The 288,358-nt window shown below is 36.1% G+C and overlaps 1 protein-coding gene and 3 long non-coding RNA genes across 6 annotated transcripts; 2 read left to right on the top strand and 2 right to left on the bottom strand.

Moving 5' to 3' along the window:
* Positions 1–100,095: 100,095 nt before the first annotated feature.
* Positions 100,096–267,041, bottom strand: MMP16 (matrix metallopeptidase 16). The gene is made up of 10 exons (XM_086883419.1): positions 266,557–267,041; positions 183,716–183,864; positions 176,092–176,214; positions 167,164–167,468; positions 146,965–147,126; positions 143,821–144,038; positions 121,367–121,505; positions 112,665–112,815; positions 108,666–108,781; positions 100,096–104,186 (listed from the first exon to the last, which is right to left on the bottom strand). The coding sequence occupies exons 1-10, from the start codon at positions 266,686–266,688 to the stop codon at positions 103,852–103,854; spliced, it is 1,830 nt and encodes a 609-aa protein (XP_086739545.1). The 5' UTR covers positions 266,689–267,041; the 3' UTR covers positions 100,096–103,851.
* On the top strand, positions 136,909–149,497 carry LOC111924576 (uncharacterized). Of its 3 annotated transcripts, none has more exons than XR_015285161.1 (7): positions 136,909–137,058; positions 137,203–137,326; positions 138,736–138,904; positions 139,649–139,754; positions 141,902–142,048; positions 146,757–146,916; positions 147,869–149,497. It is a non-coding gene; the product is annotated as an uncharacterized LOC111924576 (long non-coding RNA). The 3 variants fall into 3 exon arrangements; XR_015285162.1 differs by having other exon boundaries at positions 136,923–137,058; positions 138,712–138,904; positions 141,902–141,958; XR_015285163.1 differs by having other exon boundaries at positions 136,935–137,058; positions 138,712–138,904.
* LOC111924574 (uncharacterized) lies at positions 164,962–172,385 on the top strand. The gene is made up of 2 exons (XR_015285165.1): positions 164,962–165,048; positions 172,265–172,385. It is a non-coding gene; the product is annotated as an uncharacterized LOC111924574 (long non-coding RNA).
* On the bottom strand, positions 248,000–249,656 carry LOC111924577 (uncharacterized). The gene is made up of 2 exons (XR_002861720.2): positions 249,482–249,656; positions 248,000–248,098 (listed from the first exon to the last, which is right to left on the bottom strand). It is a non-coding gene; the product is annotated as an uncharacterized LOC111924577 (long non-coding RNA).
* Positions 267,042–288,358: the final 21,317 nt, after the last annotated feature.

Here is a 288,358-nt window from a genome sequence, read left to right as displayed (position 1 = left end):
AGTAAGGTAACCAAAAATTACTTTTTAAACAGAGGGTATAAAAAATTCCTCTCTGTTACTTATGAAAAGGAAAGCAAACTACAATTTGAAAACAAAAAAATAAAATTATGCAGCAGACAACATCCAGTTTAACAAGACAAGGGAAACAGGAAAATATCTACTAAGGCATTCCTCTATAGATACAAGCTCTTTAAGCCAAGTTTACTGTGCTGTTGAGATTATGATGGTAATATCTGACCATTTAGAGGGTCCTACTGTCTGCTTGCAATTTATTATGATGTCCTTTTCCTTTAAAAAAGTAGTGTCTGATTCATGTGTATCCGTGTGCATGGATGAGTAGTTTGGGGACAAGGAGCTGACTGAGCAGAGATGCTCAGATGACTGTAGAATGGAGATGAGAGTTCATTGCAGGGAAAGAAGTAGGAGCAGCAGAAGCTGAAGGACCACTCAAGGAACTCAGGAAGCAAATACAGCCACACTGTGGGGGTGTGGGTCTCTGCCAAGTGATGAGGATTCTGTTTTCACAGGAGTGTGGATGAATGTATGTGTGACTAGAATGAAAGGACCAAATAACAAGAATAGCATTAAGCAGGAAGATAAGCAGTTGCTATTAAAACTCCTTTTTTAATTTGTATTTCCATTCCATTTTACTCTATGCGACTAATGTTAAAATTTGCATTTTCTTATTTAAATATTATTTAGATGTTTCCTTTGAATTTAAAATCTTATAAATTGTCTTGTCTAGCTAGGGGTTCCAGGTTTTTCCTCAAAGACATGACTGATTTGGAATGTCTCTTTTCTTATGTCTCTTTCTGCTTACCAATTTAAAAGTGATCATCTGGCACTTCCATTTAATCTTTATAATGTTCTTTTTATATTCACTGCCTACATTTGCTGTTCTTTACAGTCTCTTTAATATTAGTGTAAATATCATATCTCAGTAAATAACAGATAAATAATGGTTTGATAATTTTTTATCTCTAAAAGTATTCACTTGTGGACCCCATTGCCAATGCCACAATGTCACAGTGGAGAAATGAACAGTTGTATAGATGCTGACAAAAATGTTTAAAAATCTTGTGAAAAAAATTAATTTCACAGAAAGAATCGTAACAGAATCAGAATCTCTTTTACATGTACTCTTATTTTCTTAGCCACACAATTATTCCATTCAGGATAGTAAAATAATTAAAAGGCAGGCTATTAAAGATGTTTGAGCAGGTAGAGATATAGATATAGATATAGATATAGATGATATAGATATAGATGATATAGATATAGATATAGATATATAGATATAGATATAGATATATAGATATAGATATGGATATAGATTATATAGATATAGATATAGATATAGATAGATAGATTAGATATAGATGATATAGATATATATGAAACCTCTTACAGAATTTGAAAGTAATGCCTGGAAACTCAGATCAGTTATTGCTGAAGACCCATGATGTATGGTCAAAATATACTTTCACTTACTTCCATCACTTTCAAAAGACTGAGCTTTTCTGACTTAATTAATTTCCTTTTTTGTTGGCGATCACAGTAGAAATATCAGTCAGGTAAATGAAGCTGAATTAGCTTCATTTCTTTGAATAGCCAGCCCCCATGACATTGGGATTAGTTCCAGTGTGGTCCTTCTTTTCAAAAATATTTTTAAACACAACAAGTGGACTAATTCATTCAAAGATGACTACCTGAAAACTGGTACTTCATCTGTAGTTATGATCTATTAAAATATACTCAAATGTTTTACGATTCTTGATGCAGTTTACTGTAACAATACCTCATAGTCTATAAGTAAATTGTTTGGTTTTGCTTTTTTTATTTCCTCTATACTCTTTGACTCTGAGTTATTTTCCCTCTTTATACCTTTATATCTATAACTTGTGTGCTGGTAAATGGTTTAAACTTTGTACAGCACTGTGGACAATGGATATACTTTTTAGCCACCCCAAGAGTTATACAGACTCTTTAAAACTGCAGTTCAGATAACATATAAAAAGATCATATGGAACTCATAAGAAGGGATCTAGAGAAAGAAACTTGCAGTTTCTTGTGTTTGCTAGTTTTCTCACTAAGAGATATAACATTCAGAAACAAAATTTACAAGGTGCTTAATTTAAAAGGTAGCTAATTACCAGTCTGGAAACAAAGCCAAAAGAAGAAAAGAAACTTGAAAATTTCCCAGCACTAAAAAAATCCTTTACTTTCTTAATACCAAACCTGAGGCTGATAAAAATCTACCAGATCAACAATCCTGGAAGGGAATGTCCTCCTGTAAGAGAAAAGTCAGATACATTGAACTGAAAGTGATGCAATCAAGTAAGGACAGCTATCCTGCCTCCCATATGTCATGTGATGCTCACTTGCATCTAACTTGAGGAGTGCTACCCCTGGGTCCTGCATAGTAGGCTTATGGCCTTGCATAGTAGGTGTATTTTCATTGTCATTGAGCTTTGAGTTGGCTACGGCCACAAAAGGCATCTACAAAAAGGGTGCTTTGCCTCTTCCCAAAAATAGAACCTGAGTCTGAAAGATGAAAGCTTGTGTCATTCTCAAAGGTCTTCCTAGAATGCCTCCTCCATGAGCTTTCTCTTCTATAATTTTAGGTTTAAATTAACTATGATTAGAGAACTTGAGGCACAGTTCTCTCAAAAAAAAATGAGAGATGTGTGCTATGAGTGGTGAAAGACCATCTGGAGTTTAGATTGATATTAAAAGACTGATTAATGGTATAGTGTTTAAAACTGAAGAAGAAAATCTCAAGCCAAGCCATTTGGCAAATGCAATCCATTACATGAATAGACATGCCAGTGCTTCAGGGAGATCTTTTTCTTTCTCATTTCTCTCCATCTAGCTCTTTTAATTTGTGTTTTGTAGCTATCTATCTTCAGCTTAAAATTATGTTGTTGTCTATTCCAAATCTTATGCCTTCAGCTCCTTTCTCTCATTACATAAACTTTAGTAACTGTCCCTCCTAGCTACTTTTGAACTTATCTCTCTTTTGAGGTACATGGTCTGGTTTTAACTACTTATAGAGGAACATGAAGAAAAATATCAGCTACTGTGAAAAAAAAAAGAAAACAAAAAAGGAGAGATACAAATAAACACACCCCTAACTAAACAGCTCAACAAGCCAAAACAGTGAAATCACCTTCTATAATCCTACTGTCTTTATTGCTCCTCTAGGTACCATTAATCTCTGAGAATTTTCTGTTCTTCTCAGGTAGCAGTCAATAAAATGGAAGAAATTTTCTTGTGGTTATAGGCTCTTAATTAACTATGCTACAGAAATTTTTGCAGAACTGAGAGCATCATCAAGAAATTAATAATTGATGTGGCTGTTCTGCTCTACTGTACTTGTTAATATTCATTAATGGCCATTTTCAAAACTGTAAAACAGGAAAAGTGAGAAAGAATAAAAACAAAGAAGTGATAAAGATATGCCAGAAAATATGCAGTAGAGAGAATGTAGTAGAGAAAGAATAGATGCAGAATAAAAGCACAAGTAAATAGATGGAAAAAAGTAGATAAACAAAGTAGAAAGATTTGTATAATTATTAAATAGAGGGGAAGAGAGAAAGGTATTTCTATCTTTAATCAGAAGAAGAAAAAATCATTGATGAAGTTAGTAATTTCTTTGGAATATTAGAACACTGGGTGAAATCCTTCTGTAAGTGAAGGCAGTTGTGTGATTCTGCATAAATATTTGCCCTTTTTATTGACTGTGCAACACAGTATTGAACAATGTATTTATAGTTTCAGTATAACAATATTCCAGTTTAAATAGAAAACTTAGGGGATTTTTTTGTCAGTAGTCTAATTCAATATTGTGTGTTGCACCAGATACATTAAGCAGCAATAGTTAAGTCTCCCAGATAGAAAACACTCCTGTTTGTGTTAGAGCCTATGCCATTCTCTTCAAGCTGCATGTTCAGTAATATCTAGTCAGATCTTACTGTGCTTATTATTTTTTAACCTAGGTTCAAATTATTAAAACTTAGTTATCTAAACCTTCATGCATGTGGTAGAAATAATTAATCTCAGCATCTTTGTCCTGCCACATATGACTTGGTAAGTATATCCAGGTCTACTCTGTTGTCATATTTGCACAGATTAAAGTCTGGAGAAATTAAGAGAAGTGCAGTTGTCATGTATATAAATAAATCTACATCTAGACTAAACTAAGTAAATCAAAATATGTTTTTTAGTAAGCAGAAGGAATGCATTTTGTTTCAATACAAAGCAAAACTCAATAAACTGAAAACTTGGTTAAAATAATACCTATATCTTTTGCAAAATCAGTTCACACTGGTGAATTTCAGCCAAGAAACATTTCTCTTGAGGAGTTTTAGTGAATCCCCATTTGCAAGGAAGCAACACTGAGAAGCAAATCCTTCTTTTCTTACTAACAATTATAGTTTCGTTAGCAATGTCAGCTGCAGTGGGATCAGATGAGAGACCATATTTGTGGTGGGTTTTTTTTTTTCCAGGTTTGTAATGAGTCCATTCTGCTTCAAAGTGTGAACGTAGGAGTTCAACTGTGTAGCTGCAATTATCTGTGAGGAACAAACTGGAAATTAAATCTCCTTTGGGATTTCTAATAGGTAAATTTAAAAACTCAAACACGTAAAAGCGGTATGAATTCAGTAGAGGAACATGTACTACCTTTCAGAATTTGCAACATATGCCATGCTCAGGAAAACAGGTTAATCTGCTTTCCCTCTCTGTCTTTTGATATACCACCATGACAGACATATTTATTAAATCTATGTATTTTATGCCAGTGAGTATAGATTTCGTTTATTTGTTTATTTCTTATTTATAAGTCTTAGCTGTTATGTGTTGATAAAACTGCCTCTCTTGATCTGTATTTAACCCTGACAGTGTCTGCAGATACTTTATCCTGTGTAGTCTCTTCACTTGGGCTGTTTTTCAAAGGCATCTAAAACATGGAGAAATGTGTCTCATTTGACAGCTGAGTTAGTAAATTCAGAATGTACTTTATAAAATGAATGCCATGTACATGTAATTAAGAAGAAAAATGCAAATGCCAGCTTTGAAGTTTGATTAAAGTTATATTTTGCCACGTGTATGCACATGAATCAGTCCATATTTCTCTCATACATTTGTCACTCTTTTTTTGGGTTGTTTTTTATATAGTAGTTAGATCTGTGATAAATAGCCTCCTCAAAAAGAAATATTCCAACAAGGTAATAATTATGCTACAGAGTGCAATATGGACTGCACAATTTGCAGTATGCATTCACTTAAGCCTATTGATTTTTAGAAGTAATTAATATATTTTCCTAACATTCTGGCTGAGAAGCTCTTCAAATAAATTCTCTAAAATATAGTATTGAATGTTTTAACATAAAAACCTGATTGTTTCCTTTTCAAACAAAAATGTGGAAATATTTGAAGATTTGGTGGAAATTGAAGCATGGAAGTACTGGACAAGGAACTGATCATTGAAGCTTGGGTTTCTCTTCTTTCAGGTGATAATAGGAGAGGACAATGTTTTCTGAATGCGTATTTCTCTTCAGTTAGCAACAGTCAAGACAGAAGGTCTATATTGATTTTTCTTTCTACTGCCTGTCTTTATTTATTTGTTCTAAATTCATAGAATCACAGAATGATAGAATATCCTGAGCTAGAATGGGGGGAACAGACATTATCCAAGTCCAACTCTTGGTCCTGCACTGAACAGAACCAATAGTTACACCACATGCCTCACAGTCCAAACACTTCTTGAGCTCTTTCAGTCTTGATGCTGTGACCACTTCCCTGGGGAGCCTGTTCCAGTTCCCAGCAATGTTCTGGGTTTAAAACCTTTTCCTAATATCCAACCTAAACCTTCCCTGACATAGCTTGATGCCATTCCCTTGGGAATGTCACTGGTCCCCACAGAGAAGAGATCAGTACCGGCCCCTCCTCTTGCCCTCATGAGGAAGTTGAAGAACTCAGTGAGGTCTCCTCTCAGTCTCCTCCAAGCTTCACAGATCAAGTGACCACAGCCTCTCCTCATTCAGCTTCCCCTCAAATGCCTTCATTATCTTCATTGTTCTCCTATGGTGCCCATTAATAGCTTTACATTTATTAAATTGTGGCACCCAAAACTGCCCCTGGCACTGGAGGTGAGGCTGCCCCAGTGCAGAGCAGAGCAGGACAATCCCCTCCCCTGCCCAGCTGGTGATGTTGTGCCTGATGCCCCCAGGACAGCGCTGTCCCTCCTGGCTGCCTGGGCACTGCTGGCCCACCTTCAACTCCCAGGGCCCTTTCCCCAGCACTGCTTTCCAGTATCTGATTCCCCAGGATGCCTGTACATCCAGGGTTGCCCCATCCCAGATGCAGAATCTCTTTCCCTTGTCAAACGTCATAATTGGTTGGTGATTGCCCAGCCCTCTGATTTATAGAGGTCTCTCTGCAGGGCCTCCCTGCCTTAAAGAGTCAACAACTCCTCCCAATTTAGTATCATCAGCAGAAGTATCCCTTCAAGTCCTGTATCCAATTATTCATAAAGATGTTGAAGAGCACAGGGACCAAGATGTAGCCTTGTGGAACCCCACTGGTGACAAGTCCCCAGTCTGACGTCACCCCACTCACTGTAACCCTTTTTACCCAACCTGTGAGCCAGCTGCTGGCCAGTGAGCCATCATGCACCCATTGCATGATGTGCTTATCCAGCTGTGCACTCGACATTTTGTCCAGAGGGATTTTGTGAGAGACAGTATCAAAAGCTTTGCTGAAAATCAAGAAGATTATATCAACTGACTTCCCTTGATCAACTGGGTGGGTTACCCTGCCCTAAAAGGAAATCAGGTTTGACAAGCAGGACGTTCTGCTAGTAAAGCTGTGGTGACTGTGACCAATGACTGCATCTCCACTGCAGTGAAAGTTTGAGACTCCTGAGTCTGTAGCCTTTTATGAGAGCAACATGCCAATCTCTCACTCATTCTCCAGAATACTGCACAGATTGTCCTCTTCTCCACACAGTTCCTTCACCAGCAGATGCAGCCCATTGACAACAATCTATCTTCTGCAAAAGGAATGACTGTCAGCCCTGGTCTCATGGAGAGGCATCAGGGACTCCTGAGACCTGAAGAGCTACATCTGCCATCAGAAGGTGTGTCTGGATGGAGGGCTCTGACATGGCTACTGCAGTGACTCCACACAGCTGCATTTCTATACAGTGGAGAGTTACTTACTGAAGATGTAATAACTGTGTTCTAATCTTCTACACTGTTCACATCATAACGATCACAGATACTTATTAGACCTCATTTGTCATTAACTGTATACATTTACTTTCCATCTTTCCATACCAAACTTTCTGATGAATAACATATTGTATTTTTGCAATAGATTATTAAAATTATTTGGGAAAATTTACAGAAAATAAGCACTATTGTTTCATTAGCAAGATCACAGCAAATTACTGGATTTTTACTTTAGTTTAAGTACTCGAAATAAAATGTTAAATGCGCTTATATGCCAATAAATTTCTCCATTTAACTTAAAAAATTGTAAAAGAAAATGTCCTTGAATGATCAAATGTCATTAACATTGCCATTACTTAGTGTTATAAAATTAATTTGGTAGTCTAATTCAGCAGTGGTGTGGGATAAGAGCTGATGAGTTAAGTAGTTCAATGGAACTTTCCTCTTGCAGGAGGTCAGAATTTATCAAATATTCCCTGTTTCCTAGCTCATGTCTTCTAAAGTCTTTCCTTCTCTCTGACAGGAAAGGAAGAAGTGTGACAGAAGAGTTAATCCATCCATGAATCATATGTGACAGACAAGAATAAATTATAATAATTACATAAACTCTGCATCCTTAAAAGCCAAGACAATTAACATGCAAAATTTGGTAACCTCCTGCCAAGACAATTAACATGCAAAATCATGGTCATTAAGGCCAGCACCAAGGGCAGATATTATTGGAGGGATTTTTGCTTGCAATGCTAAAATATGAAGGTGAAACAAGAAAATGGACAATTAATTTTTTATATTTTAGCATAGACTAGCAGGGTAAGTGCAAGCAATGGGAGAGGCATAATGGGTAATACTTAGGCCTCCTAAGAGGTTGTTGGTGTTTAAAAATGAGCTCCCTAACCCAAAGGTTTTACAAGATTTGAGTCAAAGGAGAGATAAATAGTATTCCAGGTATTTGAAATCAAGAAGATTATTTCTCTGACTGACTGGCTGGACAAAAGTGTCAGAGATGAAAAGGAGTCTAAAATCACATGATGATGTAACATGTCTGATTTTCTCTGGTTTAAATTTCTCTAAGTACTGTACATGCTGTATTATGCAAATTTTTTCTGATTTGAATCTGATTAAATCTATTAATAAATACTGGTTTTAGTTATACCTCTTGAATCATTGGATTTCTCAAGGAATATTACACAGACTGTTCCAAAGAGATGAAAAAATGTTTAAGGTTTAGGATGATATCATGAAGGGAAAGCATCTGTAACTGTGTGGTGTTCTCAGAGGGATTCAGGAGTTATCTCCTGGAAGGCAAGAAGTTTAGGACAAATGATAAATGCTGTAGCCTCCTGTCCAGCTTTTCTAATCTTACCAGGTTAAAAGGACAAGTCACAGGCTGTCAGATATTAGGGGGTTCCCCCACACCCCTTTATTAAATTTTTTTTTTTTTTCCCCTTGCCTGCTTTGATAAGTGTGAAAGTGTGAAAGGAAGGTGGAAAATTAACAAATACATACAGCACAACCAAAAGTGGAAAATGACAAAAGGCAAAGGAACAGACAAAAACAAACAACAAAAAAGGCCAACAGTCATGAAAAATGGAACCTGGAGGGCAAGAGAGGATGCAAAGCTGAGGATGAGGTAACTGAAATATGGCATGATGTTGTAACAATTTGTATGATCATGCAATCCATTATTATAATAAATTAAGCACAGTTGCTATGCTACATGGTTCTCTAAAGTAAATTTTTCTTGTTGTGGCAATAGATGTTTGCCACAAACATATTTAGCAAAAAAATTGTTCTGTATCCTGAAGAAAGTCTCTCTGGACTGCACACTGTCCAGGATCACTGACCTGTCAAGTATGTACATTATAGCTCTGCCCTGATAAGAGATGGTGTTCTTTTTCAGTGTTCATCTAACCATTCCCCTGCCTGCAGAGTTTCTTAAGTGTAGATAACATTCAGTTTCTTTTATAATCATCCATGTAGAGTAGACTAGCACTTTTTCCATTCATTCTCTCCCAAAATAATGCAGATCTTATCAGGAAATCTTACCTCATCCATGACACAGGTCTCCGAGTAGCCAGAAACCTTTGCTTCAATGGGACTTTATCAGACAGCAATCTACTTTTTGCTGATTCTATTACTGTTACTGATTGTCATATTGCCCCTTGAAGAAGTATACCAAAGTGAGTATGGATTGCATGAGCTTCAAAACACCTGTGTCTGCTTTGAAGTTAAGGTTAACAAAGAAAAACCCACTCTGCATAGAGGAGTATGATCTCTGTCTCACCCATGGGTGCACAAGAAACTCTCTCCAGCATGCCTGATTTGTCATAACCACACGTATTTCAAGTGTGGAGGAACCTGTTTACATCTTGGCCTGGCATTCTTCATTATCTTCATTGTCACTCAAATTAACATGGGTGCTTCTTCAAGCTGTTGGAGTAGTTGACTAGAGTAAAACACAATCTTCTTCTCCAAAATTCTAGAATATTGAATAAAATTCAGTGCCCCAAATAATCCATGGACTATTTTAGTACAATTTTGAGTGAGTAGTATTGACATCTTTTCAAGTGCTTCACAACCTCTCTTTTATAATCTTCACAAACTCTCTTAAGTTGTCTGCTACAAGGAAATAGATTTCCTTGCTGTTTTCTGAATATTATTCTGCTCCCTTCCTCTGTCCTTTTTGTACTTCTGATTTTTATTCCAGTGCTTGAATGTTATCAACAAGATGTTTTTTTCCCTTTTTTTCAAATCATTAACAAAGAAACTAAGAAATACTTAATCCAAGGTGAGACATTTCTTCCTAATTTGATATTTTAATCTTTAACATTGCACTTTGTTTACTATCTTCCATGCAGCTTTTAATCAAAATAACGTTTCTGTGCATCCAAAGTGATTTGAATTAATTTTTCAGTTAAGACTTAATTTTTCACTTCATCAAGAGATGTACTAAAGTGTTTCACATGTAGTCCTTTATTTCATCAAGTGATTTTGTAATTTTATTTTTTTTAAAAAATGAAGTTATAGGAGCAAAATAATATCTACTTCTTTTATAGATGTAAAATGCTTTTTAACTTAGCAAAACTGCTGCATAGAAAATTCATAGAAAAATTATGCATCAGGAAGTGAGGCTGTCTCATTGACAGAGGAAAAAATATAGTAAAAAAGGGAAAAAATAAAAAGCAGAAAGGAAAAAAGAAACATGCCAAAGTGAATAAGAGTTTTGAGCTATGGTAAAAGAGTATCTATACAATAGATTATATAGTAGATACTTAAATATCTATATTACTATAGATAGATATCTTAAATAGTAGATACTTCTGACAGTAGTCAAAAAGAGGAAAAAGTTCAATAAGATTTACCAGATACATCCCCTTTCCTCTACCATCTCCTTCCCTGGCTTCATGCTTGAAGCAATTTATGGTTCAGTGAGTTCCCATATCAGAGATTGACAGACATTACTTATATGAATTTAACAGACCTCTTCAGCATTAAATGTCACAGTAAACTGGTTTGGTATTGTGCAAGTACCAGTACAGGACAGTGTTTTTGACCGTACTCCTTCCAGAACTTGATCCCTTCATTTATGCTTCTGCATTTCATATTGTAAGAAGCACTGAACAGAACTTTCACCTGTGACTTTTTCTATGTAATTCATGGTTTGTGAACCATAACTCCCCTTAGTTATAATTTTTGGGTTTTTTCCAGGTTGTAAACTCACCTATTTTTTCTTGCAAGTTATTCCACACCTCTGGTCATCTCCACTACATGCAATTCTTTTTCAGATTAAATTGGCAGCTATGCAATTGAAGGGACAAGGACAGCATGGGTTTAAACAGTCCTTAGAAGAAAGCTTCCTATTTAATTCTTTGTGTGCTTCCTAATATTCATATTGGCTCTCTGATGGCTGTGACTGTTCACCTCATGCTTTTACAGTCTGCAGACTGATATTTTTTTCTGCAAAGAAATCCAAGATATCTTGAGTGATAAGAGTTCATCAGAAAAGCCATAATTTCGTCACTTTGTGGAGGTTATTTTTCTGCTTTTACATTTATAAAAACTGAATCTATCCTTCATTTGGTTTTGACACAATCCCTTACTGTCTTTACCATAAAACAAAGATAGTCTTTCAGCTTGTCTGCAGTGGATACTGGTTCAAAGAATTAATTTAACTTTTCTTCTACAACATTCATTTCTTTGGTAAGCATGGAAGGTAAAACAAAGATGAACGTGACCAACACCGAAAGCAAGAAAAAAGTAAAATGAGAAAGGAATTAAAAATGGAGGAAAAGGAACCTGTAAAATCTGAATTTGCCTGGACTACTTGAATGACAGTCATAATAATTTCTATAGTAATATAGAAATCCCACTGTTTCCAGTTAGCTCAAATCTCTAGCCCTAGAGAGAACCATTGGAAACCTAACACAACTATTTGGATTTCTGGTTTTCAATTAATAAGGTATTTGGCTGGTGGATATCAGTTGCAAATAATGATCCATTTCCCTAGTGCTTTCCATACCCTTCTTGCTTTCTGGATAAAAATCTGCTTTCTGAGTTGTGACTTTTTTTTTTTCCCTATCTGTAGTGTGAGAGAATGCCTGGAGGTGGAGAGTTTCTCATGCAGATGGAGATGAGTGTGTTGAGTCATGGTCCTTTGGTGTGTGACAGACTTCCTGCAAAAAGTTAGAGAAGGCTTCAATCTCTCTTCTGTACCCCAAGTGCAGAATTAAAATATCTCTCCATCTTATTAAAGTGCTTCTGATGTCATTTCTAACTTTGAAATAAGTCTTTTAAAAGAGCTGAATTTGATCCATTTAAATACATTCTACATGGAATTAGTTATGGTGTTATGCCTTTTTCATTGTTTCATTAGTGGCTAAACTACAGACATGAAGTTCAATCTAAATATAACATCATTTTGTTCTGAATATGCCTTTTTAGAATGTTTACTTGGCATTTGCTAGGTAAGCTCTCTAAATAATCTATCTCCAGGAAAATCTCCATCAAAAGGTCATTTTCTAATGCTGAAAAAGTCACCATAATTTTTTTTCTGAAATTACCTTCTTTTGCCTCCTCAGAGTTTTTTTATAGTGCCCCAAATCTACTTTATACCCCTTGAGTCCTTTTCTGCTAGAGGTACCTGATTGCTAGATATGACATTTATCAGTAAACGCAAATTGGGGGGTGGCAGCAGGGGGGTGTCCCCAGTTATAACTAGCAGCTCTGAGCAACAGAAGCAACTCCAGTGTGGCAGAGAGTAACTTGCTCCTGAGGCACCAGTGATGCACAGGGATGTGCACACATTCAGGGGACAGAAAAATGTGCAGTCAGGGACTCACAGCCGTCCATTTATTTCCTATATGCTCAACTCTGACTTCTCTCATTTGCATAGAGACAGCAGGACTATTCCCTGACAGACATACAGCTAATCCTCTACACCATTATCAGACAGATTACTCAACTACTACTCTAATATGCCTTCTCTTTCCCTATCCCTAACCTCTCAGTAATTATTCCATAAATTTTTCCCTTTATTGAAGGTCCTACTTTTAGAGTTAATATTTTGCTAAGTCAACATGGTCACAAATCTTATGCTTTCACTTCAGCTATCACATTTTCCCTTTTCTGTTTCTTCCAGTTTCCTTCTTCCTTTTTGGCACCTTGCTTCATGTAACTATTTCCTTACTGACAATTATTTAACTATCCTTGGAAAATTTCCATGGATGCTCTGTCTTCTTAAGTGATGCTGGGGTCAAAATTATAAGGAAGACTGTGCAACTGAAGTACTTTCATGGTGAGGACTCAGTCATATTTATTGTAGTAGAAGCATTTGGTTTTGTGTTTTTTCTTTATAAAAATATGATTTTTATATATGGCTTTGAAGATATAATTTAACTGGCATAAATTCTAGTGATAGTTTTGATGCATAGTATACAAAATACTCAGATAAATGTGGTATACAGGGTGTTAGAATCACGCAACAGGACAGATCCCACTTTCATAGTGCCTTTTAAATAAATAATCAACTGTCAGGCAAAGGGAAACATTAAAAAGAAATGGACATTATATTGGAAGAAGATAAAATTTTTTCCTCTGTATTAAATAATTTATCCTAAACCCAAGTCGACCTGCCTGGATCTTGCACCATCCTTGTATATTCTGATTCTCTTCACTATTTCCCCTTTTTCCCACCAGACAACAAAGAGATACTTCTGTTGTATTCCTTTGAAATATATAGAGATGAAACTGTTATAAAATTAGTGCAATTTTATATTTAAAACCCCAAACAAAATAAAGCCCACAGTCTAAGAAAGTATGATTTTTTAATTGGTCAGTCTCATGCTATACAGAGATTCTGTTATGGTAAATTGAAATAAATTTTTGTTAGCTTACATGCTGCACTTTTAAGTATTCATTGATTTTCACAAGTTGACTGCAAACTGTATACAATATCACCTGAATAGGGCTTGATAATTTAGGGCTTACGATAACTTTTACTTGAATTAATGATTTCTGGCTTTCTTAATAAATGCACATTTTTCAGTTATCTATTGAAAAAAATGGGCTCTTAAGTCTTCAAGAAGCATTCCAAAACAAAACCTCTAGTGGCCTTAGGAACTGATGCTCATTTTCGTGAAGTATTATAGATGAAGTCTCTTTAGTTTCTTATTTATCCTTACAGAGTGCAAACACTGTGTACATCTCATCTGTGTCAGATCATATCCTCTTCATTCAGAATGCATAATCTGTTTTACTCTGCTCTTGTTTCTGAAGTGAAAAGAAGAAGCATAGCATAACCGCATTTGAATTAACATCAGCAGTTCCAAATTCTTCATTATTTTTCACATAGCTATGAAGACTTGCAATAGCAGTGATCTCAACACAAAAATCACAGGGTTTTGGTTGATTTTTTTTTTTGTGTTAAAGTATGTGTACATACTTTATAATAATACACACGGCAGATAGATGTGCAATGGACTAAGATGAAAATACACAATGTCATCACAGTAACTGTGAACATCTCCAAAATCAGCTCTTCTGGGCTGACACCTCCAAAATTAATGCTGCATGAAAATGCACATCCTGTACATTACATTCCATTTGGCTTGTGTTAATGTAAATATATTACATGACTCCAAAGTTCTTAATTCATCACAGGACACTTATTATTTTAATTTCTTTGTTTTTGCCAATTTACTAAGGGAGAAATGTTGTGCTTTCCAAAAATACTAGGATACGAAGGATGTGATGTGTTTTAGTGTTTGAATTAATTCCATTTGCATGGAAATAGATTCTGATTGCACTGCTTGAGATATATGTCAAAGTTCAATGGGATATTTAGAAATTTTTTAATTTTTTTTTTAATTATTAGCAGTGAAACCTTAGTCTTGATGAACTTTGTTTCCAGCATGGATGAGTATTTCATTAACATCTTGTCCTCAGAGCAAAATTTAAGGCTGACTAGATTAACAGGAGGTACCCACATGCACCCAAGGAATCAAACTATATTAATTTGTCACTGACAAATTGTTTGAACCAATTAAATATTCTTCTCTGACAGGTACCAGATGTCAGGAAGGGAAGAGCCTGCTTAGGGAAATTGCAAGTGTTAATGGTGTGGTTAAATCATGCTAAACAAACAATTTTATTTTGGGGTTATGGGAAGGGTGTGTATGTGTGCCTGGAAGTCTTTCCAAGATTTCCTCCCTCTGCAAGACCTTTATTATATTTTTGTTAAAATATCATTTCTTCAGCTTTCAAGCAATAGCAATGAACATCAACCAAATAAAGTGTTATTTTTCCTGATAGAATTTGGAAGAGGAAAGTTTTTGTTTGCTTGTTTCTCTGTTTAGTGCATTTCCCCCTCATTTATCTTCTTGCTTTCACCTCTTTCCTCCCCTTCCTATTTATCTCTTTATTTTTATTTTATAAACCTAATTTCTTTTATGGGGACAAAAAACCTTGGCATTGATCACTTTCTCCTGAGTCTCACCCAGGAAGTGTGTTCATTCTTCAACATGAAGAATTTTTGGAGGAATTCTAGATCTTTGGCATTACTGTGGAGCATAAAACACACATGCTGTAATATAAGGCATTTTCTAGAATCTGCAGGTCTTGCACAGCAAAAGGTATTTTTTAATTTATTTTGCCAACTACAATGTTGAATGGACTAGGGGAAAAACCCAGATAAGTAAAAATAATCAAAAATTTTTAATGCTCCTGAAATGCATGACTAATGATATAATTAACCTTGAGTTTTAGAAATATGTAAATCTAAATTATGTCAATAACTTGAAAGTCATAAATTACAATATAAGCAGAAATGGATTTTATTTGTCTTCAATGTTTTCATTACGCATAAGTTATGTAAGATGCATAAGTTCCAGACCTGAGAATCTATTTTCTTGAAACATTTTAATAATTATAATTTTTAAAATGTAGATTATAGCAATCATTTTGTGCCACAGAAATGTGCTATTCAGGCACAAAACTGGGGTTTTTTTGTTCTCAGGCACAATGACTAATTTAAAATGTGTGTAGGGTGTTTCACTTCCCTGACACATTCACCTAAATGAAAATATTTAGGTTATCTTTATAGCCTGGTAATTTTCTCTGCAATATGTGATTCATTCTTAATGTCGAGATTCAATGGATCAGGTTATGATAAATATATATTATCTGAAACTTTTTGGATGAAAGCATAGCTTGCTGTTTTCTCTTTATTGTCAACCTAAGAGGAGTTTAGAAAGGATTTGACTGTAATTTGTCACAGTTGTCTGAGAGAGAGTGTGAAGGAGACTCTGAGAAAAGATGACCTCCAGCTTATAACCACTGAAAAGTTCGAGAACAGAAAGCAGGTTACTGTTCACATGAAGATGAGTAAGAGCAATGATCTCTGCATGGTATTGTTGAGGTAAATGTTAGGGCAATTATTACTATCTTTTTCAGTTAAGAATTATCATTGTGCTCAAAAGTTAGAACAGTTTGAAGCTGATTTTCAAGCCCAAAGTTCGCCAGTGTCTGTGTAAAGTAGCGCTGTCCCGTGAGAGAGACGGCGTGACAGTCAGAGCTCACAGCTCATCACAGGAACATATCGCACTGATGAGCACTGATGTCATCTGCTGGGCAGCAGGAGCCTATCCCAGCACCAGGACTTCCTTGGGGACAGGAAAGGAGCCAACTGCAACACTTCTTGCTGACAGCCATCCAAGCATTATTTTACTCTTCCATCTGTTTCTCTCTCTAGTCTACTATATCTGTTCCATACAGAGAAGGGTCTTCTTCATTGTCTGTGTATCATTAACAGCTCTGCATAGCAAGGCTATCAAAATGCGTTTCTGGATTTATCTTTAAGTACATGATGAGGAGGTGCCAGAGTGAAAGGAAGCAATAAATTTTCTTTATATTTTTTTCCTTGGAATACACAAAGAAATGCACTCTTCTCAGTAAGTACAGAAGAAACTGTTCTGTTTCATATAAAACAAGTGCAGAACAATAACAAAGGCGTGTCCAATGATAAAACCTTCCAGTCTGGAGTCTGAATTCCTGGTGGAAGAAAAAGAAAGATCATTTATTCTCATTTCTTTTTTGGCTTGTCTTTTCCAGCTCATTGGCCCACTAAATGTGAGCCCCTTAAGCCAAACTTGGTGCAAGTTTACATACAATTCCCATTGAATTTGCGTAATATATCTCTAAAATAATTTATGGTGCTTGAGCATAGAGTACCACTGCCTTATATTATATAATTATATGATAGATGATAGATGATAGATGACATTAAAATATATATAATAATATGAACTGCCCTGGAGGAGTGAAGGAATTCTGTAGCCATTCTATTTTCTGATAAATTGAACACTTTATGTAATTTTTTCTAATTACTAACCAAAATGTGCACCTGGCAGTCATTGACAACTATTATTCATTTCAAACATACTTTGATGTAAACTGGGAGTAATACGGGGAGAAAAAAGAGGATAAGTGAGAAGAAAACCAACCAGATTTCTTTTTTGTTTTAATGTAAAATTCCTAAGGAAAGAAAAAGTCACAGTGTTTTCCCCCAAATATATATTAAATAGGACACATTACTGAACTGTAGGCAATATGTTCCTGAAAAATTGAGTGTCTAAATCCATAAAAGAGCTAGAAACTAATCTTCTGTATTTCTCCCAATGGAGGTTTAATAACCTGCTTCTGCAAGAACATTATACAAAAGAAACATCTCAAATGTATTTGGAAGCAAACACAATGGAGGAAATGTCTCTCTCATTGTTATGAGAAACCATGAAAATCGTATGAAAAGCTATGTAATATTGTACTCAAATCACAAGAGGAAAAAAAACATCAAAACAAAGACGTTAGAAAATAAACTAAAACTAGGAGCCCAGAGAACTCTTCTAGAAAAGAGTAAACAGAAAATGCTCTAATTCACAATTACTGGCCAACACCCACAGAAATAAATCCTTACAATTTTATATCTAAAACAAAATGCTACTTTCAAATCAATGGTGAAGAATAAGCTTGGAGAAATACTTGACTCATCAAACATTTTTGGCCTGATTATTGTTGTATGTCTTAAAATACCAGCACTGCAACCATAATTACTAAATTTCAGGAAATAATGAAAGAATGCTGCAATTTCTGGGAGAAACTTAATGCAATTAAGTATAATTCAGAGAAGTTCATGATGGCTGGGCCAAGTGTTTAAAGTTGTTTATCCTTCCAAAACTCCACTGTGATCATATTAGCTTGAGCCATCCATTAAAAACATCAATGGAGGAAGTGTTTGGCATCTGGATGGACTGAAGAAGGCATAGTTAAAAGCTTCATTTAATCCACTTTCACAGCAAATTTAAAGGTGACTAATTAGATATTCCAGCTGTTGTGTTTTCTATGCAACAGCAAAGAGCAACTTTGCAAGAGCAAAGATTTTTTTCTCTTTGTGTCTTTTGCTTTAAATGAAACAAATATATGATGAGCAAATACAAATTTCTGTTTGATAGAGTTTAAAAAAGAGAAACATGAAAATTACAGAATTACTAGCATTCTAATTGCTTTCCTTGACAGATTCTCAAACTACTCTTACAGCAGGCAGCAGCAGTAGCAGAACAGGCTCATTTATGTGAGTTCAGCATATTTAGCCCCACTGAAGGGAAAGGGTGGATAACAGAATCATCCAAACACAACAAATGGGAGATGTGCTAAATCACCCATTTCCTGCACTATTTCTCATCCATCCTTAAATGATCAAATGCCTCTTATCTAATACCACATCATGCCAAGACATGCATCTCCGACACAATTTGCAGATCTTTCCCCGGTATTTTTTACTATTAAATGAATGGCCCTAGTGCTCTCTAGTTCCACACTCTTCTCTCCTACAACAGTATCACCTAGAACTTTGGACTTTGCTATCCCACATGTAGGCATCATCACCCTTCTCCTGTGAGTGGCAAATGCACTTCACCTGACAGCGACTTTCTTCTTCAGAAGTGGATATGGCTAAGTGAAGCATTAAAGGCTTTATTATCCATGTAATATAGCCTGTATTATATTTTATGAAAACTTGTAACATTACAAACTAGCTGGTCTTGTTTTCATTGTAGCCATTCCTGTTGGCTTAGGTCATTATACAGGTTTTCCTATTACACAATGATTGGAAGTCTGTTATCCTAAGAGCCCTCCAGTATAGTCTTAAGCAGATAAAAACAACTTCTAACAAAGTAAGGCATTATACTTCCAGCTGTTGAAAGTACTGCTAAATAGCAAAAAAGTGTTACAATGCTAGTATCAGTGATAGCCTTCAGATGTGCTTTCAGTGTGTATGTGAGGTAGGTGCTGCAAAAGCTGAATGACACACTAGCCACTGCCGATCAGTGTTAAACGGGTGTTAAATGGAAAGGAATATTTTGTGAGATAGATACAGATGTTGTGGAGAAATAGCTGTGAGAGACACAAAAGGGTTTTCACTGTGGCAGCCTGATATGATCTCAGTGCTGCCTGCCAGAGTTTCACTCTCCTTCCATCAGGCCTTGCTGGGCCAGCTCCAGCTGAGCTGACACGGAGTGCTGAATCATCAGAAAACACTTGCCTTTACTGTCCAGTCTGTTTAGTGCTGACTTACTGTGCTGAACACAGGGGCTGGCAGGCACTGCAGCCAGCACAGGGAAGAGACTGGAATGCACAGGCAGGGGTGGCAAGATGAAATGGCACTAGAGAAACCAGCAATTAGACCGGGTTTCAAGTCATTAAAATTGCAGCCTATACTGCATCTAAAGACAGTCAGCAATTGTGTATCCTGCGTGCCCAGGATATCACTGCTCCAACTGGTGTAAGGTGAGAATTTGCCAGAAACAAAATACTGACTTGCCAAAACAAAACATGAAAGATCACAAAATAAGGAAAATAATTGTACCTCAGAAAAACCATTCTGGAAATCTAATCTGACTGGGAAAGTATGTAAGCATATTTTAAAATGAATTTGTTGTTTTCCTGATTTTTCTAGTGATGCCAAGAAGATTTTTTGCTTTTTCTTTTATATACATTTTATATAAACTTCTATGTATTCTCAGTATTCTTAGCGTGCATACTTGTAATTCCTTTAGTCTGACAACTTAGCATAGTCCTAGTATTTTATCAGACCAGGAGACCAAACATCCTAAAGGCCTTGTAGTAGGAGGCCAGAAAGTCCCAGGCTATCTTGAGAAACCAATGTCCTCTCTAGAACATATCCTGTAAACTAGAGATTTGGCCCATGCAGAGGGGAATTCCACGGATGGGGGAATATCACATCATTCAACCAGGCCTCCCATTGGAGTATCCTTGTTAGAGATGATAATTTGTAAGGTCTATAAATTGTATATGCGATGTATCATGTGTGCATATTGCGGCGCACCTCACTTGGGCCAAGGGGTGCACCATAAAGATCCTTATTAAATAAATAAATTAAATTAAATTATTAAATTAAATAAATTTTTACCGAGGTAAAAAACCTTTTCTTAACCCTTTGCCATGTCTGGCTCTCAATTTTTTTAAGACCAGGAAAAGGCATCACTAGGTTAACAGAACTGTTGTATGTTCTTTGTCAACACAAACTGGGCAAAAGCTATAGTTCTTATCTGGCAATAGAGATTTTCAATGCAATCTTCTGATGGAAATTATTTTGGATTATGCTAAATGTCAGCTACATGACAAAGCTGAGATTAATAAACCATAATACTATTTGAAACAGTCTTGACCAAAATATTTACCCGGTATTACTGTTTCACTGTATTGTCTTCCAAGGCACTGAAAAGAATCCTTGTGTTGAGGGTGAGCATGGTTTCCCTGCAGCACATACCTGCAGCTGTGCAGGAGCAATGCTCCTTTTCCTGCATGCTGGAGAACTCTGTCCCTTACCTCTCACACCTGCACTGCTTGGTAAACACTTTCTCACCTCTGACCTCATGAATTTGAATTGCTCACCCATCTCCTATAACCCCTGGGATGATAATGCTGTGTTGGAATATTCTGGTTTATACTATATATGTGCAGGGTTTTTTTTTTCAGTCTGTCTTGTTTTTTCAGTGGTTGTGAACTGGTGATTATAATAAGACTTATTTAAACCATCGTTCTCCAGTGGAATGCACAGAAAACATCTTCCCTTGAAAGAACAAGTTGGTTTACTATGACCAACCAGATTCCAGTGTAAGGATCACTTCTTTACAGGGACTCACAGAAACCAACAAATCAGCAGATTCACTGTCACTTAAATATAAGATACAAAAATATCCTGTATTTATGTAATAATATAATTATTACATAAATAAAGGATAATATATTTATCTGTTTAATACCCTTGCATTAATTTGAAAAGCGCTTGTAATGCTGTTTACTTTTCCAGGCTGTACTATAATATTGTATACAATGGAAAACAAACCAAAACAAACCCCAAAATCCTGGGAAGCCAATTGTACCTTTAAACCCTACAGCTTTAATTACCAAACAACCTTGTCTGCCTCAGGAGCAAATTCAATACACTTCAACAAAATATCAATATTTTTATTAGCAACCTCTTTAAACAAAACAAAATGCTATGCACTTATGATCTAAGAATGGCTAAAAAGGGCAAAGAAAACAAAAACATCAGAACAACAAAAATGCATTGCTTTCTTGGGATTAAAGTAAAGAGAACCTTTTCAAAATGTGCTTCAGATAATATACTTTGTTGAGTCAATCTTGCCCTTTCAGACTTTATCATTAATTATTCAACAGGGCAGTAAAGAAAGCTCCAAGCTTCAAGCAATGTGATGATTTGTTTTTTTATGCAAAATTCAGAGTTTGACTGCAATCCTTTTTACAAGCAGTACCAGCCAGGTTGCCAGGATTCATTTCTAGACTCACACAGCATTTAGCAGGAGCTCAATAACTGCTAAAGCAGTGAAGCAGAACTGATCAGGCATGGATCTTTTTTTTCACAGGCAAGTTTTCCTGATAAATTTGTCAATCCTTTCTTTTTACAAAATCAGCAGTCATATTCTTTCCCATCTGTAGATGTTTCTTGAGATAAAGGCTTTGTGCACATGTTATTGACTTAGACAAATGGTCTTTAGTAGCCCAATTTTCATGTCAGTCTGGACACTGCTGAGCTCTGTGGCATGTCACAAGTCTTCCTAGAGATACAGCTCCCTGAAAAGACAGATCTTCATCTGGAAAAATACCCCGGCATTTTGAAGTAAATGACAACAGATCTGGAAATGGGATTCACTGTGCATGAAGGCCTCCAAGTTCTGTCCATGGAGATTGGAAGAATTTTCCACCAGGACAAAAAATTTTCAGTCCTGAAACCACATAATCTTAAAAGCTCTTCACACACAGGCTTGTTTAATCTCACCCACTACTTACTAGTTTTGCTAGCTATAGATAATTTGATTATGCAAGTTCTAACAGTTGCCCAAATACCCTGAAAGGTGACTGAGAGAAGATAATTATGTCCCACACAATCAAGAGCATACGATAGAGTACTGTTTTTTAGGATTAATTTCAGCAACCCAAAAATTATTTTTCAGATATAGATTCCTTCAAATGTTAAAATCTGTTGAAGAACTAACATTTCTAAATTTTAAAAGAGTTGCTTTTGCAAACTATTCAACTAACACTGGAAAAAGTAATCTGTAATTTATAGGTGCTGATGTTTATATGGTTGAAAAACACCACATAATGATTTTTCAATGATAAAAAGGAAACACTAAGTTTTAATGTTAGAAAACACATTAGAAACTATATAACATCAAGAATGTTGTGCTAATGACCAAACCTATCTTCCTTATTTATTATCTTTCAATGATTTCCTCTTACAGCATCATGTAAAGCAACTATGGTATTCCCTTTGCCTGCAGACAATTATGCAACAATAAAATTTATCTAAGTAGCTATTTTTATAATCATGTCAAAAAGGTTTATTTTAACTTCCCTCAAATTTATGACAAAGACTCCAAGATAAAACAATTTCTAAATTTCTCCTTATATCACAACAGAAAATAACTCCTGAAATTCTCCTGCACTGGAAACAATTGTATCCATCAGGAAAAACAAGTGATTCAGGAAACAGCAAAATCCTACAAAAGCTTTTAAGACAGGAAAGATCTAGTTTGATTTTTATTTGTGCTAACAGAATTCTTAGTCCAGTGTTTTACATCAGCAGGCAAACAGTATTTCCATTTATTAATAAAAACTCTCCATGTTTTAATGAAGTAGTTCTTCAGAAAGAAAACAGATGAAATACTCTTTGCCAGCTAAGGTTAATAAAAAGCCAGAACGAAATGGGTTACCTTTTGCCATGGCAACAAAGTCTTGGACGTATCAAACACATCAAAGCTTATATTTGATTAACTGGATTGAAACCAGGCCCTGTTTTCCCAAAGAAAAGAAAGGGAGAGAGTAAGATGGGAAAGAATGAGAGTTAAACAGGTGTAACATCATAGGCATTTGTGTCTGGTACGTGCTGTTTGATGTGTGATTTTATTGCAGCAGCTCTCTTTCTATAAAATTTCAACATCAAAATCGCAGGCCTGATGAAGATTAAATGTAAAAATAAGATTGTCCTTAAAACTGTTAATTATTCTTATATATTACTTTCCTTGTCCAACTGTGTGCTAGATAGATATTACTCACCCTGGTAAAGGTCACACACTGACAGCTTGGGCCATCTGAAGATTCCTGGGCTCTGAGATGTCCCAGTGCTGCTACCTTGCCTGAGCCCAATATCATACGAGAAGCGCTGCAGGGGTCAGTCCTAGTTCTTCTAACATTCAAGGTAGATCTGATATGAGTCATTTCCTGCATCAAAGAAATCCTGACTGAAAAAGACAATTATAGATTTCAGGACAACAGGAATAAGAGCCTTTTGTCACTAAGTGGGTTAAAACAGGCTGTTTACATAGAACTTGTCAGGATAGTAAAATTATGAGCATAGAAGAAAAGAGAAAGCAGAGGCACTGGGGTGCATAGGTCTGTCTCTTTAGCTTGCACAATGCCAAAGCAGAATATATCAAACTCTCACTTTTTGGTATTTTTTCACCTCTTTGTCTGCCCTTCTACCCCCAGAAAACTTTTCCTGATATCAATGGCAGTATAGTTCTAAGTATCTTAAATTAGCATAGTTGCAAGATTTAGTTTTTCTTTTCATTCTTTATTTCCACATGTTTTTATATAAAAGCTGAGCAAGTCACATTGGAAATAATAGTGTCGAATATAAAATTGGATCATTTTTTCCTAAATTGAATCTTGTCCTAAGTCCATTAGTGAAAAAATAATCAGCTCCTTTTTTCTTCCAAATTCATAGTTTTCTTTTTGTTTAGTTCAGTTCTTCTAACTTCAAGAAGTTCCCTTTTTCTGAGGGCATGTTTGCTGTTATTTTTGCTGTATAATCATTGCCATTGCTCCCTTGGTGTGTTTTTATCTATAAAAATTTCCTAAGTATTTTTAATATTTCAGTCCAGACCTATCTCAGAACACCTAAGAGTTTACTTGCCATTGCCATCACTTGATTCAAACTATTCCACATTTTCCCTAGTTTTAAGAAATCTTGTTTAGGCAATCCTGGGACTATCATGTAAGTAGCCTGAACTTTATTGTTTTAGAACCAAATTTTGCATCATGAAATACGTATGGCAAAATAATAGGACATAATCTCTTTTTAGTTTTTGAGCTTTCTCAGCTCTGAGTGAGAAATTAGATGCCTGAAAGATGGTCAAAAACCTTCTCTCAATATACAAGAAGGGTTTATGATAAAGAATTAATGATGTCATCTGTCTCCACTTTCCCTGAAAAATAAATAATGCGTCTGGGTGTCCTTTCCATTAGTTTGTCCTGCAGGTATGTTTCAAGATATTTCCTTTTGTAATCCCCATACATTCTTAGGGGATCTCTATTCACATTGAACACACTGGGCCCTGAACAGAGATCTGCAGTGTCTCTGTTGTGGGCAGGCAGGTGCAAGCCTGTACTACATGCACTCAGAGGTAATACAGGCTTTCCTTGCCTGCACTTTGAGTTGGTACAAACTCATTCTGCCCATATTTTAAGCCATAGTGGGAAACTAATTCAGAGGTAATGAGCTCTGATGAAAATATACTTGGTGCCTACTTACTGTAGGGATATGGCTTTCAGTAACAAATTTGTGTTTACCCGTAATTCTCCACATGCAGGACTGTGAGATTTGGAGGGATATATACACTCTGTACTGTGACTTTGCTGAAGCAACAGCAACAGAATCTTCTGATTCCGAGACCCTGAGGTTCTATGCTTAGTCTCCATCTGTACAAGGGAATCTTATTCTATTCAAACCTTAAAGGTATTTTTAAGTGACAGTGAAAAACAGTGCTGAGTCATTTTCACAAAGAAACATATTGGTTGAACTAAAACCTTTCCTGCAGGGTTCTTTTAATCCTTCTCCGTGATTTGATACTTTGTCACAAGTCTGTGCAAATCACATATGGATCCATCTTATCATCATCTCTTGAGACTTTCTTATGAGGGTGTTTAAAATAGATTAAATGTTCCCTTGAAATAAATGCTGTCAAAATATATTCTTTTGTACTAGAGGTTAAGTAGCCATATCATACAGACTTTAAAACTTCATGTGTATAAATAAATCATAATGCAATAATTTAACTGAATTAATTAATCTAATACACAAACCATACTTCCATCCTTCCACAAACATGTTTGTGTAAATTATTCTGCAGGTCCTAGTCTGCCATAGCCTTGCAGAATTAGACAAACCTTGATGAACATTGCAGGAAGAAAAGGAAGAATTTGGGGCAAAATGTCATCAACTCTTATCACGTGATAACTCACTCAGAATCACAGAACATTCTAAAATGGATGGGGCCCATAAGGCTCATCAAGTCCAGCTCTTAAGTAAATGGCCTCTTCAAGGATTAAATCTGTGCCCTTGGCTTTATCAGCACCATGCTCTACCCATCTGAACTAATTACCTTGCTATTAGAAATGGTTAAAACTAAAGCACCAAAATACCAAAACCTGCTTTTTTATTCCTTTGAAGGTGACAGTTTTCAGAAGTCCTTAGACAGCTCTTTGTAGTTCAGATAAATATCTCACACTAGCAGATGCATATAGGACAAGAATCCTGTTTATAATCTATTTATCTAGAAGTCCATCTGGGGAAAAAGGCAGGCAAAGTAAAGAACAGAAGAGAAACAGAAACCTTGTAACAGAAGACCAAAGAAAAGAACAAGGAGAAAAGAAAGACATGTGTTAAAATACTTGTATAAGAAAAGGCAAGGCAAACAGAAAAATCCATTGTCAAATGGATTAAAACAAGATTAAAGCAATTAAACCAAGAAGATTAAAGGAGAGCTGAAAGCAGCAAAAGCTATTGAAAAGATAAGAGCAGGAAGCACAAAATGGGGAGAAGCAAAAGCAGCAGTTGTCTGCAAGAACTAGCAATTTTTAAACTGTTGCAGCAAGGGTCTAACAAGTAGTAAAGCCATATAAAAACTTTAAGTGCATGTGGTTTGTAGGAGCATAAACATACAGGTTTCAAGAGTCTGGTTTGGCAGTTTGCTTGTGTCACCCTGTCAGAAAGGCTGCTCACTACTGACTAAGGGAGAATGCCCTGGGTCTCTGTGAATCTCAGCCGCATCCAAATCTGCACTCTGCTTTTGAAGACAGAGATGTCTGGTATTGATATTTGGCATTCTACAATTCAGAAGAGATTCCATAAGCATTTACAGAGGTTTTGCTCAGAAAATTCCCTAGTGACAAACACATGTGGCATTCCAACTTTCTGTAGATAATGAAAGTTGTTCACATAGCAATATTATCTCTCAGGAGAATACATTCAAATCCTTACTGGTCTTAGCACATTAAAAGTCCCCATATGACAATTAGCCTCTGCTAGAATGATACCTGATGCCACAAGCTAAAGATATTTTCCTTCTTTACTCCCAAAACAGTTAGTGAAAGAAGAGAAATCAGTGCCCATATGTGTGTCTAGTTTTCTCAAGCTGAATAATCTAAGCATGATTTCTGCCTTCATTTAATGCAGGTGTGAACCCACTTCCAACTGCAAATTTATCCCCATTCTCTTATGATGTCAAAGTGTAGTTAGATGGAACTTAAGCTGATAAATATATCAGTGAAAATCCAAACCTCTATGGTTTACAAGATATACACATGAATCTGCTCGACTTCTGTTTGCCAGCTGATATCCTCACTCGTCTAAACAAAATAAAAACTATGGCCAGAAAGATGGAATATGTGGATATGCCAGTTAGGGCATATTTTAACTTGTTCTCTCAAGCATGTTTCTTATTTTACAGGCTGTGGCTACTCTGTTTATAAAAAAGGGGTAAGCATTGACATGCAACTTTTAGACTATTAGGATAGTCCCTGGCATAGTTTTGAGTCATGTGAATGAGTGCTTGCACAGGCAGTATCCATGTACAGTTTGGAGCTTAGTAAGGGCTAAAACCCACTCCTGACAGGCCATTTGAATAAATGGTTTGGGAAGTTGCAGAGTTTAGCTGTGGGGACGTGAACTGTTCTGAGTCAGAGACGAGTCCCTGCCTCGTATTTACTGTTCCACAGGGGTAACCATAGCAGTCATAGTGGTTACGGGGTTATGCAAACTTTTCAAATTAAAGAAAAGCTCTAGTTAAAACATTTCATTTGTGGCTAGATAATCTATTTTCAATTATTTGCCCATGGAGAGGCTTTTGTAAGCAGCATTTATTTTTCCAGCTAAACCTGGGATAAACACAAAAATCACAAAAAATAAAGACAGGGAGGTGTCTCAGCTGCCATTAAAAAATCTGGAAGACCTGGACCTGCCACCTCCATCATGCTTCAGATATTCTGTTTCAGGACATTGTGAGTACTAACAGGATATTTAAGGTCATCTCTCCTAGCTCTGTTTACTATGGCTGCTTTTCTTTTCCTGATTGCTGCAAATGACTGCTTTTGCTAAAAAATAATCTCCTTCCCACTGACAGTCTTATGGCAGAGAATTTTTTAGTGGTAAGAGGCAAATCTCAGTAGTGAGTCATGCAATCAGTCAATCAAGAAAATAGTGAAGATTGGCCATAAAGCAATCTCGTACATACATATTCCCCCTTGCTTTGCCCATCAGTGTCAAATTCAAAATGCAGGTGCATAAATGCTCTTCAGCGACTGCATAGTCATTATCACATAATTTAACTGGTTGATAGGTATGCTTAGTAACATGACTCATTATTCAGATTTCCTCTGCACCAGGGGGAGTATTTTCATTTCAGATTTTTTTTTCTAATTTACACCCAATGATTTTGGAAGAAATAAAGAAAGATGTACGTACAGCAAGGGGATTCTAGTTTACTGGAACGGTAGGCTTCTTCATTTTTAGTCATCTGCCATTCATGTCTTCTGCATGGAAGAGGTCTTATGTATAACCCACTTTTAATCACTGATAGTTGACATTTAGTGATCATTCAAATGCTCACTGCCTCCAATTCTTGGCTCTTGACCTGCATAGTTACATCAGGAGTCCTAATTTCCTAGACCTCATGAAGAGCTGGGGTTTGCCAAAAGACAGTTCAAAGTTATATATCTGTCCATTGTTCTGGATAACGATGTGAAAGGGTGTGTTTTTCTGTGTTTATATCTTAGTCTGAAGAAACTGATTTCATAATTTATCCATTAAATTTAGGTGTCTAGAGTTTCACATGGAAGTGTAACTTTTACAGTGTTCCCAAACTGCTAAAGGCAATCCAAGGTGTGGTTGTGATACAAATTTGCTCCCAGAATTCAGTCACTTGTACTTTCTCTTCTGGTCTGCCCTGACACTCAAGCATACCTGGCAAACTGGCAAACCATTTCAGGGTGCTATCATCATGTAAAATTAGTTTAATGAAAAACCTATCTGCTGTTTAAGCTGCATCAGCTGTCTCACTTCAGTTGTCAATGCACAAAAAATGAAATGAGAAGCATGGAGCACCAGTCTAAATAAGAAGTGGTTTAGAATAGTTTATAAATTGTTTTGAAAAAACACCATGAAGTCAAAATCCAGAAGAATGTAATACATTCAAACTCAAAGATGTGACCTAAATCCACAACATACATGGTCTCCTAAATGGCTTTGAAAGGCTGACTCAGGCAGCTGTGACTCCTGGCTAGACATGTCTGTCCCCTACATAAGAGCCATCATTGGGACCCACCCCTGAGTGAAGGGCCCTTGGTAGCTGAAGGATATTGCACTGTAACTTGCCCCTATAGTAGCCTGAAAAGAAGCATCCACCATCTCTGCTTTGGAGTTGGGCCACCGAGTGTCCTGCAGCAGAAAATTCTTGTGCTCAAAAAAAAAAAGAAGGGCACAACAAGGAGCTCAGTTTCTGAACCTATCTCCACACACACAAGAAGCAGACTTGAGTTTCTCTGTGTCAGCTCTGAGGTTGGCTACAAGAAGCTATTCTGACCCATAAGGCACACAGAGGATTTTCTGTGGCACTATGCCTGACCTGGTAAGCCCACAGCTTGTTAGCTTTGGCAGAGCACCAGACCAGCATGGCTAAGCAGTTTCTAGTTCTGACCAGCTCAGAGTCTGAGCAGAACAATACAAGGTCTGTCTGAACCTGTCTGTGTACGTTAGGTGTCACAGCATTTGATTAAGTGGTGAAAGCCCTCCAGTACTGCTCTTTAGACTGTATTTAAGTCTGAACATCAGGCGGTTACCAGCAGTTAGGTCAAGTAGGACCAAAATCTAGTGAGTCCTAGTTGAAAACTTGACATGCCCTTCTACTTCTCCTCAACAATCTTAACCTAACTTGGTAGCCTAACCTAGGAACCAGCTGAAAGAAGGAAATGGGGAACTGCTTCAGTCCTGCAAATGGAGCCCTACACAGCATGAATGTAGGAGTTACTGAGATTGAGCACCAGTCAGGGGAAACTTCAGCATACCACATAGGTATGCTCCATAGAGGAGACAAAGAAATGGGTTTCTTCCTTTCCAATTCACTTTCCCATGCTTTTCTGTCCCCATCACATTCTTGAACTTCCATCTCAACAGAAAATCATCTGCTGGTGGCATATATAATTTCCTGGACTATAAACATGTAAATTCAAATCTCCTGCAGCTAAGGCATATGGTCCTTAGCACTAGGTCTTCCACTTCCTGGCTAGTCATGGGGACTGCCTTTATGTCAATATTATGCCTTTCATATTGATTGTAGACCTCAATAAGCCTAAAAGTTTCATGTCTTTAGAATTTAGATGGTTGTAAGCCTAAATCTGGAGTGCAGAAGAGCTATAAATAGATATTAATACCTGTTTCTCCAGAAAAGGCACTTTTTAATCTGGTTATGTATTTAAAATTAGGTTAATACAAAAGGTTAAACAATAAGTCAGCTATTGACTTTAGGGACCTGAAGGCTTAGTCAAAGTTTGATATTCAGTGAACTGCTGTTGGGGATTTCAAGAGCTTTGAAACATTTCTATATCTAAGACAGACAATGCAAGCTGTTACCTTATCATTAACTAAGGAGAGAAACTTCATTCACCAGTTCCTCTTCAAGAATTCTGCAGCCTATGGCATGCAGAGGTCTCTCTCCTTCAGAAGCAGGAAAGGGTGACACTCGTTTTCCAGCACTTGGAAAAGCTCTCAGCCTGGTACTTAGAGGTATTCTCTTTGAATGTAAAAGTTATTACACAAAGCACTTTCTCCTTTCTTACAGAAGGAAGTTTTCCAATTTCTAGGTCAGTACCCACCAAATTGGGCTGGTTTTACAAGAGCTGTCTGCTTAGAGTTGGATAGAGTGTAAGGTTAGATACAGATTCTCAGGAGGGTGTTTAGTGAAGGGAGGCACAGAACTGCCAAGCTTCTGTAACACAAGCAGCCGCAGGTGGAAGACAGAGATGGGGTGCCAATCCTGGGTGTGTAGAGAAAATACAGTACAGAAATACAACTGTAGGTTTTTAAAATAATTCTTGCCAGGAAACATAAGCAGCTAGAGCTTTTAAGCAAGTTAGAAGTGGGATGAGGGGGCGTTTTTGGATAGCCTTTCTGATCTGCGGTTTATATATTCCATTTAAGGTGTTTATGAAGTATTTTCATAGTCACCTCAAGGCCTTGTGAAAAATTTACTTTAACTTTTGGCTCCTTTTCTGAAAGTAAAAATGCCTTTTTTGTCATCTTGGCATGCCCCTATATTTTGCTTTTCTATGACATACATACTTTGTGCTGATAATGTTTTGGCTCATTCTCTATTGTGTCTCCTATAAAATACAATTATTAAATGTATTCTCTTTATTTTAGAGCTTACATAAGTGTAAACTCATCATATATTGTTTCTATTTAAGTCTTTCCAGCTTTGATGCCTTTATTTTGTACTGTTGGCTGGTCCAAATACTTTAGTGTTACCTGGAGACAGGGAAATGAGACCAACAGTTTTATCTTCCTCTAAATCATTTAGGTGCATACTGAATGCATCAGGCTCAAACCTTTCCTTTTTTTTTTAATGTATTCCACTAATGGTTGAAAGGCATTTAAAAACAAAACTAAACAAAACAAAAAACTAACTTAATGTTGCCATCACATCGTGGCAAATTTTTACACTGTCTTACTAATATTTCAGTCTATATTTCGGTTTGCGCTTTTAAATTTTAGGTAATTCAGCTACAACAACTTTCATCCAATTATTTAAGTATTTCTAGGCTTTTCAAGGAGCTACTTACACTTATGTTAGTGTCTTAACTGGGATACAGTCTAAGAAATAATCACTACATGGCATGCTGAATGTTGATCTTTTTTTGACAGATGAAAATAATGAAAAATTGTCCTTGTTAAAAAGAAATAGGCTTTGCATGCTTAAAAAAGTGTACATGGACATGGGACAGTTGTATGTTCATTTTTAGGATACTTAGACTCTAAAGTGATTCACTCTTAGCCTTTAGGTTATATATGATCAGTCTGAATTGGGAGAAAAGCACCATTTGAAGGAAAGGGTAACAAGGATACTTCAGCTGAGCATTTACTTTGCCAAGGTTTTAGAATCCTTATGTCTGCAAAAAAAAAGTCACATTTCCTAAATGTTTCTCAGTTCCACTACAGACAGACTTTCTAGTTGCTAGACAGAAATATAAGTAGTGTTCACAACAAACTTGGGTGGAAATGTATTAAACAGTTTGTTTGAAATGAGCAGTTGTAACGATACTATGGACAGTACCTTGGAGTCACGTTCTACCAAATCCTATCGCTTCTGGCCCTGTTCCAGCACATGAGGAGCCCCATTACCTTCCAGCCCTGTACTTCAGTTATTACTATTAAAGTCAAGCAGTGTTCAAAATGAATAAAAAAATCATAAACCAGCCTACCGAGTTTCTATTCCATTTCTTATAATCCTCAGGATTTAATTAAAGAAAATTCTATTCTTCCATCCAAAACTGTTACAAATGTAGTAGGAAACATCTAATCAGAACACAGTTGTAAAACATTTTGCAGTCATGAGTCAAACTTTTCAAAGAAATTTTAAAAGAAACTTCAAGCTGCGATAAGTTAAATTTGGCCCAGTATCAGGACTTGAACAGGAAAGAAAATATAACAGGTGTCCTTAAAAAAAAGAAATTAAAAAAAATTATTTTCTTTGGGATTTCATAAGGTTTCTTGGAAAGGGCTAGGGACTTTGCAAAGATGAAACAATTGGAGAGTAAATGCTCTTTGTTTTGGTTATTCAGACATAATAAGGTATTTTTTTCATTTCTGAAGAACTAGTGAGATAAAGATATTCGAAAGATAAGAGGTATGATATTTGTGGCTGAGAGATAAATTTTAACCACTTCCTGTGATTAACCTCTCTCTGATTGTTAATTTTCATACAGGTTTACATTGATGCATTAATATTTTATAAAAATAATGTCCTTCTATTAAATCTACTGAAGAAGTTCAACAAATAGCAAAAAATTAAGAAAGCCCACATATTGTAGCCTACATATTTCTACTTTTTAAGTTAAATACCCCATTTGACCTTTTTCAGCCTATGTGGAAGGGACAAAGGTACAGTTTTCTGGGTACCAACATTCTTATACCCATAAACAACTTCATAAGTGTCTGGAGTCAAGAAATATTCACTCAGGCACACAAAAGCACTAAGCCCCAAAGGAATAAAAAATGCCCAACTGAGGAAAACTAAAACAAGCAAAACTCAAAGCAGTAAAAACAAATTAAAAAAATCAGGACAAATAAAAGTTAATAAATTAACTGCATGCTTTTTTTTTTTTTGTAGAAGCCTGTTATATTTATTTATTTAGATGTGCTTTGTATTTTATTGAAGCAACAAAAGCTATACTATAAGTTGGTGACTTTGAATTATCTCATAAATTCACATGGCAAAACGTTGCTGCTTTTTCCAGGGTCTAATATTTAAACTCTGAAAACAATCAGCTTTTGTAAAAGCTATTCCTTCTGCATGTCCATAGGAAGAAAGTGATAAAATTGTCAAGAGACCCTTCCCTTAGAGGACTAGAATTGTATTTGTGGAGAAGGCTACAAGCCTTTTTAAAAAAGTTTTGGATTACTTACTAAAAAGCCTGTATAAATCAAATTTATGTAGCATGTCTTTATGCATGCCAAGGCCCCTGAACCTATTGAAGCTGAAATGCTTCAGAAGTTTTCTAGAACTTGCTATTTCACTCAGACAGTAAATGTTGTTTTGCTTGGTGCTTAATCTAGTTAAAAAATGAGGGATTTCATGCACTTAGCTACCATGTCCAAAACCAACTTTCTCATACAGCTGAAGTACAAACATTGGTTTTCCTAGCTGTCCTGAGCTTGGTATGTGTTATATGGAATGCAATCACACTCTGTGACAGTTGAATTGAGAAATTTATCTTTTCCCATGTAAATCTTGCTAGTGATCTGATTATATTGTATATCCAGGATATTAAACTGGAAGACAGACCCTACCAGAAACTCTAGATTCTAGCTTGCTGGAGCAGTATTAATGCTTTCTCTCTGGAAAGCTCTCTTGTTAACACCTGCTGCATTTATTAAAAAAATATATATATCAAAAAACCCATATGATTTGTTCCCACTTAAAACAGTAGTATTGTAGGTTTGACCGTCAAATAGTAAAGTGGAGGAAGCTAGTTGAGAAGTTTTATATCTTTGACCAAAATATCTGATGTAACTGAAAAGTCAATACATTATAAGGTCTACAAGCCTTTCTGCAAATGACAATAACATGGAAATAAATAATTGTTCAGGACCTAGATTCTAAATTATGAATAAATTAAGAAAAAAATCTTTATGAAAATTTCACATTTAGGTAAATCTTAGTTCTATTTTAGAATACAGTTATAATGTGAACTATCAGTTACATTCCTAAATTTACAAGGCAAATTGTGCAAGATGACACACACAAAGACAGTAATGCCTACCACCCTCCTCTTCCACATGATCTTCCCACCAGTCCTACCATTTCCCACTGTTCCAGTCCCAAGAGATTGCTGAGCTCACAGGATGATACAGGGTGCCCTTTGAAGATGTGTCTGAGCAGTGACAGACTGCAAGTTCTCTCTCCTTGTCCTAAGGCTGCAGAGTGGTACAAGTCTGGGGGACAGGGGATTCCTTAGTCTTTTGGTTTAAATGTGCAAAGTCCTCAAGCCTTTTGGAATTTGTGTTCTAAATCTGTGGTGCTACCAGGGAAAGCTTTGATAGGTAGATATGTTTTCTGATGATGGGAGGAAATTCAGCATAATCTGCAGTGACTTTGAACCTCCTTATCAACTATGGACTGAAACAAGCAATTTTGGGAGAAATGTAGACTGGCAATGCATGAATAGTGCTGGTGTAATTTGATTATTCCAGACTGAAATAATGAAAGAGACAGTTGTAAAATAGCAGGTAATAGAAATGTCTGTTTTCATATGTAAATTAAATCAAACAACAGAGTAATTAGAATTAGGCTTTTGGAGGCAGCTGAGATGGCCAATATCAGTTCTTTCCTTTCAGGAAAAGCCTGACAAAGAAATTAAGCTCCTAAATAAGTCTTCATTTTTACCTAGTGCAACTATGAGTTTTATACAAATCCTAAGTATTGTCATCATTTTTTCATGCCCCGTAGTGCTGAAAGGTACTTACCATTTTTGCTGGGGTCAGTGGCCAGGAAACATCACATGTTTCAGTAGGAAGCTTCAGTTCTTTCCAACAGGGTTAATGACTATATTAAAAATTACTGTTCACATTGGCTATTTGTTACTGCCTTCATCATCATCATCTGTAAGAAGGTCCCCTGTAACACATCTGTGCACTTATTTTTTCTCTTCCCCTTTTCTAGTACTGATATCCCCCAGCAATCTTTACCAACCTCCTCTGGAACCCCTACCCAAACCCTCATCCCCAGGAATCTGTCTAAGGCCATTGTCCTCAATACCTGTCTGAGCTGAGCTGTAGGATTATTTATCTGCAGCTCTATCCCCCAGAGGGACATCAGACACATCTCCAGGATGAACCCCTCCTGTATTTTGTACCTTGTCCTTTAGCCCTGTCACCTTGTCACCCTGATGGGACCTCCAGATCCCTCCTGGCCCTTGTTCAGCCCCTTGCCCTGTTACCAGCCTTGCTTTCCCCCTGCTCAGCCCCAGGATTACATTGCCCAAGCAATACCCTCAGCTCCTGCCCTCCTGTCCCTCAGCTGTAGATGATCTTCACTTCACTTCACTTCACTTCACTTCACTTCACTTCACTTCACTTCACTTCACTTCACTTCACTTCACTTGACATGGGTTCCTTTCCCATTTGTTGTTCCCATTTGTTGTAGCTCTTTAATGGTCTCTTTAGAATTACAATGAAGAGAAGGCTGTCCTGTGAGGAATTGAGATGTGCTCAAATCTTGGAGTTGTGTCATTGAAAACTCAATAGTATTTGAGTTAAGTTACAGAAGATAAGACAGAGTCAGTCTCAAGACAAAAGGGTGGAAATTGATTTATGGGAGCAAAGATGATCTGCATTCCTTGACAGGATGATTTCTCAATTTACATAAGATTTGAAGTGCTGGTAAATAACTTATGCATTTAAGTGAACAAACTTAAACATAAAAAAACAACTACTTTAAATGTAGTATTTATGACAAGACACTTAGACACACATACTGCTATTTGTATAACATAAATGTCTGATCTAAAGATGGAATATAAAATATTTCTAGATGACTTTACTAGTTTATGAAACCTCTCTAGGTACTACAAGTTAAGCTAAATCAAATAATATGAAACACAAAACCTTTCTTGGCAGTTACTGCAATAACAACATTCACACACTGTGAGCTTGATGGTGCAGTGCTGGATGACTTCTGTAGGTGCTCTTGTAAATAGTATATACCTTTGAACATAGAACACATATTTGCACATAGGGAAAATCACAGAAATAGAGTAAAGGCAATAAAGAATACTAGGGGACAAAATTAAATTTTCTTGGTGATAAAAGCTCATAACCAGCCACAGATGGTAAGATGTCAACAACAGTGGAAAAAAAAGGAATTAATGTTCAAGAAATGTTAATTTTCTCTAATTAGGAAGAAGCAGAGTGCTATATGTGTATCAGATTAGGAAAATTAAATGCTTTTTCAGGCCATTACAACTCCCAGGGAATAGGAAAAAATCTTCTACTATAGATACACACGCTTAATCTGATTGTCTGAATAATATGAACCAAAAAGTCCTGGAGGAGCTGGCTGAATCTGACCTGCTGGTGCTTTGAATTTTTAAAAACCAGGAGATTCCAGGGGAATTTTGCAAATCTAGAAGAACTGGTTTTCCAACAATATAAAGGTCAGGGAAGGCAAGTGTGGCAGCTCTAGTCCATTTGGATTAGCAGTATAAACATTCCCAGGCAGTGGGTGTGGGGGGGGTGGGGAAGTGGTGCAGGAAAACAGATAGAGCAGTGATTTAATTAAGAATCAAAATAACAGTAAGTTCTAACCAGTTGTCCTAGTCAAAAAACTGTCAGAAACTGTCAAGACCCAAACCCAAAAAACTAAAATCAAAAACCACAGAAAACTAAACCAAACCTATTTTGCTATTTTCATGCTTTCCTAAGAAAATGTTTGATTCCTAAATTTAAGTATCTAGATATAATACACCTTAATTTTTTATAGGCCTTTGTTTTACTCTTAATCCTCAGTCTATAAAGATAAGTAGATGGAGGATTATCTTAAATAATTTTCAGTAGAAAGTTACAGAGTAATAAGATTCTGAGTAAATTCTGAAAAATTCTTCAGGCCTTGATACGTGGTCCAGCCTAATTTAGTGTTCCTCATGTAAATCAAAAGTACATATGCTGGAAAAGAGTTCAGCATATACATCTTTGAATAAAAGGTAATACTAGGTCACATTAGGCAAAACCCATGATCAGTCTGCTGGAGAACATAACCAATATGTAGAGTAAATTGATAGAGTAGATTTTTCTTGATTGATCCATTCTGTGAAATGAAGATTGCATTTACCTTTTATTTATTTTAATTTTTTTCATTTTTTTTTGTATGCTTTTACATGTTGTTGACAAGTGCACTCTAGAATCAGGCCCTATAGGCTTTGTCTCAGGCCACATTGTGAATCTGAAGAAAAACCTTGGCCATTTTCTATAAATTTATTTTTCTTCTTTTTAGACAAACATTTATTTTGGAATTTTTACAGGGGAATTATAACCATAAGAGTCCTTTCCCTTAACACTTTTGATATATGGTTATTTTATCTTATTCAGTCTTCTCTTTATTTTTTTAGAAGGCTCTATAAGCTGCCGTATACATATTTATTCAACATCTGTTTCCAAGTAGTGTAGTAGACTAAATATAATGTTAAGATGCCAGCATTTCATTTACTTTGTTTTTGTCTAGAAGGATGGCTATTGTCACCACGCTGCTGCATCTTCCTACAGCCTCACTAATATCAAAAGAGTCCCTCCCACTCCCTTCTTTCCCTTCCCAGCTATCCCTCCTTCCATCTGCGTTCCCACAGGCTCCCTTCCAGCTGAGTGATGCATGTCTTTTCTTTGGGCTGCATCCAGACACTGTCTGACGTGCCTGGATCAATTCACCTTGGTAACTCAGCAAAACCAAAGCTAAACCAAATCATGACAATTGACTCAAGTGCATTGGCTCATTATGCAGTCAGATGAAGACCAGATCATGTAACCAAAATCATAAAAGAGAGCATGAATGGGAGTGGTGACAGTCAGCTTCTCCACCTTAGCAACAAGGAAACATTAGGTCAGCTCTTCCTTAGAATCTGATCACATGATTAGGATTGTACCCATTTGCTGTTCTTGGATGTTTGCCCTCTGAATTCTCATCTAAGCTTATCTCCACCAACTTTTTCCTTATATTAATATATTTTTTCTCATTTGTTCATCTACTAAAAGCACAGTGTGATTGCTGCAGTGTGAGAGAAACACCTTTATGAACAAGCAAAAGAGATAAAGAAGGCCAAGCCTGCGGATCAGACTATGACTTTGAATTATCAGGCCAAGGCTTTTAGAAATTACGGGTTGTTTACATATGAATTTTTCCTTGGAAATTAATATCGCACTTTTTTCTTCCAGCATCATAAGGTATAGAACAACCAAGCCTCAAAATTTTTAATATGTTCATATTTTCCCTTAAACATGTTTGGCTTCCTAGCCTCTTTTGGAAATGATAGCCACAAAGCATTCCATTTAGGAATGGTAGTCCCCAGTTTAGTGTTTCTGCTGAAAGACTCCAAACCACCATGTGCTGCTTACTTGCTTTTCCATCCCCCTCCCCTTCCCCTTACAGGCTGGAGAGGAGAACTGGAGGCACAGAAGGTTGAGATAAGAAAATGTTACTGGAAACAGCAATTAGATAAGCAAATGAACAGTAGCAGCAATCATATTAATAAGAGAGTATAGAAGACAGGAAGTGATTGACCATGGTTTCCCACCTCGGGGTGCAGGACCTCACCCCTGCTGATGGCTTCACCCTACCTGCCAGAAGGAATCCCTTCCTCCTCCATCCAATCTGCATGATGTGAGGTGGTACAGAGGAGCCACCAGGTCCTAGCCATGCTCCCTCTGGAAAAGGAGCTACTGCAAAAATTAACTCCTTCCTGGCTGGAACCAGGAAGATTTTTAATTTTATTTTTTTTGCAATTAGGGGGTCTTTAAAAGATGACCACTGAAAATGAAAATTTGCTTTTGCTTTTCATCCTGGGTCCTTTCACGAATTTGTCGTCACTGAGCTTTTCACTCTCAGCTCTGATAAAGAGATAGCTACATGCTGAGATTTAAATTGCATTTTATACCTTTGAAAAGTTTTACCACAGCAGAAGAATACATAAATAAGCAATCCCCCCTCTAGTAGTGATCAATTCTACTTGCTTTTAGGAAGTGTCTAAGTTTACATAATTGACATTTAGTCTACATTAAATTAATTTACTGGGAATGGGCATTTTCTGAAATCTTACAGATTGCAAATCATCCCAGAAACCGAAACCTAAACAAAAACATTCCATTGGATAAAATGTTATTGTTTTGTATAGGAAAGATGTGAGAAATAACTGCATAACTTTACAGCTATGAAGGTTCATTTTATTCATTTTATCTGATATCAAACAGGGGAGACTTTAACATTGTCTTCCTCATTTGACATATTCATGAAAACTGAAATTTTTATACGGTAGATGGAGACTCATGAAGTAACATGAGTAGCTAGGTGCACCTATAGCTAGCAGTTAGAATTGTATAGACCCTTAAGTTGTTTGAGTCAGTCTTAGGCATATGAGCACAGATTTCCTTTTTTATAAGGGATGATTCTCTCTTTGTAATATGCTTATGATGTGATTTTCTCCTACCTTGTAAGGTTGTTCTCAGAGCTGGAAATATAATATACTCTTTTCTTCTTTTTTCAGTTATTTAGGATTCATCATTGAATCAATGTCTTTTTGACCGTGAAGGTAGGGGAATAGGAGTTTGAGCAATGTGTTATGCCACATAAATGTGATATAAGAAGCTAGAATGATGCAACCAAAAATTTACATGCAAAACATAGCAGATAAACAAGTACAGGCAAGGGATAACACAGGAAAAAGTCCATCAGTGACTTTCCTAACGTTGTCCCTGAGGCCAGAAGTGTTTGTGTTCCATTCTAATAAAATGAAAACTTAACCGATGTGACAGAAAGTCATGCTTGTGTTATCTGCCTGCAAGTGAAGGAGTTTGCAAGAAGAGATTTGTGCCATGGGATTTCTATGAGACACATTCCAAACTGCAAAAGCAGGCATGAAGAAAAATGGTCTTGCTGGCGAGCCAATGCTATAAAGAATGTATATCTTGCACTTTATGAAGGCAGCTGTAAAAAATAAAAAATACATAATAGAAGATAATTTAATGAATGTCTGTCAGTCATCAATTTCATCATTCATTAATATTATTTTTTGTTAGAAAAACATTCAAGAATCTCTGGCATAGAGTAAGTTTCCAATCTACCGTGAGACACAATCTTAGATCCACAGAATCTTCTCTCTAAAGCATACAGAGAAGAGAATGAAAAAGAGGTAGTTTGGCTTGTCTGCAAATATGTCAGCTGCAGAGGAGAGGGCATGACTGGAATTTCAGATGAAGTCCAGTGAAATATGAGTTTTCTCATGACGTTTTGGAATTGTAACCCTTCTTTAATCCCCATTCTTTTGTCTGTTCTTTATCAGCTGAAGTTGTCTTAGGTGGGGGCTATTTCTTTCATGGGTGCAGAGATAAAGTGTCAGTCCAGTTCTGTGGCTCTGCAATACATGAAATCCTCATTCTTATTTGTAGAATGTTGTGACCAATGACACAAACGTAGTATGAGAAAGGGAATGGCAATCATTGCAGGGAGAGCAACAAATCTCTTTCAAGGATGCAATATCCAGAGTCTTTCGTCCAATTTGGGAAACAAAAGTAATTTTCCCCCATATTTTTGTCAAAACATGTTGTGAGCTAAGAAAAAATAACTTTAGTTACTTTAGTAGTAAAGTAAAAAAAGTAGCTTTAGTAAAAGCTAACAAAATCTTTCAATCTCTTTTGAAATATCTGTAGCCCCAGTGCTGAGTCAGCCTTGTCTTAAGTGGCACCATCTGTTAGGTATTGAGTAAAAGTATTTCTTCCAAATCTGCTGACTCTGCATGAGATGAGTGGTCCAGCAACTGACAAAGAGCTAGTTAAAAGTTTCAATTACATAAAACCTATGTATTTGTGCAAAGGTCTTCTCAAACTCAACCTGTGCAGCCTGGAGCTAGAGCTTTTATTATTCATATTTGATTTATGCTTGAATACACAAGCCTGACTGGCCATGTAGGACTTTGTGAAGTACTGTAATTTTAGTTTTTTTTCTTAAACACTATGATCAAGAGACAAAAGAAAGCTTTGTCTTAATTGGATTAATATCTAAAAATAAGTGTGGTTCTTAAAATATTATATATATATATATGTAATATATGCTCACTTGATCAAAATCTCTGTTTTTCAAGCATGTTATGTTATAATATAATAAATTACTGCAGACATCTAAAGGGATTAAAGATCCTGTGGTGGAGCCTGGAGTATGCAGGATTAACACACAAGTAAGCATATTAAGTGTCATGTGAGTTAAAGCAGGGCTATGTACTGGAACATCAGAACACAATAAAGAATTCTGACCATTTATTCTATAACAGGCCACAAGTTATGATTTAGAAAGATTATTTTTAAATTACTATTTCATTAACAAAGAGAATATAGAACAGAACATCATTACTAGACATACATTCATAAGTATTGGGAAGACTTCAGCAAACAAGGTATATGCATGATACATGATCTAGTTATACAGTGAATGAGTATGTTTTCCTAAGAGACAATTTGTACACTGTAAAACAGATTTATTCTTTGAATGTGGGGGAATTCCCTTTACATACCAGAGGCCATTCCTGTGCCAAGAAAGAGTGAGCATGTGGCACTTGACTGGTGAAAACTAGACATCTTTTGACTGTCTTCGTATCAAATTTTTAAGTTAGAAAATGAAAGTTAGAAAATAAAATAAGATTGAGACCTTCAAACTCTACACATTTATATTATACAAACTCCAAAGCTCTAAAGTTCTAAAGACTAAAATACTCTGTACTTGGTTTTGTTTATCTTCTTACATTGATATAAATTGCAAGAAAATTCAGTGAAAGCCATTACTACAGTCTTATACCTCAGAGTATTTAACTAATACTTTATCCTAATTTAATTTTTGTCTCCATTGAATATATATAAACTACAAGTAATTATTTCAGTCTTATACTGTGTAGTTATTCTGATTAAGGTCTTTTAACTCTTATCTTTGGTCTGCTTATTTGTCTCAATAAATATTTCATTTAAAAAAAAAAACTGATTTGCCATCATTAGAAATTAGAAATTTTAAATTAAATTAAACCTCTGTAACTCTCCCCACAGCAGCAACATGACAGCAATACATTCATATATAGTGTTAGTATAGCACAGGATCTTTAAATGTTTTCATTGTAAATTTGGACAATTTTTTTTTCCCTTATAAAGCATCAAGGAACCTGTGTTAAAGAGAAAGTTGCCAAACAAAGTGTTCTAGGGAAGCAATAAATAAATTAATTTTTTCTTTAAGAAAATACTCTAGAACATAAAAACAAATGTTGAAAGAAAAAGCTATAAATCATGTTATTTATAACTAAATTATTTGGAAGAGTCTTGTTTTGCATTATGTTATAGTGCAGTCCAAAAATGACTGATATTTAGTGTTTAAAAATATAAATACCAGCCTTAAAGATAAAACTGTTCTCCTGTCTGAAGTCCCAAAGTGTCTAGGTAAGATGAACAAGAAAATTATTGGTATCCATTTCCCATGGAAGATATTTTCCAAAGGATCTTTTCTTCCAAAGCCCCTAACCCTACTGTTATATATAACAATATCTATTGTCATTTATTTAAGATGGGAGAGGGTTTGCATACACTAACCCCTATATCTTGTAAGAAATTTGAATATTTCAATTTACTTAATATAGAGCCTCTATGAGAATGAAGAAGTGTCAGGAGCTTGGAAATATTGAGACTACAGACATATGCCTGAAATTCACCAATTTCATTTTTAGCATTGAGGCAAGCCTGAAATATTTGGCCATTTATTAATGTTTTTAAAATCCTACTAGATCTGCATCTGAACTAGCAGTCAAATCCATTTTTAATTTTCCCAGAGAAAAGGGAAATTCCTCCATCATATAAATAAATTTTCAAAGGAACCACAAGCAACAGTATCTAAAAGGACTGCACAATCCGCACAATTCACATGAAATTATGTGGCAGGATTTACTTTAGTTAATTTGTTGAATTTTTTTTTTATACCTTTTTTTTTTTTTTTTTGCTATGGACATTATCTGGTGTGGTTTCCAGTTTCTTTGTTTCTCACATCTGGTGTGTAATCACTTGCCAGCTACACAGAATAACATTCAATTGCATGACTAGTTTAAGACAAATAGTACAATTACGCTGCTCACATTGGAAACCCTTATTGGAAAATTGTGTGACACTGGAGGTATATCTGCCTGCAAAAAGAATAAAGATATTTGTTTAGTGATCAGAACTTCTATTGTTATATAAGTGTCAAATTGTCAGTTACTATAAAGTCTTCGTTAAAAGAGCTCACACTTATGAGGACAGTGATTTAAAAATGTTTACTTCTCAGGACTTCAAAGAATAAATTTTTCAAAGTTTTATTTCCCTTCAGTAAGTTTATTTTGTTCATGAAGTTTCTATTTCCTATGCAAAATTTCCTGATGCAACATTTCCAACATTATGAGAGATTTTCCAGAGCAAAAAGAACTGCAGGGTCATGCAGATTTCTCTAATGAAAGGTTAGGTCTCTAAATGTTATTAAATCTTACTTTTTGAACCTCAATCTTGCTGTAGCTGCAGCCTCAGTATCACATTTATATTTGTGGTACAGCAGAGAATCAAAATCAGGTCTTGAAAATTGCACACTAATCCTTAGACTGCTTTTCCCCTTTTGAGAAAATTTGTTGTGATAGCATCAATAGCAGTTACTGGTTACAGGATGAGGAGAGATGTGAAAGGTTTTTAGGCTTTATGCTAGGTTTAGACTCTTATCTACAAAACACCAATGGAAAATGTTTATAAAGCATTTGAATTAGGTTCCTAGCCCTTTGGTGGAGAGAGGAAGAAGCCACAGTAAAAAGTGAAAGATGTATGTAATATCTACAAAAATACTGGGAACCCTACAGGCAAAATATTCCTATCTTTTCCTAAAATTATGGAAAGAGATGATGTCATCAAAAAGGCTGGACATTTGTGTGCATTATAAATCACGTGGTTTTAACTGGTTTTCCTTTGTAGATTAAAATAATCAGTCCTGTCCTTTGTTCTATGATTTTTCCAAAATTTTGTTTCATAGCATATAGTAATCTCTTATTTATTTTTCCTTTTTTAGTTTGCCTCATCTGGAGAAATTGGAATTCTGAGAATGAGACAAGAATGGGAAAAAAGGATGCTGTAACTTTAATCATGGTGGACTATGCTTTGCATGAGCCCTCTCAGCTTTTTGTCAAGAAAGGAAAGGCTGTAATGTGGTTTGTGGACTCCTTGACTGAAGTGAATGCCATCATTGCTAATGAACACACAAGTCAAAGTTCTTTCTCTCAAAATGATTACTGCACAATGAAGTACCATAAATATGATGCTGTGAGGAGCAGAAACAAACAAGCTCACTTTCCTATTGATTTGTATATTGAGTGTGAGCCCCTGGGTCAGATTCTCGCTAAGAAATGTAAGAGTTACACACTATAACCTCCCACTAATACACCTCTCCTGCTTTATCCAAGATTCTGTTTTTATGATTCACAGAAACAAAGTCTTGCCCTCTTCCATTTTTTTATGATTGAGATGGGACATAGTCTCTAAAAGCTGATAAGAAACTTCTTGCATATACACACACATAAGCCTCTTTTCCTTAGGAAATGATGTTACTTATGAACTCTTAAAAATTCAGATTATCCCAAATATCTTCATAAATTAATAACAGGAATGTTTTAATAGAACTTTACAAAACTTTGTCTTAAACATTACCCTTTTAGATAAGTCTGTTAAAGAGCAGATTGAATATGGACTGAAGGTTAAATCACAGCAGTGGGGGAAGGAACTTAAGGCTACAGTCCAATCAGAATTATCTCTGCATTTTTCCTTTTAGATCTGGTCTTCTTTCAATATGGTTAAGTAAGGAGGTTGAAATCCAACTTAAATTTTTTTTCAATTTTGCTTCAGAAGAGGAGGAAAATACTTTCCTTTTATAAGTGACAGAGGTGAAGTTTGTTAGTTAATCAAAACCAACGCATGTGCATGACAGTTGCTGTTAAATCATAACTGATAGACATAAAAACCTAATCTCACATACAAACTGTAGTTCCATCAAGCATCTTAAATTGTTATGGATGGAGAATATCAGAAAAGAATGTGTTTTAGAGACAACAGGAGTATAACTGATGGAATGTAAAAATATTACACAAGAAGTGCAAGTTTTGAGGGACGTCGTAATTTCCTCATGTTCAATATTGAATGGTGGGGCTGACAAGAATATGTAACAGCAAAAGCTGTTTTTCAATATTTGAAGGTAACAAGCAGAACAGAGAACTCTCACTTGCAAGAGAACTAAATATGCAACACATACTGTGTACAATTTCCATAGGTAGTTGCAGACATCCAATTATGCCTTTTAAGATACAGCAGCATGTCAACTGCACAACTCGGTGTTCAGACTTCGAGAGCCGCAGGTGACTATTAATTTCTGCCCCAAATTCATACCACTACAAAATGTCATGTATTGATGTTATTTTTGTTCATCAGATTCTCTCCAGTTTAATTCATTATTCAACAACATTGACCATGCACAGAGAGTCTGACAAAAACTCGCTGTACCATTTTTTGGCAGTAGCAGTGACTCTACTCTCACAGAACACTTTGGGAAAAATTTCTGCTCTGCAGATAAATTTCACACACTGATCTTTTTGAGCAGCAGAAGCCCAGTGAGAAAGAAAAAGTCCTGTGCAGAAATTAGACCAGGATAGGTCATTCATGTGAAATGGAGTTGTAAGCTATTGAGGAAATCACTTCCTCTTAATTGGCTTTCATCTTCCCCAATTTGTGCCTCCCTTCCTTTCCATGTAACTTCTTTAGGGAGCACTAGTCCATCAGTTTTAGTTCTTGAGTCTCCATTCCAATCCTACTTTCATTGATGGTTCTGGATGTTTGTGTTAAAGATGAGAAGAAGGTGGTAAAGAAGTGAAAAATGTATTATGTAAGTTTAGTTTAAAAGCATTAAAACAAATGGTATTTTTCTCAGTCCAACCATTCCCTGAACAATTGGAATCTGTTTAATTCTAATGTCTTGCCTCACTCTTGGGTCTCTTTCTGTCTTTACCTTTTTGTGGAGAGAAATAACTAAATTTTCAAATTAAACACACTGTATTATAGCAACATCAAGGTGGCCCAATTTTTACTTATTTCAAATGTTCTATTATTAACGAGAAATCCAGCCTAATTATATTTCCTTATGACTTCAAATTAAAAATGACAGACCACTGCAGAACATGGAAATATTTTCCAGGTCAGGTAGTAACATTAACATGCACATTATTTATTTTTTCTGGCAACTGGCCTTTTCTCTTTAAGCTCCAAACTAATGTTAATTTAATAATAAAGGATAAAATTCAATGCTGCAAAAGCCTTCCTGTCCCATCAGGGCTTATGCACATTTCTGAACCTGCTCATTCATCTATCTTAAAACCCAGAAATCCCTTTGGTTACAAAAGGAAATGCCTTCTGGACCCTGTGATAGTGGAACATAGGGATTAAACACTTGCCTCACTTGTATTTGAAAGTGTTATAATTGGCATTCAGCTAATTCTGAGTTCAGGGTGGTTTTTTTATGTGGGGTGATCTATAACAGGTTTTTGGAGGTCCTGATTTATTTTTTTTCCTTTTTTTTTATTTTAAGAAACTCAAAATATTATTTATTTCTAATATTCTCCTACTTTTTTTATACTATTGACTCAGATGTCCATGACTTATTTTCTGGAACAACAACATTCAATGGGCAGTAAACAAATTAAATCTAAATTAATTTGAATAGCAGTGGACAAGTAAAATTTTGATTCAAACTGAATTAATTCAATTATTTAGGGTACTAAATTTGCTTTCCTGGTAAATACCTTTTAATGTTTTATTCATTCAAATGCTCCAGAAGAGGTTTAGTGAAAAAAAAAAGTCTTTATTTCAGATCTAACTTCTTCCTCCAGTGAAAAGAATTTCCAAAGTAATTTCAAAGCAAGAAATCTGAATGCTCCATCAACTAAACTAATTAAATAATTCTTCCTGGAATCTTGCTGGAATTCAGCTTGTCACAGCTTTGACCAGCTTGAGGTGTATCTACTTTTTCAGAACACAGAATTACCTCACGGTTACTATGTCAGAGGCTGCAGATGTTCTACTTGTTGTCATGGGCAGCTCAGAGACCCGAAAGAAAATTCTAAGCAAGAAGAGAGAAGGTCAGCAGTTACTGTGCCAGAAGCAGTTGTGATAGCTAATACTCTATTTTCTACTTATATACTGTACAATTATTCTGTCTTACTCTGTCCTATTGAGTAGTATACTCTAAAATTTCTTCTAACACAATTTAGAAGTGAAGCAATGTAATTTTAAAATATTGAACTTTCAGGTTCATTAAGTTTGGATATTTTTAAGAAAAATTAATCAGTCATTATCAAAAATTCAAATATTCTTTCATTTCACACATTTCTGGATGGAACAACATACAGCTTCATTATATAATCCAGTACTATTTAATTATATAACACAGTAAAAAAAATACCTTGTATTTATTTAGTGTTTTTCAGTAGGAAGAGTGTTTCAAACATTTTATACATTTCAATCAGCCATCTCTGTTTGCTAATAGGAAATACGAGCTAAATTTAAAAATCATTAACCTCCTGGAATGGATTTGTTTGATTTCTGTTCCAAGTATTTCCCTCGTGTGATTTAAGGAAGTTAAATATATTGTTTACATATGTAGCATCTCCAATAGAAACAACCAGATGCTAAGCCCTTTCATGTTCTCTCAAAACATATTATATGCACCTTCCATTTACTTTTTGATTGAAACCTCAAAGTTTCAATTTAAAGAAAATAACTGATCTTTGTAGCCTCCCTGCCAGCTCTGTGAGTGTTATCCTCATTTAGGAGGTCCTAAGTGTCCTGTACAAGATTGTGTATTTCAGTAGGTTCTCAAAAGTGGATTCATGTAGTCAATATATTTGTAATCCTTAAAAAAAAAGTTGGAGAAATGGATTTTTTGACATGGATTACGTGAAATTCAAAAGTTTGAATATATATATTGTGCATGAAAGTTTTGGTTTAATTTGAATCCAGGACAGAACCTGGCTCATGGGATAGAAATCCATATTTTCTTGAAAACTAACCTGTTCCCTCAAGTCTGAGCAGACCTGATTCCACCTCTCTGCCCTCACTGGACACTACTGTGTTTTCCTCTCTGTTTGCCTTTATGAAAACAAGAACTAAAATAAATTTTTAAAACCATGTACAATCATTTCTTCACTTGTCTTGCAGCTATTACTTGCTCCCAGGAATATAATAATTCCTTGACAAGAGCATTTTAAATTTTTTTTTTAATTTTTTTGTTATACTAAATTGAAAGTCAAATTTTAAGCCACATAGAAGAAAGGATAGTTACAGCTTTATAATGACACTAAAACACTGAGTATATGCCTGAGAGGTAAGACAAGAAGGCTACAACATCTCATAGTGGGAATGGTAAGTGCAAAATAATATGGAAAATTCTTTTGTATGAAGCACAACAGAAGACAGAGACAATTTCAAGAAGCAGATTGCACGCATTTTCCCTGCTCTGAAGTGATGACACAATTACTCTGCAGGGAGAGGACTCTGTATTCATCAGCTCATGGATGAGGGCTCAGCCAGCTGAGTCAAACATCATGTCCTCAAAGATTTGTGTCTCCAGAAAATCTTATTCTGAAGACAAAACCTTTTCCTCTTCACTTTTTTGTTCATGCAAGCTTTTGATTTCCATCTCTAAAGTCTCTAAAGCTTGGACACTAAGCTGTAGTCTTGATTGCTTTGAAACACCAATACATGGCACCAATACATGGCAGTATTTAATGGAAAACATCACATGAATACTGCCATACCAAAGAATTCAGTAACTTCAAGCAAAACCTGCCCACCCATGCCACATACTTTCCCTAATAGACTTCACATTTCAGTTTTCTAGGAAAACAGGGTATAGATTAACATAGTAGTAAAGGCTAATGTCTTTTGTGAACAGATATCTGTATCTAAATCTTTAGTTCGAAATCTTAAGCTAATTTTGAATAAATTGGGTCACCAGGTATTTCATAAATGTCTTTTGTTTATGTAGATTTTAGTGGGAAAGTTTATTATATCTGGCTAAATGCAATCACCTTCAATTTATAAAGAAGGTCCTAACATTTAAAACTTCTCCACAGCAAAACTGTACTACAGTACTTTGTGTCTGATTTTAAAAGTTCTTATTTCTAATCCTTTCTGTCAGGCTTTAAACTGCTCAGGGGGGCCTTTAGAGTTTTCTTAACCATCTTCTTGAAGTTCCAAGAATTACCTGATAATCACTGCACAAGAAATAAACATAGCTCTGAACAAGCATCTTGGAATGGGAAAAAAAAAATTCTAAGGTGAATTTTGGAAAAAATAAGATATCAACTGAAAGGTCAAGAATACTTTAGTAATGTGATTCAAAATTCCATGTCTGATTTAAACATTAGTCCAAATCTGAAACTTAATTCTGAGTATGTTCTAACCACATGCTTGAAAATTCAGGCCATGGATTAAGTGACTGACATCATGATGTCCAGTAAAGCTGAGAAAATTAAAATACACCTGGCAGATGGAAGTGTCTATCTAGCAGGAAATAAAGTCCTGTTTAAGAGAATTTGCTCTTCAGGGCAGGAAGCATCTTAGAGGACAGGTGGAGTTTATGTTCCCTGGAGTTAAGCCAGTTAACCACACAAGAAGAAGCACAGATCAGTAACAACACGCCGACATCTGTGTTCACAGCAGTTTAAAGCATTTTAAGCTTATCATAAGCCCACTTGAGCAGGAAAAGATATAACAGTGCTGGACTCAGATAGATCACCTGCTTTAAGCAGTGGCAAAGAGGAAAAGGACAAGGAGGAGAAGGATGTGTTGCACTGACTGTCAGAAGGACTGACATGATGGAGTAAGCAGTGCAACACACTGATGTGTTTGAGCCTTTGTGTGGTTTGATTAACCTTCAATCCAGATATCTCCACATTCAATTCAGGACATTTTTGGCAACCATGATCACTGCCATGGTATTCTGAAATGTGAACAAAAGGAGACAGAACTTTAGCCGCTGTTTCAGCTATTGTGAATCAGTGACTTAAAGGCAGTAATTCTAACAAAAGTAACTTATTATTCAGATTGATATGTGTTACAGGAACAGTGGACAAAATTGTAATTCAGTCATCATTATGAACAATAGAAGTACCCATGGGTGGATGTTGAAATACTACTGTAATTCTTGGAATAAACAGTGTAGTAAATTATTTATGAGGTCTTTCACCAATCACCATGCAAATCTATAGCAAACCACATATAAACCAGGGTATCTACCTGATGGCAATATGACTATACAGATGTAGCAAAAAAAAATTTATCCTGCAAAATCTGTCCTGCAGAATCTCTGTGAGAATAAACAAAATAAAGAGAAAATGTGACACAGCTTTTCAGCCAGGATCTGAGTTTGCCTTGGGGGCAGTTAGGAAATATTGCATAACTGTTATTATTGCAGTTGAGAGGCTTTTAAATTCAGCAAATCTGCAGCAGAAGTTGGAAGGGAAAATCAGCATTCATTGTGCCCCACTAGTCAGCATTCAGCATGGACCTGCTTAAATTTTCTGATGTATTCTGAATATAATATATATTTCTTTATTTTATGCCATAACTATTGTTTATCATCTAAATTCCTTAAATCAGATAGTTTTAATACACACCTTCATGCTTTCCTAAAAGAAAAGCCAATGCGAGTTCTCTCTCTATGATTATATATTTTAGCATATCAGTGGGCCTTGCAGAAGAAGTTAGTGTCATCTTGGTGGTGAGCACAGACACTGAAAGATTTCTGCCAGTAGCTCAAAATCAGCCAGCTGGGCAGTCTGGAATATCAGTGAATATTTCCTTCTCCAGAAGTACCAGACTTTCTAAGGTATAGGTGGTGCTTTTTTCACACCATTTCCTTTAGAGAGTAAAGGAAGAATGACTTAAGGGTACTCTTCTGTACTGACAAAGTAGAAAGGGATGCCAGGCTTATAGATCTGGATGCCTTAGATGTATTTGCAGAAGACCTTCCAGCTTTGGAGGAGGGTGGCAGAAGGAGCAGCAGGCAGTGTGGGAAGGACGGGAGGTGCAGGGTGGGGAACAGGAGCAAGCTGCACTCTCTGCTGGGCATGGGGAGGGGGAGGAAGGAGCTGCTGTCCTTAGGCACACACTGGAGCCTCACTGCATAATCGACATGTTTACACAATGTGTGTTTCCATCCCTGGAAACGAGAGGCTGCTGTAAACAGCAATGTGCCTTGAAGCCAAGGAGCACCTGGGGACTCTCGTTCACAGTGCTGCAACAACTTCATTTCATTCACTGCCTATGAGAGGGTCCTCTTGTATTTCAGAGAAATGATTCAGAGCAAGTCTGGACAGAGGTTCCTAGAAACTCTGCTTCTCTGGGTGTTACTTTTGGGAAGGGCTAGGAAAATACCTTAATATCCACTGTAGGTGTTGACAGTGTCAACAGGGTCAGAAGCAAAATATTTATTCTTCCTGTATAGGCCTTTGAACACAGTTTCTAAACCCTTTTGAATGATCTCTATTTATTTCCATGATAGGTTAGAGATTTAATTCAGCATAGAAAAAGCAGTGGATAGGAGAATATAAGTGTTCTCTCCTCCAAAGTTCTGTTAAATAACATACACAGTTCTCTCAGAAGAGTCTTAAGTCTAGATCTGAACTAATCTCAAAACACTACCTTCGAGAAATAATCTATTTTCTTATCATATAATTTATATGTTATATTGTTTCCCTCTTTTTTTTTTTTTTAGAAAAATATGAGAGGCTATAATCAAGATACCTTCCAGAAGAAAATACAAGAAAATACAAGCTGGAGCTTTCCTTGGTATTTATATTTAGTGTATTTAAAAGAAGGAAAATGTTCCTCATGAATTGAAAACTTCTGACTGTAGAGTCCTGGTTTGTTATGGCAGTAAGCTCTGCTAATTTTCTTGGAGTGTTTTTCCTTCAGACTCAAAGAAATGATGAAGTAGTTACTGGTAATTTAAATGAATTTTCCAACATGTTTAAATCTGAAATTCTACTGTATTTTTACATAACTCTGCCCATAGCCTGTATTAAGTAGCAATTTTCCATCTGGCTAGGGTGACATGTCATCCAGATGGTACTGGTGTTTACTCTAAGGCTCTCTACACATCTGACTTACAGAGAAATTAAAGTATTCTTTCTGCTCTGAACAGAAATTACTTCTGAATTTTCTACACTATCAAAACATTATTTTCAGATTAGCAGCAGTCACGCCCTCTATTACATCTTTAGGAAAGGTTATGACATATATATTTTGGGAAAATAAAGCCTAATTGCAAGGATAAAATCTTAAAGTCTAAACTTGTCTGTGTTGGATTGGTCTGGAAAGAGAATGTGCACAGAAATTGTTGTTTCAGATACTGTGCTTGCTCCAGTGTCACCCATTAACTGTCAAATCCTTCTCTTTTGGTTCTGATCTTCTGTGACACTCAAGACATTGTACTGAGGAAGTGAAGGTGCCTGCAGCAGTGGACACCAAGGACTACTCCCCTATTTTGCAAGTGAGTCTGTGATGGTTTTGTGTCCATCTTGAAAATGCTCCAGACTTGAAATTTCTTCTGCAGATAATAGCTCCTGACTATGAAAAAGCTGGAAAGAAAGGGGTTTTGGCTGTGTTGGAAGTTTCACTACGGCAATGAGCCATGCATGAAGTACAGATGAGACTGGATTCAACAGGAGATTCTGGGATGAGCACATCAAGCTTAATTTTATGTCAATGAGAACAACTGGAAGGTGGAGTATTCAAAAAACATTAAATTTCATTGTAAGCATTGAGAAAGATAGAAAACAGAGTTTGGTCCCACTGTGCAAAGGGCTGTGGGCCTGCAAATAAAACCACTTTCACTCTAAAATGCTTTGCCATGAAAACCTATAACACATATATGGATCCCCTTTGCTACTTCAGATGATGAGCATGGATAAGGCTCATTTTTCTCGTCTAATAGTGTCTTTATCCTGTTAGTTGGATAGTTAGTTTTACCTTTTGCAAAGGAGTGTTTCAGGGTTCTTTAGAGTTAAAATGGGTCTAAGCTCAACACAATGAGAACCAGACCACATCTCTGAAACAATACTCTTGTTATGCCCACTGAATCAGAAGCAGAGGCCTATTTCAGAGAAATTACCAGTGAAACTGATAAACTGAGATGTCTTGAATAAAACTCCAAATATCTACTGCTAGCTTAGTTACCTCCATGCTGTGTGAGTCTGCTGGAAGATATCTCCTCCTGCTCCTCCTTGTTCCCACTGTGAGATATCCAGGCACTGTTTCCTACTGGATGCTTGTGCTGCAGCTGACATAGAAGGGTCCACTAAGCACGACTGCAACACAACTATTAATCAATAATACTTTCAATACCCCACACTTTGCCCTTACAGGACTGTTTGCTGTAAGGTGCATTTTATAGTGTTAGTGTTATTCCTTTAATCATTATTTAGACAAGTTGCTCATACATAAGTCTTTCTTTTATTTCCCTAATAAATTAATCTCTCTAGCCCCTTCATCCCTTTCATTGCTTTAAGGAAAAAGTTGGAGAGGGCCTAATAGTAAAGTAATCATCCATTTTCCATAACTCTTAACAGCAGCAAAAGTTTGATGTTATTCATAACCAATATGTGATACTAGTGGTCAAACTGGTATTGCTTGGTGCATTTCTAACTGTGCCTTGGTTTTCCTTATATCTCCTTCTTACACATTGCTATCACTCTTCAAGAACTGGAATTAAAATTTCTGGTCTTAGAAAACTTTTGTTTGTGTCTCACCTGTCTCTACTGCTGTGTAAACCGTGGCCAGCACTACCTTTGGATGCAGTGACCCTTGAGTGCATATGGATATATACATATATATGGTTCTTCATGTCTGAACCTGAAAATAGTTTGAGAGAAATAAGCTTTATATGAGCTCCATGTTCATACAAACATATGAAGGGTGATTGCCAACATTTGGCCAGGTAGAAAGAAGTAGATATGAAAATACATGGAACACCACAAGTTTGAATATGCAGAGGCAGACCTTGCTTATTAAAAATGTGAGCATTCTATCTTTTTCCTTAAGGAAGAAATGAGAATTCCAGACACAATTTTATACACTACTTTAGAAGATTAACTGGATGAATTTGGTTCTTGACATGTACATTATTCATCTCACATAGCACTCATCTTCCATTAACAATACAATAGTTACCGGTATTAAATATTATATAAATATATAAACCATTAATTATACTTTAGAAACTATTATTAGTATAAAGATAATGCTGATAAAGAGGTGAACTGCAAAATCTTGAACAGCAAGAAAAGCTCTGTCTATATATTCTCGATCTTGCATGTTTCTTTTGCACAGAACTTGCCATATAACTGCTAGTCTCTTGAGACTCAAGGCATTAGCCTTGAATATAGAACAGCTAAATTACACCTGAGAATTTTTCAGTAAGTAAAATGTTTCTTTTGCAGTGGCAACAGTTACATTGCTTTTACAGGCAAATTTTAAAGAAGGTATCCATATCCTGAGAATGGTAGTTCCTCACACGAGTAAGCTATTATCCCTATCTGAGCTAACATCTAGTGATGGAAAGCTCTGTAAACAGTCTGTGAAGAAGAAATTATTTTCAAGTTAACTGCTGGAAAGGCAGGGAAAAATATCATTTTGCTGTGAAAAGGATCATGCTAAAGCTGTCAAGGGAGCAAACAGACTGGTATTGCATAAAGTACAGCAAGCAAAGGCAGAGATATTGAGATCACTAAACAGCACAGAAGAGATAAAAGTACTCCAGACAGTTTGTATAAAGTGTTAATTGCCTGAGTCCCTTTGAGACCACAGGAGTACACTCTGCTGCAGAGCCAAGTTCTTATGTAAAGTAATTAAAGACAAGTTTTGGATAAACTCTTTGATGTACATACTACAGATCTTGAGGACGTTTGTCTAAACACTCAAGATTTCTGATTTGATTTTATTATTGTGGTAGATCAAACCGTGAAGGCATGAATGCAGTCCTCAAGGGTTTCATATTGTTTTCTTATTGCACATAAGTCCTCTTTGGGATCAGAGCCAAAGTATTTAGTATTTTGTGGTACATAGACCTCATAAAATAGTGATAGTGTGTATTAGAAAGTGGGTAAATGGCTTTCAGATATAGACATAATGCCTGTAAATATAAAAGCCTGTAAATAAAAAAGAGGAAACTATAATTTTCCAAAAATTACAGTTATATTTGACCTGTAAGTCCAAATTTAATTGCAACTTTTTATTATTTCCTTTAACACAGAAAACATGTCTCCACACAATATGAATTACTGGGCTCTTACAGGAATTTATTGCAAAAAGACTCAATAGATGAACTTTTCTACAGTATGACAAGCGCGCTAAAATAGTACATTACAAATGGGCTACAGAATTGAAGTGTTAGGTATAATCTTCCTTATGTAATCACCAAGCAGGATGATCATGAAGTATTCATGCATTAGTCAATAAAATAAGTGTAGATAAGGTCAAACACCTTAGGTGTTATCTCTTCAGCTATAATTGCTGCTACAACATGAATTTATGAACAGCATGATACATCCTGCATTTTAGCAGTGAAAAGACTATCTCAAGTAAGAGGCTGTTTGAAGATAACAGTAAAATAAAGCAAAAGTGTAAGTAGAACCTAACTCTGACCAATGTGGTCATAGGGCTGTATCAGGAGTCTCTTCCTGGGGCAGAGTCTCCCATTCTGCTACTTTTACCTAAGTTACATGTCACAGAAAGACCAGAAATTGATAAACCCTTGGCAGCTTAGCAACTTAGGATCCTCCATCATTTATCAGCTCCTCAGTAGGTCATTTTACTGCTTTCCTGAGGCCACCACTCAGCAGTGGCTATTTAAAGAGAACCTGGCTAGGTCACCTTGGGCAGCACCAGGAACTAAACTGCCTTGCTGTGATGCCATTTATCATGATTGTCATCTGGTTTCTCATCCTCTCCTGGATTAGCCTGATCCTAGGCTAGGGCCTAACCTTAACACAATTTACAAGATTCTAAGTGCAAAGTCAGTGCACATGAGAGCACAACACTACCTTGCAGTTCCCTTGCAGTCAGTTGCAAGCGCTTCAAGATGCCAGCCACGACAAGTTAGACTGGTTATGAGATGCATGGCATTGAATAAATTGACTGCAAAAATTGATAGATATTAGTGCTCAAAGAATATATTTAGACTTACATAAACAAAGAGGGGGTTTTAATATTGAGGGTGGTTAAACTTTTATCAATTAGGATCCTTTCAAGGGAAAAAAGAAGTCATAAAGGGACTAGAAACTGGCAGTGAATAATGAGAGCTGCTGATTCAATATGTTCTATATTATTTTTCTGCCTATTGACATTCCTTAACAAATGTAGAATATGCTAAAAGCCTTCTACTGATTTCTCATTCTTATATCACTTTAAATGTATTAGGATTTGATGAACTGTAATCAGTAAGCAAGCCACTGAAATGTAATTTTCAGTACAATGTTATTTGGAACTTTGTATTCAAAGTTATGCACAATATTATGTACCAATCATTTAAGGGGATTCATCTTGGAAAATCCTTATATTGATATGAAGTTTCATTGGCTTCAAGAAAAGGCTTGATAAAGGTTTAATCTTGAAAGGAGCAACGCTGAGATCCACCCAGGTACAGTGATCTGTGAACACTGAATTTATTAAACTTCCTAAGAAACCAGGAGCAGGATCTTGTCTTCTTCATACACCATCTACTAGGTATTAAAGTTAGTAGTGTTGTACTGTAAAGAAACATCATTATCAGCTGCAGTGTCTTGGCAATCTTAAATTCTAACTGGCTGTTAGAAAAACAAAAAAACCCAAAACAAACCAGGGGAAAAGAAGTTTTCCACAGCATTAAAAATGTTCTGAAAATAGTTAACTAATATTATTTCATTTATAAGTTGTAATTTTGGAATGAGCTGCAGTCTGAAAACAAAAGTAAAGTTTTAGTTTTTAATCTATACAAACTAATTAGTCAGGAAGTTTCCACTAAGCTCATCAATTGGAAAGCCTCATTGCCTATTTTAGAGGAATGAATGTGTCTTGATTGCATTGTGTTTCTTAAATATTTCATTAATGCTGAGTTGGGAACATTTGTGTTCAGCAGAAATTAGGATCTAAATTCTTATCTTCTGCAGGAGAAGAACAAATGGAGAAGACAAGCTTACCTAGGCAATCAGGATGATTAGTACAGAGAATGATCTCCTTTGCAGGAGACAAAGATCACTCTGGCCCTTTCACATGGATCAACCATGGATGGATCAACCTCCTTCAGTGCCAGTCCTAACAAAAACTCTGTGACATCTCTGAGGATCATGATGAGAATGGATGTAACCATGTTTGAATGGCTAATCAATTTTCTCCCATGCCATTCTGTGTATTATAATGGGCAATTATTTTCTCCTTAAGGCTCAGTTCTATTTTGTCATCTCTTTAAAAGGCACAACTGACTTCTAATAGAGAGAGCAAAGCTTCTCCTAAGATAAATAAATGTCCTCCTGTAATTTGAGACTGTCTTCAAGATTAAAAGGTTTTTAGAACAGCAACTGACATGTTGAAGATTGTTTAATTCTAGTCTAAAGCAGCCCTGCAGAACCCTTAGAAACACACAGGTTTCATGTTTCATAAATAATTCAATATTGCCAGGCAAGACTTTTGGGCATGGAACTTTAATCCAGCTGTGAAACTGTTTGTATCTTTTAAAATTTCTAGTATGGCCTCAGTGTGAGTTTGGCCCAAGTCAAAACACTGTCTCAAACAGTATTTAAATTGGAATCATGAATTTATATAGCCCAAAATCCATTCCTCACAAGTAATTTCATGAAGTTTGTTTTGAATGCTAAAGGAGTTCAGTACTATGTAATAATTAACTACAGACTCTGTTCTGCCAGCTGGCTGCAGTGCCAGAGATCTGTCACAAGCCTTTCACTAACCTTGTTCCACAAAGAGATCCCATTTGTTTATATCTACTTGCCCTCTTCCTCTATTCCTGTGACTCTTATTTTTCCCCAAAATTTGTTTAAATAAATCTATTTTTCTGTTTATCATTTAGATATTTTAGGAATTCCAAGACAATCTCCTTAGAATTAAAAAGAAAATTCTTAGGAAAATAAAGGAGTTCATCAAGAATCTTAAACCAGAAATCCAACCTTGGCTCATATAGGGCATGTCCAGAAAGGAGCAATGAAGCTGGTGAAGGACCTTGAGAGGGAGTTGTATGAGGAGCAGCTGAGGGAGCTGGGGTTGTTTAGCCTGGACAAAAGGAGGCTCAGGAGAGACTTTTTTGCTCTCTACAGCTGCCTGAAAGGAGGCTGTAGCCAGGTGGGGATGGGTCTCCTTCCTCTGGCAACTAGCAATGGGACAAGAGGACATGGCTTCAACCCACACCAAGGGGAGGTTCAGGTTGGACATCAGGAAGAATTTCCTCACTGGAAGGGTAGTCAAGCATTGGAATGGACTTCTCAGAGAGGTTATGGAGTCAGTGTCCCTGAAGGTCTGTAAGAAATGATTGTATGTGGCACTTAATGTTATGGTTTAGTCTTTATGGTGGTGATTGGGCAAAGGTTGTACTAAATGATCATGGATGGTTTTTTTCAGCCTTAATAATTCTATTCTATGAATAGAATTCTATTCCATGCTATAGTTCTATTATATGATTCCTTGTGCCGCTGATTGCTGAGAGTTGGAAGATTTACAAAAATAATATTGCTTTATCATTATCTTCTTTTACTTTTTCTGAATCATATGCAATGGTTGTAAGAACCCAACTGTGCCTGTACTGCTGCTCTACTGTCCTTATAAAAAACAAAAAAAATACGTGCGGGAGCGATATTATTATTTTTTATCATTGAGAGGCACAGGAATTTTTATTACATGCAAGCATCATAAAGGGTAGCAAATCTTGTAGTCTACTGTATGAAAATCCATCTTGCTGATTAGCATGATAATTGTGTGATTTTTCCTGCAGTAATTATCCATCGTTAATGAAACAGGAAAGCAGGAAACATTCATATCCTGTTGTACAATAGACTAATTCGCAAAATCTGCTAACAAGGAGTTACAGTCGTATAAAACATCACTCCTAAATATGATGAGGTTAAATATTGATGTTTTCATTTTTTTACAACACTTTTTAAAGACAATTTCAAAAGATGTATAATATACACATACCTATTAAAATAGTCATGCACTGACAGATTTTTAGAATGTAATAAAAATTACAACTAAATATGTTTCCTCGTGTCACATAAGAATGGTCAGAGAAAATGCAGACAAAGTAGCAAACCCACATCTATTCCAGATTATATGGCTGTGAACTAGTATAAATTATATATGTATAAAACCAGTATGTAAGTATTTATATTAGAAAAGTATCTGGGATTGATCTTGTTTATTGAGATTGTAAGATGTTATATTTGGATATTATTGTAATGGACTAAAATTTTACTCCTGTGGTTTATTTTTAATTTTCTTTGTTGTTGTTCTGTTTTGTTTTAGAGTTTTTGGGGTTTTTTTGTTTGGTTTGGCTTTTTTGGTTTTTTATTGTTGTTTTGGGTTTTTTGTTTGTTTTGGTTTTGTTTTGGGTTTTTTGCCACCCGGCTATTAAATTCCAGATATTATTCCCATGCCACTGATGAAATCAAGAAAATGCTTTTTCATAACCTTCAATGATAGTCTTCACTGTTTACTTTGTCCAGCAAAAGTGTTTCCAAGGCATTCATTGTTACATAGTAATTTTATGTTTTAAACTATAAGTTCAACACAAATAATTTGTTCTTTCAAAATAACCTAAATATAATTTAAATTTGATTTCTGGTGCATTTTAATCAACATGTGCACACACTAGCAGATCAACATTGAAGTAGCATTTTTTTACAGTGGTCCAGTGAGTTTTGTTTGTCTTTTATTTTTTTTTACAGGAGCACAGGGTCACACAGGATATACTTCACATTAAAAAAAAAAAGTTCATGTTCTACATTTGTAAAAGGCTGCACTCTCTTTGAACTATCACAACATGCTGAATTGTATATGAAATCCAAATTTCCTTTTTAATCTAAACAAAGGAAATTGTGCATCTGATTTAAAGTTTTAGTTGACAATGGTATCATTCATTACCTAACATTTTTGATTCTGCCTATACAGACAACAGTTGACAGATTTCATTTGGAAGATAGCATATATGGTGAGACTTTAAAGATATTTTCTGCCATTTTAATATCTTTCTCATTACATTTTTTCATATTTGTGGTGAGACTGTTTAAAAATAAACTTTCTCAGCATATAGCTAGGACATAGAAGTATTTATACAAATAAAATCCCTATTATCATAGACTGGTTAGGCACAGATAAAGAACTAGACATGTCTCAGAACTAGATGAGTTTTTTGCATTTTTCTGATTAAAAAACTTACATTACAGAATATATGCAAATATTTCCACAGTATGTAGATTCATCTTGATCATAAATCATAGGAAGCTAGATCAGAGTCATTAACTACTACCAAGTAAAGATAGTTCATATTAGGAATCTAGCCATCTGTATTACTGTCAATCTTCAGCTCAAACCTGGATTTAATAAAAAAGCTTCTCCCATTTTGCTCACTAGTTTTGAATGCCTTTTTAACATCAGGACCCTCAGTTCTTGTTGTAGACACATTTAAATCCATGAGGAAGTTCTTCCAAGAAATGGAATCACCTCAATTAACATTTCTCATCTTGTAGATCAATTTCTCTCTTAGACTGTCTTTCTCTTTTCTAATGGTAATACAGAAAACTACTTCCAGAAGAGAAAGCATCTGTTTGAGCAAAGAATTATTAAAAACTCAGCCTGGAAATTTATATTACTGTCACATCATTTCATCTTGTTAAGGGAACCCCAGAGCTGCAGTCTTCAAACTGGGGTGCCTGCACCCCAGAGGTGCACAGTCCACTGGGGATAGGGAATAAAATGGTTTTAGTATAATTAATAAATAAAAAACTTAAAACATTTCATCTTTACCTCATCTTTTTTTTTTTTTTTTGATTTCCAAGAGGTTTGAATGTTTTATAAAGGTCATATAAAATATCAGAGTAGTCAATGTATGTACTTTATAAATAAATACATACTTAATATATTAACAGTGTGTGCTCAAAACTTTTTTACTGATAGGGGTGCACAATCAAAAAAGTTTGGAGACCATTGCCCTAGAGGGCCCCTGTGTGATCACAGAACCACTCAAAATCTACAATCCAGACACCCAGCAAGCCATAGCTTCTTCTACAAGTCTCTCTTCCAGCAGCAAGAGGAACAGGATCAGGTTGCTGGTAAACCACTTTGGCTTGTTCCAGCCCCTTCCTAAGGAGATTGTCCCAAAAGTCCTCAGGATATATACCTTATTGAAATTCTCAGCATTTTCATCTTGAATGTATAACAAATAGTTTGGCATTGTTTATCTAGTTTTATGGATGTTCTGTAGCAAGTCTTGTGTGTTTCTTTACCTATTTTTTTTCTCCTTCCTTTTCAGCTTGTTCGTCTTGACTGTTTCTGTACCCACACAGTTATTTTACACTCTACCTTCCTCTTGTCCTGTGCCCCTCCCTATCTCTTTATTATAACCTCTCATTTCCACATACTTTATGTGACTTCTTCACCACAGAGCAACTTTCAGTTCACATCAATTAAGTAATTACAGACTGGTCGCTAAGAAAGAAACAAGAGTAAACAAGAAAAGGAGAATATAGAATGCAACTTTCAAATTATTGTACCTCCTGTGTTTGCAATCACTTATGTTGTCAGCTCTAAGTTTAAACTCCTCAAGGCAGAAATAATTTTTCACTTTCACAGACTGTTATGCCATCTTATTGCACTGTATAAATATTGGTGCACATTTTTAAACACAATTAATAATTTTGCATGTCACAATGTTCATCTGTCTAACAAAAGAGTGCTTAAAGGTTTATGAATTTTATGTGGCAGATAGTGTTCACTTCCTAAAATGGTATTTCTTTAGAATGCCATGTATTGGGTAACTGAGGTAATTAATCTTGTAAGAAAATTTGAGTTAATAGCAACATCAATCATGCACATTTTGCACATGAAAATCTCACTGGTATCACTGCCAGGAAGAACAAAGGAGAAAACATAGAATCATAGAATCATGGAGTGGTTTGGATTGGAAGAGACCTTAAAGACCATGTAGGTCCAATCCCCCCCATATTGGGGCCTGGAAAGCTTTCATTAGACCAGATTACACAGAGGCCCATCCAGCCTGGTCTCAGACACCTCCAGGAATGGGGAGTCCACAGTGTCTCTGGCAGCCTGTTCCAGTACCTCACCACCCTTAAAGATCTGCTTCCTAATATCCAATCTAAACCTGTTCTTCAGGTTAAGATCATTCCCCTTCTCTTACATGTCCTCATGAAAAGTGCCTCTCCAGACTTCTTGTAAACTCCCTTTATGTACTGGAAGGCTGTTATAACTTCTCATCAGAGCCTTCTCTTCTCCATGCTGAACAGCCCCAACTCTCTGAGTTGTTTTTTGTAGGAGAGATGTTCCAGCCCTTTTATCGATTTCATGGCCCTCCTCTGGCCTTGCTTCAACAGGTTCACATCTTTCTTGTGTTGGGGACACCAGAGCTGGACACAGAACTTCAGGTGAGGTTTCACAGGAGTACAGCAGAGGGTACTGTACTGTACAGGAGAATTACCTCCTTTGACTTCCTGGTCATGCCTCCTTTGATGCAGCCTAGGATGTGATTGGCTTTCTGGGATGCAAACATGCATTGCCAACTCCTATTGAGCTTTTTATCCACAAACACTCCCAAGTCTTTCTGCCCAGGGCTAGTTTCAATCCATTCTCTTGCCAGACTGTACTTGTGCTTGGGACTGTCCCAAGCCAGGTGCAGGATCTTGCACTTGGCCTTGTTGAATATCATGAGGTTCTCACAGGTCCACTTTTCAAGCCTGTCAAGGTCTGGATGCATCCCTTCCCTCCAGCACATTAACAGCACCACACAGCTCGGTCTCATTGATAAAACTGTTGAGGGTGCACTCAATCCCATTGTCCATTTCATGGACAAAATGTTAAAAAAGTACCAACCCAAATACCAGCCCCTGGGGAATGCCACCAGGTCAGCTCAGCACCTGCCTTTGTCCTCCTGATCTCCCCAGTAGTGGCAGATTCAATGGTCAAGAGCCCAGAGTCCAATTTCTATATGTGTTCATCTTACCCAACAGTTCATCTTAAAGTTCAGGAAAAACTGCACACTGACCAGTGTAACCACACACTGTGCATAAACTTCAGCCTCTGAAAAGGATTAAATGAGGCACTATGAGGAACTAACACAAATCAAAAAAATGGTTGCAAGAATATCATATGCTGGTGGTCCCCCAGATTAAGACAATCTCAGTATATTTACTTGCAACTGCTTAGAACCACCAGACTGAAAGGCAGAGCATGGTGGTTAATTCTCACTGCTCACACATTCAAGGAGCTGGAAAAGCTGTCAGCTCACAGAGAACAAAAAACCTATTGAAAATCAGCACAAGACAAAACAAAGAAATGCGAGGAGGACAGGACCCTTTACCTTCCATGTTGTCACAAGGCATTCTGCTCACATCTCCTCAATACAAAAGCCTTGGATACTAAATGGTCTACTTGGACACATAGACTTTAATGGGTTTTAACATGTGGGAGATATAATGTCAGTGTGAATGGATGAAACAGGTTTTGTTTTAAAAGTAAGTCACCTTTCCCTGTAGTGCCTCAGGATAAGCATCACTACACTTGTGTTGCCACAGCATTGCAGTATTTCCTACAGGCTGCAATGTCATCTGGCTTAGCCTCTCAGCTGCTGTGAATTCTCGTTACTAGGCACACTAGGAATAACCTCAAGGACTTAAATGCTGAGCTTCAATTAATGAATTTCATTAGCTGCTTGACACATAAATGTTTTGTGTGGTAATGTCATGCTATACCAATGAATCTGCTTGTGGATCTGGCTGTGTTTCTGTCACAATTCATTCATTAAGGGAGATCTGGAAACCTTGCCTGATGTTCAAAATAGAATTTGCTGGCACATTTAATAGGCAGTAATTACTTCTGTATTTGACTGCTAAAGGCTTCACAGAACCCCTAAATAATCTCACAATTAATTCCAAATTTACATATATGTGTATATATATATAAAGAAATTTTAAAATTCCTCACCAGTTTTCTGTATTCACAGAGGCTGTGTTACTTTCATTGTACCATTCCATGACAAACAAACAAGCACAGGTTCTGAGTCTTATGAAAGCTGAATTACTATAAAACAAAGAAAATTTGGTTTGAGAAAGAACAACGGGATTTAGTCGAGTTGTTGGAGCTGAATTTAATGAAGTGCAATTACTTACTGAGCAGCCAGAGTGTGTGGGTGAATGAGGCTGTGTGTGGGAAGGTCTGAATATGTGTATGTATTGCTGTTTGTAGCCACCCTTCATGCAGCAGGTGGTACATTCTGCTTCCCTAACAAGAAACAGTTCACTCCACTATAAATAAGTGCAATTTTCCTTTTCCTTTTCTCATTTATTTTGATATGCAGTGTTGTGTTATAATGTGCAGCTGTAATAACAACAGCTAAAAGTATTTTAGAGAACTAGGCAAGAAGTGCAGTGTACAGGTGACTCCTAAACTTAGAGGGATGAAGCACTGAAAGAGCCCAAAGGCTGTATCTCCCTTAGTACCAGAAACATTAAGACAGAAACAGCAGAGAATGCTAAAGGTAGGAATTTATGTACACAAAATGCTTTGTAATGCAATGTAAAAGTTTATGGTGCCTTTTTCTCTCTTGCAGGAATGTTTTCCTCATAATTACAATAATATTGTATTATTCAGACTGCCTTGCTTGCTCCATGCACGGCTTTCTAGTGAATGGCACACTTTCTGCAGAGAAAGTGTGAAGTGTGTGTGAAGATCAAGTGCTTGGGGTTCTTCTTGGAAGTGAAAAGCCTAGGTTACACACAGCTGTGCTGATAAAAGCTTGAGCCTTAGGTCCTTAGGTCACCTACTTTCACACTTAGGGATTTGCTGAGCTAACACTCATAGGTACTCAGCTCTGGGGAAGATGAGAGAGAGCTAAAGCCTCTTTTTGTTACACTTTTCCTACTGCACGTATTTGTAATCCCTCTGCTCAACATGCTTGGTGCTGCACATCCTACTTGCTACAGTTTATACAGCTATGAAAACCCTGTTCTGATTTTTCCCAAAACAAGTTTGCCTATCCCTCCAATAAGTGCTCATTCCCACAGTCTTCACTTTAAAGAAGACAGTGTCTTATGGGAGAAATAGGCAATTCCTATCTGCACATTTTCACAACTACAGATCACGTAACAGAAGCAGCTCCTCCTATTACATGCAGATCTAGCTTTCTTATAAAAAGCATTATGTTTTTTCCGTGTTTATATTTTAAAGAGACTCGAAGAAATGTTTATATGTGCCTGCTTCCTTTGAGCCAAAGCCAAATAATATTCATATTTCCAACTATGAGTCACAACAGCTCTCTTCAGTTTCAGGTTAATTGATTTTTATTGTGCATTTCATTTCCTCTGTAAAAGGAAGGTCCAAATTCTTTTCAGTGTATGCTCTTATATACTCATATTCAGCACATATATATATATATACTTCTGCTTTTACAGTATGACTTGTCAAGTTCTCACTCCACTCAAACCAATGACAACAATCTACTGAATTCAAGTCCAGAACTTCATCCACAGTTACAGAAAATAAAGCTCTTTCCAGCTTGCAGTTCCAGAAAGGAGAGACCTCTTTTAGCAACAAACACAGCTAGAGTTCTGTACTTTACATGTGAGACAGAATTAAAGGCATTTTCTTGCCATCTGGAGGAAACATTCTGTTACCATGGGTTTGTTTTGGAAATTCAAGTTTGCATCCTGGATGCATAAGCAGAACAAATTTGGTTTTCAGACACAATAGCTTCATTCGAGTATTTGACAGAGCCAAGTCTAACATGATGCTCTATTCACTGCTTAAATTTCTTGGTAGGTAGGTTGTATACCAATATTGGGACCAATCCAAGTTGTTTTCTTTTTCAAAGTCCTCATTTTCTCATCGCAAAGCTGCTGAAGGAGGGATGTGGTTATTTGCTGTTTAGAATCTTTTGCACTGATTCTCTTCGTAATTACAGGTCTCTTTTCCAGATTTTACCAGCTGTTGCTTTAAAAGAAGATAAACCAACTTGAGACCATATTCAGGAAGATGGAATAACCATGCATGAGTTCTGGAAAAAAATAAAAATCTCCTTGTTAGAATATAGGTTTAGACTGTGGTTTAGAAAACTACATATTTTATACTATATATTTTTCTTATGTACTGAAGCTCTCCTACAACCCTTACAATAAAATCAGTAAGTGTACAAAAGATAACTTAACAAAGCCCTGGGTTTAAAACTGAATAAAATAACAGTTTATAAACTGAATAAAATAACAGCAACAAGTTAATATAGAGAAAGTGATTATCCAGTTTTAGTAAGTCAGCAAGGAACTCCAATTTAAAGCAGAAAAGTGAAAGAATTAGCATCAGGTTCTTATGATAGGCTAAGCAAACTGCTGCATGCAGAGTGCCCAGTCTTCTTCTTACACCAGAAGCCTCATCTTGTGTGAGCACGAAGCAGTCCTCAGCTTCTGTTCTCTATCTTTTCTCACGTGGATGATTTCACTCAAAGTCCCAGTACAAGGTGCAGTACAATGTAACACCACAGGTCTTACTGGTATCCAAAGTGTTATTCTGTGTTTCCCTGTCTGAGAATTACACAAAGGGCTTTTGGTGGACTGAAAAGCAAGAAGCTTTTAATCGTGTTAAAGAGGATTTATCACTTCTTCTTCATAGCTATAGCAGCCTTAGCTGGATAACAATAACAGGTCAAACTCAATTCAACTGGAATAATTTGTTGCAGATACATTCTCAGAATTTGTTACATTTTTTTGACCATATGACTTCACATTTCAGCCAGTAGTCAGATGCCTGAATATCTTTGATAATTGTATTCAATAAAATTAAAGCATTTTTTAAACCATTGACTGTAACTTCCCACCCTCCTACCCCAACTCCTTACTGTTTGGACAGATACTCTGTGTTAGACTGCAGTTTGGGGGAGTTTGTGCTTATACATTTCATACACACAAGAGAAATGAGATTCATGTTCCCTGTGACATCAGTAGAGATAGTTTGGATCTACTCTCTATCTTGTACATCTGACTTGGAAGGGAAAGCTATTCTGGTTCACTTCTTGTGAAAACACCTATACTGAAAATCAATAAATAAAACACATTATGCTAATCTAATACTCTGAAACATGCCTTCTGACCTTTTAGGGCACAACTATCTGAATTTTATATCTACTTTTCATACTATGTCCCAAGTGCTACTCTTGCAGTCCACTGTATGTTTTAGGCAAAAAATAAAGAGGTAAGTATGTGTGCAGGAAGTGTCCTCTGACTATGGAACCTGGCATGGCACTAAGATTAGAACCAAGGTCTTGCTACTGGGAAAGGGCTTTTCTTACCTGACCTCCAGAAAGTCTTTGCTTGAATAATTAATAATCTGGGAAAATAACTAGAGGGCTACTGAAATAAAGCTGGTGGGAAAAGGCTCTGAAGAGCCTAGATGTAAGACAAAAAAAAGATTTAAAGGAAATTTCTGTAATTCAAAGGACGTTATGTTAAAAGTAAAGTTGCCTGAGGAAGAGAGTGTAAGAAACACTGACCTATGACCAGCATCATTCTTGCATATTGTATGCTTTAATATCCTTTTAACTTTTGTTTTTAATTGTTTTCTTTCTTCTCTGGAACATAGCCCACTTATCAATTTTCTTTCTATAAAAGGCATGCACCAGAGCTAGGCACACATCCCATCTCAGCAGCAGCAGTGATTCTCACTGATAGTGCTGTTAGATACTTCCCACCACTACTCAGCATTCTGCTGTCTGTATGTAATTCCTATAATCCAGAGTGCTACTCTGGACACAAATCCAGCTGACTCTCCATTATGATATCTCTCAGACTCACTTTTTTTCCTTGGTTTCATATTAGATGCCCAGCATACATTCTTTGTTCCCAGATGTATTTACCTTATACAGAGAGAGACAGAATCATGGACTGGGCCCAGTTTACAAGGTGATCCAGCTTTCTCCATTAGTGATCTCTATTCTTCATTATAATAACCACTCCATCAATCTCTGTCAACAGTAAATTTTATCAGTAATGATTTTATGTCTTCCATGCAACTGAAAAAATTTAAATACTGCACAACCAAGAACAGATCACCATGAGCTCCAGTAAAATCAGAAGAGTTGGTAGTTCTTCATTCAGAATGACATTCTGAGAAACGTAGTTTTAAATCTATTTAAAATATTTTTTATGGGATTTCTGATTTAAAATCCAGTAAAGTCAAAACATGAGAAAAAAACTTCCACCTTTATCAGTAAAACTTGTGACTTTTTTAATTTCATCATATTAATCTGATAAAATATTTTATCATAAGCATCTGGTGATGTTATTTTTTAAATGACTCTCATTCAGTGCCTTGATTACTACTTGGTGCTAAATGATGAAAACTTGATTAACTGAGAACTAATGCCAGTTATTAAGGCTGCCTATTCAGGTCCCTCTCTAGGGATTTAGATGCTTTTCCTGGACATTTGGATTTTGCTGAAAGCTAACTCTAGAGGCACCTAAATTCCTTAGAATTCTAAGCTTTTGCTAGTAAAGATATTCCAATTGCTGAACATGTACTGCTGACCTGCTGACCTCATGCAAAGCCATAAATGTCAGGAATATTCACAAGTGTTGTATTTTGATGTTTATATCGTCTCTCATGATTATTTTAGTAGATTTTCCAAAAATGTGGTTAATGGTTCTGACCTCCCATGTTGGCAGATGTCTCTTTAAGCTGACAGCCCAGTGCTTAGAGCAAGCAGGCCCTGAAACAGGACACTGGTTCTGAGAGTCCCTTGGAAAACAGTCCTTAATAACAAAAGGGTCCAGGAAGGCTGGACATACTTTAAGAAGGAAATTTTAAAGGTGAAGGAACAGGCTGTCCTTATTTATCAAAAGACAAACCAGCAGGGAAGAAGGTCTGGCTGAACAGGGACCTTTTGCAGGAACTCAGGGGGAGAAAAAAGAGTTTAAGAACTTTGGAAGAAAGGGCAGGCAACTCAGGCAGAGTACAAGAGTGTCCTTAGGTTATGGAGACAGAAAATTAGAAAGGAGAAAGCTCATCTGTTACCGCTGAAGATGAATAGAGCATGCAGACACAGGTCGAGGTGTGGTAAAAGAAAGAGCAGAGTTTATTTTTCCTCCCAGGATTTATAGACCTTTTACCACAGCCAGGGATTGGATGGTCAGGATAACACTTTCTCACTGCACTGGCCATGAGAGATGCCCATCACAAGACATGTAACAGAAAGAATGTACACATCTCTATGTTTACAGTTACTGTCCTGGGAAAGTCCTTAGAAAACGATGTTAGCAAGCTCAGAAGCTGAGTTTTCAGGGCAACACTCATCTAAAACTAAATATGGCCACAGCTATAAAATATAATAAAAAGTGTTTTTATAAATACATTAACAACAAAAGGAGGGCTGAGGAAAATGTCCATCCTTTATTGGACATGGAGGGGAACATGATGGATGAGAAAAAGGCTGAGGTACTTTATGCCTTCTTTGCCTCAGTTTTTAATAGAAAGACCAGGGCAACTAGCGCCCTGAGCTGGAAGACAGGGACAGGGAGCAGAATAGAGCCCCTTGCAATCCAGGAGGAAGTAGTTAGAGGCCTGCTGAGCCACTTAGACACCCACAAGAAAATGGGGCCAGATGGGATTCATCCAAAGGTACTGAGGGACCCGGCAAAAGAGGTCACCAAGTCACTGTTCATCACTGATCATCAATCCTGGTTAACTGGGAAGGCCCCAGACGCTGGAGGTTAGTCAGTGTGATGTCCATTTATATGAAGATTTGGAAGGAGGATCTGGGGAACTACAGGCCTGTTGATAATTTATCAGTCTCTACAATTACCTGAAAGGAGATTGTAGCAAGGTGGGGGTTGGCCTCTTCTCCCAGGCAACCAGCACAGGGTCAGAGTCTCAGCTACACCAGGGGAGGTTCAGGAAGAGTTTCTTCACTGAAATGCTTGTCAAGAATTTGACAGAATAATGTCAAATGGGATTTGGGAATGAGCTTCCCAGGGGATTGTTGGAGTCAACCTCCCTGGAAGTATTTAGGAAATGTCTGAACATGACACTTAGTGCTATGGCTTAGTTGATATGGTGGTGGTTGGTCAAAGGTTGGGCTCCATGATCTTGGAGAACTTTTCCAGCCTTAATGATTCTATGACCCATTTATGCACTGAAATTTAGGAGGGAGTCCAAAACTCCCCATCACAACCCTCGTCCTATTCAGGTCACCCAATATGAAAGAAAGCCCTACCTTGTCCCTTAGTTAGATTCAAGGCTCCAGAGATATCTGTAACCAGATGAGTCCCAGATGCTGACAGCTCTTTTGGAGATAGCTGCTTGTGTGCCTGATTTCTACAAAAAATGTTGGGATATCTTTCCTAAAATGTTTGTAATAGAGGTTGTTTTGAACCTCTTTGTTTTTTCTCTCACCCCTTTGAAGAAGAGCTTAGCCACTGTGTTGAATGCAGAGGCATGTTCCACTCAACCCATTTTTGATGTTCAAATTTTCATTTTTCTTAATTACAAAGGTATAATAAACATGTGCAAGGACTTTAAAAAACAGTTATGCTTACATGAAAAAGAAAACACGTCTGCAGATGCCACCTGAAAAATCCAACTTGGAACAGATGAGGACACAGTCTCAGCATCAGAAAGTTCTTCACAGTAACACACTCTGAGGGTTTTGGGGTGTGCAAGTATGCCATGTCCCTTAATAGGGGACTCAGAAATGATTTACAAATGAAGCTACTTAAGCAAGACAAAAGTAAGTAACTTCCTTAACTATCAATAACATCACAAAGATCTATAAATTACTTTAGACCTTTAGATTACTTTGCTGTACAGGTAGGTATCAGCTGTACACACAGAGATATGATCTGGTAGAAGTGGTTTGGTTTTTTATTTCATTTTTTAAGATGGGATATATATATATATTTATATGATTCTTGCCCAGATGTTTCAATTTATTTGACATTTCACAGTCTTGGCCTTGCCATGATTTTCCTTCCTTTCTGGATATGTCTCTCTGTTTAGCTGTTGAAGGAATGTAGCTGACATCCGAGTGTCCTTGTTGTATCTTAAATATTCTGATTTATCACTTTATGTTTCACCTGATGTGCATTCACCTTTTGATGTGCATTGTAACACTTCTCTGTTATCCCCTATCCACTGGAAGTTTAACTGCCAGCTAAGGCAGCACTTCCTGATGGCATCTCTTGGGTAATAAACAGCTGCAGTATGTTTGAACTGTTTTCTTTCACATCTGTGTTTCTGATCACTACATTACTTTTTCTGATTTAAAAAAAATTGTCATTACAAGGAGCAGTGAGCAAAGCATCCTGTCTTTCTTTACCTTTCTGATTTTTTGTTTGAGACAGACCTTGACTCCTATTCCAAGAATAGTTTGTATGTCATATAATGTGACTTTCCCATTTAAATAATATTAGGCAGTAATTTTTAAATTCATATTATTCCATAATAATATGCTCTTACTACATTACAGAGATGACAACACTACCTGAAAAGTAGGGGGAAAAATACAAGCTAAAGGAGCATTTTATATATGTCCAAATGCTAGAGGGAGAAAAAAAAAAAAAATCATTAAGGGTTGATTTGGGGCACCTTCCTTTTTTTCAGTCTACTGAAAAAGATTTCAGCACACTGCTGAATCTTTGATAAGTTTCTTTTCTTGTCATACAAGGACAGCAGTTCCTCTAATCTTAAGCAGAGTCACTAATAACAGTCAAACACAGAATCACTTACATGGCCAGACAAATAGACATGACAAATAAACAAAATAAATTAAAGCAGATTTGTTTAATCTTAAATTAAATATAATAAATATTTTTTTTCTTATAAATTTTTCTTTCCTCTCCTCAAAATATCTAGTTTCTAAAGCAATATATGAGCAATCATCCTATAATTTGGTTAAGAACTTGAAGAACAAGGCAGATGCAATATGCACACCTTCCCCCTTATTTTTACTTGGCAAAAATGGACTACAGGGACGCTCTCTTGTAAGCTGACACTAACATCCACCTAGAATAAGCAGGTTAGGAAGGCTCTGTAGAAGAGCAGGCTTCCTGTCAGGTCAATGGAAAGAAATGGGAACATTCATTCTATTAATAATTCTATATTCTATAATAAGCATCTAAAATAAATAGCATTTTTCTTTTATATAGGATGTCTATCCATATAAAGGATGCCTTTATCTTCCTTCTCCATATGTCTACTTCAAAACAGTAACTCCAGAAAGAACCTATATTGCTACTTTAAAATTTACACCAAAATACCTTAAATAAAATTAATGTATTTATTCGAAAAGAACATATTTGTATTATATGCATATATATATATATATATAGATAATCCAAACAAACAAGTATCAAAGTTGTTACCAATCACCTCAATAAAAACAAATCCTTACATATAAACATTACCAACTAAGCTAAGGATTCACAATGAAAAATTACAACTGGGTTTGGGTTTGCCCTGCCTTCTCTTAACATCTCTATGAGCATCATGTCCAGTCCCAGCCAGAAGCTCTATAAATAATTCCTGAACCCAAAGCCTGAAGGTTATGGGATGGAGAAAGCCTCTACTTCTCCCTGTCTAGTCATTCAAGCAGCTATGCTCTAGGGGTACCTGCTAAAGCAGGCTCTGCAGGCAAGGCAAGACTTAATTGACAGAAGCATTATTATGGGCTGATTAAGGATTTATAATTAACACCTGTGTGATTATTTAAACTACTTCTGTGGCATCGAAGTGTTGGACCTAATGAGGTGGAACAATTCACTGCACCCAAGGCATCTAGGTTGGGAAGATATTTTACAGCTGGGAAGAGAGATGTACTTTCAGAGGGTATTCAGGTTCTCTGGCTAATACCTCTGGTGGTGGTCTCTATCCATTTCAGCTTGGGATTTTCCAGTTTGTTTCCCACTATAAAGAGAGGAGAGTGGGAGGAATTCAGAGTTTATAATGCATATCAGCCTCTCAGTCCTTTGAACATTTTCCCTTTCATGTACAATCCCTTGTTTATTTTGTGCATTTAAAATGTTGTTTTTCTGTTGTACACATTGGTGAAAAGATATATACCCTTTAAAAAGATAATTTTTTATATGACTTCCATTATCTGAATGATATCTGATTTAGAGGAAAGCCTGGGAAAGTTGGAATTGTTCAGCTTGGAGAAGAGAAGGCTCCAGGGAGACCTTAGCATGACCTTACAATACTTAAAGGGGACTGCTAGGAAAGATGGGCAGAAACTTTTGGTATGGCCAGTTTCAAAAGTACAAGTAGTAATGGTTTTAAACTACAAAATAATAGATTCAGATTTCTACTAGTATCAAATTCTTTACTATATAATTTTATATAAATAAATACAAATATATAAATATAAATTTTATATAAATAAATATAAATTTACTATATAATTCTTTACTATAAGGGTGGTGAAACATTGGAACAAGTTGTCCCAGGAGGAAGTAGATGCCCCATCTCTGGTAACATTCAAGATCTGGTTGGGGCCCTGAGCAACCTGATTTAGTGGAAGATGTCCCTGGTCATTACATGAGATGTTGTGGTTGGTGGCTTTTATTGTTCCCTTTCAATCCAAATTATTCTATGACAGATATCAAGCTAAATATTCTTCTTGGTGCTGCTCAGTTGCAGCTTGTTCCCTTTGTCCCCTAGGGGCACTGTCTTCTGCAAGGTATCCTTATCACTAGATCTCCTAAGAAATTCACATTCTTCAGTTGCTTACAAAAAATGTAATTCATTAATTTGATTGATGTGAATGCTCAGAATATTGATTGGATCCTCAGTATTTCTAAAGTATTTGAAGAGAATTTATATTTCCTTCTAACTTAAGTCTTTATGCTGTCACTTGTCATTTATCTATGCATGCTAATATACTTATTCTCACAGGAGCTTCTACCATATGTTCAACCACTGCTAAAAGTAAACTTAAAAAAGGAAGGAGTTTTGAAGTGATTGATGTTTCAGAAACAGAAAATAAACAGGAACTGAACAGGTGCCCCAGATACATTGCCTATAATTCTGCTAAATCAAACTTTTTGTGTTGTGTAGGAGTCTGGTGATGCCCACCACAGTGATTCACCTCCCTTTATGTTATACTCTGTTTTTCCTGTCTTTCTCCAGTGAGAGCAAAGCAAACATCACTGATGTATATTACATATCTTCTTCTTCCAGAATGAGACAAGTTTTAGTTTTAGCAGACAGCTAAGAACCCAGAAAAATGAGTTGTCCTGTTTTTTTCAGACTCACAGCAAATTGACATGGTTGTTGTATTTCCTGTAGTGTGTCTAACAAACAAACAAACCAAAGAAAACATTAATCTACAGGAAGATGATAGAAAACAGTTTAAAGCTGATGGCAGTTGTTCTTAGGCCACCATCACAGCAAAATTTTGAGTTTTGACAGAAAAGTAACTTTTGAGATGCCGATGACAGTTTTCTATTTAGCTAAAAATAAAATAGGAGTTTTGGAATTATATTCTGGCCCTACACTTTTCTAACTAAAGTGGGCTAGCACAACATGGATTTGATAATGGCTTGTTTATTATAGGTCCTGCCTAATTTGGGGGTCTGGTTTAGCCAGTTGCCATAGCAGATCAGTATGATGAAGATAGATGAATAGAATGGCATTCAGATTACAATTATTAGAACAGCAAAACAATATCTACCATTTCCAATAGCTAGGCTCATTTTTTCACTGAACATTCTGAGGTATAGTTATTTAAAGAACTAATCATTGTTCCAGTAACTTGTATTGATCTATATTTTTTTGGCTTATGTGATATCACCATAATAAAGTAGTTTACTTAAACCAGTTATATATATATATATATACTAAGCTTAAATTTCAAACAACCACTCACGTGTTCATGTGTCTGTCAAAAAGTCTTTGTTAATTCTGCAGAAGAAGCTTTAAAATGAAAATGCAGGTACTAAGAAAGACAAAAATGGGAGAGAAAGATGATTCATGGGTTGTCTTAGCTCATCATAAATTGCTAATAACTCCCTATTCCCCAGTCCTCAGACTTTATTATGTCATTAGCATTTAAACCATCTGGACTTCTTTATATAAATCAGAAAAACAGAGCTTGTTCAGACTTAAACCTCAGAGGCAGTGTCGACATCCCAAATATTTTGAATGATAATTGTGGAAAAATCTCTGTAACTTCAGGAGACTTGTCCCGATTGCAGAGAGGGGGTGGAATTTAGAGCCACGTGGGCCTCGCTAGGTTGCTATTCTATACCACTGATACCTTTGCTGGGGGCCGTGGTTCCAGGGGGAGAAAAAAGGAAAGCGGACGTGGAACCGCATTATTTTGTCTCCCCGTGTCCACCAGGGAGGTTTGTAGGGATCAGCCCTGCAGATCTCGTCCTCGGCCACCCCATTCCCCTGCCTCCACGACGAGGCACCGAGGTGTGGTGCTGGAAAAGCATCCCCAGGGCGGGATGCACCGGGGCTGAAGGACCGAGCTGAGGGAAGGAGCCAGGCCAAGGGGAGCCGGGCACAGCGGACGGCAGCGGCCACGCCAGCGCTGGAAGATGAAACGTGGAATCAAGTCCAGCACCCGATGTGGCCCACACTTTTGTTGTTAATATTGCTGCTGTTACTGTTTGGCTTTTGTTTCGTTGCTGTTTGCTTTCTCTAAATCGTTATCTCAACCCATTAAGATAACCCATCTCTGCCTTTGTCCCCCTCCTGCTAAAGGGACGGGGATGGGGAGTGGCTTATCTGGAGTTTAATTTCCAGGTGGTTTTAAATTAGCACAAACCTGAACTCCCTTTCAATGTCATTTATCATTGCCTCTGAAGTGAAACAATAGTCACTCACAGGCTTTTATAGACATATTTAGTTCATGAGTACAGACCACTTAAAAGAAATAGAAGACTTTTTCATTGAGCAACTTCTCATCTGGCAGTATCTGAAGTATCACCTCTGTAGGAAAAAGAAATTGCTGCATATTTTTTACTTGCTGGAAGTAGGGTTCAGCATTTGTATGACAGTTTTCCTAAACTAAAGTAGCCTGCAATCCAGGTTTTTTTCATGCCTATTCATTCAGTTTAACCTTCCGGCACTGAACTAACGTAGCAGGAAAAAGATTTTATATTACTGTAACTAATTATTTGAAAAGAAGTGAATGAACTGAGACTGTAGAAATACCAGCATTAAAAAAATCAAACTAGGATATACAATCCTAAAACTTTTACTGTAATATCTTTCCAAACCAGTTGCAAGGTGTCTACATCTGCCTGAAACACCTCCAGTTATTTTAACAGATTCAGAATTGCACAAATCCATCTTTAGGATTTTAATAAAGTCATATGCCCTTGAGCAAAATTCTCCCTCTGGAATATAGGAAAAGACTTCCAGAATAGTCATAAGGATGTGTAAGAATTTCAGTTTAGAGACATTTATGTTGGAATTAGACTCAACCTTTACGTTACAGAATCTTTTCTGTATAAGGTTGTCTTAAAATGACAAATAGCATAAAAATAGAATTTTAATTCTTTTAACTTTACTTCTTTCATGGAAGCTTCAGTTTATAAATTCAGCTCTGAAACATGGACTGAGAAATATCCCTTTTTAAAGACAAAATTATTCTTTTCAGGGGAAGAACACTGGTGCATTCATATGCATAACTGACATCTCATCAAGTAATGATCCACAGCCTGAAAAAAAAAAACCTGAAAATAAAGACTGTGTTTACTGATAATAGATTCATTAGGATCTCTATCCTGCTGCCAACAGGCACAGGAAAAAGTTTTTTGGCTACATATTCTGGCTACTCCTAGTGTTGATGGAAGAACTGAAACATCTTTCAAGACCATCCAAGTGAAAGGAGATCTTTGTTCTGTGTTCCAGTGGGACTGAAAACACACATTTTGAAACTCAAAGGTGTATGCTCTAGGAAGACTTAGATGATGTTTGTTAACAGAGGAGGTTCCAACAGGGGAAGTTAGACTAAATGCGTTGCTGTCAAATTTATGATGAGTTCTAGAGACCCAGACACTTAGAGGTTCCAAAAAATCCCAAAGTAATGCAGAATATGAAGGAAAATTATTTTAGATGTACTTTACAAAAGCAGATTCATTGACTGCATAATTTTGTTTGAATAAAATATTCAAATTGAAGTTTAAACTTAGCTTACTAAAAATGCAAAATATTTCCATGGCGTACCTTGCAAGACATCAAAAAAAAATGTATATATATGGAAAACATTCAGTTATTCTATTAGAGCTTAAGCATAGATATTAGCTGCATATTACTGATTTAAATATCAATATAAATAAAGTACTTCTTCCAAATGTATTTTTTCTTTTATGTTCTGTTTTAAAAATCTTAATGCTATGACTGGTTGAGAAAAGAAGTAGGTTCAAATTTGGTTTCATATCAGTTGTAAGAGATATCAGCTCTTGTGGTGGTCACAGGGATGCTCACATTGCCAAAAGGTCAGGTGACAAGACATGGACTTTGGTGTACCAGTATGTGTGAAGGGGACTCCCAATACTGCCTGAGAGTGCATTTCATCCCAAAAAGATCCTGGTAGCAAGGATGATGATGACAAACAGGCAGGTTAAACAATAACCAGGGAATTATCAAGGAACTTTTGAATAAGAAGAGGCAGCTCTGAAAGAAGTTTAAGAAATGTGAGAATTTTGTTGGTGAGAGGGGGTAGTTTGGAAAGATCAAATAATTCTGGCATGACCCTGTGCCACTGGGGGTCTATGTGGACTTAGCAGCATGGCCCTTCATGGATGCCCCCAGCAGTGGAAAAAAAAGTGCAACATTATGGAAACTGGAGTACAGGACTACCTTCAACTCTTCTGTTTCTCACAAATAGCCTCATCCTGTGGCTTTTCATAGCTTTTATTCCCAGGGTTAGGTTCACAGCCGTGTATAGAAAACAAAATTGAGCTTCTTACATCAATCCTTTCAACAACAGTAGTAGTAAGAAAAAAGTAAATGAAGACAGCTGTCCACTCTGCTTCTAGTTAACTTTTTTTCCATCTAATGTAGTTTCTAGCACACCCCTGAGATGCAGATGAGAGAGAAGCTGACAAATAGGAGAGTCCTTCTGCTGATAATCATTCTATTTTGCATATCTCTCAAGCCAGAGAGACTACTGTGCTATTACTGTTGCTTTCTTTTAGTCATGTTTACAATACATTTAGCAATTTTAAATTTGTAGTTTTCAAATATAGTGAAGAAAAAATAAAACACTTTTTAAGAATTTGGAAAGTTAACATAATTAACTTGGAAAAACATGCTAGCTTTATCTTGGTAAAAAATAATCTCAGATGACATATTTCCCATACCTCAGTTTTATGAATCATATTTTAATTTATAAAAAATGTTCTGCTAAAAGATGCTATGTGACTGTGAGATGGTCATTGCTTTTAATACATCACAAATCATGTATTTCCATTGTTGGTCTGTCCCTTTCTACTAATATCAAATACTTTAGGCAAGTGAGCCCAAACTCAGGACCCCATCTCCCTCTAGGAAAGTATTTAAATATACAGACATGTAAGCTTAATTTCCTTACTGAACATGTTTTAATTCTCCTGCTTAAATATCTCATATGGTTGGGGCTATAATGGCTCACTATATGGTTGAAATTTCTTTCTCCATGAGCACATGTGAACAGTTCATCTGCTTCTTTATTGCATCACTCTTAAAGCACATGGAGCCATACCCTTCCAGTCAAATATTTTAACTGATTCAGACATTTACAACATTTGGATATAATCAGTGTCCCTGGAACCTTTGCTGGAATCATTACAGGTACTTTGGTTCACCAACAAAGCTTTGAAATGCAGGAAGTTTTGCAAAGAATGTTCTTACAGTTTCCTTGCTAAGTTCTCCTGAAGATGTGTATGCTTAGGAAAGGCTCTCCAGTTAAACTGAATAGTTAAATAACTTACATGTGCAGTTTGTAAATGCAGTGGAATATGTGGAAATAAGGATGTGCAGTTTGTGAGGTTGTCTTGTTAGTGGGTACACAACACAAAAGGCTAGGAAAATACACAGGAGAAGTATTAATAAATTAAACACTCAGATGCACATACCCAAATGACCCATAGATAACAGCAATAGTATCAAAGACCAGAGATTTCAGGTGCCTGATTGAGACAGGCCATGGATAGAACTACTCAAAGCCTTGAGAGGATTCATCCAGATGTAACTGATAAGAAGTGGGAAATGAGATTATCCTGACATTTATATAAGAAGAGATTTATTATGGAATATTCAAAAGGGCTTGTGAGATTGTGGATTTTGTAATAGGATGCTTAGGAGAAGGGGCTAAGAAGGTACAGTATAAATGAGTTGCTGTTCTGGCACAGTTGGTTGTATGAGACCTGGCCATAATCATTACAGTTTGCTGAGCCTTCTTATTAAACCCCTCTCCTTTTTCCTACTTGTCCATTTAATCATTTTTCTATGTGAGTGTGCTCTGTGTGTCTGTACATGTGTGTGAGACCTGGCAGTGGTCATGAAGCTGGACTAACTGGTCAGCAGGAAGGGTGGTCGAAGTGGCTGCTATGGGAAATAGAGACTGTGTGCAGATTAAATATGGAAAATAAAGACTGTGTTCAGATTAAATATGGAAAATACAGACTGTGTGCAGATTAAAGAGCTTTATAGGAAGGGGGGCTGACAGCTGGAGAGGCTGGTACCTGGGGCTGGCTACTGGATAGGCTGATGGTCTAAGGCCAGAGGGTGGGATCCACTTACGTGTGCCTGATGGTACCAGATTGCAAGCTGCACTAGCCAGTGAGTTGTACCACATGGCCTTGGAGCCAGTTATTGAACAGGCCATGGGGCTGGGGCTGGGTACCAGACATACTGTGAGCAGCTGCTGGAGGCATTCTAGGACAGGGCCATCCACCAGAACGTCCCATTTGCACGAGTGTAGGCCCTGCTAGTAAGCCTTGAAGCTAATGAATGTCACCCTGAAAATTAAGCCTTCTGATAATGTTTTCATAATTTTAGTTACTTTCCCATGAAAGTCCTATAAACATAAGTTGTTTATCACATTCCTTCTAAGAAACATCTTTTGATGGACTTTTCTCATGACCAGTGTGCTTGGGAAGGTGGTAACTTAATTATCCAATCCCTGGTCATTGTTGAGAATCTATAAATACTGGAGTCAGAGAATAAAAGCAGTGTTTTTTCTGTTCTGATACTGAGAGGTGTTCATATGAATAATTTTGTGTCCTCTAGCAACAAATGAACCTGCAGTAAAGAATGGGGTAGTAGAATCACAGATTCATAGAGTGGTTTGGGTTGCAGAAGTTATCTAGTACAACAAGTTATCTAGTTCTCTGCAATGAACAGGGACATTTTCAACAGGATTGGGTTTCTCTGAGTCCCATGCAACCTGACCTGGGAAGGTTCCAGGGATGGGGCATCTAACTCTTCTCTGGGCAACCTGTTTCAGCATCTTGCTACCCACACAGTGAAGACTTTCTTGGTCCTGAAGCTCCCTGGCTTTGCCATCCCTTTAGTTTACAGTCCATGGGGACCTTTCAGAATCACACCTCACATACAGCGGGAGGGAGCTGCAGGCACTGGGCTCCTGAGCCTTAGTGACCCCTTGAAAGAGCCCCAGCCCATCAAGTTCCTACATGCCTCCAGCACAAAAGTGTGTGGAGAACAAAAGCAATCAACATGACAGAGAGAGAAGATGGCCACCAAAGTGAAGAATTAAGGTCCTAACACCCCATTTCCTACAGTGATGGGAAGTGAAAACTTCCAAAGGAGCCTACAACCCTATCATGTGCTATGACACAGAAAGCCAAACACCTTCTGGTTCCTGTGAATTTGATCTGGAAGCAGGCAAAATTCTTTTCCAATTCTGCCAGCTGATCAGAAAGCTGATTGGATCTGAGCCACATTAAACAGACCAAACATATCCAATTTACATTACTAAAAGCAAAAATTTATTTTTTACTATATTCTGTACCTAGTACAGGACAAACCTAGCATGACTGTCCTCTGTATCACTTAAAGAAAGTGAAATGCAGTTCTGATGCAGAATTGTCCAAGGGAAAAGATTCTTTCTTGTCCACAAAAATGCTCAGAGGAAAATCTAAATTATGGAATCAATTTAGTCCTGTACAGATACAGTGCAATATGTTTCCTGTTATGCATCAAAAATTTATGGCCAAGTGTTATTGATAAAGAACCCATTTCTTTTTATCTTTCCAGTGTATTGAAGGGGGAAGAAATGGTGACAGAGGGGAAATAATGTTAGTACTATTTCTTTTGTCAGCTAGTTTTTCCCATTCTGTTCAGATTTTTGCTGGTTTTCTATTTTGTATCTATATAAGTAATATGTAGGTTGCTGACAAAATCACTTTTCCTTGGCCTCTTTCAAAACTGACAAATATATGAAACACCAGAACAAACTTTGTAGTTTTCAGAAAGGGAAAGACTTTCAATTTCATTGACAAATTTAATTATTTTAGGACTAAAAATGTCACTCACCTCCTGGCTCTATCTTGTCATTTCCTTGCCTGTTTGTTTTATCCAAAATATTTAAAGAATAGCTGTTAAGTATGGAGGCAAGTACTGCAGAAACCTTAGTGCAAAATTACAAGGCAAAATGTACCTGTGTTACCTTTGCTCACAGGGCCAGTAAGAGGTGGGCCACTGCATGGTGGCCAAAACATATCAGCATTATTAAATCCATTAAGGTGTATTTAAATCAATAAAATTTTGCTCTTAGATTTATTTTTATAGTGTGGTCTTTGAGTCATCTGAAAAAGTCTTACTTAATCAGTCACATACTATATCACTTATTTTAAATAATTTTCTTATATCTTTGGAAAAGTATGTTTCCTTGTCTTGAGAAGCTATGACAAATAACTAATTCATTGCAAACTGGACCTCAGGTACATTGGCTTTTCTTAACCTTCCTGCTTTTATATATTTGTGTGTGTGTGTGTGTGTATGTGTGCGTGTGTGTATGTGTGTGTGTGTGTGTATGTGTGTGTATATTTCATCTCAGAATCATAGAATCATAGAATGACTTGGAAGGGGACTTGAAGATCATCTAGTTCCAACTCCCTGAGGTGGGCAGGGACACCTTCCATCAGACTAGATTGTCTGGTCTATCCAAACTGCCCTTGAACACCTCCAGAGATGGGGCATCCACAGCTTCTCTGGACATCTACTTCCAGTGCTTCACCACCTTTAAAGAATTTCTTTGTAATATCTAATCTAAACCTACATTTTTCAGTTTGAAGCCATTCTCCCTTGCTCTGTCATGACAGTTTAGTAGTCTTTCTTTATTTTTCCTTAGGCTCCCTTCAGTACTGGATGGCTGCAATTAGGTCACCCCAAAGCCTTCTCTTTCCAGGCTGAACAATCTTAATTCTCTCAGACTTTCCTCTTAGGAGAGGAGTTCCATCCCTCTCATCATCTTGGTGACCCTCCTGTGGACTTGCTCCAATAGGTCAATGTCCTTTCTGTGATGGGACACAGAGCTGATGCAGTGCTGCAGGTGGGGTCTGAGCAGAGCAGAACAGAGAGGCAGGACCCCCTCGTGCTGCCCACGCTGCTTTGGGTGGAGCCATGGTCACATTTGGCTTTCTGGGATACAAGAGCACATTGCTGGGTCATGTCCAGCCTCTCAGCCACCAGCACCCCCAAATTCTTCCTGGCATGGCTGCTCTTGAGCTGCTCATTTCCAGCCTGTGTTGATACCACAATGCCAACCCAGCTGCAGCACCTTGCATTTGGTCCTCTTGAACCCCATGAGTTTCCCATTGTCCCACTTCTTGAGCTTGTCCAGGTCCCTCTGGATGGCATCCCATCCTTCAGGTGTGTCAACTGCATCACTCAGCTTGGTGTCATCAGCAAATTTACTGAGGGTGCTTGTCTATGCCATTAATGAAGATATTAAATAACACTGGTCCCAGTATAGACCCCTGAAGGACACCACTTTTCACTGACACTCAACATGACTCTGAACTGTGCATATACTGCATTTTTTACAGAGGAGATGAGCACACAGAATTATACTGATTAACTTAATGTGTTAGGGAGACAAAGGATAAATTTAAATTATTCCAAAAATTAATATTTAGTTTTTAATAAAAGTGGTACTCAGCTGGCCTCAGTGTTCCAAGCCAGTCTTTTCATGAGTCACACTAAGTAGCAACATGCAGAGAGCATATACAATACAAATCTTGACAATATAAAGATCTGTAAAAGGGAGACTGTCATAACATGACACACAGAAATACTTATCTCAGTTTAGGCCTTCATCTGTTTAAAATTCAGTTACTAATGGTGAGCATTACTGCTATAATAACTTTCAAAAACGTATTTTCATAATCATTATCCTGAAACTCATCATCCCCCAAGTGGCTGATAATCATTGTGTCTGGTTTCAGTGAAGAGGCAGAAAAGTATTACATGCACTTATCCCATTTAAATATTGACATTAAGTGCATCTACTTATGTATGGGTTGATGTGAAATACAGAATTCAGTAAATGGAGATCCTTTCCATATCCATTTGAATTTTCAGTTACTTGAAACAGTGGGAAGCTTGGTAGCTTACTCCTCACTCAGTCAAGTCAATTAGAGCAAATGCTGTTTGTTTACCAACTCAATATATAAACACATAAATGACAATATGGGATCTAGTCTAGTATCTTGAGCCACTTCCTCAGAGATATTACTTTATATTTGCACTATTCTAGTGCTTTTCAGCAGTCCTACATTTTGACATGTGCTGTCTGAAGGACTCCTTGTGCCTATGGTGGTGGTTTCTATTGCATTGCTACAAAGAGGTTTGGTTTCTTTGCATTTATCAATTCATTTGTTGAGCACATGTTAACTTTTAGTGTCTATGATAATTTATAATAAGCAGATGAGCACCTTACCTGTGTGCTGAGTAAAGAATCTACTTTGGTTAGCTTAAAGCCTACCATCTTCTAGTTTAATTTAAATCACTTACAGGGTAAGTCAGTGAAAAAATGCTTGACTTATTCATGTAACTCAGTTTTTCTGACCATTTCTGTGTTTCCCCTCAGATATTCTGTTGGGAAAGTCCTCCTATACATGGTAATTTCTTATAGAAGAGAAACAACTTTGATAACTTTGCTCATCTTGTAGCCTTATACAAACACAGATATATTATAGAATACTATTACTTTGCTACTACAAAAATTATGACATTCAAGTGGAGGAATAGAGGCAGAATTTCAAACAGAATTTGAGATGAAAGTATGTAACAGATTTATACAGCAGCATATGGTTTTTTCAGTATTTTGGGTCTTTTTCTTCTCTATTCCATCGCTAACAACTTCTAACATTCACTTTTTTTTACTGCCATAGTGTTCTGAAGCATCACTCACAGTTTTTTCTCTCACAGTCCTAAGAGCTTTTTACAAACACTAATACTTGGTTCAGAAAATATCATTATAGATAAAAGTTTTATTTTTTCATGTGTGTTTCCCTTGTACATAATTTAATTTATTGAAATTTATTGTGTTTATTTCATGAATAAGTGAAATAAATTAATAAATAAAATTTATTTCATTTATTGTACTATTTAATTTCCAAGTCCTTTACTATTATGCAGATTTTATTTTTATAATTATTAACACTCATTCTTTGTCTTTATTAGTTAGTATCATCAGCAAACTTTCTCACACAATTTTTTCAGATAATTTATAAGAACTGTGAATAAAAATCTCTGTCAGAGACTTTTATTTATGATGTCTTTTTATTGTTGAAACTAGGTAATAATGTTTTCTTTTGCTTCTTTTATCTTAATAATTTGCTCATCCATCTGAAAACTTTAACTTGGTGTCACAACTAAATATCTTTAAGAGTGTTTGGAGAAGGATCTTACTAAATGCCTTTTGGATATCCAGAGAAGTGTATCAAGTGGATTAGCATTATTTACATGTTTCAAGAACTCTAATAGATACTAAAGTAATTCTGATTCAACTCTCATGTATTATATTTATCCATGTGTTAACAAGTCCTTCTCCTAAGGTCATTTTGCTCACCAGAGCAATTTACTTGGCTGCTATTTTTCAGATTTTGTACAAAGTTCTCTAAAAAGTCACTCCCAGTTTAACCACTTTCCAGACATGAGACAGTTTTAGGAAGATGAGTCAACCTAATTCATAAATCACTTAATTCTTTTTTCAGTTCTTTCAGAACATCTAAACAAATTAGAGCAGAAATTTCATACTTATGATCCCATCAACTACTCTGTAACATACAGACATTTCATCTCGAGATGATACTATGACAATCACACCCAGGAAGACAGTTTGACTTCTCCATGTTCTTCCATTTTTAAGCCAGATACAGAATTCTGCACGTCCACAGAAGTGAAACAGCTTCCAGTATGCCATCAAATAAAGTAAAATAAACTTAAAGAATAGTTGCAGGAGTATCCTTGCCTAGCAGTCAGACACCCACACAGCTGCTTACTCACAGCCTCTTGTCCACAGCACAGGGGCATAAGACAGATTGGAAAACCTCATGAATTGACATAAAGGCAGGAGGATCAGTTACCAATAATTGTCATCAGCAGAGTCTGGTGAGAAATAAATTTAATTTTTTGACAGTTAAGATAAGTTTGGATTGTTGAATAACACAGGCAGATTAAAACACTACCTTCCCCTCACCCTTTTCTTTTCCCAAGCTCATCTTCACTCTTACATTCCTGACTCTTCTACATTTCTCCTTGTTCAGGGCAGGTGAATATGAAACAGGGGTTGTGGTCAGTCTGAAACAACTTCTTTCTACAGCCCTTTCCTCCTCACACTTGTTCCCTGCTCCAGTGTGGGGGTCTCTCCAAAAGTTCCAGTCCTGCAGAATGAACCCACTCCAAATTAGAGTCCTTCATGAGCACAGCGTCCACCTTTGGTCCACTGTGCTCTCTCTCAGACTTCTGGGGGCTCTCTGCTCAACACCTAGAGCACCACCTCCCCTTCCTCCTCCTCTGACCCTGGGGACTGCAGGGATGCTGCTCATCTGTTTTTCAGCTCACTTCTCACTGCATGCGCAGTATTTTCACCCATTCTCCCAGAGGCACCACCCACTTTGTTGACAAGCTCAGTTGTGTCCATCACTGGGCCCACTGGAACTGACTGGGAATGACTGTGCACAGCATGTGCCTGAATTTCCTGTAAGCCACCAGAGGTCCCTGGAAGGGGATCAGCCAGCATGCTCCACTGAGAAAGAACTTGTTTGTTGCTTGTGTGAAGAGATACAAGTAGTGTTAGTAGTGGCCCAGCTGAAGACATCCACTGCAAAGAGGCTTTGTTTTCATACCAAAACTACTGTCTAAAATCCTTCTGCATTGACTGGAGAGGCAGTTTGGAATCAGATTCACACCAGGTGCCATAATATTTCCTAAGTTAAAGCTGAAGTAAAAACAATACTGAGAAACACTAAAGAAACAGAGTAGCTCAAATCCAATGTCTCTCTTTGGGTTAAGTACATGAATGACAAAAAGACTCTGAAAACTAAAAATCTAAATTTTCCCTTTTTAAACACAAAGGAGACTAAGATAATGAAAGCCATCCAATTCCTAAGAATAGACAGATTCCCTTGAGCTGAGGAGCTTTGGAGACTAGAAGTCTCCACACCCCAGGGAGAATGCTGGAATAAGCCAACCATCTACAAATGTGAAATTTACCAGTTCATCAATTGATGATGACTCAGAGCTCCATATGTGTCTAGAAGAGTAGAGCCAGAGTTGTACTGTCTTCCTCCTCCTGTGCCTCTTAAGAATAATCTTAAGTGTCACCTTGCTCAACAGGTTGACAGTTATGAATCACATTTTTGGTGCTCATTGCATGGAGTGCTTAGTTACAATATCAGTGTTTCTACTCATCTCAATGCAGTGTTGAAACAGCTGGGCCAGTGGTGATTATATTATTCACCAAAGGTCAAAAAAAGCAGTGTAACCATGCTAGGAAATTGAATATTATTCCAGTTAGGCTAGTGCTGCTATGACCTAGGTATCTTTCTCACTCTAGCCACAAGACTACCAAAGCAGCTGTGAAATTACTTTATGTTCTATGCAGATGGAAAAAAAATCAGGAACTCCTGAGGTTTCCAGGCTGCAGTTTGGGTCTAACTACTACAATCATCCATGTAAAGATTACGAAGGAAAAGCTGCTCAGGGGAATAAGATTACCAAGGCTAAAATAATTACTTTTATGTATAAAGAAGAAAGTTCTGCATGAACTGCAGAGCTTCTGAGATAAACAGGCGCATATGATTGTGTCAGTGTAATTTGAAGAGAGCTGGGAGAAGTGAAGTGGAAGTTTTTGTCCCCAAAGGAACTGTTCCTGCAGCCCACATCAACAGAGGCATACCCATTGCACAGTGCCATGTAGCCTGACCCATCAAAAGAATAATTTAATCTTCAGAACTTTCAAATTCTCATCTCTGAGCCACTTAGGTTCAATTCTTTTAATTAAAATTTAAATGAGATTACAATTCCCTGTTTGGAGTTTCAATGGTCACTAGGACTTTACAGCATTAGGCAATTTCCCTTTCATATTAAAGGATTTGAGAAAATGTCTCATATCCAAGTATTTTATACTATCCCAGTACTGTTGATCTGGATTTATTTTGCTGCCTCCTCTTTAACTGCTGATTGTTCCTGGGCTTGATAAGTAACATAGCCAGAAAAATGTGCATGGTCCAGATTTCCCCAAAAGTTAAATACATAAAAACTTCACTGTCAAAATTAATTTCCATATAGTATAAAGGCCAGCTCAGAACTGCTTTTGCTAAATATGCTGGTCTTTTTTGCTTTTCTCATTTTTCCACAGATTGTCTATCTTTCCCCCATTTCCATATTTTTATAAAATTATTAATATTCTCTGTGTACTCATTTACCTGTTCCTTCATCCTCTGACCTGAGTATACACAGTGCAGCAACATTTCTCACAAGTTATAAACTTGACCTGTATGACATGAGCCAGCACTTAAGCAACAGGTAGAGATGGTGGGTGACTTAATTAGAGCTGATTTAGTGACTTCTCTGAGAAGCTGATAGAAGCTTCTCCCATGTCCAACAGAGCCAATAGCAGCTGGCTCCAAGATGGACCTGCCGCTGGCCAAGGCTGAGCCTACCAGTAATGGTGATAGTGCCTCTGGGATAATGCATTCAAGAAGGAGGAGGGAAAACCCTGCAACTGCAGGCAGAGAGGAGTGATAATATGGGAGAAAAACAGCTCTGAGTACACCAAGGTCAGTGAAGAAAGTGGGAGAGAAGGTGCTCAGGCGCTGGAGCAAAGATTCCCCTGCAGTCCCTGGCACAGACCATGGGAAGCAGCTGGGCTCCTGCTGCCCGTGGAGGTTCATGATGAAGCAGAGATCTACCTGCACCTTATGGAGGACTCCAAGCAGGCAGATACACCTGAAAGAGGCTGTCACTCCATGGGAATCCTGCAGTGGAGCAGGCACCTGGCAGGACCTGGTCCTCATGAAGAGAGGACTGTCACTCTGCAGGGGTTTGGAGCAGGTTTGCAGGCAAGACTAGTGACCTCACTGGGGAACAAACCTGGAGCAGCCTGTTTCCTGGGAGACAGCACTTTGTGAAAGAGATGCACAAAGGAGTAGCTCATGAAGAACGGCAGCCTGTGGGAAGGACTCACTGTGCAGAAGTTTGAGGAGGACTGTCTCTAATGGGATACTCAGGTTTGATTATTGCCTGGGCAGTGTCCAGTGGTAGAACAAAACTGTAAGAAAGTCGGGTGTGCAAATTCATGTCACCTATTTTAACCACAGAGAAGCATGTATTGAGGTCCCTTTCCATTTTTCTTTTTATTTCTTTTGTATTGTGATTCCTGACAGTGCTGACATACCCTATTTTATTTCATCATGTGAGTCTGAGTGTTGCTGTATCCAGCATTTATTCTATGGTCTGCCTCTCTGTTCTCCTGGATGAGAAGTGAAAGGAATACAATTGATTCAACTTTTGTGTCTTTTGAAGAGAAAGTGTCTTAAATTAGCTGCTAAATGTATTTGCCTGTTCAATTGAGAGAAGAACCAACTTCTGAAGGCCCCCAGCTAGGATACAAATCTCTTATACTCAGGTAGAGCCCTACTGTGGTTACTTTAGGCACAGGTTAAGAGCTGCAAGTTGGAAATGATTCCCTTTCCTAGACTTGTAATGAGCATTTTATTTTCTGATGACAAACTATTTTGCTGATAGACTAAACTGACCTTGGAGAAGGTCAAATTTTACCTCTGAGTTTGCTACAGTTCTGAATCTAAAGAGTCCCTGACTCATTGTCAGTTATATCTAAACAGGACTCACAAACTCATAATTCTTCTAACTGAACTGAACTTCTCATGAACTGTGAGGCTCTATTTCTTTTTGAATTGAAGTATTTTGAGAACATGCCTTATGCCTGAAACTCTTCTACCTGCTGGGATCATATGGAAAGGATGATTCTATCTTACCCACTATGCTATTGTGATTCCTGGAATAACTGCCTCCCAAAAGTAAACACAGGTTTTATGCCTAAAAGGCCTAGATAGTGCACTCTAAGAGAAAATCTGCAACGCACACACAGTGTGGACTGCCATGGAAACCAAGCCTGGGAGAGATTTGAGAACAAAGTTATTTGACACTGTGACAGTATTTCAATACTCCATATCTTCCTTGTAAAACTAGTCCTCCACAGATAATATAGTATTTAATTACAAAAGAGCATGAATAGAAAAACTCTTCAGGATCTTTTTAAACTGAATGCATTATTTTAATCACAGTATGATCAAAGGCATGCAGCATGAATCTGGCCATTGTGACAGAAAAACAACTTCCTGGTGTAGAAACAAGAGGGCTGCAGCCACACTTGTCATAGTGAGAAGGTTTGACTGATGCTGAAAATCAAAGCAAGAATTATCTATGAACCACAACACAAAAGCACTGCACAGTAAATCTCTCATCTAGAAATTAGACAGCAAGCGAGCAAGTCATAGATAACAAGAATGCCTCCACATGTCACTTCAGGGTAACATTTTAAGTAGAAGAATCCTAGAGAAGCGAAGAAAGATAATCAATATGGTTATTAATGACACAAATTTCACAAAAACATCTGGGAAATTAAGCATGCTCTTTAGGAGTTGTTTCTTGCAGTAACTTGTAAAGGAATTAATAAGTTGCAAGCCAAACTTCATGTCAATATATTGAGTGGTGTGGTAGCAATGATATTTATTTCAGCCTGGAAACTTTTCAGAAATGAAATACTAATATAGAAACATCTTGAAAATATTTTTCATATACTTTTCTTTTTGTTGTTTTCTTGCATGCAGCTTTACCTTTACGGCTAAATACTTGGGTTCTCTTGAATTTGAATATCTCAGATTTAAAATATAAAAATAAATTAAAAACTTCTGGGAGAAAGAGGCACTTAAGTGAAAAAGTCTGTGTGTCACAATATGACACATACAACAGTAAGAGAATAAGGTTTTGTCAAGTCTGAGGAAAACTCTGCATTCTGAATGCTTCTGCAGAGGCTCATAGTACACTTCCCTTTAGGTTGAGAGTGACTTGAATGAACACCAGTTAGGCATTGATTAGGGTCTAACTTTTTAAGTAGTGAAGCACAGATCAAATGTGCACCTAAAATTCAAATATCTTATGACAAAATCTCCTTACCAAGACAGACTCATTTTCACCAACACCGGCACTACACTGCCAGCATACTTGGAGAAAAGGCAGTTTGACTCATGTATATTGTGGATTTTAGTACTGCATAATATTCATTAAAGTGCAATCCTTATAAATCATAGTAAGTGCCCAAAGTTTTCCCACTTGGCTCAGTAAGTGTTCCATAAAATACTGGTTTCTTTTATTTTTAGTTTCTTTTGAGTGGAAAATGAGCATGTTCTATGCCATTGCATGCTGATTTGACCTGAAGAAAGTACTATTTAATATATGCATAAGCTTAGATTCCACTGAGAGCTATTCATGACCAAATGTTTAGTTGATTGTGTTCACGATTTCTAATAATTCAAAAAAGCAACAAGAAAGTGGTTGGCAAGCAGTGATTAAGAATACCTGTTAATCATAATCATTTTTGTCTAACTAGTTAACATAGTAATTATTTCTTGATTGGAAAGCATTTTGAAGAAGAATACCTGAAGCTAGTCTTGAATTTGGGCACAAACATTAAAACAAAAATCTAATTATCTGCTACATAATAGATCTGAAAACACTGCACCAGATTTCTCATATGTTAACTGTGATTGCTGCTGTTTAGTAATCAGTTTTCTGCCTGCAGCATCATCTTTGCCTATGAAATGAATGGTATTGAGAAGATATGAATCAGCTTGGAAGTTTTCAAAATCAAATCTTTCAGAAACAATGCATTTACATGAACTTAAGAATGATGAAGTAGAGACACTCTCCAAACCATTCTGTTTAGAACTGATGTTTTCCCTGTCAGTCACCTGTAGATAAGGCTCAGCCAGGGACCTTTTCCCCATTCATAGCTGAATCTTTCTTCTTTCATCACTGTAGCCAATGATTTCTGTTTTGCCCATGCACCTCTGATTTAGAAAGGAAAAGAGCAAAGCTTCAGGTAGCTTAGGTATGTGATGAGTTTGGCCTCAGGTCCTGGATCAGCTTACAAACACTGCTGTCTTTCTTGCAAGGACACTGGAACAATAATAACTTTATGTTTTTCTTCCAATAGTCTGAGCTTGTTACTGGTTTCCTATGATCACACATTTGCATAGGTGTAGAAAACCTGTAATATTTTATAGCCTAAGAAGAATTACATGGTTGCTGTCATGGGAGAAACATATATCTTTGTAAAACTGAGCTGAATTTTACAAAAGTTTTTATAAAACTTTCCTTTGCTCTTAGTCTTCTGGTCTTCTAATGTGGTTTGATTTCAAGATTTTTTTTTGCTGTTGCATTTACTCTGCTTATTTTCTAATTTGAATCATCAGACTCAGCTTTTCATAACATTAAATTTGTTATGGTTTTGTTACATATAACAAAGGAGGGAATTCAGCTACCTGTTCATCATTTTTTGTAGTGGCTGTGATAGCAACCTCTCAGACATTACAGAAGTAGGCACATTGTCACTTACGCCACCCCTTTTCCAACACAAATTAGCTTTTCCTACTCTATCTTGATTGGAAAAATTAACTAATGTTTCCTTCACCTTTCTCATAGCCAGATACATCCATAATATACCTATAAATTGTCATTATCTGTTATTATACTAGGCATTCCTGTTCTAAGGCTAAATTTGGCTTTAATGCTATACAAAAATCTAAAGAACAGTAGCTATAAATCTTACAGCAATATATACCAATTAAATCACAATGCCTTTGTGAAAATTTTTTTCTGTTCTCTTATTTATTGACAGATTTTTTTTTTTTAATTACAACACAATGAAACGATGGTAAGTACATAAGATGCAATAGTATAAAAAGCCATTTTAACCCTTCCCTTTGTTAAGACACTTACAGCAGACAAGAACTGCCCCACCCCAATTCCCCCCTTCTCAAATGAAAACAAAAAATAAATATAAATTAATAAATATAAAACAAATCACTGCACAGCCCTTAACTCTTTGATTGCCATGGCAAGAACCATAATGATGATTCTAGCGTGTGACGTTCGGTGGTTAAAGGTTGCCGCAGCAGTCAAAGGGTTATAGCATTGTAAACATAAGTACTTTGTTGAAAATGTTCAGTCATGTTAATGGTCTACAGCAATGAGATTATCATGACCCCTTGACCTTTAATGACACAACAGTATAAGGAGTTAAAGAGATTAGCTTGGTGAGCTGTTACATAGATTAATTAACCCATTTAGTTTAACAATGCACTATGAGGTCTTGATTTACTAACAAAAGACTACTTGTGTATAATAAAACACTGTTCAATGCATTGATCAATAAAATCAATGAAAAAAATCAGTCTAAGCACCACAAAATTTTGCCTGATTATATCTGACAGTCATAATACACTTTAGCACCATTTAGTCAGCCTTGCATTTGCACACAAACAAGCTTTGTGTTTGTCAGTAGAAGCTACCTGAAGGAATAACATATGTCAGTTATAAAAAGGTTACTGTATAGAATGCTGTGTGAGCCAATAAAATAAAATAAAATAAAATAACAATAATAAAATGAAATTCAGTCGCAGAAAGCAAATAAATGCTCCAGTTATTTTGATGCTAACACACATCCTAATAAGCGGAACATGGGCATGAAATGAATATGAAGCTATGCAGAGAAAAGGGAATAAAAATGAGAAATTTGTTTCACACAAGAGAAATCATCACATCCATATTCTGACTTATTTGTCAGGTTTTGAAAATTAAATGAACAACTGTTGGGTGGTTGAAGGTAAGACCTTGAAGAGTTAATGTTTAACAATATGCGAGTTTTAGGGTCATGTTATGCATAAAAGCACTTTCAGAGATATCATATCAACTGCACTAACACCCTTGTCTCTGCATGAAAGGTTGATTTCCTCTTTCTCAAACATGGAGGACAAATAAGAAAATCACTGTGTGGGCAGAACCACAATTGTAGCAGGTTCTAGCTAACATACTGGAAGCAGAACAATTTCTGTTGGAATTACAGGGATTACAGGAATGTCAACAAGAAGGAAAATGGAATCAGCTGCTAAAATAACACTCAACAAGCAGAACAAAGGAAGAAATCAAATTCTGGTAGATACAAGAATACAGCACCTGGAGACAACCCAAGGTGCATGTTATTCAGAAAGAGAAACAAGGATGTGTATGAAGCTTGGAAAATAACGTACCCTTCTTGTATATATCCATATCAAACTCTAGTTGACTACAGACCGACAAAACCAGCTGCACATGCTTTAACTGCTAACAATACTACCACAGGACTGGCAAGGAGAAGACATTGCATCCCTCAAACAGTTTTTGATCATATAGGAACACCTATAATATAATGCAAACCTCAGAAGTCAAACACCTGCACTTTTCTCTACAAGCTGTGTCTGAACTGGGCAATGAATCCAAGACTACAGTAGCAGATGACAGAGAGAGATCCTTATATGTGATACTGAAAAATTAGGATAAATTGGAAAACAGTGCATAATAGCAAAGCATTCTGCCATGCAACAGTGCTGACCTATTATGCTACAGCAGTAAGGTAATGGTAATTGATGTATGTGTACGAACTGACTTGTGATGCAGGAAAAAGTCAAGCCATAAAATTCTTATCTGAATATCCATGACACAGATGATAGGCATCAGAATGCAAAGGAGAAAGAAAACAAGTTAAAGATGAGAACTGGAACCACTGAAAATAGCACAGACTGTTGAAATGCAGATTTGTAGTCGGTTTACCTTTCAGAGATGTCATAAGCCATGCACACAACTGGTATGCAGTGACTGGCATCAAAAAAGGTAGGTCTCTGCTGTTATACCACTGTACATCTGACAAGTCAAGTAGTTCCAAGATGCAAATAAAGAATCCATTATGATCAACCTTGGCTGTACCATGCCTTTTTCATAAAAGAAAAGGATAAGAAAAGTATGCCATAACGATGGCAATGTCAATGGATGGCAAAAGCTTCAATAATCTGCTGTAAGTTGGAGCTCAGAAGCTCAGTTGGAGTACTGGACAATGAACAAGATTCAGTGAAAGACATACATCAAGTTCCTCAAATATTTGCAGGACATTTGAGAAGGTACTACCTTTTCATTCTAAACACAAAAAGCTGCAATTCCTAGTGACAAACTATAAAAAGTTGTATATGACTAAAATGAGATAGACAACAGAATTGTTTTTGCTTATTTGTGTAATGAACAGATCATTCTCACTTGCCTACCAAGAGAATGTAAAATTAAATATTGCCTTAATTAGTTGGGAAACTTGTCAAGGTGCAATGAGAAAAGGGATGGAGGGGAATCAGAAGTTTGACTGTATTTATCAATTTCCATATAGCAATAGAAATAGATGATCCATTCAATGGCTATAAAAGTATTTATCGATGTCATATCAAACACTTCAGGACTATCATGGAAATAAAGATACATGGCTGTTATAGACTTCTAGAGATTAAAGACTTCCTTGTCCTTTAGTATTTTATTAAGTGGAGTTCTTCAAACCTACTTGGATCAAATTCCTCAGAACAAATAGAAGGACATTTCACTGTGACCAGTTTTTGAACTGTGATAAGGTTAATATTAGTTTGACTGAATCTATCTCAAAATATTTTGAGTGCACCAGATAAATAATGTACTATATTTGCAGTCAGGTTTTAAGCATCTATACTGAGAAGCTTTTTGACTGGCTGCTATCTGGTGGGTTATGAGTTAAGAATTCAATAAACTTTCTACAGCCTAACATATCTTTGTTGTTGGAGGCCAGTAATACTTTCCAAGCTATCACCAAGTTCATGGTAATATCTCCTTTACTGTTGATTACATTAAATTTTAGTGGTGTTAGTGATCCGTGTCTCCATCTCTTTTTGACAAATTTGTGTTGTACTTGCACTTATATGTCACAATGTTTTAATTCCTTTTCCTATTTTCTTTTGGTAATCGGAAATGGGAATGTTCTTATGCTGCTTCTCTCGTGTCTGTTTGTAGGCTTTGACCAAAAGACCTGTGGGTCCTAGAAGTTGTGGAAAGAAAGTTCATGACTAGTTTAAATTTCTTCTGAGAAAGACTTTATCAGGGTGCTGATTTAAAACTGTATTTGTCATCACTGTGATCCAAGTGTTGCTATCAGTACGCGTGTCTGGGATGGTGAAAAGGGAGGATCATGAACCTTGATCTATCCTGTAAAATGATTTTCAACCAGACACAGTAAGACAATACTGTGATTTGACAAGCGATATCTGCATGTTTTGAAAACACAGTCAAGATAGATGTCATGTATATACACACATACATATATATATATATATATATATATGTATGTATATGACAATGCTTTACCTATTTCATTACACAGAGTAACAGTTGGGAATAGTGTATTTTCATCATCACACATTCCTTCAATTCTGGATTCCTATTCAAGGTTAAATTTCCTTGAGTATAACAATGTCAGTTATTTCCATAAGCAGTGAGTATTGACAATGGCTATTCTGAAAGGTCTTTTTGGCTGTTTTCATCTGCCTGGTGATACATGGTCAGAATTCATAGCACTTTATCATATGAGGTAAAACACAGCCATGTACATATAAGATGCCTTGCAGGTATGAATTGTAGTTGTCATGGTCATTTAAAACAGTGCTATAGGTTGCTGATAATGTCTTCTGAATGCATGTCATCACATGTATTATTTCCTAAATTACAGAATTCTACTTATATCCAAGCAGACAAACTGCTCAGAGTTGACTTCAACACAGTGTTCCCATAAGATATGAAGGTGATCACTATGTGAGCACTGGCAAATTTGTGGCAATGGCCAAGCATAGCATATACAGTATCTTCTTCTCTTTTTAGAATCATTGTATGTCCAAATGGGGCTGTGCATTTATCTGCAATATATCAGTTGTAAACCTGTACTTTTTGAGATCTATTTTATATAATCTAATTTTAAACACTGACAAAGAGTATTAGAAATCATCATTTTGGAAAGTGATGGAAAAAGGGATACTATGGAAAAACCGATTTTCTCTTCTTTAAGGTTGCAAAAATGATAGTAAGGGAACCAAATCTTTTATACCTTATAAACATGGATTACCTGCTGACATTAAGTACTCTTGGCTTCAATAAGGCAGATGAATTTATGCACAGCCATGTAAGCTATGAATGCGTATGAAAACTGGGTGGTAAATGCCAACACATCAGGATGGAAATATGAATCAGAAACATTATTTTAGGACTCAACACACAACCCTGCATGTGGTGAAATGGACATTCACTGATTGGCAGAGTTACACTGTTCTGTTGCCAGCATGTAAGTAACACAATACTTCACTAAATACTCTTCAAACTCCATTGTTATATTGTTAAGGACTAATCAGGTACTTTAGGAAGTTATTTTATGCCAGCATTCTGTTACAAATCCCAGTTCACAGAAAGCCAGTTCCTGAAATGATGGATTGGTAAATGGATTATCCAAGACACATGCATGGCATGTTCAGAATGAATGGGATTATTGCACAGGATGGAGACAATATTCAGTATATACTTTACTGCAAGAGTAAAAGAGAAAAAAAAAAAAATCACGAAAGGCTATGAATAAAGATATGCTGCTCCAAGAAGATTAAGGTTGTAGTTATAAAAAGGACATGATTCAATTTCATACAGTAGAAATTACTATTAACTAAAGAGAAAACCTTGGTTTATGTGGTGGCTATAATAATAATAATAATAATAATAATCTGTGGACAATGGTATTCTACAGAAGCAGAAGAAACTAAGCTGTGTGACTGGAAAGTTTCATGCCATCATAAGTGGCTGGCATGTGCAATGATTATTGTTTATGAAGTTTTACTGTGACAGCAAGTCTTGTAAATGACTATGCTGAACACACATCCAAGTATAGAAATCTGTCTTTAGCATTCTAGTTTACATCAGCCTTTCTTCATTTATGTCTTCTCTGCATCTAAAATTTATTTCCTCTATACTGTTACTAGACCAGAGCAATATTTAAGGCCATCCCCACAAAGTAAACATACCTTATGGACACCACTCAGAGAATATCCTCTTTCAAAGACAAAATGGGCAGCTGCCATTCCAAATGTTAATTAACTGACCATGATTTGTAGATGATATGCTAAAGCTTATGTACACTGGGAAAGAAGATCTGTTTATAATGCATGTGTTTAATACTGCCTACATCCTTCTTTGAAATACATTTTGACTTTAGCAACAGATGCTTGCTGTGCTCACACACTGATGACCCCTCAAAATAATCTTCTGGATATTATTGACCATTCCTACTTACATAAATGTATCGAATAATTCCACATCATACAGAATCTGTGCTGCCTAACATTAGAGGCTACCTTAGATCAAGCCTCAAATGGAGCCAGTTTGCAACAAGTGATGGCATGCTTTTGATGTTTACCAGACATTTTCAGCACTGATGACAATGTCTTTCTCCATCAGCCTCTGACATCTCAGATGGCAAGTCATAAGAATGGCTTAGACAGATTTGACTCACACATTACATATATTTCTTGAGACTAGTGGCAGACAATTCATTGAATTACATGCATATATCAGAGATTAATTTTATGAGCACATGGTTCATTTACACCCAATTTTGTAACTGACATATGTTTAAATGGTCTTATCTCATGAGAACCACTCTGTCTGCAGTCTGTGTAGTAGGAGCTAAGGAAGTATGCCTAGCATTCCTGTGCTGGGGTATCACAACGATACCATTGTATTGAATAACAGGTTATCTGTTCCCCAGCTTCCAGACAATATTATTTGATTTACATCATAGCTGGACACCTCAGTGGCCAGTGACATCTGTCTCCTCTGCTGATAGTAATTTCCTTTATATCTCATAGACCTGCAGTCATCTATTTCTACTTCTGGAAACAGAGGTGTCCAGAGACAGTCTTGACAACAACAAAAGGCAAACTGGGAGCTATTGCTCTGTAATGGCTGCTTCACATCTCCCACTGCCATGGTGCATGGCTTCCTTCATCTCTGCAGTAGGTGATAAAACCTTTGCCATGTTGTAAGGAGATATGGGAGCCAGGACAGAGTAAGCCCCTGCAGTCACATCCTTGCTCCTCTGCCCAGTCATCTCATGCTGTTTCCAAAGTAGGCTGCTAATGGTATGGTAGCTTGCACTTCTACTTCCTTAAAAATCCAGTGCTTGGAACGTTCACTGTTCAGTTTACTATGTGTGTGTTTTGAGATTTGTCCTAACAATGGTTCAAATGCTACAAAAAAAAAAATAAAGAAAAAAATGTAATGCTTCCATTGTTAATAGGCAGACCAACTTCCTAGACTATGCACTTTTTTCTAACCAACAAGCTAGAATTAGATTCTATATAATTTGGTACCAAAAGCTACATTTAACTGACATTTAGATTGTTAAGTAAGACCCCCAAAAAAGTTGAAAATTCAAAAATTAAGCCTTACACTCTGTTCTTAACCCACAGTGCTATTGGCACAGGAGTCTTGATCAAGCAACTGGGGATGTGAAGTATTCTTCAAAGAAAAAGTGTAAGTCTGCCCCTTATGTTTGGATCTATTACCTTATGTTATTTTAATTCACAAAATTAGCCTTAAAAAATCTTTTTCTTTAATTATCCCCTCCCTCTTCCCACTTTGAAAGAAGAAAAAGAACAAAAGTTCATAAGAATATATAAAATATGTATTACATTTATTCAGGAGACTTGAAAGGGCTCCTTTGGAGCCATTTGAGTCTCTCCATCCCAGCCTATCCAGTAAATATACAGTTACATATTTTGAATTTTTTTTTTTTTGATAAAAATTAATTTTGTCTACAGTCAATAACCTTTCCATAGGTTTAGATACTGAATGGCCAAAGGACACACTGTCATAATCTACTCTGGCCTTCTGCATCATACAGACCATAGTACTCTGAAGCTACACAACCTTGTGTAGTCAGCTTGATAGACTGTAGCTGATTAACACAACACATATTCAGTTTTGTATTGTTCCAAAGTACAGATCATGACAATAGCAATATGGAAATGTTTATTAAAAAATTACGGCACATGAGCAGGAACCCAGATTGCAGAACTGAAAATATTTTTAGTTTGCTTTTTCTTAATTCTGATAGTTATAGGCCCTTGTAGAGAAACAACTATTCAAAAAAATAAAGTTGTCTTAGAACTTGTACTAATTTGAGTTCAAAATTTGATCAGGCAACATCACTAATTCACTCTGAAATTCTATAATTTGAAACTAGCCAGTATGTATTTGGAAATTACAGTGAACACGAATGCTCCTACATCTTTTACTTAAAGCAAACCTTTATGACTGCATTACAACCTACTGAAAATGTGAGTATGTAACAGAAAACTTGACACAATCTCGGTTTGCATGACATAAACATGCCAATATAATTTTTTTTTTTTCTCCCTCTCTCTGTATATAGCATATATGCACTTTTAAGTAAAAGAAAATAGATTCAACAATCAACTTATCATGTATTCATGTATCTATGATGTACCATATACCAAGCACTAGAATTATCACACTTACCTTCCTGAATAATTACAGTTAAATTCTCCAAACACAAATATTTTTGTTACCTTATCAAAGAACAACAGTCAACATGCTTAGCACTTCATTACCGTCAGGGAAAAAGTTGCAGAAAAAGTTAAAGCTGCCATGAAAGATATTTCAAAATTGAAATGAAATTTTCAAGTGAATAAAAAAACTGATGAGATGTTGTTCTGACTTAAAAAAATAATAAAAAATTCTCCTATTGTAGAGGAAAAGTAAATACAGAATAAGTAGTTCTTTCAGTATTTTCCTCCAACTATGCAAGGGGAAAAAAACTGGAACAGCAACATCAACCATTTTGTCCTGTCTATAGCAGAACAAAAGTTATAGCAGTTTGTTGACAATAAAAATTTCTCAATGGATTAAAATGTGCATGTCTGTGTATGTGTGTGTTTGTGTGCTTTTACAGGTATACAAACACACACACCTTAAATACATATGACAAACAGCACAGAATTTCAAATTCACCAAATGAGCTGATCAGCAGTAAAAATCCTGTGTAACTAAACTGTCAATAAGTCTATGTTTTTAGCAACAACTGACTTGGATTTACTAAATAATGCTATGGGCTGATACCGGTGCGCTTCTAACCTACAGTATGCAGTACTTCTACAAAACATCTCCAAAATGCCATCTTCATTGCATATTTGTTGTAAAACTATATCTTTTTCTAATCTCCATTTTTGTTAACCATACATATGTATATCTGTTTATGCTCTAAGAAATAAGTCTGCAATGCTTTATAGCATGCCACATATGTTCATAAGTCCTCAAATCAATATAAAATCATGTAATTGAAAAAAGGCATACTATTTTTCATGCTATGCTCAATATAAATATAAATTCAAGGCAGTCAAGCTATCCATTACCAAAACAATAATAATCATATTATATATGCATATATACCTACACTCTCTAAAAAATGATCCAGTTATGTGGATTAAGAAACCAGTAAGAAATTGGTTGAACATAGTATAAAAGTCTCATTTTATGTAAAAGCCCATACTGGCCATTTCAAGTATTTTAATACTTTCCTATAACCTTTTAATTAATAACTAGATATTTGTAGAAATAATAATTTTATACTGAAAATTGTATTCAAGTTAAATAAAAATTAACTTCTGCTGTAATTCATTTTTAGAGTGTGCATGTATACATAGCAAAATACCTTTCTACAGACCTATATCATAAATATTTTAGTCTATGTCATTTCTCTCCAACTAAAACACTTCAATTTCTTTTTCTCAGATTTTGGATCATGTCTATCAGGCCTTTCAAGAAATAAAACTCATCTTAGTTCATTTGCAACACCAGATTCCCTTCAGTTTGTGCCAGTTTGCAAGTTAAAGGTCAAAGACATAGGACAGTACACTTTAAGGAAATTCAGACAGTGAAGCTGTTCACAGAAGACAATGTTTAACTTGGTAATGACAGTCAACAGGTCAATAATCAAGTTCAAGGCAAGCTGTTCATTGTTGCAAAAGCTACTCCCCTCAAAACCTGGCTTTCATAAAAAACCAGGTGTCTGACTTTTGGGGTGCATCATTCTGACCATCTTTAATAAGTTCACAGCCCAGTGACTGTAAAGCCTATCACTGCAAGAAGCAGCTCCTAAAATCAATAAAGAGGTCTGTCAGTTGCTGACTTTTCTCTAGGAAAAAATTATTGATACAAACCTGCTCTGCAGGTCACATGAAAATGACAATAATGCTGTTAGCACAAATTACACAGAATGACAAAATGTTTTGGTGGTCCCTTGGCTCTGTCAGTTGATACCATGTTTTACTGAAGGCCAGAAATTTTAACCCTTTGAGAACTATGATGAACATGCAAAAGGGTAACACATCAGAGGATACTCATGCACTATCAGAGTCATCTTCTTAGCTTTCCTTTGAAACTGTAACTCTACCTCTGCAGAGGCAAATGGAATTGTCATGCAACAAGAGAGAAATCCAAGATGCTTAAGATAAGAGACTAAGCTATAAAATTGTTGCCAGCTCAGAAAAATTCTTGATAAGTGGTAGAAATTATTAAAATACATTTGGTTTAACAAGAAATTAGCTGGTAAATATATTTTTTTCTATTCATGTTACAAATGTTTCTCTATCAATAATGCAAATAATTAAAAATGAAGTCACAATAAATCCGTTTTGAAAAACTGATTTTCTTTTGAAACCTGTATTACCCAAACACAATTCTATAATTTAATGATGACCAAGATTAACATCCACCAGACTCTGAAAACTGGATGCAATAGTTCTCAAAGGGTTACACCACCAATAGAATACCAGTGTCAAGTTTCTCAATAGCATGTCTGTTGTTTTAGTTCATTGAAATCCACTTCGGAGACACACTGCTTTTTACCATTCTTTGGAATGAGTGCTCCTGACAGACCTATAAAAGGCCTGGGGTAGTTGGCTTGGTACAGCTTGGGAAAGATAATGTAGGAAAACCAACCAGAAATCAAACAAACCAATAAAAAGGTTCTGCTTGAATAAAGTATTGAGTATGAGTTTAAAACATTGAGGACATAGCCCAGAGCAGCTGTAAAAAACACAAAATGAATGTATTAAGGCTGTTACTATATTGCAGATATTTTGGCCCCTTGTTTGTTGGAAAATGGCTGTCCGAACAGTCTGAAGTCCTGCGTGTCATCCGAGTCTCCCACCTGACAAAACTGGAAGTAGGAGTTTAGGACTTTATCCGTAGCAGACAGAAAGCAATCCTCTTTGGAGACAAAGCTGTTTTGGGTCTTCTCACTTTCCTGAAAGTTCCATTGTTGGTTGTTGTGTTTCTCTAAAAAAATTTACTTTCACCAAAAAAATTTTTCGAAGGGGAACAGGCCTTAAGGGAAAAATGTAGAAACATTGGAGATATTTTTATTCCTCTTCGTTAGTTAATCCTGATAGTTTATAGGGCATTGAGCGTGCAGAGGGAAGGCCTAGAATTGAATGACAAAGAAAGACAAAGGACTGAAGAAACAGCAGATACTGTGTATCATGGAAGCTTCCCAGCCGAGTGAATCACCACTCATGGCAGGACAGGCAACCCCCTGGGTTTTAAAGATCAGCTTTGTTTCAGACTGACAGATGCCCGCTCCTAGCTAGGAAACTGCATAACAGCTCTTGTGTTGAATCTCAAGTTACCACAAACTCCTGGGAGGGAAAGAAAAAAAACCAAAACCCTACATCACACCCACTCTTGCATAGAGCGTTTGCAGTACAGTATGTGGCGGGGTGTTCCTTTCCTTTTGAACTGGAACACAGTGTAAACCAAGACAAGGAGGCACAAGGCCAGGATGCAGGGAATGACGATGGCTATGGCTTTCACAGTGCTGGCTGTGTTGTCCAGTTTGATGACAATGTCAACATCATCTTGAGGGCTGTGTCGGTCTTTATCTCGATCTTTTGGTCCATCACAACCCATAAAATCCTTGAGGATGGATCTGGGGTAGCCAGGTTCCACCTTGAGCATCTGGTTATTGAATTTCCAGTATTCTTTTCCTTTGTAGAAGTATGTGAAGCCTGAGGAAGAAAGTAGCAATTATTCATGGTCATATGAAATCATGTCATCAATATACCATGATGGAAATTACTGGTATCAATTTTTCTGTAATTAAAAAAATCAAAACACATAGAGAATAGACTTCAGTCATAGGTCTTTCAAATATATTTTAACAAATTTTATTTCTTTACTGTCTCTAGAAATATAACATTGAGTTTGGGGGTCTTGTTTTGGTTTTGATTTAATTGCTTGTTTGTTCTTTAGTTCTTTCAGTAAACAGGGATTTTATTTTCCTTAATTAGTACAAAAATGATCAAATAATTCCAGAGAATGTGGTATATGAAAAGTCAAGGTTTGGCCAGTTTGTTCATTCACTGAAAAACCAAAGAGAATTGGAATCCTCAGGGACAGGACTTTAAAGTATCACGACCTCTTCAAGATGGGAAGTCTCCTGAAACAAATTGCAATGCTATGCTATGCTATGCTATCCAGAAATGAGAACTGACCCCCTTTAATCTCACACAACCAATTGCTGTACTTCAGAAGGAGACTGGATGAAATAACATCTTTCACATGAGAAAACAGGTGTAATCAGATTTAAGTTTTCAGTTTGTCATTCAGGCACAATCCAATGCTATTATTAAACATGTTTAAATGGAGAAAAAAAACTCTTTCCAAAAATCTATATTACTTTATTATCCTGGCTGAAAAATGGCATTGATCGGGCAAGACACAAACCTTCAGGATGGGAGAACTTCCTTCTACTGTTTATGAACAGAATGGAAACAGCTGGATTTTTTTTCCTATCTTCACTTTACACATCTCATATATTTCCTGCAGTATTAAAGGCTACTAAGACAGACTGGGTGCTATTTGCAGTTAACAATGCTTCTGAAAAGACTGGTAACTGCCTGTCTGGAGATAACATTATTAACTACCTATTCAATCAATAGTTATTTTCTTTCAATTCTAAAATTAAAAAAGAAATATTTGACAGTCTATTTTGCAGCTCGAACTGTAGGAAAGATCTTCATCACCTACTACCGCTTTTCAGAAAAACTTGAGTATTTCTACATTGGTATTTTTGTAATTTTGTAATTTTAACAGCCTTCCTAGCCAATGAAAAGGCATTATTTTACTTTCCTTAATCTCTCGCATTTTTACTACCTGAAAATATGCCAGTAGATTTATAGAAAGATGTAATACAATTTGAAAAAAAAAAAAAAAAAAAAAAAAGAAAGATAAAGAAAGATACAAAAAGTCCTGATCTGTATCAAATGAACAGCTAGACTTGTTCAGAAAGTGCCTTCTATTCTGATTGGAATAAAACCAAAAAGAGGACTGTAATTCTTTATATATGATGAAGTTTTAAAATTCTAGTGCATATGAATTTCTTTAAAGCAATCTGTAGTTTAAATGAAAAGCATTATCAAATGCAAAAATTCAGCATTTTGAACCACACTTATCCTATCTTTGCATTCCATATAACAATATGCCTTTCACAAAGTACTGCGCATCCTGGCCATGGATGAATATTTCAAGTATGGAAATTTGATGTATTATCTCTATCTTTACTATTATACATATATAGAGACCATATACAGACGTGACACCTCTAAATCTATATTCATACATATATGTAGAATACATGTCTGCATATTCAGGGGTAGAGCTAAGTCAAAATACAGACTTTAGTTAGTAGTAATTGATATTATGTAGCAAAAGGTCAAATTAAAACTCTTAAAGCAGTAAAGGAATTGCCAGCTGCTAGAGATCCAATACAATTTTTTCAATTAGAGCACATTTTCCACTGGAAAACTCTGAACGTAGTTTAAACTTTTCTGCCAGTTTTGCTGAGTTAGGAACCAGGATAATAGTCAATTACAGCTGAAAGATGGAAGCTACCAGCAGAGAAGGACAGTTCTGAGAGACTGAGTAGTTTTATTGCACATCCTGACAGAACAAATAACTTCACACAACTGTTGAAAGTGATTTCATCTAATCTGCTGGATGTGTTAAACCTGCTTTGAGAGCTGCTCCTTATGATTTTCTAGGTACTAGTCACTGAGTCACGAGTGCAACACCTGATCCCAACAGCACTGAAGGGCTTAGCAGTCACTACTACCTCAAATGTATTTATGTACTAAGTATCAGGCAAAAAAAGGCCAGTGGACTAATAAAGTAGACTACCTAAAAATTGCCCCACCATCCACTTTAGCAGAATTTCTAGTTGGAAAGTTAAATTTTCTGTGCTGCTCTCAAGGTAGAAAGAAAGATTTCTCCAATTTGGAGAACTTTGTGTGATCTCAGATTCCGTGTAGCAAAAGAAAGGAAATTTCTTCTCCGCCCCTTCTAAGAGTTTCTACCACAGTGCTAGAAAATAAATCACAATATGGGAAGTAGCAGGGTAAATTTCAAAGATGTAACCTGTACCTTACCAAGCTTTTAGGACACTGAGTCGGAACACTGACTACAAGAGAAAATTCGTTTTTCTCATCTTTTCCAAGACTCTTAATGCAAGATTACCAAAAACTTTTGCTATCACTGAAGGAAACCCCTACATGATCAGACTTATTGTAGTATGCTCATTTGCATAGTTTGCACAATAGAAAGACTAAATAAGGAAAAAAAAGAATACTCTAAAATAAAATAGATTCTCTGTAAGACATGCTTTCAGATGTTTCCTTATGAAGGGTTATAGTAAAAGTTCTTTACCAACTCTGCTTCTGTCCAAAGAAATAAAAGCAGTTTCAGGCAATATGCAATCATCTTCTTTCCAATTGAGCTGTGGTATTTCCTTTTTGAATCTGCTTTTGTTTCTTTCTCTCTTCATACAAGCAACAGCAAAGTTGTGAACTGTTTCTTAAGACTTTATTTTCTTTATTTCAGGGAAAATGTCTTAGTGGTCTTCTTGGGAACTTCATGGTGTCAATTCCAGTCCCTTTTTCTACCCTGGGGCTCCTATAGGATTTCTGTAATGCTCAAGAATTCCCTCTTTCCTTTCACCTCCTCCACAATCTCACTCCATGTTTTACTAACCTCCTCATGCAGAGTCCAGAGGACTATCAAAACCACTGGGGATAGAAAGAGAAGTGAATTCTATGTAATCAAAAGTCTTTCATGCCTTAGGAATGTGTGCTCTGCCTCTGCTGTGCTTTCAGACCCACTGGTCTGGGTGTTACAGTGAGATAATTTTCATTTTTAATGGGAGGCACGTGTACCTGAGCTCAGTACAGAATATATATATATTATATATATTTATATACACAAAGATGTGTATATACTTATTTATATACACAGATATAGATAGGCAGATAGATGATACACACACACACATGGATATAGATGTAAATAGATGTATATATATTTCTATAATGTTTGTGACTATTTCCATATATATGTGTATTTAAAAACCGTTAATTATTGAGTGTGATGTATGCAGAATATCATCTAGAATGACCTACTTTCCAGTTAAAAGCAACACAAAAAATCCAATCTAGCAAAAAGGCCAAAATACAGTCAGGGTTTCTTCTTCTGGATAAAACAGACGCATAGCAAGGAAGCAATTAAACATATTTCTGAAAAAACCCCAAACATTTCCATGGTAAATTACTTAATCAAGTTAGAGGTTGAAATAGGAGACTAAAATGTTTTATAAAAGGAAAGAAATCCTTTTACTTTCTTATTAAAAGGAAATTAAAATAATATGGCAATAGATATGTGTCCTGGCTTATGAGGCAAACAGAATAAATTCAGAACCTACTAATAAGTAAATCATATATGCCATGTAAAAATCGTCCAAAAATGATAGGATACAACAAATGCATATTTTTATTGCCATCAAAAGGATCTAAAAACTCTGTGCAACTGAGGGCTCTGTTGGCAGCTGGCCAGCATCCCCTGGGCAGCACTGAATTCTCCTAAAATGGAGGAGATTTTGGCTGCTCTCATTTGTTTTCTGGTGTGTCCAGCTGAGACTCCAGGCTCTAGGTAATCTTGATAAAGGTAATAATACATCATATTAAAATCCCAGTTATCTGCTTTTCTACATCATGGACTTATGACATCTTTGATTTACATAAATTCATTGGGATATTTCTGCTTAGATAAAGATTTTGCTTCCCTTTGCTGGTTTTTGAGAATGAAAGAAATACCTTCTAAGCTGTTTAAAAAGCCAACACCTTGAAGATTCCATAGAGATATGCTATGTTTATGAAGCTTGTTTTAAGAGGTACTATAATTCAGCAGAGAACAAAATCAAAATTAATTAAGACAGAAGAAAAAAAGAATGGAAATTTGAAGGCTTTTTCAGCCCTAGGTTAAACAGTACATGCAAACAAAGAGCCATTTTCACTAAAGCCATTTCTATAGCAGGAAATACTCTTTGAGATATCAAGAATTCCTTCACTACTTAGCCCAAATAGTCAATCATCCCTCTACTACTCTATCTTACATAAAATGTGTAAATAAATCATTAAAACAAGAATGTGTTTGCATACCATTTTCTTTGTGGACAAAGGCTCCCTGTGGAGATTCTGGGATACCTTTCCAAATTGTGATTGGTTTGGGATAACCAGGGTCCATGGATCTCATTTCTTCACTGTACCTCCAGTACCTGAAATATTTTTTAAAGGAGAAAAAAATCACATTTGTAATATAGCAGATAGGCAATTTTATATTTTCCCCCTCTAACATTTGCTACTTTCATTAGCCACGAGTGGGAATACTGGACTTCTTCTCTTTGAACATACTACCAGATTACAAATAAATCTATTTGCTGTTTCATGGAAGTAGATAGAAGATAAAAGACTTTTGCACTTCAACAACTAAACCAGCATGCATCTCACTTATAATCACCACAATGCTGATGCCTAGGGCTTTTGCACAGTGACACAGAGATGCAACATATGCAAAAAATACCAATGTACATTAATGCTTTTCATAGTATTAGAATAATGCAAGTGACAGTAGATTCAGATTAAAATACTGCCAGCAATCTCTTATAATTTAACTCTTCATATGTATGCATTACAGTAGCTTTTAATTTCATTGCATTATCACTAAATAGATGCAGTGTGTGCACTGTGTGTCTTTTTGCCAGCCAGCCTTTCTCAAACTCAAAAAGCTTCAGCATGAAGCTTCAGCATGAATCCTGAACATCTGAGATTTATTTACACTCACAGATAATACTGATAATTTCTTTTTCCTTTTACTGCTGATCAAATTGCTATGCATATCTTATAAACTGGTTCTAAGAATACTGTATCTCTAATGTCCTCTGTGTGTCCTAATATTTTGGTGGGTCATTTCATATTTTGATTTACTTCATTAATTTAGAACACAATTTTATAACTATCATTGATATCTGGTTACTGCTAAAAACTTGGCCCTGTTTCTCATTTGACTTCAGTTTTTAGAAATCCTTGTTATGATCATCATATATTAAAAGATTCTTAAGTGGATGATATTTTGTCACTGTGAAGGTACTTAAGCACTTTAACTGATTCAAATTTTTATATTTTTTTAAAAGTATAGTGGTATAGACACCTCAGTATTTCTCCCTGTAGGGCATTTCTCTGGCTTTAAACTTTACATAAAATTAAAAGATGGCAGATTTCAAGTGGGTTAAGCGTTGGCATGTTAGATTAAAAAGACATTTGTATTTCTTTTTTCTTTCTTATGCTTAAATTATTTTTATATCCTCAATTCTTAATCTAGTCACATATACATCAGCTGCCAGCCAACAATACAATGCTCTTTATTTGGATATATAACATAGAAAGTTTACATGCAGAAACAACATGTAGAAGTAGTAAAAAAAGCTCAAACATTGACACTGGTGAAAACAGTTCTTCCTCATCTTTTAACTCTAAGTTTCTTGGTCTTTAGTTTGCATTTTTTAAACAAATATATTTTCTTTTTCTGTTCCTCTATTCCAGAACTCTATTTCTGTCCTGCATAATTGATCTCATTTTCCTTTTTCTCTTTCAACCTTTTCACATTTTGAGCTCCTTCTTTTAATAACCTCTGGCTTTCCACTAGTTCTAAATGACTTACAAAGATACACTTTGTCATTAAAAGTCTTTGTGCACTTTTTTGTGCACAGTCAGAAATCACAAAACTTCTGAGTTTTCACCATTGATGAGAAATTTTATTAGGGAAGGAGTGATCACAACACCACCTCAACAATCTGTGCTGGAATAATGAACATGTCTACAGGGTAAGGAAGAGCCTAGGCTTGATTCTACTTGTCGTGACAAATGTTCACAAGCAAACTTCCTAATGATGGTTTGAACTCTACAGCCTACATAAACTTGCTGTGTCTCAAAGACTGATAAATAACAGAGGGGAAAAAAATGAAAGTTCACTTCATAGCTTTAGAAAAAGGGAATTTGGAAAATATTTGCTGAACTATTTCTATATCTAAGCCTATTTACTTAATGATATCCTGAGCCATAGGATGTTTTTTATGAATAAAAAACATTTATTTAAACTCTAAAGTACATAAACCAGCTGGACCAGACAGGGGCATAAAACAAGGATATGTGTCAAGAAGTATTATCTTCTAGTCCCAAATGACTCAGTTGTGGTAGGATAGGAATGACAGAGGGACTAATGTTTTCTGTAGTCAATTTTTTCCCCTTTTAGGGCTTCATAGAATTATTTGTAAGAATTATTGTTAGTGTTGAAATAGCTAATGTCAAATAACAACAATAATATTCCATACATGAGCTGCTTTAGACATATGACTGTTTACTGGTTTAAGTTTTAAATCTTCTTACTAGTTTGGTTAATGGGATTTTCTTGTCTGCTTATTTTTTTGTTTGGTCATTTTTATTATTATTTTTATTTTATAGCCAACATTTGATGTCATAAGCAATGCATGTTGAGAAACTTTTTTGAGAAACCGTTATAAGGGTTTATTCCCACTGATGGTCAATATCCTGTAATGGCTCAATTATCTCTGCAAGGCTCATGTTCAATCTTCTAACATACTGTATTGCATTTTTATCCTGCTGAGTGTCATTGTGCTTGTCAGCTCTAAGTAGCAACTTTTCTGCCAGCACATGTTTTCTCTGCTAGTTCTTTTTGTCTTCTGTTATTACCAATCGTGTTGTAGGAAAGTCCTGAATAGAGTTAACTGCCTATGCAAGGAAATATAAAAGGACATTGCTGAATAAAGCCTAAATGAAGTAAATCACAAAGGATTCCTACTGTACATCTTTTAACAATATGTATGTGGAGGTGGAAAATTATTAGGTGAAAATTAATTTGAATTTTTTTAAAAAATCTACTCAGCCATAGGAAGCAAATTATTTAGGAATCTTCTACTCACTATGAAAACTGCTTGAAATGATACCTAGTTTTAAAAGATTACAAAAATTTGACTTTGTTATCAACTTCCCTCACCATGAGTGTTGGAGAGCTACATTTTTTTAAATAATAAAAATAGCTTTAACCATAAAATTTGCTGCAGCATTCTGTAGTGCAATTTTTACAGTACTGTTAAAAATTACCAACTGTACTGTCCTAAATATATTCTATGATGTGCATTAAATTAATTTCTTAAGTGATCCATGAATACTATTAGTGTCTGAGAACACTAAGTACCACACAGTAACAAAAACAATCATATTTTAAAAAGACTAATAGAAATATTACAGTTATTAATAAGGAATAATTTGGCTCTGAGCACACAAAATTTGCACAGCAATACATCAATCAACAAACACAGTACCATACTGAAAACCTGTAAAATCCATCATTCAGGCAACTTGCAGTGTTTCAAAAATTAATTAATTCTCTTGACACCTCTACAAAGCAGACAAATATTCCTTTCCTTTTTTTTATTGACAGGTAAATAAAGATACAGATACTAAGTGGCTAGTACAAGTATTTTAGGAATGGAAAAGCCCTTGGATTTGACATTTTTTTCTGTGCTTTTCTTTTTGTTGGGGGGTTGTGGTGGTTTTTTTCTGTTTGTATCTTTTTAAAATTATTATTAATCATAAATATGTGTCCCTACAAGATTTATTTAGAAGTAATTCCATGAAAATGCTCAAATTCTTCTCTAGTTCCCAGGTTTAGGTCTGAGTTTCCTTTTTTACTTTGTTATTAAACAGTAGAAAATAAGTCATTTTCACTGACCTCTAAAGCTTTGGATCATGCCTGGCCTGCTTATGTGCTGAGGTTTAGAAATGTGGATAAAAAGAAACAGGTAAGAGTGTACATAAACACATCACTTTGAATATTTAAGTTTAAATTTGTCACAACTGTGACTCTCCTGTTGACTTCTAAAACATAACTTTTCTACTGGATATACTCATACCCATTCCAAGATATTCCCACAAATATAATTTAGGTTATGAGACATATGAAAACAGTACAGCCATCTATGCAGGAGGAGCTCATTTCATCCTTTTGAGAAACAGAGGAAAAGGTTAACATGTTGAGCTGATATCCACTGAATTTTGCCCTTGCAGACATCCTATACCAACCTATCTCCTTTGAAGAAGTAGGTTTTTCCAACATCTTCCCACCAAATTGCTGAATCAATGCCGTGGGAAGGAATTCCACTTCCAAGTGTTATCAAATCATGAGGATAACCTGGCTGGAGAGTGGTGTCCTTGAAAACCCAGAACTTGTTACCTGTACAAAAGCATATATATGCACACATATATGTGTGTTAGTCATCAGTACTGTCAGTAGAAATATTAATACACTCTTAAGAAATAAGAAAGACTCCCAAAGTTTCTATAGCAGATAGTTCTTCCAAATACAATGAAATGAAAAATGTTCCATCACTGCAGATAATGCAAAATTAAATATGCCTTATGAATATCTTGCATTTATAAAGCACCTCTCTTCAAGTAGGTCCACAGAATATTTTGTTACCAACTCTGTAGTAATCAAAACTAGAACAGCAATGAAATAACCTCAAGAGGCTGTGTGGTTGATAATACAATACATTTACAGAAAAACTATTCAGCAGTTTAATGTTTCATGAGGAAAGAGTGAATTTTATAAGAAAATAAGGTAAGAAAACACACACACAAAAATTACAATCCTCATAGAGATCAATTATTTTTATTACTCTGTATTTCTCCCCAAGAAGTTAAATTACTTACGAAGGATGTATGATTATTTCAGAAATAAGAATAGAAATTAATTTTTTAACATATTTTCTTTAGGGTGGCCTAAAGACAGCAAACTGAGAATCTGAACTCTTTTGCTGCTGAAAGTAATGGGGGTTTGCCAGGGGCAGTAAGACTTAAGCTTTGTCTGTAGATGACAAATCATTCAAAACCACCCAACTGACTTATTAAGTGCTGAAAATACGAGGTAGTTTTATGACTAGTTGATGTCAGGACAGTGTCTACACAAACCTCAGATTACCCAGGGTGATCAGGTTACTGTCTTAAATATAAACGGTAGCCAAGGATTTCTTGGACTGCAATGCTGAGTGGCTGAAACCCCTACTGCTAGAGGGGTAACTGCAGTTACCAGATAAATATTTTGTGTACATGGGGATCCATGCCTACAGAAGTAGCAGCTGCACCAGTGCTTCATTGTCTAGATGCCCCCTGTCTGTGGGATGCTCCCTGTGGTCTCTCTTCCAACTGGATAGATGACCTCACCAGCCCGTGACTCCAGTTTCCAAACTTCTGTTTTTCCTCTAGCTTCCTGGCCAAGCTCTTCTTCACTGAGCACTTTCATAATTATCTCACCTACTTCACCATCTCATGTTGAGCCTATAGTCCAATATTTCCCCCATGATTTTGTTGCCCTCCTAGGGACTTCTCAACATACTGTACCAACTATCTTCTCCTTTTTACATTTCTGCTTCTTTCTAATTCTTCCTCCAAACTCACTTCTCACCTGTGTCTTTTCAGCAGAGACTTCTCTTTCCAACACAGACAGCTATGGCTGAAAAAAGGGAATAAAGATCTCCATATGCTCCCTAGAAATAGGAAAGGGGGAGCATAATTTGCATGTACTTATAATTTGTTTATGTACTTATCTGACAAGTTTGCTTTGATGCCTGTCTTCTCTTTGTGTTATGTCCTCTACACCACAAAAACACTCCTTTCAGGCTAGACTGTAGGCTCCATTGTAAAAGAACCATGCATTTATTTTCTGTTCAAGGCCCTGCCATCACCATTTTTTTCCAAAAAGCATTGCTAGTTTTAGTAATAATTACACTGAAGGAGAAAATACTCTGATGTTGGAAACCAAAATATAGAAACTTCTACAGATGCTGAAGGGTTCAATCTGCAGCCTTAGAAAAAGCCTGGATTGATGTAGTGATGAAGGTACACAGACACTGGGTAGAGAAATTTTAAACTTATATCTCTATAGTTATAAGTCAGAATATGCCTAGGTAGGTAAGAAATTCTATTAGGTAAAATAGTTTGAGGTTTAAGTTGTAATAGTGTGACTTATAGAGTAGGTTAGAAATCTAGGAACTGCAACAGAGGTGTGTATGAGTACGTGACCTGTCAGGTATTGGCTAAGAAAGAGATGCAGTGCAGCAAAATTAAGTAAAGGTGATAGATTAATAAGTGAAAACAAGTTTCGTGTCAACTGCCTATTGGGTTAAAATGTTATATTGCAAAGAAGAAACTGGTGACTTCCTTGTGCTATGGCTGACTTGTTGCTCCTCTAAACCTCATGCCTTGAGACTGATATCCTATCTGGCCACTTGAGCAATAAATCATCTCAAAGCAAGGTGGTCCCATCCCTTGTTCTTCATCTTGACACTCTGACATCACATGGACACTTTGAGCTAAATCACAAAAAAATCTAGACAAGATCTACAAACATATATACTAAATTGGCCTTATTAGATTCTTCACTTTGGTCTATCCATTGTTATGCATGACAATGATATTTAAAATATGAGGGGAAAAGTTTGAAAACAAATTTTGCTCAAACACATTTGGAAAGAGGACGTAGGAGATAAAATCACGGCTGTTAACATTAGTTGTTTTACTTACCTTTAAAGCTAGACAGGTGTTATAAAGATTTAGGAGGTTAAGATACTGTGCTGTATAAATATTTTATAAGGAAATGTAATATTACCCCAAAGACCTAGGATCAGGTATATGCCAGAATCATCAAGAGGAAAAATCCAGAGAGCTGTTTTGCAGCTGGTTTTATATTTTAGCTATCCCTCTGTGTTATTAAATGTTTGTTTAAAGGAAGGGTTTCTTTAATCTCCTTGTATGTACTGTCATAATTTAAAGCATGTTTTCATTTTACCAGAGTTTTAATTAGGAGAGGGGGTATAGTTTCCACCCCTCCCATGCTGGGTTAATTTTTTATCAGCTTCTTTACAGGTGCTTGTCACCCGCTTTCAAGCACAGACACTACAGTTTGCTCAACATATCCATTTTCTCTCCCATGCCAGTTGAAGGAGAAAAAGACTCAAATAATGAGTACGTACAGGGCCATTTGAAGTATGGAAAATAAAAGAAACACAGAGATCTGTGAAGAGCAGTCATGGAAAGGTGAGTTCTCTGTTGACCTGGGATTAAGGTCATTGCTAACCTGAGATTTACCTCTACTGAGATGCCTTATAAAAATTCACTTGTAGAGTTTGATAACGACAGAGGTGAGCATCTTCAATCATTCTGTCCCTCCTCCCATGTGCTATATCTTTTGCCAATTCGTATGACTGGACACAGAAGGCTTCAGATGTTAATGGAAGTTTCAAATGCAATGATAAGAGAAGTCATGCATTTTGGACCTTACTAGCTGGTACTTATGGTGTGAACAACAGATGGCATCCAGTGAATGATCCTGGGCCAGCTCATTTCTGTTTCAGAAGATCATTCAAAATGACAGCTGTTGCACAGCATTGAGAGGCATATGCTGTGATGTACGTAATGCCAATACTTTTCTCTGTGCCTCACAAGGAATAAAAGTCAAAGCAATTGTTATGAATAGATCATTATCAGCCATACCCAAGGAGGCAAAGTCAACTATTAACAAGATCAGGTCACACCAAAATAAACAATGGTTATGCACAAACCATTGTAAGTGACAGCACCACTGAGCCATTGCTTTTTGCATATTCGGATACGCTGAAGTAAAAGGAAAGATGGGAACAGACATAAGAAACTGAATTCTTCACATAATTTCTTACTAAAAAGCAAATTCTTTCTTAGAAAACAGAGAAAAGGTAAATTTAACTGTGTTCTGAGGAGACAGGGGAGCATTAAGCACTCTAACATATGTAAGCAAGTCCTATTGATGCTAACTAGAGGGAATTTTATTTAACATTTGCTTTAGAAGACATATTTAGTCTGCTATAACTGTGTTGATTGCTAATGAGTACTGTATATAAGAAATCCAAATGTTCCATCTGGCTGACAGTTTTCACTTCAGTTTTTTGTTTGTTTTTTTAGGAGATTTGTTGTTGGTCTTGTTTTGGATTTTTTTTTTCTGTCTCTCACCTGGAGGAAAGTGGGTGACTTGATCAATAATTGATCTGATCTACAGAATATTGATCAGAACCCAATATTAGGAGAAGTTAAAGCTGAAAATCAGTGCAAAAGATGCCCAACTGTGACGAGAATGATCTAATTTTATTTATAACATATTTATGTATCTTTAAATGTAGTACAAACTAATGCTAAAGTCATTTCATGTAGCTCAGATTCCACTTTTCCTAATAAATAGTTAATAAGACTTCATTAATTGTGATCATAATGGAAAGAACTATGACAAAAGTAGTCATATTTTTGCTCTTCTTTTAGAAAACTAATGCTTGTGTGGAGTCAGAATCTATGCACTTGGCAGAAATCACTACTGTGTTTATTTTGCAAAGCTGGTTTTTAAGGTCTCACTGGTAAGTTTGTTATTCTCACAGAGAATAAAGCACCACATGTTTCATGAAGTCTGAAATTTCAGAATGTTTAATCTCTCTGCTTTTATTCCCTAATGTAAGGTCTAATATAATAAGAAGCAGATTGGCAAGGTCAGAAGCTGAAAGTGAAGCAAGTGATAAAAAAGCTAAAATGTCTTACTTCTTGTAAAAATGCTTTGTTAAATATCATCACTGTAGGGAAACAGCTGAGAAAGATGAACCATGGAATCATTTGAAGTCTCTCAACATCCATCTTTGACATTCTAAAAAAAGTACTGGAAATAAAGGACATCTGTATTGCTATGCTTCACTTAAAATTGTAATATTCTAGATATCCTTCAGACTGTTTACCTTCCTATTGACTACTGCCAACAAATGTGTGGTTTTTAGTAACTAGTTCTTCCTTTATAGAATCTGAATTCTTAATAATTGTGCTTCTGGGTTTTTTGTCCACATTATTTGCAATTATGGTATATGTGCAGTGCAAGAGGTGTGTAGCATATAATCACTGTGTTAGAGTGGTGAGATGAATTCCCATATTTTTAAACATATAATTTAAATTAGTTAAAAATTTAATATCTAACCCTGAATGTTATTTCTTTTCCAGTCAACATTCCTCTTAGTTTTGGTCTTTCAAGACTGTATCTAATCTTTTTACTAGTATCCTAAAATCACTATCCATGGTTCCTTTTTCCCCATTTCCTATTTCCCACATCAAGTTTCTGTCATTTCTCTGTTCCATGACCTGATACTATAGTAAATCTATTTTTCAATATAAAAATGTCAGGCCATGGGGTAAATGCAGTGATGTTATGATGGAGGCAATGGTAGTATGAGTTTTACAGCAGTCTTTCTATTGCTACATTTGGTTTACCATAACATTCAACTGCACAGATGGCTTGACAATTTCATTTTCAGCACTATGTAAATTCCCAAAGGTACAAAAGTACACAGAATGAATTTTACTATTCATATTTTCTCATTAGAAAATAAAATAAAATAAAATAAAATAAAATGGTATCTTTCTGATGCCATCTTATTATCATTCAGCATGGACACTGGCAATGAATAATAACAAGAATTCAAACATCTGTTTTTTATAAGCAGCTATCCACCAGATTGCTCTGTACTTTATGAGTATGGTCTGGTCTGCTGGGGGCTGATGAGTCCATCTGGCAGGGAACAGGAAGAGCATCTCGGTCATAGCCTTGCCAAGCTGGTAAAGACGACTTTTAACTAAAGTTGCTGGTGGAGGGAGAACCTCAACCCATCCCACTCCTACCAGCTTGATGTCAGTGCCAGCAAGAGATGTCCAGAGCCTGGAGAGAGATCACAGGTCAGCAGGAGAGCACCTGAACCATCACAAAGGAATTCCAGCCACTCCAGCCAGTAAGTTGGTTTCACTGGGGGCACCAAATTAAATGCCTCTACGGAAACACACGCATTACGCGGAATGAGCAACAGGAGTTGGGGACGTACTTGGAAATTTGCGTGCACCTGCAGGGCTGTGATCTTACCAGCATCACAGAGACATGGTGGGAAGGCTTCTATGAATGGAATGTTGGAATGGAAGGCTGCTGGCTCTTTAGGAAGGATGGGCAGGGAAGAGGGCATGGGGGTGTTGCTGTCTGTGTAAATGACTGTCTGGAGCACATGGAGCTCTGCTGGGATGGATGAGGAACTTGTCACCGAATCACAGACTCGGGTGGGAAACGACTTCGGAGAACATCAAGTTCAATCTATGACCTAACACAACCTTATCAACTAAAGAAGCATGGCCACATACAATCTTTTACTGGGGACAGTGACTACACCACCTGCCTGGCTGCCTGTTCCAGCACCCACCCACTCTTTCTGTGAGGATTATTTTTCTTTTTTTTTTCCTAACATCAAGCCTGTATATTTGTAGTACACTATGGGTCAGCACTAAAGGAAGGGTATGAACAGATGACACTTTAGTGTGGGTCAGAGGAGTGCATAGTGACATTAATCCAGTACAAGTTCTCTGCTGGCATTTAATCTATCTTTTCTGTTTTATTCTCTGAATAACAGATGCAGACATTGGCTTAGGATGTGCTTTGTTAACACATCTGCATGCTAGACTTCAGATTTAAAGTTCCTTCTAGAAGTTACTTGTTTGGACCAATTTTAGACTGGTAAAGCACACTACCTGGATAAGACATTCTACTTGCTCATCATCTTAGCAACAATCAACTTGTCTATTTCTAGCACCTCCTCTAGGGAGGAGGAAATGTACTCTTCCCAGGAAACTGTGATGGAATACAAGAAATGAGACAATGATCATTTACCTACAGTCTATTTATATAGATTTCTGTAAGGCAGTTGAGTTGCTTGGAACAGGAATTTTTCAAGGACACCCACACAGAAGACTCAGCTGAAATTTTTGATTCTGTAGCAGTGGAAAAACATGAATTACACTGATAGAAAACACCAACAGTTAGATATTAAGAGTCATGAAGATATGGCAGAGATGCAAAAATTGAAAAAAAAAAATTGCACAAAGAAATACAAAGACTTTTGACCTTGGCAAATAATGGGGTAATACAAATGTCATTAGAAAAATAATGGAAGGAATTTTGAAAAGAAGACATATGGAAAAAGTACCTACAGCAGAATATCCAAATATCATATGATATCAGCTAGATGGCTGGTCTAACTAACTGGTCTGAAATCAGATAGCATACAGTGGGGATGATGAGAAAGGAAAATCCCAATTCAGACTTCTAAGGGCACAATCCTGCTGTTCCTGCTTTCTTTAATTAATCTTGATTTAATTTCCCAGAGAGAAAATAGAGAAGTTCCCTCTTCCGTCTGTTATCTATAATCCACAGACTACAGGATCAACCTATTCCTCTAAGACCTAACAGGAGCCAGTCAGCAGTGGGTGAAAAGTTAAATAATGATTAAACTTATTTCAAGGTCACAGGGAAGGAAAAGAAAGCAGCTGTAAGAGTAAGCTTGATCATTTCTGTCTGGAGCTCAGGTAATGGATCTCAACATTATCACGACAGAAGTCTGGAATGCCCAGGGTAGCCACTTTGCTCCTTGTAGAACTCGTGCAAAGGAACAGACACAGAATAATATTTTTATCCTTCCATGTCCTATGGAACTAAAAATCAAGAAGTGAGATGGAGATTTGGAGGTACCATGATCATGACTCCCAACCATATAAACTTGACGGAGTTAATTACTTGAAGTTTATTTTATGGCAACAGAAGTAAAAGAATTTGCTGCATTGAAGTCATAGAAATAGAAAATGTACTACATGGAATGTAATTTTCCTTATGATTCATACAAAAAATACAATTTCACTTTGGTAAAACATAAAATTCATTGTACTGTTATGAAATGTTTCTGCATGTTATTAAATATTTTTCATTTAGCATTCCCAAAATCCTGTTTTGATCCCTAGTGAATGAAATATTACTTCTAGCTCCCTGTTAATAAGTAACTCTTGTAAAAATGAATTAATTTTTTTTATATAACAACTTAAAAAAATCTACCTTTTTTGTAATGAGTTAAAAAATGAATTATTCACAACACTAAACAGCTGAATAATTTTTCACATATTTGTTATCTATTCAGTTTCTTCTTCTCTCAAATTATTATTTTATAAAACATACTTTGCGTGATTTGCAGACCTTTGTCACTAAGTATGCATTCATTAAGCATATAAGATAACATAATCATTAAATCTAAATTAGGTACATGTCCAAGAACTTTAATTTTGAAGAATAGCTGAAGTTTGGAGTGAAATTTCAAAATAATTGTTAGCACAAATTCTATCTCTACCACCTATTTTCTGGAGTTTATGCTTTTTTAAAAACACTAAATACACATCTATGGAAAAGAATATTTTTCCCCACATGAAACTCCTAACATCACAGGTCTTAGATGAAACAAATACAATGCAGTACACTGAGGTATATGTAGCAGAGGTGCCATTTAAATATATAAGGAATTCATTTGTACAAAGGAAGAAAAGCAAAAAGAATGACACAAAAATAATAATGGAAATGTCTTCATTGTGTCTTCCTAAAACATATTAAAAAAAAATATTTCATAATAGACCGCTTCATTTCTATGTCTCATATTTATACTTTCAAATTTTTATTTAATATGTAAGAGCAAATGACTTGATACTGTGAAGGGTAATCATAAATTAAAAATGTAACTGCCAAACAAGAAAATATTGACTTATATACTCTTCATTTAGCTATCAATTTGCAACAAGATTTACAAATCATTAGTAAATTACACAAGATGTGTTTCAAGAAATCACAAGACCTTAATTTTGTTCTTTCTTACCTTTGAAGAAGACGAAATTCCCCTCACTGTTCTCATAAACTGCATCAATGCTGGGAGGCAGTCCCCTCCAGAAGTAGGTAATCTGCATGGGGTATCCATCCATCACCCTGTTGTTTCTGACTCGCCAAAACCACTGATCCTGGAAACCAAACATTTACATGTGTTCAGCTGCTGTCTTGGAAATACTGAACAGCCTATCCTGGCATTTTTAGAGCAGACCTTTTGCTGAGTGGATTAGCACATTGTGTTTGCATTTGTGTCACATTACCAATGTTTTGGAACTGGTTTTTGCTGAGGTGGGACAAGCTACACACATGACCCAGGTGTTTGGAGCAGACAGTCCTCTCAATTCTTATAAGGGGCCCAATTTAAAATTTGTGGTCTGACTGCAAGTGCTTTTAGATTGAGCCCTATGCTTATGTGACTGCCCAATATAATGGGACTACATACAGGCTTTGAAGACAAATTAATTTTTTTGCAGTGGCAGCTAACAGTGAAATGCTGATAGAAATATGTGTAACATTCCTACATCAGTCCAGTAAGAACTATGCTCTGATGACAATTCTGCTGTAGTGAAGTTTAGCAGTCTTTCCAAGTGACATTAAATAGAATGGTTAAAATTACAGCCCCATATATATATATATATATATATATAAAATAGGTGTTAAATCCAGCTAAATCAAGTACATTGCACATTAAATGGGTATCAATAAAGGTATCATCACTGTACCTCTTCAGAACTGTTTTATTTCATTCAATATTTAGAGATGAAGGATAAGTATTTAACTTCTTACACACATTTGATAATTTTTCGGTATTAGTATTATATAAAACAACCCCCTTTAATAGTAAAGGAAGTGATGTTCTGCCAGAATCTGTCACCGTTTACATGGCAGTTATTCCTCTGTGTAAGAAACACAGATTTCACAGTTGCAAAACCTGCAAAATCATCAAGTCAATAAATATCTTCTTGAGAATGAGTTACGTTTCAGACTTAGTAATTTGTGGAGTACGCTTGCATTATTTTATTTTGATAGCAAGACCAATAAAATTATATTTTGCAGATTTGGTATTGAGTTGTATGTCAAACTGTATTTCATACTTCACATTGCTGACTTGCAGTATAATAGTTAGAATATTCTAACTATTAGAATAATCTAAATATTAGAATATTCTTATGTTTATTTGCTCAAATCCCGTAGCAAACCAATAATTTTTCCTGCTATACTATTAAAATCTTAACAATAATGCAATTATGTAAAAACTGGAATGTTTGTTTCATTCATCATATCCCCATTAGTTTGTTTTACAATCTGTTTATATGTATACATAGATTTATATGGGTCACTGCCTCTAGTGTCAAAATATTCCATTCTGAAGCATAATTGTGAATATAACATGCCATACTCTCTCTTCTGCTGATGTAATCTTGTAGATTTCTTATTTTCCTCATCTATTTTCAGCATACATACCTGTGCTTGCAATAACCATGATTAGGTATACCTCATCAGTACAGATCCTACAGGTTTCCATAAAACTAAAATTTTGAAAATTTATAATTTTAACATTTTTATGGTCTTATTTAAACAGACAGAGGCTGGGTTATGATTTGTCAATAGACACCATTTCAGGGAATCAGCAAATATCTGGAAATGTCTGAGGTCAGAACTGAAAGTTTGGACCATTTATAAGATTGGGGAAGGTAGATGTTGGCAGAGGCTGACAGAATTAATTTGTTTATGTAAATTTAATCTTCCTGGCTGACTTTCCTATAAACATGCTGGACTCAAAATGTTCAAACTCTGGGACTCAAGAAATCCAGCATGTAGCTGTAAAGCATGCCAAGGACCTTACTGAAGTATCAGATGGGATAGGCTCTGATTATAGAAAGAACGCTTCATTTCAGCATATATATGTAAATGCAATTCATTTATCTCAAACAAAGTTCTATTTACCAGCATTTTTATCATCCACATTTTGGTAAGCAAGTACATTTACTGAAAGTATGTTTTCACAAGAGTTTAGCTATTATTGAAATTCAGAAGAGGCATAGTCCAAAAGAAAGCATATTCACTCTAATAAAGCTCTTTCACACTTTAAGTAAATAGCTTTAACAGTTTCTCTGGCAAAACACTTCTCAGTGTATTTGTTTATGTTGAATAAACACAGTTTTGTCTCTTTTGAGAAATGGTGTGTGTTGAGAAACCCTTTGCCTTTCCCACTATGTTGGTTAAATATACCTTTTATTATTTTGTTTCCCCAAAATACATTAACTAGGGCAGACAGGTTGAACTCATGACTTGTCACATGCACTCCAGTGCAAAGCCTGACAAATGCATACATTGAATTCACAGATTTTAGTGTCTTTCCTTGCTGGCTAGCAAATGCCTCTTTGTAAGCATCAGTAGATACCCAATTGCTTCAAAAATATGGATTACTCCTGTGCAGCTGAGATCTGGCATAATAATGGATCATTAAATATTATGACTATAGACATAACAAGTAAATTAAACTTGGGCAATTATTCCCAGTTCAAAAAGCAAAACTGAAACAAACAGAAATCAACATTTAATTAAGATAAAGCAATATAAATAAAATCCAAAATATGGGCATTGAGTGAGAAGAGACTGTAAGATGTTTCAGAAACACTATGATGGATAAAGAGTAACAGTCAAATGAAGAAGCAGTAGCAGTCACTCAAATTGAATGTTTTGACATTTTATTTAGAAGATGGGATGTTTCTGAGAAATAAGACAATAAAGCTTTTTAGAGAAAATAAACTAAACAAAGGTCATACATAAATCATTCTGCAATGTCAGTAATTGTTTTAGGTATTTTTTTCCTGCACAGTTAAAATATGATGATATATGATCCTAGCACATAGCTCCCTCATAAAAACACTTCTTTATTAACTCAGAGAATCTTAAATAGAAGAGAGTATTAGTGAAAAAAAAAATCTGGCTCATAATGCATAATTTTCATACTTTGTTGGTTGATACAGTCTCCTCCCAATCTTAGAATATACAATTTCACCTTTTTAAATGAAGATTGTGTTAAATTGCTCTTTATATTTCATTCTGTGAATCTTTAAATATTTTCTCCTATGAATAATTATTTTGCATTTCAGTATTTATTACCAACTTAAATATCTTTCAGATTCCTTAAGGGACACAGATGATGTGTCTCCAGGTATTTTGGTTTATCCATAATACACAAACTAGAGGAGCTTTTAGTGCTAAATTAATGGACCTTTCTTGTCTAAGCACCTAATTTTCTCTTATGTCTCTGGACCAACAACTATTGTCAGTGTTAAAACTAATTTGCTACAAAATGTCTAGAGCTCTGACCTTTATTTTATACTTAATGAACTCTATCTACAATTCTGTCATGACATGTGACACTCTGACTCAAGGTCAAATGATACCCAGTAAAAACAGAAAGATTGCCCAATGTTACAGACATTCTAAAAAACAACAAGCTAGAAGGAAGGAAAAAAATCAGAAATCTTTGAACTGGTACCTTTTTTAACTACTTGGAGATGAAGGCAGGTAAAGATTTAAGGCAGACAGAGGTGCAAAACAAGGCCAAATTGCAACTGTAAATTATATTATTTTTACTATGTTTATAAAAATGTGTGAACTCCCAGTAATTTCTGAAATATCCTTGCACTGTACAGCCAAATTCTCTGTGAATTTCTGCCTGACTTGATGTTCAAGTGTATATATATATAGTGCTGTTACGAGTATTCCCCTAATAGGATGAAGTGAGATGCAAAATTTAATAGCTACAGATGATAGGGAGAGAAGTTTTACTATTTCTAGATTCCACAGGATAACTCTTTGGCCTATTTAATTTGAAAAAAAGAAAAAGCCACATAAGCAAAATACTTCTGCCCTAAATAAATGTCAATCAAATCAAACACTAAATTTCAATCAATACTGTAGCATAATATTATTGAGAAAATACATCAAGGTATCATATTGGGTTCTGTGCTCTCCCACAGGCATATTCTGACCATGTGCCAAAGCAAGCCTGTGTCAATGGAACATTAAACACACCCAGCAGCTAAGCATAAACAGAAGCAACAGATTGACACATTCAGACAAATTACTACCTTCTACTTTTTTTTATCTTAGTATTGTAAAAAAAAAAAAAGAAAATAAGCCAGGAAATAATATACTAAAATATTTAATTACTTTAAATTCTTCTCTTAGAGAAAAGGAAGAGTTCTGGTTATATGCAGAAAAATTTACCAAAGGACAAAGACTGCAGAAACTACATTTCAAGACTGTGATCCAGGAGAAAATAAAATTCCCCTACTATACACCTAGATGGGATATTAAGAAACTGAATTTGGGAAATGCAAGGTATAGTTATTGTAGCTAAACCAAAGTAAATTTGGAATATTTTAAAAATCTCAATCTAATCTCAAAAGGCACTTTTCCACATCTACTTCATCAGGTTGTGAATTTCATCAGGGAATCTCAGTGTTGGTAGTAACAGACCTGTGGCATGTGGAATTAAAGCCTTTGTGCCTACTCATTTGGGGAATCACACTATTTCTTTAGTAACATCCATTTTAAACATTCTAAATTTGGAATTTATAGCATTTAACACAAAGGGCATCACAAAATAAGAAAAAAAAACACCCTAGAAAATTTTGAGCAACTTTCTGGGAAATAATTTTTACGGAGCAGAAAAAAGAAGATACAGTCCAGGGGATTTAAGTGCAGAAAAATTATTAGCACAGTTCAGCTATGAGAAGGAAAATTATTTTCCTGCTTTGCTTTTTTTCCTCAATATAGAATTTGTAATGAAATTTACGGACTAGCTTTACTTCAGTTCCTACATAATTCCTTAGTAGAAAACAATTGGCTCTATTGAGACCAGAATTAGACATTAAATAGATGCTACCAATCTAGCTCATTTTAGGAAACAATTAACTAAATGGACTATTTATACACACAGAGAATACTTAGCTCAGCTCATTATGAAGCTAGTTCACATTAACAACAAACAAAGCTCCTTTAAAACTACAAAGGACTGTAATCTGTTCATTAACAGATGGATGCACAATGCATCACTTATTTGAACTTATAGAAACAATTCATCTTTCTTAATGTGTTTGGGACAACAGCACGGTTACCCAGTTAGAACAGGGCGTAAATGGGGTCTGAGAGCCATGGTGAGAAGTCAGAGCATTTAGCACCACACAGGAAAAAATCTCAGCACTTCCTACGTTGAGATCCTGAACCTCCTGTTGATATTCTCACTGGAAATGAGACCAAATCATTGGATTCTAAACAAAGATATGCAGATATCACCAAAAACTTGTTCTGTTTCTTCCTTACTTTCTCAAGTAAGGAATTTACTTCTTTGATGCCAAGTATTAAGCACAATTATATAAAATACCAGCTATTTACTATTGGTACCTAATCAGACCCTGGAGAATTCCTATAGACAAATTAAAACCATTGTTTGTTATGAACTTAGTCTTTTCCTTAACAACATGCTATGGCTAACTAAGACCATGGGCAAAACAATTAACTACTATGAGCTGGCATAGGAGCAAGTGAAAAACTGGCAAACATATCCCATTGCTAAACTGAGAATGGTTTAAAGTATCTGTCTTCAGCTAAGCTGAGGTTCACTGGTGCAAATACATTTTTAAGTGGAAGTATTTGATTTTATGTAGTGATTTTATGCAGGAAATCTTTGCTAAGGAGTATGCTAAGCATTTTTTTCTAGTATCTGTTTTTATCTCCTCTTCTGTATTACTGGCACAATAAAGTAATGTAAAGTAATATATTCAGGGTCCAAAATGGCTTTATGTTAAAACCTGTCTTCTTGACGTCTTATTCTGAGTCCTAACTACTTAACTATTGGCCTGAATAGTCTTTTTCAGTCATTTGAGATACATCAAAACTGCTTTTCATTGCTCATGCTGAAATCTATAGCTGTGCTTAAATATATATATTATATATAAATGAAGCAAGCCAGAAATTCCCTTCAAAGAGCAGGGAAAATATGAAAAGAATCCATTTATTTTTCAAAAAGGACTCAAAGGGTTATGGCATTTCATATGCATTGTGACTCTTCATGAGAGAAAACTCTTGTTCTCCTCCCTCATTTGTGAACTGCTGTACAGATCTCCTTCATGGACCACATATACAACAAAATTGCAATGTGCAGTCTTGATTATCTGAAATCTGCTTTATGGACCACCAGAACAACAGGACGTAGCAAGAGGAATTGTGACTGAAGCTGAAGCAAAAGTACCTCCTTTACCCTCAACATCAAATTCTGAAATGTGGTTGATTAGCCAAAATACTGGCAGTCCCTCTGAAATGTAATTTGATTTTTTATAGTGATTTCAATAAGCTGCATTCAAGTATTTCCACTTCTAGTGCTGCACAGTGATATATCCAGGATGCAAATTTACTTCTCCTTTATTTTGCCTTTTAATTTCTTCCTTTCTCTCTAATTTTCCTTGTTTTAATTTTTCTGTAATGTGTACTTTGGTCATCTGTTCAGGCTGCCCAAGCACTGACAGAGGGAGGAGCAGGGCTGACCTGTGCTGCAAAACTGCAGGATTGCCTGAGCCCATCTCCTGCCTCTGTGGTAATACGTTTAAGAAAGGGAAAAAGCATTGCTCCCCACTCAGAGGTCTTTTTCTTATTCAAATCTGTTTCATGATCAGTAGCAGATTTGATAAATTTTTCATTCTGTCTCCAATATAAAAATACTGAACTTTTGACAAGAAGCTACAAAAGAATTCTGCAGTTCTTCAACACACTTTGAAGAGCACCCATTCATTTTTAAACTAGATTCTGCAAATCACTCAGTAGTGCTATATTTTTCTCATCAGAAAGACAACATTTATTGTTCAGCTATTTAAAGCAGAGTTATTTTGTCTACAGTCATAAACATAAAAAGAAGAGAAAACTATTCATATTTTTAGAATCATAGGAACATTATGATTGGAAAAGATCTCTAAGATCTTCGAAATCCAACCTTTGACTGAATACCATGGTGCCCACCAAACCATGCCATTAACATATCTGTGAAGCTTATTTTAGTAGTCATATGTTGATTTTTTCCTAATTATCATGCATATTACAATGCAAATATGTAGAAAAGTACACAATCTAGTGAACTTACATTGCCTCTTTCTAAACAACATATAATAAAATATTCAGCAAAGTACCACGTGCAATTTGGTCATTTGCTGTGCAGAAATTATTTTTCACATCTACTTGGTTAACTATCAGTGTATCCAAACATTGTGTGATTCCTAGAATATTGAACGTATAAGACATACAAAGAAAAGCATCTCTTAAAAATAGACCCAAAGCTTAAAAAAAATGCTCAAAGGCCAATATTTATCTTTTTTTTTTTTGATAACCTGTCTTGGTGTAATCCAGAGTGAACTGACTGAGAAAGTATCTCTTCTTTCAGTGAAGGTGGTGAATGCAGCCTACATTCACAGCAGAGGCATCCACACACATGGCTGTAGTTCTTGTTTGGAAAACATCTTGATTGAAATCCTTCTCCTTTCCCATCACTGTTCATCTGAGTGCAGGAAATAACTGCTGTAACTATCCAACTTACTCTCATCTTTGTCATCACAGGTCATATGATTGCTCTTGCCCAGTCCCATTGCTAGTGCAGGTGGAAGCTGTTTATTAAAAACATATTCTTGACATTTCAAATGAACAAATTTATACTACTGCATGTGAAAAAAATTGATTCTAAAATAAACATCTCTTAAAACTGCTCTTAGTATTTGGTGTTCTACGGAAGTAAATAATTTAAGCATACTTGGATGTATGTTTGTTTAATATTTAATTTTTTAATATTGTATCCTCATTTTTTACAGCTGTTTTCATTAGTAAATCATTCTTTGGTTATAGCCCTTATTTTAATTCTTTCAGTCTTATTAATTTTCTTTTTTTATAATTTCTTCACTATCAAATTGCATGTGAAATTTTTATCAGTTTTTTGATGCACATCCATCTGTCCCCTCTATTTTCCCTGTGCAGACAGTACCAATGGCATTTTAGCATTTCTTTGTATACATTAACCTTTTAAAAATATCCTGAAGTAATCAAAAGCTGTAAGTATTTATAAAACACTTTCAGCTCAAGGAAAATCTGCTCTGCAGAATCCATACAAAACATGCTATGGAATTTTTGGCTAACAGCAGTGGCTGGGTAACACTAGATCTCACGTTGTACATGAAACTCAGCACATTTAGAGACCTCCAACAACACCATGGGTTGATCTGGGCCTTCTGTGGATGGTTACCATGTACTATATCACCACCATATACTTTCCAAGAGCACTGGGCTCCTCCTGGAAAATCTTCCAGATGAGATCTTGTCCACTGTACCTCTTCAGGTTACAAGAATGACAGTAATAGACCTTGCACTATGATGCAGCTGGAGATGATATCACTTTTTCTGATCTGTCCCACAATATATATATAAATGGTGACAACTCAATGGTAATCAATGTTTTATCTTTACCAACTGAACATACAATTGTTTTTTATTAAATAGTAACAAAAATAAACAAAACCAATCTCCATTTGGGTGGGTTTATATATTCCTAACTGAACTGAACATTTTAATTCTTCTGATTTATCCAAATAACTAAACTGAGACACTCAAAAATGTTCCCACTGCCACATGGTTATGATCCAATATGAAGAAACAAATCGACAGAAAAGAAGCGAAGACCTGTAATGACACCAAATCTAGGCTTGCAGCCAGGAATCTCTGGAATGTTCAAATCCCCCCTAATGCTCTGTAGGTATCAGCACATGCCCATGAAGTACTGCACAACACCTCCTGTCCACATGATGGGCTATAGGCCTTTGCAGAGCAGTGTTCTGATGAAGTATTCTATATTTAAACTGTAAATATTCTAACAAAGATGAGTCAAATGTAAAAAAAAAATAAATAAAAAATCACAATTTAATTTATACATGCACCTGTCTATGTAATGATACAAACAAGGGATCCTTGACACATCATCTTTAAAATGAGGCAGGTATATAGGAGGGAATAAACAATGAAAGGGGCTGAAAAAGGTTTAATATGTAGTTGCATTATGATATGAGGTGCAAATAATGTGCTTTGTAGTAGCTATCCTTTTATCCTTATAAATAATAGTGGAAAACACCAGGTTGGACTGTAGATTGGCTCTCTCAGAGGCCTGCATTTATACAGGTTATGTCAACACATGATCATGGTTCTTCGAAATATCATGGGACATTTGACAAACACAATGTTCAAATGAGTCAAATCTCCTTTTGCATTGACCAACACCTATTTCTTGATATTTCTCTTCCAAGAATATATTCCACTTTTTATGCACTCTTTGGGAAACTACATAACCCTTTATTTTCTATAACGGTTTGCTAGCTTAAATCTGACAAACATATGAGCCTCTAATGTATTTGAAAGCTCAGTATCACTAATTGTACAACTCTCTCCATCACCCAAATAATCTGTGATATTATATGTCATACTCTTCACTTTCTTTCTATCCTTTTGCAACCTCTTTTACCATTTCATTAAAAAAGGATCAATAACTGTGGACTACCTTTTTCTCTTTAATGAAACTGTCAAAAAGATTTCAAAACATGTGACATTTTCTAGGAATAGAGAGAATATGAGCAGAACAGCATTTTCAAGATTATTTTCCCAGCTGCACAATATTTCCTACCACAAAACTATATTGCCTTACCAACAATAGCACAGAAACACAAATTTCCTTCCTGGAGAAGACCAAGTGTACCACCTAGGATCCTACAGAAAAATTAAGGATTTTTTTTTCCAGAGCTGTTCATAGTTTAATTTTGCTATCCATCCTGGCCCATGAAAAGAGGCTAAAGAATAGTGGGGTTTGTATGCATATATTTTTTCTGTAACTTCACATTTAAACCTGTGAAAATGGTTCAGGACAAACTTATCTTTCTCCAAGCAAAACAGACCAACCACTGCAATGAAATCAGAATAATTTGTGATTTTTTCTACTTGTCTACCCTTATCACTTCCAATATGATGCTTCACTGTCTGCCAGAGGTGAGCAGATTATTTTAAAAACTACAACAAGTATGTTGAGTCATCAGGCTCTCGGTAATGACTCAAGCACTCTGAAAAACAAAAAGGTCACAGTAGAGCAAATGCAACTCCCTTTCTTAATTTTTACCCCCAAAATATCTGGGGTATTAAATGAGCAGAGAATGGAGCCCTTGATAAACTAAAGTTACAGATAATCCAAGAGAGGGTATGACCTTTTTCACCAAAAATTTCCAGAGGCAGGCAGCAAAAACAATGAAAGTCAAATAGAAAAGTTATGAATCAGCCAAATCATAAATACTTATTCCTAGTTTCATTAATCCAGGTAGATACTGCTGGCAAAGCGTGAGGATTGGAAAACTTCAAATAGAGTAAAGAAGGATTCGCCTGGTAAAGAAATAATGCGCACCCACATGAATAAGCTTGTGACTTGTGAACTATAGTTTATCTTTGAGATCACTAAGCATAATTTTCAGGTAAAGGAAGCTCCTAAGACTGTTCAAATGTGGAAATAAAATAGAAGTCATTATCATTCGCTCTTGTTGGTCAAAAGCTTTTGAAGATGAGGCAGTGACAAACTATGTATACTAGGACTATCCAATATCAACCATCAGAAGTCTATCATTGACACTGTAAGAACACAGAAATTAGCACTCCAAACAATTTTTTCTAGATGTAATGAAAGATTTAATTTCCTTTAAGCAGTGACCTTTTTAACTAGAAATAATTGTGGTATCTTATATTTTATATATATATATATATATATATATATATATATATATATATATATAATTTATATTTATTTGATTTATCACTATATCACCTGTATTTTTGTATTTCTGTCATAGCCATAAATCCATATGCAAATACTTTTTTCCATATGCAAATGAATGTCCCAGCCCATGGCATGAAAATTGGAGTAACTGATATTTGAAGATCCTTTCCAACCCAAACCATTCTGATTCTATGATTCTGTGACTAACAATAGGAAAACATTTACAAGGCAGTAAGAGGAAAAAAATAAAACATTTAGTGAATAAATTAAATGTGCAGTAAATGGAACAGTGACATTACAGTTGTAAAGAAAGAGGGATGTCAGTGATAGGGGATACAGCATAAATTGATGGAAACCACTACGTACACACCATGCACACATACAGAAATACAACACCTGAAATCAGCTGTGTCAGTAACTCTCTGAATTATTATTCTCTGAAGATCTAAAATAATCATGTCCCTCTCTTGAATCTTTATAATTCATGAAACCAAATTTCACGGTTTTGCACATATGTGCAATTCAGTGTGATCCTACGTGCAGATGCAATATTCATGCTGCCACTTACCCTGTCTCTCTGCCTTCTCCACACTGCACATTGCATGAAATCTCTGAGGAAACCAGAAGAATTTAGAGTGCACTGATGAGTCATGTCAGAACCACAGGTGGAAACAAGAAAGAAGGAGTAATTAAAGTATTTCCTCCCGATTGCAGTAGTTTAGAACAGTTCATACATACAGGATACTGAAGCTGCTCTAACCAGGATGAGTTCTCAAGACAATATCTCACTCTCTAATACACTGTAGGGGAAATGGAAGAGAACCTACACTACTAATTTCTGTCTATATATACATACCTACAACATGTAGACACTTGAGGTGAGGCTGCCCCAGTGCAGAGCAGAGCAGGACAATCCCCTCCCTTGCCCAGCTGGCCATGCTGTGCCTGATGTACCCCAGGACAGGGCTGGCCCTCCTGGCTGCCAGGGCACTGCTGATTCAGATTCAGCTTTCCATCAACCAGGATCCCCAAGATTCTTTCCACAGCACTCTCTCCAACATTCTGTTTCCAAATCTGTATGCACATTCTGGTTTTCCCTGTTCCAGGTGCAGAATCCAGCCCTTTCCCTTGCTAAACTTCATATGGTTGAGGGTTAGAGGGTTGGTGATTGTCCAGCCTTGTAATTTGTTGAGGTCTCTACAGGGCTTCTCTGCCCTCAGGAGAGTAATCAGCTCCTCCCAATACAGTGTCATTGCCAAACTTAGTTTGCATCACCTTAAGTTCTGTGTCCAAGTTGTTTGTGAAAGTGTAGAAGAGAACTGGCCTTAAGGTGGAGTCATGTGAACCCCACCAGTGACCAGGCACCAGCCTGATGTAACCCCATTTACTACAGTCTCTTTTTATTGTCCCCCACCTTCCTGGGCAGCTTCAGCCCCGAGGGTTCTCACTAGCACTCAGTGCATCAAGTTCTGGCACGCCATCCTACTACTTATCACAGGCAACTGTTTATCACTAGTTTTGTCCCTTTTCCCCTTCCAATCTAGTTTAAAGCTCTGTCAATGAGCCCTGGTAGCTCCTGTGCTAAGGTCCTTTCTCCCCTTTGAGAAACGTGCTCCATGTCCTGTAGGTGAGTGTATGAGGGTTATTTTGCATTCAAGCTGATGCAAGATAAGAGGCTAATTGTTTCTGTTCTCATTTTAATGCTTGTGTTCTCTGATATTGTGCTGAAAACAAAAAGGAAAAAAATCCAGGTACCAAATCTAACTCTGAACGGTATGGGACAAGGCTAAACAAATGTTCTCCCTGGTGGATGTAGTAGAACTAAAAAAATGACTGTAGAAGATCCCACAGTAATTAGTAGGTGAACAGTGATAATTTCTTGAGTGCCTCAGCTTTGAGGTTGACAGCAATGACCAATGAGCAAAACAGGCCATTAAGAATGAAACATCCAGAAAACAGAAGCCAACAATAACATCTGTCATGACAACACAAACATGAAAATGATAGCTATTCAATTGTCTTTGCTCACTGCCTCTGTCACTCAGACACAGGGATCTTGTACAAAATGAAGGAATTTCCAGCAGTGACACATCTGATTACAGATAAGCTGGGAATGTACAATTTAAAGAAGTAAATGACTGTGGGTGTTACAAAGGGCTGGCCAGACATCACTCCAACAAAAATCAAAGGCTCCATCGTGATAAGATTGAGGGGAAATGCTGGTGCATTCTTAATGAAGAATGGGAAAGGATTGAACTCTGCCATTATTAAGTATAACCTTTGACCTAATACAGCCTATTCTCGTTGGTAAAAATGTTTCCATTAGACAGATGTGTCAAATAATGAATTAAAATGGTCTCTGTGTAATTTTGATTTATTGACTGGAAATGCAGCATAATAACATTTGATTTTGTACAGAAAAACAGTTTTTTTATTTCATACACTTGGTATTACAGGCTTATCTGTTGTTTCTTTTGTGATTTTTCCTTACTATGTATTACTCATAATAGATAGTCCCTCATTATACTAAAGGTAATTAAAACCAAGTGAAATCAGTGTGTTACAGACAGTGGAGGTTTTACCATTACTTTCAATTGGGCCAAGTTTTCACTCAATAGGCAAGGAAAGCAACACTGAAAAAATATTCAAGCTATAGCTTATAAAAAAAGAAGGAAATGCAGAATTTAAGTAAATACATGTTTTTAATTTTTGTTATTTTTCAGTAGATTTCCCAGAGTGTGAATAGTGTTTCACTAAGTTGTTGAAAAGGTAAACATACATGTGTTTTACACTATTTAAGATCTAAACTGTTTAGTAGTACAGTGTTTGGAACAGGAACTGGCTAATTCAGAGGACCAAATGAGATTAGTTTATTTGCATTTAAACCCCTGCCAAACTTCTACATTGTGGACCTTCAACCCCTTGAAAGGGACAAAAAAAAAAAAAAAAGAAATTAAAAATATACAAATACTACTAGAATACAAAGTTTTGGTTGTAAATGAAGATTACGAAAGTATAAGGAAATAATACTACTGCTTGAAAAAGCTTACATTACAAGCCATTCAAATTGTCTTCCAAAACATTTACCTAAATTAGTTGAAAGGCCACAATTTTATACAACGAAAAATTTTAATTAAGCCTTGTGCTTGAAGTTTTTCTGCAATTACTCCCTTTGGTTCCATTAGGATGTAGCCTCAATTAAAATGTATTGTTAATATTACAAGATAACACTTGCTGGTGGCACAAAATTGAAGATAGGCCTCCATGTAATTTTAGATTATTCCTTGCTGTGATTTTTTGCCATTATTTTTTGTCAATAATGCTTTTTTCTATTCTCTTGCCAATGAAACATTTTTAATCACCCAAACACTGAGCCTCTGAAAACAGGCAGCTTCTACAAAATTAAATACCTTTTGCACACTAGAATTCAGTTAAAATTTTCATTATTAGTTTTTTACTGTCTTAAAATAACAAGTAAAAAATTAATAGTGTCTCAGGATTCTCTGACTTTAGGAAACAAATATTGTAACTGTGAGGGGAAGAGTCCCCAGGATAACGCCTTTCCACTTTAATTGACATCATTAGTCCTTTGCAAATAATAATGTCCACTGAGGGCATTTGTTTTCCCTACTGAGAGTCTCTGCCTATTTTTATGCACAAGAAATAAATTTACCAGATTAGAGTCTTTTTATGTGCATTTGTTTATCTGTATTTTTAATGTCTTTCTCTTATTTAATAATGCTATGCAGAACCATAATTGTTCAGTATTTCTTACCTTTGTTAGTATGTAAAACTTGTGATTGAAAACACAATTTTTAATGATCAAGTAGATTTTAGAACAAACTCTTGTCATATGTGCAGAAAAAAAGGAACAGTTATTTTCAACAACAAATAAAACATCACTTTTAAATGCACAAGTAACACCATATAAGCACACTATCATTTGTTGGACAATTTTTTTGGAGTGAGAAAAGGAAACAATTCCATTTTTTTTATTCAGCTTACAAGTTCTTTCCTAAGAGTACATAAAAGTCTGACCCACTCTATCCTTTTGTGTAAAGCAAGTACCAGAGAGCTTCAGATTCCTCCAGTTTCACTCTACTTAAAAAAAAATGCTTCTAAAGAATGACTAATTCTTTGATTTGTGGCCAGTGGTTCACAAATATTTAGTATCATATTTTTCAGTATTTATTAGATTAAATCAGAAATAAGAATTTGTTTAGATTCACATTTAACTGCCTACAGTTTTCAAGCATTGCCCCAAAGCCTGCTACCACATTTGTATAGTAATTCACACAATTCATTCTAGTATTGCTCTTAAACTCAGACTGTTCCACTCTCTGTGAAAACCCTTGAAGAGTCTGAAGTGATCCTTTTTATCTGTGAGGACTCTTTGGGTTAGGGGAGTGCACCTTGTGGGTATTAATGGATCATCATGAGATGGTGAGAGTTTCAGAGACAGGACCAAGTCAGCCTTTGAATAAGTGTTTTATTCAAAACCTAGGAAAGAGGATGATTTCTTCGGAAGGAGGCAGCAGAACATCTGTCCCACAGACAGAAAGGGTGGACATTCCCTCCCCTGCACTTCTTTTGTTAGTGTTTGTGAGCTGTCTCCACACATCCTAATGCCAGGTTGGTGTTTCTGAGCTGGAATGAAGTCACAAAACAGTCTCCTGACCAAATCTCACTAGCTATTGCCTCTGACAGTCATATTCCAAAGGGGATGAAGCAAATGCTACTGGGAAATGAGTGGGTGAAACAGTCAAATCTCAGCACATTCACACAATCACAGAATGGTTGAGGTTGGAAAGGACCTCTAGATGTTTTAGGTGGGGTAAATAAGTGACAAACATTTTGTGAGACTTTTTAGTGCTCATATTTCTGTTGCTACAAAATGGTGCAGAAAGGACAAAATTTTTTCCCTCATGTTTAAATTGAAATTAAACAAATAATCTGTCTTGCTTTTCTCTCAGGGAAAATTAAACTCAGAATAGTAGCTTTCAAGTTCACAGCAATGCCTCAGCACAGTTGTTGAATCTGCCTCATCTTCCTGAACTGTATTGCAATGCAAACTTGTAGTATGGAGTCAAGGCACAGGTACAATTGTGTCATGCAAAAAGTTGTATGAGAAGAAATAATAATATATTTTGCATGTGAAGGCTTATTTGGGTCAAGATGGTGTGAGCAATTACATATTAACAAGATGGTAACAGCCACCATTAGATGAAACACTTGTGTGGCGCTCTCATGGACTCTCATGGGGTCCACAGTCAAAGACACCAGTGTCTACAGGTTAGCTACCCTTCTGAAAAATCTGAAACACATGTATTGTGCAACTGTTTGGCCTCAGAGGACAAACTGTATCTAATTAAAGGCAAGGCACATATGATGGACATGAGAGGAACTCAGTACCATCTGCTCTGCTACTGATTAAATCCTTTTACACCACACCGTTTGCCAGTGAAAACATAGCCTTTTGATAAAAAACAGTACTCCCTCTCCTGACAAATCTAAAGCCCCGTGGAAGATACTGAGTCATACATCCTGGGAAGGTTATACTTCTTAATGGGCTACTACATGACTAATGGGAATTTTACTAGGCAGATAGTACAGACTATTAATCAGTTTAAGTTGCTTGTAAGTTTTAATAAAATGTATATTAATTATATCGATACTTTCGTAAATAAAGCCCTGAAAATAGAGTTATGATTTTTTTAGAACTTTCTATACATAAAATTTACATATATATACACAGATATGCATGCAGGTGCTAGATAATAAGTATTTCTATGACTGGGCTGCCATCTTTCAAACTGTGTAATAGAATTCTAGACAACTTTTTAAAAAGAGAGATGGTAGAAGGATTTTAAACACCACTATTCTGGTACAATTATTACCCAGGTGATTACATTCTTGTCTAAATTGCTCTGCAGCTGGATGGAATAGACTACCCACTTTCCACACTGTAAGGAACAGATTGTACTTCCCATTTTAAGCCTGTGAATGTGTTAGCTAAAAACCTTTCCTAGCTTAGAAGCAGATTGAAAGGCTGAGGTAACATTTGGAGAATATTTTTACATCTGTCAGTGAAAGTATTCAATTATCAAAAACAGACAAGCTATGACTTTTTTGCATCCCAGCATGTCCCTGCTTTTATCCTTCGTGACATCCTACAATTTGGTTTTGTTTCATAAAACAACCATACTGTACATTTCCAGTTAGCTTGGTATACCATGATACATTTAATTCCCCGCTGAGTTTTTGCTGCTTTTATCCTTCCTTTTCAACGTATAAACTCAATTACCTGAATTAAAGCAGCTCTCCTTCCCTTAGTTCAAAAACTGGCAAATTCCATCAACTGGTCTTCCTAATATGATACAAAAAATAGGGGAAAAGGAGTCTGTTCTCTGCAGACTTAGCTGCTTCTGAACTACTGTTCCTAGACTTTTATAGTTAGGATGTTAAGTGGTTTTCCCTTTCAGATCACAAAGTGTCTACTTCCTCAGGATCCTCTGCTGAACTTTCCCAGGCAGCAGTTGACAGCTCAGACACCCACAGCATGACACGACAAAAACCAGCTACACAAACAGACCACAAGAGCTCTGAAAAAAAGTCTGCATTCAAATACAGTGAAATCAAGTCTCATACTAGAGCTGTTTCTTTGCCTCTGCTTTTGTAAGTAGTTCTCTCCCTCTGTCCCACAGATTTTTAATTAGATTAAATAGCCAATGCTAAAATGCTTTAAAAGTTTCTCATGTGTTTACCACATATAAAGAAACAGCTTTTTTTCCTTTCATGTTTAATGGCATACCCTATATAAATACACACTTCTAAGAGGGATATTAAATGGAACCTATACTGTTACGTATGAAAGCAATAGCAGTCTAAAGTAATGCCAAAGAGTAATTACAGCCTAATTGCCTTGGCTTGTTTGGCATGTCATAAATGTTTTTACAATGGTTCTTAGAAGATGAAGAGTCAGAAAACAAATTTCTGCAAGTTGTGGAGAAATTAAAATTACTACAGCCCATTAAGGCCTTTCTCGAACTGGTTCCATGTTCCACCATCTGTGATGCTCAGAAGACATTCCTCTGAGCTGTAAATGATATTTGTCTGCTGGACAAAATTCTTTATCTAATATTTAAATTACATTTTAACAAACAACACAGTATATGAGAGTAGTTAAAAAATGCTGTTCTTCAAGAAGTTAACTTTTCCAACATGGATACTAAAACCATTAGCAATTACATCCATAAATTTGTTTCCTAGGGATTTAGCATTAAACCAAGGACCAGTGCAACCTCTATGAAATGCTCTTCTGTGAAACAAAAACCTGTGTCACATAAAAAAAGGACAGCAACTTGTCTCTTTAATTTGATGCTTATGAAGGACAAATTCCACATATGCTTACTCTTCTAGATGCAACTTGCTCAAGAAAGCAGCATTTTTTAAAATCTGTAAGACTGAAAGGAACGTAAAGGAAAAGGACATTGACGACAGTAACACTGCTGAAGAAGAGCTACAGGTAATTTTGTTGCCATGAAACCAAGTATAAATTGCACAGGACACAGGAAGAAAGTGGAAGTATATGCTACAAACTTCCTCACTAATGGATCTTGTCTTCAGACCTTTGACAGTGGGGTTTCTTTTCATGATGCACTAGCTCTGGAGTACTCTCAGGAGACATTAATAAGACAGTACTGTTGGATGCTGCATTTTGCTACACACAGTGGCAGAGAGGGTTTTCATTAAAGGCAGACAGTGTCATACCACTTTGCATAACTTGCCCAGAAAAGGAAGACCTTTCTTTCTCACCATTTTTAGCCATTTTTCCGTGTCCCAGGGGACTTCTAGCAAAACAGAAGAAGGAAAGACTGGAAATGAGTGTGACAGCAAAATACTAATTGCGTTGAGTATAAATACAGAAGCTAAGAAGCTATCCAAAGACAAAAACTTGGCACACATGAATTTTGGCATAGACATTCTTCTGCCCTGCTAGTTCCTTATACCAATTCAAACACGAACCAAATAACAGCAGTATTTATCAGCTGATGACAACTGAAACCAGCAATTACAATGTATTGATTTTAACAAACATTTTCGTTGCATAGCATACTGTGTCCCCAAACCTTACAGCTGGCAGGGACATTTTAAGGGCATCTAATTTAAAGAACTCTGTAAGAAATCCTCTCGGGACAATACAATTTATATGCCAGTGATATGTGTGTATTTGGCATAAAAGAATTATCTTTTCTTTAAAATACAATTATTCCTACAAAAAAAAAGTTGTAAAATTATAATTTTATTTGGTGATCATTAGAGAATCTTTAGTAAATTGATTGCTTTACTTTTGTAAACTTTACTGCTTAATGTTTATGCTAGATAAAGAACAGTTCCCCTGTTTTTCATCTCTATGACCCTACAATCTTTATCAAGTGTTTCTAGGATTGTTACTTTGTCAAAGTAATGACAAAACAATGAAAAGGGATGGATAAGTGTAAATTACATTTTCTCCTTACATTTAGTGCTATGCAGTTTTACTCTGGATATATCCATTTGAGAATGCCAGATAGTCTTAAAACCACAAAGCTCATTAATTTGACTGAACACAGAAATTGTTTCTAATATTCTGATGCTCTTAAGTATACCTAATAGCTTAACAGCCAAGAGAAAACAATCTTGAAATTAATAATGTTTGCCATCTACTATGAAAATCCACAGTGTACCTCAGTGTGTTGGATTTCATGCTTCAGTTTTATGCTTAAATTAGAATTTAATTATTCAAAAGTGCTGAAATTCTTCAACTCTGCGGCTAAGTTCCCAAGAAATTTCAAGGATTATTTAAACAAATTGAGATCCTTATTTTGAGACTTGCCCATGAGAAAAAAAAACTGGTTATCTTCAATTTGAAATCGGTACATGGCATACATTCCAGTCAGGAGGCAGTAAAATCTGCCACTACACAATAATTACAGACCTCTGGATAAAGACAAAGACAGAAAAGGATTTAATTTGATCAGCCTCCAACTTTATCCATTTAACTCATCTGGGAACTATCCAACAATAATTCTTCCAATGAAGGTCATAATTCTTCTTTAATTGTTTCCACCTGGTACAGTACTGTCATCAATCCCCTGGTCTCCACCTTTCCGTACTTGGCTCTCAGCCCATCACTTATGCCCTCCCAGTCTTCCCTTGCACCGTCATTAAGAAGCAAGGGAAAAGAGGTTTGGGTTATTTTTGTTGTGACAGATCACAGAACCTCCAGCTTGGTTTCCTCCTTTGCTGGATGATTTCCCCTGTGTTCAGTTCCTATTTCTGTTTACAACCCCAAAGAATTAATTCCTGCCCTTTTTCTGCTACATTCAGACATGCTGAGCTTTTCCTTACAACCTGTCTCACACCCCAGGATCTTGCAAAGTTGACTTTTCTAACTCTTCCCCTTTTCTGCCCCTTTTATAGTCCTTCCCCTACTCAAAAATCTCAAACAGTTAATAAAAATCCTTTAGCAGACAAAAATCTTCATTAGCAAATTAATGTACAAACAAGAGACTTAAAGCTCACTAAGTCCAGCATTCAAAGAACCTCACTCTACAAAGTCAAAATCTCTGTACTTAGGCAAATTCCACTGTTTAGCACACTAACCCAAGACATGCCTTGTTATGTTCCCAGGCATCCTGAGGAGAAAAGAAAAACCGTGGGACACTAGTGAAATTAACTTCAACAAAGGTGACCACTAACTTCCCTTCCTAGCACAGAACACTGTTCTTCTGATTGCAGTGACTTCATTTGGGGAGTCCGACTCTATACATGAAATCTGTAAGCATTCTGCTACTGGTCGCTTTTATCTGAGAGACTTTTATCACATTTCCTCATTGGATTGATGAAATTAATTTTAATTTTGGAATGCAAATGCAGTCTGCACACTAGCAAGCATATACAATTTACAGTAAATATGTGGTGTTAAGGCAGTAAGCAGTAAACATTTTTGAAGAAAATCTAATTTGTTTTCAATCAGACCAGATAAGAGTGATTATTAATGGTGTTGAATATATTTATCCAGGAACACAGGCTTGCCTAGACAGGAAATTTTGTGTTAGTGGAACGGCATTTCTCAGTTTATTGATTTATGTCTAAACTAAATGAGAATATGTTCTATTGCTCTTGAGGTGGATGACATGAGATTGAAGTAGGTATTTTAATATCCTGTTTAATGTCAAGTTAGAAAATTAGGTTCTTCCTCAACCTTTGAGTTTTAGTCATAAAAGACTGATGGTTCAGGACCTCCCAGTGTTTCACCATATACCATCCATTCAAATGGAATGGGCTGACAGCCCCAGGCTGCAAAAATCCTTAGCAGTTTATGGGAAAAATATTTCCTGCCCATTGGATCGTGGAGGTAGCTCAATAATTTTGAATTAATTAATGTAAAGCTATTTGTACATGTTCTTTTAGATATGCTAAAGAAAGTGAAAGCCTGGGTAGCATTGCTGATAAGATTTATCTGATGAAGTAGGCTATATAAAAAGAAAACACATAAGGGAGAAATAAGTCCTATCAGAAAGGACAACAAAATTGAACTGGGAGCTTCATGCTTTGGGACAAATCATTGCCTTTCCCTTGCACTTACTCTATTGGTGAAGAGAAAACTTATCTAGTCACATGAAAGGCCCTTCCTTCTTCTCTATCTATAATACAGAAGATAAAAAGGATCCTATCACACATTTACAAAACAAAGATCTCACATTTCCCATTGCTTAAGCAAATATGACATGCTATTACTTCAAAAAACAGATTATCTTGTTGCTCGTTTCTGAAATTTTTGAACAACATTACCTGTCAGCAAATTGGTTTAAGAGACTGAGCAACAATGATTCTGTATTTTTTCTTCAACATTCAGTGTCTTCTGGAAACCATACTGCAGATCATCCTCCTGAAGATACCTTTGATGTCCATGAGTCTTAGCAAAGTGCTTCTATTAAAAGGCTGCCTTTCAGTTCTGTTTGTTTACTTCAATTTGTTGTATATACACCACATTTTCAGCTCAGAGCAAGAAGATGAATGGAAAAAAATAATGACACATTTGCAGCAGGAATCTTGTGGCAAAGACCTTTAGTAAGATATTGTGGTTTCAATGCAACCACAACACAATGACAAACTTCCTTTGTAAATGACAGATCTAATTGTAAAGTTAAAATTATAGTTCCATTAAAAAAATGAAAAGTGCTAAAGACACAGTATCTACTGTATGTTAGCATGTGGTTTATTCCCAGCAAAAGCTTCCTTATTATTCATGAATTGATTTACACTTTTTTTATCTTTCCACAACATGCAGCATTTATTTACCCTTACATTTTGAAGCATTACAGTTTCTGCTGACATGGGTATTTCCTTAATATAGAACATTGCAGCAGTCCCCTGCTGGATGTTTCGGCCATGTGTATGTTTATTTTTTAATTTTTTTCTTGAACTTTCTAACTGTGAGCAGGCTGGGAATGTAGAGTCATGATGAATGAGAGTTTGCTTTACAAAAAAAAAAAAAGAGAAATGTAGACATTTGATGTAACACTGAAAAATTCACAGCCTCCTACCTTAAAAACAAACATTTCCCGGCGAAGAATAGCCAGAGTGTTGAAGTTCCCATCACAGATGTTGGGCTTGGCTCCGGGATAGGAAGGTTTGTCACCAGTGGGTGGCCGGGGAGGTTTGGGTTGCCTGTCATTCTTTCGTGGGTCTGCTGGAGGGACTGAGCGATGTGGGGGCACTGTTGGCAGAGGTCTTGTTGGTGGTGGTATCCTGTCAGGTGGACCTTTAAAAACACAGCAGCTGGATGTAATATACAAACCCACTAAAGGAAACATACACAACAAAAAACAGCTGTACCGACAGTGAAAGGGGAATGAAAAAGTGACCTAACACACCCTTCTGATGCTATTAAATCACTGAACCATAGAATCACAGAATATGCTGAGTTGGAAGGGACCCATTAGAATCATTGAGTCCAGCTCTTGGCCCTGCCCAGGACATCCCAAGAGTCACACCACACGCCTGAGAGCGTTGTCCAAACACTTCTTGAACTCAGGCTGGTGCTGTGACCACTTCCCTGGGGAGCCTGCTCCAGTCAGGCACTGGTTAGAAAGGATATAAAGAATGGCTACCAAAATCAAGGAAAAGAATTAGTTTTCATTATCCAAAATCCTCCTTTTTGGAACAACTTTCTAATAAAACCTTCAAAGGATGCTTAGGCCATCACCATTTCAGATGAGAAGTAGTTCAAAGAAAATTATTCACCAAGTAAGAACTCTTAGAATAATATCCTCTTGTACAAATAAGTGAAAAAAAAAATCTTGTTCCTTATAAGATCATCATCAGTCAATAGATTTTTCTACCTATATTTTTAATCTATAGTCATCAATTCACACAGGCATACATGTAGCATATCTGCTACTTCCTACTGACCAAATTTTTAGATCACGTAATGTCATATTCATTAGAGTTAGGTCATTCCCAGTTTTTTCTAACATCCCTTGGTATGCACAGGAGCTCCTAAAACTGGACCTCAAATCCTAGGCATGCATGTAACACACAAACACCATCAACCCCCTGCCATGATTCACACATTTTCTTCAAGTGAAACACTGAAACTCTGTAGAGCAGTCTTAAAACATTTTTCATCTTTCAAATATATTTTCTGTCAAAATATACAGAGTTTTGTTTCATAATAATATCACTCATAATTTCTCTACCTGCAAGTCATCAGGCCATCCCAGACAGATACTGATCATAACCCTAATGGCATACTGAATGACTTGAAATGAGTGTAATGAAAATGCCTTCCCCTCTCTACAAGTTATCAGGAACATTTATTTTTCCTGGAGAAAAAGATAAGAAGCTTCACTTGGATCAGTAAGATGTCTGCAAACAATATTAATGTTTTAATTTTTCTTCATTCTATTTAGGCCTCTCTCAAAATTATTTAAATAGATAATATACTTTGACTTTAAAAATTAAATACTGTTTGCATGACTACCTTCAGAAACACTTTTGAATAGTAAGACAACTTTAAAACTGCAGGAAATAAATTTGAATCTCTGAGAGTTTTACAAAAAGACATACTTTATAAAGAAAAAGATGGATTATGTAAGGAAATCTTAAACTCGCCAAATGGTTGTCATGCAATTTAATAAGACATTTATTTCATTCACAATTTTAAGACTCGTGACATTTATAATTTACAGTCAATAACAGTATTTCAAGGAATACTGCAGCCCAAAGTAATTATTTTAATAGGTGTGACATTTTTATTGAGGCATATGATTCCAGATCACATCTTGATTTTAAAGGGAGCAAAGGAATCAGTTTGCAGTAGCTCGTGTTGGAAAGTTTTTAACCCCAAATCAAAGTTCTTTTATGCCATTTGGTGGTGATGTCAGATATTACTTCTCAGGGGTAACACATTTCTCCTAATGTATAGCCCACAGCTGTTGGAGCTTAGCAGCTAGTTTTCAGCAAAGTATCCTTGTCTAGCTCTTAAGTCTAGACTACCAACTTATGAGGTCATGAGAAACAACCTTCCTTCCAGCTGATCACACAGGAAAAAAACCCAACCAAACAAAACATGATCAGCCAGTCATCCAGAAATTGCTATTTATTCTTTATGAAAATTTATATCTGTGCTTGTGAATATGATATTTTAAAATTCTTGTTACTATTACACTATGGAGTCTGCAGATTTCTAGTTAGCAGTACAGTAATTCTACACGATTGTAGTTGTCCTTTCTGGTAGGAAAGATAAAGAAGGAATGGCCCTCAAAATATTCCACATAACCATGACAAACTTTAAACAGGAAAAACTGGGAGTACAGAATTTAATCCAGTGCAGATTTATTTAGAAAACATTAAACAAGGCAATGTAAAATTATATGCACTGGATACAGAGCATTAACACAAGATATTACAGAATTTCCACTTCTAAAAATATAATATATCTTTAAAGGGAAAAAAAAAGACTATTTAACATATACCAACAGAATCAAAGTCATTAAAACCAAAACTAAAACTATGTCTTTGGAAATTTAAGGGATTGTAATATGGGAGATAGTGTTACATTCAACCTATAATCACAATTATGTTATTGTTTTGACTTTTTAAAAAATAATTCAATTGCCTTGTTAAATGTAGAATTTATGTGCATCATGTACATCTTGTATCAGGCCATGAAAAACCTAGATGAATATATTTTAAAAAAGTCATCCTTTCTTTACCCTCTCTAGGGACTGGTGATAACATTATTTTGAGATCAATTTGTTATATTTATCATAAGAAAGGGTGTTTTGGGGATTTTGAGCGAAATTTTCTGTATTATAACTGATTAACTGAGAAGCAAACAATTCATCAAGTTTCATGAGATGTGTAAATAATGTCATTACACCTAAAGGCCTGCATTTCTTAATATTTTCAGAGTTTGGAATAATTTTGCATGAATTCTCTTTACAGATTTTTAAAACATTTAAAATTACTCTTCCAGGTGAGTGCAAATTTGAATATAAGCTGTGAACAGTTAGAAACAAAGAGCATCCTCAAGATCACTGGATGTCATGTAGAGACTCTGTAACAGCAGGAACAACTGGTGAAGTCCACACTAATGAACTCTTTGGAGAGGTGATATGGACAGGAGGACCTCACAGGTATTCTGAACCCAAAAGCTTGTGGTGTCTGATGAGAGCATGACGTACCGTATATCTTCTGGATGCCCTGTAAATCGTCATTAGGTAGTTTGAAGTTGTCAGTTTCCATATATTGGTAAAATGGAGCCATGATTGCAGTGGGATCATTAGAGTGCTCCAAGCCCAGAGCATGTCCAAGTTCATGCACTGCTACTAGAAAGAGATCGTTTCCTGTGAAGAGAAGGAAAGGAAAAAGACTTTTGAATCCATAAAGCTAGTAAAAAAAAGCCAACACATGGAGGACTCTGCACTTGCAAGACATTTTCACTGTGATTTGAGTTTCACAAGGTAGTGAGTAGTAATTAATGAATCATCAAGGATATCAAGGATAACGTGGCAGAAAAGGCAGTTTTCTCTCTTTTTTTTTCCTAATAAGGAAATCATTATGCTATAATATATGGTACTCTTACAGTCATCATAAACATAAACCTTTTTAATTGATACACATGGCAAGTGCAGGGTTGCAGTGTCACAGCTCATGTCAATTCTGTGCAATTTATGACTTGAAGTTGATGTTGCCACGAATCCAACTAAAAATGCTCTCATCAAGACATAGCTCCCATAGAAAAATAGTTTGGCTTTGTTTGGTAAACTACACCAACTGAAGACTACCTATTTAGAACAAACCCCACGGAGCACTTAGTCATCCAAACACTTGCAGTCAGATCCCTGCTGATTATATGGAGATGTTCTCCATTTCTGAATCACTGTAACTGAAATCCTAATGAGGCAAATAGATGTTCTAATATATTCCATTGTGCAATTCCTTGTAATAACTGTAGTTTTTTATTTAAGTATTAGAGCTTTTTTAATTTTTGTAGGACTAAAGAAAAGCCATGCACTCATGTTACAGATCACTTTAAGGTTTTTGTTATTCTCTTCTCAAAAGTATTTTTAAATTTTTTTCCTACAGAGTATTAGATACAATTGGAAGATCTGGCAGTAGAATTATGGCACTCTTCTGAAGAAAACACAAATCAAAGCCAATGACACTTCTTCTAAAAGTTTCAGAGCTGGACCTCTATGGTATTAATTGTGTCAATTTTTGCTCATGTAAGATTTTGTTCTGCATATCTTTCTATGACTCTTTACAGATTCTGTTGTAAACCTGTCACAGAATTAAACTTTGGAAAAGTGTTTTAGATCAGGAGAAAGATTCCAGTTGTCTGAAAAGGGTCACATCCAATATAGCTCATTTCATCACCTAGGGATGGGAAGAACCATCCTCCAGAAGTGTGATCCCATCCCACTGACAAGAGAAGTACTCTAGATCAGCAGCTTATGCTTATCTATTAAATTTTGAAATGCTGAACCCATTTGAAACTGGTGTCACCTATAGTAAGTAATTTATTTTCAAAAGAGAAATATAAATAATGAAAGACTTGTGCTGTGGCCTAATAGTCATATATTGGTTGTGAATATGAAAAAAATGCTCAGCCTTAACTCCTACCCTTTAACCTGTAGATTCTTTGGGGATAGACAGTTATTTTCCATTGCTGGAACTTGATCTGGAAGTACTTTTAAAATGTCAGTAAAAATAATATTAAGTTGCATCAGCAACAAAATTACACATATATACATTACAGAACTTTGAGGACATAGTTGACAGTATTTCAATTTCTCAAGAATTTCCTCTTGTTGACACAATAAAATAAACTTTATCCAAAGTACATATGAAAGAGGAAACACTAGATGCCTTCATGATGTATAAAGCCATGCTGATGTCAGAAAAATAAATGTTTGAATGAAATCATGAAAACAGACACAAGTAAAACTATATGCTTAGTTCAGAGTCTTCTCATAACTTCTCATTTTTAATTTGAAAATATGTCAACTAGATGTTCTTGATCTTCTATTCAGTATAACTGTGCAAAGAAAATCACATCTTTCAAAAATTAATGTGACATAATGTGCTTTTAGAAATGAGAAGTTTATCCTATCATTTATAATCATGTGGTTTCTAGATGAAATACTTTATGACAATATTTTTCTTAGATGCAACTCTTTTTATAGTAAAGCAGAATCTCAATGTGTTGTTTCAATAGGTTTGATAAGCCTGACTGTCCTGCTGACAAATGCTCTTGATATCTGAATCTGGCCTTCTCTTTGCAGACAAAGATGATCTTGACATCATTTCTTATGAATAATCCACAGCTTCTGTAGCTAACAGCAGCATAGGAACTGATGCACAGAAGGAACTCTGTAAAGGTTTTAGTTCTGCACTTATAATGGAATAATTAATGTAATTTTAAATAATCATAGGTTTAAGATGGAAAGACAGAAAAGAAGAGCATGTTACTGTACCACAGCTTTCATACTGTGATGAAAAGTTTCACATTATTTTTCAATTCTTTTCTGAGTTTTGTGAAAGTTCTAAACTAGGTTTATTAGAATGCAAAACTTCTTTCCCTAGTATTAATTTGAATGTTTAAGAAGCAAGCTTCTTTTGCTTTTCAGACCTTCTGAAAGCAAATTTCCCTTCTATACCCATGCTTCCTACATCATGAGTATTAACTAAGTCTTATATTAAAAAATGCACTAACAAGTTGGCCACATTTTTTATGGAATTATTTTCAAATAGTTTTGAATTAAGAGTATTTATTCTACCACTATCATTAGGCTCCTTACTGTCAGTAGATGAAAGAGTTTTCTACATGCTTTACCTCTACTGTTTGAGGCAGGAAGTCTGGGAAGTTAATTAGTCATAATTTCTAAAATTTCAAGAAACCACAGTTAATCAACAGTCTTGGAAGAGTCTACTAATTCTATTTGTGCCAGTTATGCAATACATGAAGAACTAATACATCCTTTGCTTCTCAGTCCTTACTGAGTCCCCTTACAGATTTCCAGCAATTTCTAAATTTTTTTTCATGTTGCTCTATAAGACATGAAATACTAGTAACAGGGAAATAAATAAAACCAACTTTCAGCTACTGGCATATCTTCCTTTCAGAATCCCAATAATGGGCATATGGTAGAGCACTTCTAAAGAAGCTCTAAATGACAGTGGGACTACGTCAGACAACAGATATTTTGCAGGGGCTGGCTGTTTCTCCTTTTGTCTTTTGGATGGGGGAGATTTATATAAAGAAAATAAAAAGAAAAACAAAAAACAAAACAAAAAAGACAAACAAAAACAACAACCACCCAAAAAAACCCCAAAAAAACCCACAAAACAAAAACAACCAACCAACCAACCAAAAACCCCCAAACATTACATTCAGGGTCTGACTGCCCCTCTGGATTTAGTCTTTATTTCCACCTCATGCAATGCAACTTGTAGCCATCAGGGGAGCCATTAAGTGTGGCAAAGGCAGAACAGCCCTTGAGCAACTGAATAAGAAGGAAGGGAGAAGGTCACAGGAGAGAGCTGGGAGAATAATATTCTTGCCTGGGGTGACAATGATTTAACAGGGAACATATTTTCTACTTGTAGCCAAATAGCCCCATTATTCATAACAATTTCCATCAAGCGTCATGATTGTCTCCAGGGCATCCTGAATTTAAACTGACCCAAATAACTTAGTGCCAGTGAAACTCAGGTTTAAACCAGCCCAAGATGAGCTGTCTGAGTCTAGTACAGGTAGGGCCTTATTACTATGTTAGTTTCCTTCCTTTTTTGCTTTGCATGCGATTAGATTTCTCTAATTAGGCAACAATTATTCAGTGCCTCTTTGCTTTAGGGAGCAGACTTCCCCTGAGTACCTCAATGTTACTGAAGCTCCTGAGAGTGCAGCAGGACAACCTTCTGTTGCTCAGTCTTGCTCTTTTTCTCAAGGCTGCACAGAAGTGAATTTGTGACTGTAAGGCTGATGGTAGCCCACCTTCAATTCCTTGGTCAGTGCTCAGAATAAGTTGAAGAAGTGTGAGAACAAGTGAGCATTCATATTCACTCAGCCTAGCTTTGTTATCCCATCTTTATATTTTCTCCATTGCCACCGTTGAAGGAGTCCCAAATCATTCTATATTTCAGTATACATTATCCAAGAGGGACACACTTCAGTCCACATGGCCAAATGAAGCACCATCACAAACTTTAACAAGTCCTAATGGAGTTAAAATGTGTATGATTAAGATGATTTTTAAAGCTTGCCGCTCAAGGATATACAATGGTGAATATTAATTGTGATCGTCTCAGTTACATCTTTTGTATATCCACAGAGTAGCAGAAAATTATTTGAAAATATGTTTGAGAAGACCAAAACTTGTGCTTCTCTGTTCTTGTGTTCCCTAATAGCATGGAGGTTTAGAATAGAATGGCTGTAAGCCCAAAAAGTTTGCGACTGTTTTTCTTATTTTATCTCAAGTTTGATTTCACAAGGGAAGAAGAAAAAGATATTGTATGTAAAGAAGTAAGATAAAATTATTATTTTTATACTGACACTTTTCTCTGAGGCTATAAACTATTTTAGGCACTAAATCTGCCTGACTTTACAAACACTGCCCAACCTCCAGAGTATAAATATGTATTAATATATCAAATATTCAACAGCCAGCAGTGTGAAGCATGTTCTACAGGGAAGCCTTTCCCTGTAGCTAATTCATACACTATTTTTCACATATACAGATAAACAAAGCTAATATGTCTGTCCACAGTAAGCTATTAAGAAAATCTAGCTCTGAAGAGATTAATTTCCATTTTAAATGGTATGTGAGTTCAATTTATAAAAGCAATAACTCAATGGCTTAACATGTGACCTCAATTTTGAAGGCTTCTCCATCCCAAGGAAAAGAAACCCTAGAAACTGAATTTCAAATTACAAACTGTAATAATACAAAGACATTTTTTATATAGACTCTTTCTTACAAAGACTATTTTATTTCATTTTTCATGATGTAGATAGATGTTTCCTAATTAAATTCATATCAAACTGAAATTTAAATCTGCACAAGACTTCTATTATAGTCCTATTACCAACGAGACAGTATCTCAAAGGCAAACTTACAATTAATCAGAAATATTACACACACACACAAAATACCCATTGTTTTCTCTTCAATGTACACAGAATTTGCATTTTCATTATCCTGTTCATTTTTACCACCTGATGCATCCAAACAGCTGAAATGCTACAAACTGTAGAGTAAGAGTCTTAGTCTACAGAGCATACAAAAAGAAAAAAAAAAAAAAGTTCTTTTTTAAAAAAAAGTTTTAAAAAAACTTTCTTAAAAAAAGTTTTATCTTTTTTATTATTATCCTTTTCAGACAGGACAGAATTTTGAAGATTCTATTTCAACAGTCAGTCATAAAAGAAGATTCTTTCTCTCTCTGACCTTATTACAATACAGCAGAACCAAGCGTATACATTATGTATGCACTTACATAAGCACCATATATGTATATGTATGCTACACTGAGAGTATATATACTAAATATAAATCATAGGAATAGTCTTACCCAAATAAAGGTGCTACATTTTCCAGTCTAAGAAATCAGAAATCATCTATAGTTGCTTGACAATATCTCAGATTTCTGCCATTGGCACAAAAATTTGGTAGCCTGGCGTTTGTTTTGGAAAGAGAGTTTTGCTAAAAGATGGATGGAACACCTTTGAAAAATGTAGAACAAAACTAATGTTTTGTCATTTTAAATAAAAATATATCATATAGAGCACATCCACTTTCTGTATGAACTTAGCGTATCTATTTTCTTTTTACACACTGTATTTTAAACAAATCATTTTTCAATAATATATCTATGTATTTAGGCTTTTTCATTGAGACAAAATACAGTGACAAAAAAAGTCTTCTTTCACTCTATTAATATATAAAATGCATAATAAACTCCTTCCCAGTAGGCTTGGTGATACATATATATATATATTTACAGACAGAATGGGAGGTACAGTTTGTTATATAAAAAGTCTATACTAATTACACTGTCTATAATTTAGAATACCTACACCCATATGTGCATATTTTTGATAAACTATTCTATTTTAAAAAGATTAACAGATTAGTGTGAAATTTAAAATTGCTCGTTTGAAATTTGACAAGGGTACATTACTACAGAGCAAGGCTGTCTTCAGGTGACTCAGATCATTGATGAGATATGATGACAACATTTGAGTTCAGTGGCCTGTGAGTCCGTCCTGGCAGTGCTTTACTGTTTCTGCATAATTTGTGCATAATTTAGAAATCAGGAGCCCACTTTCTTTTGTAACACATATCAGCCTGTACTTTAGAAGGCAAAGACATGCAAAAGACAAGAATTTCTGACTTACTACTTAGATCTGTTACCAACCACATTCTACAACTTTTAGTAAATTGCTTGAAATGGGTGGAATTAATTACTTTAGGTATTCTTGAATTTCTTTCTAAAAAAAGCATGGATATAAGAATATTTTCACTTTTTCTCACAGTTTCAGTTACTAGTACTGAAAAAATTTGCAAATCATTCTGACTAGTGAATCAATACCAACTTCCCCAAAGAGAGACAAGTAAAGCAGCTAGAGATGGTCCTAGGGGAGCTAGACAAGACATGAGAGCTTGCTTTAATGTGATGGTATGTGTTGCTTCTGAAAATATATAATGCTTATGGCTTTATTTCACGCTTTGAGGAAACCCTGCTGTGACAGGAAACCTAGCAAACTAAACAAACTCCTACATTTATGTTGAATCTCTAGCTTCTGGGATCAGTGGGACTCAGGTCCACTACTGAATTTATACATTATTCTCAAATGCCATTTTCATTCTACTAATAATAAAGGCACATTGATTAACAAAATGAAAAAAATCATTTTGGGTGTTTTCATGGTTGTCTTTAGACAATAACTATCTTAAATAAATTTGAATTTTTATGGAATTTCACATTTTTCTAGAAAAGTTCTTCATATTACAAATGCTGCAAATATTGAAACAGACTTACCTATTTATACTCTTTACTGTCTTTTCTTTATTTCTGTTTTTATTTTTTAGTGGGAAAAATAAGCTAGAGAAGTAGTTAAAACTGCTTTCTAAAGGCTGTGAAAATAAACACATGCTAGGATTGAAGATTTGGATATGTACATGAGAAGAGCATGTATCACACAGTTCTCATCTATCCTCCATGGTCTGGTTGCTCTGGGTCGTTCATGTGAAGGAAATGTACATCTTTCTACCACTCCTAAGTGGCACTTTGGGTGAAAAGGCAAGAAAACCTTAATTGTGCATGAGGCTGCACTAAAATGGAATCCTTGTTTTGACAAAAAAAAACAGGGTAGGGTTTGTCTCTAAGCCACTCAACTAAAGTGCAGATTTGTTAACACAGTGACTTCTTTTGTTTTATTTTTATTCATTTAGCCCTATGTTCTATGTGTCCTCCTATGAAGAAATGTTCGTAAATGCTAGGAGGAAGGTCAAAGTCATACTGCAAATATTCACAATAGATGTAATCTGTCATGGGGCAGAAATCACAGAAGCATAGAATGGTTTGGGTTGGAAGAGACCTTGAAGACCATTCAGTTCCAACCCTCCTGCCATGGGCAGGGTCACCTTCCATTAGACTAGGTTGCTCAGAGCCCCATCCAGCCTGGACTTAAACACTTCCAGGGATAGGACATCCACAGCTCCTCTGGGCAACCTGTTCTAGCATCTCACCACCTTTTAGAAATCTGAAAGAGTCCTAGAGATCACTGAAATTCCCACAATAGAGCACACATAGAATTTAATTTATGTGTACATCTTGTGTTGGTTAAATTTTTGTTTGGTAATTTTTTTCCCCTGTACCAGTAAACTACTGAGAGTAATTATAATAGCCTTTAAATTAGCTCACATTAAACCCACCAAAACCAGGTATTATTATTAGTGTACCACTGTATCTTAACACAGACACAGGAATTTGAGAGTTTTTAAACAGTGACATCATAGTGGTTTGCACATATATATATAAAGTTGTAATATGAACAATTCTTCCTTCACTGTTACTTTGCTTTTTTTAATTCACATTACGGGAAAAAAAGTCAAGATGGATTTGTCCATGGTTTGGGTTTTTTTCATTAAACTGGTGATAAAAAGAAATGGAAATTTTGAATCCTAATTGGCAAAGTGATTAGAAGAAAAAAATCATTAAAAGTTCTCTGATCTGAAAAGAAGACAAGTTTTCTAAGAAGTCTGCAGACTTCAAAGGGAAACCTGATCCAAGTGTGCATCATATTTTAAATAGAGACAACTTCAAACTGCGGATCGTGTATACAGAGAAACTGACAGAAAGACAAATCTGCTACTTAGGTCTTACTTTGTTAATATTTACTCATATGAAATGCTCTGATCTATTGGAGAATCTGCTGCTAAGATCCTAGGATTCTACATCCATACAGCTGTATGCTCCCCTGGCTAGAGGGACCACTGTAAGCCTCTCTAGAACTCGGGGAATACGGTCAGTTCGCACTAGCGACTCTTGGCACTTGCTGGCGTGGAGATGACTGAGCCCCTCCAGCATGGCAGATTGCAGAGGGCAGAGAAAAGGGTGCTGGAGAGGACAAGATGGTCAGGCAGCCACTCCCGGGCCTCCCAGCAGAAGGAAGACTATGCAAGAATTCACTTAGAGAGGAAGATGAAAGCAGGAGTTCACTGCCCCAGCGAAGTCCAGCAGAGATTGGACATTAGAATGTAGACCCAGGGCAGAAGTCAATCCTAGCACTTCCCCTTCTCTGAGTTAGGAGCTCAGCAGGACCCCAGCCTGGGGCAACAGCAGCTGGCCCTGGCAGAAAGAAGGAACAGTGCCAGAGGTTCCAGGTTTGTGTCTCTCAGACCAGAGCTTCCCACTGGGAAAGCAGAGATCTGAACACAGAGTCATTGAGGCCACGATTTTCCACAGCTGCTGTGCTGCATCCCACAGTCAGGAAGGTTGTAACCACATCTCTGCACCTCTGAAAGCCACTATGGCCAGCCCTGCCACAAATGCCACAAGTGACCATTAAAGACAAGAAACAGCTAAGGAACAACTGTTGATTATATATGTATTTTAGTTGCTAACTCTTCCTCAAGCTCGGGCCCTACTACTTTTGCTGCTTCCGCAAGCACTGCTAGCTTCTGCAAGCATTAATTCCATGTCACTACTGGATCTCCAGCATCCTGAATACTCAGTGGTAATCCCATTTCCTCATACTAACATAGTATCAGTTTCTAAACTGCATCACAAGGTACTCTGGATGTTCCTAGAAACGGAAAACTAAAAGTGCGTTTACGCATTACCACACTACCAGCTATGCATTCGGAATTTCAGAGGTGCAACCCACTTGTGAATTATGACATTCAGACCAGCACAAGTGTTTGTCCTGATGTAACAAGAGGGCCAGTGAACAGCCTATGCCTGCAACTGACCTTTCTGACTGCTATACTGAACTGCTCCCAAAACAGCCATCTCTGGGGCTGAGACAGACTTCTTCTGACCCCGGCTGGTGAGGCTGTTTTCAAGCTCTTGTCACTATAGTTCTCCTCTAATCTGAAATGGCACAATTCAACATCACTAGTGGAAGTTATCTAGCTACTCAGCACTGTGTCCAGTTCTGGGCCCTCAGTTCGGGAAGGATGCTGAGACGCTGGAGCGCGTCCAGAGGATGTAGCAAGGCTGGTGAGGGGTTTGGAACACAAACCCTGTGAGGAACAGCTGGGGGAGCTGGGGCTGTTCAGCCTGGAGAAAAGGAGACCCAGAGGTGACCTTATCACCCTCTACAACTTCCTGAAAGGCTATTGTGGTCAGGTGGGGGTTGGTCTCTTTCACCAGACAGCAATTGACAGAAGAAAAGGACACAGTCTCAAGTTGTGCTAAGAGAAATTTAGGTTGGATGTTAGGAAAAAGTTCTTCACAGAAAGAGTAATAAAATACTAGAATGGTCTGCTCAGGGAGGTGGTGGAGTCACCATCCCTGGATGTGATTAAAAAAAGACTGGATGTGGCACCTGGTGCCATGGTTTAGTTGAGGTGTTAGGGCTGGGTTGGACTCGATGATCTTGAAGGTCTCTTCCAACCTAGTGATTCTGTGTAACATTTGTAATGCCTCTACCTGCACCTCTCACAGCAAGAGATGAGAAACAGGTATTTCAGAACATGATTCATCTAGCTTGTTTTAGACACCTACTTCAGGATGCAACAAACCTTACCCAGGAAGGCAATATATCTCTCCTATAACTCTAAAGGGACTCCATGAGACTAACTCAGATATAAACATCAACATATGGTCAGATTAATTCCACCCCCTCAAGTCTTCTGGCTTTTGACTTAGGTCTTTTCTTTTAAGTCACTGGCAAAACATTAATTATAGAAGTACAGGATATGGACTTAAGTGATATATGTATGAACTCAAGAAGTACTTATCATAGGCTGACTTGAAAGAGAGACTTAAACCTTAAAGAAAACCCAAAACAACCAAACAAAAACATTTTGCACAAAAAAAATATTGGTCTTTCAACTTATCTGGGTTTTTTTTATTATTTTTTTGATTTCATCTTTTATGAAAACCTAATGTTTTAGCTGTATATGTTTCCAGCTATTGATGTTACCTGTTCAGCATTTTTTGGACAGACAGTTCAGTTCCAAACAGTTAGGAAGAAGTCTAAATATAGATTAAAACCATTTTGGCCTAAAGAACATATTGTTTGGGCATTTTGAAGTGAAGAATTGTCAGGAAAAGCACAAATTAGATTTGAGAACTTTTTTTGTAGAAAGTCTTTCATTAGTTAATGATATACATTTCTTAAAATTTAGATATAGTGTTATCTTATATTTTAGGGTTATCTATAGCTTTCTACTTTTTCAATATCCATTACACTTTTGCTTAATAAATAAATATGCAATTAAATATGTAATTACTGTAAAATTCTTGTCTCATTCTCTCAGGAAACCATGACAACACCCATATTAATTGGCAACACGATTTTTCAGATTCTGTTTGCCCCTAAAAAGGCAGGGGAAATGAGATGGCAATGCAGTAATAATATTCTATAGAGCATCTTTGGTATTTCCTAAATCTACTATCTTGAAAATAAGTCTCCATTCAGTGGCCCTAGCAACAAATAGAGACTTGAGGAACCCTGAATCACATGGGAGTTGGAATGCTAAGCCTGATCCCTGCTTTAAATGACTGAAATGTCATTTTCTGTCTCAAGGCAGAATTCTAGGTTCATAGAAAATGCCTCTTTCCTAAATTACCACTACTAGGAGATCAGACTGAAAAGAAAAATAAATAATTTCAAGTCATTCATTCATTAGCTGATTTTTTTAGTTGCAAACTGTTTTTGACTTATTTGTAATAATAAAGGGAATTTTATCTCCTTTTTTTTTTTTTTTAATTAATTTTTTTCTTTTGAACTCAACATGTTTGAGATATGGCTTTTCACAAGCTCTCCATGGCACATAATCTTTCAAGAACCTGAAATTCAGTCTCTGGTGTGAAATCTCATAGCTCATAAGGCAGTTCCTCTATTAATAGCACTACTATTAGTTGGTATCATGCATTTCAAAGAAATATTGCCTTTTGGTAGGCTGATGGTAAACACTTATGAAATGTATAGAAGATAAGAAGAACATGCTATTTTTTTTTCCCCCATTCTCTAAAACTTTCTGAAACATGTAAGAATTATATGAAGCTCTATCAGATTCAGTACACAAAGTCTGCTAAGCTTCTTTCTAAAAGGAGGAAAGATTAAGGTAGGAGTATTTATTTGTTTATTAGTTGTATATGTAGTGTTAAGGGAGTCTTTTGTATGTGAGAGGTTGTGAGGCCATAAAAAAAGTCATGAAGAGGCTGGCTCACATTTTATGCTTGGACTCATTTAAAATAAATCTATTTTCCTGAACAAAAATGGCTTCCCAATGTGTTTTTCTCATATACTGCAGGGGGAAAATGAGAAAGATAATAAGAGAAAATGAAGCTAAAAGCTCCAACACTGTTAGTTTCAACTTATTAACCTGTTCAACAAATATTTTTCAAGTAAATTTCACATTTTTCAACTAAATTTTCCCATGTAAACTCATGTAGTTCTCCTAATATACTTATATGAGGGTCTGCTTAAATGAATCCATTTTGGTAGATAAACTTGACTTCATTGTTGCTTAAACAGTTGTTTGAAACAACAACATTATTAAAATTTAAAAAAAAAAAAAAAAGGCAGTGGTTTTTTTCAGTGATTGTAGGTGCAAATGCTGCCAAAATTGTCTGCAAGGACCCATGCTGCCTTTCAGCTAGATGTTTCCTTGGCAGCAAAGTCGATGTAACAGACAATGTGAACTTTCCTCATTTATTTCCATGCAAAGTCAGCCAGATCCGCTTTAACACTTTTCATTAGCGGTTAAAGATAGGCTGGCTGATCACAAACTAAGGCAGATGGCAAACGCAAGCAAGCCAGTTCTGCTGGCCCTGGTATTGTGGGAAATAACCTCCAGTTGCAGTCTGAATGGTTAGCTGAATTTGCAACTTCCCTAACTACTCCACAAAGGATTGCAATGATCTGTGTTTACCCACGCCACGACGGAAGCAATATGCAATTTGGTGGCTCGAGCTGTGCTGCCTTTTTGGTTTGCAACCTGCATCAGGACTGTCTCTGGCAATTAAGTTACACTTAAGTATCACCTTGCTTCTACAGACATGAAAAGCATGATGTAAGATGTGTATCTTAGTCTACAATCCCACTGCTTTAATTAAGAATATCACAAAGCCAATTCTCTTAGCATATTCCTCAGCCTCTCTTTCAGTTTTCATAATAGGGCATATAGAAATGCTAGGCCAAGAAGGAAGCTGAGAGTAAGATATTACACACTGAGAGCCCCTGGGATGTATTAAAAACATCTAGTCAAACACACATCTAGAACATGGGTCTGGATTCATCCACAAAACTGCTTTCACTAACTGCCAGTTTTAAACAGATTTCCCTTTTAACAACATGCAAATGAAGTGCTTTCCTCAAAGCCTAAAGGGTGTTCCATGAAAGCAAAATCCTCCCCAAAAATTATAAAAATGAGGTCAGTACTTTGCCAACAGTTAACATTTTCCACCATCTGGCTTCCAGCCAGTAGATGGGGTCCAGCAGACAGATCCTCTTCTATCTGCATAGTCCTATGTCCAGAGACTGAGTCCTCACAAGAAACCAGGGCCATTTATGACTTTTTAAAATAATTTCCCATCTCTTCAATAGCTGAAAGGGATCTTTCTGTTCTGAAGCTGTTAGTGCAGCTTTGATACCATGATAATATTTCCAAGGATACATTTTATGCATCAGACACTGGATATCTGAGAGTTAAGATTCTAGGTACAGTCTTGGAGTGACTGGATATGGAACAGGTGCACATCAACAAGTATAATCCAGGAAGATTTGGAAAGTTTGAGGACACAGGATGTTCTATCAGCACAAAATGCACTTACTGATAAAGGAAAGACTGGTTTCTTTTTAAATACTGAAAATGTTGTGGTTTAGTGTCAGAAAGTATTATTTGTGTTAATTGATTCCTGAATCAAATTGGATTTCAGGGAAAATGATGAAATTGAAAGAATCAATCGTTATTCAATATGCCTGCAACTTGCAAAGCTTTTTGAAATATTATCCTGGCATCTTCATCATTGTGTAATATTATAAATGCAATAGTTGGGTTTTGTCATATTTTATAATATTGCTAATTCTCTCATTTTGCACTCAAATAGTTTCAATTTAAAATAGAAGTTGTACTTCCTTAACCTTATATATAAACAAGACTGCAATTCAATAGTCTCAGTCTCTTTATCCTGTAAACAAGATTTGACAGAGGCCCATAAAATATGAATGGAATAGATAAAATTATTAGAAAATTACTTCCTTACAATATGAGCATCCATCTGTCTAAAAAAAATCAGAAAGAAGTAGCATTTCACATCTGCTTAAACTATAGGACATATTGTCACAGGATGTTGTGGATACCAAATGCTTACATGAGTTCAAAAAGAGATTACACCGATTAATGAAAGGAAATCCCTCATAGGCTACTAAACACAAAAATATGGCCTGTGCCTCAGAAATTCAATGAGCCACAGATTACTGGAAGCTAAGAGGGAATATGCTGGGGTTTTACTGCCATATGTTTACCCTGCTCTTATTCTCTTCTTTAGGTATCTGTTAATAGCTGTTAACTGGAGATAGGATATTTTGTAGGATAACCTTTGATCTGAACCTGCTTTTGCAATTCTCTGTTTACAAGCACATACTTAAGTACTATAAAATAAAGAATCACATAAGATATTAATATTTTACATAGTTATCCTAGTGGAGAACTAGAAAATAAGCATGTGACAACTGGAAGGTCACCCTGCTTGGTAGCAGATCAAGTTTGATGTTGATAATTGCTTATTAAAAAACATACATAATCAATTAAGAGCACTATGCTTTATGAAATTAAAGCCATGTTAACATTGTAATACAGAGCTTCCTTTGATCTGAAATGCTTGGCTTCCTTTATACCAAGCCACAGCATGAACACTGTTCAAGACACAGAGCTCCCTTAGGAGATGGTTTTCACAACTCCACTGGTTCACATTTCCAACAGCATATATCTCCTGCACTGTGTCAACCACACTGGCAGCCAAAAGAAATTTACTACGAGTTGATCTATGCAGTTCAGAGATCAGGATTTTCATAAATTTTTCTTGGCTGCCAGCACAGTGCCCACAGCAGAATCTATGCACTAACTGGAGTCCAAGTACATTACACAAGACACTGCATTTGCATCAGGTCCAAGAAGCTTTTACTTGGCAGTCTACAAACAGCATGGTACAAAGTGACAGGTTTCTTTGCTTGTTTTCTTGTTATTGCCTGCAAACTTGAATAATTATTTGAATACTGGATATTTTTTAACAAAAAAAATAAACAAAACTGAATTATTGAATTTTTAAGTTTTATGTATACACAAGTTACAGATATCACACATGTATGTAAATACTCTGCAGTAATATTCTCCTTACATGTCACTGTACACTAAAATCATCTATTACTTCTGTAAGGGAGTTCCAGTTATTATTTATCATATGTTCTTTGATGGAATAACTATTTTTTGCAGAACTTCAGTATGGTACACTATCTACCTTGGTAAATTTGTTACAGAGGTAAAAAATAATGTATTTTAGTTTGACTTCTATTTCTTTTGCTGATATGAAGATAACAGTATCAAATTACCACTACTGATCTGTGTTTATCTACACTTAGTTTTTGCCAAATATTTTCTGCTGCTGGAAGACACAGTTCTGTGGCCACATTTTATCCAGTAATTGGTACATTACATATCATGTCTAATGTGCTTGAAAACTAAGCTCCAAGAAATCCTTGTTTTCCCCAAGCACTTCTAAATCTTGCCCTTTTTTAAAAAGCTGCATTTGTGCAAGTAGGTCAATCTTAAATTAATCTAGTTAAAAGTAGTGCACTCTCAATTTAAACTGGTTTAACACTCCCTTAAATAGATTTAGATGCATTCAGTAACTTCCCAGAAAAAATAACTGCTTTAAAAAAGCTTTAAACTGCCTTAAGTACATGTAGACAGACAAATGTGAAATCAATTTTGATAAACCAGTGCAATAAGGCTAATAAGATGCCCCTTTCAGTTTTGGTACAGAAAGACAGAACATAAGGCAGGATTTTTCTTCAAGCTACTAGAAAACTTACAGAGACAGTACCTATCCCAGATGCTCTCTGGCAGTGACTTTGAATTTCATCACAGTCAACTGAAATATTTCCATTGAAGAAAATACTTTGAAAAAGATTTTTGTGGAGGGTTTTGACAGTACAATATCTCCAAAGTACTGCCACTCCTAGGAAGAAGTCATTGTCCCTTTCTGAGTTAACATACATCATTCATTGTCCATAAATTTTTAATTTAAAAACAAGGAGGAGATATATATCACCTAAATGGATTAGAGTAATGGGAACAAGGAAATCTCTCCCTAGTGTCAAGACTGGTATATTCAGATTTCTTCCTCTTTCTTTTTTTCTTAATTTCTTATTCTTTTTTTTTCTTTTTTTTTTTTTTCTTTTTTTGGTTTACAATTCTTAAGTTCAAAAGAAAATAAGGATTAAAAACTTTCCCTAATAAGTGCTGATTTTTCTGATACCTACGTAGGCAGCATGATTTCCATCTCCTTTTTTACATCTTTAAGTGTACATATTGTGAAACATTTTCCTGTAAAATCCTATCCATTTTGATTTGCTGTTCCTGAACAGTGCTCCTTCTTCTGCTGTACTTGCTAAGCACTACCAGCATAACCCGAGTTTTAACTGAGGCTGCCCAGGAGCACAAGACAACTCATAAGGTGCATGAAGAAACCATCCTTCTCCAAATTATTTAAAATCTAAAGCTCTTATCTCACCTGAAGCTGAGATAGGCAGATCATAAAGGAAATGGAGTCTACTGTAAGTGAAACAGCCTACTCCCATGGGAACTTGAAAAGTAGCTGTGCTAAATGGGAAACTAGAAGATGAGAGCTGGCTGAAGGAAAACTACAATCCAATAAACACACTTTGTATAAAGTCTTGACAGAACAGCATTTCTTTTCCTTATTAAAAAAAATAAAAGGAAAACAAACAACAAAAAAATAGTGCATAATATTTTATCTTCCAGTATCTCCCTCATTCCCTGGCAAAAGAAATTCTGTCCTTGTTTCCTCTGCTTCCCTGTGATGCTGTGTATTGTTCTTTCTGGCAGTATTTCTAGGATCACCTGCAGCACCATGGATGGAAATTCAGAGGAAAGACCTCCACAGCTCAGCTAGAGTTGAGGTACCAGCTGTACTCTGCTTACAGGGTATTATGAAAGCAAAGGAATATATCCTTGTAGAAAGCCTGCAAGTGTAAAATTGTGTGACAGGAGGTTTTTTCCTGAGCGACGGGCCCATTAGTCTTTACTCCTACAAAAGCCTCATTCATTCTTCAGGATGAGGGAGGAGTCAGAGCATGGATCTCTTAGCAGAACATGATTGATAAGATAAAATGCCGATGAAGTGAGAACAAAGGAAAGCAGCAAAGTGCTGTGCAGATGATGTATTTTTACTGCAACTGTCCTTGGAGTCTGGAGTATTATTAAACCAAAGGAAAATACAAGAAAATCGACCAAACATGACAAGAAAAAAAAAACAAACCACCAAATCAACCAAAACCCTGATGTATGAAGACACTGCAATTAAGTAGTCAGAATAAATTGCTGTAGTAATTAACTATACTCAGAATACTGATTTTGTATATGATTCCTTATTTGGAATGAAAATTACTTTAAAAAGGATAACAGTTTATGAAAGCATTTCATTAACTTGCCTGTCTTTTCTGAGGTAGATGGCATATAAACTGTTTTCATTAGAACAGTACAAAAAGAATGAGGCTAGGACTTTCAAAAGGACCTCATTTTCGCAATCTTGCTGCTAAGTAAACAAGTTGCTTTGTGTTTTTGAATTTCTCTGGGATACTGGAATAGGAACCAGAGAAAATCAGCCCCTTGGGGTGAGAGATAGTTTAAAAATAAAAATAAATCATCAAATCTTTTTCTCATTCTGCCGGATTTCAAATAATACTACAAGAAGGTGACTATCCACTATTGGAGCAGTGAATCTTAAAATTGACACTCGCCTGGGAAAAATTACTCATAGCTGAGATCAGATATATGTTTTTCAATCTTCTGCTTTTCAGTGTTCTAAGACTCAGCTCAAAATGATAGGAAGCCCAAGAGAGCTGTAGGTCTTTCTTTCTTGCCAATCCCAAATGGCATGCTTGTCTTTTTCCCCCTGGAAATTTTTCCCAGGAAAAAAAAAATCAAACCAAAAAACCAAACCAAACAACAACAAAAAACCAAAACAACCCCTCAAAAAACCCAAAACAAACAAACAAACAAACAAACAAACAAACAAATAACCCAAACCTGCATGATCCTCCAGAATTCCTAAACAGAAGCTAATCAGTAAGACAATGAGGAAAACCTTGCCTACCTGATAGCTAAAAGTCACCAATCAGACAAACAGCTGCCCTGCATTTTCAGATGAAATGCACATATATTGGTCTTTCTAGGGTTACGATGATAGAGGAGTTTTCTCTGGTCAACAGCTATGACCCATGGTTCCCACCATTTCAACAATGAAACTAACAGTTGCCAAAATTCTTCAGAGAACTTGCATTGGTAAGATACTTTTATTTATCATCATGTATTTTTAAAAAATCTTCCATTTTTTACTGTGAATATTCCATTTTATCAGGAAAATGTGTCCTTCGAAAAGTATACACGAGCATACCAAAGTACATGAGTTATTAAATTTGCAGCAAAAATTTCCAATGATAACTTTTAAACCTTCATGATATAGATAGTAAACCTTTTCATTATAAAAGTTCAAGGTTCTAAGATACATAAAAGCACAGTTTTAGTGCTTTACTTTACATCAATTTACTTTCCCTTGATTTTTTTTCATCAAAATATATTGAAATTCATTAATACAAGTAATAGCTTTTGAAAGCTGCTCTACAAAATTCAACCTTAAAAGCCATATAAAGAAATGAGTGCCATTTTGCACTTTGAAAATTGTTTAAGTTAAAGGAGAATGAGAAAGCCAGAAGTTTGTTCACTTTCAAACATGGTGTGGAACTGCTCCAAACGAGTTATCCCAATTAAACTGACATCCTGACTTCAATGTACACATGCCTGTAGATTTTCTTGAATGCTTGAAACAATAGCTCCAAAGTCACTGAACATGATGTGCAGTGTTGGTCTTCAACCAACATAAAACCCCAGACAGATAAAATCACCTTCATTTGCTGTCACAGTGCTGTGACTATGTACTATTACACAGTCATACTGTTGTATGTACTATTACTAGTACATACATACATACTATGTATGATTATTGCATAGAGGACTCCCAGCAGTGCTCCTTTGAGATAGAAGTGTGATGAGGACAAATATAAGCTGTGCAATGCCACAGTTTTTGCTCCAGTAAGAATCCAGGTCTTGTTTCACAATAAAGAAGTCTCCTGATCCCATTGCACAACTGAGGGCATTCACAGTGCCAAGCACAGCTCTTGCTTCAACTGACTGGCACAGCAGAAGTATTGCACCAATGGAATAGTCACAACACCATATTTATACTCCTAAAATGCCAAATTAAGGTTTTGTTGCAGACTCCAAATGCTGTTACATAAAAAGCTCTGAATTTTACTTGGGGATCTGAGATGAGAAGGGGAAAGAAAAAAAGATTAGATAAAGCCTCTCATTCACAAATTCAGTGTAACATTGAAATACAACAGCTCTGCACTTCTTGTCATCCCTATCATCTTTTGTATGACAGAAACATCCTATTTGTGCACCTGTGCATCTCCTTTTGTGTATCATTGTTTGCTGAAGAGATGTCTCAAACTCCATGGAACTGGCTTACAGAGATTTACCAGGATAACTGAAGCTGCTTGGAAACAAAACCTGTCACAGCATCAAACACAGAATATGTCTACAGAAAATCCTTTCTTTGCTACTGATTTGACAAGATGCAAAGTTAGACTTAGCTTTAAATTAGCTTTCCCAGATATGGCAGTAATTTAGTCACATCACCTTAGAGCTTGGCAATGGCCAGATTTTATTTGTGAAGAATAAAGGGTATATTCAGTCTTTATTTGGGAAATTTTTGGTGTGTCAACTGCACTATGCAGTCATTTATTTAACTATGAGGAATGTACTACTTAAGTAAATTGGACATGTTATAATCAACAATTCCAAAAGACATTCAAAAGTTTTTGGGAAACACCAATTCTGCTCTTGGAAAGGCATCTTAAAGATTTGCCTTTAAACACTGCCACTGGATCATCATAGATACAAACTGAAAACTAGGTTTTATGTACTTTGGTATCCACAGAATTGGATACTAGCTGGAGTAATTCTTAACCTCTCTTATATCACTGTTTAGGAATATTCCACATTTTTCCTAAACCTAAATAAGCTTGACCTGTTAAAAAATGCAAAACTAAAGTTTAGGTAAATATTAACCAGTACAATGTTTGAATGGTCATGAAGTTTCCTAAGAAGAATTCAATGTTTTTCAAGCAAAACATGTTTTCATAATGTATTACATTCAGACAGATACTTTTCTACCTTGGATTCAAACAGACCAATCAATTAAATATATTTCTAAAGTAATGTTAACCAAGGAAAGCAAACCACCTGACTTTAGGAACAGGGTAGGATGGAAGTAGTTCTGTTAGCTGAAAATTCATGCCACTTATCTATTTTGTATAAAATAAAACCTTCTCTTACCATCATGATTGGGATTTCCCAAGGTCCATGGCTCGTCTGAGTCGAAATGAGTGTCTCCCCCAATTCCTGGGCCAGGAAAATATGCATGAGCTAAAAATCCTCCCTCCCCATCAAAGGGAGAACTGTCTCCATGAAAACCTGATGCAAAAATGATAGTAATATCCACGTCTCTCTTGCCATTTTCTAATTCAATGTAAGGAACTTCTTCAAATGTTAGAGGAGTTACATTCTGCCACACATCGAAGGCACGGCGAATGGCTTTACGAGTTTCAGCATCACCTACTTTTGGAGTGACGTTCTTTATGCTGAAATAAACAGAGAAACATTACACAGATTAAATTTAACAGAGTGGTAAATGACACTGCTAATAACCACTTCCCCCTAATTATTATAAGCACTGTGTTTTTAATAAAACATGCTAGCCTGGCACTTTGAGAAGAGTTTTTTCAAACGAGCTGGTACAAAATTATGGTGTCAATCTGTACAGCCCTTTAAGATGGAATTTATTATGATAGCTAGCTTACTCCCAGCAGTAGAAAAAAACCACATTATATTTAGAAGATTAAGAATATATTAAAATGAAAAATTCCTAACAGTGGGATAACCAGATTAATCAACCACTGACTGTTTACCTCCTGGACCACAATTAGAATCCATCACAGCTAAAGAATGTTGTGTTCTTTCTGATCAAAAAAAAAATGTTTTTAGTTAAATTAAATTTTTACTTATTAGTGAGTTCATTAACAAAAGCAGAACTCCATACTGTGACCACCAACCAGTAATCACAAAGCCTTGTTGTATTTGCAACTGGAAAAATTCCGTATCAGAAACAAAGCCTTTTGACTTTAGTACAGGCTAATACGTCCTTTTATGATCTGATTACATCTGTAAATCTTCCATAAAACTGTAGAATCCATCAGAGAAACCATTTTATATTAGACAATTACATGCTAAGTCAAGAATATGTATTTAAACAGAAATTTCAGTCTCCACTACTTCTTCAAGTGACACATACAGGAAAAAGGCAAAAACCTTGAGAACTGCAGTTTACTCTCATAGTTAGTAAATTATCGTGAAATCATCTTTTAAAAAAAATCTTTCTTTGTTTTCATTATTGAATTCAAGAAAAGAATGTCAATAATCAATTTCAAACCTATCCAATTTTCTGCATCATTTCCACTCGATCCATATAGGCAGCAAAAACTCTATTAGGTTTGTGTCTGCTCTGAAGCTGCTGCAATCAGATTCTCTTTGTTCCTTTGACATGTGCTTGACTGAATGTCCAGCACAATTTTCAAAAATTGCATAGTTTTAGAGTACATGTAATATTTTTGTCAGTTTACACAGCATGGCACATTAAAAGACAACAAATATACTTTCATGAATAAAGCTCAAAAGATTGATTTTTTTGGTACATTAAATGTGCTTGACTATATGGCATTTATGTTTTTATAAATGGGAACAAATCCTTCAAGTGTGATTGTATAGATTTTATTTCATATATACATTTTGTTCACAGCTTCAGGTAGAAAACATAAAGTTACCTATATGGACTTCCACTCAAAAAGATTTCACTGTATTGAGTCCAATAGTGCTGTCTAACCAAAGCATAATTTTTTAGCTGGTATGCATGTTCCAAAGAAATACCAACATGAAGCATAAGATAATACATTGCAGACAATTCACTGCTTTCCTGGATCTTTTGTTCCAAAGGTAATTTAACCAATCAATTCACACTTCTGTCGATTCTATTATTTGCCTGGCTTATATTATTGGTTCTTGTTCTGCCTTTCTCTCTCACATACATGAGCTTCAAAACTTTTCCCCTTATACAAAGATATTTAAAAGACATTTCTGCACTGCAAAGTCATTACCTTTTTGTTGTCTCTAAGAAATTAAAATTTTGAAATCTATAAATCTCTGGTTAGAAGACATTTTCTCCAGTATATTGAATATTTTCTGTGATTTTTATTAAACTCAACTCAATTTTTTAATGTTCTTTTAAAACTGGCTCTGTCAGAACTATAAAGTACTGCAGTACTGATCTTGCTGTCAGAGAGAAAATGTCCTCTGATCTGTAGGCATGACCTTACTCTACATAATGTAAATGTCATGTGATTTAAAGTGGTTTCTATGATGCCCTTTCATAATTATTTGCTCATCAGTCATTTTATGATCAGTGTTGCATTGCTTTCTCTGTGATAAAAAAATATTGGACACACTGGACCAACACACTCAGCCCTTGCAGAACCCCTCTCTGAAAGCTCCCACCTCTGAGAATTAGGGTTTTTTTGAGATGCTTTAATTAGCAAGTTCATAAACTACTGTCTGTTCCCCCTGAGAAAGTATAGCATTTTGGAACCTGTCCTATGACACAAAATCAAAAGCACTTCACAATGGCACACTTCCACTACCAAAAACTTCCCTGATGCTATGCTAAGAATATCCCCTGCAAAGCTGGCAGAGGTGCTCCTAGTCCTGCTGTGCTCCCCCTAAGGCACGTGTACTGCCTGAAGAAGAGCTCTTTGAAGGGTTAGAGCCTCTGTTATTTGCCATGTATAAAGAATATGGCAAATGAATCAACAGGCTCTCATAGAAAACAGAGCATGGCTAGAAAAACTGCAGAAAAACTGAAATACTGATATAGAAAAAGTTCATCTGAAATATACAGCTTGGGCTTCATTTGGTTTTGAGTTTTTTGTTGTTGTTGTTGTTAGTTGTGGTTTTTTGTTTTTGCTTCTTTCTTTGGGTATTTTTTGGTTGTTTTATTTTTGGTGTTTTGTTTGGTTTGTTTGTTTTTTGGGTTGTTTTTTTTGTATTTAGGAATCTTAGTAATTGGTCAAAGTCCCCCTTTGGTCTTAAGCAAACAGAACAAAAGAAGGGTTTTCTGCTATTATATGTCAAATGAGGAAATGGATTAAAATGGATTGGAATTTTGTACTGATGATAAATTGTGCAATTGGACTAAAAGGGTTTGACTCAAACATTAAAGCTTATCATTTTAAATTTTCTTGTTTTTTCAGGACATTGAATTGAGTTTTAATCAGATTAAAAATGACAAACTGAGCCACTGGGCTAGTTTCACACTTGCAAGCTAGAGTAGACTACCTTTTACAGCAGACATTTTCCATGGCATTCAGCTATTGACTTTTGAAAATAGCATCCTACATCTCCAGATTCATTGTCAACTTTTTTTAAAGCACACTTTCTGTATTAAAACCAGAGAAATTTCTGACTTCCAAACCAAGATTGGAGTGGGCAAGATTATACAGAAAAGTGTAACTTTAAGGAGAAATTACACAAATCATCAGTTATTCCTATACAAAAATATTTACAAAAGACTATTGTCCAATTTTAATGTGTAAAACACAGTCCAAGTTCAACACTGAAAGAGTAAATACCAACATCGTGCAACACAAACATTGAAATTGTCTTGCTGGGAACTTTGCTCAAAATCATTCACCAGTGCAGATATCTGAAACCCAAGTTATGTTACATTTCTTTCATGCTGTTTATCATACAACCTCCAAGGGGGAAGTACAGTAAAATCACTTCATAAAGACAGTCTATCAATTGCCAGAGATACTATAAATCTTCTAAAAGTCTTCAGTTTAGACCTATGATTGCAATAGCAAATAAAGTCTCATATAAGCCCTTTCCTATTACATTTAGATCTGCATCTTAAATCCAGGAATCACCTGAAACAGTAAAAAAAAGAGGAATTTGGTATCTTACACTCAACATGTGCAGATAATGGAGATCAAATAGAAGTGTAGGATGTGACAACTCAGAATCACTCTTATTGCAAGGTGAAAGCATAGCAAGACAAAGGCCTTCATAATAAAAATACATCTTTTTTCTAAGTATTGCTTTCTTAGTCTGCATGTCTAGTGATCATTTCACAGCAAAGAAGCTCAAATGAGAGAAAGATCCAAAGCTGACCTTGACCAGATTGGCAGTACAAAGAGGTTGAAGATCCTGTAATTACTAAACAAAAGGCAATCTATAAGATGAAATATTTTTTTTCATGCCATGTTTTACAAATAAATAAACTGAGTGACACATTTTATAAATTTTGAAAGCTGTTATTTTTAGACTGCAACAGCCCTGTATCAATTGATTATGCTTTTTTTTGGTGGTTATTATTGCTGGTTTTCTATGATTTTCAACCTGATAGTTGTTCCAAGCATTATAACTTTAAAATACATGTCTTCCACAAGAATGATTAGATTTTATCACTGATATGCCCTTTTCACATTGATTTACTATTTCCACAGCTGTCTGAAGAGTCCTGTTTTGAGAGTGTTATTGTATAATCCTGAGTCTATTGATTTCAGAAAAGCTTTGGGTTTTCCTTTCCTTCCCTTCCCACTCCTTTCCCAAAATATCCTAAAAGAAAAATTATCCATGTTTCACTGACATATTTTTGGCTGTATCAGCTTCAGGAGCCTTGCAAGATTGTCAGGATATACCTCACTTGACTGTGTAAAATCAGTAATCTGAAATTTAAATAGATGAAAGAGCAGGAATTTAAATTGAGTAGGTAAAAAGATACAGTCAGTAATCTGTTTGAAGTAAGCTGGTTACAGATCTGTGCTTGAGATGAAATTGTTCAGGTAAAATGAATTGGAACATACATTAAATTTGCATAAATTGTTGACATAACCTTTTTACTGTCATTGATGTAAATCAAACCTAAACTGAACCAAAATTTTGGAGGCTTGTTTGTTGTTTTGGTGGAGAGTTTTTTGTTTGTTTGTTTGGTTTTTAATCACACTGTAACTTTTATTGAAAGTAATAAATTACCTCTGGCCAAAAACATATTTCACTTTGGGCCATCATTTCTCTAGAAATCACTGAAGAGATTGCTTCACTAAACTCTCACTGACGTGAGGTCTTTTAGCTTCAACTTCTTTCCAGTTTCAGTTTCTAACTCTTTGTAGACATGGACTAAGAGTGCTATCTTGGTTCATACAGCTCTTGCTCATGTTGATTAATCCTACACCAGAACTGTTGCTTTTGATTTTCTGTGGGTTTGATTTTCAACCTACTGCTGCCATGATTGAAAGAACTTATTATTATCTTGCCTCTTCATTTTCAGGGATAACATTCTCCTCAACATTCATTAAAAGAAGATGAAATGTGAAAGACATGAGATTTCCGAGACAAAAACCTAAGATTAGCAAAATACTTGACAGATAAATGTTTTTATAGGAAAGCTATTTTAAGAGATCTGATGTCATAATTTACTACTAGGTTATCTAAAATCAACAAAATGAACCATAAACATGGAATGTGTTCTAAATATTACTTTGTAGTAATACACTCAAAAATATTTTTGCTGCTATGAATCAGCAGCACTTTCCAAGTTTTTTCTTAATCCACTGTTTCCTTATTTATTAGTGTGGATATCCAATATCCAAGAAAAAAAACATTTCTCCATATTCTACACAATATGGACCATCCAGACTATAGGAATTGCACAGTCTATTGCTAACAGGCCAGAGAAGAGTTTTCATTGCCTACTGAAGCTCCCAGCTAGTATTCATTAATTCATTCATTTATCTGAACAGCATATAGTTAGAATATAGGATATATCTAACTTGTAAAAGGAAAATGACAATTATCTAGGGCTTGACCCATTGTCAACTGAACTCAAGAAAAATACTAAATTATTTATAGTGGGTTTGGGATGGAGCTATTGCCTATCTAGAGCTGTTTCCTGCACCAATTAAATGATAATATATTGCTGAACAATTGAATTTGTTTTTTTCCTTACTTAAGAAAGAAAAAAATTAATCAGAATAGCTTTTAAATTATTATTTTATTTTAAATCATTACAAGTTCTAAGTCATGGCTATAATTCAAGGCAAAGCTTTTATTTTTTACAGAACATTGTCCAATTTTACTTGCAAAAGTATTTCACAAATGGAATAATCTGGTCAATTGAGAAATGACTGACTGCTGGAGCTCAGATTATGAATAATATGCACAGAATGCTGATGAGGAGGGGTTCATATTCAATGATTCTCTGTCTAAAATTGACAGATAAACATTTATATTCTATTTTTACAAAACAGATAGCTTTATTGATTCACATTGTTGCTCCTTCTTTAAAGTACTGGATTATTTACTTTCCTAGCAAAAGAGAAGGTGACTATATTTTTGAGAATCATATGTGCCTTCAAAAGTACCCCCTCAAATTTTTTTAAAAAACTTAAATAATTTTTAAAAATCCTTTCATAGCCTTCTTAAATTTCTTCTCTGATTCTGTACAATGTTCAGAGATGGTTGTGTAACCTGACACAGCCTGAAATACTAAGGAAAGATTAAGACTATATCATTTAGATCTCTGTAGCTTTTTCTGTAATGGAGTCGTAATTTTCTTGTACTCTAGATGTTCTCTTTCACCCCTATACTCTTTTGGCTGGTACAAAGCTTCAAATACTTACTTTCTGTTTTGCTCTTTGTAAAAGGCATGTTAGTCTATAACATGTATACTAATAATGGTCACAAGGTTTATCAGCATAAACTATACCAGGCAGAAAAATACTGTGAACTGGGTAGCTTCATCAGAAACAGGAATTCCAACAAACATCACACATCAGTTCAAATGAGAAGAAGGCTGCATTCCCTGAGGGAGAGCAAGCATAATTAATGCAGCAGATTGTCCATTCCATGCTGGTGTTCCCAGTACTGGAAATCTGTATTTTGGTTCTGTCTGTAAACACATTTCTTTCTAAGAATAAATATCACCTAACTCCAAAATTCAATCTGTTACTGAAAGGGCATAAAAATTTAATATGGGGCAAAAAACCCCCCAACATTATTAATGTATCTTCTAATTATAATTGTAATTTCAAGTTGCTTCATTGAAACTTATCTTGAAATTTTGCAGAACTGTTTTCAATTGAAAAATTACATGTTAAAAAAAGTTCCAGGGCAAGGAAGGGTGGGGAACTTGCTTTTGGGAGCATTTGTTATGGGGTTTTGATTTTGCTTTCCAGAAAATTGTAAGATGTACTACACAGTGAAATGAAGGAGAAATTGCTCTTTCTGTGGAGGAATTACTAAACTTAGCAGGCACACTTCAGGATGCAAGGTTCGACTGGCCAGGAAGGCACAGAATGCAGCTGAAAAACTGCAGGTTATAAAGAGACTGAGGAGTGGCATAGAGAAAAAATGAGCAGATAAATGACACTAGAGATATGATTAAAATTTTAAGGAACAAAGCAGGGTAAAATGTCATTCATTTAACATGTTATAAGCCTGTTAGCAGGGAATTGGTGAAAAGTGTGAAAAGAATCTTAGTTTTTTTTTTTTTTTGGTCTTTATTTGCTTTGGGTTATTTTCTAAATCAAAAAGACAATATAACATTTATTTTCTATTCTAATCAAATGTAGGGTTTCTATTTTAAATGTCTTTTGTACTATAATTCACTGTAAAAAATATTACAGACTTAGTCACTTCAAAGCTCTGTTTGACTGGAAGTCTTGTCAAAGTGAGAGAGAGAACATTTTCAAAGAGGGGAGGCAGGAGATAAAGAACTGCTATAAATTCCTCAGAGTGAGAAAGGTTACTAGATAGTTGTCACTTAGCTTAACACTGGGCACCTTCATCTGTTATTTGGATTAATGCTTTGGGTGACAGTCCAGAAGATATACAAGTGGTAGGATTTAGACTGTTGTAAAAAATTGTGTAATGAAACAGGGAATCAGACCCTGTACAATCAGAGTGGTAGAAAACTACACATATGAGTAGATGACTACACATGCCTCCTAAGTGTGCACACTCTGTACTTAAATTCTAAAAAAATGCAAAAAGATGTACAGTGCTGTAGGTAAGCATTCTTATTCTAACCAGCTATAAATTACATTTACATTAACAATAAAGGACTTCAGCCAATGCAACTTACCAGCCCCAAGGCAAGTCAGTTGTCTATTCCTTGATGTTGTATCAGAATGTAATATCTTAAACTATTCAGTCATAAACCAGAGTAGTGACATAGGGTTACAAATTAAACTCTCTTCATCAGGGTATGAGGAACAGTCTGTATGACTATTAAGGCCTATGAACTTTATATTTACTACTTGTATGGGTTTGTAAATAACGGCACTAGTTAATGAATTGGAAAACTATTTTATCCCTCACCCTTTTACCTCTTACCCCTGTTAGATATTACAGGAATCCATGATGAGGCTGTGTAAATTTTCCAACAGTCTCTATTGGAATCCTTATTTTGCTGACAGATTGGGGGTTTTATATAATATACATGACACTTTCTCTGGTTGACAGAGCTCTAGTGAGTACATCTTGAAAGTTTCCATCTAACTTTCCCTGCAAGGCCTCAGTTTTGACAGCAGGCACACTGTGCTAACTACGTGTCAGGCTCAGGAGTTATACAGATGTACTGCCCTGCACACCCTCCTGCACCCATCATCATCTAGACAGGAAATGGTCGGGTCAGTGACTCATCAAATTATAATCAAATTAATTTGTACTTAGAACAGACCCATAGGCACCTACATTTTGCAGAGACTGACTCCTTTCAATAACCTATTTTACATATTTAAATTAGAAATCTGAGTTTCATTACAGCACTCCTAGATTTAGAGCATTATTTCCTGAGAAGTTGCCAAGAAAGTTGAAAGGTAAACTTAAGGACACACTGGGTGTTAAACTGATGCTGTAAGCTTCAGAAAGTTTACTGGCTACTAAATAGATGCAATTTTAGTCCAAGAAAACAACCTGGTTCTTATACAGCACATACATACTTATAGGAGGTATACCCAGAGTAGCACTTTTATATCATACATTAATAATAAACTTCTCAAAATATTGAAAAACATTTAGGAATTTCTATTTACTTTAAATGAAAAGCCATCACCATTAGTGACATTAGCATGCCTACAGGAATATCTTTAGTACCTGTAAGTGATATGTTTGTGTTGCCATTTCTGTCCTGTTAACGCGTAGCGTTTCCGACGAATGTTAAATTTGGAGCTACCTCTCGTTTGGTCAGGCACACCACATCGAGGTTTCTTCATCCAGCTGCAAGAAACAGCACCACACAGTTAAAGCAACATGAAAGAAAAATAATAACTACTGCATCCCTAAAAAAAAACCCCACGTTATTATCTGTACATATAATTTTATAGAACATATAAACTTATAAAAACAACAGACCATTGCTGGTTTTTTAATTCATGATACTGAAATTGCTAACTATTTGATACTATCAAATTCTTCTACCTTACTCTTTTTCCACACAATGAGAAGTATCTCATTGGAACTTAAAACTCCTAATGGAGATATTTAACTCAGGAATTATTGCTTAAGAATATTCAATGTTCTGCACAAAATCAAGCCAAAAATCTAAATTGCATATAATAAAAATGACCATTGCAGAAGCACCAGATTTCATAGAGAAAGATTTTATTTCTACAGTGCTTTTCAATACATCATTGTTCTCCAATATTTCAAAAACTTTAAACTTGACAGCATTCAAAATATATTATAATTAAGATGATATCTAATACAGAAATATCATTTCCACAGCAATATCCTCCAACTATTCCTCACTTGTAGTGTAAGACACTATTTAGTTGAAATAAAACACAGCTAATGTTATTATTTTATATGAATTGAATGGCTGCAGGACAATTTACCATCAGGAAGAGAGCAAGACTAAAGTCTTTACTGCGTAAGTAAAAGACAAATCTCCTCTGTTACTTTTTCCAGCTCATTGGACTATATTTCTATCATGCCAAACAATTATTTATGTAAAAGCTATAGTTTTACAATGCCATTTACCAGAAGAGTAGTCATAGACTATATTCAGGCTTTCATGGATGAATTTCTGACCATTAAACTGGCACTGTTTTGTAAATAAATGTACACATAGCAAATGTATATATATATATGTGTGATTGGATGACAGAAAAGTAATTTGGAATGTCATCTCAGAAAGCAGATTCCCTTTAAAACATGCACAGGTAATAAAAAACACAAAAAAAAGCAGTCAATCATCAGCCTCACAATAAATGTGTAAGAAGTGGTTTAAAAGTACAGTTAGATTTGTAACACTTCATATATGCTGTAGCTATGGATATACAGCAAACTGTTTTCCAAAGGCACAAGTAGGTATTAAGCTCACCAGCCTGCGGGAAAATACAAAATTTTCTTGATACTACCAAGATGGCACTGCATCCCACTTGCACTGATAAGAGATACAGAAGTGCCTGCAAAAACTCTGATGTGAGACAAATCTATTGAGTAGTACAGGTCAGGAACCCAAAGCTCATGGATTTAACTGCCTTAACTGAAGACATCAAGGATCACAATCACCTGCTTCAAATAAGAAACACAGAATGATTTGTTCCAATTTCTAGTCAGAATACTTATGCATGGCACATAAAACAGCTGATGTGCAAGGAAAACAATGTTCCTTCTCTAGTGCCTGCAAAGACCATACTGCAAAAATCTAAAAAACCTTACCCCACCAGCATTTGCTGACACACCCTGCAAATTTACTTTAGATTCCTTTGGGTTTTGAAATAAAATAATAATTCAACAAAGTAGACACTAAGGATTTTTGGAACGAAATATTACTGGAAAGTTGAATTTGCTCTAGTAATGAAAGAAAATGGAAGAAAGATGTAGTTACAGACCAAAGGGCAATAGTATTCTTATTAGTAAAATAATATATTTACACTTTATGAAATTAAAATTGGATCAGACCTTCAAAAACTTTTAGACATATTGTCAGCAATATTTTTTCACAGTGCATGTTAGATCAGTATGCAACACTTTAGTGGCAGGGTATATATAAATTATATTGTTGGAACTTCATACACACACTGCAGAAAAAGATGTAAACATAAAAGATTGGTGTTCTCACCTTAAAGTGATATCCCTACATCAAGAACAAGAAGCAAGGAATAAAGAAAAATCAAGTAACTATTATATTTTGTTAGAAACACTGTATAAAGATATTGTATAACATATATCACTCAAAATTGTATAATTTCAAGGGCAATGACTTAAAAGTTACTGAATTAGGCCTTTTCCCTCAACAAAAAGTTTACATTATTTAGCTTAACTGATGGAGACCTATTTTAATAAAAGGGTTTGCTCACTGGCAAGTTAGGGGCAGATAAGAGTAAATATTCCAAGTTCTGAATTTAAAAATTAATCTTCAAAGCTATTGAAATAATTTATCAAGTCAAAAGACTCAATAATCTTACAGAAAATCTTGTTAATGTAAAAACCTTTTCGCATTTTAGAGCTAACACCAAAGGTCAAGAACAGTAGGTAACACGGATTAAAAAATCAACATTGTATTATCTTAATAGAACTACTGACAATCCTTTTTTAACAAAACAAAACGTAGCCCAAAATAACATGTTATGAAATTCAAGCAGTCACAATTTGTTCTTGCATTGATTTTGAAGCAGTATGTACCTACAAGGACATTATGCTTGTACCCTTATTGGTTTGGACAGGGAGGGGATGTTCCAAGCTCTCATGCTGTCTGCACCACTAATGTTCTCACTGTTCTTACATGAGGTCTGTAGTTCACACAATATAAATCCAAATATAAATCAAATGGAAGTCATTGCATGGGTGGTTCAGTAGCTTTTGGGCAATTATCTTCATGTAAAATTTAAGAAAAGATACAATTCACAGCCAAAGATTTGGAACATCACCAAATCTATCACCTAGATCTTAGCTGAGCTAAGTTTAGATGTCAAATTTTAAACAAACTAGTGCATGACTAGTATGGGAGCTCAGTATTTTCTAGCACAGAAATGAGGCAAAATGTTAACAACTTCAGGCACGTAAATTTTCCTTTTATTTCTTTAATATTTTATTTTTTTTTCAACTGTAATTGTTCCCACACTCACTGGGAGGAAGACTTCTCTTAGTAATAATCATTAATGCTCATGACATTCCAGATACTTAGCACATAATATGGTCTTTTCTTGGGGGAATTGACAAATAAGACATTGATTTCTATATTCTTTCAAATATAGATTCTTCTAACATAATATGATTAAGGTCTTCCATGTTCCTGATTGTTTCATAGAGTTTAATTTTTTAATGTGTTTTTGAGATGTTTTGAAATATGCTTCATTTTTAAAAGGTGCCTACAGGTAATGACTTTGCCTCTCTTTCATCACTTTGTTTTTGAAATTGAAGAAATCTTTTCTGCAGCAGCCCTTCAAAATTAATATTTTACAAGTACTCAATAAAGAGGCTTAATTGTGACAAATGTTCCCTATCTGTATACTATGTCACATCACATTCCTATTCTAATTCCATTAGTTTGAATCTTGAAGAGCTATATATGTCAGGAAAATTTAAATATTTTAGATTCACAGCAAGTCTAGAAAGATTAAAAGAAAAATATGCAGCAAAGCTGTGATGCTCTTCCAGTAAAAAGAGAGATGAAACTGAACTTCTACCTCAAGCCAGCTGCCTAACCATGATTTGTTCTTTGCTGTCTAGGAGGAAAAATCTCTTTCTGTCTCTTACTTTTCTTAAGCCTTCAGGAAAAAAAATTACCCTCACTGAATCAAAACATTAAAAGCCATACCTTTGGTTGAAGGCCCCAGCTGCTTTATCCCTTATCCAAATTGCTGGTAAGGTTGCACAATTGTTTTGTTGTTCTTGGGCTTTGGGGGTTACTTGGGACAGAGTTATAGTAGAAAAGGAAACTAAAAGAGAGGGTTCAACTTGACTTAGCACAACTTAACTTAGTGGCTGGACAAATTATAGATGTCTGTTTAAGAAAACTACTGAATTATACCCTTAAACATCTATTAAGGAGAAATAGGTATGTCTTTCTAAGCATCTTTGCTTGCTGTAGCCTGCTATTACAGGACTTCATTGACACTTGCTTAGTAATAGGAAACAGTCAAAGAGTGATGTAAGATATTGTATTTCAGCCCAGATGATTTCTTTTCAAGACTTCTCACTGGCTATTTGCTCAGGGTACAGACCTTATGTATACTTTTGTACAAAAAAAAATACTAATTTACTGAGAAAATAAACCACTGGATCAATTTCAACAGTTCAGGATTTACTTTGTGACTGATAGTTAATATACGAACAGCAGAGAGCGTAAACTTGGCCAGAAGCTCATCTAAGCATTGAAACAATCATAATTGCCATTTATTTCTAAAGGATGACATTGGAATAAAATGAAAGTTTTGTTATTGTTGCACAGATTTAGTCAGCATCCTACACATGACCATTCCACCTGTATACCAAGAAGTTTGCAGTGTACCCCTCAAAAGTGCAAAACCAGTTTTGGGAATAAACATGCATAGCAATTTTAAGAAAAGATGACGACTAGTTTTCTTCTACAATGTTTCTTTTAAGGATGCAGAAGGCCAGGAATGCCAACAGTGGGTCCAGTTTCAGAAATGTCCTTTTTCATGAAACACTGACTGTGTTTGGTAATATATAAATGAAATACAGAAAATACCGTGGCACTCCATGCAAACGTCAGACAGTATTTTCACTGGGTTTGCCATTGTCACGGTACTTGCATTCAGAAACTCCCTCACATTTTTACACCATTATAAGGATGTCTCTCCCTACCACTCACTCTTCCTTATCCCCAGCAATAAGTATGCATCATTCTTTCCAAGACACTTGAGGTAAAACAAATAGTGAAACCAAGTGAATGCTGAGTAGTAAGGAGAAGATGAATACTGTTCATATTTATGCATACCAAAATACTCATTGAGGGATTATCTTTTTTCCAGAGCAGCAAAATCCTCCCAGGAGACATTTCATAGTGCTGCTGTAGGGCATTATTTCTCTGTTAATATCCCCAAAGTTGGTTCCTATCAAGTTGCTACTACAACTTTTTTAATAGTTTGTCCTTCTGAAGACAAAGAATCACATCATAATCTCTTGTCAAGATGTGTCAAAGATGCAGGTAAATCCTCATGCACAAGATGAGAACATATTTTTTATGAGGTTCCTGCTGTATTTATTATTTGCAACACCAGCACTGTTAGTTATTACAGCATATCCCAGAGGAAAAAATTATAAACTGTCATATGTTTCTTACCTAAAGAGTATATATACTTTCTGTGTACATGAAATTGTGTTTATTTTACAAAATAATGCCACAAATGAATAACTGAAAGACAATTTACTCTTTACTATACAGTCATATCTCCCATGAATATTCAGTGATGTGAACTGATGGTACCTTGAGGCCAGTATTTCGTTAAAAATGAGTTTTTTTGTTGTTTTGGTCTTTTTCAACACCAATTTAAGTGTAACAGGCCTTTAACAATCAGTTTTGTTCCTAATTTGACTCAAGGTAATGTGACTCCAAATACCTAAGTAAATGCAGCATGAGTTACATGTACCTAAGAATTGCAATATATTAATGTATCTGTGTAGAAGAAAATCATACATCAAAAGATCTCAAAGACTCAATATTCACCACTTTATAAGACTAATATTTTGGGTTGCTGCACAGGTGGATTTCTCCATCTCTTAAACTGCAGAAGTGAAGAAAATCTTCAAAATGCTACATTAGCAACCTTAACCATCTCCATTTGAACTTGGAATTTTGGGTTGGTTTGTTTTTTTTTAATTCTCCAGCTGATACTCTAAACTAAATGATGGCCTCTGCTTTCCCTTAGGTTACTCCTTTCTGTCTCTTTTGTGCTGCTGTGAACAGGCTATTTTACTTTCGGTGAAATATATTGTCTCTGACATGTCTTGAAAAAGGTACTAGTTACTGGCAGCACTCTCTCCTCAAAGATCAATCACTGTACAAAGAGCACAGACTCTTCACCTGCAGAATGGACCCTAAACACACTTCTGAGCATGGCTCTCTCACAAGGCATTTACTGCTATTGCACTGCATGGTCTAGGGTCCTTTAAATTCCTAAACTGAGGGAATGTGTGATCAACTCACCTCCCCTGAGGGCAGCCACAAAATCTGCTTTGTTTTATTGCTTTTCAATGCAATAGAGTATGTGTCAGTGGAATAAAATGATTTTTCCAATCCTGCCAGCATTTTGCCTAGTCTCTTCCCTAAACTCTAAATTATAGAAAAATCATTAATGTCAGTTACCTTAAAAGAAAAGAATAACAAAAGATGACACAACAGTTTGGGGGTGGGAAATGGGAAATGAAGGAAGATTATTTTCTCCCCCAAATATGCATTTTAGAGCAGTAGAAGCATATTTCACTGAGGCAAATGTTGGATATGCAGTGACAGCACCATTGAGTTATGGCTTGTTTTTCAAGCAAAGTAACTTTTCCTGAAATCACAAGATAATCTTTATCACAATTTAACTGAAGTGAGTCCAACAAGCACTTCAGAGAATCAGAGAAGTTTAAGCTGGAAAAGACCTCTAAAGTAATTGATTCAAACAATTGTCATGGCACTGCCAAATCCATCATAAAACCATGTCCCTAAGTGCCACACTTACACTTCCCTGGGCAGCCTGTTCCAATGTTTGACAACCCTTTAGGTGAAGAACTGTTTCCTAATATCATCTAAACCTCCCCTGGTGCAGCTTGAGCCTTGTCCTGTAAATGATTTCCTGGGAGAAGGGGCCAACCCCCACCTTTCAGGTATTTATAGAGAGTGGTAAGATCCCCCTGAGACTCCTTTTTTTAGGTTAAACAGCCACAATTCCCACAGCTGTTCCTCACAGGACTCGTGCTCCAGACCCTTCCCCAGCTATGCTGCCCTTCTCTGGACTCAGCCAGCACCTCAGTGTCCTTCTTGAGGGCCCAAAACAGAACGCAGCATTCGAGGAGTGGCCCCACCAACGTGAAGTACAGCGGCATGATCACTGCCCTGGTCCTGCTGTCTTAATCCTAGATACATTCTCTTAATTGTGTATTAATCATCCCTGGTTTTGGGGGGGGGGGAGTTTTTTGGCATGTTTCTAAAATTTGGGACAGTATAGAGTTGATTGAAAGTGTCCCTCAATAGTTCTGTTTTGCAGAGTTTCTCTGCGTACATTCTGCATCTGAAATCAGATACTGAAACAACTTCAGAATTGCAAAGGGCATGCAAAACTGATTCAATTTTACTGCATGTTAAAATGACCACACCTGGTCTTTTGTTACTGGAAACCACGAAACAAATGGGCCAGTGGAGTCTGCCAAATTTAATTAGTAAGAATAAAGAAATTTACACTAAAGATCTTCCAGTAAAAAAAGACTCCTTCAACTGTGAAACATTTCATGGATTCTTGCCAGTTTCAAATACATTTCTTCCCTTCCACAATGATAACCTTTTGGCCCTTACTTTAGGTAACCCTGTAACATCTTGTGTACAATCACTTGCCCAAAGGCAGACGGCAGTTAGGCTGGTGATGACTGCTACCATGAAACACAGAAGATGAAGAAAATGAAAAGGCAAGGAAAGAGAGAAACAATTTACCTCCCCATCTGAAGCTGCAACACTATTTGGATACTCCGGTTACACGGCTGCTTCCCAGTTCTATTTTACCCTGCTTGAAACAGAAAAGTCAAGAGCAGTTCAGTACTGGTTACTTACTCAATTGTGTTCCTGTCCACTTTTCCTGTCATATTAATGCCATAGAACTGCTGCATGGCAGCTATAGCTGATTGCATGGTTTCTGCAGAGCGCAACACCGACATTCGGGGGTCAGTTGGTGGAAGGTAGCCATACTTTTGTAACCATACCTGCAATGACAAGTGCAGCGGCTATTAAATAGAAATTAAAGGTAAAGAAAACGCTCCCTAGTAATTAGTTTTATACTGTACATAAAGAAGCTTCTAATTCACCGAGTATAAGTCCTGTTCGTTTGGGTGCTTGGCTTTTTCTGCTTTATTTTATCTGCATATAAGAAATTCTTTGGGGATTTTATTTCACCTTCTTTATTAAAGATACTATTGCTGTAAGACTTACAGAGCTTCCTACCCAGAAACCATCTCTCTTTATTATCTGTAACTGCCTGCTTCAATTATTTATTTAATGTATTTATTTATTTATTTGAAGCTACGACTTAAGCACCTAACCCTGGCTCTAGGCACTTCAAGTAATGTTTTAAGCAGACAAGATATAAATCTACAATATTTGCCACATACAATTGACTGCCCACCAGGCACATAATAATATTCACCATCTACAATAATAAATCCACAATAGCTCGCACATTTACACTAAATTGTTATTGTCTCTAGAAGAACATGAAGGAGAGGGTAGGGAGGCATTCAGCTTTCTGAGAAGAATATCAAAATCACACACTTATAGGCAAAGCAGGTGTCCAGGAGGTAATGAAGTAGCAGAGTCTGCTTTCACTTCACTAAGAGGAACTGCCTTTTTAAATCAAGATGCATTTATTGCCAACTGCTTATGCTCATAATCGTGTAGAAGTGTGAGGTCCAAATTACTGAAAGGTTCATGGATTAAAGCCACTATCTTAACAACATTTGGACAAGCCCCCTGAAACATGCTGTCCTCTTGATGCAATGTGTCATAAACAAGTAGTTGCAGTTATCATAATGTTTCTATGTTTTCTCAAAATCAAGACTATAAAGAAAACAGTGAAAGACTTGTGAGGAAGTAGGGCACTGATACAGCTTTAAAAAAATGTCTTTTCATTCCAGGGCTGGAAGTGCTCATTAGAATGAAAGGTACATATATTGCCAATCTACAAGACTCAGTTAAAATGTATTGCTGCAATTTCACTCCCCTAGTAACAAAATATTTGTGACCCCATAAATCTGATCTTCTGTTCTTTAACAAAAAAACAAAAACAAAGCAAAACCAAAACAAAACAAATTAAAATTGATTCAGCCACCTCTTTCAAACATATCACATAACAATTCACAGACTCTGAATCATTACATTAATGAATGTAATTAATTACAGTGTTTTGTGGGCTCTGCCTCATACAATTCTGGTTTTTTAACCTGTTTGTAGATACTCTGTTTATATGCAGCCTAACAGCAACCTACATATCTATTTTCAGTTTTAAATTTCTCTTGCCAAGGGCACCATTTCAGTTTTGCAGCAGGTTAACCAAGGTTGTGGTGTACTCCCCTTTTATGAGCACAGTGGACAATCACAATGAATTAACTTATTATGAAGGTACACTTTACTAACACTGAACAGACATTACAGATGAACACTGGCTCAGTGCAAGTGAAAGATTAAACTGGCTTTAAAGATTGTGTAAATCTTCAGGTTATGAGTTCAGATATTTCTAATTCAAATATTTTTACCTTAGACACACATTTACCTGTGCAGTATACACACACAAACTTGACAACCACAGAATCATAAAATCACAGAATATTCTGAGTTGGAAGGGACCTACAAGGATCACTGAATCCAACTCAAGTTAATGGCCCACAGGGATCAAACCCACAACCTGTTTGTGAGCCCCACGGAACAGGGAGATACAACAGGAGGTATAGACAGGACTAAGACCTAGACTAAAGCCTTGCACCTTCACACTATTTCTATATACAAGACTATTCAGAGTAATAAAATTTTGTTTAATAAATAGGAATATGCTCTTATTTACAATATAGATGAATTGCTACAATCAGAACCTACACACAACTTTAGATATTCATACCTTCTTGAACTTTTCAGCTTTAATGGAGAGCTTGTGTACATTAAGTGCGAGCAAGATTTGGGTAATCACAGAAATAACTTTGTTTATGTGCCACTTTGCAGATGAAGCCTGTTCTTCCCTGCATTATTGGAAGATAGCCCTGAAATGCCAGACAGAGCCTGAATATTGGCAAGAGCAACATAATATGTGGAAACAAGACCATGGAACTAAGAAATTAATGTTTGATAGAGTGGATTGATTTCAGTGTAGTATGTAGAGCCTCTTTGCATTAATATTTACAATGAGCATATTTAAGAATGGGGTTATTTTTATATTCATTTCTCAAGTCAGTGATATCAAAACAAATAGTAAGGGAAGAGAAATAGTTCTGAGTAGCATGTCACAGTTATGTAAAATGGTGACACCTTCTCAGCAAGAATTTGGTATGCAGACACAGACCTTTATGAAGCCCTCAGGTGCTAAGGGCAGACAAAATTGCTGGGCAGGCCTGGGAGGTCACCCATCACCATGTAAAACCATCCTCACTGCAGCATAACTGGAGAAGTCAGAGGTATGGGGTTGCAAGAAAAAAAAATTGCCAGGAGGTAAACCTTCAGACATCTGAATTAAAAAAGTTATTAATACAGAGACAGAAAAAAAACTCTTGGGGACTACAGCTCATGGGAGAAGTGGAGCAGGGAGAACTAACTGGAATCTAGCAGAGTGCCACTGCAGAGACACTTGACAGAAAAGGAACAGAGAGTTGGCTCAGAAACAGCAGGAGAGGACAGTATAGCCTTTCCCTTTCAAAAAGTCTTACATACAAGGTAAGTACAGGATGCCTGAAAGCCACCCCCAATCATTGAACAAAGGAATTAGACCACCTGGGTCTTCCCTCAGCCTTCAAAATAGCCTAGAAGACACAGCCAACGTACTGGAAAGTCAGATGACACTCTGAAAGTAAGTTTCTGTCTGAAAATTCAGACAAATTGATCTCCAGGCTGGTGAATGTTTGACAGCTAGCAGCATTTAGTGTTACAAAATTCTTTACTCTGTCCTTATGAGAATGGATTATGAAACAAGAAAAAAATTAGCAAATTTGTTTCTGCAGTTTTCTGCAGCAAGGACAGAAAATTTTGAAGGATCTTGGCTCAGACTACCAGAAATCTGAAATACCCATCTCAGATTTTATTGTGCATAGCCCAAATGCTGTGAACTATGGATGAGAAGATTAACTTAAAGCCCAAAATATATAGGTGGGCAAAACAGCAAAAAGGAAAAGAAACAGTATGAGAAGGAGAAGGAAAGAAAACAATTTTCTCTCGGTCTTGTATTTTTGAGGCAAGCTATAAAAGAAATTACATACAGAAGAATTTTCCCCTCTCCTCTACTGAAATTAGACTTAGTCTGCCTTTAAGGTACTTCAGCAATGTCTTGGTGAGCCTCATCTTGAGGAAATCTTTGGTCTTGGAGCAAAGAAAGAGTGAAGTAGATCCATCTAACATGTAATGTCTTGGATGCCAACAGGGACCCTTTGCACAGACCCCAAAATAAATGATATTTCATTCCTGTATACAATTTAAGAAGATAAAATACTGCTAATTCAAGTCAAGTTTTTGGGCAGGACTTTTTTGTCTCGCTGCGAAATGTGATCCATGGTATCTCCCAGCTAACCACAGAAAACCACAGCTGGAAGCTAATATGTTCCACCACTTCCCTCTCTAGTACAGTGCTTTAGTATCCTACTGCTGTGATGTTCCCATTAGACCTGGATCCTTCTTACTAGAACTTAAGCCTGTAACTTTTTATTTTACCTGCAACAGGTAAAGGGAACCAGTTATTAATTTCCCCTCTGAAGAAGCCCTTCATGTATTTGAACTTTCTGATGTGAGTCACTCTTTCTATTTTAAAAATGAACTAAAGAAACCTCTTTTGCTTAATCATATTTCATTATCTGCATTAACCTCCAGAAATCTTGAAGCTAAAATCTGTCTTTACTAAGCATCTGCTTGCACTAGATCTCTATGTTATTTCCCATTGTTGGCCTATTAACAAACATTGGAGTTTAGCTGAAGTTTTAGGAGTAATTAAGAAGAACATGGATACCCAAATATTTCATTTTTGAAAGAAAACCAAAAAAAACCAGAAAAAAAACAGAAAGAAACCCAGAAATAAAATTAGCCTATTTTTTTTTTTTTTTCAGTAACAAAACATCAAGGTTTATGTCTCATTCATCTATACATTTTAAAATTTTAAACCCATTTTTACACATTTTTCCCACCAGAAAAGTTTCTTCACCCTAATTCCACCTTTTTTTTTTTTCATAATTATAAAGAAAAGGATAAAAATAATCCATTGGTGATGAAATCTGTAGACATGACAGGAATCTGTTAAGGACCTGACACTTCTGCAGGCACCCATGGAACCTGTGAGTGCTCAGCACGTGAGCTGTATCACCTTCCAGATTTTGGATGTCTTTGACTAGATACCTAGGGTTTGGGGTTTTTCTGACATGATGAAAAAAAATCTTTTCATTTTAGTTTGTAACTGCTATTTACGCTATGCTGTATGGATCATCTGGCTGTGGAACAGACAGAACTTTCTCACATGGTTGTATTTTTTTTTTTTTCTTCTCTAAAGAATAAAGAATGGGCTAACTTAAAGTGTATTAAATACACCAAAGGATTTTAATCATTCAGATCTTTGCTAATTTAGGAAGAAAGACTGATCTTAAAAACAGTATGTTGACACCAAACTCTTATTAAGAACAAAGAAAACTGATGTACTATCATTAAAGATTAAACAAGAATATTATTAAGATAATCAGAGTTTCAGAGATATTACTGATTTCTAAGAGAGAAGAAAGCTTAGCAACAAATTATTAATGTTCCTGAATGACAGCACATAGAATAAACTACAGCACAATTATGTTCTATGAACCTGAAGGCTTAGTAAATCAGTCTAATAAAGCACAGATAAAAACAATTTCATAAATATCTTCAATAGTGCAGCTGCATATCATTATTATTCATGTATTCCTATTCCTGTTTTAGAATTTATCTGCAAACAGAATTCCTATCTGCATTAGTAAAACTGTGGTATTTTGTAATTTCAAAATATTTTGACTTCTTTTTTTTAATATATTTCCACCAAAGAAAGACACTATAAGTGAAATGATTTAAAATGTCTGAGTCATTCAGGAGATTCATACTTTCAAAATGCATACATTTATGATTCTAACTTACAGAGATCACCACAGGATTTAACACTTCAAGTGCTGATGTAATTTTGAAAGGGACTTGAGACTTTTACTAGGATAAATAAGCTAGCTCTAGAATCAGTATCCATATGACCAAATTATTTCTTCATTTAGGTCAAATAATTATGGCTAATGGTGTGGTTTAATTACAGACCTACCTACCACAGCTAATACTGACTTTTCAGTGACAACTTGATAGACAGATAGCCAGAAATAAACCAATGTGTTTACACAGAGTATTTTATGAAATCTTCTGACGTCTTTCCTCCCTCTTGCCTCCAGTGCTGCCAGGTCCTCATCAATGGTGTTTTTTCTTCTTAACAGAATACACTGATGTGAATGGGTATATGGTGCATGGCATATATCTAGTATGAAAAATGCTTCCAAGAAATAACACATAAAAACACACAGCCCAGGAGAGTCTTACCACGTCTATCAGTAATGTATACAGAATGAAATTAAAAATTATGATAAATAAAATAGAAGATTAATGGTCATGATTTACCACCTATGGTTTTAAGATGAGATAACTGATCCCTAACAAACAAAATAACAGCTTGCATGTTCAGAGCACGCCGAAGATCACAAGCAAATTAATTTCTTGGAAATTGTATAGTAGTGTGAAAAAGATCTTAAATAGAAGGATGCATTTTCAGACCAATAATCTTATTTATTACTTTAAAAACGTCAGAAAGAAAAAGTCAAAACACCAACTTGCAAAATTTAGTTCTCCACTGACATAAACTAAAAAGTGGCCAACCTGTTTTCTTGTCAATTATTGTGACAACCCCCAAAGAAACAATTTACATGTGACACCGGCACATTCTTAGACACATTAATGATGGCAATCTTTACTGGAAATTTCAAAGATTGTAGCAGGAATTTAATAATTCAGACAAGTCTTTGGGATGTCTAGGTTGCAGCCTGCACTACAAGTAAGTACTTAGATACAGTACTAGAAGTAGCAGAATTGACCTCAAAGTGGGTTAGAAGTGAATAAATTTGGCTTCACTGGGTTCAGTGTTGCTGCACCTAGTCACTTCAAATTTAAGTGAGGCACCTCCACTGTTCTATTGTGTATCTGCCTATTGGGTTTTTTCTGTGCTCTAGCTATAAAATAGATGTGAAACTGAACAATCTTATTATACTAGTCTCCAACAGCACAAAACTAGCTTTACCAACAGATGATGCTGCATGTCAACAGAGAGGTGACAATCTGAAATTTCCCCACTCATGTATACAGATAATTTAAAAGGGTACTCCTCTTCCCAGTGAGAGGAAGTTCAAGAATGAAAACTGCAGCCCAAAGCCAGAAGCTTTGCCTTGTAAGTGATTTTGATTCAAACTCAGAGTCCAAGGAGTGACAAAAGTAAAAAGGCAAAATGTATTCATAACTGTGTGCTGAATTCCTCTCATCTGTAATTCAAGTTTAGTTTAAATATTCTAAATAATGTCCTTTACTGACACACTTACACATGGGAAAATCAATGTAGCTTGTGAGCAGCAGAAGTGGGAGGTGTAAAAGAGCTGTCAGGAGCACCAGGCCAGAGTCATTTACAGATCCCAGGCAGATGGGAATCTACCAGTAAGCAGCTGATGTGGGGTCTGCATATAGCACTGTCCTTCAGCGACTGAAATATGCTTGGAACAGAGATTAGACACTACCCAGCTCCAAACGCAGAAGCTACATTGTTTATTCACTACTTCTGCTGTCTTTGTAGAGAGTGTGTTAGTGGTATAACAACTCTGACACAAATCCCTGGCCTGGAAAGAAACCCTTGATCATTTCCTGTAACACATTTATAACTGACTTCAGAATGTGGACCTTATTCATTAGCTGCTCAGGGAAATTTTCTTCAACCATTAATAGAAATCTGGCAAAGTCTAACAGAGACCCAGACCAGTGGAAATACTTCCACAAATAAAACTTACAGTTCTAGTAGATGTAAATACTCAATCATACAGCTCATGTTAAAGGCTCTGTCTTTGCGTCTTACTAGAATTTCTATAGCTGCTAAAAAATATTAAGTGATCTGCAGGGATAAGAATGCTGTATTGAATAGTCTGGCTGAATTTGCCCTGACTGGTCCCAAAGAAAGGGGAAGAAAAATAAACTTCTAAAGCCATGAGAACGAATAAGGGACTAGAGCTTCACTCTTAAGAAGAAAGACTGAGAGAGCTGTGACTTTCAGCTTTGAGAAGAAAAGGCTCCAGGGATATCTTATCTATCTATGTACACAAACATCTGAAAGAAGGGAACAGAGAAGATGGAGTCAGGCCCCTTTCAGTGGTGCCCAGTAACATGACCAGAGGTTATGGGTACAAACTGGAACACATGAAGTTCCTTCTCAAGTTTAAGGAAACACATTTTCACTGTGCACTGGCAACAGGTTGCCCACAGATGCTGTGGTGACTCGATTCTTGGAGATGCTCAAAAGCCATCTGGATATGGTCCTGGGAAGGGGGTTGGACAGAGCTCTCTTTCTACAATATTTATTCAGTAACACCTTTGGTCCACGAATTTCAAATTGACAAAGAACATGGGTGCAACTTACTGCCTGATAGCTATCGTATACATTTAGAAAGAATTGTTGTCTACTCTTTTGATAGCCATAATATTACCATATTATTATTGATAACCACAAGATTCCATAACCTCCAGTTCCTTTAAGACTCAAACGTTTTACTATTTGTTGCCTCTTTCTGTCCCTTTTTGTGTATCTTCTGAGAGGTTATTCATATGTTCCTATCTGGAACATTCTTGATTTTTCCTGGGTTTAGATTTTTCTTTTTCTTTCATGGTTCTCTGTGGCTCATTATATGCAGCTGTGGAGTTCATTCAGATGCTGGATCCCAGAACACCACTGACTAGATCAAGGTGATGGGCATATAACAAAAACAATGATGAGCCTTGAGTCAGAGCAATTCTGGTTTAAGCAAAGGCCAATGAGGTGCTCCTTGCTAAATAATAACTCACTTTTTGTTTGCAAAAATGAGTGGTGCCTCTCAACTTTCTTCTTCGCAACACTGCAAGTATTTAGTGAAATCAACATATAAATGCTATTGTTGTTTGGTGATGTATCAAGAAAGGCAAGAGTTCCAAGTGAGTCTTTCACCACAGTCCAGAAGATCACCCTGTCTTGTCATTGCCTTGGTATTAGCATCTTTGACCCCTACAGCTTTGCAATACCTCACTTGCAAGCTGATTATTTTGGTCTAACCCAAATATATATTGATGGCAAAACTCTGACTGTTTAACATCACAGTATTTTAGGGCAGAGTTGTTTATTCTTACAAAAAAGGCAAGAAGGGAACTGAAAAACAACTAGGGAAATAGAATTTGCTGCTTAGATCCTGCAGCTTAGTACTTGCTTGAACTTTTGTTGCTTCTGGTTTAGATTTCTCAAGAGAGCCTATCTCCCCTCACACACATACTCTAAACAATCAAAGCAATGCATTTCATCATGAATTCATGAGGACTGCCTCACTGCTTCAATTGCCATCCTACAAGCAGGAATGTCTCCAAGTGGATGGCACTAGCTGGAAATGACCACGTATTTTTTTAAGGCTCTGAGAATATCATTGCAGGCAACCATGTACTTTAAGAGGGGGTATGCACACCACTAAAACTTTAAAAAAAAAAAATTTTTTTTTTTTTCATAGGCTGTAAAATCATTAGCAGCAGCAATATCAGAAAAAAAAACGACTTTATACTACTATGAGACTGAAGTAAGAAACCTTGGTTATTTGGTACGTCTGTCTTTTATGGTGCAATTATAAATTACATGCTGTGATGTAAACCAAAACAAAAACAAAACCAGCAGTGTATTGACCAAAAATACGGAAATAATCACTTTCTTTTTCTATATGTCCCAATAGCATCTTTCAAGTAATTTTATAAAAGTACAAAAACTTTGTTCTAAAACATTTATGTAGGAAACCAACAGATGGTGGTGTGTTACTTTAAAAAGGCTTGTAGGAAGGTAGACCATTGTAAAAAAGGAAAAGGTCAATCTACAAAGTTCCTTTGGGGAATTGGTTATTCAGACCATATTTGGCACTTGATATTTGAAACCATTAGATAAAATAACTTTACTATTATAATTTATGCAGTTTCAATTTAGAACACTGAAATAAATTAAATGCAATGTAACCATCTAAAATAAATGAACAAACATTTTTTTATCCATTCCACCTTTATTTAATTCTCTTCATTATAATAGGTTTTTTTCTCATTTTATAAACATAAGGAACATCATATTCTGAACCACAGAAACATCCACTAAATATCTACATAAATGTTTCCTGAATAGATATCAGTATCATGAACATTCTCATATTATGGGTTAAACTAAATTTGCATTAAAGCAAAAGAACAGAAATGCAACAGCACAATGCATGTTTTTGTTAATTTATACTTCATGGTTTTTTTACTACACTTTTATAAATAAGATTGCATGTAAATTCATACTTTAGGACACATAAGCACTGTTTAAAAGTTTGTCTGTAGAAAACCAACTGGCTATGCCAATGTCAAGAATAAAGCTGCCTTCAGTGGAAACAGTGGAAACAGGAGGTATACAACTGAATTAGTTAGTTCCTTTATTTGGATGAATATCACTTCTATTTCTTTCTGTGTATTTTTAAGCAATTAATAATGTCATGACTATTAGGAACATAAAATTTTATAGCACAATATGTTTGTTTACCACAGTCAAAAGATTTTGTAAATGTAAATATATAAATATATGCTATATCCACTTTTAACTTGAAATGTTTTTTTTTTCCTTCTGCTTTTCAAAGTCAGATATGTAAGATGAAAAAGTTCAGATCCTGCACTTCCTTGCTGGATGTCATTGCATGTTTTAGAAATGCTTCCATTTTTGACTAGTCTAAGATTTATGATATTTACAGTTCAATTATAGCTTTTTGAAAAAATCTGATTTATATTTTCCTGCAGAAATCTGTAGATAGAAGATGACTATGGATTTTGTTAATACATAACATTGATATATTATATCAGTGTGTCATTTTCCAAGGAGAGACAAGAAGAAAATGTAATGAATAAAAATGGTAATTCTGTCTTTCCCAAATTACTTTATTTGGTCCACATGGCAGAATGAAAACAAAACAAAAGTAAATACTTCAATAGGACATTTAAAAGAAAAACCTCATAATACCTGAAAGGAGGCCAGGGAGCTAATAAAAAAAAGGATGCATATTTCCTGAATTGTATGATTTCTTCATGAGGAAGAAAGACAACATTTTAGTTCAGCCACTGTCTTTCAATGAATACAATCAATTCAGCTACATAAGGAGTGTATCTGATCAGAAGCCTTAATGATGAAAAGACAGTTCAGAAATTAGCTTGTCCTCTATCCCATACTGTTTTGGTTTCTGACTTACTCCCCAGTTTTGAAAATGCTGGTCCAGTAGAAGAGTTTCCATGGGATATTCATCTATAATTAATTTTTCCCACTTCCATTTACAATTTACAGTTCTTCAGAAAATGCCTGTGGGAGATGACTGCCACAGGGAGGGCAGGGAGCAATCAGAATATAGCACTGCCATTTATATATGCTTGCTTCTAATTATTCTTTTCAATAGTTCATGCAAATCACACCTGTCTTTACTTTATGTGTGTTCAAATAAAGCCCTACAGCTAAAAAGGTAACAACAATACTGGGTAAACGTTTTAACCTTTTTTTTTTATTCATCTTCAACAATGATCACATATCATTCATGCTGTTTTAGAATGGATCACAATAGATTAATACAATTGCTTTTCTGTACAGAGGTCAAGTCCTATGTAGCAAGAAAAGGTGTTGGAATTCATGGCTTTTGGCTCCTGACAATGATGTTACTGTGAAGGAAAAAAGACAGAAAGTAGAAAGAAAACTATCTCGCTTGCTATAATAAAGACACATAAATTCCAAGGTAAAGTATTTTTTTTTCCTTGAAACAAAGTCTGTGTAAATCAGTGGCCTACTACTTTCACAGACAAAAAAAATCTTTATACATCATTTGATGTCTATTTTGCTTGCAGTACACTAACTCACCAGCTGTTTGTAAGCCTCCTGCAAGTAGCAGAAAAACTGAATATATTTCAGTACATCTGCAATTCTCCTTTTTATGTCATCATCTAAATTCTATTTTTGTTAAACGGCAGAATTACAAAAATAGAAGGGGGGAAGAGGAAGTGGTAGATTGATTCATGTGAGGGATGTGACAAGGTGATTCCTGCAGGCAGAAAGGGATGTAGAGTAATTGCTTCAAAGCAAGCCACAGGATTATGTTTTATTAGCTCCCTTATGGGCTATGGTCACGTGTTTTGCAATTTTAAAATGTAGTAGAACAATTTCAGCTTTGCTTAATTAGGACCTGATGCTGTGAGTCCCCGAGTGCTCTCAGTAGCCTTAGGTTCAGAAGGATGCTCAGAGCACTGAGTACCCAGCTCAACTCAGTCAAGTGTCACTACCAACCAACAGCAAGGTTAGGATTCATCCACACTTTTGTATGTATTTAAAAAAATAACTTGCTGAAAAAAAGTAATTTCCTTACATTCACCCCTGGTAATATTTTCAAAGTTCAGACATTTTAAAAGTTGGTTTTTTTTTAATAAATACATTGGTTTTCTAGCTCAAACATGCAGATAGAATCACAATGGCAGAAAAAGCCAATGAAAATTATATGGTATACTTTTCTGTTTTCTTCATCAAAAAGACATGGTCTTCCATGAAATTAAGTAACCTAGGACATTTTGAAAATTACATTTGCAATTAATAATTATCACAGGTCCTATATTCTCACAGCAATGCCATTAGTATCCTAATCCTGCAAATGCAATATTAATAATTTCAAAGTAGTTTATTTGATACCAATTTGGTTTAAGTTTAACCTATGGTTTTTTTTTAGACTTGGTCTACATAAACTAGAGGCAAAATTAGACCTAGTTTTACCCATTTGGCAATTAAATCAAAATTTCGAAATTTGTACATTTTTTAGAGGTTCAAAGTGCAAGTGAGAACAGATTTTGTGTGTATTAAAGACAAGGATGTTTACAACAGTTTATCTGTGTATATATATATGTATACAATTCAGAGAAAAATTAATTTTTTTTTTTTCAGTTTTGGTTTTAGAAACAAGAAAATTGAGTTAACAATTGTTAATGAACAATCTGAATATTGTATTGCTCAGCTCCTACTGGAAGGAAAAGGCCTTAGGGAAAAGGAACAGTTTAAGTTTTGCTGTATTGAAAACAAAACAAAACCAAACCAAACCAAACCAAACCAAACCAAACCAAACCAAAAAGAACAAGGTTTCAAAAAAGAGAAAACAGAGTCAGGAATCAAATGAATCCTAAATGTTGCAAACATCGAAACATTAAGCTCTTCTACAGATTAGGGTACCTCAGAACTCCAAGTAAGGAACCCAAAAAACCTCCAACCTGTGACCCACGTACAGTGAACAAAAAAATTCAGATTATGATTGATGTGGCATCAACTGTTTAGGATTCATTGTTCTAGTCTTTTCTGTCCCAAATCAGAACAGATACACATGACATTTCCAACTGAGATCTTCCAGTAGAGGTGGTGGACATCATCAAAGAAGTATTCTCATGTTTTTGTGATGTTTTTCTGTATGACTGCTAAAGTAGAGATAATTTTAGAAACTTGGTTGTTTTTTAAATTTCTACAGGTAAGAGGTAACAGTATGTTTTTACACTGTTTAATGGTGTTGACTTTATTGTAAACATCTGCAGTATAAACCCCTTTTTTAACAAGAGCTACTTACATTAAAATTCTGCAACTGACCATCATCATACCTATTCTAAGGTTAATTTTTTAAAAATATATACTTGCCACTGTAGCTTTTTCTATAAGAATTTTTTCATGAAAAGTAATCTTTCTTCTTTCTTCCAATCTAAGGAATGTTCAGTTTGAGAAAATTCATGTTCATTCTATCAGTTAAACATTCATCTTTAAAAAACAATTTTCACTTTAAGTTTACTGTCTACTTCAACTGATTCACATTAATTTTTGAAAATATAAACAGAATTCATTTTAGGATCAGCCTTAAGAATGAGAAAGACTATTTAGTCTTCTTGAATTAAACAATATTAATACAGAACCTTACAAAATGGCAATCCAATACTCAAATTTCCTTTCACCCTTTTCTAGAATTCTGTCTTTTTTTGATGAATCACCTTCTGAAATTAAGTTCTCAGAATCTAAAAAACAGTATGCAAGAAGAGAGTAACCGAATATCTTAATGATATTAAAATATTTCAGGATTTTTAGAATTTTTTTTAAATGCCCTAACCTTTTCCTTTTGTAGCACACTGAATGGCTGTTTTTGCTGAGCTGTCTAAAACATTACCCAACTCTCTTCCCTCAGCATCTACAATTAATTTAGAAATCTGAAATGTGTGTGAAGAATTCAAATGATCCCCTCTAGCAGACACTACCACATCAGCACTGAATTTCACCTGCCATCCTAAATAAATTGACAACCATTCACTCCAATCCACACATGCTGAGAACTGAACTACAGCACTCAGCAAATAACTTCTCCCTGTCTCTTTATCTCTCTGTATCCCTTCACTCTGAATTCAAAATCTCACCATAAGCTTCTCAACAAAGTCTGTGGGAAAAAGTCTTGCAAGGTTAAGTGGCTGTGTAAGTTTCAAAGTTTTAAATTTTCTTTTCACTAGGAAGATGAAAATCAGGATGGAGTGTATTTTCCCTAAATGGTGTGCATTATTTCAGAGAAGAATAAGTTCAGGGAAGTCTTATAACCTTTACTATGGAAGAGGATGATCAAGTCTTCTGTGAGAAAAGGCTTCACATAATTTTCCTCCTAGAGTTAATGATCTCCTCAAAGATAATATTTTTCATGAAGAGGAGAATGTGATGGGATACTGGTACAATCACCATGGCAGTAGCAACTAGATTTGAGTTCTTAGATATCATGATCTAGAAATCACCAGCTTGTCTTCTGTGCCTGTTCACTTTATCTCATTCCAACAAAACATGAGACTGTAACAGCAAACAGGTAAAGCCTTCTGTAAGCAAAAGCTGTGTATTTAAGCAATAGCATCATAAGACTTTGGGAGGTCTGGCATTTGATGCCTCCAGGGGACAGTGCAAGAAGAAGAAGCCTTAATGCAAAAAGCTGAACATAAGCTCGCAGAGGGACTAGTATAGACCAGTATGGGGCTGGAAGGATCTGCAAGAGCTTCATGTGGTTTTAGTGAGCACTGAACTGCTTTGTAGGGAAAGGGGTCTGAGAGAAATGCACCAAAGTCTGACACTGAGGCCTGTGAAGGTCATAATGTTTACATAACTGTTTACATAAATGGCTTCGTTGTGCACACAAGGTCTAGACTGGCAGAACACATGTATACATCCTTTCAAACTTAACCAAGGCCAGTTTTCTGACATATGATGAAAAAAATATTAATTAAAATTTGCTTGCAGATTCAAAATGAGCTATTTTTTTTGTTTGTTTCTGTAGGGCACATAGGACAGCCGACATACCAAGTTTTGTAGATGCCACTTTTCATAATGGAATACTTGAACTAAATATTGTAAAATCCTTACCACTAATCAGTGTGAGAAGAATATATATAAAGTCTGTTCCCTGTCTTGTGAAGGTCATGAAACATTTCAGGTAGTGACAAGTAGTGCACAATTCAACATTTTAACAGAAATACATGGCAAGACTTCTTTCTTCTTCTACTCATGCTACTTTTTATTTCCTTTTTTCCTTACTAACTTTGAAATATAGAAAACTTGCAACAGCAGGAAAGTATCCGAAATGTCTCAGTAACACTGTTTTGATTTTCATATCATGTTGAAAATTCTGCTGTAAACTCTTCTTAAAGGACTTACTCATGTAAGTAATACAGATCTGGTACCCTCAGGGATTATTCTGCCATTCTGAAAGGCTTCTAGAGTAACTACTCTTCCTAGAAAGGTACATCATCTACTTTTGAAATACTCAGACTTTAATTTCCACACAGAACTGGAATAGGTTTATTACAGAAAGGCTAATGCCATGGACATGTACACAAAAAATCTATCATATTGTCTTAAAAAAATTAGTTTGTCTGAATATTTTGCAGTTTTAAAAGACTTGTTCTTCTAGCAGAATCAGGTGGAGTGGTAATCTCCTTCCATTGATGAGGAACTACCCCCCTAAACCTCTGATAGGAGACTGAGAGGAGAGAAAACCCTTGGACACCAAGTAAGCTTCCTCCTGGTTCATCAGAACAAACATGGTGATACTTTCAAGTGCCTGAACTTGATTAAACTACTTTCACTTTGATGTCTGACTAAATCATTTGCAACATATGTTAAAGTACCCACAAAGGTAAAGGCTTCAGGACAATTTAAGTATTTTGCAAAATAAACCAAAGTTACCAAAGTATACTTTCTATACTTACTATACGTGTACTGTTATAAAGTATTTCCCTATTCAGATACTAGTGGTAAGTTGTATTTAACTGTTAGCTAATTAATACTTTATTTCTTACATAAATATATACTTTAAAAATTACCCCTCACAATGGTTAAATATTAGACTTTCAAAACTCTGCACCTGTGACTCTTGTATTGATCACTACCTTTACATATGTGACCCCAAAGTCTACTTGGAATCATACATTAATGTCTAAAAACTACTGCAAATTTGTTATACTCTTAAGCAAGTAAATATATTTACATTGTACTAATATTACAAAATATGCAGTATCAACTACCATGCTGTAAGTTACTTTTATGAATAATTTAAACATATGGAGATAAATACTTTGATTTTAGAAAATAAAACAATTAAAATAAGTAGTTATTTGAACTTGTGTACCCCAGGATTCCTTTAAACCCTTTTTTGTAGAACTCTGTTGATTTGGTAACTGTTCTTAGTGCATTACATAAAGCTCAACTCTTTTCTTTTTCAACAAACACATTTTCCTTGGATAGCCTAAGCATCATCCCAGATTTCTCAAGTTGTTCTGAATTCAGGTTTTTGCTATTCAGAAAGATCTGGAGGCATTCCCACTGCTCCAGGGAGCACTCTTCCTAAAAGGGAATATTTCTACAGATGAGAGAAGCTTCAAACTTGCCTGTAGTCTAACAGACTATTACAGTGGACTGGCTAAAGAAGAGCCCAGAATACGAACAAATGCTTCATTTAAAAAAATGGGAAATTTGTTGACTCCTTAGTACTTTTCAAAGCAATACTTTCCAAGTATTTTTCAAAGACCATGCTACTCAAAGAGCTTTTTAAACTCCAACAAAGCCTAAAGAGAGTAACTGACACAAACAAACTTCTCTTATCCATGGTTGTGAGTAGAAGCTGAAGGTATTTTATAACCAATGATGATAAATACCCTATTCTCCCTTACCTCTTAAAAGAATGCAGATTTGGGTCATGACTTCTAAAATTCTGTTTGCAATCTAAGCCCTGCTAACACTCAGCTTCGTCATGTTACATCTGCTTGTTTTTCTGACATTTTCACATGTTTCTGCACACAGTATATACTACAGAGAATATCAATATCAACTGCTTAAAATTTTCACAGAATTTAGGAAAAATAACATAACAATGGAAAAATAAACATCAGGTCCTATATAGGAGAGCAGGCATTAGGGAGGCATTCACCCTTGTAGACAAAACCAGCTCATATTTTCACTGTCTTCCACACCCTTATATGTGAAATCTGGAATGCATCTAAGGTTTTGGAAGGCTCATAGGTGGCACAAAAGGAAAAATAACATGAATAATTACAACAAATCCTCAAAAGTCCTGAAATAGTAGCTTAAGCTGTTTAAGTCTAGAGCAGCTACTCAGAGGCAGAGCGAGAAATCTAATAGTAAATTTGAACACATATTCAGTGTCACTTGAAAGCAACAAATTATAATCTGTAAATTCCTCCATAAAAATCAAAAATCTGAAAAATTAAATCAAGGCCATTTCTGAAAGACAGCTGAGTAGCTCAGGTGGAACTGTACATAAGCTACATATTGCATTTCTCCATTATACATTTCAGACAAGGATGGTTATAGCATAATGTTATTTTTCCAAAGTAACATAATCTCTTTTCATACCATATACTTTTAATTTCTAATCTGAAGATTTGTGAAATATATACAAAACCATATAAAATGCATATCTTCACAGATAGTAGCCCATGCCTGAATTTTACATTGGTCATTACTACAAAGCATTTAAAAAATCTCCAATTGTAAATGAGAACAAGGAATGGAAACAGTAATAGAGTCCATATAAACTAATAATACAATGCATTTAAAGCACAAAAATATATAGTGAGCTATTGAAACCACAACTAGTTTCTCTTTTTTATGTTAATTACGTGACAAAACCAAAAAAGCATGGATTTTTCCCAATGAAACTGCAGACAAACTCTACATGTATAGTCTGATTAAACTAAAATACCTTATATGCATTCACTGTTTGCAGCCAGATAGAAAGAAATGAGTTACAAAGTTCACAGTGTGTTTGCATTCTATTTCCATTACAATTACATTATTACTGTCTCATAATTTCTAAATCCTTTAATGATTATCACTTGACTCTGCTTACTGTCATTCACAGGCAGTTTTACCCCGTTCTATTATTTAAAATGCCTTTCATTTGATTAAACATACTGCATTTCAGTTTACTGTGAAATTAAGTTTTATTATGGTGTACAATTGGTAGTCTTTACAACATAAAATAATGGCACAAATTGGCAGCTAGGCAGAAGCTTTAAATTTAGACAGAGTCTCCACAAGCACAGCTCATACCAGGAATATTTTCATGTCCTATTATCAGCAATAAGGCCTAAAGACCAATAAGACTCCTTAAATACTATCATTTTACTGTAACTGAGCCCACTGACAATGGCTTGACTTTCTAAATCTTCCATCTTTGCAACAAAATCTGTACATACTTAGATGTGTGTGTTTCACCAACTTTAATATATCAAAGTAATGCTTTTAATGTTGCTTGTAACACTCAAGCTCTTGTTGATAACTGTGCTCCAATTAATAAAATGAACTGCAAACATAAAGCCTTAAGTTTATGTTATTTTTTCAACACTTGGTTGTAGAAATATGGAATTAAATCCAGATCCAGATGTCCTTCCTTGTGTGTTACAGATTCATGCAAGCTCGCACATGAGGAAAGGCTTAGCTTCAAGCACATGAAAGTCAGAAGTTCATTATCTAAATGGGATATTATTAAAATTGGGATTAAAGCGGCCTCACCAGATGTTTAATCTTGTGAAATGCTTAAAAGCAGCACCAAGTCAGACTTGGTGTCAACTGCTTGCTCTCTTTTTGATCAAGAATTGCTAAACAATACTTTAGTATTTTCAGAATTTAATAAAATATGATTAGTGTTTTGGAAGGGAAGTTTTTATTTCACCTGATTTTGCTGGCAAAAAATTTAACAACTTTCTGATATGTAGTAGTATCATAGATGATTTTAAAAGCTGCATTTTCAGATAATATCCAAATAACTCTCAAGGTTTTTATCAGCCTGTATTTTACTGACCCAAAATTCCAACACAATCTCAGTGACAAGGGATCTGACAAAGAACCTCTAAGCAATGCCATCTGTGATGAGAATTGAACATGTTCAGCTTTAGAAAGGTCAGTGCAGAAGGACAACCTTGCTTACCAAACCATCACAACAAAATTCAGCAGTTTGGGTGAAGAAAATACTTTCCTTTAGAATATTCTCCTTTAGTCTGATCAATCATGCAATATCAGGGTATAGTATGAATAAGTGCTAACATGTTTGCAAATATTGATTTTTCTTTGGTGCTGTCACCTTCAAATCTCCATAATACTCCAGTTTGGGAGACTATAAACTTGTTGAAATTGAAATTGTTGAATTGAATTGAATTGAATTGAATTGAATTGAATTGAATTGTTGAAAGAATGAATTAGAAAAGTTATCATAAAAAAGTACTTCAAGGAAAAGTGTTTTCATTAAATCACAGCTTTTAAAATGCATCAAAGTATTTGTAAAATTATTTCAATTTTTAATTGAAAAATTCATATAAGCTTAAATTCTGGTTAACTAGTTACAAAGTTGTTCAGTCAAACAACTCCCACGTCATGAATCTACTTTGTTTTATTCCTTCATGAGTTACTCAATCCTGTCTATGCAGACAATGCCCTTCAGCAACTTTTCAGAGCTTCTCATCTGCAGAACACTTTGACCTTCTGTATGCCTCTTCAAAATGTGACAGCAAGGTAGAATTACTCACACTTTGCTTTGCTCAGAGTTTGACTTTTTCCATGGACATGTCAGAAAAATAACCACAGTAATCTGGTGACATTTGAGTCTTGAAGGAAGCTCAGCATTACCTTTTTACTTTCATAGGTAACTGTGAAAAATTCAGCTACAAACACTACATGGAAATAAGGATGGATTTAATGAACCCTTGCAGAATTAAGGAAAATTATGTAGGAAAAAAATAGTAGAAGTAACACAACAGAAAGCTAAAAAGTGCTTTATTGAAACCAGTATCAATCACTGCTTGATCTCTCTAGTACACTATATCAGGTATATCAGGTGTAACTGATCAGTCAGAAGTCTACAAAATAGTATAAATGTGGCCCAAACTCTTTCATTAACTTCCACTGTTGAAATACTATGTATGTTTCATAAATTATGATGATTTTTTCCTTTGGTAGAATGGAGCAGTTAAGTAATTTGAATTAAATAATTTATTTAGCTCTTTAAATAGTTCATGATATCTTTTACCCACCAAGGTAACTTACGATAAGCAGATAATAATTTCCAGAAGTACTATGTGCCCAAATGCTTTCATCCATGCATAGCTGTTTCTCCTTTTCATTTTACTAGCACTGAAATAAAAATTCAGTAACAGTAGTACTTAGCATACTGACTAGATGGTCTCCTGCAACCAACCCAGTGTAGCAGACTACAGGTAGAACAAACATGAAATAAAACTGGACTATGAAGAAGACACTCAAACCTATGATAGCCATCAACCTTAAAAATATATTTGCAATGATTAGATATGTCAAATATGCTAAGAATGATTTAAAGATTATCTCATCTTTTAGCTGCTGTAGTGCCACCTAATGAGCGTAAACCGCTAAATTCACCTCAAATATTTTACAGAATTTTACAGAATGCTTTAAAATGAGTACTCCAAACAAAACAGAGTGTGACACAGTGTGGACATGTGATGCCACTCTTCATGCACGCTAGTTCAGTAATTCTAAGTCTCATTGGGATGGTAGGTAGCAAGGAATCACTTTAAGGCTGATATTAAGTTAAACTGTAAATGTATTTTACATTATCATCTGTGCCATAGGCTTTTTTAAACAAAATGTAGCACATGAAAGCTAGGCAATTATTGGTAAAATATGTGGAAATGCCCCTTAGCTCTCTGGCTAGTCCCCCTCGCTTGTGATGCTATCTAACATGTCATTTTTTCCCCAGGGGTTCCCTGTGCAATGAGCAGCCTCTCCTGCAGAGTCACACACACACACACCTAGGAGCGCTCCGGTCCCACCTCTTCCGTATGGCGATGGCAGCAACTGGCACATGTCTGTGCCAAACACAGATACAGGAGGGGCCATTCACTGGCTACCAGCTGTCATTCACCTCCTCTCTGAATGAAGGAGCAAGACAGCATATTATTGTTTTGCATGCTCCTTTGGAATGAATAGATGTGTGTGAATTGTGAATAAAGGTATGCCGCAGTTTGGCAATCATTGCTCTGGACTAAAACAACAGCAGCAGACGGTTTTGCTATACCCAAGATCAATTCATACTTGGCTGTAGCCCATTGCTGGTAGTGGTGCAGCTCCACAGTTGTCATGAAGAAGTCCAACCAGAACATTTGCATTAGAGTGATGCCCCCCATCTACTGTACAATGACAAATATTGCAATCACTGCACGCTCCTATTTTTTAGCTCAGTACTTTCCAGACAGTCAAGATGAACAGTGACCCCCAAACATTTTTAGAGCATGAAATGTATTCAACCTTCTGATCCTGACAGCTTGCACCAAGCCCTCACCAGCCCTGGCTAAGGGCTGTAAAGCCTGGCAGGAAACACAGACAAAGCAAAGCACAGCCAAGCCACTGCTGTCCTAAAAGTCCTTTGGGGTCACAGACAACTAGCACAAGTCAAAGCACACCACTTGGAGTCTTCACCTGTGCTCTGAGACCAACTTCCTGAGAAACCAGCCTGGCTTGAAGGGATGTTTGCACTGTCCACCACTTCAGATATGATAAGCACTACTTGGTTACAGTTATAACTCTAAATAAAAATCTCTACTACTTGTGGAAAAAAAAAAAAAATACATCCTTCACTTTAAAAAGGTAACAGCTTCCAGATGGTCAAGGCAGATCACTTTATGAATGAGTTCCAGCTACCTTACAACATCATTTTTAGTACACAAGCAGACAAAAAAGCCCAGAAACATAATAGGACAGAGTAAATCTGAATTTCAATTGTCAGGTTCTCTCTCTTAATCTTGTGATAAAAGTAATTTTAAAGTAATGCAGTGTTCAGCTTTTGCTTTTGAAGTACAATAAAATGCAGCTATATGCTATAGATAGAATTAAAATGCCCAACTCTGAAAACAGCCCAATGATTCCTGAGTAGTATTGTACAATACAACCCAGCAACACTTGTTTTGTTTTAAGCAAAAGCAGAGCAGAAATGACACAGCTAAAGTGTCTAGGAAAACTGACAACTCTAAGATATAAGAATGTGTAATTCAGAGAAACTACACATCCCACACAACCAACCACATATTCCTGGCACTTGTGAAGGAATACTTAATAATAAAAAAGAATTAACAGAAGTTAGGAATTGCATGCAATTCTAACAAGTTGAAGTTTTCTCTCCTGTTCCATTCTCATACATGTTACACATTATTTCATCCTTTCAATAATTATTCTTGGAATGTTTGATCACCTGAAAATCACAGTGCACTCAGCTACTGTTCATGCAAGCCCTCAGATCTGTGGGAAAAAGTGGGTTGGGGCAGGTGATTTCCATGCTCAAAACATACTGTACAAAAATTTAAGCAAAATGAACCATCACATGTCAGGTGGGAGGTTGTTAATTGCCAGAACTCCTCTGAGGTTCCTCTGGGAAGGAGGAAAAGTGGGATATAAGTATGATATAAAACAAAAAAGATGAGAATAGTATAACAGTATACATTGAAATTTGTATAAGGTCATCATAAACAAAGCTATTTCTACAACAAAAATTTCAATTGACTCTAAATTAGTTTCAATATTTGCCTATAGGAAACATTTTACACTTTGCCAATGACATGTGCAAATAATTTTGATTCTTTTTCTTCTCACCTACACTGTGGAGGATGCACAAGCCCTATATGGTATAAGCCCTACTGCTAATTGACGCTTTATAAATTACTCCTATTTGTAAATAATTCGAAGATCACTTGTGAAATACTTTTCTCCATTTGAGGGAAAACATAAACCAAAACACAACTCCCAATAAAGTCCTTAAGGGTTTTTTAGATACAAAGAAAAGTATAATAATTTCAAAAAACACAAGCAGCTGGTGGATTGGCATGCGAAGGCTGATGACAGGTCTGTGGAATTTAGGGAACATATATGCACTTGTATATTTCCATTCAGGATAAAAAGAAAACTGAGCTACCTATTGCTTATCCTAATGCAGCGTGAAAGTCAGAACTATATTTTATAGTCAGATCTGTCTCAGATAAGAAAAGGACACCCATGCTATTGCTGTTGGTTACCATGTAACCTGGTACATTTACACAAATGTGTCTGAAAATCAACCTCAGCACATCACAACCTCAACTGCCCATCACCTTCCAAATATATAACAGGCATTTGACTTCTACTATGAAAGATCAAGAGCCTCACAAATGATAATGCTGCAGTATAACATCTATTTTTATGGAATGTTATGACAACTTATTTGGAAACATAGGGTTTGTATCTTGCAGAAGAGAAACACTGCTGTCAGGGGGAAAACTTGTGGGTACATTGTGATGAGAGATTCTTCTGCTTGGTTTCTTATGCCTGCACCTGGCAGAGCCATTTATAGCAGTTTGCCATCATAAGCATACTGACCTAAAATGGAAATAAGAACCATTACAGAATGACATGCGTAAGCTTTCTCAAATAAAAACATGCAGGCAGCCATCAGCAGAACTAAATCCATATGATCAACCTGAAGTGTGCTTTAAAGCAGCTGTGTGTTGATTATACTGCAAAGAGAGAAACTGCAGCTGGAAAAATCTTCAACAACTTCATGTCCTTGCCCTCTGATTATAAAGGAGTAGGAATAGAGAGTAAATATCAACTGCACCGTGCTTCACAACAGCTTCTTTTTGAATTAAATAAATTGCAACACATTTTTGAGTTTAGAAGAATCAGACATTCCTTCATGAACCAGCTATTTAGACAGTCTTCCTTTTTAAAAGCATATTAAGTATATTGTTTTCTGTGACAGTGTATCTTGCTTCCATTTATTTTCTCACTTGTCTGTCTCTGAAAACCTGATTGACACTCTTCTTAAAGCTCTCCCTGCTGTCATTCACCTGTCTTCTCTACCTTCTTAGACTTACATTCAAAGTGCTGCCTCTGCCTTGCTCAACTTCTACACAGCTCTGGATTATTTCTACTCACACCCCCTTTGACCCCTCTACAAACTCCAAGAAAATGTTACTCTTTTGTTACCTGCCTTGGGATTTAAAATCATCAATTCTGAGTGCCGTTCTTGCTCATTCACTTGACTCAGGCTTTACTGTGGCCTGCTTGCCTGCCTTTCCCACAGCTTCCATGGCAGATAATAGCATTTCTGGCACTGGCCCACATGAGTCTACAGTGCACTACAGGAGATAATGATTTTGTCCTGCCCACACTATGAGCTAGCCAAGATGAACCTGCTTTACATGGAGCTAAGCCTGAATTTAAAAAGCCCTCCTGAGATATTGAAATACATCAGATCAAACTCAGCAGTCTGTCAACTGACACAGATATTTCGGACTCAGATCAACTCACATTGCACTTTCTCTGTGCCCACATGACAGACTCTAAATATACCTATGGAATATCTTAAGAGACATTTCCTCATTCTTCTAATTCTTCTTCCTGTCACAAACTCCACATCGCATTCATATAAATGTGTGGAAACCATTCCTGGATGAAGAAAAAAAAAAAAAAAAAAAAGAGTACTCAAGAGTACTCCTTGTTTACCCTTGGTATTTCCTCTGCAGTTTTGGAGGGTTTGGGACTTAAAAACAAAGAAAAATCTTCTTTGCACAAAACTCCTGCTGAAGGTACAAAAGCACCTGAATCAGCACTGCTTAGGATGATGAAGATACAGAGGATCATCAGCCTAGGCTGATCCTACTTAGGTGCAGCTGCCCTGCTTCTGATGCTGCCTCTTTTTTTTGAGATTCCTATTTCTGCACATTGAATACATTTACCATCATGTCATGAGTTCAAGTGTCCCGTTCCGGACTCTCCAGTACAAAGGGGACACAGACACATGGAAGGAAGTTCAGCAAAGGGTCATGAAGATTATTGTAGGGCACCTGTCATACCAGAAGTTGAGACAGCAGGGACTGCTCAGCCTGGAGAAAAAAGGATTCAGGAAGGATCTCATCAGTGTAAATGACTGATGGAAAGAGCAAAAAGAAAAAAGTAGACTCTTGTCAGGGGTTCCCAGGACATGGACAGGACAAGGGACAGCAAGTACAAATTGACAGAAACTGACATAAAGGAGAGTCTCTTTTTACGTAAGAAAAATCTGTCTCTCCGTGAGGTTTGTAAGGCAATGGACCAGGCTGTCCACAGAAGCCTTGGAATCTCCTTGGAGACATTAAAAATGGCCCTGAGTAATCTGCTTTAGCTGATCACTCTTTGTGAATGGAAGTTAGACTAGATTATCTCCAGGTATGCCTCCCAGACTTCAACAACTCTGTGATATCTATAAACTTTTGGTCCACTTCTTGCTTTTCAAACTGTTTACGACTCCCTCCTCTTTCTAATTCTCCAATTCCTGGCAATTTGTTTCCGTCTTTCTTGGAAGGCTCGTTAATGACACCCAACGGCAAAGTCAGCTCAAATCAGACAGTAGTTCACCATTCCCACATAGTTTTGCACTTATGAGCAATACCACATGCAAGAAATCCAGAGTAGAGTTAATTTTGTTGAATGCATCCCCCAGACAATCAATAAAAGAAAGTTGATTTAATTTATTTTCTCTCAATTCCTGCTGTTCATTTGCCACCTTTGTCTATAATGTCACTGGGTGTTTTTTACCAGGTAAGACATCATGCTCTTTCTGACTAAACCCAAACTGCTTCTATGACTCTCATTTATTTACCATAATAAGCAAAACCTGCCTTTTTACCTGGAATATCAAAGTAAAGAAGGCCTTAAAATCCTGGGATTTAATGACAGATTTAGCAAATTTTAACTTCATTATGTCTTCACTGCAAAATCAGGCTATCCCAAATACAAGTCTCCTCTCTCCCACCCCTACAGACCTTGGGTAAACAACAGATCTGATCATTCTCTCATTAATCCTGACAGTGGAATTGTTTCACTTGCTTTTGTAGACGCAATCAGGGGAAAAAGCTGGTGTTCCATGCTGCAAGACTTACATCAAAGTACTGGAGCAATAATCACCATGCTTTCTACTGCTCTTTTTAAAATATTGTATTTAATTACTGTTACAAGAATCGTTGAGCACAAGCTTCAAACCTGGTTATATAGAGCCATACATGCAAGCTGACATAAAGGAAAAACTTCAAAGAGCCCTGTTTGTCCAATTGAGATGGGCTAGATTCAATTAAAGATAAGGAAAAGGCAAAGTAGTAAATTATTTAATCAACTGCATGTCTGTTTTACCAGAGATTGCAGTATAATTTAGCTTTCTCTAATAAGATTTTACTTTATCACAAATCCAAACAAATAAATTGAAACATCATCCTGCTTCATGAAAAAATACATACTACCAATGCTATAAAAAAAAAATAAAAATTTCTGCATTCTGTTACATAAGCTGGTATTGCCAAAAGTTACAGAGTGCTTAAAATATGTAATTATACTGAATAACAGGGACAAAGCCCTGAGGAGTTTTAAAGTCACAGATAAAAGCCAGCACAGTAGATGCAGCTCTGCAGCTAGGACACTGCCATTAGTGCTTGCTTGACTTTACTTCTAGAAGTAGACTGACAAGTCAAAATCTAGCTATGATAGAAGCAGACACAACTCAAAATGATTGAAAAGCTATCTGGAACAGGGAGCAGGGAGGTCCTGCTGGTGCTCCTATTTTAACTCAGTGCTTGCCAGGCCTATTAGTGCCATGACAGAGACCTTCCACACTCTCCCAATCTCGGTGGTGAAATCAGGACAAGGAAGCAAGCTCACATGGATTTTCCATTAGACAGGTACTTCTTCTAGGTATCCCTGGCCTAGAAGTCGTTTTTCTAGGCTTTTCCTCCCATGCTCTTCTAAGATGAGTAAAGGAAATGAATAATTTATTCTTGCTGAGGACTGAAGAAAATGTAAATACTTGATACCACTTGCCATGCAAAAGGACAGAGTCTGAAAACAAGACCCATGAAAACAACATACAAAGGTAAGAAAGCACCTGTGCACGTTTTGCTATAGAATAAAATATATATAAGCCCAGTTTGGAAATTCCCATCACTTAGCGATTGGATGTAAGCCATGTAAAAAATAAAGAAATAAAAAAAAAATCCAATGACAAAAAGAAGTGAAATGCAAATGCACAACTAATCAATGAAGATAAATGAATAATGAAAACTACACTTGTCATTTGTTGGGCCGAAAAGAAGAGCATGACAATGGATGAAGAAATGTGATTGCTACAGTTTAAATGGACAGAAATTCTGTATGAGTTGCTTTTATTATCTACAAAACAGCAAATATTTTTATGCTTTCAAGGAACATTATAGCTTTAGTAATTTTACATGAAAAATAAAATGGCATGGTACTCTACTGTATATTTTTATGAACAAATAAACTGCTTATTCTAGAGTGTAATATATTCAGGGGAAATGTGAATTTTTTGCCAGAAATAATAAAAAATCTCCAACAATTTTGCTTGCATAATCACTTTAAGAGTGAAAACCATAAGAATCCTGCTTAACAACCAGAATAGCCTTAAGTACCACCCATCAGCTGGGCAGGAGAAAAATAAACAAAATATTACATTATTACATTACAGCTGTTCCTGAAGCCATGTCTCTCCTTACTCCAGCCAAGGATCTTTTTTTTTTTTTTTTTGGAAGCTAATTTCATCATCAATGAAAATAAAACTTGTGCTTTCATATAAATCTCTCAGTTCTTAAACAAGAGCAGGAAATATTATTGAAAAAAATCCCATCCCTCCAGTTATGAAATAAGGTCCTGTTTTGTTACTGAGTCACACAGTTTGACATATCTGCTTAAGGTTCTCTTGCTTACCCAAGCACAAATCAGGAATAACTCTATGAAAACTTATATAACTGATCTGGTACAAAATTCATGCAAGCAAATGGAATACACAGCACAATTTGTCCTAAGACAGTGGTGAAACACCTGTTAGACAGTCTGAACTACATCTTCCATGAGCCACCACAGTCTAAATGAAACCAATGTGATAGAGTAGATCTAATCTAGTAAAGAAGACAGAAAACAAATGTCAAAGGACTAGACTTGCCTTGGGACAAAATTTGTGATTCCAGCTAGCTCTAATGTCATGTGCTCAAATATAGTGGCTGCCATTTCCATCAAAAAGCCCCAAATAAATAAGATTGTAGCCTGGAGAGGTGACATTCCCAGTCCACTGCAGAGAGAGGCTGCTGTGCTCCAGATGCACATCGGGAACATCCACGAGATAGAAGAGCATTTGTGCAAAACTTCAGAGAGAGTATCTGTTCAGTAATTAATAGCAGCAGTCTGGCAAGTGACTCACCCTAAACTGATTCAGGAACTCTGTTCCTTGCTTCTGTATGTGTTAACCTATTTGGAATAACTGATTAATTAGGAAGGCATCATATTTGAGATAACCTGTCAGGTTCCCCAGATACAAAGACCAATTTAAAGGTGACATTAAGCTAAACAGAAGTTTAAAAAGAATAGAGATGAGGGCAAACCCAGAATTTTGACATAGATTTTGCAAAGAACCAATAAAAATAAAAAAAGAGGAAAATTTCCTGTGTGTACAAGAGTAATAAAATAATTTTCTTATCCCAAAAGAAGAATAAAGTGCAGCTAGACTTTATAGGTCAGATTTATTATTTTTCCCTTAAAAAATCCCAGAGAAAGAGGATCCTCACTGTTTCCTGTTACTCAGCATTCCTGCATTTCTTTCTCAAAGGTGAAGGTTTTTCTACATACCAAAACTAAAGCACAGGTTTTTGACTGGTTGTTACCTCTAGGGTTTTTCTTGAAAACGAAACTATTTATTACCTGTTTATACATATAGATGTATTTTGTTTATAACAATCTTTTGCATACTGAAAATCTTTTATCATGACTTCCACCATTTAAATGATATCAAATAATTAAATGTCTTCTCAGCTCTACATAGAATTTTCCATACTTTTTGTAATTTTGCAACTCTCTTTTGAGCATGAGAATTTTAGTTCTTTTTTAAAGTACAAAGGCAAAGAGTGGATGAATTACTTCATAATTCCTTCACAGTCAAGCCTTCATCAGGTCTGGAGTGAAATTACTATCTTACATACCTTGCATATGGCAATCTGCTTAGGACAGAATAATATCCGACGTTTATTTTTCAAAACCATCGCTATTTTTTAGCTCACAAATTCTGTGGTCCACTCTAGCATTCAGACACTGATTTTCAGAATAAATACTTTTTTTATCCTAATTTTTTATTTCTGCATTTCCCTCTTCTCACTAATCATTTTACAATTATTTATTACCAAATTTCAGCACATGATATATAACAGCCAAATTTTTCTAAGATAATGATCTTTCTTTCCTATTGTTGAAAAGCTACCAAACTATCATATTTCATCCATAAAATATACGAAGTAAACTTGTTAACCTGCTGCAAAGTCATTTATAAAAGTGTTGAAAAAAACCAGGCCCACTGTTGACCCTTCTTGGTAGTCAGATACTGATAACTCAGCTTTAAGTATTGCTCCCAAGTAGTTATGTACTTCATCTTAATTTCATCTAGATCATACTGACCTAATTTATTTATGGACTTCTTTGTGGGACAGTGTCAGAAACCTTGCCTGAAGTCAAAATTAATCCTATCTGTTCCCAGATCCGATTAAACCAGAAATCCCATCAAAGAAAGTAATTAGACTACATTGATGTGATTGTTTTTGACAAAACCATTCTAGCTGTTTTTATTATTTTATCTTCTCTGTACATACACACTGAATGCTAATAACATGTTCCAGTAACTTCCCAGATGTTGAAATTACACTGGTTCATCTGTAATTTTACAATAGTCTATTTTCCCTTTTTTAAAGTTAGGTACTATGTCTGCTAATGGTTCAGGGATTAAGCTGGCCAGGTTTTCTAACTACTTAAGGGCAAATTTAATTGGATCCTGTCAACATGAATACATCATGTTACATTAATATTCTTTACATTGTTCCTTCCCAATTCTGTTTGTACCTACTTGATAATGGTAATGTTGTTTGGTTAAATACTTGCCTACAGAAAGGGGACTGATTTTTTTCTTTTTCTTGGTATTCTTTCTTGTTGAGTAAGACCAGGGCTATCCTTTTATCATTCTAATGCATCATTCTAACACCTTCAGAATTTTTTGCCCAAAGTTTTCATGTTTATTTATGTACCCTAATGCATCCACATTTTTGAGCATATTTCCTATGTTCCCTGCCAATTGTGACAGTTTTCAGCTCTGCTTTTAACATGTTCTCTTTCAGTAACTATTAGCTCTCCTTCACTCATTTATCCTTTAGATTGCTTTCTCAGGAGATAACTTCTTCTAGGTCCCCAGGTTCACTAAAGTATGCTCTTTTTGAAGTTAATTGTTCATGTTCTACTGCAATGGTTGCTTCTTCCTAAACCCATAAAAATTGCCATTTTACAGTAACTTCCACCCAAATTGGTTTCCAAGTGGAAATACTCATCTAGTTTCAGAAATCTCAGTCTCAGCCAAATCTGATTGTGATAATAACAACTTTCTTTATCTTTTAAAATAAACTTGTTTGTATGTCAGACTTTCTCTATGCTTACACACTATTTTTGGAACTGAATATCCAATGTTCTTCAATTCAATCACACTAATTCATTCAGATGTTTCCAGTGTCTCCATTCTTCTGACTAAGCTACCTGCAATAGATTCCAATAATGATAATGTCTCATCTCTTTTCCCTTCATAGCCCATGTAGGTGTGCCTTCAAGAATTCTACTTCTCACTTTCTTACTTCAACATCAGAAAAGAAGAAATACATTTCTCAAATGAAATGTAACTCTACCAGTTTTCCTCAGCTTGTCTTCTCTAAACATGTCTTACCCTTCTAGCACACCAGTCCAAAATCATGGCATCTCTGTGATTCATACCAAGTATGAATGAAGTATGAAGTTTCTAGATGCCCTGCAGACACTTCTGTAGAGAACTCTCAGTGCTTAGCAGTTTTAATCTTCACTCTTTCCTACTATCTTTCTGTAATTTTCAGATTCTTGCCTCAATTTTTAGATGTGTGAATAGTTCAGCCTATCAGTGATAACTTATAAGTAGGTCTTTGCCATTAATACATTTCAAAATTTAGTGCGAGGAGCTGGAACACATATCTTGTGAGGAAAGGCTGAAAGAGTCGGGGTTGTTTAGCCTGGACAAGAAAAGGCTCAGGGGAGACCTTATTGCAGCCTTTCAAAAGTTAAAGGGAGCGTATGAGAAAGCTAGAGAGAGACTTTTTGACAAAGCTTGTAGTTGCAGGACAAGAAGCAACTACACAGGAAGAGAGTAATTTATATTGGATAGCAGAAATATTTTTTTTTACTGTGGAGGTGGTGGAACAGGTTTCCCAGATAAGTTGTATATGCTCCATCTCCAGAAGTGTTCAAAGTCAGGTGAGACTGGATTTTGAGCAATGTGGCCTAAAGGATGATGTTCCTGCCCACAGATGGGTTGTACAAGATGATCTTCAAAAGATCCCTTCTAATCCAAACCTTTTTATGTCTCTTCCCAATCTGACTGTCCTCTCCTCACGGTTTAGTGAGCTGAAAATTGAGTGTGTTATCTTCCTGAAATTCATCAGAAGAATTCTATTCATTGTGTGCTTCTATATACACTTAGGCTAATAGAAGCAAAATCAGAAAGTAGGGAAAACAAAAGTGTTTAGAAAATCTGTCAGCCCCACAATAATAGCTGTTAACTATATTAATCAAGTCTTTCACTATTAATACTTAAAAACTGTTCTGTTACAGATGTTTTTTAGGACTTGAACAATTTTGTCATTGCTTTAGGCAGAAGCAATGCAATCCTAAGTGCCTTTTAAAGTACTACATATGATGTGAATACCTGTCAGTCATGTCCCTTGATCTCATTATGGCTGGAATTTTCATTAAATTGTCTTCAGAACTGTGGGGAAATTCTGGATTATAAAGATTACAATTAGAAAGTGTGACTTTAAGCTAAATCATTTAGTTTACACTAAAATAAGCATTGAAAGTGTGCATTCAGAACACTGGACAACACTTGCTGCATGGAGATAACTGTGCAAAAGGGCTCTATCTGCAACAGGAAACTCCACCACTGACAACATAATATCAGAGGAAATTCTGAGGCAATCTGAATAGCATCTTCATTGTAATAAAGATGTAATAACATGTAAGAATTCTTTATATTAAAAATACAGTAATCACATTTATAATTTTATGAGCATATCTAGTGATGGAGTAAAACATCCACACATGCAAATATTTTCACAGCTATATAATAATTTGAAATAAAGGCATAATATGTATTATTGAAATGGCTGCAAGACATCTTAAGAAGTGTCTACACATTTTGCATTATAATTGTATTAGAAAAATGCAATGAACATTTAAAAGGATCCCTTATATTCTAAAACCATTGCTTATGTAAGACTGATTTAATATCTCAGATTAATATTAACTGAAAGACTGGGCACCTGAATCAAAACTATAGAACTCCTTTGTCCAAAAGTAAAATTAAATTTAAAAAAAACAGAATTCAAAAAAATAATAAATTCCAATAAGATTGAATATATTTGTAATAGACAATATTATATTTCACATTTCACATACACTACTGCAAAACAAACAAGCTGAAACACTTATTTTGTAACTTTCAACTGGTAGAGAGCCATTATTTGCATTTTAACTGTTTAACTTACATTTAATTAAGTTATTGTTGCATTCACATGAGAATTCATCAGTAGTCATTTTCTCAGTACTGTTTTATGCACAATTCAGATACAGTAAAACTTTTTCAGCCTTCTGGAGTATAGCTTAATATTTAAGAGAGGGTTTCTTTTACATTTCACTAGCAAATGCCTGGCAATTTAACAATCTCTCTACAGTACAAACATTTATGAAAATGTCAATCATTGTGGCTTACGCATGCTTAAAAATATTTAAAGTTTCCCCAGAAGGTGTTAAGCTCAGCTTCTTGTCCTGTTTTTGATAAGATAATAGGCTGCTGTCATTGGAAGTTCTCCCATGTTTTTCCATTCCGTTTAGCTGGACCTAAATATGGAGAGAAGGCAGCTTTCTTTAATGTCTATTTAAAGGTTCCACTAAAATGACCTTATCTCCAGCTCATTTGAGTTTACTCTTGCATTCTCTTCAAGAAGATATAGGAGATGGCTTCTGGGGCCTTTAAGGTTATGTAAACCTCATCATTAAAACCACAGCATATGTTAAGTCTTTCCCACCACAAGATAGCATTATAAAAAAAACCCCAAAACTATCAGAGACAGCAAAAAAACATTAAATTTATTCCATGGCTTCCAAAGGTGCTGTAATCTGGTGTTGCTTCAGAGATGGTGTAAAGTGCCTTCCTAACACTGTGCTGAAGAGAGTAAAATGGAGAAACAGTTTTTTCACAGTTTATCTTATTACAGTAAATCAGATAATGGCAGTTTATAATGAGTAGGGTGCTCTGGTGCAGAGGAAAAACAGAAATGAAAGATGAAGAGAAGCTGCAAAGATCTAAATAATGAGAGATAACATCCCTTCACTAGAAGACAAATTAAATAAGCTATAGCACAATAAACTTCAGAAGTGCACAAACGTTCCTGATGAAGCCAAAAGGCCCAATGCAAACTTACAGCTCTCTAAAAGAAAGAGGAACATTAAAATAACAGAAGACCCACTGGCTTCAACAATACCCAGATTTCCTTAGGATGCAGTTACACCATCCTTCCACTGTCCCAATTTACTAAAAATGTCAAAGGTGAAATAAAACTGTAGTGGTGAAAATATTGAAAAGAAGTCTTGAAAAGTGTAATGTAGTCTATGAAAAAGTACCAGGAAAAGTTTCAAAGGAAATTCAAAAATTCAAGGATTTCAAGATTAAAAAATAGAGGGGTCAGATGTTATGAATCCATCTTAGACTTTGTTACAAAGAAATTTATTCATCCTTGATGTTAAAATAATAAGTTAGCTCTGGTCTGTGTCTGCAGTAGCCTACAGTGCCTTAGCCAACAAAGTAAGATGTTTTTACAGTTTCCACTAGAAAGGAACAAAGCATTTTCTCTTATTAGCAGAAAAATGTTATAGAAATTCCATAACATTCCCAAAGTTCACCTTACACATTGAAGAAAATCCTGCTCATTGAATGACACTAAAATTTTAAAGAAAATGAAAAGAAGATTATTAAAGCAATGGTTGACTGTGTTCCAGTTTATAAGAACTTTGTTGAAAACTGTAAACAGGCAGTTAAGGAACACACCTGTGAGACAGAAAATAACCAAACCAAAAAGCTGTCAATAGGCTGGAAAGATCTGTAAAGAAAATCTTACTGTGATAAATTGTTGTTACTTAGAAAATTTATATGTGTTAAAATTTAATATAATTTACTGGAATCAGAGCCTTGCTACCAGATCCTCCAGCCAACAATGTTACTGTGCTATTCATAGATTTTTACTAATATCACATATTCAGCTATCCAGCAGTGGGGTCCAAGAATCACAGCCACAATATTAGACGAAGGTTTGAACTGCACTGAGAACTTTTGACCAAAGCAGAATTATGAAAAAAATCAAGTGACATTTAGAGTGCTAGAAAACAAAAGAGAATGAATTATTCATTACAGGTATTTAAGAAAAAAGGAATGTTTTGCAAATAAATATGAGTTTATCTAGAGTAAGGAATCCAACTTTTCTAGACCAATCACTCTCAACAACATCTTTCATTCCTCCTATAGATGTTTTCATTAGTTAAATGTTTTAAGTTAAAAACAAACAAGCAAACCAAAAACAACAAAAACCCAAAAAAACACAACAAAAAAAAAAAAAATCTGGCTTTTATCATTACAATAAAGCCCTGGACTCTTTTGGAGTCAGTTTTGGGATACATGCAAGATTCTGTAGGCTGTAGAATGAAGAGTGCAGAGGAAGGAAAGCACATAATGCTTCAAGCAATGAGTAATTCATTCCCTGCACTTTTTTTTTGCACTAGGAGACTCAATTCTTACACAAGAAGTAGGTGATCATAAATTCTCGAAGAATTCTGCCCCACTAACTCCTTTCTGAAACGTGCACTTGAAATTGATAGTGTTTATCATGTGCTAACATGATAAAACAAGAATGAGGTTATATTTACAACTTCAAGAAATTAAGTAACAAGATTTCCATGTTTTCTGAACAGTTACATGCGCTTAACATTTTATTTCATTAAGAATCTGCAATAGTTCTCAAAACCAGTATCCAAGAGGTTTATATGTACAAAGTGGGTGCATGATTAAAGGCTGCTCATGGAACCTTTCCTTCAACTGACTGGGCTTGAGGTATGAGTTTAATGAAGGAGACATATGCAGCTACCAAACTCAGCTTTCAATTATTTCTCTGCTTCTCCCAGAATCCTTAAGCTTTTTATTTGCTTAATTTTTTAAACTAATTTTCACCTTCCTATTTCTGACAAGGCATTAGTAGTTCTAAATAGCTTTCGTCATACTGTCAAATGAATGAGAAGATGCCTTCAGAGAATTGAGAAAACATCTACCTCTACCTACCTACCTACCTTAAGAATTTGTCACATTTCAATAGAAAATGTTACAGAAGAATGAACAGGGGTGGGAGTTTCATTTTTGTTTGGTTGCATGTCTGATTTTTTATCTGGCATTACTCAGTTTTGAAACAGCCTAAAATACGAAGTAATTATGTGTAAGGCTAGCCACTAAACCTTAGATGCAAATGAACAGTAGTCATCATCAGGCAACTTCTCAGTATCTCCTAGCAAACATATATCAATTGGCTACACTAATTTCACACACTAACAGCTTTGGATTGCAATTAAAGGGCCTACAGCCACTTTACGAAAGAAAGAGTGAATTCAAACAATAACAAACAATTCTTGTTTTCAGCTCTTGCTGTTGTGAAGTTATATTTAAATTCTTACTCAGTAAGTAGCCAGAAACATTTTGCTTTATTTGTAGATCCAATTGTATAAATCTTTATTTGTCCTGAGTATACATCAAAGAGATGAGCATTGGATCAGCTAAAGAGAATCAATTCTCATTCTCTGCATGAAAAATGCCCATTGTGTGCTGCTCCAAAAAAGGACAGTTTAATTATAGATCCAGGCACATTTCAAAACCACATTAGAAAAAGACCTATAACTGGACCTGAAACTGACTTTTTCCCTAAGATTTTAAGATATCACTTATATCATCTCTTGTTACAACTGTGCTAATTCACTTTCAGACTGAAATATGTGCTATCATCCAAACCATGCTACTCTGCAGGGGTTCCATGCTACTTTCATTGAAGTTAAAGGGTTCTCTGCCTCTGACCTCAATACTGCTGGGATATTATAGCCTCTTAAGGCAGTCTTGATCCTTGCAATCTACATTTCATTCACAATCTACAGACCTGCAAATCTCCTTTTTATCTGTGGTGAGTTCTACAGGGTGCAATCACTTAATTCACAATGAAAACTGAATTTAATTGTTGATAGGCAATAGTCATCAAGCAGACATTGAGTTCTCCCTATTTTCTTATAGCCACAGGGTAAACAAGGCCACTTCACTCTTTATGTGAATTATGCTGTGATAATTGCCAAGCCAATTCTCAGTCTCCCAGGTCACTGTAAGCTCCTGCTGGGTCATTTCCACAGAAACTCAGAGGCCACACAGGGAGACTCGACCTAAGAACCAACAACGTGAGTGAAGGAAGGGTAGTTGCTCATGAGAATATTCATACACCTCTGCCTCTGGATATTTAATGAAATATAATCTTATAATTCTTCTGGAACTGCTGAATTGTGAAGTCTTATTTCCCATTAAACCTGTAGATAGTCGAAGAGGTCTTATGAAAGAAGATGATTTCTAAATCATCAGATGATTTTCAGCTCCCTTTAATCTATCTTTTTAAAAAGACTGGCCTGAAAATCTACCATAGCACCATATTTTTTTTTTTACTTTAGTAGTCTAAGAAAAAAAATATTATCTTTAGAAAACTGTCATTTTGGTAAACTATGCATACATTCATAATTTTTCAATTTGTATTCTGAAAAGCTGAAAGTTAATTATTATGCTAGTCTCATAAGAGATTGTGTAACAGGTGTCTTCAACTGTTTTATAATAAAAATAAAATAAAATTTTATAAAAAACAGAATTTTTTTTAATGGTCATTTTAACTATGCAGTATGTCTTCTTATTTTCAGTGATGGACTATGGCCAAAATCAAGTACAGAATCCAGCTCTTCTGGCTGCACTGCTCTGCTGTGCTACCTTGGCACTAAATTTCCTCTCTGCTTCAAAACAAATAGTGAAATACAATGCCTATAATGTAACTAACTACATTTAAAGTGTAATTTAGTCAAGGGAAGACTTTATCTTCTTAATTGAAAAAGCAAGTGTCCATCTTTCAGCTGCCAGTAGTTAAATCTACTACAGCAAAAGCATGTTTTGAATTCTGACTTTGCTTAATTAAAACTGTGGGTAATTGCTTGTGGTTAGCATAAAACATTGATATGTATGAGCTGCAGAAATTCGAAGTTTTAAAGTAAACCTTATAAAATCTAATCTTATTTTAACGTACTCCAATATACCCTGCTTATTGCCTTAAGTACTTGCACAATCAGAAATTGTAATTTCTTGTTACAGAAAAAAAAACCGAAAAAAAAACCCCAAAGACCTAGCCATATTAACCAGCACAGCATTCATCTGTGTTTAGGAGATTGAGTAAGAAATAATCTTAGTTTCCAAATATACTGTTTAAAGTAGCTGCATGTACACTACAGGTGCACAATTCCCACACTAATTTGTCTTCCTACAATCACTGTTTCTTAGTGCTAACACTGTTTTTCTCTCCTCTTTTGTAGTGTAAAGCACCTAAACTAAGAGTGAGAATTGATTTATTAGCACTCCTTTTAAGTAGATCTAATGCACAAAAAGATGCATCTGGAGCATCTCTCTACTCCTGTGAAAGAGCAAAGTAACTCTGCAGCCTATTCATCTTTTTCCAAACTTAAGCTCGTTTGCATGAGCACTGATGGTAGAGATACTGCTCCTATCGAGGACAGATGCTAAACCCAAGAAACACCTACTGCATACTGATATCTCTTTTGCAAAGGAGACAGAGTACTCCAATTTGCTTCAGCTATAACTGATGCATGGCAAAATGAGAAGCACTAGTTCACTCCTGTAACACAATTAATTTCCTTACTGTTACTGGGCAGGAACACTTGACAGTACGAAGCATCTAATTGCAGGCACTGAAAAAAGAACCTTCTTATGTGAAAGTGGAAAGGCAAAAGTAGGGCACAAAAAGCAAATGAGAAAATGCCATGTCTGGCTGAAGTCCACACCCCTACTTTTCCCATTAGTACAATGTTTCTTTCCATTATAGATTTACTACTGCAAATTAGTGAAAGCCATAATTCTACCAGACACAAAACATTATGAACATTATTTTTTTTCCTAGTTTGCTTATTTTAAGAGGTCTGAACTTCACTTCCAAACTCTGTTTGATTCATTCTGAACTTAACCATGCAAACTACATCCAAAACAATGCTCCAGCAGCCAGCACTATATATTCTACTGAGAAGTAACAGATCCCTTTATCCATACATCCAGTTTTTTATTATGAAAATTCTGAATCCTTCTTTACTACCTACTCAGACACTAAAGAACTGGGATAGTCTATTACCATATAACACATTCCTGTAAATAATACCAGTATCTAAATGTTATTAATTTTTCTTATTTAAGTGCAACCAAAAATTTTGAATTTCCTGTGAGTTCAGTGGACCGGTTACAATCATAGAAACACAGAACTGTAGAATGCTTTAGTTTGGAAGGGACCTTAAAGATCATCTTATTCCAAACTCCCTACCATGGGCAGGGACACCTCCAGTAGACCAAGTTGCTCAAACCCCATCCAACCTGGCCTTGAACACTACCAGGGATGTGGCATCCAAAGCTTCCATGGGCAATCTGTTCCAGTGCTTCCAAACAAAGAATTTCTTCCTAACATCTGATCTAATCCTGCTGTCTTCTATTTTAAAACCACAGCCCCTTCTCTTGACATTACCTGCTCATTTTAAAAGTCCTGCTCCCTTTTTTTTTTTTAAGACTCCTTATCGTACTGGAAATCCAAAATGAGATCTTCCCAAAGCTTTCTCCTCTCTACACTGAAAAACCCCAACTCCCTCAGCTTGTTTTCATAGAAGAGGTGCTCCATCCTCTCTGATCATCACTGTGGTCCTAAGCCCTGCTGCCTTCTGTTTCTTCAACTACACAAACAGTAAAATGACAAGCCTATAATCTATTCCCTGTTCAACCTACCGAAAATCCATGATATAGCCTGTTGCTTCTTTTCTGTTTCAGTGTTTATCCAAGAAGTAAATATCTATTTTCAATGGGTTCATCCTTGATAATGTTGAAACCAAGCTCCCTACCACAGCTTGGTTCAGCTCTGCTGCTCACACTGAAAGCTAGTCTGTTTGATAAAATGCACAGACCTTGACATGCTATAAAGTTCCCTCTGTTTAAGCAGTGGGTGAAAAACATGGTTAGGTTTGGCTCTCTCAATGCAAATTCTAGTTTGACATTATTCCAGGTGTGCAGGATCCTCAGACTCAGCTGCCTCAACTCTGGAACAGACTTTCAAGCCTCCTAAGTACCACAGTTGGTAGAACATATTTCTCCTGGAAAACACAGCTATATTGGAGATGCTGGCTTATCATTAATTTTTGAAACAACAAGTTGGTAACTGACAGAAAGAAGTCAACTTCAGCAGTGGAATTTCTAAAACACACAAAAATGCTATTCTCCTCAAAAAGAAGAAGAATGTGAAAACGTAAAAGAAAAAAAAAAAGAAAAAAGAAAAAGAGAAGTAAGTTTGGGGGAAAAAGGTTGGTCCTTAAGGTAACAGCAGTTTCCTGAATATAATTTTACTTCTGAAACTTCTAATGAACTTTTATGCTCATCCAGAAGCTATTTCATTTTCCCCTTTCCTATTACACTTCTGGGCAAAAACTGCCTTCTTTGTGCAGACAGCATGCTACTTTTAAAATGTTCTTACTTCTGCTGTTTCAGTGGCAGTTCTTTTTGCTCTAATGCTCCTGTCATTTTCTACTGGATTTCTGGCCAGAGAGCTGCTCAGAGCAAATGGCCCTGCCTAAATGCACTTTTCCCAAAGGGAATCAGTGTCAATAGTACTGCTTTTCTCTCTCACATCTTCCCACACTGGGCAATAGTTCACTTGTAGAAAAGTTAACTCTCACACTCTTAGCAATAATCATATTCAAAATAAGAATGAAAGGCAGACATAAACACACGGAAAAAACAGCCCCAAAGAACTGCAAGTCCAGGTGGCACCTTAGCCATCATCTAGTCACAGAATGTAGCACAACAAAATATGCTTCTTAAACCAGCTAGCACAGTCAGTTTTAAAGGGGTGATTCAACCCCAAGAAATGGCTCTGCAAAAACAGCACCTCATGGCTGAGTGTTTACTGTACTTTAGTGGCAATTATCAGTTTACAAGTAACAAGAATATAACAAAGCATGCCCTCTGAATGCTGTCAGCATGGGATCTTGTTTCTCTCATGTTTTCCCCAGCAATCTTGTACACAGCCAAGGGAAGAATGGCTTCTTCCCCTATGGCAAGAAAATTTCTCTGAAGTACTGCCCTCATCAGTAAATGCAGACAATTAATAATTATCTTAACTGAAAATAATTATTTGATTAATACTATTGAGAAATCCTATACAAATATTGGAACATATTTGCAATCTATTCCAAATTCTCCAAATTCTTGGAAGATACCAACTCCAGGTCCACCTTTGAAAATTAATGCCTTCACACACTATTTGAAGGTGAGTAACTCCAGAGAGGCAGCCTGGTAGCAGCACCAAAGATTAATGTGAGTATTTGAGAATTCTCCCCTGTAATCACTCTGAAGCACTGAATTCCAGAGGGATTGGCCACTTTCAATTTCTAGAAATTCACCTGGAATAAAGGGCAGTTGTATTTCAATCAAAAATGATGTGACTTAAACAACATTGAAAAATACATATTTTTGACATAAAATCCAATAACAATTTGTCACCTGCTCCTGCTGCAGACAGAGCATCACCAGTAAGAGCTGAGATCTTGTCACCATACAACTCCTAGCAGAGCATGCAGGACAGTGGCATCAGGACGGATGCTGCCACAGTCTGTGAGAGGCTGGCAGATGGAAGATGGGCACAAAATATGGAGAGGCAATACAGTCAAGCAGCTGCATCACTTAGACTGTGTAGCAGAACTAAAGAGGAAGGCTACAATCATCTTCACCTGCTGAGTAAATCCAAGCTGTATGAGCTATATGAGGATACAAATTACTACACCCCAACTTTTTTTTTTTTTTTCATGTTTGCTAGTATTAGTGGTTAAATTACTTTTTCATATTTTTAAAAACTACACAAGCACAATAAAATCCCCTGACCTCTTCACCATAAATCAACATCTCATTTGTAATACTTACAGGTAAACTATCATCTCTGTTAGCAAAGAATTAAGTTTTGGCAGCTAATCATTATGACTGCACAAAAAAAGAACCTCTACCTTTCATAATATTTTAGGTAGTCAGAAGTTAAATTCTAGATTACCTAATCAAACACCTGCATTTTGCAGCATTTGGCTGTGTAATTAAAGGTGCAGAACTGAGCTATAGTGTTCAAGGTCAACAACTAGAACATCAATCATGTAAATAAGCCCTGGCTGACTTTCCTAAAACCATTCTTCAGCAGTAAAGTGTTTTTAAATAGATCAGGAAGATGGCTAGGTTATGAAATAGTCGTAATTCCCACTGTCAGACCTTTTCTGAAGTTTTAATTAGAATATAAGCTTCAGACTCCACAACATACCATGCCTATTAAGACTCATATAGACATAATCAGTAGCAGTGCTCAATTATGAACATGTTATAAAGTGAGTTTGCCTGGGTATTCCTCCCAAGCTAAACAGTTCGCCTCATACTCTAAATATTATCTTCATTAACTGTATCTTAATAATGCCCAGAATTGTGTACTGTAGATACACTTTATCATGTTCCACTGGGTTGTAATTCAAGTATATATTTAACTACTAAGAATGCAATTGATGTTATCAAAGACAATGGGTCTATTTAAAAAGCTGAGAATTTCCTGTGGAAAAGTTGAAGGTTAGTACCAGCACACAGACTGCAGAAGCAGCCCTGCTCTAAGGCTTGTACAGGTCACTGGGAAGATTAAAGATTTGCTTGCAGAAGGACCTTGTAGTACCTGGAGAGAAAGAAATGGTTTCACACCTGCATCTCTCTGAGGAGTGAATAAAATTAGTCTTTCTTAGGCAAGACTTTGTCACATTCATGCAGTGGTATTTTATCTGAGTGAACTGGAATGGACCATTGAGCTAGATGAACTTTAAAAGTCTTTTCAAACCAAACTATTCCATAGTTTTATGGGTCTGTAACTCGGTCCAAAATCGCCCGAGTTTTGCAACACAGAAAAGCAAAAACCCAAAAAAGTTTCCTGAATATTTGGCTATGCTCCTTCTCCATTCAAACACCCAAAATTACCTCAGAGGAGTTACACTTCTCATTTTAGCCATTTAAAAATAAAGAATAAAATCAGATGTATTCATCGAGAATAGAATTATTAAAAATGTAAATATCTCCCTTTTTTCACAACTCTCAAGCAAAGAGATGCATACAAAGTTAGAAAGAAAGTTCAGTGCAAAAAAAGTTCACATTTTTTTTATAGAAATGTCACAAAGGAATAATTAAACCCATTTATGTTTACAGAGCATTTTGATACATATTAATTAAATTTTAATATCTTAAACACAGAATTCTCTTCCAGACTTCAAAATTCCAGAAGCAAATACCTCTGTCCTTTTAACTCCATTTCTAAAGAGTTTTCTCTATTTGATGATGCAAAATGTAAAAAAGAAAAAAGGGTATAATAAAAGCAAGGACTACTTAAAAGCAGCTGTACTGGTTCACTGATGCAGAGAGCACTGGGTGAAAAGTAAATGGTAGAAAGAAGGAAAGAAAAGTGGATAAAGTGTATCAAAGATGAAGAAATTAATACTTTGTAGTATGTATGTGCAGTGTAAACCTGTTCTACAGATATGGTTGCTCTGAATAGGAAAAAAGGATCTTTTTTTCCTTAAGAGATGAGAAAAAATCTTATATAATTAGAATAAATATCAGCCCCTCCAAGAGAGGAAAAAAATGAACAAACCATTTGCAACACAGTGGCTTTTATCACAAGATATCAAATGCAAAATGAATTTAAATGGAAATTTGCTGAATGTGCACTCTCCTCCTGCTAAAGCTTCCTGATGGAACTGTGGGAATGCTTCTGTAAAATAGTGCCACATTTTGTTAAGTATATTGACACAAACTACAAAATGAAAGGGTTAAGTTTATGAAGGAACCAAAACTTTTGATTATGTGAACCCACTCTGTTGTATCAACAGCTGAGCATCATTCTGTAAAGGCCATATATATCTGCTTATGGATATATTAAATGAATCCCACAGAAAAGTACAAAGCCTTTCAGTTTCAAGGGAATGGGGAGAAGGCAGTGTTTGCACTAGAAAAAATAACTAAGAACTGTCTTAATTCCAGCAGTACGTATATTGGTTATATTGCAAGTGATACTTACCATCCTGAATTTGCAAATCCTTTCCGATCTGAGAGCCCTGTATCCCTCTTTCTAGTCTGCAGCATTTATTTTAGGGTCCCATTTCTCTTTTGCAAATGATATTTCAAACAACTGCTCACAGTATAGCTAAATTCTCAGAAATGATACCTCATGTATTATATTAGTATGGTTCTAGTATCTCAGCACACATCACACAAAACCCTTTCCAAGACTATACTAGAGGTAATCAAGACCAAACCCATTACCCATCAAACATAGTTTGCTTCCCTTTATTGTCTTACTTCAGTCAAGTGCTGCTTCTTAACCATGCAAATTATTCTCATTTATATGTTTATAAGTATAGCTGTCTATTATTACATAAAAAGGACATTTCAATGTATAAAGTGCATAAACCATATGTGTTTTGAACTCCACATTCTCAGAATTCTCTACATTCAGATATGAAGTAAACAATTTCAAATATAAGCCAAGAAGTTAAAGGAAAAATATTTTCTCTTTAGCAGTGCTCTTTTATCCTTTTAAGGTAAGAAAATTATCAATGCATGTTCATATTTTTAAGTGCACTGACTGCAATAATCAACTAGAAACTATAACTTTAAGTAAGAGAAGACAGAGATATACTTTAATATATTTACACTGATATATATTTGGAAAGCATTGATTTTCCTCCTTGTGCCTTGATCAGAAGTGAAATTTGCATATCTGCATTTGTTTAACAAGAGTAACATCAACCTGCACAGTGTCTTGACATTTCCACATATCTCTGTCTGCATGCTACCACCATTTGACTGACACAACTCTAAGAACAGTGATTGCTTATCGAATATATCAACAATACAGGCAAAGAACCAAAATCTATGTGTACTTCACAGAAATAGTGATTTTAGGAATCCCAGTAGGTACGAGGCATCTGAAGATCACAACCCAGCAGAACATAACACTGAGTGGCTGAGTCTGATTTGATGTCAGACATGCTATCACTTAATAATATATCATGACAGACTAATATCTGTTTGTCTTCTGGCTACACTGCAATCAAAGTAGTCTGATTACATTATCTTTGAGGAACTGAATAAAAAGCTGGGGCTGGTTCTTGTAATGCTAATATAATAACAAACACTGATGTTTGCCTGGAGACTCTAACTTCTATTAAGAGAGAGAAGAAAAAAAAAAGTAAGGAATAATTAGTATATAAGAATAATTTATTTTTTTCAAAGAAAAAAATAACCAAATAATACTGTATGCATAATATGTAGTAAATGAATGATATATGGAGCCAATTACAAGTTTCCTTGCATAGCTCTAGTTACTTGCAGATACAGATCTTCAAAGGCATTTGGAAAAGGAAGACAGAGTGACCTTGAGGACAGTTTCTGAGTCCTGTTATTATTACATTGAAAACAAATCCCTTGTTTCTACAGAGGTGTGATTCACAGCAAAAATTCTTGTGCATGTGCCCCTGTGACAGTATTATTTTAAAAAAAACCCAAAAACAACCTTCTTCTAAAAAGCCTAGCATATTAAAAATTATAATTAAATCTTCCATATTTTTTGTTTCAGTAGAAAACTGAAGCTGGCCCAAGGTATTTCACTTTGCAGCAGGCAAGAAGCAAGTATCATTTATGGAACTGCAGTTCATCTCTGAATTACATGTATCTGACTCAGCAGTCACTTACAGACAGAAAAATAAAGCTTTTCCAATAGTAAATCTTAGAGTAATAGCTTTAGCTAGCTTAGGTATTGTGGGATTAAACTTTTCAGTAGCCCATCAGCCACAGTTTAGCCCAGACAAGATAAGTTAAGGTCAGAGGTTTGGGTACAGCTGCCTTTAGCTGATGAGTTCTGGGATAAGCAGTGCAGGTTGTCTGTTGTTGTCAGAGGACAAGAAAATGTGCAGAACCACATGTTTATCTTCAGTGTATATGGATAAGCTGCACACAAAAGCTTTCTCTTCACCCCTTCCCCATTAACTTTTTTTGCAGAAGTCTGTCTGTTCTAAATTTTTAAGCATATATTGGTATTCCAATGTATTATTGAAATAGCTTTTGCCAGACCTACCTGTGGAGTCCTTACTTTTCTTAAACATTTCTCTGCTATGCTTTGATATCTGCTTCACCTGCTGTGCCTGAGTCACGCAGGGTATGATCTGCGGTTCCTTCATCCCATATTCTCATTTGAGATGTTATCAAAACTTCATCAGCTGGGACATGGTATTGCAAATGGAGAACAGAATAAGGTAGCTAATGGGAACAGTGTCCAGAGAGGGACATGGACAATGACAAATGAAAATACAGTGGAAGGAGTAATAAAGATTGGGAGGTAAAGTTGAGGAAGGAAAGGGAAAGAAAAAGCAGAAGGTTTGGGAACACAGGGCAATTATAAAAGCATTCTGGAAGTAGAATGTTAGGTCAAGTTCTATGGGAAAGGGACTAAGGCAAACAGATAATGGCAGAAAGTGCAGAACAGAAAAAGGGAAGAAGGAAAAGAAAAAAAAAAAACCAAAAAACAAACAGGAAGCCATAGTGAGCTTTTTTAATATTTTAGAACATGTTTACCTTAGTCAGTAATTTCTAGATATAACAGTGAAAAAAATAGCTTTGTCTATTTAAATAATAGAAGTTTTTAAAATCTCAGGAAGAGAAAGCAAAATCACATTTGCTTTGAACTTTTAACTCTGCCTTCACCTTCTTACAGCAAAATACATTAGTTAACTTCAACTGATGCCATCTGTTTCACCAAAGGGAGGTAGGGCCATGAGGATTCTCCTCATGGAGATGCAGAAACATACAAGACACTTCTCAAACATCTTTAGTCACATAGATGGAACTATGAGATACTAACAGGAAATACAAAGGATAGATAAAAACAAAACAACTTGATGAAAACTGCAATGGAATTTGAGAATTGCTTGCAAAACTTTTTTCCTTCTTTGAAATGTCAGCATGTTTCTATTTGAAATAATAAAATCAAGGAAAATATCAAAAACTGGTTCCTAACAGCACATTCCATTAGGTAGGCCCTTTTCAACCAGTCACAGGAAGCAGCTATCCAGTTATTTAAAGATACTCTAAAGATACTCTAAAGTATTAGAACCAGACACTAGAACTGCAGACAGCTCCTTGCAATATCTTCCTGGTAAGGTATTCAAGTTAAAAGAAAAAGGCAAATATAGTAAACCCAGGAATATGGCGAAGCAGCCTATTTTTGGCTCCCTACTTATAGAAACCTGAGTAGTAATCATATTTTGAACAATCTAAAATGAACATGCATAGATAATTCTTGAAGATTCAAACAGTCAAAGTGCTATTCTCCAGGATTAAATAAAATTTTGCAGCTGCCATCACTTATATTGAGCTAGTACAAGCATTTCAAGATTCAGGCATAGAAATAAAATGTGCAGCAACACTTTGAACATAAAAGCTCAATACACAAACAGAGTGTGGAATGAAAACATACCATTTGTAAAAAGACAATCCTATTTTATCCTAATATGTTTCATATGCATTTTAAATTTCAGTGGACATTCAAGGAAAAAAAAAACAAACAAAACTGAGTATCTTAGAGAGCTTGCCAAAATCAACACTCAATCAGCCATCCAAAAGATAAAGCATTTTAAATAAATGCTTATTCAAGTTTTACAAATCGGCATTTACATTCAGAAAAACACAAAATATAGTGGGCATAAGCATCAGCCAAGAGTTTAGCTTACCACAGACCATATGGGAAGATGTCCCCATAGACTGTGTATCTTGTACTAGCATGGCATCTGCAGTACATAGCAACACTTTATCTGATGTAATAACACCTTCTGCTCTTAGCCTTTCTAAGTTGTAAAACAAATGATTAAGTGATTTCAGCATAAGCAGGCTCTATGGAACATAGACAGAAACGGATGAAAATAGGGAGTTATCACTCCACATGTCAGGCACCTTGTAAGTCAATATATTAAAAGTTACAGCCTAAGTATACTCATTTTTATAAGACCATATTGCTTTTAAAAATAAATATAACTAGCAAATTGAGCAGAGCTCTTTGGTTCTTTCCAGTGCCTAAGGAAGAAGATCAGTAAATTCAATGAAAATATAATAAAATCAATGTAAACCTCAGTTATCAAGAAAGTGCTATCGTGCTTTGAAATGATTCTGTTAGATACAACATTGTAATGTAACCAGCACCATTCACAGCACCAGCCTACAAATTCTGAATCATCAGTCTGGATTTACCCAAAGAAACAGAGAGAGAAAAAATAAACCCATCCAATATTTCATGAGTCTTCATCACAAGAGAAAATAAGTGTAGAAGAAAAATACACTACGACACGTGCTCTTCCCTATTAGTCCATCTGGCTCTTACCTTGCCCTGTCCTATGCTAAAAGCACTAAGAAGGAAATGCTTCACTGAAGTTACAAACACAACAATACAATAAAAATATCTTCAGAGTGCTACATCTTGTGAGAGCTCCCATATACAGTCTACATCCAAAATAGAAGCTATACTGACAAAGCTAGCCCAGGACAGGACCACGTTAGAGATTAGTTTCAAAAATTTCTGCAGTGGTGCTACGTTCTCACAAAACAGGGATTGATCAATTACAGTAGTCTTGTTCTAGTACAATATCAAATTTTGTATAATATTGCTTTAACATTCTTCACTGATGTGTGAAAACCACTTAGCCAAACTGTGTTCATCAAATGCTTGAAATTTTATTTCAGAATTATAAGACATGGATTATCCAGAAAACCAGAAAGTCAAATTTCATCCCATTTTTCTTTAAATATTTTTAACTTTAAAGGCCTTGACTATCTTATCATATCTCTATTTTAAGACATAAAATCCATCTCTGGGTAATCTAATCCTGTCTAAACAGGAAATCCTTTCAGAGTTTTCTCAATTTCTGTAAAAGATGTTTTGCCTTTTGGCCTCAGACAGAGATAACCTTAAAATATAATAGATTTTTCACCCTCAGAATTGCTTTTGATTAATATTCTGAAAATCAGAATTCTTTTCTCTGCAATAAATATCTACCTAAGAGATTAATTCAAATTGTTTATTTAGAAGAAAAGAAACACACAACTGCACTGGTTATAAAAGAGGTCCTCTAATTTTAAGGAGGTCCTCTGAATTTCCCCGAACCATGCTATTACATTGACTGCTGAGGAGATTACAGAGTTTAAAGGTTCATCATTTGAGAAGTTCCAATAACCTCAACTGAATTATGGGTCCTGAGCACCTGAACAAAAGTTACATGATCTCCAAACACCTGTAGGTAAGTGGTCAGCTTGGAGCAGGGCTTTTGAAGAACTCTCTTTCAATTCAAGTCCTGACATTCTACTTGAATTTCCATTCATGTACCAGAATGCTTTTTGTATATTTTCTTAAAAGGCATTAAAGAGATGGAAGATGTTTTCATGTATGTTACACAGATGATGCAGACTGCCCAATATCACTACAACATGGGGTGGGTCAGTAGTTACTTCCTCCTTGGAAACTGTCACTCATGTCTGAATCTGCCTCATGCAGTAAGTAAGGTCATTCCAGAACTAATCACCAGTAATGAAAAAGTAACACATCTTCTTTCAGTAAAACAACTGCTAACTCAGTTAATAGCTAAAAGGATCAAATAAAATCTTTAAATAACATGTCTTAGTTTAATTATCTGTCAAGTCATGCCAAATGAAATACACCCAGGCAACAAATGTGATTATAATGAAACAGAAGGGCCACTCTTTTCCTATTTCAGACACTGATATAAATCTCTCACCCTCATTTTCAATATGAACATAGGTCTTTTTGGTCTTACTTATAAGTTTATAAAACTTACAAGTAATTACATTAAAAGAGACAAATTTATGGCTTAAGTTTTTGACATTGCCTTTAAGAAGAATTTTCTAGGCCTTTTCTTCCTACTTTGAGGTTTTTTATAAGCACTTGTCCCTCTAATTCCTATTTCCATCTGGGACTATTTCCTTCCAGTTTTGCTCTCAGAGGAGGATAAAAAGGTAAAAGATTCAGAGCTGGGGCTGGGAGGCAGAATACTTAGCTTTCCAGGGATATGATAATGATTTTTCCATGATATTGCCATTGTATGTGAATGAGATCATGCAAAAAGAACCAACACCGGTCTCTAGCTGGAGGTAGGACAGAAACTCTTGGTTAAAGAGTAGGAAAAAAAGAAAAAAAAAAGAATGAGTAACAAAGACAGAGTAGAAAGAACTGAATAAACCTGTGCCAGAAGAAATTAATTATTTAAATTTTTTCAACAACCAGGCATGGACATCAAGATTCTACTGATCTTTGTCAACAGCTGACATTTGTTTGTGAGGTTCAGTGAAGAAAGATGCAATCAGGAGTCTTTTCTCCTATTTACTGGTAGCTCAAAAGAAGGTTTATTTTATACTTTCTGTTAATGCTGATTCCAGAAATGTTGTTTGTCCCTACAAGGGCTTGTCTATAACAGCTGAGTTCAAACCTCCTGACATGGGGAGGGAGAAAGAATTTTCTATGTACAGCTGCAGGCATTGACTGCAATACCTCCCTAACTCTCCATAATAATTCTAAACTAAGAGAAAACTGCAGAATCATAGGATGTTACAGTTTGGAAGAAAATTTAAAGATCATCTAATCCAAATTTCCCTCTCATGGACAGGGACACCTTTCACTAGACTGGGCCTTATCCATCCTGGCTTTGAACACTGTCAGAGTTGGGGCATGCACAAACCTTCCTGGGAAACCAGTATCTCACCACACTCACAGTAAAGAATTCTTCCTAATATGTAGCCTAAATTTCTCCTCTTTCAGTTTGTACCCATTACTCCTTGCCCTATCTCTACAGACAAATTAACACAAAACAATCAGTGGAATAGTTGTCACACTTGCTTTGGTACTGTTGGAAGCTGGGATTTACCCATCCATTCCATTTCAGTTAGTAATAATCAAGGGTCCAGTTGTTCCACTATGAAACAATGGGGATGTACAGCATGGTGAGGACAGGAATGCCAAAAGAAAGGAGACACATTGACACAGGAAATGGGTTTTATGAAAACAGACTCCTAATCTTCTGCTTGTATTTTTGCCTCATCACCTGAATTTCCGTGCAGACTGGCTCTTCCAAGAGCTGTAATGCTCTTGTTCTGCATAGGCACTAAGCTGCCTATGTCAGCAGGATATAATGCTGCCTGTGGAGTTGCACAAGCCAGCTCAAATACTGGAGGCAGTGTAACTGCACTACAGAAGTGCTCTGCCACAGCTAATTAGACTAACCACTGCATCATGTCCTGGGAACATTCCCTAGGAGTGTTCCTGCGATCTGACACTACATTTCTCTTAGATTTTAATTTCCAGGGTGGTGTATCCTTTGTTGAGCATAGACTGCTCCATGGCCTTTGAAACACTTTGGATGTTGAGCTTTCCTACATGAACTGACTCAGAATATCCAAACCCATCTATTTGTTTTTGGTTGGGCCCTGTCTACTATCACAAACTCTTGCTTTCTTAGTAAGCTTCAGGTTAATTTGTGAAGCCCTTCATAGTTACCAGCAAGCACGACTGTCAGCTTCTGTTCCAGGCACATGCCCAAATTACAGCATGCTCCAATAACAAACCCTCAATGATATGGTACTATGGGAGCTGAGTCTTAAAAATGCCTTGACTTTGTAATGCAAGATTATTTCACTTGCAGTGATTTCCCACATCTTCCTACTCTATGTTATACCAAGAAATCTCTTTACTGTTTTAAACTCCCAGCAGTCCAATAGTTTTATAAACAGTTACAGAAACAGTACCTGCTATTCCTGAGCCAGAACAGCCGGTTATTACTCATATCCTTCACCTGGAGGCTTCTTCTACATTTTCCAAATATTTTACTTCCAAAAATTATACTTTTACACTTTGATTTACAAGTGATACTCTGATACTCCGAGGAGCACTTTGCACTGCAGAGTGGATGAATTTACCAGTTCATATTCCATTAATGTCTACCCTGACATGAGGAACTTATTAAAGAAGTTTTCAATAGATCTGAAAACAAATTTGAATGTTAAGTGTCCTGAATTATAAAAGGAGATAAGCCTCTCTTAACATGCATACTTTCCTTCTTTAAATTCAGTTTTTGTTCTTCGTCTAGATACTGTCCTAAAATATCAAATATTTGGTTAGGACATCAGCATTACCATGTTTATGCTCATGCCTGCTTTAAATTTATAATCTGTCGTAACAGTTCAGGACTTTTTCTACCCACTTAGCAAGCTGCCCCTCAAGAATCCCAAACCATAAAAATCTATTGCAGGGACACAAAATCTCTGTTGAAGAAAAATATTGAAAAATAAGATTTCAATGTTCTAGAATGTAATCACAACTACTATTATTTCACTAAGGTCATACAATTATTTCTCTAAGGAAAATCTGGACTTTTCCTTTAATGATATACCACTTCCTTAGGACACTGGTACACTAATATATTTTTCTGAGACTGCAAGGACTGACTTCTGTGTTCAACTTTACAGAATTTTGACATGCAAGGAGGTTGAAACTAGAGAAACGGCTGTCAATACTTGAAAAGGGAAAATTGCATTGCATTAACTATTGCAAGCTTGCCTTTCTCATTTAATCTGTGTTTTTTTTTCCTGTGCAATACTGGTTTGGCAATATTATTCAGCAAAAGAAGAGACTCCTGAAAAACTTCTCATATCTTAAAAGGAATAGAAAAATATCCATTTCCATATAGTGTTAGTTACTACAGAAGAAATGCTGACCTCACTGATTTACTGTCTGCTTATTAAATAGCTCTCTTCTCTTTGGATTCAGTTTCTGAATGACAGGCTCCAGTTTATCGCAAACTGCTTGCCAGACACTTCTTCCAAGAATCAACATTCATTAGGCTATATCAGCAGGATGACAAACAGACCTGGAAACCCTTTGTTGATCAAGTTGTGCAGAAACTTTCACATCTGTCTTTGTTTCTCTTCATTCTCTTTACTTTTTCACTCCTGGCCACCAACCCAAGTAAGATCCAGCTCATGCCCAATATGAGGTTGGGCATGAGCTTTTCCATACACAGTCTTTCAGTTGCTCCTTTGCATTGTTGCTGCTTCAGACAGACAGAAATGCTTATGCCACATGTCACCAACAGAAATGAAAGCCACATATTAAACTATTTCCTTACTTTGATTTGTGAACATGAACAGTAAATTGAGCAAATGAATGTCCAGCTTTAATGCAATAATTCTTTTCAAAAATTAGAGAAACAATGCATATACAAATATTTCCAGAAACCGAAAAATGTTAAACAGCAATAAAATGGCAAGTAGCTTGCAAATTCAGCAGGCAGATTTACATTGCTGTTACATCTCTTTTGATAGTATTAAATAGAGCCATGATTCAAAGCTTTTAAACACATGCTGTACTTATTTCTATGGAAACTAAAAGTTTGCTTTCATTTAGAGCTGCACACCAAGAAACCTTAAAAAATCCATACAACCTATTTCAGAAGGAAAAGTGCCCAATTCTCACAGTCACTTATCACATCACACCAGAAGGGTTTTCATATGACCAGCCTACACACCTCACCAGCTAAACTGCACAATGAATAAAAGAAAGAGCTCGTGGCATTTCCTTGGACACTTGGCTGGTCACCAAGGGGATGAATAAGGACTCTGGATTCATAAGACTAACCCCTGAAAAAGCTCTCAAGCATGTACACAATCACCAACCCCATGAACACACATACACACACAGGCAGAGCAGCACAATCAAGAACATAGCAGTGACTGAACGGCTTTTTCTCAGGTACCAGGATCACTGCTCTTAAGTCTCTCTTTTGAGAAGAAAAGTTACTGATCATCATATTAAAAAAAGGTATGAAACACTCCCATTATGCATTATGCAGAGAAATAGTTCTGTTTGAATGTATTTTGAAGGAACATTTAGAAGTGATCCCCACAATGAAAAATCTTTCACTCTTCCTTCAAATGAAGTAGGGTCATTTTCAGATGAAATCACAAAACTGACTGCATGTATATGGGAATGAAAACAATTTTAAAATCATGCACAGACAAAAATATTCTAAAAAATACTTCATACAGAGGCCATGAACATTTTTCTGAAAGTATCTGCTGAAAATTCGGTGTTGCAATTGCCTGGTTTTGCATTTATTCTTATTTGCATTGCCTTTTCTAAGCTCTTTGAGTTTTCTTAGGAAGCTAAACAATCTAGTTCTATTCTAACAAAACCTAAAGCTAATTTATGGGTTTGATTGTTGATTTAAAAGCTTTTTGCTTTCTTTCGAAGAACTCCTTGTAAAGGAAATGTTACAGACATCTGTCTTACAAGAGTGGCTGATGTATTTGCATGTAGTTGCCATGAACAAAATTGTTCCCAAACCAAGAAAGCTTCAGAAATTTCTGTCAAAAAGAAACAAACAAAACCGACACCAAGGAAAATAGCTAATAACAGAATCAAGCTGTACCTAGTCTGTTTTGCAACTTCATGGATTTGGCCTTCCATTCAAGAACTCAACCCCACCTAGCTTTTACCTCTGACTGTGCTGTCACACAGACATGTAGCAGAAGGCATCAGAAGTGTCTCATGAACAACAAAGTCAGATTCAACCCAGACATCTGACACAAGGAAAGCCAACCACAGCACCAATCACTTCTCTGAGCCCCATTAGTCTCAACACTGTCAATGTGGTTTCAAACCATGATATTGCCCAGAGAAGCTGTGGAATGCCCCATCCCTGGAAGTGCACAAGACTAATTTGGATGGGGGTTTGAGCAACTTGGGCTAGTGGAAGATGCCCCTGACCACGGCAGCGGGGTTGGAACTCAGTGATCTTTAAGGTCACTTCCAATCCAAACCATTCTATAACTCTACAAATACCCTTCAAGTATTTTTCACTAATCCTTTACTTAAGTCTAACTTTTATAAATGTTTTTTTTGGAAGCTTATGTTTTTCAAGTTAGTCTGAAGTTGATCCTTTCCAATTTTAACAACAGCACACTGAATAACACTAATATCAGGGCAATGTTAATGCTCATCACCATGACAGAAGTATAGCCAGACTAGGAGCAGTTTCTGGAGCAACACACACAGGAAGGTGGGCAGCTGCAGAGGACTGGGGCGTGGGGGAACTGTCCAGCAGTGCAGGAAATACACTAGATTTTGCTTCTCTACTTGCAACTTCTTGGTACCAATCACCAAACCCAAACCAGATAACATCTTTTCCCTGAGAGCCGTTCCTCTCTGCAGTCCTTACAGAAGCTTAGATGTGTGATGAGAACCCTCGCATGCTTCTTTTTCTGTTACATTCATGCCAGCGTTCAACGGACAGAAAATACCAAAAGCTGATTAAGGTAAGCAGGCACTAAAGGATATTCAATCCACTGCACTAACCAAAAAGAATTAAAGTGTCATTTTTTAAGTCAGAATTTACATAATGGAAACTTCTCCTTCCGTATCTATATTGTGCTGCATTTTTGAAACGCTGGCTAGCTAATATGAAAAGTATTTCTTTAATAATGTTGGATTTAATTGCATAAAGTAAAGAAAAGTGCATTTCACACTCTTAAATTATGGATTACAATCATCTTCTCCAATAGAGCTATGAGATCATACAGTGCATTAAATGTTAATTAGGATATTTTCTTTCAGTTTCTCCATAAATTTAAGGACATGGGAATGAATTCTGTGAAACAACTTGGGGCAAAATTCTCTTCCCTTTTATCTCGGATCAAAATGACAGGTATAGCAGCAGTGCACTTGAACAGCATTTTTTTCTAAGCAAAAACTATATAAAATTCAAACTGACTTAAAAAAAATTCTCTGATTCAGAAAACATGCCAGGAAAATATTTTAAATAATATATTAAACTGGATAGAAGATTTTTAACTGGTTTGGAGAACTTTGCTTGCTATGATTATTGCATTTTTTAAAAAGATTTTTTTTTTTTTTGCAAAGCACAAAATGCATTTCCATTGGTTTAGTTGAAGTCATTATTGGGATGCTTCAGTAAACACAATTGCAAACTAAAGACGTGCAAGCCTCATAGTATTATTTTTAAATAACATTTATCCTTGCTCCAGACTCTTCTGTTCTAAGTAACAAAAAACAACATAAGAAAAAACATGGCAAATATTCTAAATTAATATCACATTATACAGCCAGACCATTGGCAAATCAGTTTAAGTAATGCTTTGATAAATTTTTAAGCATACTGATTCTACACCTCACATTTAAACATAGTTGAGCCATTAAGCAATAAACCTAAGACAGTGGTTCAAGTATTTTTATTATGACTTTCAAACTGTTAAAAAAACAGAAGATACAGAGATTGAAGTTCTTTCTTCACTACATGCAGTGGGAAATTGAGGTGTTTCAATAAGGGCAAAATGGCACAAGAGGATTAAAATAGTTGCTCTAAAAGCAAAGCTGAAACGTTGCAGACAAACCCACACACTACACTGCTGGTAGAATTTATTTTCACATGTCCACCAGGTTAACACCAAGTTTTCTGGAAAAAAATAGGGTCTATCTGATACATCATTTTAACTGTCAACTAGTAATCAAAGCTGGTGAAGGCCTTGGCAGTAGCAAGACAGACATCACCTTGGATGATTAATGCAAATGACCAGGACTGATAAACTGATACTCTAAAATAAAGTCTAAAAATATGCATATCTGAAAATAAAATATCTTACATGCCTTTAAAATCAAAAATAGTACCTTCAACACTCAGTACCTTCTTTAGAATTACAAATTATCCAACTAATGTTAATGAGATCAGTCTAATGAGATTTTATAATGGATTTTTATCTCTACTCTTGCAATAGAATTTCAAGGAATTTACTTATTGCACAGACAATTGTTTTTGATGATTTCTAAAAAGATGTTTTAAATTTTGAAGTAGTTTTATTGTAAGATTTTTAAAGTGAAACTAAGTATAAACTTACATATTTGGTTATTTGGGAGTAAATATAATCCATGTAAATAACAATACTCAGATGTTCCACCTGTTGAAAATAATGCAATTTAAAAGCTAGAATTGCCTAATAGCCTTAGGTAGAAAACCACACACAGATTCAGAACCAGTTTCCCCAGGAATAACGAATATTCCTATAAATGAAGAAAAATAAAGGTGATAAATTAAGCCTTAATGAAAAAAGAGAAGATTATTGTTGATTATTCAGCGAAAATGTGGACTTTTTAATTTGGTATAGTCAGAAATCTGTATATTTTTTCTGCTGAAGCCACCAATGCTTCTTCACTGCAGTGCTTCTACACTGTGGTTTCTCTGACAAAACATTATTATTTCTTTCTTTTTTTTTTTATCATTAGCTGTCTGCCTTAGAATTATGTTGTGTATCTTTACAGTGACTTTGTAAGGTCTTCACATTCTTGTATCCTCTTGACTGTAAATGAATTCTGTATCTACTAATTCATCTTTATTTGCAGCTGGCAGATGCAAAGATGTTAGTTACACTCAGGAGACACTGACATGTGATTTCTTGAAATGTAGAGGAGTTACAATTTTCCCTTTAGCAAATCATTGCATGTTTCATTTTCAAGAAATGTGAGTCCCAAGGCAAAATGAGATTATTAGACTAACTTACTTGCTTTTAAAACAAGCATTTAATAGTCAACAGCTTTTTCAATTCTAATATTCTTAGCTAGCTTAGTTCACATAACTTCTGGTTAAAACAAAAGCAGAGTGCAAGGGAACAGAGCAAGCTTGGCCACATCATTCTGCCCTGCCTTGGATTTACAAGCTGACAGAGCTGTTAAAATGATTCTTCTGGTAGAGGATGAAGCTGCAAAGAGGCCTGGAGTGAATGTTAGGCTCTTTTGTGAGCCACTGATGCTGCAGAGAAGCACTGGTAGCATTTTGCCAGGTCAGTTCATGGTTAGTTCGTAATTCACAAATTAAGCAGTTTCCCAACAGGGAACATTCTACCTGCTGGTTCAGATTTCATGAAGAAGGTCAATTACATGTTGCCCTGTCAAAACTGAAAGGAATTGGTCAGTCAAGCAAAAACATATACCTGAACTTCAACCCTTGACAAAGACATGCCCCACACTGAACCCATGGAACAGCTCATTTGTAATCCTGACTTAGTGCTGCTGTACAGGATGGGGCATAAAATGAGCTATTGTATTGCCCAAAACATGCAAAAACATAACAAGTCCAGGGTAAAACCTATTTTAAATATTTAATACTATTGACATGAACAAGATCTTTAGTCAGTAGTAGTATGATGTAATCTCCCTTCCTTAGAAATATTACAAGTTCTTCTGAAAAAGAGAGCTTTTGAGTTATGCACATTCATGTAATAGTACTCTGCCCTGAAGTACATGCACAGGAAAAATCCTTTATAGACCAAGCTTGTAAAAATCAGGTTAACTGGTAAAATTTGTCTGCAAAGTCTGAGGTGCCAAAACAAGCAGTGTACACTTGATGTAATACCTTTTCCCCCTAGACTCCAAATTTTCTTCATACCTACAGCAGATAATACTGATAGAAAAAAACTCCAACAAACTCCTGTCTGTTCTGCTTGCACTCTCTACCTGCAGGTTGGCTTCAAAAGCCAAAACTGCATGTAGGTATTTAGGGTTAAATACATGTAAACAAGTGCACTAGCACTATATAATGCATACACAGAATAAAAGTCACTTGTCAGAAAGTATTGACAACTGCCAAATACTCTTTAACAATCATCTAAACACACAGAAACACAGAAATCTTGGGCATAATTACTTCTGGGTTTAATTCAGTGTATGACATTCTTAAACTCTTGCTGTAATGTCCAAGAATGTAGGTTGTTAAAAATGGAGGCAAATATTGTTTGAATTAAAACATCATCAAAGGAAAAATAGACTATCATGTTAATGAATTATTATTCTCTTATTTTCTGTTCATAAACATTGACAAAATGCAGGAATCCAACATGGACAATGACAAATAGCATAAAGAGCCTTAAGAAAGGAAATAGAAAACTAATGCCTCTGCTCACTGGTGAAAACCCTCGAGCACACTGGTATAAGTTGACTGATGTCACCTTACTGCTCTCCTCACTTACTCACTAGGAGCCTGTTGCTGTATTTTTTTGATTCAGCAGAGCTAAATAATTCATCAGGGCACAGCGTTTTGTGAGCAGGCCAGACTGTAGGCACCAGGCCAAGACCAAGGTCACCATGGAGACCTGCATGCAGCTTCATCTCCCTCCCTTGCAAGGAGAGCCTATGAAAAACGGCATCAGCTGAGCAGCCGTGCTCATTTCAGCACTGAACAATAGGTATAATAAAAGAAGAAAAGAAAAAAAGAAGGAAGCAGCAAAATAAGGATATAAAAGCATCTTCTGTAGCTGCGTTGAAAGACTGAAATGACAAATGAGTCATTAAGCAGTTCCTATTTGGACTGCCACAACTATTATTTTACATGAATGAAGTACTAACCCCCCCATTATTAGTAAGAGCTATTTCTTCTCTTCAAACAAATAGATTATCCTATACAATGCAGATGGAAAATTATTAAAGATGGATTTTCTTTAGAACTCATTTTTCTTACTAAAATAGAGTTAGAGGGGTAAAATGAAATCCTAACACAGAAATAAGATTTATTGCTTAGATTTCTTTTACCATCTTTTGCATAGTTTCTGTCTAATACTGATTTTTAGAGTTCTCTCATCACTCTTTAAAAAGACAAGCATATTTATGATCAAACATAAAACATAAAAGTCAGAAATGGAAAAATTATATTACATCAAAGAGGAAAAATGCTTTTGAACTGTGTTTATTGAAGGGTTGTTTTATTTTTCACTAAATGTTTTCCATTAACGTGAAACCAGCATTGTTGTATGCTTTATGAATGAAAAAAAGAAAACATATTCTGATGTATTTGTAGTAAATCAGTTTAACTTCATAACCACTATTTTTTCCTTTTTTTTTTCTGCTGTGTAGTGATGTTCCTTGACTATCTTGTTCTCCAGGCACCTGTTATTAAACATCATCATATTTTATTACACAAAACCACCTCAAATGCAAAAGCCTGGTTATGTTTTTATTAGCTATATAAAGTATAAACCTTAAAAAAATCTGTATTCTGCAACCTTCTAAACTTCTTGATTTTTTTTTCTTCCTCACTTGTGACCCTATTTATTTAGAAACAATATGAAACACCTCCCACTAGAACATTCCCATGTCCTCAAGCTTACAAATTTATTGGAAAAAGTGATTCTGTGGAATGCTGACATCACATTAATACAGTGTAGTTACATATACATAGACTTTGCAAGCCACGGTGAGCTCTCTATAGGTGATAGTGGGAAAATATAGAGTATGAGACCACAAGTACATAAGTGAGAGGACCACATGACTTCTGTGTGGTAAACCTGAAAACAGAAGAAAAGTATCTCTGACTGCTTACCCTGAAAGGTCTTACAGAGCCTCCCACTGCCTGCCATACACACTCCTGTTAGAGTTGCAGTTTAGTATGGACCAATTCCTTTATTTTTTTTCTCTGTAGTTGTTAATCCCACCTTCTGCTTAGGCTCAATGTTTTCCAGCAATATTTTTATCCACCCCTTCTTCTTACAGATTTTGTTTCACTAAACTCTGTAGTCTAAGTACAAGATGGCTGAGTGGAACTAATCAACTTCTGATTTTCAATTTTCCTAAAGAGATTCTCCATGTTCAAATTATAGACCATGAACAGAAGTCCCACTTCATTTTGCAACAATGTTGCCTCTGGTAATTGCATGTGTGTAAACTATACAGAATTTGAGACCAGATTCTACTGAGATAACGCTGATAGACAAAAATTGGAAACTAGTGCAGTTCCTGAAAAAAATCTGAGGAGATAAAAGTCAGGCAACCCTTGATGTCAGAACCATCAGGCCTAGTTTAAATCCCAGTCCACACACCAAAACCCACCCTATCACCATATTTCTTTTGTCTTTGCCATCTAACTATTAAGGAGGCAAAAGAGCTAAAAAAATATTTTTTCATGTTAGAGAAGATTTTTTTTCAGAGTAATATATTGGCATGAAACAATTCAGAAAACTGACTCTTGTCATCACATATTTTCTGGGCAGAAGGCATGTGGGACATCTTTTCACTATTTCATCACACCAAAAACAAGAGTTCCCTTGTCTGGAAAGAGACTGTTAAATCACAAAAAAAATCTGTGCTGATGTTCTGACACACTTCAGAGAGAAAAATAAAACAAGTTTAGTCCATTTTCTCATTATAAAATGCTAAAAATCCCCTAAATTTAAAGCCTTGCAGCTCAGATTGGGATAATCTGTTGCTAGAAGACCAAAGGTCACTTCAGGAGGAGAGAAGACCTCTGAGGGGAGTTTTCATTCTTGATGATTTAACTACAGCCTTCTAAGCCAGCTGGCCATTGCATTTATTTTCTGTTGGCTTTGACAGGTCTGGTTTGCTTCCAAGGCTGCACACAGAACAGCCTGGTTATCATGGATCTGAAGACCTCATTACGAATGTGTAAAAAACCCAGATATGGTAACACAAACACCAGCAAGTGTTGGACAGCTGAGGAAATGTGCTGATGATTTTGATGCCCACGCTGATTTAAATGGACTAGAAGAGATTTAATTTCAAATCACAGAATATATTGAGTTGGAAGGGACCAAAAAGGATCATTAAATCCAGCCTTTAAGTGAATGGCTGTATGAGGACGGAACTTCCAACCTTGGTGTTACCAGCACCACACTCTAACCAACTGAGAGAATCTATTCCAGAGCTAGGCCTTTTATCCTCTCCTGAATATGCATAGCTTGTAAAAAAAAAGAAGTAGTTGTTCACCTGCCTTAAATTTATCTATTGTCCCATCAATATTGCATTTACACCCTTGTAAATCCTTGCAGTTACTTATGTTAGTAAATCTTTTTTTAAAAAACTGTTGCTTGTAAATAGGAAAATATTTAATAGCTTAATTTATTTCTAAAATGCACACAGATATAGTATATATTAGTTTGTTGGCAGATTTTTTCCTTTAGAACACCTTTTTCCTTTAGTTTAAGTGGACATGGGGAAAAATATAGAAAGAAAATTACCATGAAATTTTACTATAAAATGTTGTACCACATGGATTCAGTGACTGCTTATGGTGTATGTCAAAGACAAAAGAAAATAAAGAAAAATCACATTTTACGACATAAAGCTTCCTTTTATCATGATCATGTGGGACACAGAAGACATAGGAAATGGATTCTTTGGACTTAATTTTCAGCTACTGGTCTGCTCTTCCAGTCTTCTCTGGACAGGAGTCCTATAGCATACATAAATGTCATTTACAGAACTCAGGATTCTATTAACACAGAAGACGGTAAATAGTCATTTACATGAGGTGCACTAATTTTCACCTTGTCCCAAAGCAATTTCTTCTTTCCTCTTTATCCTTTCAGGAGAAAGGAAAGATGGGGTAGAAGGTATAAGCCCTCATCTTCTGTCAGAGGAAGCCACACCTTTAAACAGAGGGAGGCAATTATCTCCTTTATTCATGGTTGCTTGGGTCTCTTTCCATCTCCAGGTTTCTTTAGCAGTCAGGTTCTCTTAAGCACTCTGATGTTAGTTATTTGATCTCCATTTCTTTTTATGCTGTGTAACCCTTGCAGAGAGTATGGCTTATGTGCTAGCATACACAGGATTTTAAAGCTCATTAACAGGAGAACGTGTGACACTGTGGCCTGACGCTCTTCTTCCAAAGATATTAATCATCATCTCTGGGTCTGTCTCTTGTGGCAAGGTTCGGGAGGATTAACAGGCATCAGTTTCCTCATGTATATACCTATGACAGGCTAATAAAAGCATCTAAGAAAAATCCCATTTGACAAAGCAGACCTTTGTCAAAGGTCTGCTGAAGTTTCACAGGGCTAGAATGGTAAAAATGTATTGCCATCAAGCACGGTGTATTGTGGCTTGCTATTGAGCACAAAGATCCCATTACCAAACATCTCACTTATACCTGAACTTCTACATATGAGGAAGCCTTCTGGAGCAAGAACTTATAGATCCATACCATGATTCCTTAAGAACTTTACCACCACACCATAGTAACTGCTCTGGTATGTGATAGATCCATATAAATCACTAGGGATGATGGCATTTGGCAACTGGGATATTTAATCAAAGAGTGATCACGTCTAAAATGTAAAAGTGGTACAGTTTGGAGACTCAAAAAGAACTATAGGATGGTGACAGAGTGATTGAAAGAGTGTCTAGAATGATGACTAACATTTTCCAGCATATATATATATATATATATATATATATAGAGAGAGAGAGAGAGAGAGAGAGAGAGAGAGAGAGAGAGAGATAGATATATAGATAGATATAGATATATAGATAGATATAGATATAGATATATAAAAGTTTCAATAAATGTCCTGTAAAATCCTACAGAAAGCGCAGAGATAATACTTTTACTCAGCGTTACTACTGTTATGAGAATGTGGTTGATGATGTCTGTCAAGCATTTTGAACAATGGCACATTTATATTCAATAATACAAAAATACAGGATGCATACAGGACAGCTGACCCCAACTGACCAAAGTGATATTCCATGCCATTTAGTTTTATATTCAGCATATAAAGCTGGGATAAGAAGGCACCATGGGGGGACATTCAAAGTTGTGGCAAGTTCCCAAGTCATGGCTATGCAAGATGGAGCCTGGCATTCCTGGGCATGGCTGAACCACGGGAAGTGGTGAATACCCTCTTAGCTCTCCTCATTTGCACAGGTTTTGCTTTACCTCTACAATTTCCCTTACCCCATTCCATGGATTTTCTTACTTTCACCCTTCCAATTCTCTCCCCCATCCTACTGTGGTGAAACTGAGATGTGTAGGGCTCAGCTGCTTCCTCGGGTTAAGCCAAGAAAATTACTTAACAAAACGCTAGACTGGCTAGCAAAATGAAATACAGCAAAACAGATTTTAAAGTTAGGAAGGGATCTCTCCTAGATCTCTGTCCAAAAGGAGTAAAGTGATGTAGGTTTGGATCTACTCATACAAATATTAATTTTCTGCCTTTGGATATGGGGATTTCGGGGTCAGGGAGCCCAATCAAGTATGAGGCACAGCAGGTAGAATCAACAACTTTCACAGTACCTGTGTTTCACTTTGTACTGTAGGACAGATACCCCTTGCATATCACAATCAGTATCACAGACTATACATCGCTGTAGTGACCCGAGTGTATCATACATTTTAAAAGAAACACTTAACCTGGTCCTTGGCTAAAGGAAGAAGCAGTAAAACAGTTAATGCCAATGGAGTGGCAGTGGTGCAATCTATCTCATACTCTACTCATCCATGTGGAAAGGAACTGCAAATAATTTGTCCCAGGATCAGTTTAAGCAAAAATGCTACGTCAAAGTTACAACATTTACACTTTGTTCTGCTGGTCATTATTCAGATCAGAATAAACAAATTTAAGAGAGAGAAATTTCAAGTTGGTGAAATTGAAACAAGAAACCATGTTCTCATTCTATATCATAATGAAATACAAGAAAAGTATTTCTAGTGATCTGGTATATACCTACCTGTGGATATAGATAAGTTAAACCTACTGATAATAAATTGCCACATTTTTAAGGGCTTGAATTTAGACACTACCTTGAAAATTTCCAGACACTTTATTAAAAGGATTCCTAATCAGGTTTCCCCATCTCAAACAGTTGTGTTGCCTCACTTGGTATTTTCTTGCATTCTAACATTTTCTAAATAAAATAAAATAAAGAAAAATAAATCTTAATGACCTGAAGATAACTTTGCCAAGTACACTTGAAACATTTCTAGAAAATTATCAGCCATATCATCATCTTGCAAGAAATACTCTCCTGAATTACAGGTACCCCACAGTCTGCAGCATTCAAGCTACAGCACTGATAAGGATTAGTAAGAGCTAATCCTGGGAGTAAAGAGAAAAGAGCAAAGTAACATGAAGCACTCTAGTTGGTCACAAGGGATTCACATCTTCAGACATAACCCCTCACATTTGAACTGAAAGCTTTGTAATAGAAGTGCTCCAAGTGAAACCACAGGCACACAGAGGTCAGAGTAAAATTCCTGCTTTTTCAGTCAGAACACATATTCACTGTAGTGATTTCATTGTCACTAGTCTCACTGTATTTTCGATATCCTTTCAGAAGAAAGAAGTCTTAAGAAAAAAAACTTAGAAACTTAGAAATTATGTTAAAAAGCAATAAGAAAAAAACATATATGATAATAACAATATTTACATAAAAACAAGGAAGGATCTGAAAAGCTCATTCCAGTAACTCTGATTTCACTTTTAGAACAGAAATTGTAAATACTTTCTACAGCCTAGTGCAAAAACTTTAAAATTGTATGCAGCATAGAACAACCAGAGTAACTTAAATTCATTGAGAAAAAACAAAAACAAAACCAGCAACACTGTATGTATTGCTGATATGACAGAGATAAATTTTACACAATGAACATTTTATTTATGTCACTTTCAAATCAGTTCATGGTGCATCACAGAGCAGTTTTACCTACAAGGTCAAACATTAGAGAAGTTGCTCACAAAGATTAAGAAGTGGCTTTCAAAACAAGTATGGAGGGTGTCAGATCAAGAGAAAACATTTGACTTGTGTAGGAGTAATAAGCCCAGTAGGTATCAATAGCTTGATTTTGTTTACACATTTTATACTGAAGGCAGTATTTCACAGACTATCAGAGCAAGCTAATAGTATCAATGACAAAAAGCCACTCTGGGCTTTTTCCTTTCAAGATTCTGACTGGTCCAGCTTTCTTAAAAACAGTTCTCAATAGCATGCTTTCCCAGATCTAGGCTAAAGTCCTCTGTTGTGCACTAGGCTGAGGTTTATAAAGAGAAATGGAAAGGAATAAAGCAGAGGAAGGCTCTAAGCACCACTCTGAATGTAGTTCTTAAAGGCTAATATTGCTACACCATTGCTACTACAGGAGTTCAGAGGGCTGCTAACACATAAAACAAGTAGAAAATCTCAGCTCGGTTCCCAAAAATATAGTACAGATCAATTCTCAGTGGCATTCTTCCTTGATAGTCTTGTGAAGTACCAAACAGTGATGAGCCTTGGAAAGCTCTCATGACTTACCTCATCCTCAGCCAAAGAGACTCCAGGAACTGCTTTCTTCCATTCCCTGAATCATGTTCCAGACAGGAATCGTGTCACCAGCATACAACTGTCCACATGCCTCAAAGGGCCTTTGGTTTTCTCACCAAAGAGGAACACATTTTCCAGCAAAATTTCATCCACTGTGAGACTTTACCCGAAGACACGGGCCAGACTGTGAGGTGACAATGCAACACTTGCATCATCCACAATCTACACATGTACATCTACAATGTAATAGAATTTACAGGGTACTGCAAACATACAAACTGCATGGAAATCTTTCACTAGAGCCAGCTGTGCTGGTCATGATCAGAGGTGACAATGTTTCTGCTCCAGCTGATTCTATTTTTTCACCTCCACACTTGGGTGCTCCTTCTCCTTAGAGAGATCTTTTTGGAACTGCAGCTAAAGAGCTGAATCTAACCAAATCAATACAATCAAAGTGTGAAGTCTCAACAGATTACCTCATCTGTTTTTTCAAAACTGAAAGCCACACTATCCACTGCTTTTGTGACACATTACAGTCTGTTTCTCTTTTATCTTTTTGAAATTCATTACCTGCTGTCTCCTTTCTACCAAGAAATGTTTTCAGAAGTGTAGGACAGAATTGGGGTGGCTGATTTAAAATACCCTCTATTATAAATGTATATGGTTAAAATAATGTTAAATTCCCAATCTGCATTCTTGACCAAGTAGAATCCTTATCAGCAGGCCTTCCAGAGGCCATCCTCTGACTTTCAACTCCTGATTCATGACATGAATTCAATCAGCATGGTAATTTTGAAGTTTCAGTTTATATTGTTGGTAGCCAACTGTCTATAGTGTTGTCATCACCCCTTCAACCAATACTCACTGAATATGTACCAATCAATGCATTTTCCTTGTGAAAATATTACCTAAGCAATCAGCTACTAAGCAGTCCTATCTTGTTAAATTTCATATATCTCAGAGTGAAATAAATAAAACAACAAAATAAAAAGGACCAGATTAAATAGGAAAACATAGAATTTATATTATCTAAATATTCATCTAAAAATTCATTTGTATTTAAATACTCCCTTCTAAATTAAACTCCTTAGCTCAAAAATTAAAGTTAGTTTGTGACTAGAAGTGCATGTCACTACTGATATTGGTACTTCAATAAGCTGCTTTTGAAGGTCTAATCCCAAACCTCTGCAACACCGGTCCTGTCTCACTTTCAACCCTATTTTTGTCTCTCATTGATGCTATAACTTACTGAATCAAGAGTACAAAGTCACACAGTTTAAAAGCAGTAAAACCTGTGTTTTCCTTTACCTCCTGGAGAAATTGCAACACCTTTAAAAATAAAAGCTAAATTTCAGGAGAACTACCCAGACCCTGCAGCTACAAACAATTAGCATCTAAGTCCAAGAATCAAACAGGCATCCCCTGCCGTAGTGATGCATAAGGTCAGCCAGATAGCTACTGTTAAACAGTTTAAAGGTGTTATGCAAATTGTGTAATCCTAACAGTTGTCATATAATGAAAAACAGTGTTTGTTAGCAGTTAGAAGTACTTTGACCTTTTGAAGTGGCAGGTTTTAACAGGAGCAAAAATAGAAGCAAATACAATTTTGAAGACAATCAAAACAGAAAAAAAGGTATGAAGTAAGCTGTGTGGCTATTGCTAAACAGCTTTCATGTTAAACTTGTGGAAAGCTTCTTGAAGACTTGGCTTACTCTATAAAATGAAAATATTGTTTCTTCTTTAACTGTGTATTTGTCATTCTTGTTTCAAAAAGAAAAAAAGAAAAAAAAAAGTGTACCCAAGAGCTCAAAAAGAAGACAACCAAAAATATTCTAAAAGCCTTTTTTATGGTTTTCAAACAAGTATGGTTGATTACACAGGCATTATTTACAATTTTCAGCATTGAATTAAATGTTGTTGGAAAAAAGAGACTTTCCCACATGGTGACTGAAACATGTAAATGACAAAAAGCAATGAAGCAGAAAACTGTATTGATGCAATAGAGATCACATTTTTGGTCTAATACAATAGCTATAGGGTTCTTAGGGTAGACACACTAATGCAGAAGAATAAACATTACAGTGAATGGCTGTCAGTAGAGCTATCAGCCTCTCTGAATAAGGAAATTACTGTCAAGACAAAGTATAGAACAAGGAAGGAATCCAGTCCATTATTGCTGATAAGTAAATTTATACACTGTAAGCCCCACATTAGTTAGATGCCATCTCAAGTTAATTTTTTCTTCTCTGCATGACCCCACTACTATTCTTTTAAAAAAGTGATTCAAGAATACCATCCCTCTAATGATTTGTAACTTTCTTCTAACTACAAGATTCAGCTTATACGTAGATAGTATACCTCCAGTTCTTTCTGTACTCATTTAATCCCTTATATTTAGGCTAACTCTATGGATTTTTACAACAATATTTATCTTAAATATTTAATCAATATTTATATTAAATATATATTATAATATATAAATTCCCAGCTTGGTGAAGAGAAGGATTCAGGGACCTTCTAGCCGAATTCTGATACCTCAAGGGGCCTACAAGTAATCTGGAGAGGGACTCTTGAGAAAAGTATGTAGTGACAGGATAAAGACTTTGAAATGAAAGAAGGCAGGTTTAGATCAGATGTCATGAAGAAATTTTTCACTGTACCAGTGGTGAGAGATTGGCACAAGCTGCTGAGAAAAGTTGTGGCAGTCCCATTCCTGAAACCTTCCAAGGCCAGGCTGGAAGACTGTGAGTAGCCTGATGAAGTGGAAGGTGTCCCTGCTCATAGCAGGGAGGGGCTAGAACTAGATCATCTTAAAAGTTCATTCCAGCCCAGATCATTCTGTGATTCTATGATATACATTATCATAATTCACTAAGTCAAAATGCTTAGTAATTCATTGATTTTCAAATAGTTTGGAGTAAAACCCTGCAATGAAATTAACAACACAATCTCAACAATTCCATAGAGTCTCATCTAAGTTTCTCAATGAACACCAGATATTTTTTTTTACTCATAAGTACATAATTAAACAAATAAGTTACAAAAAAGAAAACAAATTAAACATGGGTGGATTCCCTTTCTTCTTCCTGTCACTAGTTTCTTATCACTGAAGCATAGGTAGTATATGAGCTCCAAAAAAAGAAAGCATGGAGAAAAATTATATTCTCCATTTCCATATAACTCTGAAGGCTCTTAACATCTTTCAACAACTCTATCAATTCTTTGTTTCAATTTTAAAAAAGTAACCACTTTTTTTTTTTTTATTAGTTACTTCACCAAACACCATTACACAATTTTCAACCACAAGTTTAGCTATTTTATTTCCAAACACAAGTTAAAACCTATAAAGCCCTCAGACTGCAGGACAATTAAAGTTAAAATTCTCTTTTTCCTTTTCTAGCTATCAGGATATAGCTAACAGGCATGATGAACTTCTCTACTGTATTACTGGAGATGGGACATAAGAAAAGCTATAATTGCTTGAGGCTCCCCTGTCTATTATCACTCGTAACTGTTACAAAACATCCCAGAATGTATTATTCCAACATTTTAAAAGCTTAGTTTCACCTTAAGAATCATTTCCTCTGGTGCTGAAAATTTACATAAAGAAATGAATATTCATAAAGACATTAAAACCCCCCAACTTTTAATGAACCAGAATCTTTATTTTGAGCAAAGTTAGAGAAAGAACATATTTCTAAAGAATCCAAATCCAATCTTTTGGTCCAAATTCAATTGACATCACCTCCTCAGGAAGATCTTGTATATAAAAAAATTCTCTAATATCTCAGTGGAAATGGCATCTAAGCAACTAATCTATGAAAAACAATGATTATATCTTTCTTTGACTGCTGGGACAAAAAGTGAATTCTCTCAACAGTCAGGAAAAAATATGGAATTATTCACAAAGGATCTAAAATAATGTTTCACTCTAAATGAGACAGGGAGTGGAAAACAAGAGTAGAGCTTTATATTACAAAGGAAGCTCTTCTGGATTAAAAGATTGCAGATATGTCACTCTCTCTTCACAAATGCAGACTTAAAAACCCACAGCAGATCTAGTCTCTCTCTAGTTACATGATAGCAGAAAACCCATTTAAATAGTATATCAGGTAGCATACACAAATATTTCAAATTTCGGATTTACAAATTAAGTAAATAAGCAAATTTATAAATACAAGACAGTCAGACTCTTAATCTGACACAGTTAATATTACTGTTTTGATGACCTAAAGCAAGTACTATAAATAAATCAATGAAATTACATACTTGCATATGATAAGATCGAAATTCTGGTATTAACACAGAAATGTAAATTTCTGTTGATTTAATCCCCATTTTGCTTTACATAACAAAATTACTTGAAAACAAGATAATTATTCTTGAAGGCTAAGGGCTTTTAGCCAAAAAAAATTATTAAAATGTCATTTTCATTTTTATCTTCTTTAGGATTGTCTATCAGGCAATAGACACTTAGTGAACTTATTCTTCCAAAATATATCTTTTTATCACTTCCTTTTTATAAAAATGCTTAACATTCTGTTTTCTTCCCTCAAGCTGTTTAGATGTTTGTAAATTTAGGATGGAAAGAGTGCTTTTAAGACCATTTAAGGTAAGGGACAAAATAACAGTCAGAAGCAGTAAATTAATAAAACCTGCCATAAGTGTTTGCTCTGATTTAAGTAACATGTTTTACATAGATTTGAACAGGCTCAGGCCTGATCTCGTTACAGTTGAAGGCAAAACTGCCTTGTTACAGTAGAGAAATGTTGTGTTCTTTAAATCCCTAACTAAATTCTTAAAATACATGAGATCCAAAGATGCGAGGTAGTGTTAACCTTCCACACTAAGGGATGAATAAATTTAATAGTGTGCAAGGCATCAAAGTGACAGGGTAAAAATTGTAGTGATGTAAGGATGGAGCTCTATTCTTGGTTTTGTCAGGAGTACAGGTGTCTGATGTGATCCGAGATGAACTACATTATCCACAGGATGGGAGATATATCACTGGATTTTTTAGGAGGCCCATGATTTTCTGAAAACAATATCTAGAGATATTAGAGAGAGATTAGAGAAAAACAAGTCAGACCACAGGGCACAAACAGCAACAGGTCCCCACACAAAGTGTAATGAATCCTAGCACTACAGAAGGAATGCATTCAACCCCAAATTATGACATTGGAACGCTGGTGTCTACCTGGGGACCCCACAGATATAGGTCTAATCATTTAAAAAGAGAAACAGGTTTTAGTTACCTAAACAGAAGTGTCTAGTGTCATATGAGGTGACTTAGAACAAAGAGACTGGCTTCCTGTTGCTAGCCTAAAGAGGAACTTTTGTTGGTCCCATGTTATTTCTGCCAGCCTTCTGCTCATCTTGGCCATGGGCACCTTAAAAGGTGCTCGATACCCACATGTGAGCAACTTAATCACATTTCTGGTCAATACCAACAGAAGAGTTAAAAATACTTCAAGTTACTCTAAAACATGCCTTAACTGGTGGGTTGAATTGGTATGCATTAATTGGTTGCTTGGCTCCCTGTTTCATTGATTGCAGGCATCAGAACATCACTAATATGTTGGGAACATGTACAGAACATTTGAACACTTAAATTTAAGTCCTGTTCTCTTTAACTGAATCCCTTTCCCATCTAACCCTGAAGCTCGCACACACGCAGAAAAATATACCTCATGCAAATCATCCTGCACAAATCTCATCATCAGGATGCATATGCGCAAAGACACTCAACCTTCCCACACAAAATAACTTGAGATCCTCATTTAGCAAGTAATAAATCATTTGCAAAGCACAGCTTTTGTGACCGCCCATATTTGCCAGTGTCATGGACATCTTCAAGTCTGTGTTCGTGACCACACTAATGATATAAATGTGGGAAATACCAAACTAACTTTAACAGCACATTGTATCTAGATATCCATTACACTCCTACTAGTATCCAATTTTATGAACTAGTTAGCAATACTTATATAGAAAAAGGCATAGTACTTCAAGAAAATCATAAATTAATCAAGCCCTCCTGAGAGAGTGTCACAGTCTACACACAAATATTTTGAAATCAGGCAGTGTTGGTCCATGTCACCGGAACTAAGGATTTCAAATGGAGTTAATCAATCCTTAAGTCTCTCTACCCTTTATTTTTCATTCTTTAAGCCAAAGAAATACACTGAATTACCAATCAGTGCATGCCATTTATGCTCATATACAGCTCCTGTCATCTTGGATTATAGGACAGCCATACCTTACAATCAGAAATTGCCTAACCTGAGCAAACTTCTAACTGCTGCCAGTAGCCAAATGAAAAAAAAAAAATAAATATATATATATATAAAAGACAATTCTTCCATTGCAATACTCCCTACTGTACTTTTATAATGTTTGGGTTTTTTAATTCAAAATTTGGAAGTCCTCCCCATGGTGGATTTTAAAATTTTACAATATCCAGCTATATTTGCTATATTGATTTATTAAGCAATCCTGCACTGGCAGAGAAATAGGTTTTTGATGAGTCTTTCCTATCTCTAATATTTCAGATTCTATGGTTCAGTAATGGTTGATGATTTAAGTGGGCTACAGGTAATGGTCTGTAGGAAGACAAAGTGAGGGAAAAGGAAAAGAGAGAGCAAGAGAAGGGAGGGAAGGGAGGGAAAAGATGCAGTTTCCACTTTATCGTACTTAACATATCATCACTGCAAATCTTATTTACCTTATCCTCTCCCCATTAAGTTCTTAACATCCAGGGATATGTGAGCAGTATGGCTGCTTCTTAGTGGTGCCTAATAAAAAATATTAAATTCCTGGAGTAATGTGTCTTTTATTGTATGTCACAAAAATCCACAAATACTCAAACACAAAAGGAGAAGCTTAGGTACTGTGATGAAAAAGAAGCATGAATGTATGTGGAATAATTTACTTGTTTAAGGTTACATTCACTCAAAAACAGAACAATTTTTAATTGTGAATTGTATGGTATTTACAATCTGATCCAAAACTGATTTATTTGCTAAGACTTTTACATTTATTTAAAATAATTTTGAATTTGTTTGGGTAACAAAAATTATCCAAACTTTCATTCTGAAAGAGACTGCTGCTCTCAACTTTCAGTTATCTAATGACATCTTTCACCTAATCCTAATAGTGTTGTCTACCAAGTTTTGGTACTCATATTTTAAAAGACCAAAACAAAAACAAAATAAACAAACAGCAAACAAACAAAAACAAACAAACAAAAATTTAAAAAAAAAAACCACAAAAAATTGAAACCACTGTTCAAACTGTTATAAACATGTCTTTCATATTTTTTTATCTGGTACTTTCTTTTGAACATGTTCACTTCTAGCACAATTATACAAATGATTAAATTGAAATGATGTATTTATATTTTATGATATTCCTTTACTACACATTATGAAAAAAAGTGAAACAGTCCCAAAATAAAGGAAGGATGAAGATATATTCCTGGCTCTTTTACATCACTTTTATTCTATTGCTCTTGATATGTATTGGAAAAGTCTGGAAACACTCTTCACTTAGTTCAATGTACATCTGTGCAAGCTAGGTTACAAAGACGTGATCCATATGAAAACTCATTCTAGAACTGACACACAACCTGGATCTTCAGCCCTCCAGCAAAATGCCTCAGTCACATCACATCTTTTTCCCTACATATTCAAAAACTTATGCAATAGAGAAAAATATAATAAAGACCTTTCCAAAGCTGGCATTTCATATACAAGTAACGACAAGTAAAGACATGCCAAGACCAAAATTATGCTGTACAGTGACCAATATATTTATATTACTTCTCATAATAATAATACATTTTATTGCATGAAAGATCATTTCTTTCACTTGCAATTAAACATAAACCACAGCACAGACAGATAAAATCTGTCAATTCCTCTGCAAAGACAGTGGGTCAAAACAATTTCCTAGAAGAGCATCACACAACCAATGTCTGAGGTAAAAATGTGACAGGATCATCACCTTCAGATCTGCATGCCATACAAAAAGAAAGCAATTTCCTCTGTTGTACACTTTGTAAATATCCACCAATACATGTAAATTAAGCATCTTCCTCCCCACTGAAAGAGAGGCTTGTTTTTCTGTTTTACTATCTATGTTTTAAGACATTGACAATTTTCTTTCTGCCTTTCAGCTGGTTATTTTCTAAGAAAGTAGAAAATAAATTTCCCTTGCCAACATCTGTTTCACACCTGTAAGTGAATTTGTGATTATATCCCAGCAAAAGTGAACATTACCAATGAAATAAAACAGCTTTTCCTCTACAATATCATGAGAAAAAAAAATACTAAAGACCAGATTTTCTGAGGTTAGCATTTCTTTTCAAATTATCTACACAGCTTTGAAACAAGTTCAATTGTTTTGTATTTGGGAGAAAACACACAACACAATCTTCATGTGTTACCAACTCGTCCCCATGAGTGGAAAAACCTGATGAAAATTGGTACAGATTTGTCTTACAGCAGTTACTTTGTTCCCCCTGTGTCATGACATGATGCGTACTCGTGAGTTAATACAATCAGAAGCTCAAAGAAGAGGGCATCAGTGCCCAGAGGGACATTCTTTCACAGTATCACAGAATGGGTCAGGGGATGAAGGTACCACAGTGGGTCATCTGGTCCAACCTCCATGCTCCAGCAGGGTCATCCCCGAGCACATGGTACGGGATTGCATCCAGATGGTTCTTGAATATCTCCAGTGAAGTAGACTCCATACCCCATTCCAGTGTGAGTAAAGAAGCTCTGAACTCATATTCAGGTGTAACGTCCTGTGTTCCAGTTTCTGCCCATTGTCTCTTGTCCTATTTCTTAGCAACACTGGGCAGAGCCTGGCTTCATTGTCCTGACACTCTCCCTTTAGAGACTGATAGACATTGATGGGATCCCCTCTCAGTCGTCTCTTCTCAAGGCTGAACAGGCCCAGATCCGTCAGCCTGTTATTGCAGGAGAGATGTTCTTGTACTGAGGAGCCCAGAACTGGACACAGCTCTCCAGATGTGGCCTCACTAGGGCTGAGAAGAGCAACAGGATCACCTCCTCAACCTGCTGGCAATGCTTTTCCTGGCAACCCAGGATAGCTTTGTCTTTCTTGGCCACAAGAACACACTCCTGGCTCATGGATGGCTTGTTGTCCACCAGGATCCCCAGGTCTTTCTCTGCAGAGCTGTTTTCCAGTAGGTCACCCCCAGCCTGTACTGGTGCCTGGTTCCTCCCCAGGTGTAGGATTCTGCATTTGCCTTCACTGAATTTCAGATGGTTCTTCTCTGCCCATCTCTCCAGCCTGTCGAGGTCCTTCTGAAGGGCTGCACAACACTCTGGGGTGTCAGCTTTGTGCTGTTGGGGAACCTGCTGAGGAGGCCTCTGCCCCTTCATCCAAGTTATTGGTGAAAAGTTAAACAATATTGGGCCCATACTGAACCCTGGAGGACACCACCAGTGACAGACCTCCAACCAAACCCTGTGCCACTGATTACTGTTCCACCCTCTGGGATCTGCTGTTCAGCCAGTTCTCAAACCACCTCTCTGTCCACTCACCCACTCCACGCTTCCTGAGTTTGCCTATGAGGATATTGTGAGAGACAGCGTTGAAAGCCTTGTTGAAGTCAAGGTAAGACAATATCCCCTGCCCTCCCCTCATCCATCCAGGCTGCTGTTTCATCACAGAAGGCAATCAGGCTGGTCAAGCATGATTTACCCTGAGTAAGACCACGCTGACTACTCCTGATAGCATTCTTATCATCCATGTGAATAGAGATGGCCTCTTTTCCAAAGCACTGTGCCAACCAGAGTAGAGGCAAACCTAGCAAGTGGTAACAGCAGAGATATAAATCTACTACTACCCTGGCCACACAGTGTAGACGGTCTTTTAAGATGCAGCCATAAGGAATTTTCTTCAATATTCTTTACAAAGACATCTTCTACAAATAGTCCAGAACTCAGCAGTCTCATTCCAAACTGCTATTCCACACAAGGGTTAATCATGATATGATTAATAATGAATTAACAAGGAGAACAAAATATTTTCATCCACAGTCACAAAGCAATTGTTGAATAATATGCTTTATGTTTTTTTCACAGTGTAATAAAAACTGCTGTTCTACAGAGAGAAAGCATCAAGTGACTTTAATGTTCTTCTTATTGCTTCACCTGCACATCTCCTAGCACAGCAGTTTTAACTCTAGAATGTGAAACCACTTTCCCAATGACTGGGTTCAAGCTTCAATACTTGAGATTGGATTGCCTAGTATTAAGTTCTGAAATCAACAGGACATAAGTTTCCTAGAACCCTGAAGCCTTGATCTTGAAATTAACAGGAGTTTCTAAACATGGCAAAAATACCTGAACAAGCCCCTAAGTAAATTATGTGCTGTAATACCTCAAAAGGTATGCTAGAAACATTATTATTACAGCTGAACTCCTCAGCTGGTATAAACTAGCTGTTAATAAGCAAAGAAACATTGTACCAACAGTTTTGGTTAATAAGTAAAACTACTGAATTTTTTTTTTTCTTTATCTGTAATTTATGTCAAATCTAATTTATTACAGAAATAAAGTGTTGCCACTTAATTGCTCTTAGTGTACACCAAAGATGCTTACAATGAATGATGATAAACAGGAACATGAATGAACAGTTGCCAGGTAACCAATAAATAAAGGTCCCAAATAGCATGACCTCTCTTTAAAGGATAAAGCTCTAATCATAATTATTTTTCAGATCCATTTCAGTGCCAACTAAAATCATGTTTGCAGCACTAATCCTGGCCTTCCTCATACAGAATGAAACCAAATCTGTCATTTGACATATCACAGATAACAAATTAAACAGACTCAACCTGCTCCTTCAGATTATGGTCAACAGTGCAGTTTGAGGATGGCAAAAAGGCAATAAACTGGAATCTGAAATAGAGAGCTGAGAATATTTAAGCAATTTAAATAGGGTAATTAATTATTTTTTTTTTTTTAATGTTACATTGTTCCCTTAAGGATCTTCAAACAGTACCAACACAAAATCCTGCAATGTTTAACATCATAAAACGATGATTCGGTAAAGTACAAGGATGAGACAGACTTTAAAATACTAAAAACAGATGCACTTTGAAATGCTTTAAAATCTATATAATACCACATTCTATCTTTATAAACTCTTACAACACAGTCTTGCTGAGTGCATAAGCAAAGCTGAGGTGCCTAGAGCAAGCACTGACCTTTTAGATGGATTCAAATAAAACTGACAAAGAGCAACATAAATCTTAAACCAGTTAAAGAACACAGTATATCCACTTTGAAGAAACAATGAATGGTTCTGCAGGAGTTTTACATTATGCTTTCAAAATAATGGAATGGGAGAGCTTGGGCTTGTTCAAGGTTTACTGGTGGGCTAATAAATTTTGTATTTATTTTAGTAAGCTCTCATGTCAGAAAACATTAGGAACATGTTTTTGTAGTTTTATCTTGCACTACATAAGGTGATTACATAAATCTCCTTAACCATTTTATTTCTTTTCTTTAGTAGAATTGAGATTCACTAATAGCTGTGATGCTTAAACACTAAACTGACAAAAATTTGCAACAGGAAAACAAGTTGAACTATAATAATAAACAAATATGTTTTGTACCTAGGTATTACATACTATGTCAGCAGTGAACCAGAAGAACAGGCACCATTCTTCCAACCTGTCTTTGAAAAAAATACAAGCAACAGAATACATGAATTTCCCTCCAACGTCAGTAGCACAAAATAATCTCACACTTTACAGTAGAAAATGCACTCTAACAACTAAGTAGTATTTTTTCACATGTATTTCTTCATATCAAATGAAAGCTAGTTCTTTATATAGTAGGTATTCTCCTTTCATAGAAAAGCATTCTGTTGCCTACCACCAGACACATAATTTTCCAATTATTTTTCTTTATCTAGATATATCTACTCCCCAGAGACCTTTATTTGGGATTTTTCTTTGTATCTGTTTTTCATTAATAAGCAAATACGAAATACGCCACATTATATCTGCATTTTCCTTAACTAATATTTCATCCACTAATCATCTTCTTCACCTGATTCAGTAACTCCTCTCCATCTTTTTAACAATTTCAGTTTGAACTCCTTATTCGAACAAAAGTCCAGTTCATTTCATCTTGATATCCTATGCAAGAGTGAGCTTCAGAATTTAAGTAATTGAGAATCATGCATACTGACTGTAGCTTAAAGCAATGCAGAAGATCCTGTAAATTCCTGTTAGGACACATGGTACTACTGATACCAAAACTACCTTAATTGCTTTGCTGTAGTTTTCAGCTTGCATTTTAATGAACTAGAAAAGTATTGTGTTGTGCCTATAAATCTCACAACCAAGTCTACCAGTTCAAAAGTATGTAAAGGTGATATTGCAAGATTTTTTCCACTCCCAAATGTTTATTCCTTTCCAGTTGCCAGCTGAAAAATGAAACTGGTCTGGTTTTAAGTCTAGAATAAGAGATTATGGAATAAAAGGTCATGCCTTACCATTTAGCAGAAGCTGGAGGCTAATTGTAAAGTTTATTAACAATGAAAACAATGGGGTTCTCAGAAACTTATTACAATGGAGGAAACTGATGTTATTTTTCTGAAGTTTGGATTCCACTGTGTTTTGTTCCACAATATGCAATCCCACTTTTGAAAATGGGAGACAACTGTATTGTTTTAAAGATCTGCTCACATTAAAATAAGAGTCCTTTTAAGACGTCCTCTAGGGATTCAAGTCTATACATTTAGCAATAGAAGGAGAAAAACAGCAAAACTGACAGTCTGAGGAGAGAGATGAGAGAGAGAGGCATGCTTTCTCTCTTGTGTTTCCCACATCACAGATACAGTCAGTGAAACTAAGTGGAATTCTAAAAACACTTTCCTCGATAGGGCTTAGGCAGATAATCATCTGAGTTAAGAGTAAGCAGCATTATGTTCCAGAGATCAATCATATTCTAGGTGCATGCTGATCCTATCTTCGGATCAAGGTATTTTTGTTTCAATATTTCATTTTTCCCGTAACAAAATGGAAACATTTTTTTTCATTTTTTTATATTGGATATTTAATAGTTAATTAAATATAAACATACTTATTATTCAAGTACATTGGGAGATAAATTTGCAGAACAATACCAGCTCAGACAGTGGGATATTGTTTAGTTTAGGAGAACAAATATATATATATATACACTAGATGGATGATACTTGTGAAATACCATCTATAGACACTCTCAGTAACACACAAATTGTGCCACAGAAAATATTATTACCATAGTAAGGAGCCCATTAGGGGGAAGAAGATAGTTTGTTGCTCTATCACTTTTTAGTAACAATTAGCTTCTATGTGTTTGATTCAGTTTTATATGTGGAATGTTCTTTTCGTAACTATTATTCCATTCACTATCCTAATGATGGACATCTGCCCCTGGTAGTGTACAGAAATAGTTGAAAATAGCAGCAAAACTCAACACTGATAACACAGTCTTTCACTAATATACTTAATGAAGTTACTGTTTTGGACCAATAGTTCAGCTCCAAAAGAGGGAGCTAAGAGCGTAGTCCTTAGTTTTTCTCATGATGTCAGAAACAAAGTCTCACAAAAATGCTACTGGTAATCAATGAACTTTGAAAATTAATGCTAAAAGCTTCCTGCACATACAACTAAGTGATTCCTAAATTTCATTGTGATTTCTTAACGTATCAGTTACAACCATCTCTCATGAAGCTTCAGCACAAAACTCTCACCAGTATAGAGTGCAAGTGTGCCCCTCTTACGTACCATACTCCATGACCCGAATCCTACTCTGCTGTGTCTATTACATGAAATACTGTATACATGAACACAGTTTCAGGATAGACAGCTGAATTCAGCTATCACTGGAAGGTTGAAGAATTCCTCCATTCAGTTGTTTGGCTAAAAGAAATTTTATGGAGAGACAAGCAAATTATAAGGAACAGAAATGTTCATACTAGCTTGGAAATTTCAGCTTTGTGTTTTATTTTTAAAAGGAAACATTATTATTTAATGTATTTGAGCTACAGGCAGTATCTCTTAAGAATTGCCCTGACTCACAGCACTGAAACAAACAAAGCAACCAAAAAATTCAACAAGACTGCACAGATTTTACTTAGCAATCAGGAAAGCGGATTAAACAAGACAGAACAAGAGGAAATAAATCATCTCCACATTTTATGATGTTCAACAGGTATTATTTGTATTTTATTTAAAGACAAGAAAGAATGAAAAGTAAATCTGCTTTCCAACCATTCTAAGCACTTTTTTTCAATGACATTTCACTCAACTATATGTACACTACTTCTTTCCTGAAGCCTACTTTGCATACTTATTGTCATAAGAAATCTTTGTCATATTTTCACAATTTACTCTGAAGTACAACTGCTTTATGCACTTGTGCTGACATGCAGAGTTTTACAGCACAATACATACTTGCTGTTGCCAAGTCCTTTGCCTCAAATTTCCCTTGCTTTTAGCCTTTGCTGTTCCCAGCAAAAAGAAAATTGAATTTTCAGCACTATCCAACAATGTGAACACAGCAATGGCTGTTCTGGGGCAAATCTGAGGTTCATTTAGGCCAGGACCATGTCACCAGCAGTGGCCAAAGGCAGTGACCTAAGAAAAAGCCCCAGATTAGAACAACTCTCAAATAATACAGCAATCCCCTGGAACACGCTTCTGGCTCACAGCAATGTGAGACTCAAAGACTTAAATATGAAAAGACTAGAAGCATTGGCATATGATAACATTCTTTGTTTTCAGAAGGGCTGGAAAGAAGAGCAGAAGATGGCATATTTCAAAAAGGAGAAATATGTTGCCCTCATCACACATACATGCCACTTCATTCCATCTAACAGTGTTTCTTGCTCCTGATATTGCCTTTACCCTCAAAATGTGCTGCTTCCCATATGGAAGAGGTGGCAAAAATGAAAGTGTTTCCCTTCTTTCCTCGGAAAACCTCCTCCTGACTGGAGCTGGCCTCCTGTTCATATTCCACTTGACTAAACCAATCTTTTTCTCCTCCCACACTAGCTCCATCTGCCGCCCGTCTCTCCAGCAGAGCCAGATGCCAGCAAAGCAGACTGCTGTGGGAGGAGAAAGTTCTGTCGCTGGAATTTCATCCCTATACTCTGCAGGGGGCCAGCCTGTGAAGCATGGGGAGGATACAGAGAGCAACTTCCTCTCTTCCACGCTCCTTCCCCTGCTCATCAGTAAAGAAGGCAGCTGAGGACATGAGCAGAAGGATAAAACGTCAGTGTGTGCTCTTAAATATGCAGCTCTAATATTCATATAGCAGAAGTCTCACAATCGTACTCCAGAGCATGGTACACACCAGATAAACACGTGAGAAGTATGAGTACTGCTCCAAAGACCTTACAATCCAACAAAAGCAGAGATGCACGTTTGTGATAAGGATCAAATGAGTGACTAGAGCATATATGACAGAGAAAAAGGCTTGAATTTATAATCAAGAGAGATTTTAATGACAGAGTAAAAAGACAATACTTTCTGGAGAGATAGACATCAAAGAAAGAATCAATGGATGAATGTTGTTAAGCTGAGAGAATTGCAAAGGAAACTGCCTGTAGAGAAGGAAAGAATAGGATGAAAACAGACATGGAGAAATAAAATGTGGATTCTTCATACATTTGTTGTGATCTTGCATGAGACAGAGGGAGAAGACATACAGGTAAGAACTTTAGACAGCCTAGGAACAGAGGAGGATCTGCATGAGCAATCTTTGTCAGAGAAAGGAGCAAGAATGTGTGTCACTGAGTGAGAACAAGAGCTCGTATAAAACAAGCAAATGTGCCTATGTGTGAGACAGGGACACAGACTTCATTTTTCTGAGAGAAAAAATGATGGGAACCTAGGAGACTAAAGAAACTATAAAACAAGAAAGGCTGGTGTATGGGTGCAGCAAAAAGTTTTGAGTGGGGTTGGCAGGACAGAAGAAAGTGAGGGTACAGAGCGACCTAACAGAATACCAGAATTACATATAAGAAGTTGAGAGAGCACACATAAGTCACAGAGACTAAACATGAAAAATCAGTAAGTTGAATTGACAAGGAAAAGAAGAAGGAAATAGACACATCACATTGCAGCAAAGTAGGGGATCATAGCAGAACAAACGGAGTGACAGGATGGAGAAAAAGGAGGAAATAATATATGCAAAGATGATAAAAGTCAGTAAAGAAACATTAGTTTAGTAATGTGAAAGCACTATGTAAAAACTCCTAATGGGAAAACTGGGAGAGTAGACAAAGGTGACTGGAAATGGATGGCCACTGTGAGTGTAAACTCTTAGGACTTGCTCCATCTTGGTATCCCCAGATCTTAATCTTCATTTTCTCTCAGAAAAATACTGTTTTCCTGTTCTCCACACCCCCTAACTTCCGAGCTGTAGTTGCACCTTTATGCCGTTTGTTTCACTATTTCTAGTGGCAACTCTTTTTCTTACGTCTACATAGGAAAAAGATCTTTTTTTTTTTTTTTTTTTTTTTTTTCAGATACTCTACTACAAAGAAACGTGCCAAAATTCTCAAGTTTCCTTCCTCCTGTCCCCATAACGCTCTTTCATTCATTCTACTTCGAAAAAAACCCCAAACCAAACCAAACCAAAAAAGGCTGGGAAAACTCAGCAATACAGCGGTATACTAAACGCAAGACATTCCGCGAACCTTTCCTGAGCTGCACGCACATAGCGCGCCCCGGGTTTCCTCCGTGGCCGGGTGAGGGTTTCCCGTCCCCCGCGGGCTGCGCTCCGGCACCGCGCTGCCGGGATAACGGGATCTCCGGCTCGAACGCATCCATCAGGCGGGGCAGCGCGGGGAGGGGAGCTAGCTACCGGCTGCTGGAAGGAAAGCCTACACAGACGTATGCCCTGGCTGCTGGAAGACATGGCTGGCTGGCTATTTGATTTGATTTGAGGGACATAAAAAAAGGGAAGGGAGGAAAGGGAGAGGGGGAAGCACACACGCTCGCACACGCATCCGGCTGATCTTACCTCCACATTGAAATACTGCTCCGCTTTGCACACTGTAGCACATAAAATCCAAATGAAGGTTTGCAAGAAAAACACCCTGGACTGAGACACGAAATCCAACCGGCTTCCAGTGCTGGATGCGAGTACGATCATAGTGAACTGTCCTTCAGCGGGTGGGAGATCTCTCTTTCTCTCTCTTTGCCTTAAACAAATGCACAAACAAACCAACCTCCCCCGTGTCGGTGAAGAGCCCGTAGCGCAGGTTCACCCACAGCCGGGGAGGAGGAGGAAGAGAAGGAGGAGGAGGAGCAGACACTTCACAGCACAGGCGGCGGCGCGGCAGGGTCAGCTCTCGCTCATCCTCACCACCAGCCCCGTAAAGAGGGAATGTGGCGTCCGAGTGCGGTCGCTGCTCCTGCACGACTCCTCTCTGCCCAGCAGCAGCAGCCGCCTCCCCGTGTCCTCCCTCCGCTCCCGCCTCCTCCACCTCCTCCGCCTCTCCTCCTCCTCTCCTGCCTCCTCCCCTTCAGCCTCCGCCTCCTCCCAGGGAAGGCGGGCTGGCTCGCCTGGGTTCGGCTCCCTGCCGTGGCCTGGCCCGGCCCGGTTCGGCTCGGCCCGGCTCGGCTCCGCGCCGTGGCCCGGCTCGGCTCGGCTCGGCTCGGCTCTGTGCCCTGCCTCGCCTCGCCCCCCGCCGCTCCCCTCCACTCCAGAATGTTCAGCCGAAACCTACATGGCCCCGCCCCGTAGGCGGCCTAAAGCCGACGGCCCCACCAGGCGGCCCCGGCGCGCCAGCGCCGCGCGGCCGCGCTCGCCGGGCCCCGGCCCGGAGCCTCCTTGGGCGGCTGCTGGGGACCGGCGGCCCGGGAGCAGCCCGCGGCCTTGCCCCGCGGCCTTGCCCCGCGGCCCTGCCCCGCGGCCCTGTCCCAGGAGCCGCACGAGTGCCGGAGTCCCCGCTCTCCTCACGGGAGTCTCCGCGCCCCGAGCCGCCCGCGGCTGCCCCCGGGCGCCAGCGCCGTGCCCGTGGCCGGGGAACGCCGCGCTCCCCTGCCCGCGGTGCTGCTTGGGTGGTGAAAATCGCTGAATGCTTCCGAAAACAGGGCCATGCACTTAAGGGAAAACAGCGTGTGAAATACTGTAGCACAGACTAACTTCATGCTGGATATTGGCGTATTCAAAATGCTTTGTGATTACGGCAGATGAACTACTCTTGCAGTCATTTAATGGTTAACGGGACTTTTTATGCTGCCTTTGATATGTCATCCAGTGAAAGGAAAGTGAGGTGACGCATAACATCAGTGGACATGATATTGCAATAATGCATCTCGGGGAAAAAAGGGGAGGGGGAAAAAAAAAACCCTAAAAACTCCAAGTTTACTGGAAGAGAAAAAAAAAAGGAATTTAAAATTCTAAGCTTATTTTTTTGTTTGGTTATCAAAAAATATGCAAAGATACTCGATAATTAGATGGGACAAACAGGAAGTAGAAGACTACCCGATACAAAACTTCCACGGTCTGGTAGTTGAGGCCAGTGTCTGAAATTAAAAGACACGCAGTCTAGATGTACACAATTTTGATAGCATCTAGTAGCAGAATATAGGAGTGTATTAGGTTATCCATCATTTGGTATCTTAAGAGTAAGGCAGTTAGGTGAAGAAGTCATGGCGTGCCTAATCAAAAGTAATCCTGTTTAAGCAGAATTCCTTATGTGATATACTTTTTCCATGTTAAGTGCTTGATCTAAAGGCATATTCTGTTCTTCTGATCCTTAGTGATGTGAATGATGAAATTATTATACAGAGTTGTCAGCAAGCTAAAAGGACCTGTTGGCACTTTGGTGACAAATATGGGAAGTCAAATTAAAGAAATGAATAATTAAGCACAAGTTAAAGAAATGTCTTGGAAGAAGCAGGAGAAAACGTGATACTGACGCATGCAAATTATATTTGGGAAGAAAAATTAAAAAGTAAAATCAAAGGATACTGGCAAAATAACAGCACTAAAGAAAATAATCTGGGGGCTGTAATGTAATGAGTCAGCAATGTGCTACCATTAAAGAAAAAAGACAGCATCACTGTGGAGTGTATTAATAGGTGTGCAGTGCGTTTGACAGGACAAATTATCTTTTTGCAATGGGTTGATGAAGCCAACTGTGTTTAGTCTCAAGTTGAAGACAGTCCAGAGGAAAATTACAAAATATTAGAAGAGGTAGAAAGTTAGAGATGGGTATAGAAGCTGAAAGATCACTTGTTTAAGAAGATAGAAGTAAATGATCTCTTAAAGTGGTAAGTGTTGCTGTGAAAAGGACAGAAATATTTCATTCTTTCTGGGAAAAAAAAAATGTCAGTGTTGGACAAAACTTTATAAAGTGTTACAGTTTATATACTGAAATATATATGTTTTTATATATACTGGAACAATAGTGTCCTAAATTTAGCATTTGGAGCAAGATAGCTACATAGTGGAAGTGATGGAATCTCTTCCATATGTAGGTTTGATAGGCGAGATTATTATAGTTAACCTCTCTATTCTTAGGGAAGTGGATTGTATTATGAGATCTAGTAAACTTCTTTACTTCTAGCAAAAGTAATGCAGTAATTTCTTTCCTTTTATTACTGTAAATTCATCACTGGAACTGGTATGAAGGAAACACTAACTTTATACTGTCCTTATTGCTCTTCCTCTTTCTCAAAGGGACTGTGTGTGTGCCCTCACACACACACTAGCAAACACTAGCTCTATGTTTGCTGATCTATTTTGTAGAGTCTGACATTAGTGCAATATCCAGAAATGGAAATAGATAAGTTGCTGTAACAGGAATTTCATTTGTCTGCCCTGCCAGGACTGCTGTGGCTATTTATTGTGAAAAGCACAGGGCCATAAATACAGCTACCTCCTTCCTTTACACTGTATCCATTGGAAGAAAGAAGAAAAGCAGTGGTATTAAGAGAACGGTGGGCAACGAAAACACATGAATATTTCCTAAGCGTGTTTGAGGAAGAGAGAGAACAATCACACAGGTAGAGAGAGATTGGTAAGGAAAGAGAGCAGCAATGTATGAATAGAAGCACCAGGGGAGAGACAAGGCATATGAAGGACAGAGAAGATATTTGAAGTGAAAGATATCATTCAGGAATGCTTGTGTGAGTGAAGAAATGCCAGCAGTGGTGGGAAAGGGGTTTGAATATTTATGAGTAAGCTGCAGGCAGAAACATACAAGAGGAGTGTCAGAACCTCATGAGGCATGTAAGAAGGAAAAAGAAAATAGCAAAGAATTTAAATCTTCACACAGAGCACTGTTTGTACTTATGTGTGTATGGGATTATGATAGAGATTAAAGAAAAGACAAAAAAAGTAACAAAAATGAAAGAGTAAGTAAACAAGTAAAGAAGGATGAAAGCAGAATAATGAAATAGGAAAGAAATGGGAAGTGTTTGTTGAAGTGCTTGAGTGATTGAAGTCATGTACTTTATAAGCGTCTTACAGATTTTTATCTTTATCAAATATCCATATGATTTTTATATTTTTGCCTATGGCAGTTACCACCAGTAATTAATAAGCAGTGAGCTGGTTTATAAGGAAGCAAAATGAAAAACGTGAAAGTTTTAGTTCTAAAACTTAGCCTTTTAAAAAGGCAGGAAGAGATCTCTCTCTACTGTGTTACCAGTCAGCAAATATACTGTCAGAGTTTCTTAGACTCTAGAATATATCTTTTATGGATGACTGTAGTCACAGGTTTGCAAAAAAATAAACACCGTAATCTGACATAGACATGATACGTTCCTGTGTCCAGCTTTGAACACAAGGCAAAAATTCATTGCTCTGTTTACCAAGTATGAATAGAAATTCATATGATAAATAATAAAAAAAAAAAGAAAATATTACGTGTTGTCCTTTCTGCGCTTTGTGTTGCTTAGCTGCAGATAGTACCAGCTGGAACTTTTAAAAAAGAGAGCTTCATTACAAGATACAACAAACTGCAAAGAGGGAAGGTAGGTATCACATATTTCACACTGTTATTTTTAGTTGTAGTTTGCAAAAGGTTTTCTAAACACCTTGCCTCTTATTCGTGGGATGACGTTTTCATAGATGTGTCCATATGAATTCTCTTTGACTGTTTGAAGGGTCCTACTGGATGTGAAGGCAACGAGCAAGTTTAATAGTGTAGGAGGGATTATTACATTGAATATATATTCCTGTCAGGATCACATTCATATTGCCTGTGTTCAGGTTTACCCAAGGTTCACTGTAGGTGTAAGGTTATCCTGTCAGGAAGTAGAACTGACTTAAGCTGTCAGTGCACTTTACTATGTTGTCTTGCAGCTCAATTGATGGCTTTATAAAGAACCTAAGTAAAGATAACAAGAAATGACAGTGTAAAACATTGCACATAGTTGTAGAATCACAAGGAAAATGCTTAAGAGTCATAAAAATCAGTAAAAAAAAAATCAGTAAAAAAACTAATTTTGATTCATGTGTGTTTGGGGTGTTTGACAAAGAGCCAGTGAAGTCAGAGTGGAAAAAAATCTGAAAGTGTAAGGTTTTGTTTGTTTTTTTAAAAAAGGAAGTTTTAAATTGGATTTCTAATTCACAGAACCATAATATCATAGAATAATTTAGGTTCAATGAGACCTTTATAAGTCATGTTCAACTCTGTACAAAGCAGAGGAAACTCAAGTTAGGTTACTCTGGTGCTAGCTCAGGGAGTTACGAATCAAGTTAGTCTAACCCAAGCATCATTTCCTCATCTGCAATGTGATTTCTTTGTCTCAGGGAGGTATTTTGAGGGTAAAATCTCTTCTGTGAGGCATTTGTCAGGCTTTCAGTTATTTTGGTCTCTGTAGAGATAACACCCGTTTCAACAAGTGGAGCAGTTATCTCGTAATCTCTTGAAGGCAGAAGAAGTGGTCAAGTGAAATAGGAACAGAAAATAGAATTCTGTAGCTGAATACTGAGAGAAATACATTTGAAAGAGATAGAACATAGAATGAGAAATGCCTCCTGGAAGAAAAACATCAATAAGTATACAATAATTTTAAAAATTGCTTTTTTGGTAATAACATTTTTAGGAACGTGAGTTACTGGGTTAGTGAAGAAGAGGTAAAAAAATGCACTGAAGCAGTCAAGTCCTTACTTCTTTACTCTGTGAAACTGTTCACATGTAACTTTATTTTCATTGCTTTATGACAATTTTCATGATGCCTTTTTCTCTCCCATTCTTGATGGTGGGAAAGTCTCCATGCTTTCTGATTTTTTGCTTTCTTGAAGAGCAGGAAAGGCCCATTCAAGCATCAAGTCTATCAAAAATTACCCAAAATGTTTATCTCAAATTAGAGGATATTTTACAGCCAAAAGCTTACAAGCAGTCCATCTGTCCTTTGGACTGTGCTGGTGATTCACTGAGTTTATAGTAGGGTCTGAATGGCAATCCAGTGATTGTTGGAAGATTTTAACAATCTCTTTCATTTTTATAAGATTTCCTGTGTTTAAGATTGATACTGCTATTAGGTAAGAGAGGAAGGCAGTACATGAAACATAACACAGAACAGTGTCAGCTGAGTCTGAAAGATTTGAGGAAGACCCAAGGAGTTCTGAGACAATACACAAGCAAAGCTAAATGGCTTGAAATGCAACTAGGTCCCCTGAGCAATATTGAAGGGTTTGGTCAAGAAAGACACAAACAGATGTCAGTCATAAATATTATGTTTCAGAGGTGTTTAAAGGTCTAGTTAATATATGGCTTCTATAATGTAAATACAAAGGCCTCCATGGCTCTTTATCAATTTGAATCTTAAATGGAAGATAAGTATTCCAGATTTTATGTTGCTCAAACCCAACTTTAAACTCCATATCAAGATGGCTTATAGTAAGCATTTTTTTCAAGTTACTCTATTAATTAACATCCCCATATCAACTGTACTTAGAACCTGTCATTTGTTTCATTGTCCACAAAAATGAATTTTATATTTTCTCTTTTCAGTTTTCAACACACTTAGTACATTTTTTCCTGTACGCTTACAGTGTAAATGAATGTTGAAAGTTTACATGGGGAAAGATAAGTCTTGGTAATTGGAGTTTTGAGAGAAATAGGATTGTGTTTGGCAAAAGTAAACCTAAGATTGGAATTTCACAGATGGTTTGGATGTATCTCCAAAAAGAGTACCAGTAAAATAGATAGGAATGTTAATATTTAAATATCATTGGTGAGTTCCACAGTTAATTACCAGTGTCACTAATGAAATCACTGCACCTCTTAAAGCTATTTTTCTTCAGTCCTGGGAAAGAAAATAATTATTATGCTTGACATACACATTCAAAAATACCTTTACTGTGACAGCATAATTTCTTTAATTACTAACTTCCGCATGAATTAGAGTTTAGGTTCTAAAAAGCAGTTCTGCAGCTTTAGTAGCCCACAAATTGGAGTTACTTCCCTCAAAACATCAGACACATATGACTTCTTAAGATCATTTTACTTTATACTATACATACATGAGCTTTTTGTTCAAGTGCTGAGAGGAGAGCTTAGAGAAAAAAACCTGCATGTTTCTTGAGAAGGGAGAATAGTGCTGACAAAAGAAAATGTCTTCTAAAAGGACACGCTTGAAAATATATCAGGAGAGGCCAGCCTTCAAGAAAGAGGAGGTTTCTTAAGGTTAAGGTTTCTTCCATTTAACTTTGCAATAACAGATACACCCAAAGTGACAGATACATATCCAATAGAAACAGTTATTCAAGTGAGAGAGAAAAATCACACAGAGTTCACTTTCTCTGTATCTCTGTTCCTCCAGTTGCAATCTTTTTGTTTTCCCCTTTTATTGACAATTTTCCATGTTAGGATTATCTTAGCATGCTTTTGTTATAATTGACTAACTATTTGTCATTTGAGAAGTGGTCATATGGTCAAAGAGGACTATAAAACAATGCACAATCTTATGAGACCAGCATAAAGGTTCCATTTGCAATTTCAGCTTTTTATCTTGAATGCTGATGACCTAATAAGAAACATTAAATTTAGAAATGCAGCTTTTAAGTGCAAGGATATTAGAATGTGGGTGAATATTTATAGTCAGACTTATCCCAAGGTGAAAAATTTGGGAAGGTGAAGGGATGAAAAGATTGAATTCAAAGAAATTAATTATTTGGAATAGTGAGGTGGACATCTTTACCAGGATGTTGCTGTCTGAAACAGTGCATTGAATGCATTGCACACTCACAGAACCTAGTTGCATTGTATAGATGATTTTACATATCTTTGGGTAATGTAAATTTGGACCTGACACAGTTTTCCTGTGCCCAGGCTCCTCTGACTAAAGAATGTTCAGTTCCTCTGTTTTTAACACAGTGAATTTCTTAATTAGAGCACTGTGAACATTCTCTTCTTACTCTTACAGGTGGTTTTTAATTTATATTCCAGAAGGAGAAGATAGGAAATTATTTTAAATTAATTAAGCTGAAACCAAATTTTACCTTGTTAACTTTTTTCATCAGTCAAATTTCATGGCCACTTTGGCTGTTCTTTGCTATTTCAGTGGCAGTCATGACCCTAGCAACAGAAATTTAGTTAGTATAAAATGTGTAGATAAGGATGAAAGTGCTGGTGTAGATTGTTAAGAAGAAAAAGACAGATCTGATGATGCACTACAATATTACTCTAGCTTTTTGGTGGGGATGACCTCATGTAAATAGTCAGATTTGAAACCTATCTACACATATACTGGTGTTGTAGGTGTGTGTAGAGCTATTAAAAAGATAGGAAGATCAGGGCGTTGGAACTAGATGATCTTTAAGGTCTCTTCCAATCTAGGCCAATCTATGATCCTATGATTCTAGAAAAAGGTGAGACACAACAGATGGTTATTATCTTTGAAAAGTCTGTGTATATGGCTCCTGATGACAGTGACATTGGCAAGAAAGTGAGATAAGCAGTCCAGTTTTACATCTGTATTCTGGAAAGAGCATATATAAAGTAGTTAGATTATGCTGTAGGCTTTTATCAACTCTTACTGGTTTAGTTTAGTGTGGGCTGTATAGCTGAGGCACAGCAAAGTCACACAAAATTTAATGAGTATTTTTGTAACACTCCAGCTACCTGCACCCTCTTCCAGCCCAATTCTGCTCTGTACCAAGTATAAATACAAATACGATCCTGGTCCTTGTAATGCTTTGTATTATCTTTCTCCAAGAAAAATATTATTCATATCTTTTTAATGTATATATCTTTTAATCTTCCTTAATCTAAGATATGCAGAGCTTTTTATCTTTCCTCTGCTTGGATTTTTCTGGTCTTCTCAATTTTATTTTCTTCTAACTTCTGCATTGCAAGACACTTCATAAAAGCATAAGAACTGGCTAAACAGTATTTCTGTATCATTGGAGTCTTCCATTAGAAACCCTATGCATATGTTTTTACTCATGCATAACTGAAGAAGAGGAAAAATTATGCTTAGACCTTTAGCTTGAGAGAAGCTTCAAAACAGCACTTTTACTTTCAGGTTGAAATTTCAAAGGAACCTACCGGATTTGTACACCTATTTCTCATTAATATTTTTATAGGAACTTGTCAAACTGATCTCATAGGCATTTTGGAAAACAATGCTAACACTTTATCTATTTCATTGTCCTGTGTTGGAAGCATGAAATAAAAATGAAAGAAATTAAAAACTGGAGAAGTAGAAAGAGACTTACTAATATATGTAATTATATTTAAAAGTGCATATACTGTTTATTTAGTTGCTCATCACCTGAGATTTACACAGGATTTACATTAATTGGTTGATACTGCAGTTGTCCAACTCATTAACTGCTCTGAAAACCTTTCTTTCTCTTCATATTATTTCCACTGTTATTGTGTCCAGTCATTCATAGCAAAAAACCTTCTTGATGTAGTCAGTGGGCTTTATGAAGCAAGGGGCCTTTAGCAGAGTTTTAAACCTTCAGCTCTCACTGACCCAAAGGTAGATGAAAACATTGGTGCATTTTAGAAAGTTTCTCCCATTTTGTTAGACCAGGCATATGTTTTCCAGGGGGAATAGAATTTCTGGAAGACAGAGGATGAAAAAACAGCATCATTATAAATATATGGGGTTTTCATTGTAACGCATGCTAAGGTTGCTATTCTGTGCGTCTCTCGATGTGTGCTTGTGTGTGTGTGTGTGAGAGAGAGAGAGAGAGAGCGGGAGGGAGAACACAGAAGGCAGAGTTCCAGATTATCTTTAGAAACATAATATGATGTCTATTTTTTCATTACCAGAGATACCCAGAGAGCTGCCAGAATGTAGAGTGAGAGGTGCAGTTCTGAGACAGAAACTTCTTGCTTTTCCCAAATCCATAGATGCACTTAACTTTAAACACAGGATGTTCATCCATGTTTAGTGTTGAACAAAACAAGTGTGAAATGTATTATGCATAGTATCCTAGTGCAAAAATATGGACTGAAACAATGGAGATTAGATTAAAATAGAAGTAAATGTTTTTTCCTTAATTCTTTGAGAAAGTTCTGTTTCACTAACTCTATCTTGTCTGGAACTCAAGTCTATAAGTTTACCATTTTTGTTAATCAAATAAGAGAGCTAGTCTATTCTTTAATTGTCATTACAACTTAAAGACTGGAGCTCATAAAAGAATTTAATTGGGATTTTTCTATTTTCATTTATTCTTCGTTTATTTTACCAAAGTGATGTTAACATGCATAGAGTTGTAGTCTTAAGTGTCTAACTATAACTGATGGAGAGAGACTTTTATAATGGCATGTAATGATGAGACAAGAGGAGTGGTTTTGAATTTAAAGAGAGTAGGTTTTGATTAAATATTAGGAAGAAATTATTTATCGTGATGCTGTTGAGGCACCGGAGCAGGTTCTTCAGGGAAATTGTGAATGCCCCGTGCCTAGAAGTGTTCAAGGCCGTGTTAGATGGGGTCTGAACAGCCTTGTCTAGTGGAAGCTGTCCCTGTCCAAGGCAGGGGGGTTGGAACTGGATCATCTTTAAGGTATCTTCCAACCCAAACCATTCTATGGTTCTATGAACTCTAACCTTTGTAGCTGATTTTCTTCCTTATTTAATGTAGTCTGTATCATTGAAAAACTAAAATTTAGTGGTTAAAAAGTCTAAATATCCACAAAGCACATAAATTATTAATAGTCTAAAAAAAAATCTTGTTTTATATTTAGATGAGGAATTCAAATACATCTGTAAATATATGATCATACAGAAAGTTCTTGGGGACCATCAGTAATAATCAGATGACTTACGAGGTTACACAGACATGTTCAAGACTTAGAAATTTTCAGTAAGTGTTCTGCAAGTAAACTATGAATTAAAAATAATTTGATTAAAATTTCTGCTCCAAAAATTTGTAAAGCAGACAGAGTCCTTTCCAGCATTCAGCTTGATGAGAGTGATTTAATTGTTTTCATTGGAACTAACTTTTACTACCAAAGGATTTGTTTCAGAAAATTTGTATGTGACTTAAATAATTTACTGTAGCACAGTACAATGAAATACTTTGTTAATGCATGCAATAACAGATTAGTGTCTATGTGATAAGAGAAGCAGTAACACTGAAAACTAAGTATTTTTTTATTTTTTATAATATGAATTTCAGGTAAGTGCAAAGTCTGGAGATCTTATGTCTTCAGTCTTATAAGATTACTTCAGTATTCAAAAGTGGTTCTGATGTGTATTAAGGGAACCTTTTAATTATGGTACTTTACAAATACTTTTACTCACTTTTTAAAATCACAATGATATGTGCTTTGCTGACACATATCACATACATAGAACTTTTTTAATTTAAAGTATTACTACTGGATACTTACTTTTCCAACCCTTTAGAAAACTTTTAATTACTTGACAGTACTTCATACAATGATGTCGGCATCATGGTATCGAACTGGTGCTGTGATGTTTGCAAGTATTCTGGAGATCAACATATGTCAGAGAAAAGATCCCAAATCTGATTAAATTTTATGATGATATATATAAGTACCATGCTTGGCTAAGGTGTTATATTGCCAGTTACAAAAGGAGGAAAAGCAACGCAAGAAAGACTACAGAAAACTATAAATGTGCCATTGTCTGAATTAAGTTTTATAAGAGGTTGCCAAAAAAGGTAAATGTTGTTCTGGGAATGGCTCATGGCAAACTGACAGCTCAGTGATATTTTTTCTTCCTTCCTCAGTCTTGGCAAGGCTTCATCTAGAAATTAAGTTTGGGCACCATTCTCTAAGAGAAAACAAACAGAAAAGAGCAACAAAGTGATCAGAGATTTAAAGACAGATGAAAAAAGCTTTTGTCTTGAACTGAAAATTGGACTTGTAAAGCCTAGAAAGAAAGACTGTGCAGAGGACATGGTAATCATCTCTATGAAAATGTGCAAGTATTGTGAAAAGAACACATTTATCCCTTATCACTGCAGCATAAATTTGACTTAATTTAAACCCAAGACAGTTATGTTATTTTTTGCCTTGCTATAATAATATGTAAATATTGGAAGAGGTTACTTTAAAAAGACAATGTAAATTAAAAACTAAAATGTTTTAAGTTACTCCTGCCTGAAAGCAGAGTAGATTGACTAAACGACTGACCCACTAATTATCTTTTTGATGAATTACAGGTAAAGAATGCAATCAACCTTAGAAAGAAAGAAAATTTATATTTGATTGGGGTTTAAATATGTATAAAAGTTTTTTACTGGTTTCAGCCCTTGAGAAGGAATACAGAGAAATATCTGCATTTCTGCAGTACATAGATAAAATTTGGTTATTAAATACAAGTTGTTTTTTCTTGGTCAGGAAAGTTCATCACATGATGGGAAGTTTTGTGGGCTTCTGTGGAACTCATAAGTGTGCTGACTAATGGGACTACTCTTTGAAACAGACAGATGATATATTTTTCTCTAATTCCTGGAATTAAAACCTTTTCATTTAATGATGAAAAATGTACTTGGAATGACATGAGCTTGCTGTTCTGAGAATATGATGACAGTAGTACAATTGTGATGTAATTACAACATGTACAGCTTTGGGAAGTGATCTCATTTTCTGAAAGCCATGGGTCCTCATAACAGTTACCAGTACAGTCTCTAAACTTACTAATACAGATGGGAAAAGGACATCACAGTCTTTCACCTTTCTGTTACTGCCTCTGCCTGTTCTCCCATTCTTTGGGAGGCATTTTGATTTTTGTGGTGAATGGAAGAAGCAATCTCTTCCCTGTTAAAAGGGGTAGGTTGGGTTTGTGGCATCCATCTGAAGGCCACTTTCATATCACTCTATAATAAGGAAAGAGAAGAGCAGAAAAATAATAATAATAATAAAAAAAAAAAACAAAGAAGCAAAACCACCAAAAAAACCCCAAAAACCTACCAACTAACAACAACAACCCCAAACCAAAGAAAATAAAAAACCCCAAACGTAAAAGGAAAAAGAAAAAAATGATAAAAAAACTGATGAGTCAAAGTGATTGGGGAAATATCCTTTTCAGATGTAGATCAGAGGTTGATTGATGGTAAAGATGAGGTATCAGTGCCACTAAGAAAGCAGGAAAAATGATACTGGCTGAGGACATCATGATTGGAACAATGGAACAAAGAAATAGTGAAGTAATAGGATGAGCTCAAGAAGTGGAACTATGAGATTTATTACTGCTTGACTGAATTGGGAGAAAATATCCTTCATCTGGAAATTGCCTGGTATATGTTAAAGCACGGGCAAAATTACTGTGCAGCACAGAAAACAGTTTTCAATTCCTTACAAGAGAAATCAGGAAATCCACTGAAATTCAAAGGGGCATGTGTCATATAATTACAACTCAGATGTGAGTTCCCCCAGTTTATTGAATATTTACCTATAGATTTGTTTATCATAAAACTAATCCTAGGTTCTCATTCACAACTATTGCTGTAAATCTGGATCCTGACAATTTTATTCATAGACTCAATCCTATAATTTTATAGAATGTTATGAAATTCCTGACAAGACAAGCACAATTCAAACTCAGTCAGAATAAGCAGAGAGATTCCCTAATATGAGGAGTCCACTTTAGTGGCATTTTTTTTATGTAGCCTAAGTATGGATCACAATTATGACCAAATGGCTGCTTGCTTTCATCAGCTGGATATAGGGTTTGTAGTTGATTTGACCCCAGGAATAGTACAGGGATGGGATTGTTGCATGGCTGACACACATCTCTCACCATGTTCACCCTTAGAAGCCGTGTATATGATGGCTTGTATCAGTGTGGTGATACCTGTACTGTGAAGCACTTAAACTGATCAATTTTTATAATGGAAGAGGCAAAGCACCCACTTCCCAGATTTCCTTGCTTTCTTCTCTGACATTATATCTGCCTACATTTTCACCAGCAGGTTAATGTTGTACACTTCCCCTACCCTCAGAAGTGAAACTCCTAGATAGGCACCAAATAGTCAAAGGAAGATTTGCCTTTGTTTAATGTTAGATTTCAGCTGTGGATATCACTTCTTTCACCGTGATTTTACTGTGGATTTTTTGCCTAAATCAACAGTTGCTGAGAGAATTTACTTGGTAAATTATGAAATCTGAAACCAAATTTTAAATTGCAGGTACAATCTAGCAGTTCTGAAAAGGGATTATAAGTGAAGGCTGGGTTTTATGTATATATTAGGCTTCTTTATGACAGAAGCGGAATAATACCAGATTAAAAAATACTCAGAATAGTGCAAAAAATACATTGTAGAAAAAATTATCCCTAATTCTTTATGAGTGATGTGTAGAAGTCCTCTCTGCCCTTAAAACTCAGAAGTATTAAATGTGATTCATGAAATTCAAGCAAATATTAATTTGTGCCTAATTTGCTGATTGCAAATTTGCTGGTTGTAAATTTGTTAGGCACAAAATCTTGGTTTATGTTCCTCTTTTCCAGGGGCAATAAAAGCCCTTGGTTAAAGGTGTCTGGTCTAATCCAGAAGAGGATGGTTCACTGCTCCATTGAAGGGTGAAGATCCAGGTAAGGCTGCTTAGCGTAGCTAAAGTACTCCGGGCCCTTGTGTAAATCCAGAGTAATCCAATTCACTTCAAAGCATAAGCAATGGAATTTGCAGTAATCAGTCTCTCTCAGTCAAATTTTAAAGCCTGCTGTGTGCTAAGAAATGGTTTCAAAAAATTATGCGTCATTTAATAAATATTTATGTAGCTCCTTATTGTGTGAAATAAGTATTATTGATGGACTCCAAATATTAAAACAACTCTCACTGGATATATAAAAAATATTAAATTACCAAATAATATTAAAAATGCTACAATATGGAAATTTGTGATATATATGAAGCCATATTTTAGTCACATTAATACTCAGTATTTCATTAAAAATTCAGATATATTTTTATCCCAAAGAGAGTTTCACTGATTCTTGTTCAAAATTAAAATATCTAAATTATGATTCATTTCATCTATAAAGGCCACATTTAGACACATGTGAAGGGATCTAGCTGTGCTATCTCGATTGATGATCAGTGCAAATTGCAATGGCAAGTTAGGTTCCTTAAACATGCTTTTAGAAGTCAACAAGTTAAGGACCTACCCATGTGGTTTCTTTCTAAGTCCACCTACATCTTCATTCACCTTAGCTATCTTTGTTAGACCAGTACTTTCAATTTTAATCTTTATAAAGTAATTTAAAACCTCCTATATTTTTTGCGTGACCTGATAGTTTTCCAATATATTTCTGACAGTATTTTCTTTTATTGCTTACCCTTTACTTTTTTCTCTGGTAGAACATTTTCCAAGGCTTGCTCTCTGTCCCCAATAGAGTTTGACATGCTGACTAATTTCAGAAATTCAACTAAGCATTGAAGCTACAATAGAATATGAATAATGTCTGAGAGTTATTGAGACTGATTAATGCACATACTGAAGAGCTGAAACCATAGAACCATGAAATGGTTTGGGTTAGAAGGTACCTTAAAGATCATCCAGTTCCAAACAGCCCTCCCCTCCCCGTCACAGACAGAGGACTTTCATTATACCAGGTTGCTCAGAGTCCCATCCAGCCTGGCCTTGAACACCTCTAGGGATAAGTTCCAGTGCTCACCACCCACACAGTAAAGAATTTTACCCTTGTCCTGTCACTACATGCCTGATGTATTGTTTGGGCCTTAGGCAGTCATGCCATACTTGACTGGTTGGCGGCACTGCCAGGTAGATATTTGAACCTTTATTGCGACAGACTTTTTTCATTGTGTGATGTAATACAAGAAGTTTCCTGTCTTCCAATATAATTTGCATATTATAATCCCCAGCACATACCTTATAAAAAGTTACTCATGGGATATTTTTCAATCAGTTATTTTCTGGTTCAGACTCACTGTTCTATGTTACAGAGCATATGTTTTTAAAAATATTTTCAGGTTAATTATGCAATTGCAAATAAATAAGTCCACTAGAGGGCAATAACATTGGTAATGTAGCTGAAATAACATTTCATTTTGATTTAAAAAATTCAAGTGAATAAAGAAAAGCACAGGGAACCATCTAAGTGTCTGGGTTCCAGACTGGGAACACTACTCATTCAGCTTCTTTAGTTTTTCATATTCCAGTGTAGAAATGAGCACCCTGGTAAAAATCTTCAGATGTACCGGTCCTCAGATGTTCCCTTTTTCCATGAGGAGAAAAGGAAAGACAAGGACAATTTCGTAAGTGGAGAACTTCAGGGACCCCATTTACCTAGTGTAATTCAACATGAGATATTAAGACCTTCAGTCTTTATCCTCAACAATAATTTCATGTCCTACTAGTTAAAATGTCCTTTACTTACATAAAGAAGTTGGAAAAGTAAAATACTTATCATCAAATCTCTTTTTGACCTGCAAAGTACCAGAAAGACTTACCAGTATCTTTAAAAGCTATCCTTTAGGAGTTCATACTAAACCTTAAAGTAGGAGAAGGAAGATATGAATAAAGAATCAGAGAAAAGATAGAAGAGTAGTTAGGAGTCTCTTTCCAAAATGTTTTGACTGTAAGGAATGGCAAAAAAATTATTTCTGAAGAAATATTCCAGTAATTTCCCACCTCGTTCCTCAGAGTTTTGCTGCAGCTTTCTAGCACGTATGTTTAACATCTGATTAAATGAGTAGTGATTTCTACAGTAAGTGTATTTTAATCTATGGATTATACAGAAAGTGTACAAAAATGATAAATACAATACAATTTCAGACTTGATGGGAAGTTGAATGTGAGTCAGCAGTGCCCTGGCAGCCAGGAGGGCCAGCCCTGTCCTGGGGTACATCAGGCACAGCATGGCCAGCTGGGCTAGGGAGGGGATTGTCCTGCTCTGCTCTGCACTGGGGCAGCCTCAGCTCGAGTGCTGGGGACAGGTCTGGGCACAACAGTATAAGAAAGACATTAAGCAATTAGAGAGCATCCAAAGGAGGGCAGTGAAGATAGCAAAGAGTATTGAGGGGAAGCCACGTGAGAAGCTGAGTCACTTGGTCTGTTCAGCCTGGAGGAGAGGAGACTGAGGGGAGACCTCATTGCAGTCTGCAACTTCCGCGTGAAGGGAAGAGGAGGGGCAGACAATGATCTCTTCTCTCTGGTGACCAGTGACAGGACCTGAGGGAATGGCCTGAGGCTGTGTCAGGGGAGGTTTAGGTTGGATATCAGAAAAAGGTTCTTCACCCAGAGGCTGGGCACTGGAGCAGGGTCCTCAGGAAAGTGGTCACAGGCTGACAGAGTTCAAGCATTTGAACAATGCTCTTGGGCACACGATGTGACTCTTGGGAATGGTGCTGTGCGGGGCCAGGAGCTGAACTTGATGATCTTCGTAGGCCCTTTCCAATTCAGGTTGTTCTGTGCTTCTGTAATTCTGTAATACTCTGTAATAAATTGGACTGCACAGGCTAACAAAACCTTTAAAACAGTATATTGGTGTCGTTCACCTAGATTTTTCTACTTTGATGCTTATTACCACAAAAGACACTGCATGCTTTAGCATGTACATCTAGCATGTGGCTCTCTATTGTCATGCCAAAAATAATCACTTTTCTTTAGGCTTTGTTGCCTTAGGAATTGGTACATCAACTGGTCTGTTCACAACTAGAGAAGCAGCAACTGGTGGTCTTGGCAAACAATGCCAATTGCCAATACACTCCCCAAGAGTTAGTGAGCACCAGAGACCTTTTTTTTTTTTTTTTAAATTCCCTGCATTACTGTTGTCTGTAGTTGACAAAAAGTCATACCTCAAAAAGAAGTCATGAAAATAAACAATCTTTATGTCTTCATGGGTACTTTGAAGACCCTTCAGATTCAGGAACTCTGAGAACTCTTTTGCAGATTTAATTCCAAACAAAGCCTTCCATAACCAAATATTGCCAGTTTGTTTGAAAAAGGTTGAATGATGTTTAACAGAGAAAACAAGAACTGAATTTGGATACTTTATAAAGGCTATATGTAGTTTTGTCTAAGTGCTATTCTCTTTGGTATGATAAGAAAATTGTCCTCTCCACAGAGTGCTTTGCTGCAGGGAAAAATTGCCATTACTTGTGAATCCTGTGAGGAGCATTTGAAGAAACATTACTCAGTAGTTGTGGCACTATTCAGGTCTCTCTGAAGTCTAGGCCTTTGAGGTAGAGGACATATGGGTAGGAAATACGTATTTAGTAAGACAACATTAACAAAAAGAGTATGTAAGAATATTTTTCTGAGAAAAATAATAACATGCATTTATTAGGAAACCACAAACCCAGCTAGTCTATGTTCAGTTATAAAACTAATACTGCAAATTAATTTGAGCAATGAAAGTAGAAATAAAATCTCTCTTTAAATATCATCCAAATATTAACCAAGCTTTCATTGTATCACTAGTTGCTATACAAACACACCCTTACGTGCAAGGTCTGAAATGGATTAAGGAAATAAACATGCACATGAAATTATAGGTAAATCAGTTTAAATGGAAATATGTTCCAGATGCCAAAGGAGATGCTGCTAAAGTGACTGGGGTGTGACATCAAAGATGATGAGTAAATGTTGTTTAGTAGTAACATTGAATTAATCCTGAAGATAAAGTAACATTGACGCATGCTCCAGGAGGAATTCACACAGGAAACTAAACTAGGAGGTCTTAACTGCTGCACTAAATGGATGGGGGAATATAATCTGCTTGAACCTTCTCTCTGGCACACTCTAGATGCCTCATGCAGGCTGCTGAATTCCCTGTGCCTTCTAACAGGCATGTGGAAGCAAGTGAAATAAAATAAGAAACCATCTTTTCCTTCTACCCAGTTAAGTGTTAAGTCCATAGCCTCTCCCATTTTTCCCCCAGATTTACTGGACCTGAAAAATCATTATATCTGCATCAATTCTGATTAATCCTAATCACCTCTAGGTAGTATGTACATAGGAAAAAGCAACACATCTAAATATTAAAGCTTAGATTGTAAAGGCCTAGATGTGTTTTATCTCCAGAATGTCCAAGTGAAGTTTTATGGAATAATCTTTCAGGAAGGACATATGCTCTATGTCACCTAGTGCAGTGAATACCGGTGTCAGGGGCCAAGCCCCTCGCCCAAAGAAAGCAGTTGGTCCTTTCTGATCCTTGGAAATCAGCTTCTGAGCAAGTTTTCACTAATAATGACAGTAAAGCTTTCAGAAATAATAGGGGTCTGAATTTAGAACCTTGAAGAGATAAATTCCACATCCAACCGTGAACACGTTGTTCTCTTAACCTTAGATATTTCTTAAATCATCATGTCTAGTGCTGTAGATCCATGTACAGCATAGCTGAAATAAATCCCACGCTTTCTTACAATGAAATCTTTGTTGCTGTGTTCTCACAAACTCAAAATGAGGTCCATTATAAGAATGCTATTAAATGATATGTGAAGTCTTATCTCTCAAGAACTATATGCTCCTGACTTTAAAACTACAGGTTCACTTCCCGTGGTAGGAAGGCAGGATTGGTAGGAAGGTGTCATGCCAGCAACAGAAGGCAATACTCGCTCTTATTCAAGTGAAATCTTCTGTGGACATCTCAGTAACTCGGTGACCTTTCAGTAAACTCACAGCCTCTATTCTTTGCATATGTAAACTTTCCAAATTAATCCCTCAGCAACTTAGAAGAAATATTATTTTCACCATGCTTTTAAAGGAATCTTAAGTACTCTAACCAAGATCAGAATCCAAGTACCACAAATAATATATGATCTTATTAATTTTCTGTTAGAAGATTGAGTTATTTTTGGACTTCTACCAAATATCCCTTATAAGGCAATTTTAAGTGGATTAGTGGGTTCTTTTTTGGAGTTACTAACACTTGCCAGGAGGTGGAGTAGAAAAAAGGATAATCTTCACAGCTTTCTTCTTTGTCAGTGAGAAAGGTTCTTCCTTTAACTTAACATGCTGAACTACCTCTGGAGGAAGCTTTCTACACAGATTATGTAAGAAGCTAAAGCATAGACATAATTATGGGTATAATTATAATAAAATATATTTAGAATAAATTACTTTTTTTTTTTTCTTTCTGACAATGAGCCCAGATATGTAGGCATTCTCTAAATTGTATATGAATTTCTGGAAGTCTGAAATTGTGCTGTTTTGTATCATGGTTAGATTATTAAGCAATGCATTTCTAAAAAATCAGAACTAACATCTAGTGAATCACAGACAGGATGGTTGTGATCCATTTTGTGCTTGAATCAGAATCTCTGCTGATTTTCTTTGAAAACTATACCTAAGTTTTCTCAAGCACCTATCCTAACCGATTTAAAAAAAAAAAAAAAAACTTTGATGAAAAAGTACAAGGAAACATGTTGATTTAATAAGTTAAAGTGTTTCTTTAGGATATTTTCTTTTTGTTTCAATGTCTTCCTTTTCTCCATGTGTTTTACCAATAAGTTTCCCTCAGAAAATTAGGGCAAGAAATTACATTGGCATATTTAGAGAATCCTTCCTTTAGAATTATTCTTCAGGAAGCTGTATCTGTGATGGGGTGACTCTGAAAGATTAAAAAAAATAAATTCCAAGAATTCTTGATACCTTTTAGTTAATGCTCCTCAAAAGTGCCTGTAGTTTCTTGCTGCCAAAATAATTGAAGGTTTCTCATGTCTTTGTCACAGCCAGCTTTTTGTGTCTAAGGCACAAGGAACCAGACAAATAAGAAATGTGGGGTGAAACCTTAACACAGAGAGATACAGAAGATGTCCATAATGTGACTTTCTATGTCTACGTGGTACAAAGCACTGCCTTTCCTCTTGCAGCCCTCCAAGGTTTTGTAGTCAGTTACAAAGATGGACTGAGGTTCACCAGCATGCCCTGCTCTGAAAATGCACAATAACTATCAGTGCAGTTTAACTGGGGTCTGAATTGCTTGGCTTGGTGAAAAGTCTGATCTCAGCAGTCAAAATACTTTCATTTTTTAAGTTTTGCTAATTCACGTTTTCATGTCATTTGAAGTCACGAAAGGGATATTCTCTGACTTCTTATTTCAGTTTTCTAGTATGAATTGTTTGGCAGTTCTTTAAAGGTAATGTGAGTAAATAATGAAAATAATCACTATTTTCTTTCTTGATGGGCCTCTACTATTATGTCCCCCAAAAAAGGCACAAATAGTAGCAACTTCTTTATAAATTTAAAGTACTTTCAATCAGGTATTAAATTATGCAATTAATATGCTTGGGCTATTATACTCAAGTCATCTCAAGTCCACTGTAAAATAATATTACTATCCCAAACTCCTTGTAGGGCAATGTCACAATGATACAAAAAAATAGTATTTCTGAGCAAGTTGCTCTGATTTAGATCCACTGACTGTGTCACTTTGGATGACAAGTTACTTTAGTGATTCTCCTTGAAAAGGATTTTGCATGCTCATGTTAAAATAAATGCTCGTTTCACTTCATATACAGATTCTTTTTCAAGGTAGAAAGTAGCTGTGCCATGCTAATGAAATGGAACTAATTTTAGTATTTCTGTTATATTTTCAGTAAAGTATGTATGTTATTATGAACAAAGTAACAGGTAAAGCAGCTTTAAGGTTTGTTTTTTCCCCTTTCTCCCATAGTACTTAGTTAAAATAGTAATAAAGAGAAAAAAATCCTCAGAACAATGATACCTGCATTCACCTTGTAATGAGACATTTGTGTCTCCACAGACTGAAAATTGACATCTCAGCTAAACAAATTAATTATAAGGAAGTTTAAAATGCTTTTATATATCATCCTATAGTCCTACCTTGGTTTTTTGTTTCGTATTATTTTTTGCTAAATATTAAATGTAGTAACATCGGGTTTTATTAACTGTCTTTCACATTACAAGTACCCTGAAGTATATTACAAAATATTGAGACACAAACTGATCTTTTCAATGTGTGTGTAAGAAATAGTACAGTGTGTCTGGTAAAAGGAGGGGGTTCTCTGCATATCTTCTTTGGTGTGATATGCATTGACCTCATGCAGAACTATCCTTACAGTAGGAAGAGTTTTGCAAGAAGAGGACTGCTTGAGCAGGCAGCCTAAATGCAATCCTCCCCAAGGAAAGGGATATAGCTGAAGTAACAGTGGAACTTCTGTTCTAACCTCCCAGATCAGCCTGGCTCAGGTTATCACGTGAAGTACAAATTAAAGGGAAGAATAGAGAAAATGCAGCCAGAGCACTACATAGATCTCCTTCCTCATCTCCAGTCATTTTTTTCCCCCATACAAGATCAGGGCAAATAAATATCCATTACAAAGTAATGTACTTTGATTTTAGGTATCAATGTCTAACATGTCTTGTGATGTCTTACATCACAAGAGAACAAAATAATTGGGAAATTGCTTAGGAAATGACCTCCTGACATTTTAAACTGTCACA

The sequence above is a fragment of the Cyanistes caeruleus genome, chromosome 1 (genome assembly GCF_971803275.1).
Source record: "Cyanistes caeruleus chromosome 1, bCyaCae1.hap1.1, whole genome shotgun sequence".
In the NCBI taxonomy this organism is placed as follows: Eukaryota; Metazoa; Chordata; class Aves; order Passeriformes; family Paridae; genus Cyanistes; species Cyanistes caeruleus.
Note: the sequence above shows the minus strand (reverse complement) of the source record. Positions and strands in the feature narration are given on the sequence as shown.

Bases quoted from the DNA above. Each gene is read 5' to 3' on its own strand.
- MMP16 (XM_086883419.1), bottom strand. From the start codon at position 266,688: ATGATCGTACTCGCATCCAGCACTGGAAGCCGGTTGGATTTCGTGTCT. The intron at 167,469-176,091 runs GTACTAAAGATA...TGTTTATTTCAG, and splicing joins CACAAACATATCACTTACAG to CATAAAGAACGTCACTCCAA. The intron at 108,782-112,664 runs GTTGGTATAGGA...AAAATATTTCAG, and splicing joins TACTTCTTCAAAGGAGATAG to GTACTGGAGGTACAGTGAAG.